General features: G+C 43.1%; 1 protein-coding gene across 1 annotated transcript; it reads left to right on the plus strand.

Moving 5' to 3' along the window:
* Nucleotides 1-93990: 93990 nt before the first annotated feature.
* On the plus strand, nt 93991-239939 carry CTTNBP2 (cortactin binding protein 2). The gene is made up of 23 exons (XM_044280292.1): nt 93991-94075; nt 117890-117997; nt 142270-142494; nt 155936-157568; nt 164524-164724; nt 169611-169710; nt 173558-173705; nt 176099-176338; nt 191209-191326; nt 196520-196792; nt 203349-203444; nt 205718-205797; nt 210908-210994; nt 211077-211176; nt 217675-217830; nt 217912-218099; nt 221678-221856; nt 223342-223547; nt 227337-227516; nt 233508-233565; nt 234095-234227; nt 234422-234520; nt 239602-239939. The coding sequence occupies exons 1-23, from the start codon at nt 94031-94033 to the stop codon at nt 239767-239769; spliced, it is 4821 nt and encodes a 1606-aa protein (XP_044136227.1). The 5' UTR covers nt 93991-94030; the 3' UTR covers nt 239770-239939.
* The last annotated feature ends 3854 nt before the right edge of the window (nt 239940-243793 follow it).

Genomic DNA, 243793 nt, shown 5'->3' on the forward strand with positions numbered 1-243793 from the left:
ATCTCTGGCCACAATGAATGGTCTGACTGGGAAAGTCAAGCGAGACTTCAAAAAATTATATCCCAAAAAACATCCACCCATTCTTTGTAAAATAAAATAAAAAGTGTCATAGAATATGCACATATAGGCTGTTTATACATTATAAAAAATTGATGATAATGTAGTATGCCTTTTAAATATTACTTGAAAGGATCTTAGAGACCAAGAAACCTGTTCAGGCTAGTCTTGATATTCAGAGGTAAGAATGTCTATGGATAAAGGGCTCATGCACATGACCATAAGGGTACAGCCACACAGAGTGGCCATGATACGGTTGTGTTGTGGCCGTGCTGTGTCCAAGAATCGCATGGCCAATTAGCCGCAGCTGCCTTTCATTTAACTAATGAAGACTGCACTGTATAGTCTGTCTTCATTGTTAATGGCCACGCAACACCTTCAATACAGCAAAGCCATTAACAATGAAGACTGACTATATAGTTCGGGCTTCATTAGTTAAAGGGATTGTCTCACTTCAGCAAATTGCATTTATCATGTAGAGAAAGTTAATACAGGCCACTTACTAATGTATTGTGATTGTCCATATTGCCTGCTTTGCTGGCTGGATTAATTTTTCCATAACATTATACACTACGTGCAGAATTATTAGGCAAATGAGTATTTTGACCACATCATCCTCTTTATGCATGTTGTCTTACTCCAAGCTGTATAGGCTCGAAAGCCTACTACCAATTAAGCATATTAGGTGATGTGCATCTCTGTAATGAGAAGGGGTGTGGTCTAATGACATCAACACCCTATATCAGGTGTGCATAATTATTAGGCAACTTCCTTTCCTTTGGCAAAATGGGTCAAAAGAAGGACTTGACAGGCTCAGAAAAGTCAAAAACAGTGAGATATCTTGCAGAGGGATGCAGCACTCTTAAAATTGCAAAGGTTCTGAAGCGTGATCATCGAACAATCAAGCGTTTCATTCAAAATAGTCAACAGGGTCGCAAGAAGCGTGTGGAAAAACCAAGGCGCAAAATAACTGCCCATGAACTGAGAAAAGTCAAGCGTGCAGCTGCCAAGATGCCACTTGCCACCAGTTTGGCCATATTTCAGAGCTGCAACATCACTGGAGTGCCCAAAAGCACAAGGTGTGCAATACTCAGAGACATGGCCAAGGTAAGAAAGGCTGAAAGACGACCACCACTGAACAAGACACACAAGCTGAAACGTCAAGACTGGGCCAAGAAATATCTCAAGACTGATTTTTCTAAGGTTTTATGGACTGATGAAATGAGAGTGAGTCTTGATGGGCCAGATGGCTGGATTGGTAAAGGGCAGAGAGCTCCAGTCCGACTCAGACGCCAGCAAGGTGGAGGTGGAGTACTGGTTTGGGCTGGTATCATCAAATATGAGCTTGTGGGGCCTTTTTGGGTTGAGGATGGAGTCAAGCTCAACTCCCAGTCCTACTGCCAGTTTCTGGAAGACACCTTCTTCAAGCAGTGGTACAGGAAGAAGTCTGCAAGGTAAGAAAAACATGGTTTTCATGCAGGGCAATGCTCCATCACACGCGTCCAAGTACTCCACAACGTGGCTGGCAAGAAAGGGTATAAAAGAAGAAAATCTAATGACATGGCCTCCTTGTTCACCTGATCTGAACCCCATTGAGAACCTGTGGTCCATCATCAAATGTGAGATTTACAAGGAGGGAAAACAGTACACCTCTCTGAACAGTGTCTGGGAGGCTTTGGTTGCTGCTGCACGCAATGTTGATGGTGAACAGATCAAAACACTGACAGAATCCATGGATGGCAGGCTTTTGAGTGTCCTTGCAAAGAAAGGTGGCTATATTGGTCACTGATTTGTTTTTGTTTTGTTTTTGAATGTCAGAAATGTATATTTGTGAATGTTGAGATGTTATATTGGTTTCACTGGTAAAAAATAAATAATTGAAATGGGTATATATTTGTTTTTTGTTAAGTTGCCTAATAATTATGTACAGTAATAGTCACCTGCACACACAGATATCCCCCTAAAATAGCTAAAACTAAAAATAAACTAAAAACTACTTCCAAAAATATTCAGCTTTGATATTAATGAGTTTTTTGGGTTCATTGAGAACATGGTTGTTGTTCAATAATAAAATTAATCCTCAAAAATACAACTTGCCTAATAATTCTGCACTCCCTGTACACTTCTCGTTTCCATGGTTTTGACCAACCTTCAATCCAGCATTGGAAGGAAAAAGTGACGGCCTCTCTGGTGGCCAGGATCATGGGAGCGCACATAGGCTGGTGCTTTTTCCTATAGTGTACAAGCACGACCACCACTGCTAGATTGCAGGCTGGTTATAACCATGGAAACGATCAGTGTATAATGTGATGGAAAAATGAATCCAGCCAGCAAAGGAAGCAATATGGATAATAACAATACATTAGTAAGTGCCTTGTATTAACTTTCTCTACATGATAAATGCCATTTGCTGAAGTGAGGCAATCCCTTTAGGTGAAAGGCAGCTGCAGCTAATTGGCCGTGGGATTCTTGAATCTGTGTGGCAGTACTCTAAGGCCCCTTGCAGACGTGTGTGTCACGCTGCGAGTCCACAGCACAGCTCCCGGCCTGACCTCCCAGCGCTGCTGGGATTACATAGCATTATATTGATTTATGATGCTATGTAACCCTTAGACCTCTTTCACACGGGCGTCGCGTGTGAGGGCCGGATAGGATGCGGGTGCGTCGCCGGAAAATCGTGCGATTTTGTCTGCGAGTGGGGTGAGTACCGTATGCGATTGCGTTGCGTTCTTCAGTTTTTTCCGCGCGAGTGCAATGCATTTTGCATGCGCTTGAGAAAAAGCTGAATGTGGTACCCAGACCCAAACCCGGACTTCACTGAAGTTCGGGTCTGGGTTAGGTATTATGTAGATTTTAATATTTTCCCTTATAACATGGTTATAAGGGAAAATAATAAAGATCGGGTCCCCATCCCGATCGTCACCTGGCAACCATGCATGTAAATCGTACTGCATCCGCACTTGCTTGCGGATGTTTGCGATTTTCATGCAGCCCCATTCACTTCTATGGGGCCTGCGTTGCGTAAAAAACGCACAATATAGAGCTTGCTGTGATTTTCATGCAATGCACAAGTGATGCGTGAAAATCACTGCTCATGTGCACAGCCCCATAGAAATGAATGGGTCTGGATTCAGTGCGGGTGCAATGCGTTCACCTCATGCATTGCACCCACGCGGAAAACTCGCCCGTGTGAAAGGTCACGTATGAGGGCCTAACAAGATGCGGGTGCGTTGCGGGAAAATGCACAATTTTTCAGCGCGAGTGCAAAGCATTTTTATGCATTTTGCACGCGCTTGAGAAAAATAGGGATGTTTGGTACCCAGACCCAAACCCGGACTTCTTCAAAGAAGTTCGGGTTTGAGTTAGGTGTTGTGTAGAAAATAATAGCAATCTAAATACAGAATGCTAAGTAAATTAGGGATGGAGGGGTTAAAGAAAAAGAAAAAATTAAACTCACTGCGCTCATCACATGGTCCGTCACATGGTCCGTCACTATGGTGATGGACCATGTGATGAGCGCAGTGATGTCACCAAAGGTCCTTTTCCTCCCAGGTCCTCAAAGAAGAAGAAAGAAGACAAGCCGGGCTGCGCAAACAAGTGGATGAGGTGAGTTAATTATTTATTTATTTATTTTAACCCCTCCAGCCCTAATTTACTGTGCATTCTGTATTAAGAATGCAATTATTTCCCCTCATAACCATGTTATAAGGGGAAATAATAAAGATCGGGTCCCCATCCCGATCGTCTCCTAGCAACCATGCGTGAAAATTGCACCGCATCCGCACTTACTTGCACCGCATCCGCACTTGCAGCCCAATTCACTTCTATGGGGCCTGCATTGCGTGAAAAACGCACAATATATAGCTTGCTGCGATTTTCACACAACGCACAAGTGATGTGTGAAAATCACCGCTCATGGGCACAGCTCCATTGGAGTGAATGGGTCCGGATTCAGTGCAGGTGCAATGCGTTCACCTTACGCATTGCACCTGCGCGGAATTCTCGCCCATGTGAAAGGGGCCTTACAGTTCTGGAATGTATTAGATGACACTAACATAATGCTGCCAGTGTTATCCAATACATTCCAGAGCTGTAAGGGTTACATAGCATCATAAATCAATATAATGCTATGTGACCCCGTCAGTGCTGGTAGATCAGGCCGGGAGATGCGCTGCGGACTCGCAGCGTGACACAAGCTCATCTGCAAGGGGCCTGAGGGTCTGCAGTAGGTTTTTGCTGCAGGTTTTCTGCACTTTTGCATTTTTGGTCATATATTTTTTTTGCATTATTTCTGGTGGTAAAAATGGTAGATCCAGAAATATGACATTACTAGACACACTAGGCAAGTTTTTTTTTGCTACTGGTGTTTTTTTTGTCAAGTGGCATTTTTTGTCTTTCTGCCTTCTTTTCAAATATGCAGCGTGCTATACACTCACCTAAAGAATTATTAGGAACACCATACTAATACGGTGTTGGACCCCTTTTGCCTTCAGAACTGCCTTAATTCTACGTGTCATTGATTCAACAAGGTGCTGATAGCATTCTTTAGAAATGTTGGTCCATATTGATAGGATAGCATCTTGCAGTTGATGGAGATTTAAGGGATGCACATCCAGGGCACGAAGCTCCCGTTCCACCACATCCCAAAGATGCTCTATTAGGTTGAGATCTGGTGACTGTGGGGGCCATTTTAGTACAGTGAACTCATTGTCATGTCCAAGAAACCAATTTGAAATGATTCGAGCTTTGTGACATGGTGCATTATCCTGCTGGAAGTAGCCATCAGAAGATGGGTACATGGTGGTCATGAAGGGATGGACATGGTCAGAAACAATGCTCAGGTAGCCCGTGGCATTTAAACGATGGCCAATTGGCACTAAGGGGTCTAAAGGGTGCCCAGAAAACATCCCCCACACCATTACACCACCACCACCAGCCTGCACAGTGGTAACAAGGCATGATGGATACATGTTCTCATTCTGTTTACGCCAAATTCGGACTCTACCATTTGAATGTCTCAACAGAAATCGAGACTCATCAGACCAGGCAACATTTTTCCAGTCTTCAACAGTCCAATTTTGGTGAGCTTGTGCAAATTGTAGCCTCTTTTTCCTATTTGTAGTGGAGATGAGTGGTACCCGGTGGGGTCTTCTGTTGTTGTAGCCCACCTTTCTTTCCCATTCTGACATTCAGTTTGGAGTTCAGGAGATTGTCTTGACCAGGGCCACAACCCTACATGCATTGAAGCAACTGCCATGTGATTGGTTGACTAGATAATCGCATTAATGAGAAATGGAACAGGTGTTCCTAATAATTCTTTAGGTGAGTGTAGGTTTGGCTTTTTTCCAGGTCTTTTTCCATCTTTTTCTCTATATGGAAAAGCAGCCTGAAGAATTGCATGGTTCACATGGCCATTTAGAAACAAAGGTAACAAAAAAGCCACAAATACTGCGGCAAAAAATGCCGGTGTCTTTACAAAACACATATTCTGGAATTTTTTAACTGCCCAACAAAAAAACAAGCGTCACATTCCTGTGTAAGGATCCTTAACGACCTGTACTGCAATATGAATGTGGATGGAATCTGCATGCTATGATGTGTAGACAGCCTGACATTTAGGGTTTAGCTAGACAGTGGCACTGGTCGCTCAACAGCTGTCTGGGCCAGTATCACAGGGGCATCGTAGTGTAGCATTGACCCCATAGAAATGAATGGGATTCCAGCGTGAGCCGCATATTTGGTGTGACCCCTCCAGCGAGTCACAAAAAGCCTAGTAGTGTTGCAGCAAACGTGTGTCGCACTGCAATCCCATTTGTTTCCTTGGGAACATTACTTCACTGCAATGCAGTTGCGATTCTACCTCTACAGCTGTCTTGCGACCAGTGTCACCATGTTGCCATAGCCTTAGATTATTATTTGACTGAACGGTCCGGTTTCTGCCTACAGTTTTAGAAGCCAAAACAAGGAGTGAATTCAAAAAAGAGAACTTGTATCTGCCCTTTATACTTTTTACTTCCTTTTATGATCCACTCCTAATTTGGGCTTACAAAACTGCATGTAGAAACCTGACCGTGTGGTTGTACCCTTAGAATAAGAAAACAATAAGTTGTAATGATTCTTGTGTGTTAGCAACACATTTCAACTAATGATATTTAGGGATATTTATACAGAACTGGGTGCTCGGAAAATGTGAAATCTTTTTTATTTAGCTCTCTATTATCACCAATAATCTTCAGGTGCATAACTGACACTTTAATCAGCCACAATTTGCATAATTACAGAAAATTTACATCTTAGGATTCCTAACAAGTAAAACAATTCAGTTACAAACACAAACACTTGAAGTGAAAAGAAAACATAAAAATATAAAATAAAATCAATGCCAGCAATGCTATAGCCCAATATTATCCGAAAATGCTTAAAGGGAACCTGTCATCCCCTTTATGCTGCCCCGCAGTATAAAGTAGAGACAGGTGAGTTGATTTCAGCGGTCTGTCGTTTAAAAGTTAAAAGTAAGTGGTTGCCGAGAACCAAGATCACAACCATTGCAGACTGGGCCTGGAAAAGAGTCACGGCCACCTGAGAAGAGTCATGGTTATTCATGAATTCCTGCTCACCTGCTGCTGATTGACAGTCTTCTACCTAGTTTTCTCCCTTTCTGTCTAGGAGAGAACTGCCAATCATCAGCAGATGGGCGGGAGAGCAGGAGATTATGAATAACCATGACTCTTCTCAGGAAGATTTGACTCTTTTCAAGGCCTGGGCTGCAAAGATTATGATGCTGGTTCTCGGCAACCACTTACTCTTAGCTCTTGAGTGACACACCGCTGAAATCAGCATTTCGGTCACTTTTATGCTGCCCTCAGTGAGGTCAGCATAAAGTTGATGACAGGTTCCCTTTCATGGGAATGTGAGAAAACACACTAGGGAAAATTTACTAACACCTCTATTCAGGATACCGCGAAATACCTTCCCTGCTATCCTCCCTGGTTCCCCTGCTTGAAAAGGACCACAGGTGCATGCCAATATGTAAACCAAGATTACCTTGCTATTCAACCTTCCTCCGTGGTCTCTGCTTTTCCTCGGATGCAGGCTTGACTTCAGGGTTTAGTGGGTTTGGTATCTTTCTACTCGAGCACGCCCAGCCGGTGGCGTTACTCCATGCTAGTGAATTGAAAGTTCGCACTCATGTGGAGCGACCTAGAGACGTCACTATACGAACTACAGATCGTTACGAGTGCCAAACTTCCGAAGCGTTTCAGACAATGCGCTGTCCTTCGTCAGGGATACAAATCTGGCGCTTGTAGATACCACCCTTATATATCTGCTTGATTTTAATGTCTTAACCCTTAACCTCCCTGGCGGTATGATTATGTCAGGAATTTTGTACCAAAAGTGGTACAATTTTTTGCATAAATATTTCATGAGCACAAATGACAGTAAAATGGCAGGCAAAGGGCACTGTACAGTCATCAAATGTCAGATCTGAGGTTATACAGTGTAATCCTCTCAAATTACAATGTATAACCTCTTTTATGTGTGTTTGTCACTTTTTATGTTTATATTTATTTGAATTTCCTGCCTAGTTCCGCTCCCATGCGCAGCTGCTGCTCGCAGGGAACGGAACCAGGAAGTCAAATGCCGGCCGATGTTCTGCCAGATCTCTATACCTTGCAAAAAGTCTATACCGGAAGTGACGCGGCCGCACAGGAATCAGCTGGAGGAGGGTGTGCGCAGCGCTGCGCAAGCGCACATCCACTGGCTTAGGAAAGAATCGTTGTAGCACCACGATAGAAGTACTTTGTGCACCGCGTGTGCGCACTTAGGGGTATAGAGATTTTTCATCGCAAAATGTTGCATCAGATCCCCCTACCCCTGAGTGCGCATGCGCGCACAAATCATCAGATCAAACCAGGATGAATTCAACTGATGATTTGTGCGAAGTACTTCTATCTCGGCGCTGCAACGATTCTTTCCAGTGGATGTGCGCTTGCGCAGCGCCACGCACACCCTCCTCCAGCTTATTCCTGTGCAGCCGCGTGACTTCCGGTGCGACCACGTCACTTCCGGTATAGACTTTTCGCAAAGTATGGGTATCTGGCAGAACACAAGCGGAGGACATCGCCGGATCGCTGGCAGAAGGTGAAGGGACTCTGCAATGTTACCCCGAGCTAGCGGCTCCATAATAAGGGTGAAGGTCAAAGGTGGCAAAAGACAAAGCAGATACCCTCGTTAGACTCAGATATGTGCCCCCTCACATATTGTTATTCTTGGCAGCAGTCCCTTTAACTGCCTGCTGCCAGTCGATGTGCCAGTACAGCACATTTTGTCACTCTGTTGCTGATGGAGAGATGTTATGTGCAGATTGCCAGACATTGGAATTTAGGCTGAACAGTCCAGCTTTCTGTCTCTCAGTCCTCCTGGGCTGTGTATTTCAGCGAGTGCTCTGTGCAGCAGCACTATCCTCCAGCTGATTCCTGTGCGGCCGCGTCACTTCCAGTATAGACTTTTCGCAAGGTATGGATATCTGGCAGAACACAAGCGGAGGACATCGCCGGATTGCCAGCAGAAGGTGAAGGGACTCTGGAATGTTACCCTGAGCGTGACTCGGGGTTACCGCTCCTGGCAGCGAAAATTAACCCCGAGTTACGCTCAGGAATACCGTCAGGGAGGTTAATGTACCGCATCTTCCTTTCATCTCAGCAACCCTATTCTTCACATTCTACTTTCCAATTCCCCCCATTAATCAAAAGCAAACAATTCTATGTCAGCATTTAAACCCATAGGTACCAGTGTGTTCAAGCAAAAAAGCAAGATGCAGTGAAAATGAAGCAGGTATATAAGGGTGGTAGTTACAAGTGCCAGATTGATTCCCTGACGAAGGACAACGCATTGTCCGAAAATGCATTGGAAGTTTGGCACTCGTAACGATTAGTGATGATCGAGCATGCTCGGCACATCGAGGTGTTCGGCCAAATACCGCGTGTGCTCGAGCACCATGCTCGAGTCTCCTCCCCGCATGTTTCACGCAGCCCATAAACGTGCAGTTAGTACTGCCATTCACTGTAATGCCGTAGCCATGTTGATTACTGGCATTACAATAATTGGCTGGCCGGAACGCGTTATCGGGTGCTATAAAGCACCCGATGACACGTGTTTCGGCAAGTCTTAGTCAGGGAGAGCTATGCTGTAAAAGGGACAGATAGTGTAGGGAATTGAATTTTATTTTTTGGTTAGGCAGGGTTGGTGTTAGAGACAATTGTTAGAGACCCAAACGTCCTTTTAAAAACTATTGTTGTATCTGGCAGCAATATATATTTTTAGCGAAACCTGCGCTAAATAACTTGCAATTGTTTGGCCGCTGCAGATAGCGACATTATCTGCACTACATCTTCTGTGTAACGTGTGCGCAGCCTAAAAATATCTGTGACATCCAGTGTACTTTTTCCGTAGACAGTGTCTACTGCGGACAGTTACATTCCCTGCACTACATCTCCTATATAACGTTTGCGCATCATAAAAATATCTGTGACATTAAGTGTACTTTTTCCATAGACCCTGCGGACAGTGACATTACATGCGCTACATCTCCTGTATAACGTGGGGGCATCCTAAAAATATCTGTGACATCCAGTGTACTTTTTCCATTGACGCTGTGGACAGCGACATTATCTGCGCTACATCTCCTGTTTAACGTGTGTGCATCCTAAAAATATCTGTGACATCCAGTGTAATTTTTACGTAGACGGTGTCCGCTGCGGACAGTTACATTACCTGCACTACATCTCCTGTATAACGTTTGCACATCCCAAATAGCTGTGAAATTCCCTGCAATTTTTTATTAGCCGCTGGTGACAGCAGCAACATTACACGCTCTACATCTCCTGTATAACTCTTGCACATCATAAATATCAGTGATATTGAGGTGCATGCGCGAGGCTTGCCGAGAGGACATGTCTTGGTGAGCTCCGCTCCGCTCGCCGGAGGAATCCCACATTAGCGCCGTCTCCACGGCTCCATCAGCTCCTAAAAAGGAATGCAGGGGACACCGAAGATGACCCGCAACAAGGGGAGGAACAAAATCTCCAATACTCCTGCCCCGTCGCAGACATTACCGGAGATGTTCCGGCAGTCTAGAGAAACCATCATGGCGGACCCCTCTTCACCGCCGGCAAGTCCAGCTTCATCCTCAGAGGGAGGACAGCCAACGACCGCAAACCTCACAGACTCAGGTCAGGCTACCCTATATAAAAACATAGCCTCCCTGTTTAAAGCGGAGCTTTCACAAGCTGTGGAAGAATTTTCCCGCCAGATACAGGACTTGGGGAATCGGGTCTCGGAGTTAGAGTCACGGACTGATGACATATCAGACGCCATTAGCGCTGACCGGGAAGACATAAACTCACATGCAGCTCAATTGGTGGCCCTAGAACTTAAAATAGAGGACCTGGAGAACAGATCCAGAAGGGGAAATCTGCGGGTCAGAGGCCTCCCTGAATCGTTCCAGGAGCTTCAGGCCACCATGACCACGTTGTTTGTGACTCTCTTACCCCAAGCGGAGACATCACATTTGCGGATGGACAGAGTTCATAGGGCCCTGGGTAAACCCAGATCAGCAGACCTGCCAAGGGATATTGTCCTTAAGTTCCACTACCCTGAGGTGAGAGATCAGGTGCTAGCAGCTGCACGCAATCGGTTCACCTATATGCAGACCTGGCTCCATCCACTCTCCGCAAACGCAGAGAAATGCAACCGGTGACGGCTGCGCTACAAAATGCTCAGATCCGCTATAGATGGGGTTTCCCTTTTAATCTGACTTTCCAGCTAAACTCCCGTGTACATACGGTCACTACCCCAGAGGAGGGAATGGATGTTCTGCAACGGGCGGGACTCTCAATTGAACGCCCTGAAACCGCAGCCGCTCCGTCGAGGCCACCAAGGCCGGCCAGAGTCTGGACCAAGGTCCCAACCTCTTCACCTCGTGCGACCAGGTCGGCGAACGATTAAGATAGTAAATCTGGGGAGCAACTCCTGCGTCACATAGAGCTGGGCTGAAGATCTGGACACAAGTTCCACCCTCCATTTAAGGATCATCCGGAGACTCTTCGGACTCTGACTTCCTGTACCTCGTTACAGGGATTCGGCGACACGGACTTTCATGTTGCCTACTCCTTTTAGGCTGATTGGAACCGAGCCGATTGCCCCTCTAGGGCTCCGTCTCACTTCCACTTGCCTACCTCTATTTGCTGACCATGTTAGGCTCAGCCACTCTGTTCGTTGTGTTGTGCTCACGAGCACTTTGTTTAGGTTCTTCGAACCAAAGGTTATCCATGGGGGCATTCTTTGTTGCTTTGAAAATCCTCAGCACTGTCAGTGCAAAGGTAATCAACCATATATGAGTATTTTATGTGCAAGTTACTAACCCACAATGTACGGGGATTTAATTCCCCCAGGAAGCGTAAGACAGCCTTCGCCACATATCTTAAACACTTACCTGATGTTATATGTCTGCAGGAATCACATTTCACCCCGACTTCACATCCAAAATTTTTCCACCGTCATTATACCAGATATTTTTCCTCTACCTATCACACCAAGAGCAGGGGGGTGATCACATTGCTTAAAAATTCCTTCCCATTCGTACCGACCCAGACCATCATTGACCCTGATGGGAGATATGTAATATTAGTGGGCGCATACAAGGGGGAAACCCTTTGCATAGTTAATGTGTACGCTCCAACGACAGACCCCATTGCTTTCTTTCAAGACATAGGACACACTATTGAAGCTCTCTCTTATCATAGACTCCTATGGTGCGGAGACTTCAATTTTGTTATTAACCCTACACTAGACCGCTCCTCCCCACCTAATCATCCCCGCTCTCATACCAACTCCACCAAGATTCGGCAAGTTATGGAATCTTTGTCACTAGCTGATTCTTGGAGAGAGCATAATGGTTCTCAAAGAAGCTACACTTACTATTCTCCTGCTCATAGAGTGTATACTCGTATTGACATGATATTGGTGTCTACTAATTACCTCCCTCATATCTCCTACTCCAGGCACATTGTTTCATCTTGGTCTGACCACGACATGGTCCTGGTGGAAGTCCTATCCTCAAATAAACTCAGCATTCCATACTCATGGAGACTGAATGAATCCTTATTGACACGGCCGGCTGTGCATGATCAGCTCCAAGATGAACTGAGACACTTTTTTAATGAAAATGCCACGCCTGACATAGATCCTATGACGCTGTGGCTAACGCACAAAGCCTACATGCGAGGGAGGCTAATAGGGATTGCCTCAAGGCTGAAAAAGGAAAGGAACTCAACTCTACTTGCTTTAGAGGCTAAATTGACGAGGTTGGTCAGAGCTCACCAACAAAACCCCTCACTTTACCTTCTAAAAGCGATTAAAGATGTTAAGGCCCAAATTAATGTGCTACTCTCCAATAACACAGAAAAGGCCCTACGGTGGACAGCCTCTTACTATTACAGATACGCCAGTAAACCAGATAAAATGTTGGCCAGCCAGCTTAAGGCAAGACAGAAAATTAATCAGGTCTTCCAAATCCGTACTAGCTCAGGTCAGACCACCTCAAACCCGGATCTTATCTATGAGACATTCCACTCTTTTTATAAAAAACTCTATTCTACCTCTAGGGAGGCCCAAGACTCTACAGGGGAAGACTTTTTGGCCTCTGTCCCACTCCCAAAACTCACTCCAGAAGCAGCAGCAGGGATAGGGGTAGACGTCTCAAGGGAGGAAGTGGAATATACGATCAAGAATCTGAAAATAGGTAAAGCCCCGGTTCCCTAAGGATTTTCAGCTCTTTATTATAAGAAATTTGCTGCTTCACTAATTCCTCATATCGCCAAGTACTGCAATGGCCTACTACAAGGCACTAGGCCCCCAGCAGAGTTTCTATCAGCCAAAATTACGGTACTGCCCAAACCAAATAAAGACCCTCTGTCACCCTCTAATTACAGGCCCATTTCCCTCTTAAATCTAGACAACAAAATATTTACTTCCATTCTGGCACGAAGACTTAACGGCCTACTTCCCGACCTTATACATAAGGACCAAACAGGGTTTATTCCTGGTCGGGAAGCCCCGGATAACATCAGGGAAGTCCTAAACTTAATTCAGGGGGCCAACAAATCTAATACTCCCTTGGCAGTGTTGGCATTAGATATAGAAAAGGCCTTTGATACTGTGACGTGGCAATATTTGCATAGAGTGCTCTTCGCTATGGGCTTCGGAGGTCCTTTCATAGCAGCTATACGGTCCTTGTATTCTACGCCTGAAGCCAGCTTGAAACTGCCTGCCTCTAGTTACTCATCTATCCCAATCAATAGAGGTACTAGACAAGGATGCCCCTTATCCCCGGCACTATTTGCGCTTGCCATGGAGCCATTAGCCTCCCATATAAGAGCGCATCCTGACATCTCAGGCATCTCGATAGGAGGGAAAGAATATAAATTGAGCCTCTTTGCAGACGATATTTTGTTGTCCATTACAAACCCGGTCATATCCCTCCCCTCACTGATGAAGATGCTGGACTCCTTTTCATTAGTATCGGGACTTAAAATGAATCATGCTAAATCTGAGCTCTTATTATGTAATGTTAAACCCCACATGAAATCCCTTATTCTAGACAATTTCCCGTTTCAACACAGGCCCCACCACATCCCATACTTAGGGATACAACTACCTACCTCAATTGATTTGGTCTATAAGACCAATTTTGTCCCATTGTACCGTAAAATTAAAGCTGACCTTATGTCTTGGAGTACACTACCTGTGTCTTGGGTTGGTAGGATTAATATAATAAGAATGGTGGTCCTTCCCAGACTCCTTTACCTATTCCGGACATTGCCAGTTCCAGTTAGTGGCGGGGACCTGAGAGCTCTCCAGACTGTCATTATGAAATTCATTTGGGCTAACAAACGTTCCCGAATAGCTAGGGCAACGATGTGCCGCCACAAATCCCAAGGAGGCCTTTCGGTGCCAGATCTTATAAAATATTATAAGGCAGCCAGGTTGGCTCAATTGTTCTTAACTCATTTAGACCCTAAAACACATCCGCTTTGGATCCCATTGGAACAATCTTTGATAGCCCCGTACACCTGGAGAGCTCTAGTTTGGTCCAAGCCACTGTTACCGAGTACCATTCGCACTAATTCCTTATTAACGCACTATTCCCTTATTCTATGGAGGTCAGTTAGATTTAAGTTTTCTCTACAGTCCAAAATCTGGCCTCAGATGTATATAGTAGGTAATCCTGCTTTCATCCCGGGCATCCAGACGCCATGCGTGGATTGGTGGGTCTCTAACAAGCTGTGCTCCCTCTATAGGTTTCTGACTAGGGGTAAATTACTTTCTATGTCTGACTTCGAAGGCAAATACTCTCCCCCATGTTCGGGAAAGGTTTTTAACCCGACAGATTTTTTCCTTCCTCCAATCGCTTTGTACAAACAGTCGGTTGATTTTACCCAGTTTGAGCGATTTGTTACCTACTCAATGTGTAAACAGGGCTTACTGTCCCAGATTTACGGAATACTTAACGCACCACAGGAGGGAGTTAAGCTGCCTTACATGAGGGCATGGGAGTAGGATCTGCATGAGAGTTACTCTACATCAGATGGCACCAGCGTTCACAGACGCTGCACTAAAGGGTCTTGGCAAACAACACTAGCTGAAACCTCCATAAAAATTTGCACAGAACCTACCTAGTCCCATTTAGATTACATCACATATATCCTGAGGTCTCTCCCAGATGCTTCAGGGGATGCCAAGATAGTGGTACAATGCTCCATATCTGGTGGACCTGTCCAGTAGTACAGAGATTTTGGAGTCAAGTTAGCAATCTTCTATCCTCCATTCTAGGATGTACTTACCCGACTTCCCCTCAGCTGTGCCTACTAGGTGATAAGCCTACTTGGCTCCGATACCCAAATTTTAAGCTATCACAGTTCATACTATTAGCGGCCAGAGTACATATAGCTTATAAATGGAGATCACCTAGACTAAGTTATCAAGCAGTGCTAGATAGGGTCAACAGGATATTGCTTTATGAAAGATTATCGGCCATTCGGATGGATACGTTTTCTACCTGAGAAATTCTGGGAACCTTGGCTATCCTCCTCTCATTCCTCAGACATACGTTATTGCCTTACTTTATAATTGGTAGTGATGTGTCGGGATGTTCGTCATTGATCCACTTCTTGATTTTGTACTCTGTCTTTACTTTATAAGTCACAGATATTGCATTAGCTGCACTAGATCGTGTGTAACAAAAGGAATGCCAACAAGTATTATTGTTCTATGTAAAGTTTATTCAAGTTTCATACCTGAATTTTCCTATATGTCACTGGCATGTATTTTCATGCTTTCATCAATAAATACCTCATTGAAACATAAATATCAGTGATATTCAGTCAAATTTTTTCTCTGCTGGTGGCAGCGACATTACCTGTGCTACATCTCCTGTATAACGTTTGCGCATCATAAATATCATTGACATTCATGTTAATTTTTTCGCCGCTGGTGACAGCGACATTACCTGCTCTACATCTCCTGTATAACATTCATAATATCAGTGCACATCATAAATATCAGTGATATTCAGTCCAATTTTTTCTCTGTTGGTGGCAGCGACATTACCTGCGCTACTGTCACGGCTGGCGGTGGGGGAATCCCCCAGCCGTGCGGTGCCAGGAGATGATAGGGTTACCCCTTGGCCGGGACCACAGAGTTAGGGAGCAGGTCACCTCCTATTGCGTCCCTAACGCTGACCCTGTCTCCTGTCAGTATGAGCCGACCTTGATGGTAGGAGGGCTCATACGCCGGAACCTAAAGTCCCTACAAGCCCTCAAGTCGGCCCTGACCTAGGTGACAGAGTGAGACGACCTGCTCCTCCTAGGCACGGGGGAGCAGGAGTCTCAACGGCCAAGCAACACAGGGGAATACAACAACAGACTTATGGCAGTGACAGGCAAATGGGACCAACACATCACTCACCGGCCACAGACAACAAACCCTGGATCCCATGTGCAGGTGCTGCAGTTCAGACACCAACGAACACAGCACACACCAGACATCCCACAGGAACCCAGGACCACAAGCTGCACTAACATAAAACCCCACACACACCTAAATAACACAGTGAAACATAGAAATTCCCGACAGAGGTTTTATGACCAGAAGGATGGTCCTCACCAGGCAGATGGAGGAGACAGGAGGCTGCTCCAGCCAGCATGGCTGAGAGCAACCTACTGAAGCCTGCAAGAGACTCAGGCTATATAGGCCAAAAGGCCACACCCACCAGTCAACCACACCCAGTGACAACACACACACTGGGAAGGGAGTTAACCCTTCCTACACCACAGAAGGGAAAACACCAACTTAAAGGGGAATAGCACACACACTCACTCACCTGTCACCGCTGGCAACGGCATGCGTGGCCACCGTGTCCTGCAGAACAACCAGCAGGCAGAGACCCTGCCACCACATGCACAACACCAGACGTTGCCGCGGACAACCGCAGGTGAAGGGAGGTGTCCAAGTGCATACAACCTCGTGCACAACAAACAGACCAGGAAGTGCACACAAACACAGACGAAGGACGTGCACACCAAAACACGTTGCCAAGGGCAACCGCACGCATGCCTGTTATTCGCGGCAACCGCACCTGAGGCAAACCACTAAGTGCCCCCAGCTGCGGTTGCGACAACACCAGACCGCGGATAACTGCATGCGGCTCCCAAGGAGTCACGACCATGACCAGGGGTCGTGACAGCTACATCTCCTGTATAACGTTTGCGCATCCTAAATATCAGTGACATTCAGTTTAATTTATTTGCGCATACACTTACTAAACCTGCGCTAGTGTAAGTGTGGCATACTTGCAAGCATACATACCATTTAATATGCAGAAGGTGAGCAGTAAGGGACAGGGAAGTGGCCATGCTGCTGATGGTGCACGCAGAGGCCATGGCCCTGTGGCGCAGTGAAACTGTGCCTGCTGCCAGAGCACAAGAAATACACTCATCCATGATACCTAGCTTCATGTCCCAGTTTGCAGGGCGGCGCAGGACACCACTCATGAAGTCAGACCAGTGTGACCAGGTGGTCGGTTGGATTGCAGCAGATAATGCTTCCAGTCAGTTAAGCACAACCCTGTCTTCCACAAAGTCCAGTCTCATTAGCCAAGAGTCTGGTCAACAGAATCCTCACCCTGATCCTCCTTCCTACTCATCAGGTCTTGGCAAACAAGTGATCCCACACTCGGATATTCTGAGGAGCTCTTTTTATCGCCATTCCTTAATTTGGGCCTCTCGCCAAGTCCGCTTGAAGAGGGAGATGAGGAGATTGTGTGCATTGATGCCAAAACTCTTAAGCATCCACAGTCACAAGAAGATGATGGTGGGGAAGGTAATTAGTGTTTCACGAGGGGAATGATGATGATGAGACACAGTTGCCAATAAGTCAATGGCAATTAGTGTCTCAAGAGGTTGATGATGAGGATGAGACACAGTTGTCAATAAATGAGGATGTTGTTAGGTCAACAAGTCAGGAGGATGACCAGAGTGAGGAAGTAGAAGAGGAGGTGGTGGACGATGAAATCACTGACCGAACCTGGGAAGGTGGCAAGCCGAGCGAGGACAGCAGTACAGAGGGGGGGGGGGGGGATCCGCAGCACCACAACAGGCTGGAAGAGGCAGTGGGGTGGAAAAAGGGAGAAGGCGGGCCACACCAAACAGGAGCACCCCCTTGCGGCAATCTCCCTTGTTCTGCAGTCTGGTGCTTTTTTGAGGAAAGTGCGAACGATAAAGGAATTGTCATTTGCAACCTGTGCCATACCAAAATGATCAGGGGCGTGAACACTAGCAACCTCACCACCACCAGCATGATCCACCACATGGCATCAAAACACCCTAATAGGTGGACCGAACGCCTGGGCCCACAATCAGTGTCTGCGGGTCACATCACTGCCTCCTCTTCCCCTGTCTTACGTGCTAGCCAATCCCCTGTCCAAGACACTGGACCGGATGCCCCCCGCCCTGCACCTGGACCTTCGAAAGCTCCATCAGCTAGCACATCCACATTTGTGTCCCAGCGCAGCATACAGATGTACATGCCCCAGGCCTTTGAACGAAAGTGCAAATACCCAGCCACCCACCCACAGGCCATAGGACTAAATGCGCACCTTTCCAAATTGCTGGCCCTGGAAATGTTGTCATTTAGGCTCGTGGAAACTGAGGTTTTCTGCAGCCTGATGGCGGTGGGGGTCCCTCGTTACTCAGTCCCCAGCCGCCACTATTTTTCACGGTGTGTCGTCTCTGCCTTACACCAGCATGTGTCCTGTAATATCACCCGTGCCCTGACCAACGCGGTTATTGGGAAGGTCTACTTGGACCTGGCTTGTGGCCAGGGACATTACATTTCCCTGATGGCACACTGGGTAAACGTTGTGGAGGCCGGGAGCGAGTCGTACCTGGGATGGCACAGGTGCTACCGACGCCAAGGATTGCGGGCCCTACTTACATCAGGATTTACGCAACCACCTACATTAGTGGCTGCAACCCCCTTTCTCCTCCTCCACCTCCACCTCTGAATTATCATCTTGCAGCACCAGTCAGCCATCAGTCAGTAGCTGGAAGCAGTTTAGCACTGCAGTGAGGAAGCGGCAACAGGCCACGCTGAAACTAATATGTTTAGGTGACAAACAGCACACCGCCGCAGAGCTGTGGCAGGGTATAAGGGACTAGACTGAGCTGTGGCTTTTGCCACTCAACGTACAACCAGGCATGGTTGTGTCTCATAATAGCCGTAACTTGGTGGCGGCTTTGGAGCGCGACAAGCTTACACACATACCATACAGAAACGGATTGGTGGGTGTGGACCAATGGACAGTCAGCTGCGGTGCCCTTAATAGGACAGGTTCAAAGTCCTTAATACAAAGGGGATTGCAGCCCCTGACGAAGCTAAGTGCGAAACCCGGGTCGGGTATTTTATATGCTTGTGAAAACTTGCCTTTTGTAAGTAGATTAAAGTATTCCTACTTTTAAACCCCGAGGGTATTGCGCAATCTTTTTCTGTCCTTCATTAGGGTATTCCGGACTGTTTTCGGATCAGGCTTTTCGTGTGACTGTTATCACAAGGGGAGATTTCACCGTATATTGCAGGCGGACATCCATTCTTTCGCATGTGAACTGGGAGACGTAAGACAGTCGTCTTCATATATGCGCAGCTGAGTATCAGGTTGCTGAAAATCATCGCATGGTTTATATGGAAGTGTGAGATCCGCCTGTATATTATTGTTTATGGATTTGGAATTTTTCGTTTGTGCATCATACGAATTTGGCACGTTGCTTTCTGGTTCTTGATCCTGTATACTGCTTGACAAATTAGCGCGGTACCCGTTAAACCTTTTTCTACACACATACCATGCCTAGCCCACATGTTTAACTTAGTGGTTCAGCAGTTTCTCAAAACCTACCCCAATTGGCCTGAGCTACTGGTGAAGGTGTGCCGCATGTGTGCCCATTTCCGAAAGTCATCTATAGCTGCCGCCGGGCTGGCAACGCTGCAGCAGCGCTTGCAATTGCCAGCTCACCGACTGTTGTGCGAAGTGAGCATGTGCTGGAACTCCACGTTCCACATGTTGGCCAGGCTTTGTGAGCAGAAGAGGGCAGTAGTGGAATACCAGCTGCAACATGGTTGTCGCCTTTCCAGTCAGCTTCCGCTCTTCACAAGCAACGAGTGGGCATGGATGTCTGACCTCTGTGAGGTTTTACGCAACTTTGAGGAATAAACACAGATGGTGAGCGGCGATGCTGCTATTATCAGCCTAACCATCCCACTTCTGTGTCTACTGAAACTCTAGCTGCTTACAATAAAGGCGGACGCTTTGCATGTGGAAGAGGTGGAAATGGAGGAAGACACTTCACAGGGTGATAGCCAGACCACCCTCCGTTCGTCTTCTCAGCGTGAATTGGATGATGATGATGATGAGGAGCAGGAGACGGTTGCCTCCACTACAGAGGGTAGTACCCACAGCAGGTTTATTCCATCTGTTCAGCATGGATAGGCCGAAGAGGAGGAAGAGGATGAGAAGATTGAGAGTCATGTTCCTGATAAAGACAGCAAAATGTTGTCTGTTGGGACTCTGGCACACATGGTTGACTTTATGTTATGCTGCCTTTCCCGTGACCCTCACGTTATACGTATTTTGGCCAACACCGATTACTGGTTTTTCATCCTTTTCGACCCCCGCTACAAAGAGAACTTCTAATCTCTCATTCCTGTGGTGGAGAGGACTAGCAAAATGGTGCAATACCAGAAGAAAAATTTCCAGCTAACAATCCTGGCAGCAGAGTATGTAGTTCCTTGGGCAACCGAGGAGGGGAGATGAGGGGAGCACACAGCAGTTCGAAGAGAGGCAAGGCAACACTCTCCAAGGCCTGGTACAGTTTCATGACACCCCACCAGCAACCTCACCCTGATGTGCGGCCTAGTGTCACAAGGAGAATGAAGTATTGAGGCACTCAGGTTCTTTTTGCAATTTAAATGAAATTTATTTCATGAATTAATCTCTGCATCATCCATTCGCCCGTGGTATATATAGGAGCATTAAACAACAGAATATTTCTGACCAAACGTTTCGGTCACGGTGGACCTTCGTCAGTGGTCATATTATCTGGAATAATATTGGATACATGTTCAGGGTTATTCGGATGGCAGAGATAACGTTACATCATCATAGTGAAACAAAAATCAATGTCGATATATACAAGTCAAATTGAACACGGTTGTAGCAGCAAGAGAAATGGTGTCCAATAACTCCTATATATACCACGGGCGAATGGATGATGCAGAGATTAATTCATGAAATAAATTTCATTTAAATTGCAAAAAGAACCTGAGTGCCTCAATACTTCATTCTCATGATAAATGGCTTAATAAGCCCTTGATTGGCACCGGTGACACACTTGAATAGAGTGCGGTTCCTCACTGTATTATAAGTAGTGTCACAAGGAGAGAAAAGTTTTGTGAAGGAGTATGTAGCAGAACGTGTCAGCGTCCTCAATAATTCCTCTGTGCCTTACAACTATTGGGTGTTCAAGCTGGACTTGTGGCACAAACTGGCACTCTACGCCTTGAAGGTGCTGCCAGCGTTTTGTCAGAGCGGGTATTTAGTGCTGCTGGGGGCATAATAACTGATAAGCGCATCCAACTGTCAACTAAAAATGCTGACAGGTTGACTCAAAATGAACAAGGCCTGGATTGCCCCTGACTTCTCTACTCCACCAGAGGAAAGCGGCTGAACATAAAGGCACTTTAAATGTGGCTTTTATGGTGTATTGAATACACTGTATTCCCATGCACCCCTTCCACCACAAAAAGGGTATATGGTTCAATCTTTCTTTTCTCATCCTCCTCCTCCTCCTCTTCCATCATATCAACATGCTTATTAGGCTGCCCTCGCTCCTAATGTTTTAGAGGGTCAGCTCAGCAGCAAGCCCTCAACCATAATTTTTTCGATGGTCAGCTCAGCAGCAGGCCCTTAAACATAATTTTTTCGATGGTCAGCTCAGCAGCAGGCCCTCAACCATAATTTTTTCGATGGTCAGCTCAGCAGCAGGCACTCGCCCCTAATGTTTTAGATGGTCAGATTAGCAGCAGGCACTAGCCTCTAATGTTTTAGAGAGTCAGCTCAGCAGCAAATCCTAATGTTTTAGACGGTCAGCTCAGCAGCAGGCCCTCGTCCCTAAAGTTTTAGATGGTTAGCTCAGCAGCAGGCCCTCGCCCATAATGTTTTAGATGGTCAGCTCAGCAGCAGGCCCTCGCCCATAATGTTTTAGATGGTCAGCTCAGCAGCAGGCCCTCAACCATAGTTTTTTCCATGGTCAAATCAGCAGCAGGCAGGGCCGGCCTTAGGCCTTTAGGCGCCCTGTGCGAGAAAGCTTTACAGCGCCCCTCAGTGACCACGCCCCTTCAGTGGTCACACCCATTTCTCTAATATCGGCTCCATTTAAAACCTTCCATTCCGTTAAGTCCCCAAAAAAGTGCAGCACCTTACCAATTCTGCTGACAATGGAGATAGGGTAGTGGTAGAAGGGGACAGGTAAAGGTAGATTTGGTGAGATGTTAGGTAGAGGAGAAGAAAACAGGTCTGTGCAGTGTCAGACAATACGTGAGGGGTAGTTTTACATCATGGCCGTTCTAACTCCTGCTAGAGCCACTGGTCACTACAGTATGTGTCACCATGGGCAGCCTATGATGGAGGGAGTGACCGATCGCTCATCATTATACCATTGTATGGAAGGTCTGAGGCATTGGCCAGGGCAGTATCTATGTCAATGGCTTCTGCGGGTTATAGCAGATACCTGCAGCTCCTGAATCCGCCTCTGGATAGCTTCCAGGCTGCTGCTTCGAAAATCAAGGAAACCAAGAGAGGTGAGGGCCTGAGCAGATGGACGGGCCGAGAGAGAGAGAGAGACAGGAGGAATAGAAAGTGAGAGGGAAAATAACCATAGGGAGCAGTGGTGAGCATTCACGACCTGTGACAGTAAGGACCTCTATGTATCTGCTAGGGCTGCAGCTAGATTATTTGAATAATGGCCTAGGAAGATCTGTTATGGAGAGGGGGATCTGTGGGTGGCGCAGTTATGGAGAGGGGGATCTGTGGATGGCACTGTTATGGAGAGGGGGATCTGTGGGTGGCGCTGTTATGGAGAGGGGGATCTGTGGATGGCGCTGTTATGGAGAGGGGGATCTGTGGGTGGCGCTGTTATGGAGAGGGGGATCTGTGGGTGGCGCTGTTATGGAGAGGGGGATCTGTGGTGGCGCTGTTATGGAGAGGGGGATCTGTGGGTGGCGCTGTTATGGAGAGGGGGATCTGTGGGTGGCGCTGTTATGGAGAGGGGGATCTGTGGGTGGCGCTGTTATGGAGAGGGGGATCTGTGGTGGCGCTGTTATGGAGAGGGGGATTTGTGGGTGGCGCTGCTATGAAGAGGGGGATTTGTGGGTGGTGCTGCTATGGAGAGGGGGATCTGTGGGTGGCGCTGCTATGGAGAGGGGGATCTGTGGGTGGCGCTGCTATGGAGAGGGGGATCTGTCTATGGCACTGTTATGGAGAGGGGGATATGTGCACTGTTATGGAGAGGGGGATCTGTCTATGGCACTGTTATGGAGAGGGGGATATGTGCACTGTTATGGAGAGGGGGATATGTGCACTGTTATGGAGAGGGGGATCTGTGCACTGTTATGGGCATAACAGTGCACAGATTCCTTTCCCCATAACAGTGCACATATTCCTTTCCCCATAACAGTGCACATATCCCCCCTCCCCATAGCAGTGCCACAGACAGATGCTCCCCCCTCCCCATAGCAGTGCCATAGACAGATCCTCCCCCCTCCCCATAGCGGTGCCATAGACAGATTTCCCCCTCCCCATAACAGCCCCGGCCCTGCTGCTCACAGCAGACTAATCACTTGCTGCATCTTTATTTTACCTTACAATCGTGACGCTCCAGTAACAACTACAGGCAGAGAGGAGGGCGGCGTAACGTCACTTACGCACGTGACGCACCTGCTCTGCCCACTTTATGAATGAAGGAGGCGGAGCAGGTGCGTCACGTGAGTAAGTGACGTTACGCCGCCCTCCTCTCTGCCTGTAGTTGTTACTGGAGCGTCACAATTGTAAGGTAAAATAAAGATGCAGCGACTTAAAGTAAACCGCCCGCCTGGCGCCCGCCCGCATAGCAACGAATTGGCGATTATTCGATAACTGGATTCGTCGACAACGAATCCAGTTATCGATTATTATCGATTACATCGATTAATCGTTGCAGCCCTAGTATCTGCAGCACCGCATGCACGGCTCATCCTCTCACCTGAGGGGGTAGGATACCATCTTGCTTCCTCCAGGAGATTGTTGGAGTGGGGCTGCCTAGCGCTCTACAGTACAGCCGGGCAGTGTCCCCTTCTCTGACCTCTGTCCGCTCTGGGCTCACCTGGACGTCTGGCAAATTTCCACCTGCTAGCAAAGGAGTCAGGAGACGTCATTTAAATTCCCAATTCCCATAAAATATTAGGTAATAGCCCCCTCCCTCCCCTTTTCTTAGAGGCCTGGCAATCATAAAAGTTTTAAAACTAATACTATACATACATCTGCTGACCTGTGCTGTCTGTGGACTGTGGGAGTCTCACTCTCTGTTGTGGCTGCTGCTGCTGGCTGGCGCTCTCTCCGCCTCCTTCTTCTCTCTCTGCCTGTGCGGCAGCTGCGGCCTGCGTCACACTCCAGCAGCCAGTCTGGTCTGCTCTGCTCTGTCCAGGCAGCAGAGCGGAGCGCAGAGCAGCCGCGCGCCCCGCCCCCTCCTCACTCAGTCTCTAGTCCGGACCGTGACTGACTGAGCTCATTCATGTTCATGTGCTGTAGATGGCCGGCGGACCGCGGGGCGGCGGCGACAAAATATATTAATAGTAGTACAGTACTAGTAAGTAGTAGTACTGTACTGTAGTAGACAGACTTCACTTAGAGTTCGGCGGGCTGTGTCGGCCGCCCGGCGCCCCTATTGCTATGGCGCCCTGTGCGGCCGCACAGCCCGCACACCCCAAAGGCCGGCCCTGGCAGCAGGCCCTCACTCCCAATGTTTTAGAGAGTCAGCTCACCAGGAGACCCTCAACCATAATTTTTTCGATGGTCAGCTTAGCAGCAGGCCATCACCCCTAATGTTTTAGATGGTCAGCTCAGCAGCAAACCCTCACCCCTAATTTTTTCGATGGTCAGATCAGCAGCAGGCACTCGCCTCTAATGTTTTAGAGGGTCACCAGCAGGCCATCAATCATAATGGTTCAAGGGTGTGTATGATGCCCTCCTTTATGTGTAATAAAGGGTGTATTGGAGTGCCGGTTCCTTGTAATTTTTGGCAGCCTTTCATTTAGTGCATAGGCTTTATGAGTGTAGGAGTCCCACTACCTGAACAATTGTAGCACAATGTGAATGAGGCCCTCCTTTATGTGATATACAGGTTGTATCGGAGTGCCTCTTCCTTGCAATTTTTTGCAGCACTTACACTTTATATACAAGTAAATATACAGGAAAGGCCTGATTTTATCTTCGGTTTTGTGCGTATTATTGTCAATCTGTAAAATTGGCGTACTATTCGGACAACATCGTTCCCAGCAGCTACCTGGGAGTCCAAGAAGCATCCAGAATCCTCCCCATGCTGTTCCTGCACCATTTCAGTGGTGTTTCCATCAATTTCTGACCTTATCCTGTGAAGCAGACACCCTCCCCTCTTCAGAGCAGGTGGTGCCTGGTTTAATGCTGTGGTTCTCCCATTGACTTCCATTGTGCATCCCGAGGTGTTCTACTCAAGCACCCGAGCACTTTGGTGCTCGATCAACACTAGTAATGTAGTTCGTATAGTGACATCACTAGGTCGCTACACGTGAGCAAGAGCTTTCAATTCACTAGTACGGAGCAACGCCACCGGCCGGGGCGTGCTCAAGTAGAAAGATACCCAACCCGCTAAACCCTGAAGTCAAGCCTGCAACAGAGGAAGAGCAGAGACCACGGAGTAAGGTTCAACAGCAAGGTAATCTTGGTTTACATATTGGCATGCACCTGTGGTCCTTTTCAAGCAGGGGAACCAGGGAGGAGAGGGAAGGTAGTGCGCAGTATCCTGCATAGAGTTGTCTTACATTGAGGCATTTTTAGCAGCAGTTTTTGCAGCACTGTTGCGGTACTGCAGCACAAAATATAGGGAGTATCAGCGCCAGTAAACTATTGAAATTATAACTGAATTTACTAACATCGCTGCACCAGATTTATCACAGGGAGTAGGATGAATGATAGATGTGGTACAAGGAGAGACACTTTTCTCTGAGTCTATACTATCGGTTGGTTTACTTTGGGACAGATCTTCATGCTAGAATTGCACTGAAATTTTGCTGCAAAATGGCACATCTTAGGTCCGCCCATTGTATACAAAGCTCCACCCACTTTCCAGAAAGTCCCCTCACCAAGCATGACGGAAAAGTTGCTACACATTTTTAGACAGTTTTTTGGTGCAGGCAAAGTAAATCTCTGCCTGTTTCTTGGGCTTGTTTTACTTTTTAACCCCTTAGTGACCAGCCTGTTTTGGGCTTTCTCCTCCTTTTTTCATTGTCGCTTTCCAAGAGCTATAACTTTTTTATTTTTACGTTTATATAGCTTTATGTAGGCTTGTTTTTTGCGGGACAAGTTGTAGTTTTTAATGGCGCCATTTTGGGATACACATAACTTTCTGATTAACTTGTATGATTACAGTGATACCAAATGCATATAGTTTTTTTTCAAATTTTGCTACTTTTTTGCAATAAAACACCTGTTTTTAAAAAGAAAAAATATATGTTTCCATTGCTGCTTCCCAAGACCCATAACTTTTTTATTTTTCTTTCTAAGGAGTTGTGTGAGGGCTTGATTTTTGCGGGACGACCAATAGATTTTTTTGCGGGACGACCAATTTCTTATTAGTATCATTTGATCGCTTTTTATTACGTTTTTTTCGTGGCAACTAAGAATAATTTTTTTTTTTATGGCATTCACCGTAGGGGATAATTTACATGATATTTCTGTAGTTCTGGTTGTTATGGACGCGGCAATACCAAACATATGGGGGAGATTTTTTTTTGCAATTTTTTTCATAGAAAGCGTATTTTCAATGGAAAAAAAGGATAATTTTTTTATTGGATTTTGTTATTGAATAAATGTGTTTGTTTTTTTTTTTGCTTTTTTTAACCACTTAATAGTCCTACAAGGGTACTATAACAGACAGCTATTTGATTGATTTTAAAAATGCAATGCACTATCCCTATAGTGCGTTGGATTTTAATATCAGTGTTATTCTAACATTAACCAGCAGCCTGCTGGAAATTCATCAAGGCAGGCTTGGGGACTTTATAGACCCCAGCAAGCCTTCACACACATCGGCACCCCATGATCGTATTTGTGGGGTGCCGAAGGGAGACAGAGGTGGTCTACTCCCCCTGTCAGCACTTTACATGCGGTGGACGCCATAAGCCGCGACATGTAAAGTGTTAAACAGTAGTGTTGATTGCGAATATTCTAATTGCAAATTTTTATCACGAATATCGGCACTTCGAGAATTTGCGAAAATCTAGAATATAGTGCTATATATTCGTAATTGGGAATGTTCTATTTTTTTTTTTCCATCAGTAACCTCCCTTCTTGCTTGTGGGCCAATGAGAAGGCTGCAATGTCTTTGTCAGAGCTTAGCAACATCCCTAGCAACCAATAGGAAAGTTGCCTACCCCTTAGGCCTAAGGCCGCTTTAAAAAGGCGTATGGTTGGTCACTGAGGGGTTAAAAAATCTCCCCTGGTATCAAGTTTGTATGTCAATTTTCTGGTGTATAAAAGTTCAGTTTTGCACCAAAATGTGCGACTTTGTGATATTTTATGCCGCTCTCTCCACTGACATAGTTGAGAACATGTGAGCACATTAGGCCAGAAATGTACACCAGCTCCCTTGCTGTAGGAGGCTTGTGCATCTTACTTCTGGCGCATCGTATGCCAGTGAGGCTTCGCATTATGATAGGCGTCTTTCTCATTCCCTCCAAAGTTTTTTGTGTATTTTTGAGGCATTTTTAAAGACGTCTTTTTTAACTTGCAATACTATAAACATGTGGGGAATTCTTTGCTTCAGTTTTTCTAATCCTATACAGAAGCCTATTGGAAAAACTAGAAAATAAATGCCAAAAATGCTTTATTTGTAGTGTGCCTAATCATGCACCATAGACGTTAAAGGGGTTAATCCTATACAGAAGCCTATTGGAAAAGCTAGAGAATAAATGCCAAAAATGCTTTATTTGTAGTGTGCCTAATCATGCACCATAGACGTTAAAGGGGTTAATCCTATACAGAAGCCTATTGGAAAAACTAGAGAATAAATGCCATAAATGCTTTATTTGTAGTGTGCCTAATCATGCACCATAGACGTTAAAGGGGTTAATCCTATACAGAAGCCTATTGGAAAAACTAGAGAATAAATGCCAAAAATGCTTTATTTGTAGTGTGCCTAATCATGCACCATAGATGTTAAAGGGGTTGGCCAGAATTTGAACAACATAGCTGTTTTCTTCCAAAATCAGCACCATCCCTGTCCGTGTCTGGTATTGCTGCTCAGCTCTATTGGAGTCAGTGGGGCAGATCTGCAATACCATACACCTGTGACAGAGATCAAGCCGTTTTTGGAAAAAAGCCATGTTTTTTAATCCAGGACACCCCCTTTAAAGGGAACCTGTCACCGGGATTTTGGCCATAGAGCTGGGGACATGGGCTGCTAGATGGCCGCTAGCACATCTGAAATACCCAGTCCCCATAGCTCTGTGTGCTTTTATTGTGTTAAAAAACAGTTTTGAGGGGGGCGTGGCTTGGCTGCCGAGTCTGATGGACGCTTAGCTCAACAGCTCCTGCACCATAGCGACTCTGCACAAGCATTACTCCCGCAATTTCCACCTGAATTACGCCGAAAAGAGGACGATTCAGATCAGCATACGATGGGGAAGAATAAAAGACTACTCCCAAGGCTGAATAGCGAAAATCTGGAGAAATATTTCGAGAGAGGAAAAATCCAAGATGGCGCCCGGAGCCCTGATGCCGCTTCTGCTCCCGCCTCACCACCGCTGAGTGCTCCGTCTCCATCGCAAGCACCAGACGACTTCTCCTCTGCATCACCTCCTACCCTACTGGACCCCTCTCACCTTACCACTCCTCAGTTCCCCGCTACGCCTGAAGACATTAGAGCGGCAGGGCCGGGATAAGGGAACATTCAAGATGGCGACGCAAGCTCTCCCTCCTCAAGCCCACAGAAGAGAAGACCGAGGGTAGAACTACCGGACGATTTCCAGGTTGGTCCGGTTCCCTCTCCTCAGGAGACTGAACCTTTTATTAACTATCCGGTCTCTGACAAACCAGTATCAGAGGACTCGCTGAAACAAATGCTGCTAGCTTTGAAATCTGCAATGCAGCAAGATCTAGCAGCTCTAATTGCTCCCATGTCTGCTACTTTACATAGCGTTGAACAAAGGGTGTCGCATATTGAGTCAAAGATGTCGGACTTCGCTACATCCCAAAATGAAGTAATAGACGCACATAATGAAATGGCGGATGAAATGGAAAGCATTAAACTGAAAATGGCAGACTTAGAGGATCGCTCGCGACGGAACAACATTAAGTTTCGCGGCATCCCAGAAGAAATATCCAATACGGAGCTGCCTTCCTATATTCAGAAGCTCTTTGTGTCCCTTGTCCCCAAACTCTCCTCTCATGATTTAATTGTAGATCGAGCCCACAGGGTCCCAAAACCGAAACATCTGGGCCCAGATATACCCAGAGACGCTCTAGCACGCATTCATTTTTTCTCAACAAAAGAAGCAGTAATGATTGCAGCCAGGAAAATGGGCACCCTCCCAGCTCCTTTCCAATCTGTTAGATTGTACACAGATCTTTCAGCAGCCACTTTGAAACAGCGCCGTGAGCTTTTACCCATTACACTGTCTCTGCGCAAACATGAAATTACTTATAAGTGGGGATACCCAATGAAACTACTTATTTCAAAAGATGGACGCTCACACTTGGTCTGAACTTTACTAAAAGGGTGGCAAATTACCATCTCTACCCCAACTCACAACAGCTCATATGGTCCTCAAATTCAGGAATGATGAACTCTGTTGTCTCCTCAAAGACATTTTCTCAAGTGACTGTCACTTAATCTACCCGTACGGTGAAAAGAAAACTGTTGATTCATCGTGGGCAAGCCGAGAAGACTCCTAAAGAGAAGTTAAAGACTCCTCACTCTCTTTCGTCAAGAGACTTGTTAAGTGTTTGTTCTACACCAATGATTGTTCTTTGTTCTAATTCTATACCACAGGTGGTATGTTGCGTTTTTCAGCCACATACGTATACATGCTTACCATAGGTGCATCCTAGGTCATGATATACCTCTCCTAGGCTGAATAGATACTTATACTTAGGTTCAACATGGAACTTTTGCCCCTACTTGTAGACACATTGTTAGGTCTACTTCTGTTTTTTCTGTTATTTTTTTTCTAATTTACTCAGAAATTCTGCCTTAGTGCTTCACCTTACATTGTTTTAAATTTTACTTATGTATCCTACAGGTCCTTTTGAGCAGGGTGGCAGTCATCCTAGGCGTCGTGGTTTTAATCCATGGGTCTGACGATTCTTTCCCTCAACTCCAGGGGACTAAACTGTCCACAGAAAAGAGCTTATCTTTGGAAAGAAGCGATGTCTGGTAAAGCCGATATACTGTGTGTTCAGGAATCTCACCTTCTGCAGAAAGACGCATGCAGGATTAGGCACCGCTTGTTTCCAATTATAATTCATTCTCATAATACACAGAAAAATAGAGGTGTATTTATTGCTGTTAAAAATTCAGTGTCCTTTTCTCTACTCTCACAGGTGATAGATCCTCGGGGTAGATACGTTGTCTTGGTATGTACGGTGAACAATATCAAATATACACTGGTGAACATTTATACGCCAAACGAACACCAAATTTCCTTCCTACATAGAGTTATGAAGAAAGTCCACAAAATTAAACAAGGTAAACTAATTATCTGCGGTGATTTTAACTCAATTGTAGATCCCTCTCTTGACTCCACTAATCCTTCTAGACGTTCTCCTACAGGCTTAGCAGCTTTCCTTCACTCCGAAGGCCTTATAGACGTCTGGAGGGCTCAGCATGGCCAAGAAAGGGACTACACCTTTCTGTCCTCCTCACATCTTTCCTATTCCAGGATAGATATGTTTTTAGTAGACCAAACATCCCTTTTCCATACCTTAAACTCATCCATAGGTATTATTAAATGGTCCGACCATGCCCCTATCTTACTCCAACTAGAGGAACAGTTTCAATCATCTCCCCCTCCAGTATGGAGAAATAACTCATTTATTTTTTCTCATCCCAAGCACAAACTTGAAATCACAAAATCTCTTCAGGAATACTTTCGTTTAAATGCGAACTCAGTTCCTGACCCATATATAGTATGGCAATCACACAAAGCTTTCATAAGAGGCATCTTGATACAAATAAACCACATCGAAAGGAAAAAGAAGGAAAAAGAATTAATAGATAGGCTTTGGAATCTAGAAATAAACAACTTCCGATAGCAGAGATATCAGCCGACCTGCGTGGTGAAAGAGATAGATTAATGTGTCTCCTTAATAATGACTTCACTAAGTCCCTCTCGCGCACTAAAGCCAGGTACTATGCCCAGGGAAACAAAGCAGGGAAACTCCTGCCTCAAAACTTAAGCACCAGCAAACAAAGTCTAGAATCCCCTACCTTTTGCACCCCACAACTAAATAAAAAATTATTGACCCTAGAGATATAGCAGAACAGTTCTGCCTTTACTATAAGGACTTATATAACCTTAAGGATACCTTATCCCTTCCTACTGACTATGAATCGCTTGTTCAGGACTTTATAGAGAAAGCCAAATTGCCTAAATTATCCCAAACTCACCTTTCACAACTAAACATCCCAATTACAGACCTTGAATTAAGTAAGCTGGTCTCCTCCCTCCCTCTGGGTAAATCTCCAGGCCCAGACGGGTTATCGAATGAATATTATAAACATTTTTACCCTACTCTAGCCCCTTTCCTTCTCCCATTATTTCAAAAAACGATGTCTGGCTCCTCCTTCCCTTCCGATATGCTAATGGCATTAATTGTTACCTTACCTAAACCTGGCAAATCCCCTGATTCACCCCAAAATTTCAGGCCAATATCCCTCCTGAACTCAGATATAAAAATTTTCGCTAAACTAATTGCCTCCAGGCTTGCCACAATTCTTCCTAAACTTATAGGTGATGATCAATCCGGCTTTGTAAAAGGCATACAGGCATCTGACAACACCAGACGTTTATTCAACATCATTAATGTCGCAGAATCACGTAACACTCCGATGGTTGCGGTCACCCTGGATGCAGAAAAGGCGTTTGACCGCCTCCATTGGCATTATGCTTTTTCTGTTCTTGACTCCATGGGTTTTACTGGCCCCATTATCCATGCAATCCGAGGTTTATACTCGGACCCTATAGCGAAGATTTTTGTCAACGGAGTTCTCTCACAAAGTTTTCATATCACTAATGGTTCCCGTCAGGGTTGTCCTCTTTCTCCCTTATTATTTATTTTAGCCTTAGAACCCCTTGCCCAACACATTCGCCTCTCGCCCGATATACACGGTCTGAAAATAGGTTTAAAATCCCATGTGATATCATTGTACGCGGATGATATTATCTTAACAATGACGAATCCCTCCCAATCACTAACTCACGCATTCTCCATTATCTCTCACTTTGGAGGCCTTTCGTACTATAAAATTAATAACTCTAAATCTCAGGTACTACCTATTAACATTCCTTTACCAGAACTGAGAATCCTGAAAAACATGTTTCCGTTGGATTGGCAAACATCATATCTCCCATATCTTGGAATTAAATTGTCATATCCCTGTTCACTTGCATACCAACACAATTACGCTCCAATACTTTCCACACTGTCTAAGGATTTCGCTTCATTCAACATGCAAGAGATCTCTTGGGTTGGCAGGATTGCGTCTTTCCAGATGATGACTCTACCCAAACTTATTTATATTTTTAGAGCTCTACCCGTTCCAATTCCTGAATCCTTTTTTAAGGATGCCCAAAGGATTGTGAATAGTTATATATGGAAGTCTAGTCGTCCCAGAGTGGCTCAATCTATTATGTTTAGAAGGAGACAGGCGGGCGGACTAGGCCTACCCTCTATTAAGGACTATTTTCTAGCTATTAATCTATCGTTTACTAGAGAGTGGTGGAATCCTCTTTCAACTAAACCATGGGTTGAGATTGAATCATCTCTCATTCCTAATGGATCATTGAGGGATCTACTCTACCTATCTCTACTAAAACCCGGACAGATAGACCACCCCCTGATTATGGTAAAACAAGCTAATACAATATGGTCCAAATTCCATTTATCGCAAGGTTCGCCTAATCTCATCATTTTAGCACAAGTATCGATGAAAACCTTAAGTTTATGCGTAAATAATATTGATCTTTCAACCTGGACCACGGCTGGCATTTTATCTGCTGCTCAGTTGGTAGAGGACTCTGCCATGATCTCCTTTGATAAATTACGCCAATTGTATTGCTTACCTTCCTCCCAATTTCTCTCCTATATGAGAGTAGATCATTGTATTAGCAATTTCCTCCGCTCCCTGCCTAGATCACACACAGAAGTGATGAGGATTTTTAAGGCACCTTCTTTGTTTAGATACCATACCACCCATCACTTATATAATATATTAAACGATAAAACTAATTTTAGTAAGTCTCCTCCCATTTTGAAATGGGAAAGAGAACTGCAGTTATCTTTCTCAGAGGAGAAATGGGCCGCGGCTATCCGTTTTATTGGTTCCACGTTTAAATGTGTTACACATTATGAAGCCGGGATAAAGACCCTCTTACGGTGGTACTATACGCCCCATCGTCTAAGCATCATTTACCCTGGTACTTCGGCTTGTTGCTGGCGTGAATGTGGTAACACTGGTTCTCTCCTACACATCCTTTGGGCATGTCCAAAACTAACTCCCTTTTGGAACGAATAGCTCAGATCACAGGTATACGATTGCCCCCTTCCCCGACGCTAGCTCTTCTATTTCTCAACATTGAAGATCTTCCATTTGATAATAGACGTATTATTGGACATATCATGCTTAGTGCCAAATTGGTCATCACTAGGCACTGGAAAGCAGTAACTCCACCAGCTATCTCTGAAGTAATTCAAACGGTTAACACTACATGCAGACTTGAGAGTCTTCTCCCAGAATCGATGACGAAACAGACTATAAGGATAAAGACCTGGTCCCCCTGGAGGTTGAGCTCCCACTACTCACCTTGATTAACATAGTTAATACTGGATTTTTTATGTTATTTTATTCTAATTTTATTTTAACTCCAATTTAATTTTTTAATTTTTATTTTCTGCTAATGTGGAGCACTTTAAACTGAGTTCCCCTGTCAAACGGTCTACCATCAGTGATAATTTTGCTCCTTGCAATGTTTCCGATTCTTTGTCATTACTAAGAGGCAAATAGAGGGTTTGTGCCTCGCCCTCAACTGTACTGATTCACTCTGTTATTGGTGATACACCAATTGTTCTTTATATAATAATACTTTGCATTATATACAATGTCTGTATACATATGCTATGCGAAACCAATAAAAACTATAAATCATAAAAAACAGTTTTGATCGATATGCAAATGAACCTCGAATGTGTCCTGTATCCGGAGATGAGTCCAGTGGAAAGGAGCCCAGCACCGCCCCGCGTCCTCCGAATCTCCTCCTTGCTGGCTGACGTCACAGAACATGATGCCGACACTGCGCATGCGCTAGCTCGCGCATTGCGAGATTTCAGCGCTCCAGCTCTGTGACGTCAGCCAGCAAGGAGGAGATTCGGAGGACGCGGCCGGTGCTGGGCTCCTTTCCACTGGACTCATCTCTGGATACAGGACACATATGAGGTTCATTCGCATATCGATCAAAACTGTTTTTTAACACAATAAAAGCACACAGAGCTATGGGGACTGGTATTGCAGATGTGCTAGCGGCCATCTAGCAGCCCATGTCCCCAGCTCTATGGCCAAAATCCCGGTGACAGGTTCCCTTTAAGTTAACATTGCATCAATTTTTTCTTACAGACATTGGGAAAAATCCTGTATATTTATGGACTGCCCAGGAAATTACCGATGGTTGGTAACCCTAAAATCAGACATAAAATAATCTGTACACATACTGAATTAAATGTTCCTCAAAATGTTGGAAGGCATAGCTAATTATGTATATAACATCCTTAAGAATAGTGGGGCATATTTACTACTGAATATGCACCAGAATTCTGGCACAATTTGCAGCAAAAACTGGTGTACATGCCTTGCATCACATTTATGTTTTTAAACACTCTTTATGGCTTGACTGACAAGGGGTGTTTCCTAGCAGAATGTGGTGTGTACCATCCTGTGCCAAAAATGCCCCAAAAATTTGGCAAAAATACCTAATCCAACAAATAGTGGTGTAAAGACTAGATCCGCCTGATTTATCAGCCAGCATGTGCTAACACTGCACAGTTTCAGACTGTCTGTCTCAGTTTACACTGTTTAAATCTTAGAGTAAGTGCACTTGACTGACCCTCAGGTTTCTGCCGCCTTTTATGAATGCGGCTGGTCTGCCTGTGGCTTTAACCCGCTAATCTGAGTGCAGTATCCATGCCAAAACCATAGTAAAAAAAAGCAGGAAATATTCAGCAGCTGCATAAACTGTATTAACACCCTTTGACAATAAAGGGGAAGCAGTTTCCACATGCACAGCTTGGAAATTCATGTACAAAATCTGCTGTGTGAACAAAGCCTAAGAGGCCTACTATGCTTCCTGGGGAGGATAAGTGCTGATTGATGATAAATCCATCAATCCATGCTCATTTGCTTTGGCCTATGACACTGGCCTATTTGCGAGGTTCCAGTTTGGAGTGCTATTTTGTATCCAGTTCGGGAGGTTGGTGTTCTGCAGTAGCTGTGCCTATCTCTCGGAAAGGGGCATATCGCCTAAACGGATTTTAACCCCTTGTCTGCTGAAATGGTCCGTTACACATGTGTTGAAAAGATATCACAAAATGGCGGTATGCATAAGATGATGGTTCAACTGTTCAATTTTGTCATTCAACATAAAATGGTGGATATATTTCTCTCTTGAGTATCTGTACTCTCACTTTAAGTTATTTAAGCACTTTATGATCTCTCTGAGAGGTATATCTGAGGTCTAACTAATAGTTTACTTGCAGTATACAGTCAGTAGTGACTATTTGCAGATTGGTTGAGTATGATCTGGTATGGTTGTATGCAATTTGGATTGCAATATCAAATTTGAATGTTTACAATTGTATGCTTGCAATCGTAGCTTGCAATTTGAAACTTGCAATTGAATTTGTATGGTTGCAGTTGGTGGAACCGTAAGTAAACACATATATATCTAGTTCAGTATACAGTTATAAACACAATACTAACAATATGAACATATATAACTTGTTTTAAATACCTATATTGGCCTCTTGTTCCCATAAAACTCAGCTGGTGAATAATGAATGATTCTAGCAGCAGGAGCTAGGGGACTTCCCAGACAGGCTGTCTATGAGGCTGGCTGTGATTGGTGAAAACTCTTGCTGTATGAGGAGCTGGCTGTGATTTGTCTAGACTTCTGCCCAGTAACAACAGATTAACACTATGCTTTCTGCTGTTTCTGCTGTGTCACTGAGTTTACCTTACATTACAAAATTAATCTTAAAGGCATATTATCTTTTTCTGCTTGTGTGAACACAAAATATAACAGTAATATGACATTCAAAACATGGTGTCACATTAAATAAACTCTGCTTTTGTCTTTAACACATAAACATAGGCACTGTGTTAAGGCTATTGGCAGGTTTAGCTGTATACACAAATAAGCTATACTAGCAACCTAGGACAGGTTTTAGCTGGCCAGCTACATCTATCACGTTTGATATGTGAAGGAGGGTACCCTTTCAGTAGGGAGAGGGAGGAGTGGAGACCCCTAACTCACCTAGCACTGGCACCTGGCTGCCCTGACGTCTCTAGATTGGCTTCTCACCCGTACGGCGATCACATGCCTCGTCCCTGGCTTACCCTGAAAGAAGCCCTAGGTGGTGAATCCGGCGATGGGAGCACTAGTCCTCACCACCGACACCTAGGGTAACAACAGGGAAAGGACAAACAACACTAACACCACATACAATCCCCGAAAGGAGACAACAAACAGGAGAGAAACGGAGATCCAACAGCTCCAGTTCCCACTGTTCCAACAGCTCCACAGCAACTCCAACTCCAACAGAGGTCAGAATAGAAAATCTGGAAGGAAGGTCTACATCTGGCAACAATGGAAGTGGAAGGAGAGAATATATAGTACCTGGGAGTGGCTGACAAAGAACAGCTGAAAGGAAAAGCTACAGATTCCTAAATGGGACAAAAAAGGATCGTAAACCAAAGCAGGAAAACCTGGACTGGAATCCATTCCCACAACTAGGTCATGGAGCGATTCCTTGAAACCAACCTGAAACTTCTGACCCCAGGCACAACAGAGTCAGCGATAGGTTGTGACACCTCGTGACAGGTTCCGCCCTATTTCATTTCTATTGATTACTGGCTTTGGGCACCTGATCACACAAGGCGATGTGCTGCAGCTAATAAGCATCTTGCTGTATCTCTGCTAATAGGGCCAGTGGGCATTCCGGTCCTGTCCGACAATGTTGTATCAAGACAGGCAGGCAGAGTGAAAGAAGCCTAACCTCTCCTGACATGTCTTACTCTGTGATGCCTCTCCTGACATGTCTGACTCTATGATGTCTCTCCTGATATGTCTGGGAACACGCATCCAACTGATAACACCCATCTGGACCTTTATTGCAGTCTGCTAGTAATTCATTCATAGAAGGAAGAAATAGTAAACAATTACAACAACATAGAGGATCATTTATCCAACAGAATAGAACATAATATTTCTGGCACAGATTGTGGCGCAAAGGTGGAGCCATTGAACTGAATAGGTTACAGGTCCTCTTTAATACAATTTTAGTAAATCGCAAAACCTTTTGGGCCAAAATTATGAAATTGTTTTTAAAACATTCTACTTGATAGAGGTCTGGTCACTAGGAAATTTACAATAAGAAATCTAATTATATGAATGAGATGCATAAGATGAAGCTCCTAGGCCCCGGTGAAAATTCTGTAATAAGATTCCCTATCTAGCATGTTCCTTTTATCATACTGGTGTCCTCTTATGTATCATTATAGGCCACTTAAAGCACCAAGACCCAGGTGTGAATGCTACCTTTGCCCACTGCAGCTTCGCCCATAATCAGAATGACAATTTCCCACCAAATTATGAAAGAGAACACAGCATCAGGTTTAATCCTTTATATATACAGGCTTTCTCATCACCATAAATTATACATGTGCTTAGTACTGTGAGATAGTGGCATATTCTTGTGTCATCTCCTTCAGAAGCAGCTGCCTAAGGCCCTTGTATCTTTTGGAGAGACTCGTTTGCACAGTTACATTTACCTATATTCATAAATCACAGGATATTTTATTTTCATCTGCTGTAAAGTTCCAGTACCTGATACAGCTTAAATCAATGTATCATACTGTATAAATATAATATGCATGTCAAAAAGCAAAGAAGTAAATTATGAATCAATTAAATAATATAGGATATGTAGAGTCTCTACAAATGTGGAAATAAAAAAAAATAAGATTGATTACTACTACTGCTACTCCTCACAATAATAAAATGGAGATCGTTCTGGGTATCTGTCAGATGGCAAAAACATACTTTGCTCATTGACTTTTATATATAGCTGCAATATACAACAATGATATACACTCTTTATAATGCTGGGGAGAAACAAACTTTTTGTGGTCCAGTGCTAATTATGAATTTTACTTTACGGCAGCCAAAAACCAGGAGTGAATTCAAAACAGAGAAGTCATATCTGTCCTGTATACTTTCTCACCTTTTATGATCCATTCCTGATTTGGGCTTCAAAAACTGCATCAAGAATCCTCACTATAAGGCCGAATGCCCACGGCCGTTTTTCCCTGAAAGAGATGATGTCTGGATGGGAGCATATTTCTGCATTGATGGTGCTTTTCCAGACATGCAAGCTGCCCATGCCACACGCACTCATGCAACCCCATACCATCAGAGATGCAGGCTTCTGAACTGAGCGTTGATAACAACTTGGGTTGTCCTTGTCCTCTTTGGTCCGGATGACACGGCGTCCCAGATTTCCAAAAAGAACTTCAAATCGTGACTCGTCTGACCACAGAACAGTCTTCCATTTTGCCACACTCCATTTTAAATGATCCCTGGCCCAGTGAAAACGCCTGAGCTTGTGGATCTTGCTTAGAAATGGCTTCTTCTTTGCACTGTAGAGTTTCAGCTTGCAACGGCGGATGGCACGGTGGATTGTGTTCACTGACAATGGTTTCTGGAAGCATTCCTGAGCCCATTCTATGATTTCCTTTACAGTAGCATTCCTGTTTGTGGTGCAGTGTCGTTTAAGGGCCCGGAGATCCAGTATGGTTTTACGGCCTTGACCCTTACGCACAGAGATTGTTCCAGATTCTCTGAATCTTCGGATGATGTTATGCACAGTTGATGATGATAGATGCAAAGTCTTTGCAATTTTTCGCTGGGTAACACCTTTCTGATATTGCTCCACTATCTTTCTGTGCAACATTGTGGGAATTGGTGATCCTCTACCCATCTTGGCTTCTGAGAGACACTGCCACTCTGAGAAGCTCTTTTTATACCCAATCATGTTGCCAATTGACCTAATTAGTGTTAATTGGTCTTCCAGCTCTTCGTTATGCTCAAATTTACTTTTTCCAGCCTTTTATTGCTACTTGTCCCAACTTTTTTGGGATTTGTTGACACCGTGAAAATTTGAATCAACGTATTTTTCCTTTAAAATGATACATTTACTTGGATTAAACGTTTGATCTGTCATCTACGTTCTATTACAAATAAAATATTGACATTTGCCATCTCCACATCATTGCATTCAGTTTTTATTCACAATTTGTTTAGTGTCCCAACTTTTTGGGAATCCAGTTTGTATTAGAAGACAGTAAATTATACATTTATCCCTTGAAATGCAAGGTCTATGTATATATACTAAATTGCATTACAAAGTGACATGCAGCCATGTTTTAATAAAATAACTTAACAGCTCATACCATTAGGAAATGATAATTGCATTCATGAATTTAATGATAGTGCTTTAATTAGGTCAGTCACACTGAAAGCTTGGAAGGGAGCTATACGTTTGATGATGATCACCAGAGGCTGCTATAATAGGAAATCAATAGAATTAAATTATTACTGTGAGAATGGATGACTGGCAAAAGTGCAAATGATTAGTAAACATGAAAATGGAGCATCAAGCTGTATAAAAGGTGCAAATAAGTCTTATGCTACCATGGGGATTCGCTTTGCTAGTTAGGATAAGCGGGCGCAGTACAGAGGCAAAATACAAGTTTGTAATTCAAACTTCAGTGTTTATTTACACATGATGCCAAAAACAAAACATTACTTTTGCAGTGTTGGTGTTACACCCAATGGCAAGTTCATAAAACAAAAGTCACCTTGGTGGCAGTTCTGCCTAAGAAAGATCAAATACAGGTTTTAGGCGGCCTGTTCCCCTGACACATGTGTCTCCGCTGTCCAGCCCAGCACAGGCCTCAGATCCCAGCAAACAGACATCCTGAGCTCCACTGTCAGGTGGAGGTAATCCTCTCCACCTGGCAGTGCTTGATGGTTTTTATGCCTGGCAAAACCCGGCCTGGAACATGGGGAGTAGTCACCTACCCAGCTCTTTGACTACTCCCAGTAAGAGCCGTCCCGGATCAGCTATTACAGCCATGCTAAGTACCAAGGTGTTAAACAGCAACTGCTGCTGACACAAAAACCGGCTCTTACTCCATCAAGGCCAGGAACCTCGGTGACACGTACCTATCATACACGATGATTCTTTGTACCTTGAGGGGTGAACACATGCCATACAGTATACTCAGGACAGGGCATCCGCATTTCCCTGCAACCGGCCTGCCCTGTGTTTTACAGAGAACTTCAAGTTTTGTAAGGACAGGAACCAACTGGTGACTCGGGCATTTCTCTCTTTTGCCTGGCTCATCCACTCGAGAGGGGAGTGGTCGGTCACCAGGCAGAATGTTCTCCCCAACAAATAATAGCGAAGAGACTTGAGTGCCCTCTTGATAGCCAGGCACTCTCTCTCCACCAAACTAAACCGGGTCTTGGCTGGGGTGAGCTTACGGCTGAGGAAGACAACGGGATGCTCCTCCCTGTTTACTTCCTGAGATAGTACAGTACCAAGGCCTACTTCGGAGGCATCGGTCTGTACTATAAACTCCCTTTTGAAGTCGGGCGTCACCAAAACCGGTGGCCCGCACAGGGCCGACTTCAAAGCGGAGAAAGCCTCTTCCGCCCGATCATCCCAAGGAACCATCACTGACTTGTGTCCCTTCAAGAGCCCTGTCAATGGCGCAGCCACCGTAGCAAAGTGGGGGACAAACCTCATGTAATAGCCCACCATTCCCAGAAATGACTTTACTTGCCTAGTGGTGACAGGTCGGGGCCAATTTCGTATTGCCTCTATTTTGTTCACTTGGAGTTTGATGACTCTGCGCCCAATGACATACCCCAGGTCCTTGGTCTCTTCTAACCCTATCGCACATTTTTTGGGGGGTTAGCAGTTAGGCCAACTTTCTGAAGGGAGTCCACTACAGCCTGCACCTTGGGTAGGTGATTTTCCCAGTCGGTACTGTGGATGACATTGTCTATTAGTCGCTGAAAAGTGGCGGGTGCACCATGCAGACCAAATGGTAAGACCTTATATTGATACAGCCCCTCAGGCGTGATGAAGGCAGTTTTCTCTTTGGCAGCCTCCGTTAAGGGCACCTGCCAGTACCCTTTCGTGGGGTCCAAAACAGAAAAATACCGGGCTTGTCCTAACCTCTCGATTAGCCCATCCACCCAGGGCATGGGATATGCATCTAATTTTGAAATCTTGTTCAGTTTACAAAAATCTTTACAGAACCGTAATGTCCCGTCTGGCTTGGGAATTAAGACTATAGTACTGGTCGACTCACTTTTAGACTCCTCAATGACATCTAGTTGCAGCATTAACTGCACTTCCTCCGAGATGGCTTCTTGTCGAGCCTCGGGTACCCGGTATGGTTTTAACCGGACTTTGGCCTGAGGTTCTGTGACAATGTCATGCTGGATTGTGGAAGTGTGTCCAGGGAGGTCCGAGAACACATCCATGTTCCGACTAACGAACTTCTGGCCTCCTGAGAGGCTGTCAGCAACTTTTACGGCAGCGACCGTTTCCCTTGCACCAGACGAAGGGGCCGGAACCTCTTCCCATAGAAAACCCGGGAGCGGGCTGTCTTCCATAGAGGTCTCCCTATCCTTCTACAGCTTAAGTAAATTAACATGGTAGATCTGTACCGGCTTTCACCGCCCTGGCTTGTGTACCTTGTAGTTCACCTCTCCAACTTTTTCGAGTACCTCATAGGGCACCTGCCACCTAGCCAGGAACTTACTGTCCACTGTCGGTACCAGAACCATAACCCAATCACCCGGGTTAAAGATACGAACCCGAGCCTGCCGATTATAGACCTGGCTCTGGGCTCGCTGAGCTGCCTCCATATGCTCCCTAACAAGAGGCAACACTGTTTCTATCCATTCTTGCATCTGGGTAACCTACTCAATAACACTTTTATACGGAATGGGCTGTTGTTCCCATGCCTCTTAGGCTACATCCAAGAAACCGCGAGGGTGTCTGCCATATAGCAGTTCGAAGGGCGAGAACCCAGTAGAGGTCTGGGGTACCTCTCCCACAGCGAACATGAAATAGGGTAGAAGAAGGTCCCAGTCCTTCCCATCTTTAGCCACCACATATTTTTTTATGTTTAGTTAAACCTTTCTACCAGACCATCTGTTTGCAGATGGAAAACAGACATCCGTAGCTGTTTTATGTGCAGCAACTTACAGAGTTCCCTAATCACCTTGAACATAAAAGGGGTCCTCTGGTGAGTCAGAACCTCTTTAGGTAGCCCCACTCAGGAGAACATTTACCATTAGCTCCTTAGCTATTAGTTTAGCCGATGTATGTCGCAGTGGCACCGCCTCCCGGAACCGAGTGGCGTAGTCTAGGATGACCAAGATGTGTTGGTGTCATCTAGAGGACTTCGGTATTGGGCCTACGAGGTCTATATCGATACACTCAAACGGTACCTCGATGATCGGGAGAGGTACCAAGGGACTACAGAAAAGGTGCTGGGGCCTAGTTGCCTGGCAGGTCGGGCAAGACTTACAGAATTCGTCCACCTCCCTAAACACACTGGGCCAGTAAAACCGTTGTAGAATCCGGTCCTGTGTTTTCTGCATTCCCAGATGACCCCCGAGAACATGTTGGTGGGCTAACTCTAACACGAGTTTGCAATAAGCCTGGGGCACCACCAACTGTTCAATGGGTTCACCCCGCAGCTGTTTTACCCAATACAACATATCCTGCTGAACAACAAAACGGGGCAACACCGACTCTGCCCCAGCTTGTTGTGGTTAACCATCTACTATTAATACATTTTCCCAGGCTCGGGATAGGGTGGGGTCCCGGTGTTGTGCAGTTCCAAAATTATACCCGGAGACATTGAGGTCTGCCAGCTCTGGCCCCGGCCACTTTGTGAACTTCGATTCGCTCAACACTAACTACGCAGAATATAAAATCAGTGATACAGTCCTAACCTCAGTATCTGAGAAAGGGGATTTAGGGGTCATTATTGATATCTCTATAGCATATCAAAAGTTTTACAAAAGCTCAGTGACCCTTTGAATCTAGTACTTCTGTCTTGAGATGTTTTACTTCACTTTCTACACCACCCCTTTACTGGAGTAACAGTGCAACTATTTTTAATTTTTTAATTTAAAGGCTTAGGGGGACATCTAATAAGACCAGTGATTGACACATCGGTCTTATTATCTGTGTGCACTGCTGGTGGATGCGCCTAAGTTATGTAGTGGTGCAAGCCTCTACATAACTTTAACGCTTGCTACTGCCGGCCGTGCGACATGCTTTAATCTATGCTATCTCTCTTGCTGGCATAGTTTAAGTCCTCGTCATAAACTAGCATGAAAAATGATGAATGAGCTGGCCCACCCTCTTCCCTGCTCAAGCCACTCCCCCTTTCTCCTTACTTCGCAAAAGCGGCATAAGCGGGGTAAAGTCGCAGATTTTGTCCAAAAACACCTTTGCGACAAAATCTGCGACCTAAATACACCAAAAAGTTACATATAACACATAACAAAAGACCACCTTAGTTGATAAATCTGGCTTAAATCAGTTGGACAGGCTAACCAAGCCCACTTTCTAACTCACATTTCAAAACTGAGTGGCCTAAAAATGCAAAAAGTCACAACAATTTGGTGTACATGAGCCCAAAAAGTTGCAAAACCCTATACTGGCACTTTTTAAAGCCAGAATATTCATTAGCCGTATCTTTTCTGACACCAACCCGCTGCAAAAATTCATCCTCTTGAAAAAGCTTCTGCAGCTAATATGAAGGCAATCTGGCATGTAGTTTGATAAGCCCCGGGCAACTGTCACAGTGTCTTTTCTCGACAGATCAGAAAGACAAGCTAGGATTAACAATGTACATGTAATTTACCATGTTTAGTTTGACGAAAATCTCCCATATTCCTACTAATGTCAGCAGCTAAAATTTCAAGAAAGTTTTTCCAAACACAATTTTGTATGACATTTATGTAATAGAATTGTGCAGTGATACTTATTCCTTATTTTTTTTTTACTTTGCTAATTTTAACCATGAGATTTGTAGATATCATGGGCTATCATGGTATAGAGTTAACAAATAACCTTAATAACCTCACCGAGGCCGGAATAACTGGTATGGATATGATTGTCAAAGCAATAAACCTTTGGAAGAATTAACTTTTAAGAAAAACATTCAGTTCTAGGTCCCACGCACCTTAGTCACATATAGTGATATACTGTATACAGTGCTCTGTCTGCAGGGATTAGCTGATAATTGCAGTGATCTAGTGTTATTTCTGTTTCCAGAGTAAGGGATCATGTACACGACCGTTGGCTGTTTTGTGGTCTGCAAATCGTGGATCAGCAAAACACGGATACCAGCCACGTGCGCTCCACATTTTGCAGAACAGAATGTCTGGCCCATAATAGAACAGGCCTATCCTTGTCCATAATGCAGACAAGAATAGGACATGTTCTAGAATTTCTGGGATGCCAAGGAACGGACATACGGGTGTGAACAGCACACAGTGTGCTGTCCGCATCTTTTGCGGCCCCATGGATGTAAATGGGTCCGCATCCGACCAGCAAAAAATGTATATCAAATGCAGAAGAAAAATACATTTGTGTGCAGTAGCCCTAATACTGTATTTAGTATTACCCAGGCTCGTGCTGGCCCACAGGGGTACAGGGGAATCTCCCGGTGGGCCCCTGGGCAAGGTGGGCCCCTAGTCTCCCACCCCTTGCACAAGTGGCACATAGCATAGTAGACATACTGCACTACATACAGTACAGACCAAAAGTTTGGACACACCTTCTCATTCAAAGAGTTTTCTTTATTTTCATGACTATGAAAATTGTAGATTCACACTGAAGGCATCAAAACTATGAATTAACACATGTGGAATTATATACATAACAAAAAAGTGTGAAACAACTGAAAATATGTCATATTCTAGGTTCTTCAAAGTAGCCACCTTTTGCTTTGATTACTGCTTTGCACACTCTTGGCATTCTCTTGTTGAGCTTCAAGAGGTAGTCACCTGAAATGGTTTTCACTTCACAGGTGTGCCCTGTCAGGTTTAATAAGTGGGATTTCTTGCCTTATAAATGGGGTTGGGACCATCAGTTGCCTTGTGGAGAAGTCAGGTGGATACACAGCTGATAGTCCTACTGAATAGACTGTTAGAATTTGTATTATGGCAAGAAAAAAGCAGCTAAGTAAAGAAAAACGAGTGGCCATCATTACTTTAAAGGGATTCTGTCATCAGATTTTACCCCTATAACCTAAAGATATCCTCATGTCCGGACTAAGAAGAAGAATCCTAAGCTGGCCTTATTAAAAGTCACTGAGACTCTATTTGTCCAAAAAACTGTTTTTTATAACCTGCCAATCACTTACTTAAGGTGCCCAAGGGGAGGTCCGTTAATACAGGGTGTCCGTCCGCACCCCTCGCCGTCCGGTGCCCAGCGCCGCCTTCCATCTTCATCGCCGCCTTCTACAGCTCAGCGCCGCCCCTGCAACCCTCACGTCCCTTTGCCAGATCCCGCGCCTGCGCACTAGGCTCGGCCAATCTGCAGGTCATATTAGGGTTGAGCGAAGTGCGCATCACGCCGGCGCATGCGCACTTCGCTCAATGAAGCCGCTGCCAGGAGTCCGCACGGGCGCATCAGGCCGAGCCTAGTGCGCAGGCGCGGGATCTGGCAAAGGGACGGGAGGATTGCAGGGGCGGCGCTGAGCTGTAGAAAGCGGCGATGAAGATGGAAGGCGGCGCTGGGCACCGGACGGCGAGGGGTGCGGACGGACACCCTGTATTAACGGACCTCCCCTTGGGCACCTTAAGTAAGTGATTGGCAGGTTATAAAAAACAGTTTTTTGGACAAATAGAGTCTCAGTGACTTTTAATAAGGCCAGCTTAGGATTCTTCTTCTTAGTCCGGACATGAGGATATCTTTAGGTTATAGGGGTAAAATCTGATGACAGAATCCCTTTAAGAAGGTCAGTCAGTCCGAAAAATTGGGAAAACTTTGAAAGTGTCCCCAAGTGCAGTCACAAAAACGATCAAGCGCTACAAAGAAACTGGCTCACATGCGGACCACCCCAGGAAAGGAAGACCAAGAGTCACCTCTGCTGCGGAGGATAAGTTCATCCGAGTCACCAGCCTCAGAAATCGCAGGTTAACAGCAGCTCAGATTAGAGACCAGGTCAATGCCACACAGAGTTCTAGCAGCAGACACATCTCTAGAACAACTGTTAAGAGGAGACTGTGTGAATCAGGCCTTCATGGTAGAATATCTTCTAGGAAACCACTGCTAAGGACAGGCAACAAGCAGAAGAGACTTGTTTGGGCTAAAGAACACAAGGAATGGACATTAGACCAGTGGAAATCTGTGCTTTGGTCTGATGATGTCACGGACGGTGTACAGGAAACAAGACAAAGCAACATGCATATATGACTCACTGGATCCAAAGCTAAGGAACCAAAAGGGAGACCCCTGCACAAGACCTGAGACTTTCCCTGGCTGCTCAGCCTATGCAAAGATCCGAAAGGTGGAAGGTTGCATATCCACGTACCTCGACTATATAACCCCTGAACACCCTACAATAGTGAGGGGACACGACCACCGGCTCCCTACACCAGACACGGAGGGAGTCAGGGTCACCTAGGATCCAGCAAACAGAAAATAACAGATAAATGTTCAGCACTTAACTTTGTAGCAGACTGGAAAACAAGATCAGCATGCACACACACTCCAGGAAGTAGTATAAGCCGCCCAGTAATGCATTATGGGGCGGAATTTAAAGGGATGCAATCAGTCCAACTCCATGACAGCTGAGAGAGGCTAACGAGATGAGGAACTGAACAGCACAACAAAGAGAACTCAAGGAGGAGGTTCTGAAAGGCCTCTGTCAGAGCTTCTCAGCTGTCTGGTTGTGACAGATGAGTCCAAATTTGAGATCTTTGGTTCCAACCACCGTGTCTTTGTGCGACGCAGAAAAGGTGAACGGATGGACTCTACATGCCTGGCTCCCACCGTGAAGCATGGAGGAGGAGGTGTGATGGTGTGGGGGTGCTTTGCTGGTGACACTGTTGGGGATTTATTCAAAATTGAAGGCATACTGAACCAGCATGGCTACCACAGCATCTTGCAGTGGCATGCTATTCCATCCGGTTTGCGTTTGTTTGGACCATCATTTATTTTTCAACAGGGCAATGACCCCAAACACACCTCCAGGCTGTGTAAGGGCTATTTGACCATGAAGGAGAGTGATGGGGTGCTGCGCCAGATGACCTGGCCTCCACAGACCTGAACCCAATCAAGATGGTTTGGGGTGAGCTGGACCTAAGAGTGAAGGCAAAAGGGCCAACAAGTGCTAAGCATCTCTGGGAACTCCTTCAAGACTGTTGGAAGACCATTTCAGGTGACTACCTCTTGAAGCTCATCAAGAGAATGCCAAGAGTGTGCAAAGCGGTAATCAAAGCAAAAGGTGGCTACTGTGAAGAACCTAGAATATGACATATTTTCAGTTGTTTAACACTTTTTTGTTATGTATATAATTCCACATGTGTTAATTCATAGTTTTGATGCCTTCAGTGTGAATCTACAATTTTCATAGTCATGAAAATAAAGAAAACTCTTTGAATGAGAAGGTGTGTCCAAACTTTTGGTCTGTACTGTACATATATTCAATGTACAGCACCTTAACCAGCCTATGTTCATATAAAAGACTTGTTAAATTATTTATTATATTTGAATGTATCTGTACAGTGGGACCCCAAAATAAATTTTACTGGTGGGCCCTAGGTACCCCAGTCCGACACTGGTATTACCTGTTTTCTATACAGTACAGGTTCCTTAGTGCATATGCTATGTCCCTGATGCTCCATAGTCCTTGCAATATCTAGTCTCTGGTGATTTGGTGGTATGTAATGTAACATGTCCATTTATGCATGCACTATGCAGTTCCAAATACATACATTAACTAGTTTGTGTTTTGTATGACTTTATATGATTCATTTCCTAATACTCTTTAATTAAAAACACTTTACAGACATTATCATCCCTTGCGGTCTGGAGTGGAGCTTACAATCTAAGTTTCCTATCAGTATGTCTTTGGAGTGTGGGAGGAAACCGGAGAACACAGAGGAAACCGGAGAACACAGAGAAAACCCACGCAAACACAGGGAGAACATAAAAACTTAATGTAGATTCTGTCAGATTCAAACTTAGGAGGAGCTTCAACTACCACACCATTGTCTACAAACAACAACAAAAAAACATACAATTATTAACCCGTAGGATACCAGCGCCGTACATGTACGTCGCTGATATCCGGGACAGAAATCCCAGCGCCTACGGCGCTCTGACCGGGTCCTGTCAGCAGCAGGGGTCCGGCAGTCACTGATAGCCGGACCCCTGCTATCACCAATGCTGGCGCATTAACCCCTACACGGCCTTGGTCAGCACTGACCGCGGCACATGGGGTCCCCGCGCTGCTATGACGGGGACCCGATAGCAGTGAAGGCAGCCCAATGCCTTCCTTAGGCATTGTGGCTACCTTCTGGGAGAGCCTGTGAGATCCAGCCTCCTGGATCTCACAGGCAAGCAGGCTGTAAGTGTATTGTGATGCATTGTAAAAGGGATCAGACCCCCAAAAGTTGAAGTCCCAGAGTGGGGCAAAAAATGAAAGCAAAAAAAGAAGTTCCAAAAAGAAAGTTTTAAAAAAAAAGCGTCCTTTTCCCAAAATACAGTAAAATTTTTTTTAAAAATAGGTAAAAAGAAAAGTAGACAATAGGTATCGCTGCATCCATATCGTCCAGCTCTATAAAAATATCACATGACCTAACCCCCCAGGTGAACACTGTCAAAAAAATAAAATAAAAACTGTGCTAAAAAAAGCAATTTTTTGTCACCTTACATCACAAAAAGTGTAATAGCAAGCGATCTAAAAGTTATATGCACCCCAAAATAGTGCCAATCAAACCGTCATCTCATCCAGCAAAAATGATACCTTACCTAAGACAATCGCCCAAAAAATAAAAAAGCTATGGCTCTCAGACTATGAAGACACTAAAACATGATATTTTTTTATTTTATTATATTATTGTGTAGAACTTAAATAAATAAAAAAAGGTATACATATTAGGTATTGCCACGTCCGTAACAACCTGTTCTATAAAAATATCACATGACCTAACCCCTAAGGTGAACCCCGTAAAAAACAAAAAAACAAAAAAAAAAAATATATATATATATCACATGACCTAACCCTAACAGGTGAAAATGAAATAAAAACTGTGGTAAAAAAGCCATTTTTTTGTCACATTACATCACAAAAAGTGTAATAACAAGCGATCAAATAGTCGTATGTACCCAAAATGGTACAAATCAAACCATCATGATATTATTGTGTAAAACTTAAATAAATTAAAAAATTGATACATATTAGGTATTGCCATGTCAGTAACGACCTGCTCTATAGAAATATTACATAATCTAACACCTCAGGTGAATGCTGTAAAAACAATAAAATAAAAACTGTTCCAAAAAAGCCATTTTTTGTCACCTTACATCACAAAAAGTGATCAAAAAGTCTTATGTACCCCAAAATGGTACCAATCAAACCGTCATCTCATTCTGCAAAAAATGAACCCATATCTAAGACAATTGCCCAAAAAATAAAAAAAATAGGGCTCTCAGAAAATGGCAACACAAAACCAAGATTTGAATCTGTTCAAAAATGATTTTACTGATTAAAACTTAACACAAATTAAAATGATAGACATATTAGGTATAGGCGTGTCCGTAACAACCTGCTCTATAAAAATATCACATTATATGCCCCCTCAGGTAAATGCTGTAAAAAAAAAAAAACAACTATCCCAAGACAGCCATTTTTTTCACCTTGCCTCACAATATCAAGCGATTTCACCTTGCCCTTAATATCAAGCGATCAAAAAGTCTTATGTACCCCAAAATGGGATCAATCAAACCGTCACCTCATCCCACAAAAAATTTGCCCTGACTTAAGAGAATCTCTTAAAAAATAAAAACCAATGGCACCCATAAACCTATTCATCAAAATCTGCGCTGGAAAAGCCATATGGCGCTCCATCCTTTCTGCCATGCCCCCACAGCAGTTCACCACCACATATGGGGTGTTGCCATATTCAGGAGAAAATGGGGAACAAATTATAGGGTGCTTTTTCTCCTGTTACCCCTTGTTAAAATGAAAAATTTGGGGCTAAAGCAACATTTTATTGGAAGAAACAAAACTTTTCATTTTTACAGCCAAGTGTTTTCAAATTCCGTAAAACGCTTAGGGGGGTCAAAGTGGTCAGTACCCCCCTTAATATATTCATTAAGGGGTGTAGTTTCCAAAATGTGGTAACTTTTTGAGGGTTTCCACTGTAGGGGTACTTCAGGGTCTCTTCAAATACAAAATGGTGCCTAAAAACCATTTTAGCAAAAACTGCATCCAAAATCAATATGGCGCTCCTTTCCTTCTGACCACTGCCACGTGCCCATACAGCAGTTTACCGCCACATGTGGGGTATTTCTGTAAACTGCAGAATCAGAGCAATATATATTGAGGGTTATTTTGCTGTTTTCCCTTATTAAAATAAAAAATTGACTAAAAAAGTTAAATTATTTCACCTCCATTTTCTTTTAATTCTTGTGGAACACCTCAAGAACAAAGATTGCAGCATCAGTTTTGAATAATTTGAGGGGTGTAGTTTCTAAAATTAGGTCATTTATAGGTGGTTTCCATTACCTGAGCCCCTCAAAATCACTTTATAACTGAATTGGTGCTAAAAAAAATGGTTTGGGAAATTTTGTTGAAAATTTTAAAAATGGCTTCTAAAGTTCTAAGCCTTCTAACGTCCTAAAAAAATAATGCCAACATAAAGTAGACATATGGGGAATGTTAAGTAATACATATTTTATCAGGTATCACTTTCTGTTTTAAGAGCAGAGAAATTGAAATTTTGAAAATTGATAATTTTTCATAATTTTTGGTAAATAAAGGTGAAATACAATGTGTCACGAGAAGACTTTCTCTGAATGGCTTGGATAAGTAAAAGTGTTCCAAAGTTATTACCACATATTGGGATTTAAGGTGAAAAGTGGCTCGGTACTGAAGGTGTTAAATACAAGTGTAATAAACAGGGTGTTAATCATTTAAAAAGGGTTCCCAGGTTTTTAAATCAATGACTTATCATTATGATAGGCCATCAATATTAGGTTGTTTAGGGTACAGTTCTTGGCAGCTTCGCTGATCAGCTGTTTGAAGGGGCCATGGCACATCAGGTATTACACTGGTTCATACTGCATACACTATACTTTTAGTAGCGTCTGTTCTTGGCATTACATATTTTTCTCATTCATTTAAATGCATGGGTAAACTCATACTGGAAAAGTAAGACTGCGAACAAGGATTGTATGGCACTATGCTCAAGTAGGAACCTTGGTTAATGAGGTTAGGAAAGGTAGACCTTGCTAAATTATATGTAGCATACCAACCCACAGGGGAAAACACGTGAGGTTCACGGTGGGCCGATGGGTGCAATAGATCATGTACTCACGGTTAGCAGATGCCTCCCATCCCTGGGTACAGTGGATGGGAAGACAGCACGAAATCCTCCAGGGCACTCTCTGTTGCAGGGAACAATGGTTGAGGTGCCCTTGATGGTGTGGGGATTTGCTCTGATAGGCAGGGTAAGCAGATGCAGTACAGAGGCAAATACAAGGTTGTAAATCAAAGTTCAGTGTTTATTCACACATAGGAAAAAACAAGCCACAAGTAACGGTGTTCAGTTTTGGTGCCTGTTCACACCACACAAAGTCCACAGTGCAAAAAGCCTTCACCTGGTCAGCAGATTTTCCCCCGCAGTCTACAGCAGGCTTTAGAGGCCTGTTTTCCCAGCATGCAGCTCTCACAAATAGATGGCCTCAGTGTCTCAAGACACAGACTCCACAGCTTCTCTGTCATGGAGGATAATCCACACCAGCTGAACATGCTGGCTTGGTTTTTGTATCCCAGCCAAAACCCGGCCTGGAACCGTGGGGAACAGCCACCCACCCTGCTCTTTGGCTGCTCCCAATAAGAACCGGCCCGGAATCGGCTTTACAGCCATACTAACAGCTGAAGTGTCAGACTGCAACTGCAAAACTGACACTTCAGGGAAAAACTCGGTTCTTATCTCACCAAGGCCAGGAACCTCGGTGACATGTAACTTACGGTAATGACGGTCCCTTGTTCCTTCTTACAATGGTAATTAGTGTTTAAGGTGCTCTGGTGGCTGGGCTCCTTGTTCGTGATGCCAGCACCGCAAGGTGAAAATGTTGAGAGTAGCAGTAGTAAGAATGAGATAACCTTTTGCGAATACAAAAGGGGGGACATGGTGTCATGGAACACCCCCCTTTGGTATGTGCAAGGGTATATTTGGATCTGAAAGGGTTAAGATCATTTACTTACCTGAAGAGTGTGCTGGGCTGAACTTGGCCTCATGGGCACGTGGAGGCCTTGATTAACTTGCTGGTAACGGTCAGCATGAGTTACCTGTAACAGAAGAAGATTTTAGTTACTTGCTGCGCATACCGATTTTGTCAGCGAAGAATCCCCCTCCCTTTGTTTTATCGTCACGGTGTTCATACGGGTTAAAAGTTGCTCCTAGAGCGGACTAGTTTGGGTCTTAGACAAGGTCTTGTTTTTATAATTAGTTCTGATGTTTTAAATAATTATGATTGTCTAAGAGAGGTAACGTAAAAACACTGTGGCCATTATACATCCAAAACAATGTTAAAATATTAAAAATAAAGATAACTTCATTTCATTTAATTCGGCTGTGTCTCAGTCTCTTTTGTGTGTACTGTGATTAGTGGTGGAATATGACACCATGAGGAGTCGTTTGTTGTAAACCAGTTGAACAATTACTGCAAATCAATAGTCTCTGGACAGTTGATACAGTTCATCAATGGAAAGCTTTTTGTATAGCATAAGTAATAATAAGTTCACTGGTAATCCTATTATCAGGTAGTGGCCGTTGTCAATGGAGGGATTCTTCTAAAGCTGATACTCTACAGGCAAGGATCCTGGTGGTAATCCCAAGTTCACTCTATAGCACTCTGGTACTAAAGTAAGCTGATATATCTGGTTACTATGAACCCCCTATATCTGGTTACTACAATTAAGGGCGTTCCCCTCGCGGAAGGCAAACACATCTTCATTATTTGCAGGATACTCTTATAAATAGGTTTTCCCACTATGACCCGGAAGGCTTGTGTAGTGGATAAGGACAATTCTGTGCACTAACTGTCCATTTGTGTCCAGGCACTTGGAAAGCTACTCCTGGTCACTTGTGCTAATGATGTCCATAAGCTAAGTTTAGCTGTTACCCTCACTAGGCTCTCTGCATCTTTGTACATAGACTCACTGTCTGGTGCTTGGTTGCTGTGGTTGTCTTCTCCAGACTTGATCAGGGCCCAGAGGAAAGGAAACAGCTACATGGTGACTTTAGCCTGTCTCTCTCCTCCATGAACTTGCTTCTCCTCCTCTCACTCTCCAACTTCAACTAACTGACTTGGGACGCTGCAATATAGTAGAATCTTCTAGATTCCTACACAAGTACAGGATAAGGCCTAGTTCACCCTTCAGTGATTTGGTCAGTGATTTCCATCAGTGGCTGTGAGCCAAAACTAGAAGTGAAGCATAAACAGTGATACGGTATAATGAAACTATTTACATCTGCTCTGTGTTGTAGACCAGCAGCTGGTTTGGCCTCACAACCACTGATGGAAATCACTGACCAAATCACTGAAGTGTGAACCAGGCCTAAGGAGGATATTAAGCATTACAATGTAAATAATGCTCTCGCCATTTTCTCCTCTGTACTTGCTGGGGAGAGAAACCTCTACAGTATATGGACAGTAAGCACCTAACATGTTTCCATTAGACTAGCTTCCCCTCTTTTTTGATTTAGGGTTCTCTTCCCATGATTATCAGCAATAAATCCTTGCGCTCTCCTGAGGCACAGTGCAGAGTTACCTGGCAGCTGGACATTATATTATGAGTCAGCACCAAAACTATATACAAAAACACATCATACTACATGTAATAGTGCCCAGATGCTGCAGCATACAACCAATGTCTAATGTCCACTTGCCAGTCAAATCTAACCAATGCCCTAGCTGTATACCTTCACCTTTCTGTCAGCCATTGTAGCAGCCTTAGGGCTCATTCAGATGGCCATATGAATGAGTCCACATCCGTTCCACAATTTTGCGGAATAGGTGCGGACCCATGCATTTTAATAGGGCCGCAGAAGATGCGGATAGCACACCGTGTGCTGCCCGCATCTGTGGTTCCGTTCTGCAGCTCCGTGGAAAAGATAGAACGTGTCCTATTCTTGTGGACAAGAATAGGCATTTTCTATTATGGTTGCGGACATCTGCAGTCGGCAAATTGCGGAACGCACTACGGCCATCTGAATGGGCCCTTACTCTGATTGCTGCACAGGGACATATGTAGAGATGCCACAGCAGCCTGTAAGAACCATATGTGCTCCAAATACCCTACAGGCTGCTGCTGAATTCGGCTTGGCCCGTCTTTATGCCCTGAGCATTGCAAAGTACTGAACACCATGCCCTGACTGTCGTAGCGACCGCTGCATCATTAATGTTAATTTCTCTGGGGGAGCATCTGTAATAATTTGTGCAAATGTTTTTATGTTCACATGCAAATTATGTAAAAATAAGTTTGAATGGAGTAATGAGTTCATGCTCATGTTTCTATTAAAAACATATTGCAATGATGATCATTTTTCAGTTTAGTATCTATAGACCTTATTGACTACACCATGAAAAATGTCATTTTAAGCATTAGTGCTAAAGTATGTACAAAGTTTACAGCAGCTGGTAGGGCATGTTATGTGTAAATAGTAGACTAAATGAATCACAACACATATAGCCAAGGAATCACTACCACTAGATTTATATGTGTGTACAGAACACACCTTAAACAGGACCTTTAGGACCCATTGTATTCTCCTGCCTGGTATGCTAATTTTATCATCGGAACAATGAGGAGGAGACTGAGTCTTTCTCCGTGGGTGTCTCCTTCTCACTGGCTATAGCGCTGTCCAATCGCAGCACAGAGTGTCACAGCCAGGGAGAAGGTGAGTTTCTTTTTCTCCCTGGCTGTGACGCTCTCTGCTGCGTTTGGACAGCGCTATAGCCAGTGAGGAGACACTCACGGAGATAAACTCAGTCTCCTCCTCATTGTTCCGATGATAAAATTAGCATACCAGGCAGGAGGTATCCTGTCCTGATAGTGGAGGGGAGTTGGGAGGCAGTTCATACAGCACCAAGTCTAGAGTAGGGAAGCAGCTCATACAGCGCCCACTCTGAAGACCACTTCTGAGAGTCAATTCCAGATACCCCTCTCATGCCAGAAATTTAGGAAGTAGCTCGTAGAGCACCAACTGTCAAGAACTGAAGGAAAGATTCAAGTGAAGCCTTGAGATTTCAGACAGCAGAGTGAACTGCTTTCAAGGAAACATAGAGAAGGGAACAGCACTCCAGGTTCTATTCTTAATAATATTTGGTGCCTGCTTCCTCGAGGTTTGGTCCAACTCAACCCATAAAATGTATCCACAGACATTAAAAATGGCGGAAGCAGCACTCCGTTTGTATGATAAAAAAGGTGGTTTATTCCAGGTGCAATATTTCAGCGTAATGCCTTTCTCAAGCATATACAGTGTACTGAGCCTCTTTGTAAAATGTCGCAGTTCATTATTTTTGAGCTGAGTATGTATTCACAAAAGGAATTCTCTTGTTCTGGCCATGAACTTTTGGTGTCAATAGGGAGGACCTTTGTATTGTATCAACAGTTTTCCTGTGTCCATCAAGTAGAATTTTCAGATATCACCAATTAGAGAATTTGTGGTATACTGTATGTCATCCAGGCATTTTACGATGCGTTTGACATGCAATGACTGGGATTTGGGCAGAGAAGAGACCATGTGTCTTGGATGGAAACTCTCGAATCTCAACAGGTTGTTACGATCTGTAGGTTTGACATGTACCTGTAAATCCGTATAGATACTGGTGCCCTCTTTACAAACAATCACATCCAAAAACTGCAGTGCCATCTCAGAAGAAACCATTGTAAATTTTAAGTCTGGGTTCCCTCCTGTCCAAATGGTGAAAACATTGTTGATGTACCGCAACCAAGATAATAAGTGGGTGTGATACCCTGAAGTATAGACAACTTCCTTCTCAGAGAAGTTCATATATATATATATATATATATATATTGTGAGACAGTGACAAGTCTCACACAGGTTAGAGGCAAGGAAGGGGTGGATAGTTCGGTCCACACCCCTATTTCACCACAGGTGAGACCAGCTGGAAGTAATCAGGCTGGCACAAAGCACCTCCCAGGGGGTCAGCAAGGGGGGAGTGTGTTGCCTGTGGACAGAGGCCTGGAGGCTCTGTGTGGTCCAAGCCAGGAGGGCTGACAGACCACTATTCCCCATGTGTGCTGAGACACTGGACTGGAGGCAGTGGGTACTGTGCTCTGTACAGCCAGGAGGCTGGGGGACATTGGCTGAGAAAGCTGCACGTGTTCACAGGGTGTGAACAAGGACTTAGGTGAGTCAGGAAACTCTGTGTTAGTTAGAGCCTAGCCGGGCAAGTGTTTATTATTTTATGTGGATGTCACATGTCTTAGGTGAAGCTGCAACTTCATGATAACCTGTAATGGTTGGAGTGTGCACAATAAATGCACGGTTTGGACCTGAAACCTGGTGTCCTAAAGTCGTATCTGTGAGAATGACCCCCAAATAAAAGGCGATCCCTTACAATATATATATATATATATATATATGTACAGTATATTATATATATATATATATATATATATATATTGTAGAAAGGCGCAAGGGTCTGTCGTTGATGGAAGGTAAGTGTCACCGAGGTTCCTAGCCTCAGTGAAGTAAGAGACGGTATTTTTAGGTATCAGCGGCAGCTAATGCTGATTGACACTTTACTATTTTAGTATGGCTGTATAGCTGATCCGGGACGGCTCTTACTGGGAGTAGGCAAAGTGCTGGGTGGGTGACTACTCCAGACTTTCCAGGCCGGGTCTTGACTGGCCTATAAAAAAAAAAACAGCTGGGAGTGATTACCTCTCTCTGACAGAGGAGCTCTGGCAATCGCTGGTGTGGGAACTGAGCTCTATGCTGGACTGGAAAGCTGAGACCTGTATGTTGGGAGTGCAAGCCTGCATTTGGACTGCTGGAGGCAGAACCGCCGACAAGGTGACTTTTTTTATGCACAAAATTTCTACTCTGTGTGAACAAACACCGACGTTGCAAAAAGTGTTTTTGTTTGACCTTATGTGTGAATAAACACGTACTGCACCCGCTTATTTCCACTACCAGAGCGAATCCCCACAATATATTTATATATATATATATATATATATACAGTACAGACCAAAAGTTTGGACACACCTTCTCAAAGAGTTTTCTTTATTTTCATGACTATGAAAATTGTAGATTCACACTGAAGGCATCAAAACTATGAATTAACACATGTGGAACTACACTACGTGCAGAATTATTAGGCAAATGAGTATTTTGACCACATCATCCTCTTTATGCATGTTGTCTTACTCCAAGCTGTATAGGCTCGAAAGCCTACTACCAATTAAGCATATTAGGTGATGTGCATCTCTGTAATGAGAAGGGGTGTGGTCTAATGACATCAACACTCTATATTGGGTGTGCATAATTATTAGGCAACTTCCTTTCCTTTGGCAAAATGGGTCAAAAGAAGGACTTGACAGGCTCAGAAAAGTCAAAAATAGTGAGATATCTTGCAGAGGGATGCAGCACTCTTAAAATTGCAAAGCTTCTGAAGCGTGATCATCGAACAATCAAGCGTTTCATTCAAAATAGTCAAAAACCAAGGCGCAAAATAACTGCCCATGAACTGAGAAAAGTCAAGCGTGCAGCTGCCAAGATGCCACTTGCCACCAGTTTGGCCATATTTCAGAGCTGCAACATCACTGGAGTGCCCAAAAGCACAAGGTGTGCAATACTCAGAGACATGGCCAAGGTAAGAAAGGCTGAAAGACGACCACCACTGAACAAGACACACAAGCTGAAACGTCAACACTGGGCCAAGAAATATCTCAAGACTGATTTTTCTAAGGTTTTATGGACTGATGAAATGAGAGTGAGTCTTGATGGGCCAGATGGCTGGATTGGTAAAGGGCAGAGAGCTCCAGTCCGACTCAGACGCCAGCAAGGTGGAGGTGGAGTACTGGTTTGGGCTGGTATCATCAAAGATGAGCTTGTGGGGCCTTTTTGGGTTGAGGATGGAGTCAAGCTCAACTCCCAGTCCTACTGCCAGTTTCTGGAAGACACCTTCTTCAAGCAGTGGTACAGGAAGAAGTCTGCAAGGTAAGAAAAACATGATTTTCATGTAGGACAATGCTCCATCACACGCGTCAAAGTACTCCACAACGTGGCTGGCAAGAAAGGGTATAAAAGAAGAAAATCTAATAAATTGGCCTCCTTGTTCACCTGATCTGAACCCCATTGAGAACCTGTGGTCCATCATCAAATGTGAGATTTACAAGGAGGGAAAACAGTACACCTCTCTGAACAGTGTCTGGGAGGCTGTGGTTGCTGCTGCACGCAATGTTGATGGTGAACAGATCAAAACACTGACAGAATCCATGGATGGCAGGCTTTTGAGTGTCCTTGCAAAGAAAGGTGGCTATATTGGTCACTGATTTGTTTTTGTTTTGTTTTTGAATGTCAGACATGTATATTTGTGAATGTTGAGATGTTATATTGGTTTCACTGGTAAAAAATAAATAATTGAAATGGGTATATATTTGTTTTTTGTTAAGTTGCCTAATAATTATGTACAGTAATAGTCACCTGCACACACAGATATCCCCCTAAAATAGCTAAAACTAAAAACAAACTAAAAACTACTTCCAAAAATATTCAGCTTTGATATTAATTTTTGAGTTTTTTAGGTTCATTGAGAACATGGTTGTTGTTCAATAATAAAATTAATCCTCAAAAATACAACTTGCCTAATAATTCTGCACTCCCTGTATATACATAACAAAAAAGTGTGAAACAACAGAAAATATGTCATATTCTAGGTTCTTCAAAGTATCCACCTTTTGCTCTGATTACTGCTTTGCACACTCTTGGCATTCTATTGATGAGATTCAAGAGGTAGTCACCTGAAATGGTCTTCCAACAGTCTTGAAGGAGTTCCCAGAGATTCTTTGCACTTGTTGGCCCTTTTGCCTTCACTCTGCGGTCCAGCTCACCCCAAACCATCTCGATTGGGTTCAGGTCCGGTGACTGTGGAGGCCAGGTCACTTGCCACAGCACCCCATCACTCTCCTTCATGGTCAAATAGCCCTTACACAGCCTGGAGGTGTGTTTGGGGTCATTGTCCTGTTGAAAAAGAAATGATGGTCCAACTAAACGCAAACCGGGTGGAATAGCATGTCGCTGCAAGATGCTGTGGTAGCCATGCTGGTTCAGTATGCCTTCAATTTTGAATAAATCCCCAACAGTGTCACCAGCAAAGCACCCCCACACCATCACACCTCCCCCTCCATGCTTCACGGTGGGAACCAGGCATGTAGAGTCCATCCGTTCACCTTTTCTGCGTTGCACAAAGACACGGTGGTTGGAACCAAAGATCTCAAATTTGGACTCATCAGACCAAAGCACAGATTTCCACTGGTCTAATGTCCATTCCTTGTGTTCTTTAGCCCAAACAAGTCTCTTCTGCTTGTTGTCTGTCCTTAGCAGCGGTTTCCTAGCAGATATTCCACCATGAAGGCCTGATTCACACAGTCTCCTCTTAACAGTTGTTCTAGAGATGTGTCTGCTGCTAGAACTCTGTGTGGCATTGACCTGGTCTCTAATCTAAGCTGCTGTAAACCTGAGATTTCTGAGGCTGGTGACTCGGATGAACTTATCCTCCGCAGCAGAGGTGACTCTTGGTCTTCCTTTCCTGGGGAGGTCCGCATGTGAGCCAGTTTCTTTGTAGAGCTTGAGGTTTTTGTGACTGCACTTGGGGACACTTTCAAAGTTTTCCCAATTTTTCAGACTGACTGACCTTCATTTCTTAAAGTAATGATGGCCACTCGTTTTTCTTTACTTAGCTGCTTTTTTCTTGCCATAATACAAATTCTAACAGTCTATTCAGTAGGACTATCAGCTGTGTATCCAACCTGACTTCTCCACAACACAACGGATGGTCCCAACCCCATTTATAAGGCAAGAAATCCCACTTATTAAACCTGACAGGGCACACATGTGAAGTGAAAACCATTTCAGGTGACTACCTCTTGAAGCAAAGCAGTAATCAAAGCAAAAGGTGGCTACTTTGAAGAACCTAGAATATAACATATTTTCAGTTGTTTCACACTTTTTTTATTAGGTATATAATTCCACATGTGTTAATTCATAGTTTTGATGCCTTCAGTGTGAATCTACAATTTTCATAGTCATGAAAATAAAGAAAACTCTTTGGATAAGAAGGTGTGTCCAAACGTTTGGTCTGTACTGTATATATAATGACTTGCCTGTATTGCGCTGGCTTTCGGAATCCTTCCTAATCTTCCTGTACTTGTACTGGAGGATAGTTGTGACGGCTGTATCTTCAGGTCTCCTCTTACAAGCGCAGGAAGTGTTTTGGTTCGAGAAAGCATCCATCCTTAGTGTGACGTCACATGGAAGCAGCGTCCTCGTGGATCATCAGCCTGGGTTTCCCTCGCGTGCACGAGTCACCGGCCGGGACCGCGCGCGCTTGTAAGAGGAGACCTGAAGATACAGCCGTCACAACTATCCTCCAGTACAAGTACCAGGAAGATTAGGAAGGATTCCGAAAGCCAGCGCAATACAGGCAAGTCATTACATATACATATAATTTCTCTTCATCTATACAAGTTGATCATTTATTGGGACAACCAACTGGCAGTAACTCCGGATACTACTTTAATGAATTAAGGTGGACATAGTAGCGAACATCACCTAATGTGCTACGTATTAAGATATTAATCATTAGCTACAATTTTACACTGGACAGTAAGCGCAGTCTATTCACTATGTTGTTTTTTTACTTGACTGACTTTCTCTAGGGTTTAGGCAATTTATTCCCTACTATAGACCTGCAGCGGCGCACTCCTTGGAGTGTAATTCAGTGTATTCTAGATTACACTCTGTTTCAGTAAGTAAGGCAGTGCGGGTTTCCTTTGATTTCTTTTTGATTTTATATTCTGCTCTTGGGTTTTTACGCCCCAGGTGCATTATCTTGCCCTTATCAACATTAAATTTTATTTGCCAGACTTTTTACCATTCCTCTAGTTTTCCTAAATCCTTTTCCATTTGGAGTATCCCTCCAGGAACATCAACCCTATTACAAATCTTTGTGTCATCTGCAAAAAGACCCACCTTACCATCGAGGCCTTCTGTAATTTCACTGATAAAGATATAAAACAATATGGATCCCTGAGGTACCCCACTGGTAACAAGACCATGGTCTGAATATACTCCATTGACTACAACCCTCTGTTGTCTGTCCCTCAGCCACTGCTTAATCCATTCAACAATATGGTAGTCCAAGCACAAAGACTGCAATTTATTGATAAGCCTTCTATGCTGGACAGTATCAAAAGCATTACTAAAGTCTAGATAAACTATGTCTACTGCACCTCCACCATCTATTATTTTAGTCACCCAATCAAAAAAATCAATAAGATTAGTTTGACATGATCTCCCTGAAGTAAACCCATGCTGTTTTTCATCTTTCAATCCATGAGATTTTAGATGTTCCACAATCCTCTCCTTAGGTATTGTTTCCATTAATTTCCCCACTATTGATGTCAGGCTTACTGGCCTATAGTTGCCCGATTCCTTCTTGTGAATGGGCACAATATTTGTTAATTTCCAATCTTTTGGGACGACTGTTAATGGTTTTGCTAGTTCACCGCTAAGCTCTTATAATAGCTTTGGTTGTTCCCCATCAGGCCCCTGTGACTTATTTGTATTAATTTTAGACATCTGACTTAGAGCAACTTCCTCTGTAAAGATACATGCATCAAAAGATTCATTAGTCTTCCTCCCTAACTGAGGTCCCTTTCCTTCATTTTTATTTGTAAAAACTGAACAGAAGTATTCATTGAGGCAGTCAGCTAGTTCTTTATCTTCTTCCATATACCTTCCTTCTTTTGTTTTTAATTTGGTAATTCCTTGTTTTAGTTTCCGTTTTTCATTTATGTATCTGAAGAATGTCTTATCAATTTTTTACATTGACTGAGCTAATTTCTCTTCTGCCTGTTCTTTAGAAGCTCTTATAACTTGCTTGACCTCTCTCTGACTAATCTTATAAATTTCCCTGTCATCCTCATTTTTTTATAATTACTAAGTGCTATCTTTTTATTTTAATGATTTTGGCCACTTCTGCTGAGTACCACAGTGGTCTCTTCCTTTTTTTGCTTTTACTGACAAGCCTAATGCAATTATCTGTTGCCTTCAATAGTACCACTTTTAAGTAGTCCCATTTCTCCTGGACTCCATTAAAACTGTTCCAATCTGATAGGAACTCGTATACTACTAATCTAATTTTAGAAAAGTCCATTTTTCTAAATCTAAAACTTTTGTTTTTATGTGGTGTGACTCTGTGTCACTGTACTTATAGTAAACCACACTGACTGGTGATCACTAGATCCCAAACTTTCCCCTACAGTAATATCAGATACCAAATTCTCATTTGTGAATACTACATCTAAAATGGCCTCCTTCCTGGTTGGCTCCTCAACTACTTGCTGTAGAGATAATCCCAGTACTCCTGGCAGAACTAGCTATTTTGGTTTTCCAGTTGACATCAGGAAGATTAAAGTCTCCCATAATGATAACTTCCCCTTTTAATGTCATTTTAGCTATTTCCTCAAATAGTAGATCATCTAATTCTTTGACTTATCACACCTACACGAGTTACCTTATGATTATCAAGCTGCAACGTAACCCAAACTGACTCTAAATTGGTCTTGCTAACTTGTATTAAATTAGATTTTTTGCTATCTTTCATATACAGGACCACCCCTCCCCCTTTCTTGGCTTCTCTGTCTTTCCTATATAGAGAGAACCCTGGTATTGTTATATCCCAGTCATTACCCCCATTGAACCATGTCTCAGTAACAGCCACTAAATCTATATTCTCAGATGCCATTATAGACTCAAGTTCATTGATCTTATTCCCTAAACTGCGAGCATTTGTAGACAAGACTCTGAGCTTGTCATTTCTTAACCTATGTGCTACTGGCATCTGGCATTGTTCCGGGGGGCAGTCGGACTGCTGGTTTATCACTCTTTTGCCCCCCTTTCCCAGTTTCAATGCTCCTTAGCAAATACTTTCAACTGTTCACTGAGGACATTTGTTCCATTGAGAGAAAGATGCAAACCATCTTTCTTGTACAGTTTTTCCATTCCAACGAGAGCTAACATGAGATACAAAGCCAAACCCTTGGTTCAGACATCATTCACCAAGCCATACATTGAATTCCTTAATACGCATCTGCCTGTCATGCTGAAGGTTATGCACAAGCAAAACTCCAGAGAATGAAACAGTCGATGCAACCTCCCGTATATCATTACCAAATGTGTGAAAAGCTTCCTTCACCTTTGAAACCTCATTGCAAGCCAGATCATTTGTCCCAAGATTGACAATAACATCCACCTCCCTTTCCTGCTTTGCTTGCCTAACAATGTTAATAATACGTCATCTGTCCCTGCTAGCAATAGCACCAGGGAGACATTTTACAAAACCATTTTCCTCAAACTGCATACCTTTTATGCTAGAATCGCCCACCAACAGCTGCTTACTATCAGTCCTCACCTTATCCCTTTTGTCTTTGGCTGCAGTCTTGCATACTTTAGGCATAGGAGATGATTGCTCCTCACCCACTGTGCCTGAGCAATCCTCCATGTTGCTCTTGCGCTCTGAAAGTTCTGCAAATGAATTATGGAGAGCCACAGACTGTGGGACATGTCTTCTATCAACAACTCTAAGTCTACCAGAACCTGCAGTAACCCATCTTCCATTTCTAGGGGGCCTCTGTGGCAGTGGCATTGCAACGTTCCCAGCCTGAGTTTGTTTAACAGTTAATTTACAAATCTCAAATTTCAAAAAGGAAATTTCCTGCTGCATTATGGAGAGTTGTCTACAGATCAGACAGCAACCAAACCTCCGAAGAGTGGAACCTGAACTAAAAACACAACAATTCCTTCAAAAAAACAGGTCTGCCATTTTAAAGAGGGGATAGATTTTAAACAAACAAATCTTACTTATTTTGGATTGTATTCACCTCCAGATTACCTCCTGAGTATCTCCTGAATATCTCAAATGCACTTAGAAATGCTGCACTTTGAGAATGATGCAAGCTATAATTAGGCAAGTTAATACTATGTTGCTATATATACACACATTCCCACAAAAGCACAGCTGAAGTTCTGCTACAGTGGAAAAGCTCTAAGTTAGTCTCCTGAATATCTCAAATGCACTTAGAAATGCTGCACTTTGAGAATGATGCAAGCTAGATGACAAATATAGAAACATAGGACAAAATATAGAATCATTGCCAGACATGATTGGGCTGCCTGCTGGTTTATAAAATGTTGCTGTTAATCTTTGGTAGACTGTATATAGCAGGTGTCACAGGGCATTTCATTTCCAAAAATTCACATAACTCCTTGTCAATGATTTCATTCTCCAGAGCATTGGACAAAATCCCCTTGATGATTCCTCATGATTCTGAATTTGGGGTCCCCTGTAAGGGATATACCGCTGCGTCACTAAGATGACGGGTTAAGTCCATAATATAGTGAACAGTATCCTGCCTAACCAAGGCTCTCCATTGTCTGCAGCTTTTATTGTAATAGCTGTATTTCTAATGATTTTACAGTCCGTGTTTCCTCTACAGAGATGTTGGGCCTATGATTATACCTTGTAGTCTGACTTTTTGAATTCATCAATCTGTCTGGTCACTAGTTTGATGTACGCCTCAATCACCGGATGTTCATTAGGAGGTGAAAAGAAGCTTGATGTTTTTTAGGCCCAAAGCTTTTAGTTTTATAGCCATGGTGGTATTGGCTGTAGGGACTAAGGGAGTCTCGCCTAAGTTCTTAGCAAAATAAGATTTAAGGCTAAATGCCCTGAAGAACCTTTTTAACTCAATGTCTAATGTAAACCAATCCATTTTGGGTGAAGGACAGAAAGATAAACCTCATTTCAATACCTGTTGTTCTGCTGTGGAAAAATGATGGGAGGAAATATTTACTACTAGGTCCTCATCTGTTTTTTGCCCATGGGCGTCTCCTGCTGAGTGAGATGAAGAAGTCTTTGTTCTGAGGAAAAAAAGTGGTGTTGTCTAAGGAGTCTGAGTCTCCAGTCTCGGTTTGGCGTTGTTGTGATCTTCCGTTTCTTCTTCTTACAGTCGCTTGTTCTTTCCATTGCTAGCAGTATACCTTTCAGTTTTGGTAGTCCTCTGCATCCCGGTGCTATTTCTGTCTTTGTTGTTCCAATATCTGTTCATAACTTTGCAAAAATGGGAGCAGCTTTATGTAGGTCTCTAATTCAACAGTTGAGGTCACTGCTTTTAATTGTGAGAGAAGATCACTATTCTTGGTTATACTTTTCTTTATTTGTTCCTGGAGATATTCAATATTAAGTAAGATTAGATCCTGTGAATACTTATTGGATATCTGCTCAAATCTAGACCAGCACAAAGTGAAAGTGAAAGTAGCATTCACTCAGCTAGAAAAACTGTTAACCCTTTGTGACAGAATGGGTCAATATTTTTAATAAAGACCAATTGAAAAAATGAGGCCAAAATAAGTAAAATGCACTTATAAAAAAAATGTCCCTAAAGGTGTACATAGCCTTTAAAGAGGTTGAGTAGAATAAAACTCCCCCAATTCCACTGTAATAAAATAATTTGAGAACACAATAATTGCCACTTAATTCCCTGCCCTTTACAGCCACTTTGGTCTGCATGTCTGATCTGTGTTTATAGGCTGCAGTGGAGATGTAGCTGTATACTACTGAGGCGAGTGACTGGCTGCAACTGTTACATGCTAAATATGGCTATGTCAATTTAGTAGTTTGCAAACAGAAATTGGAGGTGAAGAATGTAAATAGAGGGGGATAGTAAGTATGTTCTTTTATAATTTAATTACATTTGGGGCACTGTTGTTAAAACTCAGAAACCCCTTTAAATGACCAGACAACACACTATTATTGCATAAATTATGTAACATTCTTTTAGCCCCCATGTACCATTAATTGTCTGTACAACACTGGACTCTATATAAGTCAAAGACAAAGTCCTAAAATATATTACGCAGCTGTGAGCATTGTAAAGCCGGGGGTTCTTGAGTTGTCATCTGCTGCTGATTTGATAAACACTATATTCAGCCATTTCTTAGTTATTTCTGAGTGACAAACAATATGGTCACCATCACTGCTCTCACAGGAGTTGTCACTCATCGTTCCAATTGTTCTGAAAGGAAACCCTGTTAAATTGTATAGTTACATAGTTAATACTGTTGAAAAAAGACATAAGTCCATCAAGTTCATCCAAGGGATAAGTAGGGACGAGACTCAGATTTCTACACATTTTCATAAGCATTAATGTAATTTACTTTTAAGAATCAATCTAAGCCCTTTTTAAAACTTTAAGGTACTGGGACCTTAAAGTGGCCCTGGAAAAAATACTGAAAGATTAATCAAATCCCCCCTTAGATATCGCTTCTCAAGACTAAATGAATTTAATTATTTTAATCTTTCTTCATAACTAAGACTCTCCATGCCCCTTATCAGTTTAGTCACTCTTCTCTGTACTCTCTCCAGCTCCAGGGCATCCTTTCTATGGACTGGTGCCCTGAACTGAACTGCATATTCCAGATGAGGCCGCACCAACGATTGCAAAGTGGTAGTATTACATCCCTGCCCCGCAAGTCCATGCCTCGCTTAATAGATGACAATATCCTGGCAACCTTAGAAGCAGCTGATTGACATTGTATGCTGTTTTATAATCTACCATCTACAAGGACACCCTAATCCTTCTCTATAAGTGACTCTCCCAGTGTTACATCCCCAATATCTACACTTAACCTCATTTGCCAGGTTGATGCCCAATGACTCAGAATGTTCAAGTCAGCTTGTATTTTATGGACATCTTCCATAGATTGCACAGTACTTCACAGCTTAGTGTCATCTGCAAAAATAGAAAATGTGCTATTAATCCTATCCTCGATATCATTAATAAATACATTAAATAATAGAGAACCCAGCACTGAACCTTGGGGTACACCACTTATAACCCCGGACCATTCTGAATAGGAATCATTGACTACAACTCTCTGGATACGGTCCTTCAGCCAGTTTTTAATCCAATTACAAAATCCAACAGCTGCCCCTGTAATGCATAACTTTGCCAAGGAGAAAGAAGCTAACAATTCCTGTGGTAGCTGTCATAAATTCCATATTGTTGTCTTGTAGCTTACAAAATAACAAAACATATAAGTAATATTATAATAATTATATAGTCTTGAAGCTAACAAGTTCAGCAATAAAGGAATGCTATGAAGATTGATAAAACTATTGTAACTATAATCTGTATACACTGAAGTATATTTATAACTAATGCATAGAAAAAGTTTTACCCCATAGCAACTAATGATATTCTATATGACACTTTTCTGTGGTACAATAGGAAATGTAATGTCTTGTATGAGATTAGAAATATATGGCTTCAGGGCATATGCTGCTATAACTAAGTCCCTGAGAGCCAATCTTTTGGACATTGGTAGGCACATTGATGCCCTAGATCAGAAGGTGGAGGTCACTATAAAGAAAGACAACCAAAACTCTACAATGTTGATTGAAGCTTGAAGCTGCTGTTATGAAAATAGAGAACCTGAAAAACCAGTCTAGGAAGGAGAACTTTAGAATTTGGGTGCTCCCTGAATATGTAATGTAAACAGTATCCCAGAGGTGGTAGATCCCAGATAATGATGATATACATATGGAAATCGATAGGGCACACAGGGTCCTTGCTATGCTGCTCAAAGGCGGACCCCCATGTGACATAGTAGTAAATCCTCACTTTTATTCAGTGAAGGAGAAATTTATTCAGGCTACATAGGGGAATAACTCTATTACAGTACAATTGTGGGCCATGAGGTCCAGATTTTTGAGGATATATCTCCAGGGACTATTCAAAGACGCTGTGCTCTTAAACCTTTGTTGCAACACCTGCTGTGGAAAGACATTCGCTATAGATGGGCCTTCCTCTATGATTGTATTTCTCCTACAATAACCAGCCATACATATTTTCTACCTAGTACAATCCCTTCTTCTCTGCCTGGGTATCATCACTAATAACCTTTCTCCTAAGACTCCACCTGATTTGAATGCCAAGCATGTTTCTTCCTTGTGGAAGTCTGCCACTAAGAGGAAGGCTGCTCCCCACTTTGAGAGGGCTTTGGGATCTGGAGATCTATATCAAGCTGTTCTAAACTGAACCCCATCATTTGACTAAAGTGCAACCTCTCTTCACTCCTACAGTGCATTGCGAACTTCATGAAAGAGGATTGCTCTTGCTCTCTATTTCCGAGTATAAGGAAGATTGCTTTCTAGTCCTAATTCGTTGCCCCCCCCCCCCCTATTTGATAATGGCATTGTCAACGTATGGTGTAAACTACACCCCACTACAAGGAATTATACATATTTATCCATTGCTTATCATACGTATTCCTGGATAGACCATGTTTTCACTCGTACTGACCTGTTACCCAAACTCTTGAATTCTAGAATTGCTTTGGCTCCTTTTTTGGATAATTCTCCATCTTTTATTACATTCACTGACCTCCTTTCTTGCACTTCTTCGTATGTATAGCAGCTTTATGAGTCCCTCCTTTCTAACTAAAATGGTTTGTGAGGAGGTTCTCTGTTGTTTAGAAGAGTTCTATCCTCTTTATTGTTCTGAGCATACCTCTCATATCAACAATTGGGAGGCCCATAAAGCAGTGGTGAGAGTTGGCTTCTAAACTCGAGCCATCATATAGAGCAGACCTTTAGAAAAAAAAATCACAAATACCTTTCCCTCTTACAATGTCTTAAGGTGAATCTGACCTTATTTATTCTGAAGGAAATTACAGCAGCCCATATTTAATTAAAACTTTGCCTAACTATGCAAGCTTCTCTTGTCTAGATTACATTTTTTTGCTTTTAGCTCAGCGTTTGACCCCTGGATCACTGCGATCCTTATGCTGTGTTTAGCCGATGGTGGGTTGAGTGAGCTACCACATTGCTCAGGCTATTTTGACATCAGGGGTGGACTGGGAACTTAAAGTGGACCTGGAAAAAAAAACTAAAACTAGCGCCATTTTGTAGTTGGGTCCAAATTGACATACGTCAGGACCAACACAAGTAGCTGGGCCAGCAATACCACCCCAGCAGAGCCCAAAACAATAGTGCATCACAAAATACTGCCCAGCAGCACAAAATACCTTCCCAAAAACTGCCACTGTGTTGTGGCTAGCTCCAGCTGTCAAGTTCTGTCCTACTACTCCAGTTGCCTCAGGATGGCAATACAGCAGAATTCAGGAGTCAGGAGGGGAGGCATCACATCATTACCTACCTAGCTGCTGGCCACGAGAAGGGCTCAGACAGCCCCCTGGCCATCGGCCCACCCGGATGTGGGGTCTATGGCCAGCCTGCTCCTGGACATATTCCAACACGATGATTTTTTTCAAGAATATGGCAAGCTTCCTCATGGGTGGCTCAGCCATTCCACAATTACGCCAGTAGCATGCAGACATTCTGTACAGGGAGTTGATTTTAGTCTGTGTTGACTGAACCCTTGGTTGTTTTTTTTTTATTCTTTGCTGGGGGGGGGGCCGGGTTCTGTCCTACCTCATTTAGGCAACATGGATTTCATACAAGTGATCCCAAAAGACCTTACACAATGTGAGAATTATCGTCCCATTTCTTTCTATCCCTGGACATCAAGCAGTGGATCATATGTGTCAGGATGGGATGGAGTGAAGAATAGGAAGGGTTTTTTATTAAGCTTGAACTTAAGGAAAACTTTTGATTCCAACTCTTGGGACTACTTTTTATATGTTTTTGAGGGTATAGGATTTGGTACCTCTTTCCTTTCTATTCTTCAATCCCTTTATTCTTTTCTGACAGCTTGTGTCCATGTCATAAGATAAAATTTGATTCTAGGCACAATAATACTATTTAACAATGCAGTTACTAGCAGTAAGTAGTTATAAATGCAAGTAGCCATCATATTATTGAAATGCTTGCTCTATCTTGTTCTATTCTTTGTTCTCATAATTATTTACAAACATTATAGTTACAAAAGAGCACTAATTAATACCGTATCATTTGCTTTTTATGTGTTGCCTAGCAACTAGTGCACTGTATCATTGACATTTTGCAAAAGGCCTAAATTCAAATGGTGTGTTTCCAAAGAGAGAGAGAGAGAAATCAGGTTTATCCCCTGGTAATTGGCTCAGGACTCAATGTCAGAATGAGTACCATCTGATGCATTCTTGGTATACCATACAACATGCACTTAATCTGCACTTTGACCCAGTTAGTAATGCAGTACAATAGTAAGTATTTTAAATGATTGTTTTTCTGTTTGAGATCTTCTTACGAATTGTTCATGCTGATAAACAGATTCATGTTCGTGCTGTTCCTACTGGCAGGGAAGCGTGCACATTTGTTTTCCAGTGCTCCATAAGGGTTTGAAGACTGCAGAACAATGTGGAATGAGCAGGAACCAAGCATTTGCAGATACATTTTGGCAAAAACTCAGTGGGTGCATTATTTATTCAAATTGACACTGGAAACAATAAAGATTTAAAGGGAACCTGTCACATTGAACATGGTGTCTGATCTGCCAGCAGAAGGTTATAGAACAGGAGGAGCTGAACAGATTGATATATAGTTTTATTTTTTATTTTTATTTTTATAAGATTCAGTTAAAAGTGCATTTTATTTATTTATAACTCTACTTATTCTTGCCTTAGGACTCCAGTGGGCAGCCCCAGTGAGTAATTGGCATTCATTTCTGTATACATGCTCGTACAAGAAAGGCTGACAGCTAAGACCTGTCCTAGGTTGCTAATATAGCTTCTGTGTTTATACAGCTAGACCTGCCAATAACCTTAATACAGTTCTTATGTTTGTGTGTTAAAGACAAAAGCAGAGTTATTTACTGTGACCTAATGTTTGGATGTCATATAACTGTTATATATTGTATTCACAGATGCAGAAAAGATAATATGCCTTTAAGATTCATTATATAATGTAAGGTAAGCTCAATGAAACAACAGAAACAACACAAAGCATAGAGTTAAACAGTTGTTGCTGGGCAGGAGTCTCGACCAATCACAGCCAGCCTTACACACAGCAAGAGTTTTGACCAATCACAGTCAGCCTCACACACAGCCTGTGTGGGAAATTCACTAGCAGGAGCTGCTAGAATCATTACACCAGAGGAGAGAAGCTGAACAGACATTCACTCCACTAAGAGCTGTGTTTTATGGAAGCAGAGAGGCCCAAATAGGTATTTAAAACAGTTATATAATGTTCCTACTGTTAACATAGTGATTAGAACTGTAAACTAAACCAGTTATATGTGTGTTTACTTACAGTCCCACCAATTGCAAACTACAAAGTTCACAATCCAAATTCAAATTCTATATTGCAATCCAAATTGCATACAACCATACCAGATCATACTCAACCAATCTGCAAATAGTTACTGCTAACTACATACTGCAAATTGTGACCAAATTCAGCAAGTAGAACTATTAGTTAGACCTCAGATACACCTCTCAGAGAGATCAGAGAGATACTGAAGAGAGAAATATATCCACCATTTTATGTTGAATGACAAGATTGAACAGTTGACCCACCATCCTATGCATACCGCCATTTTGTGATTTCACCACGTGTTATGTACATGGACTATCTGCTGTGGAGGTGGCAGTGTAGAAGTTGAAGTTAATAAATAAGTTATTTCAAGCATTTGGTGCGCTTTTTAAACCTACTATTTCCATAGAATGGCGCTAGAGGAATTACAGAGTAATAGACAGTCTGGTTAGACTAAAAGGTCAGCAATATCACAGAATACATTATAATTCTTATGATATATCAATCTGCTCAGACTGCTGTATACATGCTGCCTGCAGATCAGACTGAAATGTCACCTTTATGAATCTTGTTGCTGCAATGGTCATATGTCTGTGTCGAGATTGAGCAAGACATTTAGACTGGCTGAGCACCAGGAGGCATCAGGACAGGAGCAGCAGTGGATCAGTATGTTACAAACTAGTGCTCTTTTTATTTACTGTCAGCTGTTTTTAAGACATTTTATATGGGTGGACAGCCCTTTAACAGCAGGGAAGGGATATAGCAGGAGGCTGAACATCCAACAATCAAGAAAATAAATGGCTAAGTTCTAAGAACATCCCACTAACCCCTTCCTGACATGGGGATTATCCATTTTTTATTCCCTGCCTGTTTCTGTTCAAATAGCCAGCTTGTTTTTTCAGAAAGTTGTACTTTCTAATGCCACCATTTAATATTGCATAAGCTCGGGAAAAAAATCCATACAGGGTAGAATTGGAAATAAAAATACTATTCCACCACAGTGTTATGGGTTAAGTTTTTATGGTATCGACTACATAGTAAAACTGACTTGTTTCCTTCCTTCTCTGGGTCAGTATGATTACAACAATACCACATTTATACAGTTGTTCTTATGTTTTAATACTGAAAAAAGCAAAAAGTTGGGGGGGGGGAAAATTTCATCGCCATATTTTTACCCCCCACAACTTCTTTATAGTTACATCTACAGAGCTGTGTGAGGCCCAGTGGCGTCGCCAGGGGGGGGGCCAGAGGGGGCCACGGCCCCCCCTACATCATGCTCGGCCCCCCCATGTGCCCCCCCAACTAAAATGCGCCCCCCCCCCCAAAGTGAGCCGCCGCCGCCGGGCACAGGGAGATGAGCGCTTCCATTGCGCTCATCTCCTTACTACTGCCTGTGCCAGCGGCGGTGCAAGGGAGGGAGAGGCGTGTCCCTTCCCCTTGCTCTGATAGGCTGCCGGCACTAGGCCGGCAGCCTATCAGAGGCCGGCGCAGGCGGCGCGATGACGTCATCGCGCTGCCTGAGCCATACAGCGTGGGACACAGACCAGAAGAGGCCTGCATCGCATCGCTGCCACTGAGGTAAGTATAAGTGTTCTTTTTTTTTTTTCTTACAATAGTGATACTGAAGGGGTGGGGGACTTAATAATGCCACATGATGGGGGGGGGACTTAATAATGCCACATGATGGGGGGGGACTTAATAATGCCACATGATGGGGGGACTTAATAATGGCACATGATGGGGGGGACTTAATAATGCCACATGATGGGGGGGACTTAATAATGCCACATGATGGGGGGGACTTAATAATGCCACATGATGGGGGGGACTTAATAATGCCACATGATGGGGGGGACTTAATAATGCCACATGATGGGGGGGACTTAATAATGCCACATGATGGGGGGGACTTAATAATGCCACATGATGGGGGGGACTTAATAATGCCACATGATGGGGGGGACTTAATAATGCCACATGATGGGGGGGACTTAATAATGGCACATGATGGGGGGACTTAATAATAGCACATGATGGGGGGACTTAATAATGGCACATGATCGGGGGGGACTTAATAATGGCACATGACGGAGGGGGGACTTAATAATGGCACATGATGGGGGGACTTAATAATGGCACATGATGGGGGGGACTTAATAATGGCACATGATGGGGGGGACTTAATAATGGCACATGATGGGGGGGACTTAATAATGGCACATGATGGGGGGGACTTAATAATGGCACATGATGGGGGGGACTTAATAATGGCACATGATGGGGGGGGGACTTAATAATGGCACATGATGGGGGGGACTTAATAATGGCACATGATGGGGGGGACTTAATAATGGCACATGATGGGGGGGACTTAATAATGGCACATGATTACTGGCACGTAATGGGGGGCTTATTACTGACGTAATGGGGGGCGACTTAATAATGGCACATGATTACTGGCACGTAATGGGGGGCTTATTACTGACATGTAATGGGGGGCGACTTAATAATGGCACATGATTACTGGCACGTAATGGGGGGCTTATTACTGACACGTAATGGGGGGCTTATTACTGGCACATGATGGGGGGCTTATTACTGGCACATGATGGGGGGCTTATTACTGGCACGTAATGGGGGGCTTATTACTGGCACATTATTGGTGGGCACTATAGGGGCATCTACTGAGGCAACACAAAGAAGGGGTGTTTTATATGGGGGGCTCTGTACAGTAGCATTTTATACTGGGACACATTATGGTGGGTACTATGGGGAAGGGGGGAGAGGAGTACTATGGAGTCATCTACGGGGGCACTAAGAAGGGGTAATTTATACTTGCAAAATTATGGGGGACACTGAGGGCATCTACTGGGGCATTTTATACTGGTACATTATGGGGGGCACTAGGAGGAAGGGGGAGAGGAGCACTATGGGGGCATTTACTGGGGGCACTATATAGGGGTATTTTATACTGGCACATTATGGGGGACATTAGCTCAACTGGGGGCATAAGGGGGTATTTTTTGCATTGTCACATTATAAGGAGAATTATCTCTACTGGGGGGCATAATGGTGGGCTTTATTACTCCCCCATGGTATGACCCCCTAGTAGCAGCACCGGCCTCTCCCTGCTCTGCTGTCCCTCTGCCCCTTCTCCAAATCTATATTATGAAATCTTTCTCATTAGGATAAAACACAACATCAGCTCCACCGAGCCCCCGGCCAAAGTGTGGAAGTGGCGTCCGAGATCCCCAAGGGCCAAGCCAAGTAACTGTAAGTGTTCATGTGAAATATGTTTATGTTATACACATATAGCCTACACTGTGCCACACAATATACAGTATACCTCTACACTGTGCCACACAATATACAGTATACCTCTACACTGTGCCACACAATATACAGTATACCTCTACACTGTGCCCCACGATATACAGTATACCGCTACACTGTGCCACACAGTATACAGCTACACTGTGCCCCACAATATACAGTATACCTCTACACTGTGCCACACAATATACAGTATACCTCTACACTGTGCCACACAATATACAGTATACCCCTACACTGTGCCCACACAATATACAGTATACCTCTACACTGTGCCACACAATATACAGTATACCGCTACACTGTGCCACACAATATACAGTATACCTCTACACTGTGCCACACAGTATACCTCTACACTGTGCCACACAGTATACCTCTACACTGTGCCACACAGTATACCTCTACACTGTGCCACACAGTATACCTCTACACTGTGCCACACAGTATACCGTATACCTCTACACTGTGCCCCACGATATACAGTATACCTCTACACTGTGCCCCACGATATACAGTATACCGCTACACTGTGCCACACAGTATACAGCTACACTGTGCCCCACAATATACAGTATACCTCTACACTGTGCCACACAATATACAGTATACCTCTACACTGTGCCCCACGATATACAATATACCGCTACACTGTGCCACACAGTATACAGTATACCGCTACACTGTGGAGTCTGTTCTATAAGCACCCTTGTTCTGTGGCGGCGGACAGAAAATAATCTGGAAGTGCCTCTCCCGAGACCAGGCTCTGGATCCGCCACTGGTCTGGACCGCTCACAGGAGTGTACATTTCTTCTAAACTGTAATCCGTATCCTCTGACCTGCAGAAATGAGCGCTCGCTCGATAACAACTAACAGGCAGTGCCTGTAGGCTGTAGCCTGGCCCTGTTACCGAAGCTAGAGTGGTGTAAGGTTAAGGTACTAGTAGAGATGAGCGGCTGCTGAATCCTGATTTAAAGTTAAAGTTACTGCAGGATATGGATTACGGTTTAGAAATGTCAAATGTACACTCCTGTGAGAGGCGGGGAGGGGGATCTGTGGATGACACTGTTATGGAGGGGGAAATGGGGATGACACTGTTATGGAGGGGGAAATGGGGATGACACTGTCATGGGGTGGATCTGTGGATGACACATATAGCATAAGATGCTATACCCGGTATGTGGCATCCACAGATCCCCCCCATAGCAGTGTCATCCACAGATCCCCCTCTTTATAAAAGTGTCATCCACAGACAGCTGGACTTTTCTTCCCTGTTGCGGTTTTAGGTATCGCAGCATTTCGAAGCGTACTTGTGTAAATGTATCGTTGTTATAGCTGCCCCCCCTACTTTTGTCCTGGCCCCCAGTGTGCCCCCCCAAATTTTGAAAGCTAGAGACGCCACTGGTGAGGCCTCATTTTTTGTGGGACTAGCTTTAGTTTTAATTGATACCATTGTCGGGTGTGTATAACTTTTTTTCTCACTTTTTAAAAAAAAATTGGGGGGAGGTGAAGTGCTAAAAAAAAATAGCGAATCAGCCCTATTGATTTTTTTTCCATTATGACCTTTATCATATGTGATACATTTGTTTATATTTTAATAGTACGGGCATTTTTGGATGTTGTGATGCTTATGATGTTTATTTTTTGTTTGTTTATTTTTATTATAATTTTAGAGAAAGGGGGGTGATTTGAATTTTAATATTCTTTTATTTTTATATATTTTTGAAGAACTTTTTTTTACTTTTTGAAATAGTTTTTTAGGCCCCCAAGTGGACCTCAGCATGTGGTCATTAGATTGCAATTTGTATAAAGTAATGGAATTTTATCCATTACAGTATACAAAGATCGGTATATTCTAATGCAGTGCTGCCACCTAAACCTAGTACAGGCTCTGGTCTATTTCTTCAATGGAGCGCCTTATCCAATCTCAGCCAGGTGAAGGCATTCTTGTCCAGAAAGTGCGCGCTTCCAGGTTTTTTGCCTTTCAGGTGCCATGGCCACATTTCATCATGGCATCTGGAGGGTTAAATGTCTGCGAATGGCATTACCACCAATCTCAGACATTAGCTCTGTGTGTGTGATATGTGAAACAGCATACATCTCTTAGCTATGGCACTCACCCTGTTCTGCAGTGGGTGCCATCTTTAACCCCCTAGTGACCAGAGCTATAACTTTTTTATTTTTAGCCATATGAGGACTTTTTTTTTTTTTTTTGCAGTACAATTTGTAGATTTTAATGGTGTCATTTTGGGGTACGCATATCTAAATGATTAACTTTGATTAACTCTTTCTGGGAGGGAGATGGAAAAAAAACAGCTATATAGCCACTGAGTTTTTACCTTGAAATTTTGAAGCATTTATTTTTTGGCATAAATAACACAATAACTTTACTCTCTAGGTCAGTATTATTGCAGCGATACCAAATATACATAATTTATTTTACGTTTTACTACTTTTGCACAATAAACACTTTTTTTAAAGGAAGAAAAAAAAATTCATTGCTGCATCCCAAGACTCAAAACTTTTTTACTTTTCTTTCTATGAAGCTGTATGAGGATTTAATTTTTGCAGGATGACTTGTAGTTTTCATTGGTATCATTTTGGGGTACACAACACTTTTTTTTATTGCTTTTTATTCCATTTTTTGGTAGCCAATAAGCAAAATGCAGCAATTCTGGCTTTTTTTTATGGCGTTCACCGTTATGGATAAATTACGTGATAATTGCGCAATGCAGGATGTTATGGACATGGAGATACCAAATATATGGAGATTTTATTTTAGTAATTTTTTAACTTGGAATTTTTTTTTATTTGGTATTAATTACCTTTTCTAACTTATTTTAACATTTAATGGTCCCACAAGGGGACTATAATAGGCGATCTTTTGATTGCTTCTAAAATATTTTGCACTATTCCTATAGTGCAATATATTTTATTGTCAGTGCTATACTGACATTCACCAGTAGGCTGAGCCAGAGAGGTGCAGCCTGCTGGGAAATGTTGGAGGCAGGCCTTCACTAGGCCCTGGCCTGCCTTCACTGACTGCCCGCAGCATGCAAGGCGTTAAACAGCCCAGATAGCCACTCCTGCCGGTCCGGGCTGTTAGTGCAGAAGTGCAATTCTTAGGCCTCATGCACACGTTTTTTTTCACGGTCCGCAAAACGGGGTTCCGTTGGTCCGTGATCCGTGACCGTTTTTCCGTCCGTGGGTCTTCCTTGATTTTTGGAGGATCCACGGACATGAAAAAAAAGTCATTTTGGTGTCCGCCTGGCCGTGCGGAGCCAAACGGATCCGTCCTGAATTACAATGCAAGTCAATGGGGACGGATCCGTTTGATGTTGACACAATATGGTGCCATTTCAAACGGATCCGTCCCCATTGACTTTCAATGTAAAGTCTGGAGTTCTGTTATACCATCGGATTGGAGTTTTCTCCAATCCGATGGTATATTTTAACTTGTAGCGTCCCCATCACCATGGGAACGCCTCTATGTTAGAATATACTGTCGGATATGAGCTACATCGTGAAACTCATTTCCGACAGTATATTCTAACACAGAGGCGTTCCCATGGTGATGGAGACGCTTCAGGTTAGAATATACAAAAAAACTGTGTACATGACTGTCCCCTGCTGCCTGGCAGGTGCTGCCAGGCAGCAGGGGGCAGACCCCCCCCCCCTGTTTTTAACTCATTGGTGGCCAGTGGGCCCCCCCTCCCCTGTTGTTAACTCGTTGGTGGCCAGTGTGCGCACCCCCCTCCCTCCCTCCCTCTATTGTAATAATAGCATTGGGGCCAGTGTGCGCGCCCCCCCAACCCCCCTCCCTCCCTCTATTGTAATAATAGCATTGGGGCCAGTGTGCGCGCCCCCCCAACCCCCCCCCCTCCATCCCTCCCTCTATTGTAATAATAGCATTGGGGCCAGTGTGCCCCCCCCCGATCATCGGTGGCAGCGGAGTAGAAGATTCATACTTACCTGGCTGCTGGCTGCTGCGATCTCTGTGTCCGGCCGGGAGCTCCTCCTACTGGTAAGTGACAGGTCTGTGCGGCGCATTGCTGTCACTTACCAGTAGGAGGAGCTCCCGGCCGGACGCAGACATCGCAGCAGCCAGCAGCCAGGTAAGTATGAAAATCTTCTACTCCGCTGCCACCGATGATCGGGGGGGGGGGGGGTGTGCGCACACTGGCCCCAATGCTATTATTACAATAGAGGGAGGGAGGGAGGGGGGGGGGGTTGGGGGGGTGCGCACACTGGCCCCAATGTATTAAAACAATAGAGGGAGGGAGGGAGGGGGGTGCGCACACTGGCCACCAACGAGTTAACAACAGGGGAGGGGGGGGCCGCACAATGATATTCAAACTGGGGAGGGGGGGGTCTGCCCCCTGCTGCCTGGCAGCCCTGATCTCTTACAGGGGGATATGATAGTACAATTAACCCCTTCAGGTGCCGCACCTGATGGGGTTAATTGTACTATCATATCCCCCTGTAAGATATCGGGTGCTGCCAGGCAGCAGGGGGCAGTCTTGTACACAGTTTGTAGTGTATTCTAACTAGAAGCGTCCCATCACCATGGGAACGCCTCTGTGTTAGAATATACTGTCGGATCTGAGTTTTCACGAAGTGAAAACTCAGCTCTGAAAAAGCTTTTATGCAGACGGATCTTCGGATCCGTCTGTATGAAACTAAAACCTACGGCCACGGATCACGGACACGGATGCCAATCTTGTGTGCATCCGTGTTCTTTCACGGACCCATTGACTTGAATGGGCCCGTGAACCGTTGGCCGTGAAAAAAATAGGACAGGTCATATTTTTTTCACGGCCAGGAAACACGGCTCACGGATGCGGCTGCCAAACGGTGCATTTTCCGATTTTTCCACGGACCCATTGAAAGTCAATGGGTCCGTGAAAAAAAACGGAAAACGGCACAACGGCCACGGATGCACACAACGGTCGTGTGCATGAGGCCTTAAGGTTACAGCCACACACCCGCTCTTCGGCCGCCCAACCTAAGGCCTCTTAGTGAACATTGTAAAAAGAAGTATTGGTGGTCATTAAGGGGTGAAAGACTCAACAGCTGCCGTATATGTCCAGGAATGTCAAGAAAGGGTTAATGAGCGTTTGCATTAAAATGAATAGCACTATAAGCCACTTACTCATATGATATTATAACATATAATACATCCTCATGTCGACACTACACATGATCTAATGCAACCTCCGGCACTCTAACTGATGCGAAACTACAGCTCCCAGCATGCACCATTTATACGTTAGTACCCAGAGCAGCCCAGCAAGTGTGCATGCAAAGAATTGGAGTTTCACCACAGCTGGACGGCAAGAGGTCGCTGATCCCTGCTTTAGTTTCTAATGCAGTGCACAGTGAGTCTGGTCACGAGCCCCTCCATTAGTGACCATGATCTGGATGAAGAGTCTGTATTGTAACAAGTAGGGACTTTATATTTGAAGACGAGGGGGTAGATTCCCTTATAACATGGCGGCTTATAATGTAATTTACAGCACTTTTGGGAAAATAAAGATATGGTGGGTGAACTCTATAAACATGAATAAAAGCAAAATTATGTTTTTACAGATATGTTGTCAATGTCATGGGTCTATTCAGTTGGAGCAAACATTTTTGCAAAAATGACAACAGAATATGCCCATATGGCTCTGCAACAAAACAGAAAATGCCCTTTTCTCCGTATGTAAAAGAGCCACATTACCAAACATAATTTACTAATTTAGACATTTCAATTTCAGGCAGAAATGATATGCCTTATCTTATCTAACTGGTAACTAGTGATGAGCGGCATAGGCAATATTTGTTTTCGTGATATTTTGTGAATTTTTTGCCAAATATTCGCAATAATTTCGTTAATTCTAGAATTCGTGCTCTTCAGTCATTATTTTTCTCAATTGCGCAAATCAGCACTACTGATGCGCAAATTTTTACGCAATACATGCAACGTCACATTTCATCAGGTCTGAGTAGATATTGCTGATTGGTGCACTAAGTATTGTTGTGACATCACAGCACTATGTCTGTAGTATGTATGTATGGACAGCAGAGAAACTGTAATTCCTATCACACTACCTAACACCCTACACTGACTATCTCCCACTAACTATCTGTATTATATATACTGTATAAGCTATCTATCTAATGTAATTACACAGCAAAGCGCAGAGCACAGAACGCCATTAAACTACAGAAAATGGCTGCTGGGGAGGTTCTTATATAGTAAGGGGTAGGCAACTTTCCTATTGGTTGCTAGGGATGTTGCTAAGCTCTGACAAAGACATCGCAGCCTTCTCATTGGCCCACAAGCAAGAAGGCGATTACGAATATATAGCACTATATTCTACATGTTTGTGAATTCTCGAAGTGCTGATATTCACGATAAAAATTTGCGATTAGAATATTCGCAATCAACACTACCGGTAACTATTAGTTACTTGAATATTTTCAATCCCCAGTTGTAATCATTTGCTGCTCAGTCAGATATTGAAAGTTTTCCTGAACTGCTGACATCATTTCACCCTGAAATTCCCTACTATGAGGAGCCTGACAGGAGTGAGAACAGCTCGCCACAACAGACACTGTATACCGTCTCCTTGTTACAAGTATGCCTGCAAAGCCTACTAGAGGCAGTGCCATCATTCCTTTGACACGTGGTATAGGGTAAATATAACCCAGCTCACAAATGATCTAATGTTTGAGCAATGGTCACTATTCAATCAGAGAAAAAAAATCTTTAACTGGTAAAACACATTATACCGCAACATGTGCCCAGTCACCATTATACTGTAAGTGTGTAAGACATGGTCCTATCACTGTCATTTTAGTGGAAATTTTTTGAACCACTGGACAAATTCATATGTTTAAACTTTAGTTACCATAGCCTCAATTTCTTATGAGGAGCATCACAGATTATAGCCTCCTGCACATGCTGCCCGTTGCCATATTGCGGACCGCATTTGCAGATCCTCAATACATGGGTGCCATTCTGTGGGCATTCTGCATAACGAATGCGGACCCATTCACTTCAATGGGTCCGCTAATCCGGAGATGCGGAACTGAAGCACGGAACAGAAACCCACGGAAGCACTACGGAGTGCTTCCATTGGGTTTCGTCCCCTACTTCCGTTCCGCAAAAAGATAGAACATGTCCTATCTTTTTGCGGAACGCGGACCCAATAAAGTGAATGGGTCCGTGATCTGCTGCGGCAGTCCCACGGTCGGTGTTCGTGCATTGCGGCCCGCAATTTGTGGGCCACAGGGCGCACACGTTCGTGTGCAGGAGGCCATAGGCTCTGTTCACACCTGTTTTGTGGCTTCCGTTTATAATAGATCTACAAGAGAGGGGGCACACTTCACATAGAGATCTTTCGAAAACCGACTGCCACAATGCTCTGCTGGATCCATTGCATGACGGACACCAGGGTCACCTGACAGCAGCCTCTCAGTCATTATATAGAGCGACTGGAGGTGGCAGGGAGAAGTGTGGGGATATTTTGCTGAATATACTGGACTTGATGAGTCAATTGTATTTTATGAGCTCTCCATTTAGCCAAACAAGATAAATATTGTGAAGAAAGCACCTTTGTCACTGGGATTTGGAGAGGCCTGCTTGCCAGCCTCTTGCCCTGCCACTATGGCCCCTGGGACACTATTTGGGCATATTGGATTTTAAAGGCACTGTTTCTGCCCCTTGGACTTTTAACTGGAACAGATTCAAACATGTGGCAGCGACCATCTTAAATTGTCCAGCAGTGTTTTGTTGTCGAGTGTATGGAACTATTTTGGCCATGGGACCATGTTCATGGTGGGGCAAAAATAAGACTTTGGGATAGTTTGGTGATTTTGGGATAGTTTGTTTACCCAGATTATCTATTGAGCTGTCTTCAGCAGCGGAAGAGAAGAAGGAGAAGTGCACATGTGACGGACCGATTGTCTGTATAATAGAATGTGTTGACGGCGTTGCGCTAGGAGCACAGCACCCAGAAAACAGAGAGTGCACCATGATGGGCTGCTCCGCTGGAGGACCGGTGACCAGGATGTGCTGAATCTCTGTCTGCTGAGAACCTGGTCACTGTTACGGCAGTCATCCATTTATTCTTCCTTCACTGAATGTTTTCAACAGCGAGGAGGGAGCACTCTATGTGAGCGCTTCTCTCTCCTTGTTCTAGTGGAGGACCCCCCCCCCCCTACCACTGAAAACCTTCAATATATGAGATATCAAGACTTTTTTGAAAGTACAGTGGCACTTTAAGCTCACAGATCCACTTTAGCTTGGAGTAGTTTCCTCCTATTGAAGAGGATAGGATGATGATATTGATGCGACCGATATATATATATATATATATATATATATAGTGGTTAATTCTGCATCCCAATAAATACATTATACTGCCCCATAAAGAGCTCAGTGTGACGTCATTGTCCAATTAAAACTGCATATTAGCACTCGCTAGGAATTTCAGATCAGACAATACTTACATTCTAATTTGCTTATATTATCCTCTACTTGTAGACATTTGTAGACCTCTTAGATGGATACAGTCAAACACATTCTATAATGTCCTTCAGGGGGAAATATTTAGTTCCTGCTTTCCTCAGCAAAAAGCAGCACAGAGGAAACCATTAGCTGTTTCTATCTTCTTGATCTTGGCACCCAGGGCATTCCTCCTGGTTAAAGGTCTAGAGGGATCGTGTGACCATTTCCACACCAGAAAAAGGTGCCATGAAGCCAGTTATATGATATGTACAGTATAACGTACACATGGCCTTTTACCCCAGCAGAAGCTTTCACTTTCCACTGACCATTTTTTCGACTCCGAATTTTAAAAGCCACAACTTTAGTATTTTTCCTTCGACATTCCACGGTTCACTGGGAGGTGAATATATACCAAAGTCTTTTTTGGTGTGACGGTGTGAAAACCCAAAGCCTTTATTATTATTAGGGTTTAATTTTTAGTAATGATAACATGTTAACTTCATTCTGTAGGTCAGACTATAGATATACCAAATGTATATGGTTTTTATTATGTTTTACTAATTTAACCCCTTCCCAACATGTGACATACTATTGCATCACGTGTTGGGTCTTTAAAGATGGCGCTCAGTCCGGAGGGGGCAGGTGCTACAACAACCAGGTGCCTGCTGTTTCACACAGCAGACACTGAGGCCTAATATCTGCAACCGGCAAAAGTTTAGATCGTGGACCACGGCATCTGGGAACGCAAAAACCCTTGCGCTTCTGGGTGTGTACCAGCTCCCCCTAGCAGGATCGGGGGAGTCTGATGATGTGCGTGGCAGCCTCTGTAGTCCTGAATGATACGATGCTGTTGCACATTAGTTCCTATGGACAGCCTGCCTCTGAAGTGTAAGGGCTCATGTACACGACCACATTTTTTTCCTGTGTCCGTTCCTTTTTTTTTTTTTGCGGCCCGTATGCGGAACCATTCACTATAATGGGGTTGTAAAAAAAACAAAATGACTGTGCATTCCGTGTCCGTATGTTTGCAAAAAAAAAAAAAAAACATGTCCTATTATTGTCTGCATTACAGAAAAGGATAGGACTGTTCTATTGGGGGCTGGCCGTTCTGCAAAATAAACATCATGGGCATCGCCGCATGCGAAAACGTTTGTAAAATCTAAAAATATTGATACCATATGGAAAACGGCGAAACGGGAAAAAAATTCTAAATAGACGATTTGTTGTTTTTTTGTGTAATGTCGGCAGCTGGCCACTGATGTTCCTCTACTCATCGCCACGGTCCCAGGCTTCCCTCGCCACCTTCGTCATTGTACGTGTCCAGAGGCATTGCTGAGCAGGTAGCAGTGGTAGTTAGCGGCCTGTGTCTACCTATTCAGCGCCGTGGTCCTGGGCTCTGTCCCTGCAGGTGCTGTCCTTCCCAGGCGCCTCCACCACAGTTTCCTTCCAGGACCGGGCCCAGCATGTCTTCCAGCCTGTTCCCCATAGCACATTGTTTAATCCTTAGGATACCGGAGGTTTTTTGCTATTGTGTTTTCATTTTTCGTCCCTATCTTCCTTGAGCGATAACTTTTTTTATTTTTCTGTTCACATAGCTGTATGAGGGCTTATTTTTTGAGGGACAAGTTGTACTTTCTAATACCACCATTTAATATGGCATACAATGTAGTGGGAAGCGGGAAAAAAAAATCCAAATGAGGTGGAATTGGTGAAAAGGCAAATGGAGGAAGTAAGTTTGATAAAAAAAAAATGTTATTGTTGATTTTACACTCAGATGCCGCGATCATGTATGAACGCAGCATCTGAGGGGTACAATGACGGGGCGGAGCTATCGCAGCTCCCTGTCATTACACCCGCTACTTACAAAAAAATGCGGTTCGTGACAAAAGTAATTTGTCACGAAGCAATTTTTTTTTTTATTCAGCGAATCAGCCGAATCAAACTTTTAAGAAATTCGCTCATCTCTAGTTATAGCCCCTCCTAAACAGCTTGTTACCCTGTTACTGCCCCTGTTAATGCTTTGACATGCCCATGGATACAACATCACAGGAAATAAGCAAGCTGTAAGGACATGGTCATGTGAACAGTAGATAGGAGCAATAAGACTAGGGAGTTGTATTTTTGTGCGGCTGTCGCATCGCAGTCGCAGCATATTGCAGTGTGACACCATAGACTATCATTACAATAAATGTCATGCAACATATGTCGCAATGTAGTTGAACTCCTTTTGTTGCACGACAAATGTCTTCAGGTAGCCCTAGCCTAAGGATAAAAGAAATCAATTGAAAAGTGTAAAGAGGAACATCAGTGTCAGGGCATGACACGAAAGTACAGCATTAACTCTGTCCAATGTCTACCTATACACGTTCAATCCTGCCCAATGCTCCCACACAGTATGTATTCCCCCTTACTGCCCTCACACAGTAGTTATGCCCCCATAGTGCCCCCTCACAGTTATACACTCTTAATGCCCTCACACAGTAGTTATGCCCCATTAGTGCCCCCTCATAGAAGTTATTCCCCCTTAATGCCCTCACACAGTAGTTATGCCCCTTAGTGCCCCAACACTTTAGTTATGTCTACTTAATGCCCTCACACAGTAGTTATGCCCCCATAATGCCCCCTCACAGTAATTATACACTCTTAATGCCCTCACACAGTAGTTATGCCCCATTAGTTCCCCCTCACAGTAGTTATACACTCTTAATTCCCTCACACAGTAGTTATGCCCCATTAGTGCCCCCTCACAGTAGTTATGCCCCATTAGTGCCCCCTCACAGTAGTTATATACTCTTAATGCCTTTACGCAGTAGTTATGCCCCATTAGTGCCCCCTCACAATAGTTATACCCCCTTAATGCCCTCACACAGTAGTTATGCCCCATTAGTGCCCCCTCACAGTAGTTATACCCCCCTTAATGCCCCAAACAGCAGTTATGCCCTCTTACAGTAATACAGTTGCCCCCTGTGTGCTCTCTTTACAGTAATGTTAAATGTGAACAGTAAAATAAAAAGTAACATTCAACTAGCCCTGTCCCCCCGATGTGTAAAGAACAGCCTGCACTCCCCTGAGCTGAGAGCAGCTGAATGGTGTAGCAGTGAGCTGATAGCTCCCTCCTTCCCCTTTGCTTTCAACTATATCTGCATCCTCAGGACACAGATAAGGCTGAAAGTCGGACATATCTCAGCCCTTCCGGGTAAATAGGACAGCCACCAAAGTGTGTGACCATCCTACCAGATGCAGGACAGTAGCCAGGTATGCCTTCGTAAATGATTGTTTTAAAGGAGGTTGAGGTTATCAGAAACCCTTGATATTGTCACTGTAGGTAACCAACAATCCTTCCTCTCTTTGCCTGCCCACAATGAATATTGATTGGAATGCTGGAGTCTTTACAGTATATAGAAACCATCAAAAACGTCTAAGAAGAAATATGAAGGACTTTAGAAATAGGTAATAGCTCCACGAATACCTTGTAGCCACTGTGCGGTTTCAGTTCAAGAAATTTATAGGAAAACCACAAATGCTTTACTACAATTAACTATTAATAAGCCACAATGCAAGCTGTTCCTGAAACAATATAATGAACAGGTATTTTGTTATTATATACTGTAGTCTATTAGGATATAATATTGCAGTGAATATTTAGCATATTATGAGTCAAAACTACACAATACAAACATATTCCTACTCTGATATTATCACGGATTTTATGTAACTTGTATCGTTCTCCACACAGTTCAGCACTGTCATTCCACATTAAACGGACTTCATCTCATCTGATTTTATGGATTTTAATGTATAAAACAGGCAGATGTTTTCTGGATATCATTTTTTAATGTATTTTACGTCCTGTCCTGGCTCTTTAACTTCCTCTTTGCTTGGACTTTCAGCATGTTACACAGTCTTAGGCCTCCTGCACATGAACGTGTGCGCTCCGTGGCCGTGCTGCGGCCGCAATGCATGAACACCGACCGTGAGGCAGCCTCAGCGGATCACGGACCCATTCACTTTAATGGGTCCGCAATTCGCCTATTCCGCAAATGCGGTCCGCAATACAACAACGGGCAGCACACGTTCGTGTGCAGGAGGCCTTAAGCTATATGCACACAAACGTAGTTTATTTCCGTGTCCACTCCTTTTTGGGGCGGAGAGGATGCGGACCCATTCATTTCAATGGGTCCACAAAAAATGCGGACAGCACACAGTGTGCTCTCCGCATCAGTATGTCCGTTCCGTAGCCCCACAAAAAAAAAAATTAGAACATGTCCAATGTTACAATGGATCCGCATAAAAAAACAGATGACATATGGATGTAAAATGTGTTTTTTTTGCGGATCCGCAATTTGAGGACCGCAAAACACATACGGTCATGTGCATGTAGCTTTAGGCTACTTTTACACTAGCGTTTCTATTTTCCGGTATTGAGATCCATTATAAGGACTCAATACCAGAAAAAAACGCTTTAGTTTTGTCACCATTCATTGTCAATGGGGATAAAACGTAACTGAACAGAACAGAATGCTCCAAAATGCATTCTGTGCCGTTTGGTTGCGTTCTCATACCGGAGAGCAAACCACAGCATGCTGCGGTTTTCTTTCCGTCATGGGATGCGGAGCAAGACGGATCCATGATGACCCACAATGCAAGTAAATGGGGACTGATAAATTTTCTCTGACACAATAGAAAACTGATCCGTCCCCCATTGGATTTAATGGAGTTCATGACGGATCCGTCTTGGCAATGTTAATGATAATACAACCGGATCCGTTCATAACGGATGCAGACGGTTGTATTATCAGTAACGGAAGCGTTTTTGCTAAACCCTGCCGGATCCAGTAAAAACTCTAGTGTGAAAGTAGCCTTACCCTGGGTTCACACCTGAGCGTTCTGAAAGGAGCGCTCTGTATGCGCGATTGTACTGGCGTTTACAATCACGCATACAGAGACAAGCGAACGCCCATAGTCGCGCGTTCCCGAAAGTCTATGTACGGGGACGCGCGACAAAACGCCCCAAAGAAGCTCAAGAACTTTTTTGAGCTTAGGGCGTTTTTCAGTGCGTTCAAACGCGCTGTAAAACGCTCAAGTGTGAACCAGGGCCATAGGGAAGCATTGGTTTTCATGTGTTGAGCGTTTTACAGCGCGTTTGAACGCTCTGTAAAACGCTCAGGTGTGAACCCAGCCTTAGGGTACTTTCACACTAGCGTTTTTCTTTTCTGGCGCTGAGTTCCGTCCTAGGGGCTCAAATCCGGAAGAACTGATCAGTTTTATCCTAATGCATTCTGAATGGAGAGTAATCCGTTCAGGATGCATCAGGATGTCTTCAGTTCAGTCATTTTGACTGATCAGGTTTTTCATAAAACCGTTGCATGTTGTATTTTTACCTCCAGCCAAAAATCCTGAACACTTTGACTGAACGCCGGATCAGGCCTTTTTCCCATTGACTTGCATTAACGCCGGATCCGGCGCCGTGCGTTCAGTCAAACCGGATCCGGCTTTTGCATGTTAAACCCGAAAAATTTGAAAAAAGTCCATAAATGGCAGATCCGTTTTTTCCAATGCATTTTTTCATTGTGATCAAAATCCTGATCAGGATTCAAATGTAATCCGTTTTCACACGTTTTTCCGGATCCGGCGGGCAGTTCCGGTGTCGGAATTGAACGCCGGATTTAAACAACGCTAGTGTGAAAGTAGCATTAGTTAATTTTTTCAGTCAGGCCATCACTTAGATTAGGCTACTTTCACACTAGCGTTTTTCTTTTCTGGCACTGAGTTCCGTCCTAGGGGCAGTACCGCCTGCGGCCTGCGCCTGCGCGATCATCAACCTCCTAAGGGCAACAGCCTCAAAAGTCTCACTGGGCATGCGCCGAGCCCAGTGATGTAACCTGAGCGCTGTTGCCCTCAGGAGGTTGATGATCGCGCAGGCCGCAGGCGGTACTGCGCCTGCGCGAGTTTTCTGGCCGCAGACAGGAAGAAGGACGGGGCATTTCTATAAGGTACACTATGACGTGGGGAGGGGGCGGAACCGTTTTCCGGGCTGTGGGAGGTTATTTGATGATCAGGATCAGCGTTCTTGGGCACTGCAGGGGGGCGTCACTGGGCACCGGAGAAGGAAAAATCGCCCCTCTGGGCACCTTGGAGCCTCATTAGCATAACATAAAAAGCGCTTTTATATCAAAACTACAAAACGAAATAAAGTAAAAAGAAGACTGCTGGAAATAAGGTACTTTAGTGAACATAGCGATGGTGACAGCTTAAAATGGTAAAAGCAGGTGACAGATTCCCTTTAAAGCACTGTGTGTGTTAGCACTGTGAGTATATGACAGTTTTCCTTCTGAACAATTTATCTTTTACTTTTTACCATTTCTTCAGTAAGTTTGCATTGAACTGAAGGATTCTAAAGGTCCCCATACATATTAGTGTATTGTCAGCTGAGCCCGCTGAGAACGGCAGGGTCGGCCAACAGTCTAAGGCCTTGTTCACATCGTTTTGTTTTTCATTCTTATGACCCGTCAGAAGAACCGATTTTTTAATTTTTTTAAAGGGATCCCTTATTATGAGCATCCGTTGGGCTCATTTTGCGTCTGTGTCAAGATCTATTATTTTTGACAGTGTAAGGCCTCATGCACACGACCGTGGTGTGTTTTGCGGTCTGCAAATAGCGGATCCGCAAAACATGGATGGCGTCCGTGCGCGTTCCGCAATTTGCGGAACCGCATGGAGAGCCTTTAATATAAATGCCTATTCTTGTCCGCAAAGCGTGGACAAGTATAGGACATGTTATTTTTTTTAGCGGGGCCGCGGAACAGAGCAGCGGATGCGGACAGCACACAGAGTGCTGTCCGCATCTTTTGCGGCCCCATTGAAGTGAATGAGTCCGCATCCGAGCCGTCAAAACCGCGGCTCGGATGCGGACCAAAACAACGGCCATGTGCATGAGGCCTAAAAAGTACTTCTTGCAGGACTTTTTCTTCCATCAATGATAACAGATCCCTGACGGAAATTACACAAACAGATGCAACATGAGCACAACACAAAGGAGCCATGTTTTTTCTATTCTTCTAACGGATCAGAAGAACAGATAACAAAACGGTGATGTGAACGCACTCTAATTTTGCGGACCGTATGCAGAACCATTCATTTCAATGGGTACGCAAAAAAACGGTTACTCCTTGTGCATTCCGTTTCCGTATGTCCGTATTTCCGTTCCTCAAAAAAATAAAACATATCCTATTATTGTTCGCATTACGGACAAGGATAGTACTGTATCCTTTTGTGATCCACACCTGATTTTGGCTTCCAAAACTGCATGCAGAAATCTGGGAATGCGGTCGTACCCTATGGGGGGTCAGGAGGGAGTTGGGAGAGATAAATGAATGTGTACGGGCAGTTTAAAAGCTTGACCTGCAGTGATGGATCTGACCACTCAGATTAAGGCCTCTTTCACACTACAGTTTTTTGCGTTCCGTATACGGTTCGTTTTTTGCGTTCCGTATACGGTCCGTATACGGAACCATTCATTTCAATGGTTCCGCAAAAAAACAGAATGTGTTCCGTATGCATTCCGTTTCCGTATTTCCGTTTTTCCGTTCCGTTGAAAAGATAGAACATGTCCTATATTTGGCCGAGAATCACAGTCCGTGGCTCCATTCAAGTCAATGGGGCCGCAAAAAAAACGGAACACATACGGAAATGCATCCGTATGTCTTCCGTATCCGTTCCGTTTTTTGCGGAACCATCAATTGAAAATGTTATGCCCAGCCCAATTTTTAATATGAAATTACTGTATACTGTATTTGCCATACGGAAAAACGGAACGGAACAACGGAACGGAAACGGAACCACAACGGAAGCAAAAAACGGAACAACGGATCCGTGAAAAACGGAACGCAAAACACTGAATGCAACATACTGTAGTGTGAAAGAGGCCTAAAGGAGTATTCTAGCAAGGACCATTTATCACCCATCCACTGGATAAATGCGAAAATGGTGGGGGTCCAACTGCTGACTGTTTCCAGTCAATGTCATAGACTATGAATGGAGCAGCAGGGGGAATAATTGGCCGCACAGTCAGGTTTCTGCATGTAGTTACAAAATCTGGCGTAGATCGTGAAAAGAGAGAAAGTATAAAGGACACCCACTGATGTATTTCTTGTATTCATTCCAGGTTTTGGCTTCCAAAACTGCATCAGGAAACCTGGCTGCGGGGGTCTACCTTAAACCCCTCATGGCTGCAGTCTTGTGGCTGATCACTTCATGATACATGGTTCTGATTGAAATACCCTTTTCCAAAGCCTCTGTCAGACAACATGATTGACCAATCACCTGCTAAATCGTATATTCTAACTTGCCAGGATTTACAGCCTCATATGGATCTATGTTGCTGTGAGTTTTGGTCATTAAAGGGGTTGTCTCACTTCAGTAAGTGGCATTTATCATGTAGAGAAATTTAATACAAGCCACTTACTAATGTACTGTTATTGTCCATATTGCTTCCTTTACTGGCTGGATTCATTTTTCCATCACATTATACACTGCTTGTTTCCATGGTTACAGACCACCCTGCAATCCAGCAGCACTGGTCATGCTTCTCTGGTGGCAGGAACCGCATGGGCTGATGCTTTTTCCTATAGTGTGCAAGCACAACCATCACTGCAGGATTGCTGGGTAACCATGGAAACAAGCAGTGTAAAATGTAATGGAAAAATGAATCCAGTCAGCAAATGAAGCAATATGGACAATCACAATACATTAGTAAGCGATAGATGATGAATGCCATCTGCTGAAGTGTGACAACCCCTTTAAACCTGTGGTCGGGGTGCGAAATGTTTGAATATGGACTCCGGATGTGTGAATCCGGTTTAAGAGGGCTGGATGAAGGTGGATAGGAAAGCGTGAGGTGAATGGTTATACTGTACTAGTATAAATGCCTAGCTAGAGTCTTCTGGGTGGTCCCTGTACTGGGCCGTCCATCCAGGAGACCACTATAGATGGCACTCAGGGCAATGGGAGGGGGTTGGGGAGCGCTCAGTGAAGAGGACCCAGCACACTTCATGGTTAGGGACCACTTGCAATCAGGACACAAGGCGGTCATACAATTTGTACAGGCGGAGAGATTTGGTTAAGAGCAGAGGTCTTAGGCCTCTTTCACACGTCTGAATCATGTGCCGTCCAAGGTCTCTCACGTATCCACTGACTTTGTGATGTCATCAGTGGATTTCCATGGACCGTGGGAAGCACGTCCTGATTTTGTCCGTGACACACTTTATAGTCTATGGGTCTGCGAAAACCACGGACACAACATGGGTGCCAGCTGTGTTTGGTCTGTGCTTTTTACGGATCATTGCTAGGAGATGCTCTGGAAGTTATTTTCAGCCTGGCAGTGTCCGTGAAATATGGTGACACACGGACCAAACACGGATGAGCCGCTGACCATCTTGTCACGAAAGTCATCACGGACACAGACTACAGAGTTATCTTCTAGCATCCTAAAAAAGCTGATATTCCCCTGACAGCGGCGCAGTGGTGCACCACCATGGGGAAGCAGATCTCAGACCTGCTAATACTGGGGTCTTTCCATACAACGCTGTTTGCACTGCCATTGCCTATCATGTGCCCCTGTGGAAGCTTCCAGCAGAATCTGCCATGTTCCCTCCACCCAGTAGTCACAGGGAAGTGTATGCCCGGGGAGCAAGGGGTTAACCGCGCCTCCATGCGGCAGGTCTGCACACAGTTAACAGCCATGGCAGGCAGCAGGTAGGGGGAGGCGCTGTGGGTAATGGTATGCTGCTAGCGGGGGCTGTCCTCCACTGTCCTCCATCCACTCAGTCTGCTACAGCACGAAGATGGCGACAGTCGGAGAGAGCGAGGAGCACGGGGAGACGGACAATGTAAGGAGGAAGGGGGCGCATACGGCTGTGGCACGGCACGGGGCTCTGCCTGGTGGCTGCTGCCATCCCTGTAGTGCCGTGCGGGAGTACCTGCCTGGAATGGCAGTGTAGTCGTGCTGAGTTTGTCCTTGCGATTTCCCATAGCTCTGCACATAGGGCTCGGGGATTACACCAGACTACATTTGGGGGAGGCAGTGCAGGCAGGAATGGCTGACCGGTGCCAGGGTCTGGAGGTCTGGGTCCTGGCACCTCGGCACAGGAGATGGGCTAGCTGTCAGCGCTGCACTACTGACACTGGACACCACTGGGACATGGACGATTCTGCATCATTGGATGGCGAACCTGTGTGCAGATGCCACTTACCTGCACGACTGGTACCTACCCAATTATCTGGGAGCTAACAGCCATAGCTGTGTACAGAGGAGAATGGCAATGAGACCGAAGGGTGCTTATTGCTCCATGTCTGGGCATTTCTATCTGTCGGATCATCTCCTATCTATCTATCCATCTATCTCCTATCTATCTATCTATTTATCTATCTATCTTCTTATCTATCTATCTATCTATCTATCTATCTTCTATCTATCTATTTATCTATCTACCGATCTCCTATCTATCTATCTCACATCTATCTATTTATTTATTTATCTATCTATCTATTTATCTATCTATCTATCTATCAATCACATATATATCTATCTATCTGTCTGATCATCTCCTATCTATCTATCTATCTATCCATCTATCTCCTATCTATCTATCTATTTATCTATCTATCTTCTTATCTATCTATCTATCTATCTATCTATCTATCTATCTATCTATCTATATATCTTCTATCTATCTATTTATCTATCTACCGATCTCCTATCTATCTATCTCACATCTATCTATTTATTTATTTATCTATCTATTTATCTATCTATCTATCAATCACATATATATCTATCTATCTGTCTGATCATCTCCTATCTATCTATCTATCTATTTATTTATCTATCTATCTTCTATCTATCTACCGATCTCCTATCCATCTATTTATTTATTTATCTATTTATTTATCTATCTATCTATCTATCTATCTATCTATCTATCTATCTCTCTATCTATCTATCAATCACATATCTATCTATCTATCTATCTATCTATCTATCTATCTATCTGTCTGTCTGATCATCTCATATCTATCTCCTATCTATCTATCTCCTATCTATCTATCTATCTATCTATCTATCTATCTATCTATCTATCTATCTATCTATCTATCTATCACATATATATCTTCTAATTATCTGATCATCTAATATCTATCTAATTATCTATCTAGCTGATCATCTAATACTTATCTATCTCATATCTATCTTAGGTGGTTGTGATGAACAGTTTTTTATAATTTTTTTTTTTTTTTTAGGGGGGGGGGGGGTGTATTCTATTTACAGATTTGTTAAAGGAAGGTTCAATTTCCAGCCACTTTTTAATTTACATTGTATTATGTTTTTTCCTAATACTATGTGAGGTTGCAATACCGCCACGCCTGTTCAGGCCATTTTACTCCCTGCAAAAAGTATAGGGCTCCTTTCACATGAACAATACGGATTTGGTCCGGATGCGTTCAGGGTGCGTTCAGTGAAACTCGCACCATTTTGCAAGCAAGTTCAGTCAGTTTTATCTGCGATTGCGTTCAATTGTTCAGTTTTTTCAGTGCGGGTACAATGCGTTTTGATGCGTTTTTTCACGTGCGTGATAAAAAACTGAAGGTTTACAAACAACATCTCTTAGCAACCATCAGTGAAAAACGCATCGCATCCGCACATTCACTTCTATAGAGCCAGGGCTGCGTGAAAAGCGCAGAATATAGAACATGCTGCGATTTAAAAAAACAAAAACAAACGCTCATGTACACAGACTCATTGAAATGAATTGGTCAGGATTCAGTGCGGTGCTATGCCTTCACCTCACGCATTGCACCCGTGCGGAAAACTCGCTTGTGTGAAAGGGGCCTTAGGCTAGGTCTACACGACGACATTTGTTGCGCGACAAAAAGTCGCGCGACAGATAGGGCGCAACAGTTGTCGCGCGACATTTTGTTGCACCAATGTCGCGCGACAATTTTTATAATGGCAGTCTATGGTGTCGCACTGCAACATGCGACATGTTGCGACTGCGACGCGACAGTCGCAGAAAAATCCATCTTGAATGGATTTTCTGCGACTGTCGCGTCGCAGTCGCAGCATGTCGCATGTTGCAGTGAGACACCATAGACTGCCATTATAAAAATTGTCGCGCGACATTGGTGCAACAAAATGTTGCGCGACAACTGTCGTCGTGTAGACCTAGCCTTAGGTGTATCAATACGCCTCAGACATTTCCCCTACATTCAGCAGTGTGACCGGCACAGGCAGCTCAGCGATGCTGCCTGCGCCTGCAATAACCAATAGCAAAGCTCCTCACAGCTCGGAGCTTTGCTATTGGTTAGTTTGTGCAGGCGCCGGAGCAATACAGACCTCTGCAGCAGGGGAAGCTGGCGGGAGATGAAAGGAGGAGGGGCCGGCTCCCGAGGATGGCTGTACCAACGAAACCAATGTCCCAGACCTTAAGAAGACTATGACTATGTCCGGACATCAAGATGGAGGCACAGAACAAGGTGACAGCAGCAGCCTGTGATGTATGTAGTGCAGTGTGTGTGATGTATGTAGTGCAGTGTGTGTGATGTATGTAGTGCAGTGTGTGTGATGTATGTAGTGCAGTGTGTGTGATGTATGTAGTGCAGTGTGTGTGATGTATGTAGTGCAGTGTGTGTGATGTATGTATGCAGTGTGTGATCATCACACCCTGCCCTCCATGCATCACACCCTGCCCTCATGCATCACACCCTGCCCTCCATGCATCACACCCTGCCCTCCATGCATCACACCCTGCCCTCCATGCATCACACCCTGCCCTCCATGCATCACACCCTGCCCTCCATGCATCACACCCTGCCCTCCATGCATCACACCCTGCCCCACATACATCACACCCTGCCCCACATACATCACACCCTGCCCTCCATACATCACACCCTGCCCTCCATGCATCACACCCTGCCCTCCATGCATCACACCCTGCCCTCCATGCATCACACCCTGCCCCCATGCATTACACCCTGCCCTCCATGCATCACACCCTGCCCTCCATGCATCACACCCTGCCCTCCATACATCACACCCTGCCCTCCATGCATCACACCCTGCCATCATGCATTACACCCTGCCCTCCATGCATTACACCCTGCCCTCCATACATCACACCTTGCCCTCCATGCATTACACCCTGCCCTCCATACATCACACCCTGCCCTCCATGCATTACACCCTGCCCTCCATACATCACACCCTGCCCTCCATGCATTACACCCTGCCCTCCATACATCACACCCTGCCCTCCATGCATTACACCCTGCCCTCCATACATCACACCCTGCCCTCCATGCATTACACCCTGCCCTCCATACATCACACTCTGCCCTCCATGCATTACACCCTGCCCTCCATACATCACACCCTGCCCTCCATGCATCACACCCTGCCCTCCATGCATCACACCCTGCCCCACATACATCACACCCTGCCCTCCATACATCACACCCTGCCCCACATACATCACACCCTGCCCCACATACATTACACCCTGCCCTCCATACATCACACCCTGCCCCACATACATCACACTCTACCCCACATACATCACACCTTGCCCTCCATGCATCACACCCTGCCCTCCATACATCACACCCTGCCCTCCATGCATCACACCCTGCCCCACATACATCACACCCTGCCCTCCATACATCACACCCTGCCCCACATACATCACACCCTGCCCCACATACATCACACCCTGCCCTCCATACATCACACCCTGCCCTCCATACATCACACCCTGCCCCACATACATCACACCCTGCCCCACATACATCACACCCTGCCCTCCATACATCACACCCTGCCCCACATACATCACACCCTACCCCACATACATCACACCTTGCCCTCCATGCATCACACCCTGCCCTCCATACATTTCACACTGGTGTATGTGGTGCAGTGTGTGTGATGTATGTAGGCAGGCTATTATAGCCAAGTGATAATGTGCAGAAAAGATCCAGTGTATTGGACTGTACTTTATCCCTTAGCTATAATTGCCTGCTGTTATTTAGATTAGTAATGGTTCCCCCACATACAGTCAGGTCCATCAACACAATTCTAACATTTTTGGCTCTATACACCACCACAATGGATTTGAAATGAAACAAACAAAATGTGCTTTAACTACAGACTGTCAGCTTTAATTTGAGGGTATTTACATCCAAATCAGGTGTAGGAATTACAACAGTTTGCATATGTGCCTCCTACTTGTTAAGGGACCAAAAGTAATGGGACAATTGGCTTCTCAGCTGTTCCATGGCCCGGTGTGTGTTATTCCCTCATTATCCCAAGTACAATGAGCAGATAAAAGGTCCAGAGATCAATTCAAGTGTGCTATTTGCATTTGGAATCTGTTGCTGTCAACTCTTAAGATGAGATCCAAAGAGCTGTCACTATCAGTGAAGCAAGCCATCATTAGGCTGAAAAAACAAAACAAACCCATCAGAGAGATAGCAAAAACATTAGGCGTGGCCAAAACAACTGTTTGGAACATTCTTAAAAAGAAGGAACGCACCGGTTAGCTCCGCAACACCAAAAGACCACGGAAAACAACTGTGGTGGATGACCGACAAATTCTTTACCTGGTGAAGAAAACACCCTTCACAACAGTTGGCCAGATCAAGAACACTCTCCAGGATGTAGGTATATGTGTGTCAAAGTCAACAAGAGAGGACTTCACCAGGGTGAATACAGAGGGTTCACCACAAGATGTAAACCGTTGGTGAGCCTCAAAAACAGGAAGACCAGATTAGAGTTTGCCAAACGACATCTAAAATAGAATTCACAGTTCTAGAACAACATCCTATGGACAGATGAGACCAAGATCAACTTGTACCAGAGTGATGGGAAGAGAAGAGTATGGAGAAGGCAAGGAACTTCTCATGATCCTAAGCATACCACCTCATCAGTGAAGCATGGTGGTGGTAGTGTCATGGCATGGGCATGTATGGCTGCCAATGGAACTGGTTCTCTGTGACTGCTGACAAAAGCAGCAGGATGAATTCTGAAGTGTTTCGGGCAATATTATCTGCTCATATTCAGCCAAATGCTTCAGAACTCATTGGATGGTGCTTCACAGCGCAGATGGACAATGACCCAAAGCATACTGCAAAAGCAACCAAAGAGTTTTTTAAGGGGAATAAGTGGAATGTTATGCAATGTCCAAGTCAATCACCTGACCTGAAGCCGATTGGGCATGCATTTTACTTGCCGAAGACAAAACTGAAGGGAAAATGCCCCAAGAACAAGCAGGAACTGAAGACAGTTGCAGTAGAGGCCTGGCAGAGCATCACCAGGGATGAAACCCAGCATCTGGTGATGTCTATGTGTTCCAGACTTCAGGCTGTAATTGACTGCAAAGGATTTGCAACCAAGTACTAAAAAGTGAAAGTTTGATTTATGATTATTATTCTGTCCCATTACTTTTGGTCCTTTAACAAGTGGGAGGCACTTATGCAAACTGTTGTAATTCCTACACCGTTCACCTGATTTGGATGTAAATACCCTCAAATTAAAGCTGACAGTCTGCAGTTAAAGCTCATCTTGTTTGTTTCATTTCAAATCCATTGTGGTGGTGTACAGAGCCGAAAATGTTAGAATTGTGTCGATGTCCCAATATTTATGGACCTGACTGTAAATAGCCACCTCTTAGGCCACGTTCACACCACCACTATATATTTATGTTGTTCTGCTCCGTTAGGTGAACAGAACAACGAATATAATGGAAGTGCTGGATCGGGCATGTAAGGCTGGGTTTTTGTCATAAGTCCAACATACACAAAAACCGTAACAGACGCCTCAGACAGATGCCATACCATGGCATCCGTCACCATAGAGTTCCATTATAAAAATAAAAAAAGTATATGTTTTTTGTATTTCTTTGCAGGACTCTGCAGGATGGGAAAGTGTAGTGTACCATGTTTTTCCATCTTGTAGTCCAGGAAAAAAAGTATAGGCTAACATATACTTTTTCTTCTTTTTTTTACAATGGAATTCTATGGTGACAGATGCCACATATATGTACACATATATAAGTTTTTTATGTACATTAAATGTATGACAAAAACTTGATGTGACAGGGAAGACTGCCCCCCTCCCCTCCGACTATGATGGAGTCTGTTCCGTTTCCGTTTGGGATCTGTCTTTTTACCAGACAAAAAAGTGCTGCATATAAAGCTTTTTTCTCTGGTCTTTTCAACAGAATCTGCAACAGAGGTTCCAAACGCAGCCTCCGATACAGATGTGAACAAGTGTAGGCAGATATATTATGTATTTGAATTACTGCACATTTCATACTCCTCCTCGGGTAAAAATACTCCTAAAAATACTTCCGGAAAAAATGTAGTGCGACCTCTGTTATTACCTGATACTATATGATATTATTACCCGATACTATATGATGTTATTCCTGATACTATATGATGTTCTTCCCGATATTATATGATCTTATTCCTGATACTATATGATGTTATTACCTGATTCTATATGATGTTATTACCTGATTCTATATGATGTTATTCCTGATACTATATGATGTTATTACCTGATATATATGATGTTATTACCTGATACCATATGATGTTATTCCCGATACTATATGATGTTATTACCTGATACTCTATGATGTTATTCCTGATACTATATGATGTTATTACCTGATTCTATATGATGTTATTCCTGATACTATATGATGTTATTCACGATACTATATGATGTTATTGCCTGATATATATGATGTTATTACCTGATATATATGATGTTATTACCTGATACTATATGATGTTATTACCTGATTCTATATGATGTTATTCCTGATACCATATGATGTTATTCCTGATACCATATGATGTTATTCCCGATACTATATGATGTTATTACCTGATACTATATGATGTTATTACCTGATACTATATGATGTTATTCCTGATTCTATATGATGTTATTACCTGATACTATATGATATTATTACCCGATACTATATGATGTTATTACCTGATACTATATGATGTTTCTTCCCGATACTGTATGATGTTATTCCTGATTCTATATGATGTTATTACCTGATACTATATGATGTTATTCCCGATACTATATGATGTTATTACCTGATTCTATATGATGTTATTCCTGATACTATATAATGTTATTACCTGATACTATATGGTGTTATTCCTGATACTATATGATGTTATTACCTGATATGATGTTATTACATGATACTATATGATGTTATTACCTGATACTATATGATGTTATTACATGATACTATATGATGTTATTACCTGATATGATGTTATTACATGATACTATATGATGTTATTACATGATACTATATGATGTTATTACCTAATATGATGTTATTACATGATACTATATGATGTTATTACCTGATACTATATGATGTTATTCCTGATTCTATATGATGTTATTCCTGATACTATATGATGTTATTACCTGATACTATATGATGTTATTCCTGATACTATATGATGTTATTTCCCAATACTATATGATGTTATTACCTGATACTATATGATGTTATTACCTGAAATATATGATGTTATTCACGATACTATATGATGTTATTGCCTGATATATATGATGTTATTACCTGATATATATGATGTTATTACCTGATACTATATGATGTTATTACCTGATTCTATATGATGTTATTCCTGATACCATATGATGTTATTCCTGATACTATATGATGTTATTACCTGATACTATATGATGTTATTCCTGATTCTATATGATGTTATTACCTGATACTATATGATGTTATTACCTGATACTATATGATATTATTACCCGATACTATATGATGTTATTACCTGATACTATATGATGTTATTCCTGATTCTATATGAATTACCTGATATATATGTTATTACCTGATATATATGATGTTATTACCTGACACTATATATTGTTATTACCTGATACTATATGATGTTATTACCTGATACTATATGATGTTATTTTCTGATACTCTATGATGTTATTCCTGATACTATATGATGTTATTACCTGATACTATATGATGTTATTCCTAATACTATATGATGTTATTACCTGATATATATGATGTTATTACCTGATATATATGATGTTATTACCTGATACTATATGATGTTATTTCCTAATGCTATATGATGGTATTACCCGATACTATGTGATGTTATTACCTGATACTATGTGATGCTATTCCTCATACTATATGATGTTATTTCCCGATACTATATGATGTTTCTTCCCGATACTGTATGATGTTATTTCCTGATACTGTATGATGTTATTACCTGATACTATATGATATTTCCTAATACTATGTGATGGTATTACTCGGATAATTAATAATCCAGTAGTTTCCAGGCTTGCAGGGTCTTTATTTGCCGACCGATCAGCAGAATCCACATTCCAGCAGCTTGCGCAGTAGACTGCTGACACATGCGCTTGGTACACTCTGCGACTTGTGTAAAGGAACATGCCGTTTTATTGCTTTTTGCGGTGATGAATAACATAAGAGTCTGCGTTTGTCTCTGAAAGTCTGTCAGTTGAATGACATAAAGACACTCTTGGCGTTGTGTTTGGCCCATAGACACCTATGTATGCCACATTATGCATTTGGATGCTGTGATTGATAAACAAATGTATTCTTCAGATATCACATAGCCAGTAAGAAGCCTCAGTTTGTCCGAAGGGCACACTGAAGAAATGTAAGTGTGAACCTGACTTAAAGGGGTTGTCCGGGTTCCGAGCTGAACCCGGACATCCCTCCATTTTCACCCAGGCAGCCCCCCCCTGACAGGAGCATCGGAGCAGTTCATGCTCCGATGCTCTCCTTTGCCCTGCGCTAAATTGCACAGGGCAAAGGCATTTTTAGGAGTTCCGGTGACGTACCGGGCTCTCCATGGGGCTGCCAGGAAGCCCGGTGACGTCACCGGAACTGATGGGCAGGATTTAGCTCTGCCCTAGCCAGTAAAACGGATAGGGCAGAGCTAAAGCCCGCCCCTCAGACCGGTGATGTCACCGAACACACTGCCGGGCGGAAGTAACCGTCCGGCAGTGTGTTATTGAAAACAAAAGAGCCCGTGCCCTGCGAGATTTAGCGCAGGGCACGGGAGCACATTGGAGCATGAGATGCTAGGCTCAGGGGGGCTGCCGGGGTGAAAATAAGGGTATGTCTGGGTTCAGCTCTGAACGCGAACAACCCATTTAACAACTACTGGATCTGTGTCAGAATACAGACTGTTGCAAACTGGAAGGCTTCTTTCCATACTTCCTGCAGATTGACATGTACCGTACATCAAATGGTTGGCGTGCTTCCACTTCTAAAGGTAATAATTCCTGCAGTAACATACCATCAGGAAATAGATGCAGTATCCTGACATAACCTTTTCTATGGTATGTGACCATGTTGCAGGCTGCCCTTAAAGCCACAGCAATTTAACAAATGTAGTTTCAGGTCACTACAGAGTGGCTAATATCTGCAACATAGGCACATGGCTTTAAAGAGGAGCTGTCACCTCTCCTGACATGTCTGCTTTTGTAACTACATGCATTCCCAGTGTAATAACAATTCTGGAGCGTCTATTTTTATTCTTATGTGATAGGCCTTTTCTGTATTATCCCCACTAGAAGTTAGGAATGAATTGCTAGAAGTTTGCAGTGAAGGTCCAGATGGGTGGTAACCAGTTGGGGTGTGTGTCCCTGTACAGTCTGACACTGGCAGCACTGATTGGATAGTGTTAGAATGTGCAGGGACACATCCCCGACTGGTAACACTCATTTGGACCTTCATTGCAAACTGCTAGTAATTCTCTCACAACTAGAAGGAATAATAAAGGAGCAGCACAACATAGAGCCATAAGAATAGATGCTCCAGAATTGGTATTACATGGGGGGTGCAAGCAGGAGTGGTGACAGGTCCTCGTTATGTTATATTACATCCAGAAAAAGCTGCTAGAGCTATGGCATGCCTTCAAATCTTCACTGATTTTGTTACATGCATGTGCGAGGGATTTTGTTACATTTTTTGGACATAGTCTATCTTTTGCGGAAGATGATCTGAGTGATATGAGCATCTATATGTCAGTTCCACAAAAAGATACATGTCCTGTACTTGTCTGCAAAATGGATACGTTTGTGTGCATGAGGCCTTATCCACATCAGTTGCTGATGTTTAACATCTACCATCTAGGGTACTTTAACACTAGCTTTATTCTTTTCCGGTATTGAAATCCGGTAAAGGGAAAAAAACCGCATCAGTTTTGTCCTAATGCATTCTGAATGGAAAGCAATCCGTACAATATGCATCAGGATGTCTTCCGTTCTGTCCCTTGTACGGTTTTTGACCGGACAAAATACAGCAGCTTGCTACGGTATTTTTTCCGGCCAAAATCCCAGAACAATACCACACTTGGCATTAAAGAGGACCTTTTATGGGTCCAGAGGTTATAAACTAAGTATCAGGATACGTAGGGCATAGTGCAGGGATCTAAATGCACTTACTATTTTTCCTGAGCGCCGCTCCGTTCGCCCGTTGTGGCCCCGTTGTAGTCTCCCATCCGGTATGCTAATTTTTGCATCGGAACAATGAGGAGGAGACTGAGTCTTTCTCCGTGAGTGTCTCCTCCCTGGCTGTAGCGCTATCCAATCGCAGCGGAGCGCGTCACAGCCAGCGAGAAGGTGAGTGTTTTTTCTCCCTGTTCACATTAGGGCTCATGCACACACCCATATTTTTTTATCCGTGTGCTATCTACATTTTTTGTGGGTATTACAGTGTCCCATTCATTTCTATGGAGCCAGGCACATATCCATATTTTTTGCGGATGTGTGTGGGAGTTCTGCAAATTATAGAACATATTGTATTCTTGTCTGTATTGTGGACGAAAATAGCCCCTTCTATTAATGGAAATAAGAAAAATGCTGAATGCACATAAAAGGTGGATCCGTTGTTTGTGGACCGAAGTATGGACACGGCCATGCACATGTTGCCTCTGTTTTAGGCTAGGAATAGACCCCTATTTAATGTGTATGGTGGTACCCCGACTCTCCCCCAATGCCTAGTGTCGGAGCAAATAAGGGTCAGGGCTGTTGGATATCCTTGGTTCTCATGGGCCCTGGCAACTCCATATTCTCCTCTCTGCATTGAGAACACATTTTCTTGGCCAAGCCGAGCATGCTTGTGTATGAGGGTTTCGGAGGAATAGCTGTATGGACGCATACATTTCAGTAGAACCATGGAGAGGCTGGGTATCATGAAACCAGTTACTCCTGTTGTGTGAAATGCCTAACCTAAAATGCTTTTTTTAGACATATAGGGGATCATTTATTAAGTCTGATGTTTTAGACGCTGGTCTTAAAGGGGTTATCCAATACTAAAAACTGCCCCCCATATGCCCGGGTCCCTCACAGGGAATATACTTGCCCCGCTCCCTGCGCGGATAAAAACATCTGGTGTCGGGGAGGGAGCAGACAGTGACAGATCGGGACGACCCTCCCTAGCATTGCGGGTGACACTAGGGAGGCTCGTCCCCGTCCCCTCTTGCCATTAGCTGCTCTACCTGAACACCGGATGTTTTCATCCGCGCACGGGGAGAAGCAGCAGCGGCGGTGCGGGGACCAGGAGCAGTGCAGGGAGCGGGCTAAGTAGAACTGGCCTTTACATAACTACTGCTTATTCACCTCCAATTTTAAAGGCAACCTGTCACCTCCAAAAGTGATATAAAACTGCCAGCATTACCTTATAGCAGCCGCCAGTCTGTTATTGATTATGTGTGTGAGCCAGAAATTCGATAATCCATACTTGAGAAAAACGCTTTTTTAATCTCCATGAGCGCTCTGTTTCCTGTGAGCTTGAAGTCAAAGGTGCCATGGCTTCCTTGCTTCAAATCAAGCAAAGCCCGCCTCTTACCCGTCCCCTCTTGACTGTGATTTACATATTTTCGATTCCTCACGCCGGCGAGGTATATTCACAGCGCGAAAGTGATCACTGGCTTGAGTTCTCCTGCTCCTGCAGCCAGTGATCACGCTCGCCCTGTGAATATACCTCGCCGGCGCGAGCGTGCATGCTGATTCTTGCCGGCGCATGCACAGTGAGAAAATCATGCCCGGCTGACTGCGGGAGCCTGAGTGTACCGCGCAGGCGCCAGACTTGCGTGATCCCAAGGAATCGAAAATATGTAAATCACAGTCAAGAGGGGACGGGTAGGAGGCGGGCTTTGATTGATTTGAAAGGGAAAAGTTGTAGATTGCAGCGCAAATAACCTTTGCACCGCAATCTGTGCCAGAAATACGCCTAATATAGGTTTTTAATATAGCAACTACATCACCATAATAGCTAAATCCACATTCCAAGTTGATAAGTAAATGGAAGATGTGGAACTGACATATGGATGCGGAAATCACTCAGATTATCTTTTGCAAAAGATAAACTATGTCCACAAAATGCGGACCACAAACCCATTGAAACAATGGGTCCACAAATAAACAGCACACAGACTGCACCGGTAATTTGGGGGTCTGCAATTTCTGGGCCTCAAAACGGATATGGTTGCATGCATTAAAGAAGCACTCCCACAACAATGTTTTATTCTCTTGCCCGTTAAAAAGGTACATGATGTAAATGGTGGTAAAGGTAATCTTCTTACTGGTGACTGTATTTGTGAGTTACAACCTCCTTTCTGATCCTCAGCTGTGTCATGTGACCAACACTGATCTCCAACTGATACAGGACACATTCCTATGAGACTGACATTGAGGCTCCTATATGAATACATAGAGAAACTGGCTTCCACATAAGATGCTGTGTTATTTGGAGAGTCAGAGAGTGGGTCACATGACACAGCTGAGGATTGCAAGGGAGGTTATAACTATACAATCACTGGCAAGAAAGTTTCCTTCACTACAGTTTGCATAATGTACCTTTCTAACAGGTCAAATAATAAAATTTTAAGTACAGGGTGATGGAGCATTGATGTCCCCTGATTTTGGGACCATAGCAATAATAACTTTGTCCCTTGTATTATTATTGGGCAGTATGTTGAAGTAGTGTGCTGTATTTTGTAGTTAATCCATATGAGCAGGAGCACTGCAGATCCTCTAGTGATCAATATGCCTACTCTGCAGTAAACATGGAGGACCTCATTTATCAGGACTGTCGCAGAGAAACCAGAGTTCTGCCTCCCATGTATTCTAGTAGCTGAAAGCTGACCTTTTTCCCTTTTCTTTCATGTCACTGTTAATTTTCAAATCTATTCTTTAGAGGTTGGACAACCCCTTCCTGTGTGACAGTCCTCCAGACAAGGAGTAGCGTTGTCTCCCTACGGCGAGTTTTTACTTCTGCTACTATCATGTTGAACTGAAGCCTTACTAGGCATGACCAAGTCTGGTCCTCCTGAGGGTTTGCTAATATACTCTATATGCCCTAGCAGGTTAGAAAGAGGGCAGTTGTGAACTTGGCCTTAATGGGGGGGTTCAAACCACACATTTTAGTATTTCCTAAGGATACTTCAGGATACAGGAGGTACTGTGTAAGGAGGTTCACATCATTGTTTTACTTTCCGTTTTTCTGATCTGAACAGAAACATTAAAAAAAAAAAATATCCTTTACTTTGAGCATCTGTTGTGCTCAATTTGCGTCCATTTTTGCCAGTTCCATCAGAGATTCGTTATTTTAGACGATAGAAAAAGTCCTGCATGCATGCAGGACTTTTTCTCCCATCTAAAATAAGGGATCTCTCACAGAACTGACAAAAATGGATGAAAAAGATGCAAAATTAGCACAATGGATGCTCAAAATAAAATGTATGTTTTTTAAATTGTTTTTGTTTTTTTCTGTTCTTGCGGATTAGGCTACTTTCACACTAGCGTTCGGGGCTCCGCTTGTGAGTTCCGTTTGAAGGCTCTCACAAGCGGCCCCGAACGGATCCGTCCAGCCCCAATGCATTCTGAGTGGATGCGGATCCTCTCAGAATGCATCAGTCTGGCACCGTCTGTCCTCCGCTCCGCTCAGCAGGCGGACACCCGAACGCCTGGCCGTGCGGAGGCAAACGGATCCGTCCAGAGTTACAATGGAAGTCAATGGGGGCGGATCCGTTTGAAGGTGACACAATATGGTGCAATTTTCAAACGGATCCGCCCCCCGTTGACTTTCAATGTAAAGTCTGGATGGATCCGTCTGAATACAAATTACACTTAGACTTTTTTTTTTAATATAATGCAAATGGTTCCGTACCATCGTTTGCATTATAGGAGCGGATCCGTCTGTACAAATACCAGATGGATCCGCTCCGAACACAAGTGTGAAAGTAGCCTTAGAAGAACGGAAAATAAAAGTGATGATTAAAACCAGTCTTAGCTATAAGCCAAGTTATGTCTCAAGGCCTGTTTTAAAGGTTGGGCGTTGACTTCTGGGATATCTACCTTTATTTTCGTTTTGGAAAGAGAACTAATTTGCAATGGATACATCATAAATGTTTGGTGAGGGTCTGATCAATAGGATTCCCAAGAACCCTGAAAACAAGAGTACTTCATTCCCATTTACTAAGGAGAGGAATCAGTGCCCGCGTGGGAGCTCTCCATTATTCCATATGAAAGATATGTATTTGTTCAGTCAATGCGTACTTTAGAGATTGCAATTATTTTCTGTATCAGCTGCTTTTGCCATTTTAGCCAAACTCTGTGAATCTGCTTCTTGAAACGCACAATACTTGTAGTTCATCTAGTAAGAAAGAGAAATGAGTCATGCACATGTAGGACTAAAAAGGTTCTGAGCGGTGGTCATTGTCATAGCTTAAGGCTGAGTTCACACGAGCGTGACAGATTAGGTCTGGATGCGTTCAGGGTGCGTTCAGTTAAACTCGCACCATTTTGCAAGCAAGTTCAGTCAGTTTTGGCTGCAATTGCGTTTAGTTGTTCAGTTTTTTCCGCGCGGGTGCAATGCGTTTTGATGCTTTTTTCACGCGCGTGATAAAAAACTGAAGGTTTACAAACAACATCTCCTAGCAACCATCAGTGAAAAACGCATTGCATCCGCACTTGCTTGCAGATGCAATGCGTTATTAACGCAGCCCCATTCACTTCTATGGAGCCAGGGCTGCGTGAAAAACGCAGAATATAGAGCATGCTGCGATTTTCACGCAACGCAGAACTGATGCGTGAAAAACAATGCTCATGTACACAGCCCCATTGAAATGAATGGGTCAGGATTCAGTACGGGTGCTATGCGTTCATGTCACGCATTGCACCCGCGCGGAAAACTCGCTCGTGTGAAAGGGGCCTAAGGGGTTGTCTGGCTTTCAATACTCATGAGCTATCATCAGGATAGGTCATCCTCGCAGATCAGCTATTTGAGAAGAACGCAGTGCTCTGGCCAGCACTGACTCCTCTTCATTGTTTACCTGCGCACCGTCGACATTGCAGCGGTAAGCCGGTGTAATCACATCTCAGCTGTCTTCATTCACTTGAATAGGGTGGAGTGTAACTACAACTGCTCTGTACCATTCAAGTGAAGGAGGAACTGCAGTGACACTGCTGGTAAACAGTACAGAGAAGGCAGCACTCACACGAGCGCTGTGTTCTACAGCTGATCGGTGGGGGTGCCGGGAGTCATGCCCTCACCAATTCAGTATTGGAAACCGGACAACCCCTTCAATGTTTAGGCTTTTTTCTCTGCCAGAAAACACTACCTGTGAACACAGTCTAATCTCATTATCTATCTATCCATGATGTATCTATTATCTAGAAATCTATCGGGTGTTAGAATTGTCTTTTATATTTTCTAGAATATACATTATACTTAGGACACTTGAACTTGAGCTTTTTCAGTTCCTCTTTACATGGGTCTATGATCTGGAATGAGTAATGCTTATTCCGTATCCTTGCCTTATGTAAAAGTGCCGCCGATCACCAGACAAATGAGTGGCACGTCTCCTTTTTGCCTGTCTGTCAGTGGCATGTATCTTTTTCACCTGTCTGTAAGTGTCACGCCTCCTTTTTGCCTGTCTGTCAGTGGCACGTCTCCTTTCTGCCTGTCTGTCAGTGGCATGTCTCTTTTTCACCTGTCTGTTAGGGGCATGTCTCTTTTTCACCTGTCTGTAAGTGTCACGCCTCCTTTTTGCCTGTCTGTCAGTGGCACGTCTCCTTTCTGCCTGTCTGTCAGTGGCATGTCTCTTTTTCACCTGTCTGTCAGTGGCATGTCTCTTTTTCACCTGTCTGTAAGTGTCACGCCTCCTTTTTGCCTGTCTGTCAGTGGCACGTCTCCTTTCTGCCTGTCTGTCAGTGGCATGTCTCTTTTTCACCTGTCTGTTAGGGGCATGTCTCTTTTTCACCTGTCTGTAAGTGTCACGCCTCCTTTTTGCCTGTCTGTCAGTGGCACGTCTCCTTTCTGACTGTCTGTCAGTGGCATGTCTCTTTTTCACCTGTCTGTCAGTGGCATGTCTCTTTTTCACCTGTCTGTAAGTGTCACGCCTCCTTTTTACCTGTCTGTCAGTGGCACGTCTCCTTTTCGCCTGTCTGTCAGTGGCATTTCTCCTTTTCACCTGTCTGTTAGGGGCATGTCTCCTTTTCGCCTGTCTGTCAGTGGCACGTCTCCTTTTCGCCTGTCTGTCAGTGGCAAGCCTCCGTTTTGCCTGTCTGTCAGTGGCACGTCTCCTTTTCGCCTGTATGTCAGTGGCAAGCCTCCTTTTTGCCTGTCTGTCAGTGGCATGTCTCCTTTTCGCCTGTCTGTCAGTGGCACGTCTCCTTTTCGCCTGTCTGTCAGTGGCACGTCTCCTTTTCGCCTGTCTGTCAGTGGCAAGCCTCCTTTTCGCCTGTCTGTCAGTGGCACGTCTCCTTTTCGCCTGTCTGTCAGTGGCACGTCTCCTTTTCGCCTGTCTGTCAGTGGCACGTCTCCTTTCTGCCTGTCTGTCAGTGGCATGTCTCTTTTTCACCTGTCTGTTAGGGGCATGTCTCTTTTTCACCTGTCTGTAAGTGTCACGCCTCCTTTTTGCCTGTCTGTCAGTGGCACGTCTCCTTTCTGACTGTCTGTCAGTGGCATGTCTCTTTTTCACCTGTCTGTCAGTGGCATGTCTCTTTTTCACCTGTCTGTAAGTGTCACGCCTCCTTTTTACCTGTCTGTCAGTGGCACGTCTCCTTTTCGCCTGTCTGTCAGTGGCATTTCTCCTTTTCACCTGTCTGTTAGGGGCATGTCTCCTTTTCGCCTGTCTGTCAGTGGCACGTCTCCTTTTCGCCTGTCTGTCAGTGGCAAGCCTCCGTTTTGCCTGTCTGTCAGTGGCACGTCTCCTTTTCGCCTGTATGTCAGTGGCAAGCCTCCTTTTTGCCTGTCTGTCAGTGGCATGTCTCCTTTTCGCCTGTCTGTCAGTGGCACGTCTCCTTTTCGCCTGTCTGTCAGTGGCACGTCTCCTTTTCGCCTGTCTGTCAGTGGCAAGCCTCCTTTTCGCCTGTCTGTCAGTGGCACGTCTCCTTTTCGCCTGTCTGTCAGTGGCACGTCTCCTTTTCGCCTGTCTGCCAGTGGCACGTCTCCTTTTCGCCTGTCTGTCAGTGGCAAGCCTCCTTTTTGCCTGTCTGTCAGTGGCACGTCTCCCTTTGTAAACAGGGATATGCTACAGATATAATAAGTAAGCTGTATGAGGGTGACAGATCGTGCCAGTAATAGCCCATCCCAGTACAGTGCAGGTAAATGCTGGTCACGTTCTTATCGTTGATTGCCGTTTGGTACTGGTTAGAATCTGCCTGTGTTAGAGAACCCTTAGTCATGCAGAGTCAAATGGAGCCTGTACACAGACGCACACCTTTATTAAATTGCCATGCTTTTGCCTGTCGAAGCTGGAGAAGAATATTTGGACTTGGGAATGTGATAACCAGTTGTTCCTGTTTTCTTATAGAATTTGTTGATGTGATTGTTGGCCGCTGTATAGAGACTACTCCCACAGACTGGCTTACATAATGAATTTCCCCTATCAGGCTACCGGACTAGTGTAGGAGTTGCAGTGAGATCACATCCATGGTGACCTTTACAGGGTGGCCTTCTCCAGCACAGGACACAGAATGTAATCCATACTTTTGGGTGTACAGTTTCAAGCTTGAAAAGGGGAATTCGTACATGATTAATTGTGCATTATGTCCGTATTGTGTGGAGGGAGGTGGTTTTGTGAGCACTGATATGCTTTGGCAGTGGGCTCTCTGCTTCCTGAATGCTAATGTGTTGCTAGGCAACGTGTTTGTAATAGATTGGCAAGGTGACATACGTGACACTGCTAGGTAACTTCACCATTTCTCATTACTGCAAAAGCTTTCAGATCATTTTTTTTTAGCATTCTTAAAGGATTCTGCCCAGATATGTAATGCAGATATCCTGTAAGTTTAATGATACTGGAAAAAAATCACTGGGCAAAGCAGGCAGGGGCAGATTTATCAAAATTGGCCTAAAAGACAACTGGCTTAGTTGCCCATTGCAACCAATGAGATTCCACCTTTCATTTTACATAGCTCCTTTGTAAAAAGAAAGGTGTAATCTGAATGGTTGCTATGGGCAACTAGGCCAGTTCTACTTTACACCAGTTTGATAAATCTCCCCCACAATGTCTGATACCATCCAATCATAGGTTGGCTTTTGTATATTTAATATTTTCAGTCCTTATTAAGTCCGTCCTGTCAAAGGAACGAGGGTGGCTAAGATATTAGCACCACAGCCTTGGGTTCCAGGTTGGTCCTGGGCTTCCTGTTACTAACCAAAAAGCATACCGTCCTTATAGGTTAACTTGTATTCCAGAAAATGAGCCCCAGAGTCTTGTTGTTTGAGGTCAGCGGCTGATGTGTATAATGGTCTCCATACTGCACCCAGAATAGGTTGGAGCTCTAAAAACAGCAGGAAATAAATAAAATACTAGGAAAGAAGACCAGTCAGGGAGAAATACAGCTATGGCTGTTTTTATATGTGGTGCAGTCAGTTACGTATTGTGCACATATCTATTATTGACATAAGTAGTGAAAAATGACACTGTAGTCTATAAGTCCCCACATAACTATGGATCCTCGGATCAAGGGAGCTCTGCCCAGGGCCTGCTTTATTGATTGTACACATATGTATGTGAAAGTGGAGCTGCAGTACACAGCTAAAGCCACATATTCGGGGCAGGGTCACACAGGCCTATTTCAAGAATAGCAGAGGTGTAGTTCTAGTCTATGATCACAAAACCATGCCTTCTTTTCTAATACAGCCATTTGTTTAGCATAACCTCTTTGGTCTTACATAGTTGTGTCAAAGAATGTTGAAGGGAACCTGTCATACTGAAAATACAGTGCAATCAACTATATATACTGACATATACCGGACTATAAGATGCACCGGACTATAAAACGCACCTAGGATTTGGAGGAGGAAAATAAGGAAAAAATATATTTTTCATCAGACCTCTAAGCTCCATCAACTTCAGATCAGACCCCCCAACCTCCATCATCCTCAGATCGGACCCCATCAACCTCAGATCAGAGCCCCATCATCCTCAGAACAGACCCCATCAGCCTCATATCAGACCTCATGAGCCTCAGCCTCATGTCAACCCCATTAGCCTCAGATCAGACCCCCATCAGCCTTAGAACAAGACCCCATCACCTCAGATCAGACCCCATCAGCAGTAATGGAAGCAGTCATTAGCATTCGGACTGTAAAACGCGCTGCCACTTTTCCCTCACTTTTGGTAAATACGGTAGTTTTGTGGAAAACGATTCAGTGAAACTTGTAATTTTATACATTTAAAGGGAACACTGCACAACAGTCTGCATGTTATAGAGCAGGAGGAGCTGAGCAGATTTATATATCGTTTTGCAGGAAAAGATCTCCTCTTGTGCATAGGGGTCATTTGGCTGGTACTATCAGTGATTGGCAGGTAACTTAGCATGACTAAGCATACAATGATAGCTTTCAGTCAATAATAAGGACCGCCCACATGACTCCAAAAAGAACTGAAATTTAAATGAATACATTTCATCTTTTCCTGAATCTTTTCTCACAAAACTATATATCAATCTTCCCAGTTTCTCCTGCTCTATAACAAGCTGCCCGCAGATAGGAATGCATGTTCATGATGACAGGTTCCCTTTAACCACCTAACTGTTTTGCCCGAGTCCAACTCGGGCTGTGGGAAAAGTAGGTAACTGTTCTGCCGAGCTCGGGCAGATAGTGGAGTGGGTAGGGCTGCTTTAGATGCTGCTATCTCCTGAATGGTAGCAGCTAGAACCATGCAACTGGTCTTGTTTGAAAGCTGACATACAGGAGGGCTAAAGTCACAGCAGCAGAGGAGAAATCACTGTTAGAAATCAAGTCGGAAATAATTGCGGGTTAAACCTGCTTTCACTTTCAGCTGCATTCACGGCATCCCGATCCCGATCAGCTGGTACCAAACCAGAGATATGAGCAGCTTCAGTGTAGAGGAAGAAAGCGAGAGAAAGAGCAGTTACAGAGCTGACAGGCAGCAGGAGGAGAGAAAAATAGCAAAAATATATAGAAATGTGGTATTATCATCATTGTAATAAAATTACCACACAGTGAAAAAAATTCCACAAAATGATGTAAAAATTGCTGTGTTTTTTATCTTTACCCCTGAAAATAAAATAATAAGTTATTTCATACACTATATATGCCCCAAAATGGTTCCTAAAAATATACAACTAGTCCCGCAAAATAAAAAATAAATTGGAAGAAAAAGATTAAAAAGTTAACACAAAGGGGCAACACAAAGGGGCAAAATATTATTGGTAATAGCGCAATAGTGTCCAGTTGTGCGCCAACAAAATTTACTGCAGACACGCATTAAAAATGTACAATAAAATAGTGACATTTTTGGGAGGGTTTTTCCAATTTTAACGTGAATGTTAGGAGGTTAAATCTCAGCTTTTTCTGGGCAGTCTTATCAGTGACTGACAGCTATACATGTATACACATTTATAATGCTATCAATCACTGATGAGATGGCTCCTGTGTACAACCAATCTCAGAAAGAGCAGAGATGTAAATGTATAAAATATAAGTTTTACTGAATCTTTTCCCCAAACTATATATATCAATCTGCTCAGCTCCTCCTGCTTTATAACCTGCTGCCTGCAGCTTATACTGCATTTTTATGGTGCTAGGTTCCCTTTAACATTCTTGGACACAACATAGTGGTCCTTGATGAATTATGGTCTAAAACTCCTCGCTTGCCAGGGACACTAATCCAGGCTAATGGTTATCATGAGTGAAATATACATGAGCAGTCATGATAACCAGGGGCATGGTGATCAAGTTAACATAGTAGTGCACCACTCCAAAATGTTATCTGTTTAGGTTCTGTCCTTATTGTGGTTTGAGCCTAAGTCTAAGGGCCCATTTACACTGCACGATACAGCAGGAGATTGCTTTCTTCCCGGCAATCACATGCTTGTCAGTGGAGGAGACAGCTGTATTTACATGCCGTGATCTCCTCCATGGTATAGGGAGGAGCGATCGGTAATGCCATCGCTCGTCCCCATACAGACTTGTTGTTTGCCAGCAGCAGATGCTGTTTACGCAGCCCAATCTGCTGCCGGCAAACAGCGATTTTTGTATCCGCATGAATTATCTATTACCCGATGAACGAGCGTTTTGCTCATTCACTGGGTAATCGGTGACACCTTTACACCGCCAGAGAATCGCTAATGAGCGTTCTTATGACTGCAAGATAGTGATTATCTGGCGGATTCTCGGCCCTTAAGGAAGACATCTAGGCCAAGAGAAGGCTGCAACATATTGCACTGGATAGGTATATTGTGGGATACATCTCCCTTTGTAAAATAAATCTGGTCTGTGCATGGGGCCCTATGAGCACATGTAGAAAGAAAAGAGATGTGAACAAAGTAGTGCAATCAGACATCATTGTTATTTCATGATTCACAGTCTTTCTTTTCATATAATTATTATTGTGGGGAAATCCAAATGACTTCATCCCCTTTATTTCCTGTACAGTCATTATTCTCGAATCCTGAGCATGAGCAGTTAAAGGAAGCGTTGGAAATGAACAGCCCTTTCCTTGCACCTTGTAGATCGCCGTACCGCACCGTCGTTTATCAAACATTCATAATTGAAATTTTTCCGTAGCCTTGTAGTATCAAGTAGACCGTATTACAGCACTGTAAAAGCTGACAAGCAACTGACACTGCAAGATGCCTCGGAGATATAACAGCTCCGCAGGAACATTGGGAGGATTTATTATTCTGCTTTTCTGTAGTCAAAGGCATACTTTCTCCAACGCCTGTCAAATATTAATCAAGCAGGGTTTGAGTTGTATATCTGTGAGAGGGGATGACTGCAGCTTCATGTCTGCAGAAGTGTTTGGAAGGTTGGTGCTTGCTATTCTTGGGAACACGGCCAATATTTTAATATATACAGAATGTGTAGATGTAGGGCTTGGTTTGTATCAGGGAACGCGTGCTACGCCGCGAGGAATGGTGATGACTGCAGTGAAGTGTCAATATTTGAATCTGGAGTAATGTTGGCCCTTTAAGCGTAGAGGAAAGTCAATAGGCTGTTTCCGTGATGTACTACTGCTGTCCTAACAGATGTAACATTTTCACTCTTTTCAAGATGTTTGCTGTGGATTTAGGCTTCTTGTGACATTTTCCAACACTGTACTCTTTGTTGTTCTGAAATGTGAATTTATTATCCATACTTTGTTTAGTTACAGAAAATATTGCTTTGACAAATACCTAGTGCCTGTCATTGTGCATAAGATTGTGTGTACTGAAGCAATGAATAATGAGTTGCATACCTTCTATGGGATCAGCATATATCTTACTGCATTCTAACAGGTCTAACCATAGAGTACACCTGGATCTAGACATATAATCATCCTTATGAAAGCAGCTCAAGAGCAAAATTCATATGAACTGGAGAGTTTTCATATTTGCCAGGTTCCTCTTCTTTCATTGAAGATGGCCGCAACGGCTTCTCAAACTACCAAGACACTCCATGCTTGTCCAGCCCTGCACTTGGATTTGACTGCACTGTTCACATGAGCAGTTCTGGCCATTCTAAGGGCAGCAGGAAGTGTCTTGGACTACAAGCAGTGTGGGATGAGGAGATGCCAGGGTTTCTCAATGGGCGCCTCCTTCTCCCTGGCTGTGACGCTCTCCGCTGTGATTGGATCGCGGCACAGCCAGGGAGAAGGAGACGCCCATTGAAACCCTGGCATCTCCTCATCCCTGTACCGATGCTCAGGATTAACATGGAAAACTATAGGGGGTACAGCTAGGCGTAGGAGCGATATTTTTTTTAAAAAACAGCCAGGGTGGCAGCATCAGCGGGGGGTACGCCGCAAGTAAAGGTATTTATCCAAAATAAAGCAACACCGTGAAAGGTCCTCACTAAACGTGGATTAGAAACCTCTTCAAACAGTCCACTAGACAGTAAAAATACCTAATGCTTTTTCAATTTCTCAGCACAAAAACTAATACTTAATTACCAATGATATTCCGCTTCTCAAACTTAATACAACTCCTCCACTTTTCCCAGTTTTGATAAATCTCTCCCCTTGTTTGTTCAGAACATTTGGTCAGAAGCAGCTAATCAGCTGTTTTCATAATGACTTCTCTTTTTAATTTATAGACAAAAGATTTTAATATGGAAAATCTGAGCAAGCCGGAACTGCGGTTTCTTTTAAGTATATTAGAAGGAGAGTTGGAAGCAAGGGACCTCGTGATAGAAGCCTTAAGGGTAAGTCTTACTTCTCATGCTGTGTCTTCCTTTTAATAATTCATTACACAATTTGTGAGGGTTTGGAGCATACTATTTGTAAGTTACTTCTTTACTAAATGTCAAAATTCACAAATACAGAGGTGCCCGAAAAATGTATACACAGTTCAGTGTTGGTTATTTATGGTGGCAGTATGTAGTGTTAAGGTGTCTCTAAAGATGTATGTAGGCATACAATCGCTAGAGCCACCATGTGGCTGTCAGGCAGGGACGTACATAGGATCTATCAGATGTTGCCCGTGATGTGCCAGTTCGAGCACTGCAATGATTTTCATTGTTGTGCTCCTATGACAGAGCAGAACAGAGAAAGTCACTAGTGCAGATGTGAAGAAAGCCTAATAAACACTTTAGATACTGTAATATCATAATAGTAACCAGAAAACTACAAGTCTCAACATGACCAGCTTGTTACTATTGGAAATTACAAGCCAATACAGGAAGAGAGTATAAGAGGAGAGAACTATAACTCTCAGCATTTCTATGGGCTATCACAGGATTTTACAACTTATAGCGGAAGAGGAACCAGTAACCTATCCTCAACACACAGCACAGGACCTGTGCCCCCTCCCGGTTCCTTCACCACTTCTCTGCACTGCTGAGCTCTGTCTCCTCCTACACTGAGGAGCCTATCTCGATGATATTCTGCCAAGACGTTGGATAGGAGGAAGAGGTGCTGTGGAATTCCCACCTCGTTCCCCTGACTTAACGCCCCTCGACTTTTACCTATGGGAAACCCTAAAGAATGTGGTATACTGTAGAAAACCAGCTACACTGCCTGCACCACGGCAAGAATCCCTGGGGACTCTTTAACTAAAGTTGTTCTTGCAGTAGTTTACTGAAATAATAAGACATTCGATGTTAATGGTGACCACTTTGAGCACCCAATGTGATTGCAAAAGTCAGACTTACAGCTACCCTACACATTGATGGATTAAGATTATGTATATATGTGTACCATTGGCCACAGAGGCAGTTGCAGACAGCACTTGGCCCTGTTCCAGAATAAAATAATATAAAGACCCCTTGCTTTCCAGTTGCTAATTTGATGACATCAGGGTGCTAGACAGAAAGTGCTTCCCTAAATACACCAGAGAGTTCCCTATTGGTGCACCAGTCCAGCAATAATTGTGTGCCTTTCACGCAATCTAATATAATGATAGGTGATAGAAGTCCCCTTGCCTACAAAAACTATTAGCACTTTTTGTTTATATTACTTTTATGTATTGCTTAAAGAAGCACTTCCACAAAGATTTGTATTCTCTGGCCTGTTAGAAATGTAGATGATATAAACTGTAGTGAAGGTAATCTTACTAGTGACTGTAGTTCTGAGTTATCCACTTTCTTCTGATCTGCAGCTGGGTCATGTAACTGGCAAAGGGACTCTCCAACTGATCCAGTGTCTTATGTTTGGACAGGAAGTTATTTCTCTATTCGTTCCTTTGAGAGTGACATCACAGCTTTCATAGGAATAAATATAGAAACTGACTTCCTGTCCATACATGAGACATTGTGTCAGTTGGAGAGTCAGAGTGTTAGTCACATGACACAGCTGAGAACCAGAAGGGAGGGTATAACTCACAAATACAGCCACAGGTTAGGCTACTTTCACACCTGCGTTCGATCGGATTCGTTCTGAACGGATCCGCTCATATTAATGCAGACGGTGGCTCCGTTCAGAACGGATCCGTCTGCATTAATACTTAGAAAAATTTTCTAAGTGTGAAAGTAGCCTGAGCGGATCCGTTCAGACTTTACATTGAAAGTCAATGGGGGACGGATCCGCTTGAAGATTGAGCCATATGGTGTAATCTTCAAGCGGATCCGTCCCCATTGACTTCCATTATAAGTCGGAACGGATCCGCTCGCCTCCGCACGGCCAGGCGGACACCCGAACGCTGCTTGCAGCGTTCAGGTGTCTGCTCACTGAGCGGAGCGGAGGCTGAGCGCTGGCAGGCGGATGCATTCTCAGTGGATCTGCCTCCACTGAGAATGCATTAGGGCCAGACGGCTGTGTTCAGGGCCGCTTGTGAGCCCCTTCAAACAGAGCTCACGAGCGGACACCTGAACGCAGGTGTGAAAGGAGCCTTAGAAGATTACTTTCAGTACAGTTTACATCATGTACCTTTCTAACGGTCCAGAGAATAAAAATGTTCGTGGCAATGCTTTTTTAAATTACATGACAAAGTCTGTAGAGCTAAACACATTTTTATTATACATTTAATAAACTTTTTTATCCTAACTGTAACCTTTATCGCAGAGGCAGTTTTGGTGATAATACAATGGTGAAATCCCTAGGGACCCTTTCCTATTCTTATAGTTTTACTTCTGTGCAGTTGCCATGGTGAGCTGCTGGCATTTAAAAGACCTAAATCATTATATTATCTCATCCAGTCTTCATTTAACTGGTGGTTGGCAGGTAACATCTCAATGTGTCTGCAGGATAACAATATGCAATGGCACATAGGATCTACCAGTTTAAACGCATGTAGAAATTATTTTGCATAAAGTTACATGAGTGGGTATTGAAGAGAAGAGCAGCTTTACTAGTTGAGTATTTTTTCCAAGTTTTCATCTAAAAATGTTCTAAATATAAATTAAACTTACCGAAATCTGCTTTTACCTTTACAACCATACAAACACCATATTTTTCAAACTGTAATATACATGCATTGTTTAATTCCAAAGCTGGGTCTAAATGTTCTGTATGTAATGTACTTTTGAAGCCATAATGTACTGCTCCAATTTGCAGCAATCCCTAACGTAAGTGGACAGTAGCTGCACATTGTGACCCATCATAACGCTTATAATAAAATGATAAAAACATATATAATAAAATGATACAAAATATGTTGTGCCATCAAAGGAGGTTATATAACATTGTATTTGGTTTAACTGATTCCATTATGTTTTAGGTCTAGTAAATTCTTTTTTCCTAAAGCACTTCTGAAGGACTCTGATAGGCACTTATTTATATATGCACTAGCTGGAAGGTACACATCCTTGTACAGATTGTAAAGTACTGTAAATGACTTTAGCGCCAGAAATGTGTAAAGCTATTTATTATGTGCACCATACATCACAACTATATTTTTCATCTGACGTAAGCCAATTAAGTAATCTTCTGAGAATGTGCAGAACTTGACCTGGCCTTCAGGCCTCATTATGCTCATGGCCTGTGCTTCTTCCTGCCCCTTGTTGGAGGCTAGTGTGAAGCTATTAATAATCCAAGACTTTATTATTTTAAGTATACAAGACACTCACACTGCAGGAACAATCTTTCAGGCACTTTGTACTAACTAGTAAGAGAATATCTGCAAAGCAGCTAGTTCCCGGGGGTTTAGAAGCTGAGCAGTTTGATGTTATTTGATCTTTTTTACAAGGCTGCCCTTGACCATGGAAGAGTGTTCTCCCCCCGCCCCCCCTCACAAATAGTCAACCGAGAATAAATCTGGGATTTTAATCTTTTAGAACCCATATCATCATCGCCTTCTAAATCATTTCAGTTATGTCTGTAAACGTTAAGACTCTTTTCCTGATGCTTTTCATCTCAGCTCAACAGAGCCTTTACCACCCATGCATACTAAAGAGTCATTGCAGATATCAGAACTTATTTGTCACTATTTCTGGATCATCTAAAGCCACAGACAGTTTGTAAAGTATGATGGCAAGATCAAGTGGGCAATTTCCAGAGCTTAACACATGAAAATGCCCATCTCATGGACCAGAGCCAGTCCTACTCAAGTTTTTACAGCAGTCTTGAAAGACAAAATGAACTTGATTTCAAGTGTAACTGTTGTTTCGGTTTAAAGAGTCTTGTTAGCAAAGCTCTAACTAAATGTTGCTAAGGAGAGTCTGTCTTCAGTGTTTTACTGAGTGCTGAAGACGCAAATCAGGTATACAGGGTGCTGGCCAGTGATAGGGCACATGTACATAGTCAGGGGCTAGGGTAGTAACAAGGCAGGCTGGACGCATCTGTATGTTACACACAAGCATCTTTAGCACTCAGTTGAGCTAAAGACTGAAGACATATTCTTCTTAGAAATGCTTATTTAGAGCTTGACTAAGAAGATTTGTTACACCTTGTTTTCCAGTACAAAGAAACATCTTTTCCTAAAAAAGTATATTACAAAACGGTGTAAAGGGGTTACATAGTAACATAGTATATTTCCCGACTCCAATCAGGCAATCAGAATAACTCCCTGGATCAACGACCCCTCTCTAGTAGCTATAACCTATGATATTATTACACCCCAGAAATACATCCAGGCCCTTCTTGAATTCCTTTATTGTACTCACCATCACCACCTCCTCAGGCAGAGAGTTCCATAGTCTCACTGCTCTTACTGTAAAGAATCCTCTTCTATGTTTGTGTACAAACCTTCTTTCCTCCAGACGCAGAAGGTGTCCCCTCATCACAGTCACACTTTATTTATAATGTTTACCTATCCCCAGCACCCTTACTGATCATCTGTTTGAAGAGAAAGCAGCGCTCGCACAAGTGCTGCCTTCTCTTAATTGTTTACCTGCTTGCCCCAGGACATTGCATGAGTGAGCTGGTATAATTACAACTAAAGCTTTCCCATTCACCTGTATAGGACAGCTCCTTCCTATTCAAGTGTATAGGAAGGAGCAGTCCCATTGAAGTGAATGAGACGGCTTACTTGTAATTACACCAGCTCACCACTGGGTTTGTGATGGCAAGCAGGTGAACAATGAAGAGAAGGCAGTGCTCGCAGGAGTGCTGCCTTCTCTTCAAACAGCTGATCGGTGGGTGGTCTACGGGCAATTCCAGATTGAAAGATGTGTAACGTTTTATGTTTTAATCAAGACTACAGAATTGTTAAGGTGCCTATACGACTTCAGTAGCTATAGGCCGAATACTATTTTGTCGGACAGCTGTCTCTTCCCCCCCCCGACACTTAGACACACTCGGCTTGGTCAAGCATGTATGTATTTTCAAATGCGAGAGAGGAGAAAGCTGATGCCATACACCTCTGGTGACTGCTTATCTACCAGAGAACAAAAGTACTTGGCTTTGAAATGTAACATACCAATGCTTCTCAAACCCAACATCATCTGTCAGGGGAAAGTCAGGAGCTCCCCATACACATGACATTGTTATCCAGTCCAGCTGAAGAGCAGTGAGTTCAACTGATAACAGTCTGATGTGTATACAGGCCTTTAGGTTGTAGCACACAGTGTAAGTTGTCATGTAACCACATTTAAGCCTCATTATAAGCTAAAACAAGTTTTATCAGTATAAAAGCAAAAACAAGCCGGCCTTCAGTTTTGCTTTGTAACAGAAGGGTGTTGACCTACATTGTTAACACATATGTTTCTTTAAAACCTGTGCCAAGAGGTGATCAGTGGCTGCACCCATTTTATTCACGTGTAATATGCTAATCTATACGACTGTATGTCATTTAAAGTGCTACTATCTCATTACAAAGGCATTTTAAGGATCAAATCCTCTTCAATAAGTTTTTTCAGAGATTATTATAACTAGTATTACATATGATTTGCTTTTTGCCCTTGAAGAAAACCATTCATTAGTTTAATGCAGGCTAAACCATGGGCAACAAGAAATCCAGATAGAAGTCCCTTATTAAAAGAAACTCTGTTATACTCTGGAATGCTCAGAGAAAACATTGCCGTAGATTTATTAAGAATGGCATTGTGCACGCATGTCTTAATTTTTCCTGTGCTGGCTTGAGATGCTCCACAGTTACTGACTCCTGAAGTGGTGTGTCGATCAGGGTCATCAGCTGATCCTTCTCCATGCGTGACAGGTCCCAGCAGTGTATTACAGGTGGCACCCAGCCGCAATGACCGGGATAGGAGATAACTCCGATCCTAGTCATTTAACTCCTCAAATGCCATGGTCAATAACGACTGCGGGGACTCCCTCTGTCCTCGGATCAGTTGCTTGTAAAGGCTACCAAGCCTGTCATGCCTGAGGCCTGTTAAAATCCCATATTCAATAGTATTCTATTGCAGTCTTTGGGACAAGCGATTGGAAGATCACATATTCAAGTTCCCTCATGGGAATAAAAATTAAAAAAACGTTGAAAAAAAATAAAACACTAAATATAAAAAATTCGAATCATCCGCTTTCTCAGTTCAACATATAAAAATAAATAGACAAATAAGGCTAGTTTCACACTGTTGCTAAAATCGTCTGGCAGGCTGTGTCGGCAGAGGAATAGCCTGCTGGAGTTCATCATATTAAGCATAGCCAGATACTACCATTCCCCACCGGAGCCCATTGACTATAATAGGACTCCAGTTACTTACCCACATACAGACTATTTCCCCCAGTCTAAGCATTCTCATTTTATATACTAACCTTTTATGTGGTACAGTTTCAGATGCTTAGGAGAAGTCAAGATATACGACGTCCATTGATTCGCCGCGGTCAAGTCTAGAACTTACCTCCTCATAGAAACTGATTAAATTAGTTTGATGTGACTGATCCCTCATGAAGCCATGCTGATATGGCGTTCTTTGTTTATTTTCATTGAGGTACACCAAGATAGCATCTCTTAGAAAGCTTTCAAACAGTTTACCCACGACAGATGTTAAACTTACCAGCCTATAGTTTCCAGGCTCTGTTTTTGGACCCTTTTTGAATATTGGCACCACTTTTGCCATGCGCCAATAATGTGGAACACTCCCTGTCAGTAAAGAGTCCTTAAATATCAGAAATAAGGGTCTGGCTTTGACATACCTAATTATATTAAGATACGGGGGTGTATGCCATCTGGTCCTGGCGATTTGTCTATTTTAATCATTTTAAGACGCTGCTGTAGTTCTTCCTTGGTCACACAGGGCACTTTTAATGGGGAATTTACTTTTACATTCTGCATTTCATCTGACAATTTAAAATATTTAATAGCTTTGCTTTCTCCTCATCACTCTCTGCAACTCCCCCCTCATTACTCTGTAAAAGGCCGACACCTTCACATTTATTCTTTTTGCCATTTATATAATTAAAGAACATTTTAGGGTTAGTTTTATTCTCTTTGGTAATTAATCTTTAGGTCTCTAGTTGGGCTACTTTTATTTGTCTTTTGCATATTCTATTTTTTTCTTTATAGTTTATCAGTGCTTCCTCGCTACCCTCCTGGTTTAGTGATTTAAATGCTTTCTTTTTGTCATTTATTGCTTTCTTTACATTTCTATTTATCCACATAGTTTTTTTTCTTGTTCCTTGACCTTTTTTCCCATAATGTACCTCTCACAATTAGATTTTAGGATGCTTTTAAAAATATCCAATTTTGTGTGAATCTCGTAATGAAAAAAAAAATCTGGATTCACCAATTTTTGTCTACTTGCCCCTCCCCCCAAAATTTCATAAAATGTGATAAAAAAGTAATATATACTACAAAATGTTACTAATAAAAATGACCATGCACATCTTCATTACATATATTAAAACATCATTTTTCTTAGCAATGTGGGCACCTATGAACGTAGGACCAACACAAATGCCTTAAGCGCAACTCCTTTACACAAGAGGTATATTGATCAGCTTCCATGCAACAGGTCAGCAAGTTTCATAGGTAGAAATCTGCTGACAGATGCCTCTTAATAACTGTGGCTCATGTTGGGCCACCTGTGTGCCAGAACTGTAATCTACTCCAGCCAGGAGATGGAGTAGATTTCTGGTGCAATGTGTCCCACCCACTCTCCAATCCAATTTTCTAAAAGTGGCAAAGGTGTCAGAAAAAGCTTAAAAGTCAAAACATTTTTTCACAAACTGGGACCTGCGCCAAACATTGCAACTTTTTTATGCTAGTTAACTGGCTAAGGCTACTTTCACACTAGCGCTTGATCAGATCCGTTCTGAACGGATCCGATCATATTAATGCAGACGGAGGCTCCGTTCAGTACGGATCCGTCTGCATTAATAACTTAGAAAAAATTCTAAGTGTGAAAGTAGCCTGAGCGGATCCGTTCAGACTTTCAATGTAAAGTCAATGGGGGACGGATCCGCTTGAAGATTGAGCCATATGGTGACCTCTTCAAGCGGATCCGTTCCCATTGACTTACATTGTAAGTCTGAACGGATCCGCTCGCCTCCGCACGGCCAGGCGGCCTGTCCGTGCGGAGGCGAGCGGAGCGGAGGCTGAACGCCGCCAGACTGATGCAGGACGGAGGCGTTCGGGTCCGCTCGTGAGCTCCTTCAAACGGAGCTCACGAGCGGACCGACGAACGCTAGTGTGAAACTAGCCTTAGAGGTGAAATATCCATAGTCCCACATATACTGTCAGTGCAAATAGACTTTGTTGTAAATAAAAAAAAAAAAATGTGTGAAATTTTGTGCATCTAGTCTTAGAAAAATTCAGATTTTTGTCCCATATTCAGTCATAATTGTGGGATGAAATTACATGTAAGCCAACCAGTAGTTGTAAAGTTAGACAAAAAATATCTATGCATGGGCCACATTTATCATCCAGCCAGTGCCCTGTGATAAATCTGGCACAGGTCTAAGTTTAAGTTTACGCCATATACAGGATTAGTAACTCTGCCCTATAGTTGTGAAAAATCGAGCAGGGCACAGGGAGGAGTCCGCTGTGCAGCATCTCCCCGCACCTTGCTCTGCTGGTCTGACAGGACTCTTCCTATTTGTTTATAGGGAGATACCTGTCAAGCAAGCAAAGCTGCAGAAGTCATACAGCAAACTGTTCTCACTGTGCCCAAATCTTGTCCATGTACTTGGCTTATTTAAAGGGGTTGTCCGCCTTTTTCTTACTGATGATCTATCCTTTGGATTGGATAGGTTATCAGCATCTGATCAATAGGGGTCCGACACCTGGGACCTCTGCCTATCAGCTGTTTGAGAAGCCAGCACCGCTTGCAGTAGCGCTGCAGCCTTCTCGCTGCTTCCAAACGATAGCTCATCAGTAAGAAAAAAGAAGACATAGTTTTTCTGAAATGTCGCAGACTTTCAGAGCAAAGCAGGTCAGGATTGCATGCATAAAAATCTGATCATAGGGTCACTTACCTGTATTTTGCAGTCTAAGGTGTCTAGGACAGGTATTCTTGCTTTCTGAGTAGCGACCAGTTGAGTACAAGTAGTCTCAGGAGCTTCTTTAATGGGTAAAATATAGTACCTCTATGGTACCTTATTTTATTTTCCCTCTGACATCAGTAGTAGGGCATGCAAAATTACTAGTCCAGGATAAAAACATGCAAAAGGGAAATGAGGCAGCAACAAAAGAAAGAGTATGTGTTGGCTCAGTTTCATCAGACGGACACCAAAATGCTGCAAGCAACGTTTTGGTGTCCACCTCCAGAGCGGAATGGAGACGGAACGGAGCCAAACTGATGCATTCTGAGCGGATCCTTTCCCATTTAGAATGCATTAGGGCAAAGCTGATCCGTTTTGGACCACTTGTGAGAGCCCTGAACGGATCTCACAAACTGAAAGCCAAAATGCGAGTGTGAAAGTAGCCTTACCTGTGTACAGAGAATGAGTCTTAAGCTGGGCATGATTTGCTTTATAGGAAGGTGGAGTAGATCTTCAGTCCAGTTGATCGCTCTGTCATGGTTATATCTCCACCATCTTGACCAGGAGTCAATAACAAAATCTGAGGCTCTCGATTGGAATAAAACACAAATTCTACGGTCCTGGATTTCTTTTATTGCTGTTCGACGCAGGTTGTTCTTTTAGATTTAATCAATGTCAAGGCGTACGGGTTTATTGATGAGTTTAGCAATTCTTTGTCCATACATATATCTACTGTTCTTAAACATCTTTAAGAACTGTCATCGTTAATCCTCTGGCATTCAGGATTGTGTTTCCCTCTTAAGTAAGTGCTAAGCAAGTAAGGTTATTAATAAATGCAAGAGCTTCTGCGCACTCCATGAAACGTAATGTAACACAATCATGGCATCAGACCTACAGTAGTTTCATGTTTATCTGGCTTTTTTACCAGTACCATGTACAGTTCCACAGCTGCAAAGAAGCAAGTAAGATAAGAAGATGTAACCAAAGGGCATATTCAATTGGATTGCTTTACTCTGAATTCATTTACCAAAGTCTTCCCATAGCATTGCTGAGATGCTTGTAAATGTCACTGATCTGCTTATAAACAGGCTGCGGGCAGCTGGAAATGTTGGATATATGTTTTTTCATATCTTAATGCACTGCCCCTGAGCGGTATTATTTGTGCCATTACAGATATCTGTATACAAGAATCTGAGGACTCCAATGACTGTATCGTACTTTTAGGATTCAAGCAAGGGTGAATAATTTCAAAGAGGACCTGTCAGCCCTCCGTACATATCTGTTTTATAAATTTACTGTATTTCCCATAAAAAAACATTTTGAAGCATGTATTTTTATAATTATACGCTGTGCCATCCCTCTGAAAGTTATGAATAAACTGACAACTAGAAGTTGCCACTCTTGCCAGCGGGGTACAACGGTCAGCACTGATTGGGCAGTGTCAGACTGTGTGTAGATGCACCACCAACTGGTAACACCCAGCTTGTTTTCATAAATTTCTTGGAGGCATAACAGAGGACAGCACAATGCAGAGTTTTAAATAAAGATGTTCCACAATTCTAGCATGGGGAATGCAAGGATTTGTCAATTGGGGAGGGTGTCACCTAGAATCGGCTTTCAACCTCACTATTATGTCCAGGGACTTCATCCAGATGGAACTGAGTTGAATGAGTTCCAGCTCTATGACTTCTCTCCTTTCCCTCTGTATTGGCTCAGGACACTCTTAAAGGGAATTTGTCACTGGCCACTAAGCCTAATAATAGGCACCACTTCTGTACAGATGACTTTACTGCAGTTACCTGCTTATCTGTCATTCTAATCCTGCCTGTAATTATATCACCTCTGTGTATAGATAAGACACGATCCATAATTTACAATAGGTGATTGTCAAAGTTTATCTATTCTTCCCTTGTACAATGACCTCTGCACAGGGCACAGAGCATGCCTAGAAAACTCTCCTATAGAAGTCAATGAGGTCCCCTCCTGACCATTGTGTCTGTGGTCCATGGAGCTGCCATAAAGTAATTTTTTTAATGCCTTCTAAATGCTGTTAAGCTCAGGCAAGATGGCCGCCCCTATAATCATGTTCAGGAAACAGAATAAAGGCAGAATAAATAAATACTCGGCAGTGCCAGGTCCGGCCACAACCAAGGGTTCCTATTGGCCCACCTAAAATAGCCGAGCGGCACGCTCAGCTATTTTTGGAATCGTCATAGAAATTAATGAGAGTTCACTGCTCTTGCATGGCCACTGCTTCCATTCACTTCTATAGGGTCTATGAAAATAGCTAGCGCTCTTCTTTTTTTGGCAGCTCCATTGCCTGCTGCATTTACGAGATAGGTGCGGGTTCCAGAGGTGGGACCCGCACCTATCAGACATGGGGCATATCCTAGCGATATATGCCCCCATTGTTTCAGATGGGAAAACCCCTTTAATGATTGACAACTTTCCCTGTACAAGTTTGCAGGCCGCAAAATACTTGGTTGTGTGAATGCATCCTTAGTTGAAGCACTTTTGGCAGCACGTACAGCCTCCAGTCTTCTTAGGTATAATTCCACAGCTTTCCCTCAACCCCTACCAGTCTCCTTATCCCAGTTGCCGAAAGACCCCCCAAAAAATGAAACTGCAACCACCATGCTTCACTATAGGGACGATATTGGGCAGGTTATAAGCATTGCCTAGTTTCCTCCAGAGATGATGCTTGGAATTGAGGCCACAAAGTTCAATCTATCTTTCATCAGACCACAGTTTCTCACAGTCTGAGAGTCCTTTAGGTACTTTTTTGAAAACTCCATGCTGTCTTTCACTGAGTAGAGTCTTCTTTCTGGCTGCTCTGCCATAAAGCCTAGATTGGAGAAATGCTGCAGTGATGGTTGAACTTCTGAAAGTTTCTCCCTTCTGCACACAGGATAAGTGAACCTCAGCCAGAGTGACTCTTCTCCAGATGTTTGCCTCCACACAATCCTGCCCCTGAGCACTACAAGCAGTTCTTTCCTCCTCATCACTTGGTTTTTGCTGTAATATGTATTGTGAGCTGTTAGACCTTATATAGACAGGGGTATTTCTTTCCAAATCATTTCCTATCAACTGAATTTACCACAGGTGGACTCCAAGTTGTAGAAACTTGATCAAGAGAAATGGGAGGCCCTAAAGCTAAATTTCAAGTGTCATAGCAGAGGATCTAAATACTTTCTATATATTTGTAAAACAAATTTGATTTTTCCATTAATATACACTCACCTAAAGAATTATTAGGAACACCATACTAATACGGTGTTGGACCCCCTTTTGCCTTCAGAACTCCCTTAATTCTACGTCGCATTGATTCAACAAGGTGCTGATAGCATTCTTTAGAAATGTTGGCCCATATTGATAGGATAGCATCTTGCAGTTGATGGAGATTTGAGGGAAGCACATCCAGGGCACGAAGCTCCCGTTCCACCACATCCCAAAGATGCTCTATTGGGTTGAGATCTGGTGACTGTGGGAGCCATTTTAGTACAGTGAACTCATTGTCATGATCAAGAAACCAATTTGAAATGATTCGAGCTTTGTGACATGGTGCATTATCCTGCTGGAAGTAGCCATCAGAGGATGGGTACATGGTGGTCATGAAGGGATGGATATGGTCAGAAACAATGCTCAGGTAGCCCGTGGCATTTAAACGATGGCCAATTGGCACTAAGGGGCCTAAAGTGTGCCCAGAAAACATCCCCCACACCATTACACCCCCACCAGCCTGCACAGTGGTAACAAGGCATGATGGATACATGTTCTCATTCTGTTTACGCCAAATTCGGACTCTACCATTTGAATGTCTCAACAGAAATCAAGACTCCACAGACCAGGCAACATTTTTCCAGTCTTCAAGAGTCCAATTTTGGTGAGCTCGTGCAAATTGTAGCCTCTTTTTCCTATTTGTAGTGGAGATGAGTGGTACCCGGTGGGGTCTTCTGCTGTTGTAGCCCATCCGCCTCAAGGTTGTGCGTGTTGTGGCTTCACAAATGCTTTGCTGCATACCTCGGTTGTAACTAGTGGTTATTTCAGTCAACGTTGCTCTTCTATCAGCTTGAATCAGTCGGCCCATTCTCCTCTGACCTCTAGCATCAACAAGGCATTTTCGCCCACAGGACTGCCGCATACTGGATGTTTTTCCCTTTTCACATCATTCTTTGTAAACCCTAGAAATGGCTGTGCGTGAAAAATCCCAGTAACTGAGCAGATTGTCAAATACTCAGACCGGCCCGCCTGGAACCAACAACCATGCCACGCTCAAAATTGCTTAAATCACCTTTCTTTCCCATTCTGACATTCAGTTTGGAATTGAATGCATTGAAGCAACTGCCATGTGATTGGTTGACTAGATAATCGCATTAATGAGAAATAGAACAGGTGTTTCTAATAATTCTTTAGGTGAGTGTATAATACATTAGCAAACATTTCTAAAAATTCTGTTTTCACATTCTCATTATGGGGTATTGAATGCAGAATGGGGATAACTTGAATTTGTTTTATTTGAGCACAAGTCCACAACATAAAGTGTGAAGAAGTGAAAGGGTCTGAAGATTCTGCGAATGCACTGTTGTCAATCTGCTCAGCTCCTCCTGCTGTATAACATGCTGTCTGCAGATTGTACTGCATTTTCATGGCAACAGGTTCAGTTTAAGAGGAACATGTCCCTCTCCAGCAGGCAACACAATTCTGAAATTCCTTATAGACAGTTTTAGAAACCTGTTTAGTGCTTTGACATTCAACACCTCTGAAGCATGGAGACACAGTCTCTCTCTTTTCATTTCAGGATTCAAGATAGTAGCTCCACTAATGTTTATTAGGATTATGTAATGTGCTAATCTAGAGAAAAACTTGACATTGTGTTAGCACTCTAGCATGACCATGATCTGCAGCTGATAAATTTAGTAAATTGAAAGGTCACATTCTTGATGGTCTCTTCTCTCTTCACTTGAGCACCCAATTTCTTTCTTTGCTTCCACAATCCACATGTCTCCTCATTTTCAGTCCCAGTAATGCATTGAACAGTATTAACATCCCACCTGTTTCGATCTTTTAAGAATAGAATTGAACCACCACACATCCTTGAAAAAGTATTCATACCCCTTGAACCTTTCCACATTTTTATCATGTTACACCCACATACTTACAGTAAGTGTATTTTAGTGGGATTTTATGTGATAGACCAACACAAAGTAGCAAGTATGTGTATTATACATGGTTTTTAAAATGTTTTATAAATAAAAATCTGGAAAGTATGGCGCGCATTTGTCTTCAGCCAATACTTTGTAGGACCACCTTTCGCTGCAATTACAGCTGCAAGGTCTTTTGGGGTATGTTTCTACCAGCTTTGCACATCTACAGGCTGAAATTTCTGCCCATTTTTCTTAGCAAAATAGCCCAAGCTCAGTCAGATTGGATGGAGAGCATCTGTGAACAGGAGTTTTCAAGTCTTGCCACAGATTCTCAATGGGACTTTGAACCATTCTACCGCATGAAAATGCTTTATCTAGACCATTCCATTGTAGCTCTAGCTGTATGTTTAGGGTCGTTGTCCTGCGGAAAGGTGAACTTCCACCCCAGTCTCAACTCTTTTGCAGCCTCTAACAGGTTTTCCTCCCAGATTTACCAGTATTTAGCTCTATCCATCTTCCTGTGAATCCTGACCAGCTTCCCTGCTAAAGCAAAACATCTTCACAGCATGATGCTGCCACCACCATGTTTCACGATGGGGATAGTGTGTTTAGGGTGATTTGCAGTGCATCTTTGCATTTAGGTCATAATAATCAACCCTGGTCTCATCTGCCCAGAGCACCTTCTTCCACATGTTTTCAGTGCTCTATATGGCTTGTGGAAAACTGCAAACGGGATTTTTTATGGCTTGCTTTCAGAAATTAATTTCTTCTTGCACTCTTCCATAAAGGTCGGATTTGTGGAGTACAATAACTATGTAATAGTTGTCCTGTGGACAGTTTCTCCCACCGGAGCTCCGCCAGAGTGACCATGGGCCTCTTGGCTGCTTCTCAAATTAGTGCTGTCCTTGCCTGGGCTGTCAGTTTAAGTGGACGGCCATGTCTTGGTAGGTTTTCAGTGGTCCCATACTTCTTCCATTTTCAGATGATGGATTGAACAGTGCTCAATTAGTTCAGAGCTTAGAATATATTTGTATAACTTAACCCTGCTGATTTTCCAAAATTTTATCCCTAACCTGTCTGGTGTGTTCCTTGAGTTTCATGATGCTGTTTGATAACTAATATTCTCTGTAAGTGAGGAACACTCGAATGGGTGATTTGACTGTATGTTATCAATATTAATAGGTGAGGAGCCCTTGTAGATTTTTGTATAATTGCCAATATTTTAAAGCACTGTGCTTGACATACTTAATGTGCAATCTGCATTGGAGACTAATGTCTTTTCTTTCTCCTTTTCTTTGCACTGGAACTTTAATGTATAGGATTATATGTAATTGAACATTATGTATACATACTTTTGCTTCTTCCCTGTATATGCAATTGGAAACTAGTCTCATCCCAGCTGTCCCTATTTTTTATGTACTTTTATCCCGCTGTATAGTGTGGACTCCATTTTGTGTTTTTAAAGGATTGTATTTAATAAAGATATTTTCTTGCTTATAATATGGTCGTTTGTAGTTTAATGACCTGGGTATACACATTTTTGTTGTAGGTTTTGAGCTAATATTCTCTAACAAACCTCTGAAGCCTTCACAGAACAACTGTGGTTATACTGAGAATAAATCACACACATATAGAGTCTGTTTACTAGGTAGGTGACTTCTGAAGGCAATTGGTCACACCGGATTTTATTTAGGGGTATCTGATTACAGGGGGCTGAATTCGAATACACAACATTTTTGAGATTTTTATTTATTAAAAATGTTGAAAACCATGTATCACTTTCTTTTCACTTCACACATACTTGCTACTTTATGTTGGTCTATGACATAAAATCCCAATAAAATACATTTTAGTTTAAGGGTGTAACGTGAAAAAAAGTGGAAAAGTGCAAGGTGTATAAATACTTTTTCAAGGCACTATTTAAGGCTCTATAGCAACTGCTACTTGTCCCTTTGCTCCACACGTATCCTAGGGAGGCTAGTTCGTTTATCTTTGGTATTATAAAAGTGGAGGTGGTTCTTTACAGCTGCTGGATGCCATAGTAACTGCTTTGTCTTTTAGCCTGGTAGATACGCCCCTGATTTAGTAACATTCAGCAGCTTATAATTATCCCCCGATTTTCTGATGTTCTGCTAAAGAGAATCTTGTTGGATGTTGGGATATGAGCCTCTGACTTGTGTGTTCACGTTTTGCTCTGCTGCTGTGTCTTGGCCTCAGTGTTTATGCTTAGGAATATAGCAGTTCCACAAAGCCTAATATGGTTGTATGCGAGGGTCTGTAGAGGAGAAGCGTATGGAGTTTTGCCTCCTTTTCCATGTATGTGCTGTACGTAGGTGCTTGGAACCTTCAGATCTTATTCCTAGCGGCAGGGGACATTCATGCAGTGCTGTCTTGACTAGGCTTTCTGTAGCTGACTTCTTCTCTTTTGATTAAATCCAGATGTTAGCTGCTTGTTTGTCATTCTTTTCTGTGTTTTGCTATTTGTGTTACATATGTACGCACTGAAACAAGCTTTGGATATTTCATGAAGTTCTCTGAGAAAATTCCTGCGCATCTGTGCTTTTATATTTTTTTTGAGAAAACATTGTTTCCATACATTAAAGGAGTTTTCCAGGAGTTAAATATTAATGACCTATCCTCAGGGTTGGGTTTAACTTCCCGCACTCCTTCGGATCAGCTATTTGAAGGGGCTATGGCACTTTGACAAGCGCTGTGGCCTCTTCATATTATACCAAGCACAGTACCATACCGTACATTATGTGGCGGCTGTGTTTGATATTGCCTCTCAATGGAATTCATTTGGATAGGACTGAGCTGCAGAAAGGCTATGTGACAGATGGATGTGATGTCTTTGGCCACGGAAGTATCCACTAAAGTGCCGCTGCCCCTTCCAACAGCTGATCGCCGGAAGGGCTAAGAGTCGGACCTCAACTGATCTGATATTGATGGCCTATCCTGAAGATAAGTCACCAATATTTAACTGTCGGATAACCTCTTTAAACATAAAACGTAGATATATCTTCACAAAATCACATACATCTGAAGACTGAATTGCTATATTGGTGGCACAATGCAAAGCTTTCTTCCTGAGTAGTGTTAGCAGTTGTACCTGCATTTTAATAGCCATTGTGCTCCAAATAATAATGTGCCCCACATAGAATCACATGCAAGTTACCTGATAAATGCATGTGTCATCTTACTGTGTTGGAGTGTTATCATGTTATGTGGCTGGGGCTGTCCATAAAGGAATCAATGGGAATGGTTGCTATCTGCCATTTATGTAGGATTCCGCTTGCCGGCTTATAATCTTGTCGCTACTGTTGAGTTTTTGGGTCTGTTTGAAGGTTTGGATATTGGGGGAAGAGATTTCTATCCTGAAGAGCAGTACTTGACATGAATGGTGACAACTCCCTCGCACAGGAGTATACGTTGAATGGACTACTAAATAGGTTGACAATTGTTACCTGGGAGAAGAAATCAAAATATTACTTGTAGTAGGATCCATTCAAACCGTAATAAATGCTGTAATTCTACTAAAGCAAAATGGTGGACTAAACTAGGCCTGACCGTGGCACCAGACTGTGTGCAGGAAGTGTGAAAATCTGTGGATGCCACCAGATCGCAAGAGAAACACACACAGAACAATAGGTATGTCTTTCCCAACACGATAAAAAATCCTGCTTAGTTATAGCGCCGTGTGACCCAGGTTTATCGTGCCCTAACTATCTAAGGATAGATAAACCGATGACAGATCCCCTCGGCCAAATGCTAGGGTACTTACTAATTGACCCACTCATTTTGCTCGTATTGAACAGTAAGCAGCATGCACAGCATATTCAGGAGGTCCCACCTCTCACAACCAGCCTGCCTCTGATTACTATAGGGGGAAAAATCCAGCATTTGTCACATTATTGTTGAAATTACGATATTGCATCATTTTTAGAGATTATGTAATATTAAACAATTATATATTGATATAGCAATTACATATTTCATATGACATTACAATTGGGGTAGTGACAGACTTAGGCTACTTTCACACTAGCGTTTTTTTTCGGATCCATCATGGATCTGCAAAAACGTCATGAACGGATCCGATTATGTTATGTCTTCTTCAGCCATTGAAAGTCAATGGGGGACAGATCCGTTTGGTATTGTGTCAGAGAATACAGATCCGTCCCCATTAACTTACATTGTGTGCCAGGACGGATCCGTTTGGCTCAGTTTCGTCAGGCGGACACCAAAACACTGCAGGCAGCGTTTTAGTGTCCGCCTCCATTGCGGAATGGTGACTGAACGGAGGCAAGCTGATGTATTCTGAGCGGATCCTTTTCCATTCACAATACATTAGGGCAAAACTGATCCGTTTTGTACCTCTTGTGAGAGCCCTGAACGGATCTCACAAAGGGAAACCAAATTGCTAGTGTGAAAGTAGCCTTAATTGACCAGTAATAAAAAAATAAGAACAAAATTTGAGACAAAGGCAGAGAGGTTCCTGCCTTTAAAGGGAACCTGTCACCGGGATTTTGGGTATAGAGCTGAGCCCATGGGTTGCTAGATGGCCGCTAGCACATCCGCAATACCCAGTCCCCATAGCTCTGTGTGCTTTTATTGTGTCAAAAAAAGATTTGATACATATGCAAATTAACCTGAGATGAGTCCTGTACCTGACGTATCTCACATACAGGACTCATCTCAGGTTAATTTGCATATGGATCAAATCAGTTTTTTTTACACAATAAAAGCACACAGAGCTATGGGGCCTGGGTATTGCAGATATGCTAGCGGCCATCTAGCAACCCATGTCCTCAGCTCTATACACAAAATCCTGGTGACAGGTTCCCTTTAAGAGCAAAACCTAAAGATGCAATATTTACATTTGAACCCCTTAAGGACCGAGCAAAAATATTTTCAATTCCCCCCTCGCCTTTAAAGAATCATAACTTTTTTTCCTGTTGACATAGCCATATGAGAGCTTGTTTTTTATGGGTTGAATTATTTTTAGTGGAACCATTTAATGGTTTATGCAATGTATTGAGAGACTGTAAAAAAAAAAAAAAGACTTGTAAGGTAGAAATGAAAAGAAAACATTATTCTACTTTTATTTGCTGGGTCAGTACAATTATAGCAATACAAAATTTATATAGCTTTTATTATATTTTAATACTTTAAAAAAAGAAAAACTTTAAAAAAGAATGTATTTGTGTCGCTATATTCTGACACCCACAACTTAACTATTTTTCTACCTTTTTTGTGTAATCACATTAAATTTTTATTGATACCATTATTTTTAAGTGACTTTTTTTTCTTGTTAAACATTTTTTAGGGAGGCTAGGCAACCAGAAAAACAACACTTCTAGCAATCCAAGGATTTTTTCTTACGGCATTGACCGTGCATAATGATATTTTATTTTATTTATTTTTTATATACATTTCCGGCCACTTCCAGCTGTCTATGGAGTGTGCTTAGCTTGTGAGCCCACTCCATACATTACTTAGCGACCATTGACATACATATACATTCATTGGTTGCGAAGAGGTTAAAATACAGTTTATAGAATTGCATGGATGATTTAATTAAACATAATAATGGCATAAGAGCCGTGTTGACAGATGGTGTGCTCACTTCATTTCTTCTGCATGCATATTTCTTTCTAGATAGAGACGTTAACCTGACCTTCACTGAGAAAGCTCTTACTTAGAATTTTTTAAATGATGGTTTGGATAAAATGAACACATTATGAAAATATTTCCACTAATGGTATTTATAACTTCAGTATTTTTTTTTTATTCCAATGGTTTCTAAAATTCAAAGCAGTGAAGAACATAAAGAACAAATATCCGCGCTCCATAGTGTTTTATACAAGATAACCTGACAATGGGTGTGGGGGGTAACCTGCACTGCTTACCTGATAGATCCTTACCTTACCTCCTGCTCAGGTGTCCAGTCCCGTTCCCTACAATAGTGAATAAAGTATAGTATAGGCTACAAATTGAGGTTGGCACGGGGTGATATTGTGAGCTAGTGTTTATAAAAATATAGTGTAAAAGATATTGGGGGAGATTTATCAAAACTGGTACAAAGGAAAACTAACTTACTTGCCTATAGCAACCAATTAGATTCCACCTTTCATTTTTCAGAGCTCTTTTGGAAAATGAAAGGATTAATCTGATTGGTTGCTATGGGCAACTAAGCTGGTTTTCCTTTGCACCAGTTTTGATAAATCTCCCCCATAGCCTTTTACTGAACAGAGCAGTGACACGTTACATGTGTCATGTGTTTTATTCATTAGAACAAATTGGATTCTGAGACATTAAGCCCTACGAGCTTCACTTGTAATGTGATATAGTATGACATAATCTATGTTCAGCAGTGTATAGAAATTGTATTAAAAATTGTTTGCCTTTTTCCCCATTGGAAAATGAATTTAGTTGTGAATGTTCGGAGGTCTGTCAGACTGGCTGCACATGTCTGACTTCTCTGTTTGTTTTGATTTGGGTTTGAGCTGGATCCACCTTCCCTCAGGTGTACTGGGTTTTAGGTTTGTTGCGGGTATCGAAATTTCGATACCCAATCGATACTTTTGTCCCGGTATTGATACGATACCGGGATTTCCGTTTTTTCGATACTGGGCTGCGCTTCTGCGCAGTCTAGTATCTCTGAACATGAACGCGCTGCTATCGGCCCGCTCATGTTCTCTCAGCAGCACGGGGAGAAGGAAGCTGTCCCCCCCCCCCTGTGCTGCTGCCGCTGCCACCATTGAGAAGAGAGGGGCGGAGGAGGGGCGGGCGCACTGCGCCACCAATGATAGGACTATTCCCACACAGAGCGGCGCCCAGCGATGTCTCAGCACTCACCATTAGTCCCGGGCGCCGCTCCGTTCGCCCGCAGTGCCCCATTACTGTCTCCTCTCCTGCTCCACATGCTGCTGATTACTATCGGAGCGATGGGAGGAGACATCAGCTTCACTAGTGGGTGTTCCTTCTCCCTGGCTGTAGCGCTGATCAATCGCAGCGCAGGGAGAAGGAACGCCCACTAGTGAAGCTGATGTCTCCTCCCATCGCTCCTATAGTAATCAGCAGCATGTGGAGCAGGAGAGGAGACAGTAATGGGGCACTGCGGGCAAATGGTAGCCTAATAGTGAAAGTCAGGAGCCCCAATAAAGTAGTCAGTGTTTAACACAATACAGGAGGCGGATGCCGGCAGCAGAATTGCATTGCCGGCACCCTGCCCCTGACAGGGAGCTGCGATCAGCGTCAGTTAACCCCTCAGGTGCGGCACCTAAGGGGTTAACTGCCGCTGATCTGCCAATACCCGCCTCCTGTATAAAGGGGTAATTATCATTGGTGGTGCAGTGTGTCCCCCCTAAACCCCCCATACCATTAAAATCATTGGTGGCACAGTGCGCCGGCCCCTCTCAACCCCCCAGTATTAAAATCATTGGTGGCAGTGGGCACAGGGTCCTCTCCCCTCCCCCTCATTGGTGGTGCAGTGGCAGCTTCTGATCGGAGCCCCAGCTGTGTAAGCCTGGGGCTCCGATCGTTTACCATGGCAGCCAGGATGCTACAGAAGCCCTGGTTGCCATGGGAACATCCCTAATGCTGTGTGCACAGAGCAGCAGGGACAGTGTGAAGTCCTATTCACACTGTAATATGTTTATTATTTATATATTTTATATGTGAAATTGGGTGATTTATACTTCATATTTTGGTGGGGGTTTTTTTTTACTTTTTTTTTTTTTACACTTTTTATTTAATAACTATTTCCCCCCTTAGGGGCTAGAACCTGGGATCTTTCATCCCTTGTCCTATTCAGCCTGATAGATCTCTATCAGGGTGAATAGGACTTCATCTATTTCCAGCAGAATCAATAAACATTGATATATGGGGGTGTATGTATTACATATTTTCCAGCATTGTATTAATTAAACCCCTAAAAAATATTTTTAATGGTATACGTTAAAAGGATCCCTAAAGGATCCGCTAAATCAGGACTATTAAGTATACAGACAAAAATTGACTGTATTGACACCTCTTTTATGTGACCTAGCCCAGTATCGGCACCTTTTAGTCGCATTCAAAGTCTTGTATAGATTAAATGTATAATTACACCTCCTGATGATCCCACAATTCTTACGTGGGTGAAACGCGTCGAGGTTATATAGGTGTTTGACTATAATGTCAACCCCCCAGGTGTATGACTATAATGTCTACCATGATTAAGTGTATTTTTGTGTTTGTCTGTACCACTGTCTGTGTCTCTTTCTCTTTAAATTCCCATCCAGTTTACTTATATAGTTGGTAATCTATTATCCATATCCTTTACCTGGGATAACTATCCACGTATTCTGCTGCACCCCTTTAGGGAACAGGAAGGGTTAGCAGTATAGGTACGCGGACAGGGGGCCTCCACCACCAGGAGCCCTCCCTGGGCTAAGGTTTTTAGGATAGGGGTAGATTTAGGGACAAAAATTCCCCATACCCCAGGTTAAAAATTCATTCTGGATGTGGTTTTTGTCACTTCATTAATTAATTTTTGTCTGTATACTTAATAGTCCTGATTTAGCGGATCCTTTAGGGATCCTTTTAACGTATACCATTAAAAATATTTTTTAGGGGTTTAATTAATACAATGCTGGAAAATATGTAATACATACACCCCCATATATCAATGTTTATTGATTCTGCTGGAAATAGATGAAGTCCTATTCACCCTGATAGAGATCTATCAGGCTGAATAGGACAAGGGATGAAAGATCCCAGGTTCTAGCCCCTAAGGGGGGAAATAGTTATTAAATAAAAAGTGTAAAAAAAAAAAAAAGTAAAAACCCCCCCCACCAAAATATGAAGTATAAATCACCCAATTTCACATATAAAATATATAAATAATAAACATATTACATATCGCCAAGTCAGAAAAGTCCAAACTATTAAAATATAAAAAAAAAATCTAGGTGGTGAATGCCGGAACAAAAAAAAAAAAAACTGCGCGATTCGCCATTTTTAAAAATGCGGAATGCACTTGGCTTTTTTAGATAATTTTTTTTGCGTGGTATCGAATGGTATCGAGTATCGCAATACTTTTTCATGGTATCGAAACTGAATCAAAAATTTGGTATCGCAACAACTCTACTGGGTTTCATTGTTAGTGAGGCTATTTATCCCTCCTTCCCCCAGTGGCCTGTGCGGGTTATAGTTCTTTCCTGGGAGCTCTTGATGTGTGGTGGATCGTCTGCTCCTACTCTGCTCAAGAGAAGTCCTTTCCTTTATTTCCCTTTGTGTGTATTATCTAGGCCTCTAGGGAGACGCTTGCTTCCTCCTGGTTTAAAGAAGCAGGTTACCTCCTGGTTTTCCCTGCTGCTTAGGGTTTGCCCAGGGTGTTTGTTTAGGCACGAGGGCATGTGCATATCCACCATTAGGGTATGCACATGGGCACAGCAGTTTAGGGAAAGCTTTTAGGGATCGCTAGGAGGTGACCCTTTTCTCCCTAGTCATTTGTTCTGTTGTTTTCCCGTGTTTGGTTATATCCCCACTTACCTACCTATCGTGATAGCAGCACAGTCACCTGATGTTGAAAAGTATCTAAATGCTGATCAGATGAAGGGAAAATTAATAAAAATATGACCAGCCTAACCAAGTCAACGCAGCAGGAGGGGACAGCTAAAATAGAAGTAGCATTTAACACCCTCGTCTGTGAAATTACAAGATGGTGCTTTGTAAGGATTTTAAAGGGGTTGTCCAGGAGTAGAAAAACATAGCTGCGTGTGCTATTGCAGCTCTGACCCATTGACTCCAGTGGAGCTGAGCTGCAATATCAGACACATCCCATGGACAGGAGTGGTGCTGTTTTTAGAAGAAAGCAGTCATATTTTTTTTCTAATCCTGGACCAATGGTTAATTATCTGGTCATCCATCTGAATGAGTTGAGGAGAACCAGACTATGGACCAGGGTTAATGATGATTTTTTGGGAAAACTCTTCTCAGTCTTTTTACATACGGTGAAGAGTGGAAGACTGGTTGTATCTACATTATGTGGTATACAGGGTTAAAGTTAATGTCTTGTATTTTATTTTAAGGCACGAAGAAAGGAAGCTTTTGTGCAAGAAAGATATGGAAGATTTAATCTTGGCGACCCTTTCCTTGCGCTTCAAAGGGACTGTGAAGCAGGTGCTTTTGATAAGGAGAAGAAACCAATTTGTAGTAACCCTCTTACAGTCTTAGAAGCTGTCATGGCACACTGCAGGAAGATGCAGGAGAGGATGACGGCTCAGCTCGCAGCTGCCGAAAGAAGACAAAGAAAGGCAAGTGTTCCCGTTTTCTACAAGACATCTTATTCTTACACTAAACACCTGCACAATGTGTCTTTCAGAGACACCTGTCTATCTTTCTGTCTCATTGAGTGAAGGTTTTCATGCAAGGACCAATATGATGATCCAACTAAGAACCAGCCTGTGTATAGGAAAACATACTGTGACTAAAAATAGTGTTGCATTTTTACTAAATATGCTGTAAATCCAGCCCGCTATATTTTCACACATGTAGCCCTACAATACTTCAGAAATTATCCTGTTTTGGAGATTCTTTTGATCAAAAATGTTTAAAAACTCTTTATATGACCTTTTTTATATATACAAAAACAGCATGCATGTTATCCAAGGGCTGACAAAGACAGCAGTAGCACCAATGCAAGGAGTATATGGGCCCCCTGCTCTCCAAGAAGAGTATTTGGGTCCCCTACTCTCCAATAACTCATAGATTATCCTGCTTCTCTCTAGCAATCTGTAATTTTGAGGTATGAAATTAACTTCTCAGCCTCTTATATGCAGTCTAATAAAAAGTGGGAACGTGCTTTAGGGTCACAGTGTGCCCCATTACTTACTGGGTGCCTGAGCAGTTGTACAGATTCTTCATATGGTACGTTCGCAGATAAAATAATTAAAAAGCTACATTTGTAACGAATAATAACTTTTTTAACTTACACTATTTGCTGAAAAGAGTAAGAGTTAGAATTTGCTTGCTAAATGGTTGGCGTGTTGCCTAACACCTGTTGAATACTAGTTATACTCCTCTTCCTAGCATCTGTTCAAATTTTAACTCCTAAGAGATACATGTTTTTATGAATTACATTTTTTTCTTACAAAACCACTCTTCAGTAACTGGCTCTTACATAAGAGGTTATCATAACTTTATAAATTGGCTTCCTCAAGCTGTACACAAGTCATACAAACTTGTTGATTTTAAAGGGATCAGACAACCATCTATAATGCATAGGGGCCACTCATCTGTCTCCGTGACAGTCTTCAATGGTGCCTGAGTGAATTTTCTGTATTTCTGGATAAATTTGCCCTAAAACTATACTTTCCTAAAAGTCCTAAAAATAAATAAAGATAACCAAATCAAACAAATAAGCCAAATATATTAGACTTGTTCATTTATTTTATTGAGGAAGATGATCCAATATTACATATCAGCGAGTGGCAAAAATATGTGAATCTTTAGGATTAGAAGATAATTTCAAGGTAAAATTACAGTCAGATGTTTTTAAGGCGAATAATAGTCCAGAAGGTCATAAAGACAACAAAGCAACTAAAGGCCATTCTCACATTAGCTAATGTTAACCCCTTCATGCATTATCACGTACATGTACGTAGGGGAAAGTGGTGCCTTACTGGTTTCCCACGTGCATGTACGTGATGGGATCGGGCGGGTGCAGGATCTGCAGTACGGGCCTGGCCTGAGGGCTGGGTCTCCTAAGCAACTGTCAGAGTCTTACTGTGTAAGACGCTGACAGTTCAATTCAGTACAATACATAATGTATTGTACTGAATTGAAACAGGGATCAAACCCTGAAAACGTGAAGTCCCACAGTGGGACAAATATAAAAAGTGGGGAAAAAAGTGTTTTTTTTTAATAATAAAAATATTAAAGTTTCAAGTAAAAAGAAAGCATCCTTTTCCCAAAATAAAGTATAAAAAAAAGAACAAACAAAAACAAGAAAAGTATACATATTAGGTATCGCCACGTCCGTATCGCCCGGCTCTATAAAAATATCACATGACCTAACCCCACAGGTGAACACCGTCCAAAAAATAAAATATAAACTGTGCTAAAAAAAAACATTTTTTGTCACCTTACATCACTAAAAGTGCAACACCAAGCGATCAAAAATGCGCATGCCCCCCAAAATAGTACCAATGTAACCGTCACCTCATCCCGCAAAAAATTAGCCCCTACCTAAGACACTAGCCAAAAAAATAAAAACACTATGGCTCTCAGACTATGGAGACACTAAAACATGAATTTTTGTACTTCAAAAATGCTTTTATTGTGTTAAATGTAAAAAAATAAAAAATATAAATATGAGGTATTGCCACGTCTGTAACGACCTGCTCTATAAAAATATCACATGACCTAACCCCTCAGGCGAACACCGTAAGAAAAAAAAAAAAAAAAAAGTGTAATCCCAAGCGATGAAAAAGTCATATTCACCCTAAAATAGTACCAATCAAACCGTCATCTCATACTGAAAAAAATTTGCCACTACACAGTTGCCCAAAAAAAATAAAAAAAAATATGGCTTTCAGAATATGGAGACACTAAAAAATCATTTTTAAAAAAATGCTTTATCATGTAAAACTGAAGGAAACAACCCAAAAAGTTGTCATATTTGGTATTGTCGTGTCCGTAACAACCTGCGCTACTAAAATACCACATGATCTAACCTGTCTGACGAACATTGTAAATAGCTGTTTTGGCACCGTTTTTATTTTTTGCTATTTTTTGTCACCTTGCCTCACAAAAAGTGTAATATAGAGCAACCAAAAATCATATGTACCCTAAAATAGTACCAACAAAACTGCCACCTTATCCCGTAGTTTCCAAAATGGGGTCATTATTTTGGAGTTTCTACTCTAGGGGTGCATCAGGGGGTCTTCAAATGTGACATGGCAACTTAAAATTATCCCAGGGAAATCTGCCTTCCAAAACCGATATGGCGTTCCTTTTCCTTCTGCGCCCTGCCGTGTGCCCGTACAGCAGTTTACGATCACATATGGGGTGTTTCTGTAAACTACAGAATCAGGACAATAAATATTGAGTTTTATAAAAGTAGATAGGCCATCTGGGGTCACCATAAAAACACACATTTCTTCACATGTGAATCCATAATATCAAAAGACTGACCTAATATATAACGTATATAATACAAATATAAATAATAAAAAAAAATCAAATCCACCTTATGGGATAAAATAATTTATAATGTCTGGTAAAATAATTTGTGCTGTCAATAAACAGCAAATCTCCGCGGTATTTCAATATAAGCCACAGTGATAGCAAGATCACCGCGGTACTACAAACAAACTGCAGTGACAGCTGAGATTGAACGGCAAAAACTATAATGTCACAATGTAGATATTGACATTTTCCTCATATATGTAACAAATCCAGGAAAGATGACACGTGTCCTTCTGTGTGTGATTGATATCCACGGATTATGGTAGGCTCTAGGGTTTTTTCGGGTATCTAATTTTCGATACCCAATCAATATTTTTGCCTGGCATCGACGTCAATACCAGGATTTGCCTTTTTTAGATACTAGGCTTCGCTATTGCGCAGTCTAGTATCAGAACACAATGAGTGCGCTTTTTGTGTTCTCCTCAGCAGCACAGGGGAGAATGAAGCAGTCTCTTCCTCCCCCCTGTGCCGCTGCCACCAATGAGGAGAGAGGGGCGGGCGCACTGCGTCACCAATGAAAGTAAATGGACCTTTCATCTGGCAAAAAATTAATGATATGTACAGCGGCGCCCAGGGATCTCACTGCACTTACTATTATTCCTGGGCGCCGCTTTGTTCTTCCGCTATGTCCCCCGGTATCTTCGGGGACTTGGTTATACTGGGCGGAGACTGCCCTTGTTCTCCTGGGCGTCTCCTTCTCCCAGGCTGTGAGCTCTGCACTGCGATTGGCCAGTGCTACATTCTGGGAGAAGGAGACGCCCAGGAGAACAAGGGCAGTCTCCGCCCAGTATAACCAAGTCCCCGAAGATACCGGAGAACGGAGCGGCGCCCAGGGATAATAGTATGTGCAGTGAGATCCCTGGGCGCCGCTGTACATATCATGATACTTAGTTCAGAATTTGTTGCCAGATGAAAGTTCCTCTTTAATACAAATCCTGGAGGCAGGTGCTGGCAGGGAGCTGCAATAACCGACAGTTAACCCCTCAGATGCTGCAACCGCCTCCTGTATTAAATGTTAATTATATTATCATTGGTGGCGCAGTGCGCCCCCCCCCCCCTACCCAATATTAAAATCATTGGTGGTGCAGTGCTCCCTCCCCCCCTCCCCAGTATTAAAATCATAGTCAGCTCCCTGCTGCTGTGTGCACTATGCACAGGGAAGCAGGGAGAGTGTGAAGTCCTATTCACCCTAATAGATGTCTATCAGGGTGAATAGGACAAGGGATGAAAAGATCCCAGGTTCTGGCCCCTAAGGGAGAAAATAGTTATTAAATAGGAAGTAAAAAAAAAGAAAGTTAAAGAAAACATCAAAATATTAGGTATAAATCACCCCCTTTCCCAATTTTACATATAAAATATATAAACAATAAATAAATAAACATATTACATATCGCCACATCTAAAAAGTCCAAACTTTTAAAAAGTTTGTCCTATGCAGAAAAAAAAACTGCGCGATTCGCTATTTTTTTTTGTCACTTTGTCCCCCCAAAAATAGGATCGGATTCTATTCTGGGCCGGACGTTCCATAAAATGCGGAATGCACGCAGCTTTTTTTGGTGTTTTTATTTTTTTTACGTGGTATCGAGTATCGCAATACTTTTTTATTATAGTCCCCATATTGGAATGCTACTTACTGTTTAGCTGTCCGTCTCTTATTTTCTTCAAAAGACACTTTTATTCAATATGCAAATTAGGTCTAAAGGTGCCCAGGGGCAGCGTTCAAATGGCCGGTGCCCAGGCCCCTCGTCGCTATTCATATGAAACCCCTCCCCTTTCACCCCTCTGGCCCGCCCTAGGTTCTTCAGAAATCAGCCGCCAGTGCCGTTCATAACATTCGCCGCCCCTGTGCACTTCATTTCCCATTATGGGCAGAGGCACAAGAGCGTTTAATGCGCATGTGCCGGAATGGGGAATGAAGTGCGCAGGCGTGGCGAATCTTGTAAACGGCGCTGGTGCTGGATTTCTGAAGGACCTAGGGCGGGCCAGAGGGGTGAAAGGGGAGGGGTTTCATATGAATAGCGATGAGGGGCCTGGGCACCGGCCGCTTGAACTCCTCCCCTGGGCACCTTCAGACCTAATTTGCATATTGAATAAGTGTTTATTGAAGAAAATAAGCGACGGACAGCTAAACAGTAAGTAGCATTCCAATATGGGGACTATAATGATGACAATGGTGTTAGTGTTCTATAATGGTCAGTATAGGTGAAAGACTCCCTTTAAGATAAGTAGTTCATGGAATACCTCCACTTTAGCTATCTCCTCACTGCAGATAAAAGATCACTATGTGATGATGATACTGTCTTTAGACACACTCACATATCGCTAGGTCAGTGCGGAGTTCAGTGTTCCTAGTGGCGTCCCACATGTCATAGAACACTGAATATCTCTTACCTCCGTTCGATTCTCAACATAGTGAGATTAATGATACCGCATTGTCTCTACTCCGGTCTCAGCATCCCACGTGTCTCGTTCTATGCCAAATGCTGGCGTCTCACACGTATTTATCCTGTGTCCTCAGAGACGTAACCTCAATAGCGGTGTTAGGTAGAGTCTGTATGGTAGAGGTTTATCTACTTTCTGCTGGCAGAGTGTTTCCTTCCCAGTATTCCTCTTTTAGAACATCATGTATACGGGTACTTAAGAGCTGCAATGAGTTTTGTTTGGCTGTTAACCCTTGCTTTGTTACTGGAAAAAAATTATTAAAATGGAAAATCTGCCAAAAAAGTGAAACTCTGAAATTTCATCTACATTTTCCTTTAATTCTTGTGGAACACCTAAAGTTTGTAAAATCAGGTTTGAATACCTTGAGGGGTGTATATTCTAAAATGGTGTGATTTATGGGTGGGTTCTAATATGTAAGGCTCACAAAGTGACTTCATAACTGAACTGGTCCTGAAAATATTGGGTTTTGGAAATTTTCTTAAAAATTAGCTTCCAAACGTCTACGCCTTTTAACGTCCCCAAAAAATAAAATGTAATTTTCAAAATGATCCAAACATGAAGTAGACATATGGGGAATGTAAAGTAATAACTATTTTTGGAGGTATTACTTTCTATTATAAAAGTAGAGAAATAAAAATTTGGAAATTTGCAGATCACCCCCCCATTTGTTATGGGGGGGGGGGGGTGATCTGTGGATGGCACTGTTATGGAGGGGGATCTGTGGATGGCACTGTTATGGGGGGTGGATCTGAGGATGGCACTGCTATATATGTGTCACCCACAGATCCCCCACCCCATAACAGTGCCATCCACATATCCCCCACCCCATAATAGTGGCATCCACAGATGCCCTAATATACCATAGCTAAACCGGTGGGAGGGGCCGGTGTCATGCAAATGAGGTGGGGCCGGCGCGATCACTGTACTCCGCCTCCGCCGCTCACTCACTTCCTTAATGCCTAAACATTTTATAATAATAGCTTTAATTGACGTTCCGATCCCCAGCCCCATCTGTACTACTTACTAAATGTCCTGTACCAGGCAGAGCAGGTCGGGCTCTGAATGAAGTAGGCGGCGCAGGCACGTGACGTCAGTGAGTTACGGCCGGCCGCCCGCCCTGCTCTGCCTGCTACAGGACATTTAGTAAGTACGGTAGTACAGATGGGGCTGGGGATTGGAACTTTAATTAAAGCTATTATTATAAAATGTTTAAGCAATAAAGCAGTGAGTGAGCGGCGGGGCCGGAGTACAGTGATCACACCGGCTTATATATTTTGACTCATTTGCTTGGTTTGGTTATCTTTATCTTTTTTTTTTATATTTTACACAGAAATATCAGAAATTATGAACGCAAGCTTTTAATATGCCTGGTATTTTGCTCGTATATAAGATGAGTTAAATTCCCCTTTGGAGACCCTATTTAAATTAGTGTTACACTTCACCTTTCTGTGTGTGAATTAGGGTTTATTCATTGACCCTCACAGCAATCTGCGGCACTGTAGGGGTTAACCCCCTCTTGCTCTGTGTACAGGTGCTAGACTGTGTGGTGCTGATTAGCCCTGCTATATATGTTTGGCTTTGAGTCTAACCTCTTGCCTGTGCAATAGGTCTCAGATCTGCCAGATCATTCTTTCTGCTGGAGCATTTACTTGAGCTATAATCCGTTTATCCTTCTACCTAGTCTGTATGTCTGTCATCTGACCTAACCTGTGCCTTTGACCTTGATCTGTTCGTTGGTTTGTATTGTGACCTACTTCTGTCTGCCCGGGCCCTGGACTGTCCTTGGATTTGCATGTACTCTGCCTGCCTGTAACGGGGTGCCGAAGGCGCACTCGGTCTCCCATCAGCTGCAAACCTGCTGCTTAGCTTTGGGAGCGAGGATCTGTGTTTGACCTCGTTCCCAGGGCGGCTTTGCTAGCTGGGAGGCTCCCTGCTCCTAGGTCTGCCTTGAGCGCCAAGCTGATCACTCGGTGCTCGACTGGTCGGTCTGTCGGTCATGTGACGCTGGCCACATCACATGACCCTCACTCCTCGCTATAAATACAGACAGCCTGCTGGCCACAGGTTGCCTATTAATTTAGGTTCCTGGCAGTTGTTGGATACCTGTGTACTTACCTGATCCTGTTCCCTGACGATCCTTTTCCTGCTCCTCCTGTACTGCGCATCCTTCCTGGTATATTGACCTCGGCTTCCACCTGACTATTCTTTGCGGACTCCTTTGGTACTTCTCGACTCTCCTGGTATTTATGACCCTGGCTTCTCCTGACCTTTCTTTGCTTATCCCTCTGTACTGCGTTGTCCTCTTGGTTTTGACCCGGTCCGTTCACTATCCGTTATTTGTCTTGTCTGTCCTTCCCGCACGTATCCTAAGTTAGGGACTGCCGTCCAGTTGTCCCCTGTCATCAGGACTCGTGAGGCAAGTAGGCAGGGCCAGGGGTGAGGGTGGAGCGCAGTGGTCACTATCCTCCCCCCTGTGTGTGTGTACGTGACCGTTACACTTTCTTGATTTCATCTAGGTTCTGTCTGTGTGCTTTCCTGTTCCTCTGGTGCTTTGCATCGGTGTCTCTGACCTCTGTGTGTAAGCTGCCAAGTACACTGGCATTATTCCAAGAGGTAGCAGTCTGGTGGCTCCCCTACAGCAAGGACCTGATCTCTGTATAGGGGTTAAAGGGTGAATACTTGGGGCCTGTCAGGACAATGGACAAAGTCAAACCGATTAGTTGGCAAAGTGGGTCCATAGCACTTAGGGGGATATTTATGAAGACCAGCGATCCCTTCTGCACTGGCAGTTCATCCTCCTAAGTTATGTAGAGGCGCCGGCTTGCTGGTGTAGATTTAGACCATTTTCTATGCCTAAAACAGGCGTAGAAAATGATAAATGAGATGGACATGCTGGCCTGCTCTTTTCCCCACCCACACCTTGCGCTCTTTTTTTAGACCTTTAGACCTGGCATGTAAGGTGGAAACGGGGGAAAAAGTCGCAGATTGCAGCGCAAATAATTTTGTGCCGCAAACTGTGACAGATATACGCAAAAAAGTGGCGTATATTTGTTCGTAAATGACCCCCTTCGTTTTTAAGTAACTGCTTGGCCTTTCTTATTTTCCTGCTCTGTAGTTTGGTGATCACTACGTAACACTCAACATGAGAAACCATGGTTCTTCTTCAAAGGTGGGGGTGTTGCTAAGCAACAGAAGTGCATAGAAATGACTTAGTACACTATTTATAATATATTGGGTAGCACAGCGAATGCAAATGTTTCTACAAGATATAGGTTATAAAAAGAGTTATATTTATTGCTCCCAAATTTGTCCTGTATTTGAAGAGGTTGTGCCACTAATTACACTATTCCCTAAGTATTTCATCGCTTGAGTTCCAAATAGGGTTGTGCGATTTTATAAAAAAATAAAATCTTGATTTTTTTTTTTTTAACCCAATGGAATATTTTCGATTTGAATCTCGATGTTCTTATTTTTTTTTTATTAAACTGAAAAAAAAAAGAAATACCAAGACCTTCTCTAAACTTTTGAATGCACATGTCCAATGCTTCAGTACTTGTTGTACAACTTGCTATTCTATTACAAGGAGCTTAACAGCAAAATTCACAACAGGTGTTTGATCCATGGAAATACATTTCCTGGTTCAGTTACAGTTGGTATTTAAACAGTCCTTCTCATCATGCTGTTAACATTTTGACATCATGAGACCAAGACGACACCTAACAATTGATCAACTGGGGTTCGGTTCTAAGTGGTGCCTTGGAACCGAACCTGAGTTTTTACAATAATAATTAATTCACAAAGTTATTACATGGAGTCTTGCTAGACTTCGCAAAGTAATAACTTCGGCTCATTGGAAACCAATACATTCTAATACTCTGTACAGTTTATCATAACCCCATCACTACCGGTCTATGTACAGTAACCCCTACACTGCCACTCTCTCTCCATATATATATATATATATAGTAACCCCTGCCGGTCTATGTATATGTATATATATATATAGTGACGTTGCAGGCGAGTGGGCCAAGCAAGTTACACGGCAGGTGGGCGGGCGTGCAGGCCAAGCAAGTGGTGACACGGCGAGTGAGCAGGAAGGCAAGTGACGCAGCGGGGATTTGATGATTCTGTAAAAAAAAACTGAATCGTCAGAGGCCTCAAAGGTGAATTAAATAAATCAATTTGATTAATCTCCCAGCCCTAGTTACAACCGCTGGGATCCTTAGGGATCACAAGAAAGGGGGTCTGTAAGTGCTTCTGAATTGTCCCATGAGAATGGAGTGGTCGTGCGCATGTGCATCCTCTGATCCATTCACTTTTGAGCACAGTGCTCGCAGCAGTCCCATAGAAGTGAATGGAGTGGAGGATGCACAAGCGCAGCACTTGCAGACCCCTGTTGTCGTAATCCCTTGGGGTCCTACAGGTGGGACCCCCAGCAGTCAAACACTTATCCCAGATCCTGTGGATATGGGATAAGTATTGTTAGTGGGATAAGCCCTTTACATATTTCTAAAGGCTCTCAAAAATGTGAAAAAATAAGATAAAGTAGTGATTATGGTCCACACATTTTTCTGCAGTTACTGTCATTAATCCCATTGGAATGCACTATAGTCTCTTTATCTTGAAATGATTGCTGAGTTGGTTGTAGGGTAAATTTAGCTCAAAGGGGCACTACCATATTTGTTTATCACATGTTAACAGCCTATGTGTGAATATTGTATGTAATTTGTTTTACAAAAGGGTGGCTGGTTTTCTGGATATCATTGTTTGAAGTCATTCCATGTATTCTGCTTCCTGTCTTCCTCCCTTGGAGCTTTAGCACAGCACAAAGTCTTGCAGGAGGTCTCAGTCAGACCATTCACTGTGGCCGGAGGGAGAAGGGGGAGAAGTGACGCAATCAGAGCACCACACATTATACTGATAAGTACAATGCTCTTCTGTGGACATCCTTATCTTGGCCTATCTAGAGAACAATAGAGCTATCATACTGCCTTCCAAAAGTCTACATCTGCTATACTGGCAGATAACACATTTCCCATGCAGTATCAGTATCTGTATAGGAGATTTATCTCTGTGTGCTGACTGCTAGAGAAGGAAATATTTAGTGTTTAATATATTCAATGGCATGAGACTGCTATACTGCCAAAAAGGTACACTAAGGGGTTATTCACTAACAGAAATACACCTATTTTAGGCGTATTTCTGGCGCAGATTGTGGTTCTTTGCAGCGCAATCTGCGACTTTTCCCTGCTCACGCTAGGTCTACAAAAGTGGGCGTGGCATGGGCTAGGAAGGGGGCGGGGCGGCATTCATCATTTTCTACGCCTGTTCTATACGAAATGGTCTAAATCTACACCAGCAAGGAAGCTGACGTAGATTTACAGGCAGCAGTGGATCCACCGAAGTTATGTAGCGGATCCACTACATAACTTCCACGGATGTATATACACAAATACAAACACCATGGAGCCACCCTTTGCACCCTGAGTCACGGGATGAATGAGCTCCTAGGTCAGGGATGATTGAGCTCTTTCAAGAAAGTAGAAAATAGTTTAAAATAAACTGTTACTATACAGGTGATATGTTGCACATGTGGCTACAGGGGTGACAGCTCATCATTAGGTGGGTGACGTGCAGGCCATCAGTGGTGAAGCGGGATGATTGAATTTTCAGGGATAATGCCACAGGGTATATATATCCTCTCACAGCTGCATCCATAGTCCATACAGTAATATACATTGCGCTTACTCCTATGACAGACTCTACAAGAGCTGCTCATGACTGGAAGCCTGTGAGGATATCACCTGGCATCGTCTTCATGAGTGTCTTCAGGCTGGTGTTATACCCGAGCTCGGTGGAAGTATAGACAGCGTTACCTGCTGATGCGGTTGCTTCACGTTTTCCGTGGTGGCAGTGGCATCCCAGTGGGATGGGTGGGACACTCTCTCTCCTTCTCCACATGCGGCTGCTAATGAGAAACATGGCATGCGGGTCATTTTGCGTGTGCCATTTTCTGTGAACAGAATCGATACCCGGTGCAACTCTTCTGCCAACTATAAGACACAGGCCCTTTTTCTTGCTAAAAGGTGTGTTTTATAGTCTGAAAAATACTGTATTTTATATTTTGCTGTTAGAAATAAAATGAAAACATAAGTCAGATAAAAATTAAATAAAAATGAAGTCCCATGAATCACAGAACAAAGCCCAAAACTTATTTGCATGACTAAACAGTAAAAAAAAGTTATAGCTTTGAAAGGTGTATGTAGTGAAAGGAAGGAAAATGAGGCTGGCCAGGAAGGGGGGAGAAGGCTTGGTCTTGAAGTGGTTAAAATTAAATGGTATTGTCTGCACATTATTTGCATAGGAAGTCAGTGTAAGCACACAAGAGATAAATTAAGCTATGACAAAGGACAGAAGAATGTATTATCAGCGGCATCTGCTCACAACTTGGAGATTAAGTTTGTAGTCTTCCAAGCAAATAAATTATTAACCAGCAGATTAACCACATGCTTTGTTAATTCAGTAGCACAAACCAAGGGAAGACCTTGCACTAAAAAGGTCATTAGTACAGTACCAGTTTCATAAGTTCATATGATTTAACTATATGTTAATCATTCAGAATATTAACATAATTGTGCATAATCGAATGAAATTAGATCTTTAGGTCCCAAGATACTAAAGGTTGTATTAGACAACCCGATTCTGCAGGCGATCGTCGGGAAGGAAGCGTTCCTTCCCAGCAATCGTCTACTCGCTAGTGGAGGAGACCATCGCTATTACATGCCATCGCTCGTCCCCATGCTGTCTAGTTGTTTTCCGGCAGCAGATCCGGCAAACAATGATTTTTTAGCGTTCTTAAAAATCACAATTGCCTGATGAATGAGTGGCAGTATTAGACTGCCGGATTATGGTTAACGAGCGTTCCTGTGAACGCTCGTTAACGATGAACTGGTAAATAATTAGCCAGTCTGAGGCTAGTTTCACACTAGCGGCAAGGAACTCCGGCAGGCTGTTCCGGCACGCGTGCCCCTGGGCTACCGCTCCGGCCCCATTGACATGTCGTAGTTTTATTCCGGCTGCCTCTCGCCATGTTTGCCATGCTGCCGCCGGAACTCCGGCCCGACCCTATTATAGTCAATGGGGCCAGAGCGGTAGTGCGGATGCATGCGTGCAATAGCGGCAGCGCGGATCCGACAGGCTGTTCACCCTGCCGGAGTTCCTTGCCGCTAGTGTGAAAGTACCCTAATACTCTCTTAACCTACCAGTATACTCAATGCTCCCTACCCAAAAGGTACACGGCAAAATTGTTCTGTTTTATTATAAAGAGAGATTACTATACAAATGATATGCATTTTACTCTTCACACTAAACTACATATTCTTTGCTGTTCTATCTAAATTGTTACATATTCTGTAGGGCTGTACATACATTGTATTGTTCATACCACAATCTAATAGGTATATTTGTGATGCAGATGCACACATACATATAAGGGTCAGGTTTATTACAGGAAGCACATTAACCTATCACAATCTGAAGCTTCTAGGCCCCAATTTGCCCCCTTACTCTTCTTACTTGTATTTTGCATGTACCATATATAGTGCTGATTTTCTTTTGTGATACAAATGGACTGTTGGGCACCTTAGGCCCCCAAGACATGGCTACAAAAGCAGTGTCCGCTCCCTCTATAGTTATGCACCTGCTAAAAAGGCTCAGGATCTCCAAATTTCATGTTGCATGTAAATGGGGCCTGTCAGCGTTTAGATCCTTTGTTTATAACAGAACCCATGACTCTAAAATGAACAGAGCCTGAGTCATCTCATGGACAACATGAATTAAAAGGTCTCTCTGAGAGATGATTTAGAATTTCTGCCTTTACTTTCATCTTATGTCTTTGTCTTCTGTTATATTCAATGGAACAAGCAACTTGTTAATAATAGGAAATTCAAGAACATATAGAATACTAATTAATATATTATTAATACACTCAAGATAACAGCTGAATGTAACATTCTTATTTTCTGGGCATTAGAGTAATATGGTTTGCTTTTTTTCTAAATGCAGCTGGAGTCAGAGAAAAGTCAGCTTCAAGCTATAGAACAAGAGCACAAAAAGCTATTGGCTCGTCTAGAGGAAGAACGTGCCAAAAATAAACATGTTGTACTAATCCTAGTTAAAGAATGTAAACTTTTGTCTAATAAACTAGTGGAAGAAGCTCAAAAGTTTGACGATGTAGTGGCAAAACTGGAAGTGGAAAAGAAGAAGAGTTCTGAACTAGAAGAATCCCTAACTGCTGAAAAACAGACCAGGTCCCAAATGGAAGCACAGATGGAGGCTCAAGTTAAAAAACAACTTTCAGAATTCGATACTGAAAGAGAGCATCTCCGTGCCAAGCTTTCACAAGAAGAAGCACACACCAAAGAACTACAAGACGAAATAGACAAGATGAGGAAAATGATTGAACAACTGAAATTGTCTAGAGAAGAAAATAATAAAGCAAATTTATCTCTTCTTCGCAAGACTAAAGAGAAGCACTCTCTGCCTGCAGGTCCCGGATCACGTACTGTTTCTTGTCAGACAAATACATTGGTTGTAGATGGTGACTCTGAAAGTATAAAGAAATCTCCATTGACAATACCAGCCAAGCCATCCATAATTAATCATGTCATAGCAGGCAGTGCAAAGGGGAATGTTTGCACAAATTCCCCAGTGGCAAAACCTGCTACAGATAGACATTTAGTCCAAAATGATTCATCAACAGGTCTTCCTACAAACCATGGAGTATCTTTACATTTTAGCCGGACGGAAGAGAATGGCTGCTCATCAGAACAGACGAGCAGTTCCTCTACACACCCTAACATTCCATTTTGCACCACACCAGCTTCACCGAGCTACCTGTCTCAGTCTATGCAGAGTTTACATTTACCTAGCTCTAACACAACTGTAAATTCAGGTCTCAGCCCCCGTATCCAGGCTGCCAAGTTTAAGTTTCAGGCAAATGCCAATGAGCACGACCAAAATGGAAACACGACTCAAAATCCTCAGACAAGAGAATCGTCACCCAACAGCCGTGAAACGATGGTTGCAAAACAAATGGCTAGAAATACTGTGACCCAAGTCCTTTCTAGGTTTACTAGTCCTCAGGGGAACACACAACTGAGACCTGGGTTTTCACATGCAATGGAAACCGGTACATATCCACCAGTTGCTGGACGAGCTGGGCATCCATCGCTTGCACTTAAATCAACTTCAGTTTCAAGAGTTGATAGAGGAAATCCTCCACCTATTCCTCCAAAAAAGCCTGGGCTTTCCCAGACTCCATCTTTACCACATCATCCATTAAAGACACCTCCAAATGTTGGGGTGAAAAGTGAGCATAAACCCATTACATCTGCTCCTACCACTTCAGTACATGGATTCAGGGTAAACGAGGAAACTGTATCTAAGTCTTCACCTCAGCTGCCACCTAAACCATCTATAGATATACCTGTGGCATCTGCAGGCTGTGTCATACCAGCAATAGGCACATCACAGGTGGGTGCTTGGCCTTCCCAGTCCCCTGGATGGACCGAACCTGCATGTTCAGAACGTTCCCTTGTCATTCCCACAACCATTGCCTGTAACTCCTCCATACACCCTGTTAGTGCCTCATCCTGTACACCATGTGATTCAGACAGCCTCCTGGTAACAGCATCAGGTAATGGGATATCAGCTTTACACCGTTTACTCTGCCAAATGTATCGGTCTGTGATTATCTGTTCCTTACCTTTCATTCTTCAAAACTGTCTTTGCATAGCACATTGTATTCTCCTTTCATACATGGGGTATGAGAATCTGTTCTATTAGAATATCAATACAGCATACATTCCTTCACTTTCTTCTGTGAATTCATTTTCGAATTTGTATCAGAATTGGGTTTTCACCTTATATTTTAAAAATGACCTCAACAACACGAGCGAGCACATAACCTGAAAGAATAAAATGATAGTGTGAAGAGCAAGTCAGAAGACTTGTGCGCCAGATGGGTTTTAGCGTTGGAGTGCATTTATAACCTATATACAATTAGAGAACCGGACCTAGCCTATATAATGGATCAGTTGTCACGTTCTCATGGGCAGGGCAGGGGTCCTGCACATACATAGTGTATGATTTTGCATTCAAGTGCTTGACTTGTTCAGTAGCCATTCTGAGTGATCCCATTGACATTTGGTGGCAGACTCCGTTAAGTGCGGATGGGCTGCTCAAGAACATTTCAGCTGCGTATACATTGTGTTTGGACTAAAGTTGCCTTTTTTTCTTATTCCTAGATTTGCCATTTTCCATCAAACAGTCTTGGCTTACTGTGCTCTGCACTTGTTCATGCAGTTTTGAAAAAAGCAGAACATTCTGCCAATTAGGAGGCCCAGCTTCACATAAAAAATCCCAAGCGTTTGCCTTGATAGAAGTTAGGTCAGTAACTGTAACTGCTTTCTTAATGTAATATTGCCAAAACTGAGTTTATCAGAGACTCTGTGGAGCCTCTTGTCATAATTCTTAGTATTTCTCCGCTGTTTGCTTAGGAATATGTTTTATCGCACATCTTAAACATGTAACTGTTAACAGCTCTATACTTCAAGGGGTTCTACAGATTTATGAAGTTATTATTGCAATATACCTCTGGTTTTTCAGCCTAAATTATGTTGGAAAGCTGTTTCCACATCCACATTTCATTGTATATAGACACACTCTATATAAAGTGGTCAGTATATATGGTGCATTTATTTAAAGCTTTTTTTTTGGTTTTCTAATTTATATAAATTCTATACCATTGCCCTTCCATAGTCAAAGGCCCAAGCTTATAAACAACAAATACGATATAATCAATTCTTTTAACGTGCATTATGCCCCCACCACTTATCAAGTTCTCACTACACTTTCACCGCTTTTCTGTTAAATTTCAGAAAATCCTTATTAAAGGGGTTGTCCAAGTTATTTTTTTGTTCTCTAACTGGGCAAATGTAACAGCTTTCCAATTCACTCACTTTATCTCCAGTGCCTGGTTTCTCCGATTTCACTGAGGGTCACATGACCTGTGATGTCAGCTTCTCTCCCTGCTCTGATAATGTTCGTTTACAAGCCTGTAAACGAGACGTCACTGTGCTGGCCACGCCCCCCTTCACTGCTCTCTCCTAGGATTCTTAACCCCTTCAGCTGCACAGACTGGGTAGCTGCAGCAGTGACAATTCTGGGCACAGGAGCTGACAGACTAGTGAGAGCATTGCACAAGAAGGTAGGGGGAAGATCCTGTGTGTATTAGCAGTGTGATTATACAAGTGGGACTTGTAGTTCTACACTTACAAGTTGCTGTTGATTCTCCCAGCACTCAGGGCAGCTCTTGTATCCACTCTCTTAGCAGTGTCATTGTACAGCTGGGACTTGTAGTCCTACACATACAACATACTGCTGAGTATCCCAGCAGGCAGACATGTCACTCAGGGCAGCACTTGTATTTACTCCCTTAGCAGTGTCATTATACAGCTGGGACTTGTAGTCCTACACATACAACATGCTGCAGAGTCTCCCAGCAGGCAGACATGTCACTCAGGGCAGCTCTTGTATTCACTCCCTTAGCAGTGCAGGGGGAGGGGCAGAGATTGTTTTTATTGCATGTAAACAAAGGGCCAGAAAAGAACCAGGGAAATTATATATATATATATATATATATATATATATATTCCTGAAACTTGCTTAGCTTAGTTATATATTGCTGCCCATCTGATTTTCAGTGCTATATATTTTTATTTATTTCCATAACTCGGACAACCCCTTTAAAAGGAATGCATCATCAGAAAATGTTTGTTGTTTAAATCAAGTTTTTGTGTTAAAGAATGTTTAGTGATTTTGTTATTGCTCCATGTCCATATATTTTAAAAGAAATCCTCTATATCCTCTAAATCCTAATAATAGGCTGATGCTTCCTGTGCTCTAGACATCACTTCATGACAGGTAACACTTCTGTATAGATAACACAGAATCCACCTTAACAATAAGTGATGGTCACAGTTTATCTACTTATCTCTCCCTACACAAAGATCTCTGCAAAGGTCACAGAGCATGCCCACAACGCTCTCTCTTAGAAGTCAGTGTACATCTCCTGTCTGTGGTTTCCTTTGGTCCATGTTGCTGCCATAGAGCAAATAACTAAATGCTGTTAACAGCAGTTCAGTAAGGATGACTGCCCCCATAACTATGTAGAGACGCCACAGTGGGAATTATCTTCTTAGTTGCCAGTATTGTAGAACTGATTGATCAAACTGTAAAACTGATCAACATCCAGAATAATGGCTTCTGTGGCTCACAAGAAGATATCAGCTCTGAGGCTCCGACATGAGGTTAATAAAACACTGAGCGCACTTTTAGCACCAACTTAATAAATCTGTAGAACCCATTTTAATGGTAGGTAGATTGTTGAAAAGAACCAGCAAACCTAGAATACTATTTGGCTTATCTAAAGAGCTACTAACATACTACTAAAATATTGCCAGCCTTATATCTGTTAATACAAGGCCCAAAAGTACAGTCGACCAAAAATTATTTAGTGGTCATATTCAAAATGTAGTAACCTAATAGTGATCAAGTAATAGATAATGTTAAAGAGACTTTCTGCGATTTTAATACTGATGACCTATCTTGGATAGGTCATCAGTATCTGATCAGTGGGGGTCCAACACTTGGGACCCCCACCGATCAGCTGTTTGAGAAGGCAGCAGTGCTCGCAGCCTTCCCTCAACTTTCCCTAGGCCAGTGACGACACGTTCATCAGTCACATGGCCTAGGCACAGCTCCATCCCTTTGAAGTGAGTGGTGCTGAGCTTGATGCTAAGCATAGCCGCTATACAATGTATGGCATGGCACTATGCTTGGTAAGCTTCGAGAAGTCAGCGCCGCTCACAGAAGTGCCAGTGCCGATCAGCGAGAGCCTGGGTGTCGGACCCCCACCGATCAGATACTGGTGACCTATCCTGAAGATAGGTCATCAGTATTAAAATCTCGGAAAACCCTTTTAAGTAGAAGGGTCAGTTTTTGGGTACTAATGCAGTTATGACCAGGTCTTAGAACCAATTCTTTCTGCAGTAAAAGGTAGCGATAGAGCCTTGATGTTTGATATGGCTATACATGTTTATAGGTTGTCTGAGGGTGTGGTTAGGTTTGACATTTATCCTGGTTCTCAGCCCTTGAAGTTGTTTGTGGTTAGCCGTAAACCCCTTGTTAACTGAAGCCAGCGGTTTATACCTGATTCTCCTGTAAAGATGACTTTCTGCAGACTTTCTGACCTGTTAGTAGCTCTTTAATGCAGTAAGAAAGTATTTTAGGTGTAATGGTCCTTTAGATTCTTAAAAAGGCGTAAAACAGCAGATAAATGGCAAACAATACTTCTTATATATATTTTTTTCTTTCTTTTTGGCAAATTGCAACAGCTATAAAAGACATGCAGTCGTTTTAACTATAGTTTGCTTTCAAATGACTCATTTTTTATTTCCAGCATGATGCATTTGAGTTATTGGTTAATTTAAAGCTCATAGATTTTCATACCCCATGATATTTATTTTTGTATTAAACTACAATTATTTTACTTCAAATTGCAAAATCTCTGTCTTCACCTCCTTACGATGCAATAATTTGTCCACTGAATGGGATTTGGCTTGGAAGAAGGGCAAAAAGATTGAAAGATTGATTTTTGGCTCTCAAATTAACCATTTCCACATTCTGAAGCTGATGCCAGAAGCTGTTCTTCTGTCCCTGCTCCCTTTTCCATTACTGCATGTTTTCCGGCTTAAGCAAATGCTTCACTTGTTGGCTTCTTTTGTATGACACATTTTTCTTTTGCTTCTTAAATGATTTGTACCTTTCTTGAAAAGTAAGTTAGACATGATGAATGGTAAGAAAAATAATTTTGCTAGCATGGGAAAATTTATTTTGTGTTTTTTCTGCATTTACTTTTTGATATTTTCCCTAATAGACCTTATACAGCAAAAACCAAACAAAAATAAAACTGTAATGTATACTATGTCAAATTTATCTTAAACTTTTTTATGTTTGTTTTCCTAGTCTTTTGGCAGTGGCAGAGTTAACAGAATGCTTAGAGGCTTCCTCAGCAAACTTACTGGATTCCACCAAATTCCCTATAAAACCTTTAAAATGGCTTAATGGGCTAGATTTACTTAATGGCTACAAATTTTGTTACATTGTTACATTTTTTAATTGTTTTATATTGATTATTTTCTAGAAAGTTTAATTTTGAAGCTATTTTCAACATTTTGTAAAATTTATTAGGCTTTATTAAATGTATGATATTTTATTACATTTATTAGGCTGCACACAAGTAGATTTTACATGCAGCTGTATATTTGTCATAAAATTTATGAAAGGGGATTTCCAGGACCCAGCGAGGCCCACAAATTCATAATAGTTACTCATAATTAATCGTTGAAAAAAATGTTTGTAGTATGCTTACCGTCTCAGAGTTGCATGGATCAGCTGCTGAGGACCCGGTCATGTGACGGTTCTCTGATGAAAATCCTGCATCCTCCAAAGTCACGTTCTTGCCAGGTCCATATCAGGTTTTGACCTGGGCTATGGTCGGATGGGGCATCACTTTGAGAGCTCAGGATGGAGTAGGTGCTGTGGATCGGGCCAGATACCCCACTGGTGCAAAGTCCTGAATCTGCCTCATCTGCGCATGCACCAAGTAAATGAATACTTCTGGCCCAATTCACAGCATCTACCTTATCCTGGGCTGCACAAGTGACATCCCATCTGTAGCCTAGACTTGCTAAAGGGTGTAACATCAGCAGATGCTGAATTTTCAGAAGAGGAGTCACCTGACTGGGAACCTGAGTGGCCTATCCACACAACTTTGAGACAGTAAGTATATAAAAAAAAATATTCTAAAATAAATGTGAGAAACCCCCTCTAACCTTTTGTTTCTTGTTTTTAAGATAAAGCCATTACATCTTCCAGTATCAGTGCAGAAATTTTTTAGTTTTTCACAAGTTGTCTTCTTTCTCTGGCACTATTGCACTATTAGAGTAGGTTTACATATAGCTTTTTTTGGGGGGGCTTTCTGCACTTTTTTGTAAATGCATTTTTGGTGCATATTTTTGGGAAAAAAGACCAGTTCCAGCTGTTAACTGAAAGTCTGTGGGAAATAGTAAAGGCAGGACACACATGCACATTTTTACTACAGTTTTTTTTTCAAGTTGATCACCCAAAACTGCCAGAAGGAACAGATGCTATGCAAAAAGCTGCAAGTGGTTAACTTTTTATGGCATTTATTTTAAATGTAGAAAAATACCATAGCAAATTTGTATGTGAAGAGGCTTAAGATTTCTTACAAACAAGAAACCCTAATAGGGACTAGAGATATCTGGGAGAAAAAGCTGACCGTTTCTGAAGATCTGCCCAAACTGCTGGCGTGATGGAAGATCTGCTGTTTAATTCTAAATGAGATACAGAAAGATAATGAAGTATAAAGAAAAGCGTAGATGTTAATGGCTGTGGGCTGGTTTGGGGTTATCCAAGATTTTGATATTAATGGTTTATCCTCAGGATAGGCCATTAATACCAGATTGCCAGGAGTTTTCCCGCATCCCTCACCGATCAGCTGTTTTATGTTGCCTACACACATATGTACATGCATGCAAGTTAGGCTACTTTCACACTTGCGGTAGCCTTTTCCAGCAGGCTGTTCCGGCGGGGAAACAGCCTGCCGGATCCTTGCTACCGCAAGTCCACCGTGCCGGCGGAAGTCGGCTCCAGCCCCATACACTATAATGGGGGAGTGCTGGAGGTCCGGCCAAGAGGTGGCCGGAATAAAACTACAATATGCTGCGATTTATGTCCGGTCGCCTCTCGGCATGTTTGCCGTGCTGCGGCCAGACCTCCGGCTGCCCCATTATAGTGAATCGGGCCCGGAGCGGACTTCACGGTGGACTTGCGGTAGCATGGATCCGGCAGGCTGCTTCCCTGCCGAAAAAGGCTACCGCAAGTGTGAAAGTAGCCTTAGTGTGGTGTTTCTAAGATCAGTGATCCTGCTGGTACATAGATACTATAATTTGTTACCCAACAGTCACATGAAAATCTCTTGTATGTTACCATATTGGACAGTGTGTAAAAAAGCTATATTCTGTCATTATGATAATTTGGCGGTATGCACAGCCCCATTGAAATGCATTAACCAAATTCAGGACCTGTGTGATACCGGTGCCATAGAATCACATACATGAGGCCTTCACAAGCATGTGAGTGTTACATGTTATTCCCAGCCACATAACTAGTGGCCATGTAGCTGTGTCAGGTAAATGTAGCCCATGAGCAATGTAGCCTATTTTTTATTTATGTCATTTTTCTCATTTGTATTTCCTTAATTATATTTATACAGTATATTAATCCACATTGATATAATAATATTTATTTCTCTGTAAATCTAATGATACATTGCCATGTGTAATCCAGTTCATGATATAATTTCTAATAAGCAATTTTTGAGAACGCCTCACAAGTTCATTCTCTCTGCTTCAATTAATTCCCAGTCCTGTTGTTTTAATTAACCGCAGTTATTTCCTGATACTTATATGTCTATTCCCCTTATCATCTATTACTTTGACTCACAGGCTGGTCACCCTCCCTAACTTCTTTAACAAGCGGTGGTCCTGTTCCCCTGGCAGACAGGTCCACCCTTCTTCACCAAGCTGCTGCCCAGGGAAATGTCACTTTATTGTCAATGCTGCTTAATGAAGAAGGACTGGATATAAATAACTTATCTAAAGATGGCCATACTGCCTTGTATTCTGCTGCTGCCAATGGACATACAGGTAAGATAATTGCTCTAACCCTCGGCCCATGTTACCCGGAGATAATGACCCATAAAAGGGTCTTCCATGATTTAAATTTTTTGGGGGTAATAACAAGGAATATGGTAAAATCCTTCTGCTTCAGTGGTCTCATCTCTTTTACCCTGTGGCAATGACGTACCGTACACGTCCACGTGACCGCTACACCCAATCACTGGCCTCAGTGTCAATACCTGCCTATATGGCATGAGACAGCTGAGACCAGCGATTGGCTGCAGTGGTCACATGCGCATTTAAAGAGAACCTGTCACCACTCCTGACATGCCTGTTTTAATAGCTTCATGCATTCCCTATGGAGCATCTATTCTTATGTCTCTATGTTGTGCCATTCCTTTATTACTTCTACCAGAAGTTATGGATGAATTGCTAGCGGTCTGCAGTAAGGGTACAGAGGGGTGGTAACTAGTTGGGGGGTGTATCTGCACAGTGGGAAAATGGCAGCACTCACTGATTGGATAGAGTCAGACTGTGCAGGTACACCCCCCCAACTGGTTAATACCCCTCTGTACCCTTACTGCAGACTGCTAGCAATTCATTTATAACTTCTAGTAGAAATAATAGAGGAATGGCACAACATAGAGCCATAAGAATTGATGCTCCCGAATTTTTTGTTTTGTTTATAAATTCTTTATTAAGGTGGGCATATAAAAGGCAAGTACAAATGTCTTATCATCCAAATAAAACAAGTCAATCACATAAATGTGTGGAGAGTAATCTTTGGCATATCAAAAACAGCACAAATATGTTCGGTCTATCCTGGAGTATACATCTCTTGCAGCAGAATAATGAGTATAGTCTTGAACATCTGGATTGACCGCCCTCCATACATCTACCAGCTGGTGGGAGTGTAGGAGGCGCTTGATACGATGGAGATAAAGAGTAGGCCAGGTGCAAGGCCCCCCCTAGAAACATCCATGAAAGGGTCCATAGGAACGTTGAATTCTTCTCCGATCAAGAGAACTCCCTCTGCAAAACCGCCTAGTCTGGATAGGATTCCCGCTAGAGCCTTGTATTGATTGGTGTTGGGAAGATATACATTGGCTAGAGTATAGAGTTGACCTGCCAGACGGCTCTTTACGAATAGATATCTACCATTATCATCGTCTGGGTATCTACCAATTCCCAGAGGGTGGTTCTAGAGATCAGTATGCTTACTCCCCTTGACTTTGATACTGAGTAGTAACTATGGTGGGAGTCTGAGTACCTGAGTCATCTGAAAAGGGCTAATGCTGCCTTGCGGAAATGTGTTTCCTGTATGAATGCGATTTGTACCTTCTTACTCCGTAGGAGCCGGAGAATGGAGGACCTTTTATCTGGTGTGTTCAGCCCATTGGCGTTGATAGCTGCAAAGTTGATGGTAGACATTCTTCTGTAAAAAACAAAAAGGGGGGGGGAAGAGGGGGAGAAGGAAAAAAACTAGAGGATGGGGAAGATGACACAGAAAAGTGAACTTAGTAGAAGAACAGTATAGGGTAGCTTTGTATGCCAAATACCCGATCCAGCTAACCCGAAGCGGGTAAAATAACAGTAACCAAAACTTGTGGAATAAACACCACTTAAACTAAGCAGCCAAAGTCCCTGGTCGCCGGTGCAATCTCCATGTGTGACTCCTGGTCAGAGGACTGTATCCCTGGAGAGAGTCTGCGTGAAGACCTGTCAATCTGTCATATGGGAGAGATAGCCGTCTGAGGTATGAGAATAGGGACATCCAGCCAGTTCGGCAGAGAGTGGTGATTTCCAAGAACCGAGCCAAATCCTCTTTTTCCCTGAAAAAGTGAACCCCTGCATAAGACATCTTTAGGAGCCGGGTTCTCATGGCGTCTGGAACCCAGCACTCTGTGTACTCTGTCCAATTCAATCACTGCATCTAGTGGTCTGGAGAGAAGGGTGTTGAAGATACAGGTTACCGCTTTACGTAGGTTAGAAGCGAGCCCCTCCTCTGGTATCCCACGTAGTTTGATATTGTTGCGTCGTCCTCTGTTTTCTTGATCATTTACTTGTAGAAATATGTGTCTGTTCAACTCCCTCTGTGTCGCCATATTTTCTTCAACTGTAGTAAGGCAAGATTGTAATGCAGAAGAGACCTGCACTTGCGTAGATAATTGAGTAGAAATATTGCTCAGGTCTGTCTTGACGGCTGCAATGGCCTGGTCTTGCTTGGATTCAACCCGTAAAATAATAGCTTCCATGTCTTGTTTAGTAGGCAGGTTACTAAGGAGGGTCCAGATATCCATTAATTTTGGGCGTTTGGAGCGTCTGCTGCCCAAGTAGGAGGACGAGGTCTCAGAGCCATCAGAGCAAGTAGGGGTCTAAAAGATTGCAGGGGTAGACGGGGGGTCTAAAATTGTGTCAGACACAGAATGGGGTCTGCGGCAGATATCAGGAACAAAGTCCCTTGCAGTAGGGGAGAGGGTGCACTGCTGGGCCGACTGTGTGGGCGACCCATCCTTAGGCTGTGGGGTCATGTAATCAGCATTATCCATGGGGGGTCGATGGCATGAAGGTTTTGGGCACAGGAGGTTCTGAGAGGAGCGCGGGTGGCGCGTCACTCACCTTGCCCAGCGAGGAGGCTGTGTCCCCTATCACTGTCTTCTTGGGGCGTGCAGGAGAAAGGCACCAGCGTTGGCATAACTGATTCTGGGAGCCAAGGGATCGTCCACTCTGGAGGTGAGGAGCTGCAGTAGAGAGCGGGGCTTGGCTTCGCTGTTGGTGTGGCGGCACGCTCACCAGTCGGCGCCATCTTGGAGTCCACCGCGTGGCGAGCAGAGGAGCCAGAGTTTGGCTGAAGTACTGCTCTATACGGGGTTCTGGCGCCAGAAAAGAGGAGCCCCGACGACCGGAACATCTGACCATCCTTCCTCAGATTCAGAAATCCGGGTGGAGATGACAAGGGTGAGATTAAAGGGCCCAGGGTCCGGGAGCTCAGCAGTGTGCATCCTCACAGCAGCATGCTCAGGCCATGCCCCTGATGCTCCAGAATAGTTTTTACATGGGGAATGCATGTAGCTATTAAAACAGACATGTCAGGAGTGGAGACAGGTCCTCTTTAAGGCACATTATCACTGCAGGAAAAGCGAACAAAGGGTAGTGGGGGCATTGGAGCAGTGGCACTGGAACAGGTGGGGATTTACCAGGTGGGTAGTTTGTATTATTTTACCACATTCCCTGATTTTGCCTTTTTAAAATTTTGTAAATCCTTTTTACAAGATATGCTGATTCCCTAGATTTTTAAAGTAATATAGTGATTCTGGCCAAATAGCCAAATACTACTATGATTATTAAGCCTCTTTTATCACAGCTGTGTAATAGAAAAATAGGTCTTCTAGACTGTAGCATCCAATCAGTGCTCAGCTTTGTTGGTGTATACTGTATACAGGCGATGGGCCCTCAGAATTATTTTATCTGTTGGGCGCAGTTTTACTCAAGTTAACATTTGTATGATTTCATGAAGGACTTAAAGGGGTTGTCCAATAATTTGATATTGATGATCTATCCTCAAGGTAGGCCATCAAAATGAAATCAGTGAGGGTCCCACAAAATCCCACACTCCCATCAATGAGCTGTTTCCTTGTTTCTCTGGTGCCGGAAGTCAGCGCTGGAACTACACAGCTCCATTCACAGTGTAGTGGATGGAGTGCTGCTCCTAGCTAAAGTGCGTGAGAGCAGTGTTACATTTACCAGCTCAGTCCACTGTATGGACAGAGGTGTGTCGTTTCAGTGCCAGAGCTAGAAGGTAACAGCTTGTCGGCAGAGGTGTGGCGTGCCAGGATTCCCGCTGTTCCGATATTGATGGTCTGTCCTGAGGATAGGCCATCAATATGAAAATTAAAAGAATCTAAATCCTTTAATGCCCTTTGACAAGGGGCAATCCCTATTGCAAGCAATCATAGAGAGTCATACAGAATGATTGTTTGCTGACAGCAGATTCCTGTCAGGGCCATCTGCCACCGGTAAGCCGTAATTTAATGTGCCATGGGGCAGTGATCATGTTCTTATTCATTGGGTGATCAGTGGCACATTTAAATGGGGCAATTATTGAGAATGAGCATTCATATGAACACTCATCCCTGATAATTGCCCCAACCATTGGCCTATGTTGAGGAGCCTTTATTCTCTGTTCACTGTTCTGATCTCTGTTATTGTTTCCATTTATAAAGAAAGTGATATGGTCATAAACTTAGAACTTTTTGTGTTTATTATATATATATATATATATATTCAATTCATTTCAATTATCCGGACCTATTTATCCAACTTCATTGAGAAATTTAAAGGGGTTATCCAATACTATAAAAATGTCCCCCCATATGCCGGGTCCCTCACAATACTTCTCCCTGTCGGGGGAAGCAGCCAATCGCAGGTGGTGATGGGGACGAGCCTCCCTAGCATCACCCGTGATGCTAAGGAGGCTCAACCCTCGTCCCCGCCTGCCATTGGCTGTTCCTCCCGACACTGGATGTTTTTATCCATGTATGGGGAGAAGCAGCAGGAACGGCGCGGGGAGCGGGGTAGTATATTCACTGTGAGGGGCCTGGGCATATGGGGGGATTTTTATAGTATTGGATAACCCCTTTAATGTTGTGGATTCAGGATTATAATAATTATTTTTCATTGTTTTGTTGCATAAATTAACTCTTGTGATGGTTTGAAAATGCAATTGAATTATTGTTTCAATTATTGTTATTTATATATATTCTTTTTGCAAATGTAATTTAGTGCATATACTGAATTTGTCGTTTAATGTAGGTATTGTACAAGTGTCCTCTACACTCTACCCCCTCAACACCTTTCTTGTACTTTCCTTCTATTATTTAGCATTCTCATGCTCTATTTTTGTTCATTTGCAGACTGTGTAAAGTTGCTGCTGACGTCAGGAGCACAAGTAGATGCTACTGTTTCAAATGGCTTTACTGCCTTATGCACAGCAGCTGCTCAGGGACATTTAAAGTAAGGAGCAGATCACTGCAAGTGTAACCTTAATTCCTTTTATAAGACTATGAGAGATGTTATTTAGAGCTACTCATAGAGCTTCAATCACTGGGCTAAAGCTTATATTACACCTGTATATAATCGTGAAGATCAGTCGCCAACAAGGTGATTAGCAATGATCTGGCAGTGTAATACTGCCGCCAATTACCCGATGAATGGAGTAACACTCGTTCATCGAATAATCTGAATTTTTTATCAGGTTTAGAAATGATCATTTTCCGGCAGTAGATCTTGCCGGCAGTAGACCGTGCTGTGTAATCATGATCTGCTGCCGGCAAACTAGTCAGTATGGGGACGAGCGGTGGCATTAGTGATCGCTCCTGCCCATACTGTGGAGGAGATCGCTGCGTGTAATAGCAGCAGTCTCCTCCAGTAACCAGCAGGCGATTGCCGGGAAAGAACGCTTCCCTCCCAACAATCGCCTGCATTATCTGCAGGTGTAGTATAAGCCTAAAACCCCAAGGTAACAGTAAAGTTATTGAGTCATATGAATAAGATTACTGTTGAAATACACCAGCCAACCTAAGGAATATAAGGGTGATTTCACATGTGTTTGTCGCAGCAATGTCTGTGACTGGTAATCTGTTCCATATATCTGAATGGGGATGTTTTGGCTGCAAGCTGCATTCAGATAAATAGGACCATAACATACAGACATGGACAAAATTGTTGGTACCCTTCCATTAAAGAAAGAAAAACCCACAATGGTCACTGAACTTAACTGGAAACTGACAAAAGTATTAATAAATAAAAATTGCTGAAGATCAGCTAATTAAAATCAGACATTGCTTTTGAATTGTGGTTCAACAGAATAATAAAAAAATAAAAAAAAATAGTGAAACTGGCCTGGACAAAAATGATGAAACCTATAATTTAAAGAGGACCTTTCACCGATTATGACAATGTGAACTAAGTATACAGACATGGAGAGCGGCGCCCGGGGATCTCACTGCACTTACTATTATCCCTGGGCGCCGCTCCGTTCTCCCGCTATGCCCTCCGGTTTCTTCAGTCACAAAGTTATGGTAGGCGGAGTCTGCCCATGTTCTGCTGTAGCTCTGGCCAATCGCAGCGCAGAGCTCACAGCCTGGGAGGTTATTTTCTCCCAGGCTGTGAGCTCTGCAATGCGATTGGCCAGCGCTACTGCAGAACAAGGGCAGACTCCGCCTACCATAACTTAGTGACTGAAATCTCTGCCTACTATAACTTAGTGGCCGGAGATACCGGAGGGCATAGCAGGGAGAACGGAGCGGCGTCCAAGGATAATAGTAAGTGCAGTGAGATCCCCGGACACCGCTCTCCATGTCTGTATACTTAGTTCACATTGTCATAATCGGTGAAAGGTCCTCTAATATTTTGTAGCACAACCTTTTGAGACAATCAGTGCAGTCAAGTGATTTTTGTAACTCTCCGTGAGACTTGTGCACCTGTCCACAGGTATTTTGGCCCACTCCACGCAAACTGCTCCAGCTGTCTCAAGTTTGAAGGGTGCCTTCTCCAGACTGCAAGTTTCAGCATCTTCCACTGATGTTCAATAGGATTTAGATCAGGGCTCATAGAAGGCCACTTCAGAATAGTCCAGTGCTTTGTTCTTAGCCATTCTTGGATGTTTTTAGCTATGTGTTTTGGGTCATTATTCTGTTGGAGGACCCATGACCTGCGACTGTGACCAAGCTTTCTGATACTGGGCAGCAATTTTGCTCAAGTATGCATTGATAGTATTGAGATTTGATTGTATCCTCACAGATTAAGGGCACCCTGTGCCAGATGCAGCAAAGCAGCTCCAAACATAACCGTGCCTCCTCCATGTTTCACAGTAGGTACAATGTTCTTTTCTTTGTATGCTTCATTTTTGCATCTGTAAACACAGAGCTGATGTGATTTGCCAACAAAAACTCCAGTTTTGTCTCGTTTGTTCATATAATATCTTCCCAGAAGCTTTGTGGCTTATCAAAATTCATTTGGCAAATTCCAGTCTTAGTTTTTTATGATTTGCTTTCAACAGTGATTTCCTCCTTGGTCGTCTTCCATTAAAGGGGTTGTCCGGGATTGGGGACATTGCTATAAGTGAACACCAAGCACATAAATATTACATACATTCCTGTCCTACCTTTGCCAGACTTTTCTAATGCCCCGTTTTTATGTCATAACTCCTCTGCCGCTTTTCAAAGATTCAGTGACGTACCGGGTCCCTTACTGCAGAGCGAAGCCTCTGCTTCCGCTTCGCAGGGAGCCCGGTGACGTTACCGTCAGCCTCAGTGCGCTCAGTGATTATGCAGAGCGCACTGAGGGGTGGAAACTAGGTGGAAACACATTACGCTAAGCCCCGCCCCTCTGGTCCGGTGACGTCACCAGGCAGTGCGCTTTCTTCTCAATGAAGGAGGCAGAGCACTATGCTACCTAGCATACTAAACTCCTTCTATGTAAAATACAGGCAAATGCTGCAGCAGGCTGGAGAAAGAATGATTCAGGGGGGCAGATGCACAGAGGAGGTGACGATGTGTGGCAGGAAGTTAGCGATAACATAAACATCAATGTCAACAATGAGTGGGGGACTGTCTGAGCCCTGTAGAAGAGGAGAAAATACAAAACAACATATGTGGGGACATTGAATCGGCTATTAAGAGTGAGTAAACGTATAAAAAAAAAATATTGATCCCGGACAACCCCTTTAAGTCCACTTTGGCTAACATGGTGGCAGATAGTGTAATCTGACACTGATGTACGTTAGCCTTGGAGTTCACCTCTAATCTCTTTGGAAGTTGTTCTGGGCTCTTTGGTTTCCATTCATATTATCCATCTCTTCAATTTGTCATCAATTTTCTTCTTACGGCAACATCCAGGGAGGTTAACTACAGTCCCATAGACCTTAAACTTATGAATAATATGTGCAACTGTAGTAACAGGAACATCAGACTGTTTGGAGATGGTCTTATAGCCTATACCTTTAGCATGTTAGTATATAATTTGTTTTCTAATCTCGTGAGACAACTCACTCCTTAGCTTTCTTTGGTCCATGTTCAGTGTGGTACACACCATGATACCAAACAGCACAGTAACTACCATTTGCTTTTTTAAATTATTCTGTCGAACCACAATTCAAATGCAATGTCTGATTATCATTAGCTGATTTTCAGTAACTTTTTCTTTATTATTACTTTTGTCAGTTTTAAGTTATATCAGTGACCATTGTGAGTTTTTCTCTCTTTAACAGAAGGGTACCAACAATTTTGTCCATGTGTGTACATTTCTGCAACAATTTTGGCTCATGGAAGTTCACCCTAATTTAGGAAAGCAAATAGATACATGTAGACAATCAGAAGTGCCCATTACATTATCAGTAGTGTCAATCTGCTCACTTGTGAATAACTGAGGGGCTTAACCAGCTGTCGGTCGCTGATAGTTGTACACAGAGGTAGTCTTAAAGAGAACCTGTCACCACTCTTGACAAACCTGTTTTAGGATATAATTGTATTCCATATGAAATGACGATTCTGGAACATTTCTTCTTTCGACTCTATGTTTTGCCATTCTTCTTCTATTCTTCCTAGAAGTTTATGGATAAAGGTACAGATGGATGTTACCAGTGAGAGGAGTCTTGTATGGACCAATTAGACTGCCAGTGCAGGGACACACCCATCCGTACCTTTTTTCCTAAACTTCTAGCAGGAATAAGAGAAAAACGGCACAACACAGAGTCATAAGGCATTGCATTTTGTGGTGGCAGGTCCTCTTTAAATGTATAATCATGAAGTATAAGTAATTTAATATAAGAAACAATCCTCACTTTGCTGTTTTTTCCTAGATGTGCAGAGGAATTGCTTGCATACAATGCTGATATCAACAATGTTGGTGGAGGACAAACCCCATTATATCTGGCTTGTAAAAATGGAAACTGTGAGACTGTTAAACTTTTACTGGACTCTGGTGGCAATCGAAACATTATGACAAATGTAGGTATACTCTTGTAACTGCTCCCCAAATAAATTGCTGAAGTGTGTTTTTTTCCCTATATAGAATTGCTGAAGTCTACATGTTGAAGCTCTACTTGGAACCTTGTTAGATCCAATAATGTAAAATAAGATTTTTTTTGCCATTTTTCAAGTGGTCTTAAACTTTTGATCAGGACTGTAGTTTGATGAGCTATTTATGTATATGTCATTTTTAGGTCCTATGGAAAGTAAACTAGAGCATATGGACAAGGGTTGTCTGAAATAATCCATTTTATAAGTAATAATAGACTGCTGAGTAGTAAAGTCTTTGCCCTAAAAACGTTCTTCATTTTTCCGTTTTTCCTTAAAGAGAACACCCCTGATATTTCTTGTGCTCCCCGAATTGCAGTGTGTGTGTTTTTTTTAGCCCCACCGCCAATTCCCATGCAATTGGAGCCATTACTTTGGGAGGCCAATGTTAAAGGGGGTGTAAACCTGAGCCATTCTGACACTGTCCAATCAAATAGCATGATCTTGTGAAGCTTACACCATCTTTGTTCAGACAGCATTCTGCACAGGAGGATCGAGGAGCCAAGCAACAGGCAGAGGCTCTACTCCTGCACATGGATGGAAATTTTGTTTAACCCCTGCTCGGCTCCTCAATCTTCTCTGTACAGGCTACCCTTAGTACAGAGCATAATCTCTCGAGATGAGGTAAGCCTCCAAGTTATGGTGAATTAATGCAAGTTTCACAAGATTTGCCAAACTTCCAATATTATATGATGCTTCTTCACACATCTATTAGAAGACAGAAACAGTCATAATATCTTTGGGAGTTATAATTGTAGCTACTAACGTGTTACTCCGGAAATAAGCCCTAGCGCTATTGTGCAGGGTTTTTGGAGTAAGCTTAAAATATAAGCCCTACTCCAAATATAAGCCCTAGATACAGTGAGCGCCTCCAGCGCCTCTCTGACGTCACAGACAAGGAGAATAGAAATATTGTAGCCTTATACTGTGCCCAGGATGGTAGCAGGCACAGCAGAATCCACTCACCAAATTATGAGACGCGTCTACTGCCTTTTCGTGTCCTGCCTCTCGAGATGAGATACTATAAAGAGCCAGAGTGGCTCCAGAGTCCCGTCTCCCAAGTAAAGGAGAGGAGATACGGTAAAGAGGGCACAGTGCCACTGCCAGAATGGCTCCAGAGTCCTGCCTCCCAAGTAAAGGAGAGGAGATACGGTAAAGAGGGCACAGTGCCACTGCCAGAATGGCTCCAGAGTCCCGCCTCCTGCTTCCCAAGAAAAGGAGAGGAGATATGGTAAAGAGGGCACAGTGCCACTGCCAGAATGGCTCCAGAGTCCCGCCTCCTGCCTCCCAAGTAAAGGAGAGGAGATACGGTGAAGAGGGCACAGTGCCACGGCCAGAATGGCTCCAGAGTCCCGCCTCCTGCCTCCCAAGTAAAGGAGAGTAGATACGGTGAAGAGGGCACAGTGCCACTGCCAGAATGGCTCCAGAGTCCTGCCTCCCAAGTAAAGGAGAGGAGATACAGTAAAGAGGACAAAGTGCCACTTCCAGAATGGCTCCCAAGTCCTGCCTCCCAAGTAAAGGAGAGGAGATACAGTAAAGAGGACACAGTGACACTACCAGAATGGCTCCAGAGTCCTGCCTCCCAAGTGCAGAAAGGAGATAGGGCACAGAAAGAATGTGACAAAGACAGAGAGAGAGAGAGTGCCAGTAATACCCACTGACACTACACCACCAAATAAGCCCTAGCCCTTTTTTCGGAGGAAAAAATAATATAAGACCCTGTCTTATTTTCGGAGAAACATGGTAGCAGTTATCAATTATGTTGAATCAGCAAAACTGTTACAACCCATAAATGTCTTGGGCAATGTTCACTTTTCCATCAGAGCTTCCGTCACAGAGTTCGTCCTGCGTGCAGTTCTTTTTTCCTCTAAAAGAATGTCCTCCTGAACAGAAACCCAATGTATCCTATTATATTCAATGAGATCTGTTAGGCTCCGTTTCTTTCAGTTATGTGCTGAATCCGGCTCTTCTGTTATTTTCGATATTCTGATCTTATAATGGAGCAGAAGAACAGAAATAAATAGCGCTGATGTGAAAGAGCCCTAAGAGGGGTATTCTGGTTTCTGCAGATTAATGGTGTTGTATGTATGATGAAGAAAAGTTACAGGATCATTTCTCTATGAATTCCTCATGATCTTCACAATCTCTCATTTTCCCAATCAAAAACCTAATCTCACTTTAGCTGCATTTGTAATTTGATCTGAAATGTATTCTGTTAGCAATTGTTGATGACCATAAAAGATCCTTATTGTCCCCATTAAGCGGTGGTAATGTCTGTATTGATTTTCAATAGTCCTTAGTAATATAGCTTTTGGCTTTTCTAGACTGGCTGGACACCAATTCATGCTGCAGCAGATTCTGGAAATACAGACTGTCTCAAGCTCCTCATGTATTATGGAGGCCGAAGTCACTCTGATTCCCATAAGGAATTTGATGTGAGACTTTATGATTTAAAGAACAAGGACAGTAGTAATCTGGAACCTGTCATTTCTGCAGCACTGATCAATAGTGCAGACAGTGAGGGATGGACAGCTGCGCATCTTGCAGCATCAAAAGGTTTTAAGGTATGTATTTTTTTATTTTTTATTATTTTCTGCCATGTAAAGTTATATTTTGCAGATGTTTTTTTCATAAGTGTGATCATTAACCCTTAGGCCTCTTTCACACGGGCGTCATGTTTTTTGACCGGGTAAGATACGGGTGCGTCGCGGGAAAATGCGCGATTTTTCCGCGTGAGTGCAAAACATTTTAATGTGTTTTGCACGCGTGTGAGAAAAATCAGCATGTTTGGTATCCATACAGAATGCTTAGTACAATAGGGCTGAAGGGGTTAAAAAAATAAAATAAAATTGTTTAACTCACCTTAATCCATTTGTTCGCGCAGCCCGTCTTCTCTTCTTTCTTCTTTCTTCAGGACCTGGGTAAAGGACCTTTGATGACATCTCTGCGCTCATCACATGGTCCATCACATGATCCATCACCATGGTGATGGATCATGTGATGAGCGCAGTGACGTCACCACAGGTCCTTTTCCTACTGCACAGCATAGATGAAGACAGAAGAGAAGCGGGGCTGCGCAAACAAGTGGATTAAGGTGAGTTAATTTATTTATTTATTTTTACCCCTCCAGCCCAGTTATAAGGGAAAATAATAATGATCGGGTCCCCATCCCGATCGTCTCCTAGCAACCGTGTGTGATAATTGCACCGCCTCCGCACTTGTTTGGGGCCTAAAAACGCACAATATAGAGCATTCTGCGATTTTCACGCAACGCACAAGTGATGTGTGAAAATCACCGCTCATGTGCACAGCCCCATAGAAATGAATGGGTCCGGATTCAGTGCAGGTGCAATGCGTTCACCTCACGCATTGCACCCGCGCGGAAATCTCGCCTGTGTGAAAGAGGCCTTAGGGTATGACTACACGGCTGTGCCGAGGTGTAGTATACCGTGGGCCACAGCGTGCTCTAATAGTCGCTCTGCATTGTTAATGACCACATGATATTAACAGTGCAGACAGACTATAATAGTGTGGTCTTCATTCGTTTTATCAGAGCCCGCTGAGGCCCATAAGGCTGCATGGTACTTGACCTCAGCACAACCATAGCACAGCTACGCCAAGTGGCCGTGCCCTCAAGTAACTTGTCCTTCCACCTAAAAGTATTAGTGCACATGCTGAAACAATATCACCAGAAGAATCGAAAGGTTTATAAAGAGAACAACCCTGTGATAAGTAAGAAATGTCATCATACTCATAAGCTCAGATCTGCTATTAAAGGGGTTCTCCGGGCTTTTACTATTAGACAACAGCAGCGGACAGGAAGAGAGAAGGGAGATTGCACTGTGCATGCCATCTCCTCATACAGCTGATCGGCGAGGGTGCCGATGTCGGACCCCCGACAATCTGATATTGATGACCTATCCTGAGGATAGGTTATCATTAGTAAAAGCTCGGAGAATCCCTTTTAGAGACATCATACTTGCTGCTATTTTTAATTTTATGAAGCCACAGTGCCAGTTTTAAAGCTGTGCTGGTTCACGTCTTTCTGCTATGGTGTCGATCACCATCAGATCCAATGGTAAATGCTGGATTCTAGACTAGTAGTGACTGCCCTGTATCCACATGCCAGGGGGCTATAGTTCTTCCTAACTGTTTTTCCAAGCTAAGCCCTCTCAATGAAGCACATTGCCTTCAGGCTCCATATATAGAAATAGTATATTTTTTTCTTAAATGGATAAAATAAAAAGTCTGTAAGTGCAGGATTACTAGATACTGTACTTGTAGTTCTAAAGAACCAGTCTATGTAGATTAAATAATAATGACTCCCTTAGTACTGTCTTTAGCCTTTCCTTTGTTCTGGATGCACAGCTCGTACAGTAGTTTTATCTCAGTGGGAGAGTCATGAGTGACAATAGTGACTAGCACCTCCTAAAGTGCAACCGTCCATTGTTTCAGAGCTCTTCAAGGGTCTTTTATAATGCAAGCAAGCTGATTATTCACAGAAATCAGTGCTGGGCCTCGTCACATTTGACTTTGCATGAAAAAGGCGACAAACAAAACGCTTCCCATCTTATCTGAGAAGATTTTTAGAGGAAGCTAGCTTACAAGAAGGGATATCGTACACTGCTGATACTTTGGGTAAAGGAAATGGTACAGTTTGACATATGGATAGTAGAGGCTTACTACTCAATATTGATAGCAGAGGATTATTGCTTTACAGATCACGTGAAATGTTAGGCGATATAAAAACAAATTGACCCTCCGCCAACCAGTTTTTCTCAGCCCTTCCCAGACACGTCCAGTAAAAAATAGGAATTTGAAAAGATTTAAATCGGACCTCCAAGAATTTACGCATTTTGATATGTAGCAGACTTAAAGGGGTTCTGCAGTTTGTTTTAACTTATGATCTATCCTCTGGATAGCTCATCAGCATCTGAGCTGTTTGAGAAGGCAGCGGCGCTCCAGAAGCGCCGTGGCCTTCTCACTGTTTACCACAGGCCCAGTGACGTCATGACTTGTATCAATTGGCCTGGGCGCGGCTAAGCTCTGGTCACTTGAATGGAGCTTAGCCCTGCCCAGACCAGTTGATACAAGTCATTACGTCACTGGGCCTGCAGTAAACGGTGAGAAAGCCGCAGCGCTGCTGGAGCGCCGCTGCCTTCTCAAACAGCTGATCAGCGGGGGTCCCGGGTGTTGTACTCCCGCCAATCAGATGCTGATGATCTATCCAGAGGATAGCTCATCAGTTAAAACAAACTAGAACCTCTTTAAGTTGGCCATGCACATTAGGTGACTATTGGCTGGACCCAGTTTTAAGGGGATGCTTGACACACAAGATTCAGTGCATTTTTACATTTGCTTTGTTTAAATCAGATTTTGCCAGGCTTAAAAGTGGTTGTTTAGTCTTTTAGTATTGATGGCCTAAACGCAGGATAGACAACCAATGTCTGATTGACAGGGGGCTGACACCCTGCACCTCTGCCAGTCTGCTATTCCATAGGACAGTAGCTCTCCATCGGAAGTCAACGCTTCAACTACACAGATTCATCCATTGTGTAGTAGATGGAGCTGCTCCAAGTGACGTGAAGCACTTCTGTAACCAGCTCTGTACCCTACAGAATGGATAGAGCTGTGTAGAGCGGAGTGTCAACCCCTGCCAATCCCGTATGGGTACCCTTGCTGCGGATAGATAACTCCTTTCCGTTTCATGTGCCTGAATGGGGATCTCTCACTGCCATCTACAAGGCTGTAGCTGAAACCTGAGTCGGTCATGGGAGTGTTGTGTCAGGAAAGACTATAACTGTTGGAGAATTGGGTGGCCCACAGACACATTTGATTTTACATGCACACACATGTAATATGTATAGCCAGTATAAAAAGTGTGCCAGCATTAATAAAATATTGCCAGTTCTTGCCAACTAATCTCTAAATCAGGCATGCTCAACCTGCGGCCCTCCAGCTGTTGTAAAACTACAACTCCCACAATGCCCTGCTGTAGGCTGATACCTGTAGGCTGTTCGGGCATGCTGGGAGTTGTAGTTTTGCAACAGCTGGAGGGCCGCAGGTTGACTATGCCTGCTCTAAATTAATTGGCTGAAAACTTGTGTCTATAACTTGTGTACACAGTGGTTGTGCGAGTGGTATTAAGGTTGATTTAGACTAACCCATAATTGTGCAGATTATCGGGAACGACAATTATGCCATCTAATTGTGCCGCTGATCACCCGATGAACTAGTAAAACGCTCCTGTCATTCGTGCAGGCACACCAATTATCGTTTCTGGGCAACACTAAACCTAAAATGCACAACCAGGGGTGCACCTCAATGAGACCAGGTGAGGCGACTGCCTGAGGTGGCGAAAACTGAAGACAAGTGAGGGCAGTGGCAGGGCCTTGGGAAATGAGCGCTTCCATTTTAGAAGTGCTGATCTCTCTATAGTCAACTGTGTCACAGTATGCCTTTAATAGTAGGGCTGGAGAGGGGCGCCATTTCAATTTTCGCCTCATGCAGCAGAAAAGCTAGGTGCACCCCTGTGCACAACAGATCCCCGGAATTCCATCCTTTTTAACTCCTTCTTGCCTTTGATCCTTTTTTTGTGTCATATTACAAGGAAAAGTGAGACACAGTATACAAATAAATTTTCCCTGTGTGTCCTAAAGGTCCAGCGATGTCCCCCTCCTCTTCTTCACAGCTGGCTAGAGCAGTAGAACTGTAAACGCCTCTCAGCCAGATACACAGGGGAGTAACTCTTATGTTGTGTGCAAGAGTTCTACTAGTCTTTGTCAGGGACATATAGAGCTGCTGGATGGTTTCAGACTGGAAAAGAGTATAGACGTGTTTACCCCCTCTTTACTTTTATCATTCATTTGTAGATTTAGTGTCCGTTTGTATTATCTGTAACATAGCCAAGATGGATCTGTCTTCAACACCATTGAAAGTCAATGGAGGACGGATCCGTTTTCTATTGTGCCAGATTGTGTCATAGAAAACGGATCTGTCCCCGTTGACTTACATTGTATGTCAGAACTGATCTGTTTGGCTCAGTTTCGTCAGACGGACACGTTTTGGTGTCCGCCTCCAAAGCGGAATGGAGACGGAACGGAGCTAAACTGATGCATCCTGAGCGGATCCTTTTCCATTCAGAATGCATTAAGTGCAAAACTGATCTGTTTTGGGCCGCTTGTGAGAGCCCTGAACGGATCTCAGAAACGGACCCAGAAATGCCAGTGTGAAAGTAGCCTAATCGGGATCCGTGTAAAAGTGCAGCAGATGAAATGATCTTTCATGCGGACACCTCAATCATCGTTTCTGGGTAGTAGATTGTGATGTCTAAACAGAGGTCTGCTGCTCCGAAACAATGAATTTGTATAAGAACGAGCGATGGCAATAGCCATTCCTCATCCCCATACAGTGGAGGGGATTGGTGCATGTAAATGAAGCTTTTCACCTCCACTGACAAGTAGGTAATTGTCAAGAGGGAACACTTCATTCCCGATAAATGTCTGGTCATTAGCACAGTGTATATATGCCTTAGAACTCATGCACACAAACGTATTTTCTTTTCGTGTCCGTTCCGGGGTTTTTGTGGACCATATGCGCAACTATTCACTTCAATATGTCCGCAAAAAAAAAGGAAGTTACTCCGTGTGCATTTCGTTTCCGTATGTCCGTATTTCCGTTCCGCAAAAAAAAATAGAACATGTCCTATTATTGTCTGCATTACGGACAAGGATAGTACTGTTCTCTGAAGGGCCAGCTGTTCCGTTCCGCAAAATACGGAATGCACACGGATGTCATCCATATTTTTTGCGGATCTGTTTTTTGCAGACAGCAAAATACATACTGTCGTGTGCATGAGGCCTTAAGGTTACAAAAAAAAATGGATGAACAGTTAAAAAGAAGTATAAAAAATGAAGGCACAGTGGTAAAGCATGGTGCACCTGAATATGAAGTGTAGGGTGCCTAGCCGGGGCTGCATGCTTTACCCTCTAAAAATGGATATGTGTATATTGTGTGTCATTGTTTTCTGGATATAAGTTTTTTAAGTAACTCCATGTATCAGACCATTCACTGCGGCCAGAAAGAGAAGGATAAATTGGGCTAAATGGGCTAAATATTTAAAAATAGTGTTCTATGAATACCAAGTTTAAAATAAGCCAGTCTGAAAGAGGTGTCCCATTAAAGAGATTTCACGTAAGGCTTTCTTTTCACTGTGAGATGGAGTCACAGGGAGAGCACCTCCTGTTTGTTTGAGAATAGCATTTGTACCAAGCCCACAGCTTAGAGCACTGGCTGTGCCCGCCATATGAGACCGTGAAGGTCTTTTGTTATTCACCCACCTAGTTTTATTACGTTTCTAGATGAAGATAATCCTTAAAGGGCTTCTGTCACCCCAATTTTCACTATTAAACAGGCTGACATTATAGATGTGAAAATGTCACCTGAATTTAACTCTGCATTTCTTTTATTTAAGTATGCCCCTGTTTTTGTGTAATTTAAACTTTTATTTTATGCAAATGAGCCTCTAGAAGCAGTGGGGGGGCGCTGCACCTGCTCCTAGAGGCTCCATTCGCCCACCTCATTTCTACGCCCTTCTGTCTTGATTGACAGGGCCAGGCCAGCGTTGGTTCTCCTGCTGGCCCCGTCTGCTGTGTAAATCTGGCGCCTGCGCCGTCCCGTTCAGTATTCGGCGCAGGCGCAGTGAGAAATTCGGCAGCCGGGACCAGCAGGAGAACCAACGCTGGCCTGGCCCTGTCAATCAAGACAGATAGGCGTGGAAATGAGGTGGGCGAACGGAGCAGGTGCAGCCCCCCCCCCCCCCCCCCCGCTTCTAGAGGCTCATTTGCATATAATAAAAGTTAAAATTACACGAAAACGGGGGCATACTTAAATAAAAGAAATGCAGAGTTAGATTCAGGTGACATTTTCACATCTATAATGTCAGCTTGTTTAATAGCGAAAATTGGGGTGACAGAAACCCTTTAAAGGAGTTGTCCACTTTCTGGTTACTGTTGACCAATGTGTATATAAGATGATTATATGACACTTGCTAACATAGCCTTTGTTGAAATTCTGCACCATTTTCTATATTTCATAAGGTACACAAAGTCTTTTGTCCTGTCCACACAGAAATCTTGTCCATAAAATGGCTGCCGATGGAGGGTCATGTGACCAGGCAGATCACCTCCATGTCATGTCTCCTTCATTGAAATACACCACACCTGCACTAAACTCCAAACAGAACAAGTGCAGATGGCAGGTGCAGTGTATCTAAAGGGAGAAGACATCACATGGAGGTGATCTGCCTGGTCACATAACCCTCCATCGGCAGCCATTTTATGGACAAGACCTCTGTGTGGACAGGACAAAAGACTTTGTCTACCTTATGAAATATAGAAAATGGTGCTGAATTTCAACAAAGGCTATGTTAGTAAGTGTCATATAATCATCTTATATACACATTGGTCAACAATAACCAGAAAGTGGACAACACCTTTAAATACCTCAGATCATCTATGTACATTACCATGATACCTTTTAGGAGACTTCTGTCTCTATCTTAGGCAGGATACTGGCTCTCGATAAAGAGACCAGCTGTGTACGGAGACTTAGTGGCAATGCGCCATGGGAAAATAATGTGCAAAGAGGGAAAGAGAACCATCTTGCTAGCGCCACCGCTACCAATTCTGACTTTTTGAAAAGCCTTGGAACATGACAAGGGAAAATAACCAAGTGAAATATCCATCTGCAGACAGCTGTTTCAGGGTGCTTGCCTCTCGTCCATACAGAGCAGGATACCGGCTGGCTGAATGTGATATCTTGGATGAAGCTTAGGCCGGGTGCTGGCTCTCATTAAAGACATCAGCTGTATATGGAGATTTATTGGCAATGCTTCATGGTATGGAGACGTAGGCATCTTTCACACGAGCGCGACGGATTGGCTCCGGATGCGTTAGTGATACTCGCACCATTTTGCAAGCAAGTTCAGTCAGTTTTGTCTGCGATTGCGTTCAGTTGTTCATTTTTTTCCGCGCGGGTGCAATGCGTCTTGATGCGGTTTTCACACACGTGATAAAAAACTGAAGGTTGACAAACAACATCTCTTAGCAACCATCAGTGAAAAACGCACTGTATCCGCACTTGCTTGCGGATGCAATACGTTTTTCACTGAAGCCCCATTCACTTCTATGGGGCCAGGGCTGCGTGAAAAGCGCAGAATATAGAACATGCTGCGATTTTCATGCAACGCAGAACTGATGCGTTGAAAAAAACGCTCCTGTACACAGACCCATTGAAATAAATGGGTCAGGATTCAGTGCGGGTGCTATGCCTTCACCTCACGCATTGCACCCGCGCGGAAATCTCGCTCGTATGAAAAGGGCCTCAGTGGCAATTCTGCAGTGGAAGATAATATGGAAAGAGGTATCTCTCACAGGAAGAGACAATCTCTGTAGTGACACTTTTTAACGAGCCTTGGGAAAATAGCCGCGCCAAATGACCATAAGTAGGCAGCTGTTTCAGGGTGCTCGCCATTTATACTTGTAATGTCAGTTACTCTTAGCTTTGCAATGAGTAGTACAGAAGAACAAGTACACGTGGAGGAGTCCATTGTATAAGACCTGTATGTTGTAAAATCTCATTAAAATCTTAGTTAACCCCTTCGTGACTACACAATTATTATTATTTTTTATCGCATTCCAAGAGCTATAACTTTTATGTTTTTTCATCAATGTACTTGTATGAGGTCTTATTTTTTGCAGTACATGTAATGATTGATTAAAGCCAGCCCTTGTTTACGTCAGTAAAAAGGCGTTTTAGTGGTCACTAAGGGGTTAACTTGTAATTACTTTACAAAACTCATCTACTGCCTGGAAATAAAGGTCCCCATACACATAAGAGTGAAGCTGGTCGAAACCGTTTCGGTGGGCCAACCATGTTATGGGTATGATGAGATAAGGTCAGGAGAAGGAAGGATGGGGCATTTTGAGTTTCAACACCTGATCCTTGTAGTCTGGCGGGAGATGAGCCTCCAACAGACGGGTATGGCAGTGACTTACTCCCCTCTGTCCTGAGCATGTGTCTGTGATAGACATTAACAATTCATGTAATGTTTGATGTAAGAGCAAATGAAATGCATCTGAATGGGCGTGAAGATATCAGAAAGCCTTAGGCCTCTTTCACACGGGCGTCATTTTTTTTGCCCGGATAAGAGCCGGGTGCGTTGCGGGAAAATGCGCGATTTTTTCTGCGCAAGTGCAAAACATTGTCATGCGTTGCACTCGCGTGAGAAAAATCGCGCATGTTTGGTACCCAAACCCGAACTTCTTCATAGAAGTTCGGGCTTGGGATTGATGTTCTGAAGATTGTATTATTTTCCCTTATAACATGGTTATAAGCGAAAATAATAGCATTCTGAATACAGAATGCATAGTAAACCAGCGCTAGAGGGGTTAAAAAAAATAAAAAATAATTTAACTCACCTTAGTCCACTTGCTCGCGAAGCCCGGCATCTCCTTCTGTCTCCGCTGCTGATGAACAGGACCTGGGGTGAGCTGCTCCATTAAATACAAGTTAAGGACCTTCGATGACGTCACTCCGGTCATCACATGGTACGTCACATGATCTTTTACCATGGTGATTCACCATGGTAAAAGATCATGTGATGACCGGAGTGACGTCATCGAAGGTCCTTAAGCTCTATTTAATGGAGTAGCTCACCCCAGGTCCTGTTCATCAGCAGCGGAGACACAAGGAGATGCCGGCTTCGCGAGCAAGTGGACTAAGGTGAGTTAAATTTTTATTTTATTTTTTTTAACCCCTCTAGCGCTGGTTTACTATGCATTCTGTATTCAGAATGCTATTATTTTCCCTTATAACCATGTTATAAGGGAAAATAATAATGATCGGGTCTCCATCCCGATGGTCTCCTAGCAACCATGCGTGCAAATCGCACGGCATCCGTACTTGCTTGCGGATGCCATCCGATTTTCACACACCCCATTCATTTCTATGGGGCCTGCGTCACGTTGAAATCGGACAATATAGAGCATGCTGCGATTTCAACTGAACGCAGAACTGATGCGTTAAAAACATCGCTCATGTGCACAGCCCCATAGAAATGAATGGGTCAGGATTTAGTGCGGGTGCCATACGTTCGCCGCACGGATCGCACCCGCACGGAAAACTCGCCCGTGTGAAAGGGGCCTAAGGCCTCTTTCACACAAGCGAGTTTTCCACACGGGTGCAATGCGTGATGTGAACGCATAGCACCCGCACTGAATCCTGACCCATTCATTTCAATGGGTCTGTGTACATGAGCGTTGTTTTTCACGCATCAGTTCTGCGTTGCGTGAAAATCGCAGCATGTTCTATATTCTGCGTTTTTAACGCAGCCGTTGCCCCATAGAAGTGAATGGGGCTGCGTGAAAAACGCATTGCATCCGCAAGCAAGTGCGGGTGTGATGCGTTTTTCACTGATGGTTGCTAAGAGATGTTGTTTGTAAACCTTCCGTTTTTTATCACGCGCGTGAAAAACGCATCAAAACGCATTGCACCCGCGCGGAAAAAACTGAACAACTGAACGCAATTGCAGACAAAACTGACTGAACTTGCTTGCAAAATGGTGCGAGTTTAACTGAACGCATCCGGACCTAATCCGTCACGCTCGTGTGAAAGAGGCCTTAGGCCTCTTTCACACGGGCGTCATTTTTTTGGCCCGGCTAAGAGCCGGGTGCGTTGCGGGAAAATGCGCGATTTTTTCTGCGCAAGTGCAAAACATTGTCATGCGTTGCACTCGCGTGAGAAAAATCGCGCATGTTTGGTACCCAAACCCGAACTTCTTCATAGAAGTTCGGGCTTGGGATTGATGTTCTGAAGATTGTATTATTTTCCCTTATAACATGGTTATAAGGGAAAATAATAGCATTCTGAATACAGAATGCATAGTAAACCAGCGCTAGAGGGGTTAAAATAAAATAAAAAATAATTTAACTCACCTTAGTCCACTTGTTCGCGAAGCCGGCATCTCCTTGTGTCTCCGCTGCTGATGAACAGGACCTGGGATGAGCTGCTCCATTAAATACCGGTTAAGGACCTTCGATGACGTCACTCCGGTCATCACATGGTACGTCACATGATCTTTTACCATGGTGATTCACCATGGTAAAAGATCATGTGATGACCGGAGTGACGTCATCGAAGGTCCTTAAGCTCTATTTAATGGAGCAGCTCATCCCAGGTCCTGTTCATCAGCAGCGGAGACACAAGGAGATGCCGGCTTCGCGAACAAGTGGACTAAGGTGAGTTAAATTATTTTTTATTTTATTTTAACCCCTCTAGCGCTGGTTTACTATGCATTCTGTATTCAGAATGCTATTATTTTCCCTTATAACCATGTTATAAGGGAAAATAATAATGATCGGGTCTCCATCCCGATGGTCTCCTAGCAACCATGCGTGCAAATCGCATGGCATCCGTACTTGCTTGCGGATGCCATCCGATTTTCACACACCCCATTCACTTCTATGGGGCCTGCGTCACGTCAAAATCGGACATTATAGAGCATGCTGCGATTTGCACTGAACGTACAAGTGATGCGTTAAAAACAACGCTCATGTGCACAGCCCCATAGAAATGAATGGGTCAGGATTCAGTGCGGGTGCCATACGTTCGCCGCACGGATCGCACCCGCACGGAAAAGTCGCCCGTGTGAAAGGGGCCTTACAGTTGTCTTTATTCTGCGTTTTGCTGGCATAAATGACGGCTTGTGGGAGCCTTACGATCCTTTATTTATGATCTGTCTCAGCACTGTTCATGTATGAATAATAGATTTCTTCTGCTGAAGAGATTTTATGTTTTCTGGCCAAAACCAATAAATGAATGCATCCAGTCATTGGCTCCTTCTGTGGTGTATTCTCCAGAGATTTTCTTTATTTCGCATCTGCTTTACTAAACGGCAAGTTAAATGCATGATTGTTAATGTTTTTTTGTCTGTAAATGCTTTTTAATATCAAGTCTAAACTGACTTTGTTATACTTAAGAGCAGCATTCCCCAGCATTAGCTCCATGTTATGTACTACTGTGATACTCTAATGTCAGGTCATTACCATTTAGTGCCATTAGATTAGCGGTTGTGCTAATTGTGGCAGGCACAGTGACACAAAGTGGTTAGCGCTGTTGCGTTGCAGCACTGGAGCCCTGGGTTGAATGCACACGACCGTATGCTGTCCGCAAAAAAATGCGGATCTGTTTTTTTGTGGATTAGATGCTGTCCCATTCAGTTCTATGGGACCCTTTTCTTCCATTGCATGGCTCAGCAAAAAATGAAACATGTCCTATACTTGTCAGTCAAAATCAGGACATGGCCCTATTATAGTCTATGGATCATCAAAAAAACGGAATGCAATCCGTTTTTTTGCAGACATGCTAAACTGTCCGCAAAAAAAGGATCCGCATTTTTGCGGACAGTATACGGCCGTCTGAATGAGCCCTAAGGACAAAATCTGCATAGAGTTTGTGTGTTCTCTCTGTGTAATCCAAGGTTTCCATGTACTGCAGTTTCTTCCCACACTCAAAAAGATACTCATAGCTTAGGACCCGGGGCTAAACGTCTGTACAGATGCCAGTTCTCAATCATTGCCTCGCATAAAGGTGCATCATCCAATGCATGAACAAACCCTTATTCAATGGGTGATCGTATCTTTCACAAGGCACCTAAAATAATGGTTATATTACACTTGCAGATAATCATGTAGATCATAGATTCGTAGGGAACATTAGTTAGCAATGATCTGCTTCAGTAATACTGCCGGCGATTACCGGACAAACAAGCAAACTCATCAGCTCGTTCATCGAGTAATCTGAATCTGTCACCAGGCTTAAAAATCATCATTTGCCAGGGGCAGATCGTGCTGTCTAATCATGATCTGCTGCCGGCAAATAATCATTCAGTATAGGGACAAGCGATGGCACTAGCGATCCCTCCTCCCCATGTAATAGCAGTGGTCTCCTCCGCTAACGAGCAAGCGATTAGGAAGGAACGCTTCCTTTCCGCCAATCGTCTGCTTCATCTGTGCGTGTAATAAAAGTGTTTGTGGGCAGCAGATTGTCCTGTGTAAATAGGGATGCGCTGCTGGCCTACAGTGAATTGGTAGGAGAATGAGCGGCTGCAGCAGAGATCACTTATCCCCCTGTGTATATGATTACTGCAGTTGAACAATCAATCAGGAATAAACAGTTCATTCCCAATCTTTGTCCTGTGCATCGGCCAATTTCAATTGACCCTCAGTTGACTTTCTGTGAAATGGACCATAACGTGTCTGAGATAGGGATTGGATTGTAAGCCCCATTAGGGCCAGAAACTGATCTGAGTAATGATAGAGATTGTGAGCATAGAAATGAACGCAAATGATGTTATCTGTACAGTGCCGCGTAATATGTTAGCACAATGTAAGCAGCAGGAAATATAATATATGACTGTGTTGAATCAACAACTTGTACTTATGAAATACTTGCTACTCTGTGTACAAGAGATCTAGGATGAGCACAGCTTTACGTGCCTCCGAAGTCTATAGTGGAAAGGGAAAAAAGGCATGATACTCAGATATGACACATGACAATGTATGGCATCGCAGGCAGTTCCTTTTCAAGAGCAATTAAAGGGGTTTTCCGGGAGTAAAATATTGATGACCTATCCTCAGAATAGGTCAACAATATCTGATCAATGGGGTCCGACTCCCAGCATCCCGGCCGATCAGATCTTCCTAAGCCAGTGACCTCACATTTATTGTCCTATGTGCAGCTCAGTTGCATTCAAGTGAATGGGCCTGGACTGTATACCAAGCACAGCCCCAGTACAATGTACGATAGCTTTGCTTGGAATGCTGTGAGGGGGCTGCTACATTCCCCAGAGCACCGCAGCCTCTTCAAACAGGTGTTGGAGCCCACCGATCAGCTATTGATTACCTATCATCAATTTTGTACTCCCAGAAAACCTTTTTTTTTTTTTATTAAGATTTTGAAACACACTAGAGTACCATTTACAATGACGATGGTTGGCCGAATGATCGTTACAGAAGGTCATTGCCGATTTCCCCATGTAAACATGTCTGTCGATCACATCCTTTATGCGGATGTAAAAGTCATTGTTTGGCAGCAGCACATCCCCAACTGTAAATAGTGGATTTGCTGCCTACAAAGTTTGCTACTGACATATTGAAGATGATTGCCCCATGTAAATGGATTTAAAGGAGCACTGATCGACTAGCTGTGTCATGGATTAGCGCTCTAACTAGGAAGATTCACCCATACACATATCTGTTGGTGGAACACTCATTTAAAATCAGTTACATCCGACCACTACCCATTTGAGCGAAGGAGAGAGGGGCAAGCTGCTGCCAAATTTGATGGAAAAAATAGCACTGCATGCATTGCTGTTTTTCTTGTGAAAATCACGGACAACTTAACTGAACTTGGCGCTCCAGATTATAAGTCATTGTGATGTGTAGTGCCACATGTTTTGTGATGAACCCTACAATCGATTGTGGTTTCTGTTTATATAAGGCAAATCTCAATGCGGTTGTCTCATCACAGACAATGGGGGCATATCGCTAGGATATGCCCCCATTGTCTTATAGGTGCGGGTTCCACTGCTGGGACCCACACCTATATCAAGAACGGAGCCCAAAAAGTGGAGGAAGGCACACTGCGCATGCGTAGCCACCCTCTATTCATATTTCATGGGGCCGCCGAAAATAGCCGAGCTCTGGCTCGGCTATTTCCGTTGATCCCATAGAAGTAAATGGGAGCGGTGGCCGGTCATGCGCAGTGTGCTCCCATTCACTTCTATGGGGAGCGCGTTTGGTGGTGGCCGGACCGGAGTCCTCCAGCCACCATGTTTTGGGGCTCTGTTCCCGATATAGGACCCGCACTTATAAGACAATGGGGGCATATCCTAGCGATATGCCCCCATTGTCTGAGATAAGACAACCCCTTTAAAGCTATTATGGCAAATATTAGGAGAGCCCTGTGCTATGGTAGTTAGGAACACCGTTCCATGTGTGATAGCGTTTACAGCTATGTTTACAAGAGGATTTTAAGAAGTGGTAGTGCTGGCCTAAACTTGTGGCTTTTCTGAGTAGGAGAGTCCACCGACGTCTATTCTGAAGTTACATTAAATGTCAGTCATCGGGTGACTGATGACAGCTGCCATACAGAGATTTCAATGGAGTCAGGTTGCTCAATATTTTAAACCTTATGGGGTGTGACAACACGATGAAAAGGGCAAAAGAGTGTTTTGGATATTTAACTACTACACCAGGGTTTTTCTCAGCTGCCAACGACAAGTAAAATAAAGAAGTAGTGTTAGGTAGTAATGAGCTGATCTGCCTCTTATATTTTGGCTCTAATCCTCCTCAAATTAATCTGATTTTTCCAGGATTGCTTAGAAATCCTATGCAGTCACTCTGGACTGGAGCCAGAAAAGAAAGATAAGTGCAACCGGACAGTGCATGATGTGGCAACAGATGACTGCAAACAGCTCCTGGAGAATCTTAGTGAGTGATCTTTACTCTTTGTTTGTCATGTTATTCTGGTGGCTCAGCATTTAAGCTGCATAGATTGCACATAGCCAGAAAGCCTTACCAGATAATCCTATTACAGTATGTGAAGAAAGATTATCATGTTACATCTATTTATCGTCACAGGACACAATTTCAGAAGAAATCTAAGCAATATAATAGTTTCTCCTAATACTGTATAGTCAGGGCTTGTAATTTACATAACGGAATCATCTCAATCGATCAGTAGAGATTTTTTAGTGTTGAGCAGTTATGATTACATCTGATGTAGTATAGGTTGCCAGGACCACCACTGACCCTTAGATTGAATAGGGCTGCAGAGCTCGCTAGATCAGGGCTGCAGATCCTTCTTAGCATTTCCCTCCAGCTGTGTTGTAATTCCCTGCATATACTGGTTACCGGAGGGTTTCACATCGATATGTTATGGCATATCCTGCTGATCTGATATGTAATATAATTCAGTGATGAGAAAATACCTTTAAATCTAATCAAAACCTCAAAAAACCAGAAGAGACTACAGTTAACCTTATTGTTTTTCGTCTTTTTCAGAAATAGGAGATTTAAGGATTTATTTGGTAGGGTCTTCATTTTCTTTCCTTAGGGTCAGTTCACACAACAGTTTTTTGCGCCTATTTTGATGCATATTACGCGCACAAACTGCCTCTCATTCACTTCAACGGGAGTCAGCTGTTGCTTCTTTTTTACACATGTAAAAAAGCAACGTGTAAAAAAGAAGCAGCATGTCCTGTCTTGGGGCAGAATCAGTGCTGATTTTCCCATTGTAATTAATAGGAAGAAGAAAAATACACATCAAAAAAATGTACCTAATTTTGAGGCAGAAAAATCAGCTTGGATTAAGTGCGTTTTTAAACGTATTTTTAGAAATCAGCCGTATGAACTGACCCTTCTTAATTCTTAAATGAAAATAGTTTGAGACACCCAGGACTCTTTCTAGAGCTGGCCACCCCACCAAATTAAGTAATTGGAGGAGAAGGGGCTTGGTAAGAGTGGTGACCAAGAAACCAATGGTCACTCTAGCTGAGCTCCAAAGATCCTGTGCAGATGGGAGAAAATTCCAGAAAGTCAATCATCATTGCAAGACCCCACCAATCTGGGCTTTATGACAGAGTGCCTGAAAAGAAGCCTCTCCTTGGTAAAAGACACATAGAAGCCCTCCTGGAGTTTGTCAAAAATAGAGTCATGTCTGGAGGAAACCAGGCACTTATCATCAGCTGTTGCAAAATAAGGTAGGGGGCGGCACCACTCGCGGCGGCTCAGCGCACCAGGATCTAATGCTGTACGTGGCTAAGGAGGACACACACAAGCGGCGGTGCTCAGCTGTGCAGATACGATGCAAGTGAAAAGTAATGTAGAACAGAGGGAAGCAGCGGCACTCACCAGTGTGGTCAAAAAGAATTTGCAGCTTTATTAAATCCACAGTAACATCAGGCAGGGGGTAGACGATTCACAGCACGCATTGATCAGCGGCGGCCGTTTCGCGCTAAGTGCGCTTCATCTGGCTGAACGTCAATGCGTGCTGGTGCACGGCTCCTTTTTAAATGCTGGCGACAAACCAGGTCACGTCCGCATAAAGGAGGTGGCTGAGACAACATACATATTAAAACAATATAGAAACAATGCGGATGCAATATTCAAGGAATACACACATATTGAGCAAGAAAGAAAAAAAGAAAAAGAAGAAGAAACCCTGCATATTTAAGATATTACAAAAACGGACTTAGATCATTTCTATCATTAAGTCCTAACTCCCCTAGGGCTTGTGTACGTAATACCCATTTGGCTTCTCTCTGCAACAAAAGGCGGTGTCTATCTCCCCCTTGTGAGGGCATAGACACAGTTTCCAACCCAGAAAAAGAGATACAACTCGTATCACCATTATGGGCACTTCTGATATGTTCTATCAGTCTAGGGCAGCCTTTGCCAGTTTTGATAGAATTGAAGTGTTCTCTTATACGTTCAAAGAGACATCTGATGGTTTTACCGATGTAAAAACGTCCACATGTGCACAACAACAAATAAACTACGTAAGTACTACGGCAGTTAATAAAGGTACTGACTGTGTGCCGGATGCCGGCAAATTCAATAATCCTTTTCTGCGAATTATTGGTGCAAAGTGAACAATTTCCACATCTGTAATTGCCTTTTGGTAGATTACTTTTAAGCCAGTTTTTCCTGCTATCTTTTTGGAGCCTACTTCTGACGAGTTTGTCTTTGACAGTGTGACTCCTTCTAAAGGAGACGAGGGGTCTGTGTCCTGTTAGCTCATTCAGAGTTGCGTCCCTCCTTAAAACATCCCAGTTTTTAAATATGACCGATCGGATACGATCAGCCATAGGGCTGTATTTAAAGGAGAACGCAAATCTAGTACCTCTAGATGGATCTGCATCTTTATCTTTTTTCTGGTTCTCACCCCTCAAGAGATAATCTTGTGAGAAATTTTCCTCCACTCTTGCCATGTCTCTATTGAGTGTGTCCTCAGGGTAGCCTCTCTTCATTAGACGTTGTTTGAGATCATTGGCCTGTCTCCGGTAACCGCTGTCTTTACTATTTATACGTCTAAGTCTAATGAATTGTCCGTATGGAACAGCTTTTTTAACACTCCCTGGGTGGAAGCTGTCGTGGTGGAGCAAGGAGTTGGTCGCCGTGGGCTTGCGAAAGCCCTCCGTGACCAACTCGTCGCCTTCCACCAGGACAGCCACATCCAGGAATTCCAACTTGTGTTAAAAAAGCTGTTCCATACGGACAATTCATTAGACTTAGACGTATAAATAGTAAAGACAGCGGTTACCGGAGACAGGCCAATGATCTCAAACAACGTCTAATGAAGAGAGGCTACCCTGAGGACACACTCAATAGAGACATGGCAAGAGTGGAGGAAAATTTCTCACAAGATTATCTCTTGAGGGGTGAGAACCAGAAAAAAGATAAAGATGCAGATCCATCTAGAGGTACTAGATTTGCGTTCTCCTTTAAATACAGCCCTATGGCTGATCGTATCCGATCGGTCATATTTAAAAACTGGGATGTTTTAAGGAGGGACGCAACTCTGAATGAGCTAACAGGACACAGACCCCTCGTCTCCTTTAGAAGGAGTCACACTGTCAAAGACAAACTCGTCAGAAGTAGGCTCCAAAAAGATAGCAGGAAAAACTGGCTTAAAAGTAATCTACCAAAAGGCAATTACAGATGTGGAAATTGTTCACTTTGCACCAATAATTCGCAGAAAAGGATTATTGAATTTGCCGGCATCCGGCACACAGTCAGTACCTTTATTAACTGCCGTAGTACTTACGTAGTTTATTTGTTGTTGTGCACATGTGGACGTTTTTACATCGGTAAAACTATCAGATGTCTCTTTGAACGTATAAGAGAACACTTCAATTCTATCAAAACTGGCAAAGGCTGCCCTAGACTGATAGAACATATCAGAAGTGCCCATAATGGTGATACGAGTTGTATCTCTTTTTCTGGGTTGGAAACTGTGTCTATGCCCTCACAAGGGGGAGATAGACACCGCCTTTTGTTGCAGAGAGAAGCCAAATGGGTATTACGTACACAAGCCCTAGGGGAGTTAGGACTTAATGATAGAAATGATCTAAGTCCGTTTTTGTAATATCTTAAATATGCAGGGTTTCTTCTTCTTTTTCTTTTTTTCTTTCTTGCTCAATATGTGTGTATTCCTTGAATATTGCATCCGCATTGTTTCTATATTGTTTTAATATGTATGTTGTCTCAGCCACCTCCTTTATGCGGACGTGACCTGGTTTGTCGCCAGCATTTAAAAAGGAGCCGTGCACCAGCACGCATTGACGTTCAGCCAGATGAAGCGCACTTAGCGCGATACGGCCGCCGCTGATCAATGCGTGCTGTGAATCGTCTACCCCCTGCCTGATGTTACTGTGGATTTAATAAAGCTGCAAATTCTTTTTGACCACACTGGTGAGTGCCGCTGCTTCCCTCTGTTCTACATTACTTTTCACTTATCATCAGCTGCCCAATACCATTGCTACAGTGAATCACAGTATTGGCAGCATCATGCTGTGGGGGTCTTTTTTAGCAGCTTAGACAGGGAGACCAATGAGGGTTGAGGATTAGCTGAATGGAGCAAAATGCAGAGATATTTTTAATAAAAACTTAATCCAGAATACACTGGACCTCAGACTGGGTTGAAGGTTCACCTTCCATAAAGACCACAGCCAAAACAACACAGGAGTGGTGTAGAGACAACTCTGTGAATATCCTTGACTGACCCAGCCAGAGCCCTGACCAGAACCCAATCAAACATCTCTGGAAAGACCTGAAAATGGCTGTCCAACGACACTCCCCATCCAACCTGACAGAGCTTGAGTGGATCTGCAGAGAAGAATTGCAGAAAATCCAGGTGTAAACTTTGTGGCATCATACCCAAGAAGACTGTTGTCACGGATGCGGTGTGGGAGGGGAAACTCCACACTGAGCAAAGGAGGAAAGGGGAAAGGAACTAGGCCTGGAAACTAGGGTAAAGGGAAAGTTCACCTCAACCAAGATCCAACAACCAGCAAGCCCAGAGTCCAGAAGCTATAAACCAACCCACCAACACCTGCAAGAGGTGTGGTCATCATTACCAAAACAACACAGACACAAATGATCCACAAGGAACCAGTCAGATTAAGCCATGTGTTGCCAGTCTCTCTGATCTCCTGGCACCTGTCACGGGAGTGTCCGTGACAACTAGAGGCTGTAATTGCTGCTAATAGTGCTTCAACTAAGTCCTGAGTAAAGGATCTGAATACTTATGTCATTACAAGATTTTAGTTTTTCCTTTTCGATAAATTAACAAAGATTTTGAACATTCTATTTTCACTTTGTCATTATGGGGTATTGAGTGCAGGGTGATGGGGGAGGGAATTGATTTTTATTTTTGTATTTTTTTTACCACAAGGCCGCAACATAACAATTGTGAAAAAATTATCGGAAGACTTTCTGAATGCTTTGTGTGTATTATTCTTTTTTTTAAACATTCTTTATTTTCATTATTATACAACAGATAATACTGCTCAAAAACACAATATGAGACATACAATGTGTGTGTGTATTTAGGTAGAGTACCTCTATAAAAGAAAACTAGTCAGGACAATTAATACACAATAATTGCATTTGTATTTACAGATGGACTCAGGATTCCTGTTAAGATCTTTCTGGATGATAATATTCACATAAGCGACAGTCCAAATGATTTTGAGAGTGATGCCATCTGCTACCTGCGAATTCTCAAGCAAACAACGTGGGATGATTTTTCAGCAGCTGTGCGTCGGGCTGTATTGTACCATTTCAGTGTTATTATGTCAGATGGATGGGAAAGCCAAGAAGCCTTGACATTTAATAACTCTGCAGAATCTAACCTTGGACTTGGAGCAATCGCTGACCTGTCATTCAAGCTAGGTATTGGAATTCTCATGTGCAGGATATATACTAGCATGGATGTAGTGCCATTGTTGCATGTCTGTGTGTCCTTTTTTTAATCAAGGTATTTATGTTATTTGATCTATAATTTTTTGGATGCAATACTTAAATATGAGTCACAGTCAAGGCCATTTCAGTTTTATCCTCTTTAGTAAGGTAAAATGTAAAATCGATACAAATAAGTCTATTTTTTAGTATCAAAACGCTATTTGCAGAACAGAATTTTTTTCATGCAGTGTGTGAATAGGGTTTTGGAAATTTGTTGTACTATTCTTGCAGAAAATCTGCAGTAGATCACTTCATAGATTTTATACTTTACATTTTATTTATTTTACTCACTTATATAGTGCTGACATATTCTGCAGCACTTTATAGACATTATCATTGCTTGCTGTCCCCAGTGGAGCTCACACAAACACAGTACACATACAAACTCCATGCAGATGTTGTCCTTGGTCGGGTTCAGCCCTAGGACCCCAGCACAGTAAGGCACCAGTGCTAACTACTGAGCCACCATGCTTAGTACTGGTGCCTTGTGATGCTTTATGTATAAAGCTTGGAAAGGTAGATTACAACAGCAAATTCATTAATGTAGGAAAACCAATTCCCAACATGTACATTCCTCATAAAATTACAATTCAGCATTTTTTGCCTATAACTCTTGTCTGGTGGTATACAGTAGATATCAAAATGATTTTAGATAGTAGACAACCCCCCTGACATTCTTGTGGCTGGTCGTCAATGTCTTATCCCAAAAACCAGAACACAAGGTCCGTCTAAACCAAACCAGGGAAGCAGAATAACTTCACACAGACAAAAGATTTACCCCTCATAAAACCTATTGTGGCCTGGTGGAGCCGTTCAAAAGATTAGGCTGAGGGTAACTTAAGTTGCAGAAGGGATCATGAATAAAAACCCATACAGATGAAAATTCATCAAAGAAATACTAAACCTAATCCATAACTTGGCAGTGCGCTGCCCATGTTGGACTTAGGCCATTTACCAGAATCATCTGTGTTAATTAACGTCACCTCAATCAGGGCTCTGTAAGATGTAGCAATTTTTTTATGCTTTATTTATAACAATATAAAACAATTACATATTCAATCAGTAGTTTAATTAATACATTTCTCCCGATTACCACCCATTCCCCCCTGTCGCCGAGCACCCACCCTAGCTATGCATCTCATTATAAAAAATAAAAAAAAAGAGTAAATAAATTTAAAAAAATACTTTAAGAGAAAAGGATAGAGAATAAAGGGAAAGAAGGATGGAAGTTGGTATGTAAAACCTCCCAGTCTCCCCATATTCTGGACCATTTTTCTACAGAGCTCCTTTGTTTATATAAAATATTCTCATATCGCTTCACCATATTTACTAAGTGTAACAAATCCTTAATTTTTTTAGTATTTTGAGAAAGTCCAAGTTTGGGTAATAGGGAGTCTGGCCAAGAACATAATCTTAACCAAAATAATTTCTGGTACTTATGGCAGTTTAACTTAGGAGAACTCACTTAATATCCAAAACTCAGGTGTCAAAGGGGTCACCATCTTCAATTTTTGAATAATAAAGTCATGGATTGAACTCCAATATTTTTTTAAATCTGGACACCACCAGAGAATGTAGTCTTCTCTCTGTTACTCATCTAGTACTGCCTCTAACCACTCCATGTTTATATGCACGTGTGTGAAACATTAAGATGGGTTGGATGAAGGTAGTATGAAGTCGCTATGATGTCCACAAGAAAATATAAGGGGACAGATTTTGAGCCAAAACCTTAAAGGGGTTGTCTCACCTCATTATTCCAGTGTATATAAATTCCTTGACCTCCAGTAAAGGTTTCTTTAATATACATCTGTTTTCTAATCTGGAAGTACCGTAACTCATGTAATTATCCTTTTTCTACCCCCAAACTACATGCTCGTTTCTAGGGGTTACTGCCACCGCTGTAATGTTCAGAGCGGTGGCCGTGCAGGCACACAAATCCTCTGTGCTCCGGCTGCAGCCGGGTTTCACGGGAGCGAGCGTGCACTACCTCTTGCACATGCGCATTCACTCCCCGCCCCGGCCACCTCGTATGAGCTGTCAATACAGCAGAAATCATTAGCACAGTTACAGCGCATGCGCTATAGCCCCATAACTGTAATATATGAAGATAATTGTTTTCAATCACACTAGGGCTATGTAAACTGTAGGTAGATGACAGGAGGGGAACTTTTACACATCACACAGAACAGATCATGACAAGAAACTTACCATTGGATGTCATGATCTGCTTTGCTACCCCTGAAACTGATACAGAATTTCCTACTGTGACAGCCTCGGGAGCGAGCACTTCCTCCCTGCCAGGCTTGTCTTGCTTTGCATCTGAGAGTTTGGCTCTGCCCCCAGCAAGCAGAGAAGAGAGGCCCTGAGAGCAGCGAGGGAGCCTGCAAATAGGAAGGCAAGACAACCCCTTTAAGGCATGTGCCCCTTTAGGAAATCGTCATTTCTTTGGGGGACAACTCGTTTGATGAACTGGATGACTTTAATGTTTCAGAGCAACCTGATTTCTACCATATTAACCCTTTCATGACCAAGGGTCATTGATGCCCCAATGTCCAGGTCAAAATTTACAAATCTGACATGCGTCACTTTGTGGTAATAGCTTTGGAACACTTTTACTTATCCACGCCATTCTGAGATTGTTTTCTCGTGACACATTGTACTTCATGATAGTCATATATTTGAGTCAATATATTTCACCTTTATTTATGAAAAAATCCCAAATTTACCAAAAATTAGGAAAAATTCACAATTTTCCAAATTTCCATTTCTCTGCGTCTAAAACAGAAAGTGATACCTAATAAAATATTTATTACTTAACATTCCCCATATGTCTACTTTATGTTGGCATCATTTTGGAAATGTCATTTTAGGACCTTAGAAGGCTTAGAAGTTTAGAAGCAATTCTTACAATTTTTAAGAAAATTTCCAAAACCCACTTTTTAAGGACCAGTTCAGGTCTGAAGTCCCTTTGTGGGGCTTACATAGTGGAAACCCCCATAAATGACCCCATTATAGAAACTACACCCCTCAAGTTACTCAAAACTGATTTTTACAAACTTTGTTAACCCTTTAGGCGTTCCACAAGAATTAAAGGAAAATGGAGATGAAATTTTAAAATTTCACTTTTTTGGCAGATTTTCCATTTTATATATTTTTTTCTTTAACACATTGAGGGTTAACAGCCAAACAAAACTCAATATTTATTACCCTGATTCCGCGGTTTACAGAAACACCCCACATGTGGTCGTAAACTGCTGTACGGGCACACGGCAGGGCGCAGAAGGAAAGGAATGCCATACGGTTTTTGGAAGGCAGATTGTGCTGGATTGGTTTTCTGAACGCCATATGTTTTTTATTTTTTTGCCGATCGTCTTGTGCAGGGGCTCGTTTTTTGCAGAAAGTGTTGAGGTTTTTATTGGTATCATTTTTGGGTACATAGGATTTTTTGATCATTCATTATTACACTTTATGGGGCAAGGTGACCCAAAAATTGGCTGTTTTGGAACAGTTTTCATTTATTTATTTTCACAGCGTTCATCTGAGGAGTTAGGTCATGTGATAGTTTTATAGAGAAGATCGTTACGGACGTGGCAATACCTAATATGTATACTTTTTCTTATTTATTTAAGTTTTACACAATAATAGCATTTCTGAAACCAAAAAAATGATGTTTTAGTGTCTATAGTCTGAGAGCCATAGCTTTTTTATTTTCTGAGCGATTGTCTTAAATAGGGTATCATTTTTTTGCGGGACGAAGTGATGGTTTGATTGATACTATTTTGGGGGTCATAAGCCTTTTTGATCGCTTGCTGTTGCACTTTTTGTGATGTAAGGTGACAAAAATAGCTTTTTTGGCACAGTTTTTTTTAAATTTATTTTTATGGTGTTTATCGGACGGGGTCCATCACGTGATATATTTATAGAGACGGTCGTTACGGACGCGGTGACACCTAATATGTGTATTTTATTTTATTTTTTCATTTTTTTATAGGAAAAGGCAGTCTTTTTTTTTTTTTTTACATTTTTATTTATTTATTGATTTATTTTTACTTTTATTATTTTCACTTTTTTTTCATCAGTTCCCTCTTGGATCTTGAAGATCCAGTGGGGCTGATAGTTGTACTATACTTTGCAATGCTCTTGCATTGCAAAGTATAATACTTCCAGACTGCCTGTAGGTGGCAGCACTGGACGCCTTTGCCATGGCAACCATCGGGCGCTGCAATCACAGCGCTGCAGCCCCGATGGTGGAGAGGGGGAGCCCCCTCCCTCTGTTAACCCGATGGATGCCGCAACCGCAGCATCTATGGGGTTACAGGAGAGTGTCAGCATAGAGCTGACACTCTCTGCTGATGGCGGCGGCTCAGGAATGGAGCCGCCGCCATCGCACACAGAATGGGGAATCGGGGGCAGCGCTGGGGGGGGGGGCGCCGGCGGCCAGAAAATGAATGCAGGGGGCGGGGAGGGGGCGGACCGCATCAGGGCAGGAAGGAGATCAGCGCAGCTGCGCAGGAGGCACAGATCTCCGTGGCACAGGTCAGCAGGGCACAGATGGGGGGGACCACAGAGGGGCACACCAAAGGCTTGGAGGATCGGGGGGCACGAGGACACCTTACCGATTTCAGGCTCTGATCTGCAGAGCGCAGATCAGTGCCTGAAACCGGCATTTTAACGCTGCCGCGATCCGATTGGTTAGTCTGCACAGACTAACCAATCGGATCGATTGCCGGCAAGGGGCCACTCTGATTGGTCCCTTGCCGGCATTACTGCACTGTATGCTGTCCGTGACAGCATACAGGGCAGGGGCAGAAGCTTTAATCCAAGCGCTTTCCAGCGCTTGGATTAAAGAGCTGCCAGAACGTATATATACGTGGTAGCTGCACGGGGTATGTGCAGCTATCACGTATATATACAGATTGCAGACGTGAAAGGGTTAAGTTCCGTTTCGTTTATACTTTTTTTTTCAAACTGTTATTGTTTTGCATTGTATTTTTATGTCATTGTATTTTCAGATTTTGATAACTGTTAATTATTTTTGTATGCCCTTTCCTGTGGTTATTAGAACTTCACTTTAACAAGAGCCTTCTTGTATTCTAAATGATTCTACGACCTTAGAAGAAGCGTTATGTGTATTTGTGCATTAAAGCGGACCTTTCACCGCTCCGGACATGCAGGTTGGAATAACAATTCTGGAGCATCTATTCTTCTGGCTCCATGTTGTGCCATTCCTTTATTATTACTTCTAGAAGTTATGAGTGAATTGCTATTAGCCTTCAGTAAGGGTACATAGGGGTGGTTACAAGTTGGGGGTGTGTCCCTGCACACACTCACTCTATCCAATCAGTGCTGCCATTTTCAGACTGTGTACGTACACGCCCTCAACTTGTTACCTCCCCTCTGTGCCCTTACTGCAGACTGCTGGTAATTAATTCAGTCAGGAGTGGTGACAGGTCCTCTTTAACTCTGTAGATGATAGAGAGCGTAGTGGGTTTGAGTGGATAATTGTGAGTTACCTAGTTTAAGGCGTCTTGTCTGCTTAATATGACAAGGTAGCAACTAATATTCCTTAGATGTGGATGTCAGATAGCTAAAGATAGCGAAAGGGGGGAGATTTAGTGTAACCCTGTGGCTCAACGTAGTAGAGTGGGAAGTTCTAGATGACCCTTTAACCTGAGGCTAAGTAGCGATCCTAACATCTCAGTTGTGCCATTCCCCGTTATTCCTCCTAGAAATATATGAATACATTGTCTGCTGGGTGTTACCATTTTCCTTGCCAAAGGAGTGTGTCCCCACACAGTCTGACAGTAACAGCCCTGATTAGATGGTGTGAGAGTATTCATAAATTTGTAGAAGGAATATTTGAGGATTTGAACAGCAAAGAGTACTTTGAAAGAATGCTGCAGAATTGTTATATTAGGAGAATACAATTGTTTTTCATAGCAGACATGTAAGGAGTGGTGTCAAGTCTTCTTTAATAATTGCTTACATCCCACCGGGCGGAGCTATGACAATGAGCCCCTGAATTAAAGCACAACATAGGTGGACATTTATTAACCTCTGTATGGCTGAAAACTGATACCAAAAAGTGGTAACATTTAGTATGCTATCCTTGAGCAAAATTTTTTATTTTTTTTTGGTGGGGTGGATTAGGACATTGCAGGGCTGGCACAGCTGCCCGTCATGTTTGTTATAATGTATACGAGGAAACTACCATGAATTATAGTGTAAATCTACTTTAGCTCTCTTGCTGGTGTAGCTTTCAGTTTTGGTGCACCGACCTGCACAAATGTGCCACGATTATTATGAGGCAGGTGCCTGGTAATAATTGTGGCGCATCTGACCCCAGCTGGGTACAGACTAAGACCGGTGTGCAACACGTCAGTCTTAGTAAATGCCCCCCTCCGTGCTTAATCTAGGTCCAGCACTATTTTAAATAAATCCCTCCCTAAAAAAAACATTTCCTAACTCTAATCTGTTTTGCTTTCAGGAAACACTACCTGGTCTGTTGGTCAGATCTTCCTCCAGTCACCATGGGAGTTCCTCAGAATGAGCATGGTGGATCAAATAACGGTTTTCATGCCAGGTAAGGAACATTATTAGAAAATCGGCAATGATTCATTAAAGGGGTATTCCCATCTCAGACAATGGGGGCATAACGCTCGGCTATTTTCGGCCACGCATGCACGGTGTGCCCTCCTTCACTTTTCCGGCTCAGTTTACGAGATAGGTGCGGGTCCCAGAGGTGAGACGCGCACCTATCAGACATTAACGATATGGCCCCATTGTCTGAGATAGGACTACCCCTTTAATAATGATTCCAGTTTGTGCTGCTCTATAAGTAGACTGTGGTTTCGTACTGCAAGTGTAGCTCATATTAAAGTCACAAACACAGGTGGCTTTCTGATGTATTCATTTCTCGGTCTACGCTCAGGATTGACTGGCCTGTCAATTGTCATTCAGAGTAATACAGTCCATTAGTAAAACAGAGCTAACACTCCAACTTCGTGTCTGTTATATAAAATCTGTGTCCTGCGGTTCTCACACGGTGATATGACTTCAGTGCCCGCTATGCATAGGAGAAATCTGATGATGGGCAGATATCCTCCTCATCTGTATGTATGAGACATCTGCCCATTTGACACATGGCAGGAGCAGTGTCGGGGAATATTAATATAGCGATGCGTCTCTGCGCAAGCTGTAGAGGTGAAGTAATGCTGCGTAAGAGAGATTGTGCCTGCGAGGAATTCATGTGTCGGTGCTTCTGCTTGTCCTTTCAGAATGAAGCAGATATTTCCGTGAGACACAAGACATGTTGACGTGCATTCATGAATAAGTTAGATTTTTCAGAAATGCAAACTGCATCTGTCACATCACCGGCAACAGTAAATAAATCAATGGCAAATACATAGTGATTAGAAATAGTCTATAGCCCATATTTAGAACCAAGAATTTCCCAGTTTGCCACCTGACATTATGGCATTTTTGTATTTTTTAGCATTACTTCCTACCTTTGTATTTTCTGTCTGGTTTCTGTCTTCTAGGAGTGCGATGGCGTGCACATAACCGAATTATGTGTTAGTATAAATGTATCATAGGCATCAGTACTATAATAATCATTTAGAATACTGATATTGTAATCTATGTAAATGTATACCAAGCCATTCCATGCCGTCACCATTAGGATCTGCTTGAGGTCTCATGCCCACAACCGTATCCAAAATACAGATACAGTCCGTGTGCTGTCCGCATTATTTTTTGAGGACCCTTTTTGAGCACATATTCTTATCTTTTTGCGGAATGAATATAGGGATGCAGAAAGCACACGGATGATCCTTTTGCTTTCCGCATTCCTATGTCTATTCCGGAAAGAGATAGAAACATCTTGGCCGCAAAATGTGGACCACAAACCTATTGAAGTCAATGTGTCCGCCAAAAATACAAATACAACATGAAGAGTATCCCATATTTTACTGATCTGCAATTTGCGGACTGCAAAATACATATGGTCGCGTGCATGAGGTCTTAGGCTAGGTTCACCTTTGTGGAGCCTCCATCACAGAATCTGGCAAAGGATAACGGGAAAATACAGCTGCATCGAAAGTTCACACTGGAAACCAGACAGATCTCATTCTGATCATTTATTTTACTCCTATACAGGAGCAGAAAACTTGGGATTTCACCCACATATGTGAACCTAGCCTTACCGAGGTGCCCCTTGGACTAATATGTGCAAGTTCATGTATTTAGGCTAATTTATTAGACTTCAATTGGTTAAAGTATATTTTAGAAATATATTCCAAGCATATAACAGTCCATTTGACATTAATTTAGTACATTTATCATCCACATCAGTGACAGTGATGACCCGAGGAGAGGATGCTGCTCTTCTCTGTTGCCTGGATACATCCCCTTGGCAGTAGCTTTTCCTGTTAGCAGCAACAATTTTGCAGCACTGTGCTCTCAGTAATATCCTTATTCATGGTCATAAAAAGGTTTCATTGTGATCATTGCATTCTGCGCTGCGGAGTGGCTTAGTGTACCGGGGACCTCCGTCTAGTTCTGACTAGGAGGACATCGGTGTGCAACATGCATGTTCTATGTGCTTGGGCTGTACTTTTCCTCTTTACGTGGCCTAGTATACAGGATACTTTACGAGCAACATCGGGCACATGGACTAGTGAAAGTAAATGCCTTCTACGCAAGTCCTTGTAAAATGTTTGTGCTCTTATATCTTAGGCTTGGACTATCTGCATGCTATGAAAAACAAGATCTGATTGCGCTCTGTCTACTTTGTAATGGTTTTCTGTTTTTATATTTATTTCAGTAGTATTTAATATTTCATGTTTATTATTTCAGGTCCAAAGGTTGGATGTCTTAATAGTGTGGCTTATGCATCAATGATCCCACTCCAGACACTGCAAAATTTCCTCCGTTTGGTAGGTTTTATTGTAAATATTTTATGTACAAGGTCATGCTTAGGATTTTAACAGTGATGGCTTATTGCTAGTACATGTGCCATCACTTCCTTAGGCTACATTCACACCAGCGGTTTTGCTGGATCCGTCATGGATCAGCAAAAAACCCTTCCGTCATAATAATACAACCGTCTGCATCCATTTTGAACGGATCCGGTTGTATTATCTCTAAAATAGCCATGACGGATCCGTCTCTAAAACCATTGTAAGTCAATGGGGGACAGATCCGTTTTCTCTTGTGTCCGGGAAAACAGATCTACCACTATTGACTTACATTGTGTGTCATGACGGATCCGTCTTGCTCCGCACCACATCGCAAACAGAAAAAAGCTGCTTGCAGCGTTATTCTGTTCGCAATGGGGACCAACCAAATAGAATGCATTCGATTTGATTCGTTCAGTTCAGTTTTGTCCCCATTAACAATAAATGGGGACAAAACGGAAGCGTTTTCCCCCACTATTGAGATCCTATGACGGATCTCAATAGCGGAAAGGGAATGCGCAGATGTGAAAGTAGCCTTATCCACGTGGGTTCGATAGCTGGGATCTCCACTGGTCATGGTCAAGGCCTCCGCAATGTTTTGTGATTCAACAAGCCTACCAAAAGAGAAATTTCAATGTGGATGTTCCTGCAATTCCACAGTGGAATCTGCAAGATCACGGCATAAATTGAGATGCTGTGAATTTCAAATCTACACTTCATGTCATTGTACACTGTAGATTTTTTTCACAGCATGTGGATGAGATTTCATAACACCTCATCCACACTGCTACACAAATCTGTGGTGTTTACACCCCTAATAAATGCACCCAGCAAAGCTACTGTGCAGAGAACTGCAATACAAGCCCATACAGTGTGTGTTTATATAGCATTAACAATCTGGCAATTATAACAACCTGCCATTCAATATTACAGAGGTGGTCTGGTTTCAGGATACCTGGACAACCCTCTAGAACAGGTTGCAGTGAAAAACAGGTAAGTACCCACGCCACCGCTGCGGTTCTCCCGGCAAGGTCCAGTGGTGATCTCATGTTGACAACACATGACCTATATAGCCAATCACTGGCCTCTGCTGTGCATCGAAAGAGGTCAGTGATTGGTTGCAGTGGTCACATGTAATTGACGTGATGTCACCGCTGCAGCCAGGTAAATAGAGCCTGGCTAGGAGAACCGCAGCATTGGCTGGGGATCTGGCAAGTACTGTAAGTGCAGCTTGATTTCATCCTGAAAACCTTAAGGCCTAAATGGAGCTAGCTCATGATTCCACTCCCCTCTAAAAGAGTAATGGCTCTATGGGACTATGACTTTTATTATATTTTCCCCTTATAGAGCTACTATTTTTTTAGGGAAATGTATCCACAGGTGACTACATGGTTCTCTCCATATCATATCTAAAGGTGGAAGCACAACTTATAGAGGTTTCATACGTTTAAGTTTTAGATTTGAAAGAAATGTGTCACCAAAAATGTTTTTCTGCCAGTTAAAACCAGATAGTAACACACATCATTTTCTTCTAATTTCTTTTTATTTTCTGATTGCAGATTTTTTTAATTCTATTTTTCTGAACATGATTATAGGGGCGGCCATCTCACCTGAGCTGTTCTTAACAGCATTTACACAGCATTAAAAAAATTGCTTTACAGCAGCCCCATGGGCCATAGACACAATGGTCAGCAGGGGACCTTATTGGCTTCTATGGAGAGTTTTCCAGGCATGCTCTGTGCCCTGTGCAGAGGTCATTGTACAAGGGAAGAATAGATAAGCTTTGACAATCACTTACTGTGAATGGTGGATCCTGTCTTATCTATACACAAAAGCAGGGGCGGACTGGGAATTTAAAGTGGCCCTGGAAAATAAACTAAAAGTGGCCCCATGTTGTGGTGGGTCCAAATTGACATTATTTACTGCTGAGAGCTTACTATGTACACGACCAGCGTCAAAGAAGGGGGCTTGGCGGTCCCCTGGGCATCAGCCCACCAGGATATTTCCCTGTAAGGTCTATGGCCAATCCGCCTCTGCACAGAAGTGACATAATTATAGGCAGGATTAGAATGACAGATAATCAGATAACTGCAGTAAAGTGATCTGTACAGACCAAGAAGCGGCGCCTATTATTAGGCTTAGTGGCCAGTGCAAAAACTGCAGGATTTTATCTTTTTAGTTTAAATATAAATATTGACATGGAAAATTTTAAATAACATCACAAATGCTTTAAAAATATGTTAAACATAAAAACATGATTTAAACAATAGGTCATTTTCTGATGACACATTCCCTATAAGGAGGAAAATCTTGACACATTGTAATTAGCCTTTTTATTTATTTTCCTGCCTTCTCCAGATGTTCTAATTAATGCAATCATGGGAAACGTGGTTATATTACTGCTTGCTCTGGGGTTGTCATGGTTGTTCTGCTCTGCTTTTGTGTTTTTATAAGTGGATCTTACATGATATGATGTCCATGCACAATTAGAGGCCTTTTACACCAGCCAAGGGTCTGGACAGTTATCAGGACGAATGTTCCTATGTGCACTCCTTCCCCCAATGATTGACCCGTTTAAAGATGCCACCAATCACGAGCAAAACACTTATTTCTTGGGTGACAGCATATTTGATGCAGCACCCAAAATCCAGCACATTTTCCTGTGTGAACCTTTTACTTTGTATTGTAGAATCACAGCTAAGACAGTAACCCGTCAGAGGGTCAATATGCTGAAGTGGTATAGATTACTCACAAAATACCACCTAAATCTAAAACGTTGCCTTTATTTTAATTACCTTTCCCTGATTCTCACCCTATGCTATAGGGTTCTCGCCCTGCCTATAGAACGGAATAGCTGCCCCGATAGGGGCGATCCCGTATTCAGGAACCTCCTAATAGCTCTTGGATGGCCCTGAAGATGAATTATAGAGGCAGACCAAGAGAAGGTGCCATAGAACGGGTCTTTTCAATGACCTACTCTAAATACACAAAATAATGAAGGCTGAGTACATCAAAATAATAAATCATTGCTGAGTACATCAAAATGAATACTTGCTGAATACATAGAAATGGATGAATAGATGCCCAATGCAATTTCTGCAATGTCGGATTATATCTTTAGATGCAAAAAAACACCTTCAATTTCCAAAGATAGTTATGTACAAAGTATAGGTCCCTTCAGCCCAACGCGTTTCGCCCAGTACATAAAATGGGCTCATCAGGGGACATCAATGCAGTATTTAAATAGGCATCAGAAAAATTTTCACATAAATGATCCAAACTAATGTTCAGCAATTTTGTCAACACTGGTTGGTCATTTGATAAAACACTCGGCAAAAACCAAACAATAATACGGTTGGGCCAGTGAGCCCAAACAACCCACTCACACTTAGTACCGGTGAAAAAATATATACTGTATGTATCTTCATATAGGATGCAAATTACATTTTAATAAAACAATTATTGTCAAAATAGAAGGGACTTGCGTGCCCCATATGTTTAACCCAAAATGTAAGAGAGGGTAGCCAGCCAGTGTGGTTGCTGCTCGATAGCATAAGCGGGCCGCTATGACATATTGTCTGTGTCACATCGTCAGTCTGTATAGTGGAGTGAAGCTTTTCTTCAAGGCGTTGCGATTTTCCTCAGGTTAATTGTCAGCAACATCCATTTGAATTACCTACAGGCCAGCAAGCTCATCACCTGAACACTTCCAGTTGTAACAATTCTGATAGCATATTGATGTTGGTTCACTTCAAAACACACATTTCATGTTTTAAAAGCAAATTACACCGTGAACCCAAACCTCAGCATATTAAGATAAGCTCTGCTGCTCATCATGTCTATGTTGTCATGGGCCTGGTTATCGGTGGTACACGCTGATAAAGCGTTTCCATTCAGGTGAAAATGGCCTCTCAAAGTCAAATATATGATGAGAGAAACAGGTGTGGAGATTTACTATTAGTATTGTAAATATAGACAGCCAAAAACTAGACCAGGTTGCCAAATGTGTCACAGTGGCTCACAATATTGGAAGAAAAAACATCCAGCTCCACGTCTAAGCAGGAAACACTTTTTATTGATGCGGTTAAAAATCTTCATACAGGATAGTTTCGTCAATGCGTTTCAGACCATATGACCATTTTGATGTGATGAGAAAGGACCAAAATTGTCATATGGTCTCAAACACGTTGACGAAACTATCCTGTATGAAGATTTTTAACCGCATCAATAAAAAGTGTTTCCTGCTTAGACGTGGAGCTGGATGTTTTTTCTTCCAATATTATTTCAACTGTAACCAGGTGCGGTATCCTTGCTCGTCTAGCAGAGGAAGAGGTGAGAGCTGCCTTTACCATTATTGTTCAGTGGCTCACAATGTGTAATAGATTTGGTGCATCTTGCGTGACACATTAGACACTTTTCTCTTCCTTGCCACCTCTTGGTTGGATTACTTTGTGCAAACGTTTTTGGTGAATTTAAGACACTTCCCCTTTTTCCAAGCCACATTCCTTCTCTTTTCAAAACTTTCTAGAGTTGCAAAAAGTGTCTAAAACATTAGTAAGTATACCTCAATGTCTCATTGACAGAAGTTTTCTCCAAAGGGAGTGAGGCCTAAAGGTAGTCATACATATTCAATAGCTGTCTGCCGAACGATCGTTTGGCTGACGGCTCGCTATCTCCCCGATTCTTCAGTACACATACATGATGGGTTCTGCCAAACATGTATGTGTATTCAGTGAGGTGAAAGGAGGAAGCTGCTGTCAGACTCTTCTGGTGGCGGCTTATCTCCTGAGAGAACAAAAGAATCGGGCAAAAAAATTCACTTCAATCTATCTTCTCCCAACGGCATCTGTCCGGGGGAGAGTCAGGACTTTCAAATACACATTAGACCATTCTCCGTAAAACAATACCATCAAGAGCTCTAACCTCCTATATGCATTATATGACTACTACATGGTAATGTAATATACTATTCTCTGTGAATAATGAAAGCATTCAATGTCACGTATACAAATGATTGATTTATTGATTGACATTATTTATATCATTCACATGTATATGGAGGTTACTAATGTTAGCATTGTATTTGCAGGTTGAACAGTATCACAATCTTATCTTCCAAGGTCCAGAAGGAAGCCTTCAGGAATATATAGTGAATCAGCTATCATGCTGCATCAAGGTATCATGCGGTGGCTGCTTGTTGCGTATGGCTGCGTATGTACAGCTCTAGAAGAGTAATAAATGGTATCTTTTCATGACAGCACAAAGAAGAGGCGACTGGATTTAGCTGTGATATTGTAAAGGTTGAGGTGGAGTCTGAGTTATCGAAACAGCAACTCGTAGACATATTCATCAATTCGGGTAAGCAGCTTATGAGATGACGTGATGACGTTGTCCTAGAACAAACCACAAAATGCGCTGACTACCTAATGCCTATTCCATTTGTCATATCAATCCATTGTCAGGGTAGTTATTGATCATTAAGTGATATTAGCAATCATTAATATTGACTGCATGGTAAATATAGGCATGTGCACAGAGTGGTCCTTTGCGTGCCCATGTACACCCTGGTCTATATTTTTTATTGTATGTTTTTGTAGTAACTAGTTTCTAGGTTTGTATATTTTACTGTATCTGTGTAAGACACTACTGTTCCCTACACTTTGATCTGGTACTATATCTGTGGAGTAAAAGAATCCACTTTCTACACCTATCCTGTTCATATTTACATGCTTGGTGTATGTCTCTAACAGGTGAGAGCTCAGAATTGTGTGGTCTTGCTGCGCACAACGTACTCTATCCCTTAGTTCCATGAGGCATGCCTTAAGGGCGCATGCACATGAACATCCTATCTGCATTTTTTGTGGGTCGGATGCGGACCCATTCAGTGAAGCCACAAAAGACGCGGACAGCACAATGTGCTGCATCTGTATGTCCGTTCTTGTTCACATTACAGACAAGGATAGGACTGTTCTATGATGGCCCGAATGTTCCGTTCTGCAAAACGCGCAATGTATGCGGCCAGTATCCGTGTTTTGCAGATCCGCAATTTGCAGACCGCAAATCAGGCAACGGTCATGCGCATGAGCCCTTAGGGTGTCATGGTCTTACCTTCGTTTGACATGTGCTGGCGGCCATCTTGGTTTCTGGGTTTCTTGTAGCCTCCCACCCTGCGGCTTCTCCTTCCCACTGGGAGGAGCTGGATGCCTAGCTCATATATATAGGTCTGTGGCTTCAGTTCCTTGCTTGGTCCTCCTGTGTTCACATGCTTCTAAGACTGCTGCTGCTTCTGGTTCCTGATCCTGGCCTCGTCTGACTACCCCGTTGGTTCCTGATCCTGGCTTCGTCTGACTACCCCGTTGGTTCCTGATCCTGGCTTCGTCTGACTACCCCGTTGGTTCCTGATCCTGGCTTCGTCTGACCACCCTCCTGGTTCCTGACCTCTGTCTACGCAAGACCCTGCTTCGGTTTAGCCATCCGTTTGGACTTTTGCTACGGCTTGATTTCCAATAAAGCCTTCTTATTTCCACTCATCTCTGTTGTACGTCTGGTTCATGGTTCCATGACATTAGGACCAAGCCATGAATTTTGACAGTACAGGGCCATCCTCGCTACCTACGCTGGTTGCCAGACTTGATCAGCAGGATCACCTGTTGGGTCGGTTCGCTGTGGCGTTGCAAACCCTGCTTGAACGCACGGCTCATTTCGCTTCCGTTGCCGATGGGTCGGTTGTCACTCCTGGGCCCGCTCCTACTGCCGCCCCGGTTGTTGCGCCAGAGTCTACCCCGACACCTGTTGCTGCGCCTGCGGTGTCTCGGGGTATGACCGGTTCTGCCCCCCTTCCACAGCGCTTTGGGGGAGAGCCAACTCAGTGCCGAGGTTTCCTTAACCAGGTGGGCATTTATTTCGAGTTGCTGCCACATGCCTTTCCTACTGAGAGATCAAAGGTGGGCTTCTTGATCTCGCTGCTCTCGGACAAGGCCTTGGCCTGGGCCAGCCCTTTATGGGAGAACAACAATCCGGTGGTTGCCGAGTTTTCCGGTTTTGTTGCTTCTCTTCGGAAGGTATTCGATGTGCCGGCTCGTGCTGCCTCTGCTGCGAAGCTCCTTATGTCCATCAGACAGGGTTCATGATCCGTAGCTGAATACGCCATTGAGTTTCGTACCCTGGCAGCAGAGGTGGGCTGGAATAATGAGGCTCTGGTCGCTGCTTTCTCTCATGGTCTCTCGGATGCCTTGAAGGATGAGGTTGCAGCTAAGGACCTACCAGTGGAGCTCGAGTCTCTTATTTCTTTCCTGATTTTGATTGACACCAGACTCAGGGAGAGACCTTCCTTTAAGGAGAGCCTGCGGAGGTCTCCTAACAGATTGGCGCCTACGTTTGCTGTCCCACCCGTGCCTCCCTCTCCTCCCACGCCTCCTGGGGATGACTTGTCTGGGGGTGAACCCATGCAGCGGGGGTTTGCTCGCCTGTCCGAGGGGGAGAGGGCACTCCGGAGACGCGAGGGCCGATGCATGTACTGTGGTCTCGGTGGGCATTTTCGGTTGGCATGTCCGAACCGTCCGGGAGAACGCTCGCACCTGAGGTCCTGTCGGGGGCAGATCTTGGGTGGAGTCTCCTCGTCCCCGGTTTCCCGTGTTGACAAACCACTGATCACGGTTGTCCTCTCCTGGGTCGGGGGCTCGGTGACGACCCAGGCGTTGGTGGACTCTGGTGCTGGTGGTTTGTTCATTGATAGAGTGTTCGTTGCCGCCAATTCCATTCCTCTGCAGCCTCGAGGTTCCCCACTGGCTCTTGAGGCGATAGACGGCAGACCCCTTCTGCCGCCACACGTGACTCATGAGACCCTTCCAGTGGGGATAGCCATTGGTGCCGTTCACAGAGAGTCGGTCTGTCTCCAGGTTATTTCGTCTCCACACTACTCGGTGGTCTTGGGGTACCCCTGGCTCCAGAAGCATAACCCGACTTTCGATTGGAGATCGGTCGAGATCCTCTCGTGGTCACCGCAGTGTGGGGTTAGTTGCATCCATGGGCCTGTCAAGTTGCTGTGTACTTCCTCGGACTCTCTGTTGCCTCCTGAATACGAAGAGTACCGGGACGTATTCGATAAGGTGCGCGCGGTTGCCCTACCTCCGCACCGCCCATACGATTGTGCCATAGAGTTACAATCCGGTGCCGTTCCTCCTCGTGGCAAAGTCTATCCACTGTCGGTAGCGGAGAATGAGGCCATGGAGGAGTACGTGAGGGAGGCGCTTTCACGCGGACACATTCGCAAATCCTCGTCCCCGGCAGGGGCTGGATTTTTCTTTGTGAAAAAGAAGGGCGGTGAGTTGAGGCCTTGCATCGATTACAGGGGTCTCAATCGCATCACGATCAAGAACGCTTACCCGATACCCTTGATTTCCGAGCTGTTCGATCGCCTCAAAGGGGCCACGGTCTTTACCAAACTCGACCTGAGGGCGGCATATAACCTAGTAAGGATCAAGGCGGGCGATGAGTGGAAGACCGCGTTTAACACCAGGACCGGTCATTATGAATCCTTGGTTATGCCCTTTGGGTTGTGCAATGCGCCCGCAGTCTTCCAGGAATTCATCAACGATGTTTTCCGTGACCTGTTGCAGCAGTGTGTGGTGGTCTATTTGGATGACATCTTGGTATATTCTGAATCCATGGAGGCCCACATTATGGATGTCAGACGAGTGTTGCAACGGTTACGAGAGAACAGGCTGTTCGGTAAGCTTGAGAAATGCGAATTTCACCGATCCCAGGTAACCTTCTTAGGTTACATCATTTCCGCTGAGGGGTTCTCCATGGATCCTGAGAAGGTTTCGGCTGTCTTACAGTGGCCCCAGCCCAGTGGTCTCCGTGCCCTGCAGCGCTTTTTGGGCTTCGCCAATTATTATCGGAAGTTCATCAGGGACTTTTCCATGCTAGCCAAGCCTCTCACGGATCTGACCAGGAAGGGCAGTAATTTCCAGGTCTGGCCGCTCGAGGCCATCCGAGCTTTTGAGGCTCTAAAGTCCGCCTTTGTGTCGGCTCCGATTCTGTCGCATCCCAACCCTGGGTTGCCCTTTGTCCTCGAGGTGGACGCGTCTGAGACGGGAGTAGGCGCCCTTCTGTCTCAGCGTAGAACACCAGAGGGTCCTCTGCTTCCCTAAGGGTTTTACTCCCGGAAACTGTCTTCCGCGGAGTGCAACTATCAGATTGGTGACAGGGAGTTATTGGCCATCGTGCAGGCCCTTAAAGAATGGAGGCACTTGCTCGAGGGCTCGGTGGTTCCGGTTCTCATCCTGACGGACCACAAGAATCTGACCTACCTTTCTGAGGCCAAGAGATTGACACCACGTCAGGCCAGATGGGCTCTGTTCTTGTCACGTTTTAATTACGTGGTCTCCTACCTACCTGGTTCCAAGAACATCAGAGCGGATGCCTTATCACGGCAGTACTCCGAGCTGTCCGGGGAGGAGTCGATTCCGACTTCGGTCATACCTCCGAATCAGATCCTGGCCGCCATTCGCACCAGCCTGACCTCTCCCCTGGGTGAGCAGATTTTGGCGGCTCAATCTGGTGCTCCCTCTGGGAGACCCAACGGCAGGTGTTTTGTGCCTGAGGAGTTGCGCACTCGGTTGTTGCGAACCTACCATAACTCCAAGGCCGCGGGGCATCCTGGAAAGAACCAGCTGTCCTGGGCTGTTTCACGTCTGTTCTGGTGGCCTTCTCTACGTTCCGACATCGCCGCATATGTAGCGGCATGCTCCGTTTGTGCCCAGAGTAAGTCCCCTCGGCACCTTCCGTTGGGCCTTTTGCAACCCATAGCCACCGGGGAGCGCCCATGGTCACACCTGGGGATAGATTTCATTGTGGACCTCCCTGCATCCCGAGGCCATACGGTCATTCTCATGATTGTGGACCGGTTTTCCAAAATGTGCCACTGTGTTCCTCTCAAGAAGTTACCCTCTGCACAAGAGTTGGCCACGATTTTCGCCAGGGAGGTCTTCCGGTTGCACGGTTTGCCCAAGGAGATTGTGTCGGATCGGGGGAGTCAGTTTGTGTCCAGGTTCTGGCGCGCCTTTTGCTCCCAGTTGGGGATTCATCTCTCTTTCTCCTCGGCCTACCACCCTCAGTCCAATGGGGCCGCAGAACGATCTAATCAGGCCTTGGAGCAATTCCTTCGTTGCTATGTCTCCGATCACCAAGACAATTGGGTTGACCTCCTGCCTTGGGCTGAGTTTGCCAGGAACACGGCGGTGAACTCTTCCTCTGGGACGTCTCCCTTCATGGCCAATTATGGGTTCCAACCTGCCGTGTTACCGGAGGTATTCTCTCCCCAGGATACTCCGGCTGTGGAGGATCACCTTTCCGTCCTACGTGCTTCTTGGGTACAGATCCAGAGGTCCCTTGAGGTCTCTGCGCAGCGCCAGAGACTCCAGGCTGATCGCAGACGAGCGCCCGCTCCTTCCTACCAGGTCGGAGACCGTGTATGGTTGTCCACCCGCAACCTCAACCTTCGAGTGCCCACTCCCAAGCTGGCGCCTCGCTTTGTTGGTCCCTTCCGAGTGCTTTGCAGGGTAAACCCGGTAGCCTATGCCCTTGCGCTTCCTCCTGGCATGCGGATCTCCAACGTGTTTCATGTCTCCCTGTTGAAGCCGTTGGTGTGTAATCGTTTCACTTCCTCGGTTCCTCGGCCCCGTCCGGTCCAAGTGGGCAATCGTGAGGAATATGAGGTGAGCAATATCCTGGACTCACGCCTGGTCCGCGGTCGGTTGCAGTTTTTGGTCCATTGGCGTGGTTATGGTCCAGAGGAGCGTTCCTGGGTTCCCTCCGCAGATGTCCATGCTCCTGCTTTGCTCCGAGCCTTCCACGCACGCTTCCCTCAGAAACCGTTCCTTACTCCGCGGAGGAGGGGCCCTTGAGGGGGAGGTACTGTCATGGTCTTACCTTCGTTTGACATGTGCTGGCGGCCATCTTGGTTTCTGGGTTTCTTGTAGCCTCCCACCCTGCGGCTTCTCCTTCCCACTGGGAGGAGCTGGATGCCTAGCTCATATATATAGAAGGTCTGTGGCTTCAGTTCCTTGCTTGGTCCTCCTGTGTTCACATGCTTCTAAGACTGCTGCTGCTTCTGGTTCCTGATCCTGGCCTCGTCTGACTACCCCGTTGGTTCCTGATCCTGGCTTCGTCTGACTACCCCGTTGGTTCCTGATCCTGGCTTCGTCTGACTACCCCGTTGGTTCCTGATCCTGGCTTCGTCTGACCACCCTCCTGGTTCCTGACCTCTGTCTACGCAAGACCCTGCTTCGGTTTAGCCATCCGTTTGGACTTTTGCTACGGCTTGATTTCCAATAAAGCCTTCTTATTTCCACTCATCTCTGTTGTACGTCTGGTTCATGGTTCCATGACATAGGGTACGGCCACACAGTCAGTTTTCTGCATGTAGTTTTGGAAGCCTAAACCAGGAGAGAATTCAAAAATGAGGAGAAGTCGTATCTGTCCTTTATCCTTTCTCTTCTTCACAAACTGTATCAGGAAATCTGACCGTATGGTCGTACCCTTAACAAGCCGGCAGTCTCTTCTCTTGTACGGTATAATGTGCTAGCATGCAGTGTATATTTTACAACACCTTTAGACTATGCTTTTATATTAAATTGGTCAGTGATGACCTATCCAAAAATCACTGTGATTTATACTATACATTTAAGTTGGTTGTACAAACATATTTTATTACATCAGGCATGCTGATTATTACTAGCCACATAATTGTAAGAACTGCTATATGTTTGTAGTGATTACTGCGATTCTTTCTTTCTGGTTATCCTGTAGGGTTACCAGTATATTCTTTATCTGTTCTGCTTTTCTGTTCAGGCTGCCTGATTCCAGTTACTGACACCCCTCCATCAAAGAAGAAAACCATTATTGTTCTGGAAAAGTTGGAGAAGGTCTCCATATTGGAGTTGCTTGGAGACTTAATGTCTTCATTAGAAAATCGAGGCTTGGAAAATCCATTCTGTGTTCAGAGAGGTGAGTAACGAATACTTTGTACTGATTAATTCTTGAGTGTTGTACTTATCACGCTCACATCTTATGTGTTTGCTTTTTTAGCAAACGGCGTGTCCGAGGCATATTACTTCAATGAAGATTGCTTTTTGATGGGTACAGTGGGAAGATCGCGTCTACAAGGATCTGAACTACTAGTTCAGCAGCATTTCCGTTGGGTTCAGCTGAGGTGGGATGGAGAGCCAATGCACAATTTACTCCAGAAGGTTTTGAAGAGGAAGGTTTTACTGAAGGTATAACTTTAATTATTGTAGGCTATCAAAAGTATGGTTAATGCTTACATTACGGTACATTATTCAAGTCACATTCTAAGGGGTTTTCTGTACATTTGTATTATGTGGTTAGCATAAAGGGGTTCTCCAGAGACATGAAATGGTGCTTACATACTTTTCTCTTTACCTTCTCGTTCTCCAAATCCTAAGCTTAGTAAACTTAGGGTGACACATCACTAATATACAAAAATGTAAGCAGACCTGGGTTGTAGGCAGCCTGCCCAAGCCTTACACCTAGGTTTTCCCTTTGCCTATGAGTATGCTTTAATATTCAGCATAAGAATATGTTAGAATAGCACGATTTATTAGGGGACAAGCTTCTGTAAAGCAGGACAAGATAGGTCTACTTCAAATACTTCTTGCATTCCCATTACAAGTGTGAAATAATTAAATGCTATTGAATTTTTACATAATCACCATGTCCTTAATAAGAGTTGTTGGAGAAAGGTCACTATTGATTTGTAGCCTCAGCACATCCAGAATGCAGAACTATTGATCATCCTTGCTGTGTTTGTAAGACTAATGAGCAGGATAATCCATGCTGATCTATAAATGTAAGAGAACTCGCATTAGTGACTAGGAGATGGGTTTAGATATTGAGCTACTGTACATCTTTAAAAAACCTGAAACTAATTGGAAGGTATTAGTTATGCATGCCTTTGCAATACCATCCATTTGAATACTTGATAAGGCATTTCCATTTCTATTAGAATTTACAGATTCTAATACTCAAATATATCACTGGCAAAGGGGTTGTCTTATTTAGACGACCCCTGTTCAAATGGCATTAGGAAGCGTATATGGTGGTGCTGTAAGGGAAATAAATCCTAGCTGATGGACTCCTCATCTGATTACGGTTGGTTGCTGGGGGTACCAGCAGTGGGATTCCCTATGATCACTTAATTATTGTGAGTCCTTTCTAATAAAAAAGTGTTTGTCCAATGTGGCCAAATACGAACTGCACACCTTTAAGGCTGTATTACATTAAAAGATTTAGCAGACATTGTCAGAAGGGGAAGCGTTCCTTCCCGGCAATCGCCTGCTGCTATTACATGCAGCAATCTCCTCCACAGTATGAGGAGGAGCGATCACTAATGCCATCGCTTGTCCCCATACTGACTCATTGTTTGCCTGCAGCAGATCGTGATTAGACAGCAGACAACAATGATTTTTAAAGGGATTCTGTCACCAGGATTAACGATATGTAGATATTTATATGTGCCCATTAGTCTTCATGCAGTGTTTACAATGATCCCTCTGTTTATGCTCTGTGTGCCTTATATTCTTATAAAAAGCGATCTTATTCATATGTAAAATCACCTCTGTCAGGAGCCCAAGGGGTTTCCCACGATCTCCTGAAGCCCAGCACCGCCTACTACTTAATTTATTCACTGCACTTTCCTGACGTCATGTAATCTCTGCTTCGTAGTCTCGTGCAGGCGCAGTGGACACTGTAGTCTGCGCCTGTGCGGACTACTGGCACCAGCTTTTACGCATGCGCAGGCTCCCTGCTCGGTCAAAATTGTCAAAGGAGCGCTTGCTGCCAGAAGATTCCTCCGCTTAGGACTGACTTGCGCAGAGAGAGTCTTTTCCGGTCCGATCGGGGTGCGCAGGGAGCTGGTGCATGCGCAGTGGACAAGTGGAAGCCGGTGCCAGTAGTCCGCACGGGCGCAGACTACGGAGCAGAGATTACATGACGTCAGGATAGTGAAGTGAATAAATTAAGTGGTAGGCGGTGCTGGGCTATGGATTGAAGGGCGCGGCTGGGCTCCAGGAGATCGTGGGACAACCCCTTGGGCTCCTGACAGAGGTGATTTACATATGAATAAGATCGCTTTTTATAAGAATATAAGGCACACAGAGCATAAACAGAGGTGTCATTGTAAACACTGCATGAAGACTAATGGGCACATATAAATATCTACATATCGTTAATCCTGGTGACAGAATCCCTTTAAGCATGCTTAAAAATCAAGATTGCCCGATGAATGAACATCTGTCCATTCTTCTGGTAATCGGCGGCACTTTTAGGGATGTATTACACAGCCACTTCATCGCTAATGAGCATGCCTATGAATTCTCGTTAGCGATGATCTGGCCGACCATCGGCAGGTCTGATACAGCTCTTAGTTTCATGCAAAGGTGATTTACGAAGAATCATAGGTTTTTGGATGTTCATTGGAGATCTAAACAAAACCACTACAGAAACATGCCCCCCCCCCCTCCTCCCAAAGTCATGTCCATTTTTGTTTAGGCTGTGTTATAGTATTCCGGTAGTATGCTTTGGCAGAGGAGTAGACTACTGGTATCACAGTGTCTGGTATAGCAGTACACCATTCACTATAAGGGCATCTGTCAGGTTTCCAGCATGAATGCCAGCTTTGTAACAGAAAAATCTGCATGCAGTATTTTTATGACAGAAAGCTGGCATTCCTGCTGGAAATGTGATGGATCCCATTATAGTGGATGGGGTGCCAGTGGGCCTCTGTGGTGCCTGGCCATGCTGGATATAGTAATTTTGGTAGTCCGCTCCTCTGCCTCAACACACTACCAGAATACGGTAACACAGATGTGTACCTAGCCTTAGTGCACTCCATCTGTATGGTTATTGCTACTTTCCATTATTTTTGGGACGCTAAATTATAACAGTTTTTTCCAAACCTACCCTCAAGGAATCTTAGGCAGTATACAGTTTAGTTGATTTAATCACTAAATCAATAACTAGCACATATATTTCCACTATGAGATATGGCCTGTTGGGGTTCCTTGAATTCAGGTTTGCAAAACACTGCGCTATAGTATTCTTGTCATGCAATCTTTTATTTGCATGTGCTTGCACAGGGTATTCTCCATTTTAGGCAACTGTCTATGACGTTAAAGAGGTTGTCCGGGCTGTTCGTATTGATGACCTATCCTCAGGATAGGTCATTAATATCAGATCGGCAGGGGTCCGACACCTGGCACCCCGGTGCTGCCTCCTCATCATTGTTTACCTGCTCGCCGTCGCATCCGCAGCGGTTAGCAAGTGTAATTACACCCAAGCCATCCCATTAATTTCAATGGGACTATACACTTTTATAGGAGCGATCCATCCCATTGAAATGAATGGGACAGCTTGGGTGTAATTACACCTGCTCACCGCTGCGGATGCGACGGCGAGCAGGTAAACAGTGAAGAGGAGGTAGCGCTGGCACAGCACGCACCTTCTCTTCAAACAGCTGATCGGTGGGGTGCCGTGTGTCGGATCCCAGCCAATCTGATATTGATGACCTATCCTGAGGATAGGTCATCAATAAAAATAACTTGGACAAGCCCTTTAAAGGCCACATGGTGAAGTCCAACTTTCAAGCAAGTTTGGGGGTTCCTGTAAAACTTGATGGCCACAGTTAACCACAGTTCTTTTATTGTCGTATTAGTAATTCACCAGGCACAGTAGATTATTTTGTCCTCACATACGTTTAAAAGCTGTATTTAAATAAGTACATTTTATATACTGCTTATCTAAAACTGAAATGCATCTCCTTTGTTCTGTCTTGTAGTTCAAAGGTAAAATGCCTTTACCCAGTGAGCCTTTATGTAGAGGCACAGACTGGATATACACTGTTTGGCACCAGCTGAACTCCTGCTTATCCCGCTTAGGCACACCAGAGGCCCTTATTGGACCACAGCTATTTATGTCTTGTCCAATAGTGCCTGGAAATCTTCATGTAATGGTGAAGTAAGTATTCATTTCTATTTCCTTATATCTGTCTTAACCCCCTGGTGCAAAATGACATATATGTACGTCATCTTCTTCAGAGTGTTGTACATGTATGTCACTGTGAACACATGTAAGCGTGGCATGTAAGACTGAGGAAGGAGCTTCCTTCTGTTATACTATTACACCCATCACGTAATTGCAAGATGCTGATGTGCAGCTCTGGCAGTGGGGGGAGGTGGGGCCCAAAGGTCTAACATTATCGTACACCTCAGTCCAACCACTAATAGGATACCTATCAATGTTATGTTTACTGCCATAATAAAGTTCAATACAGAAGTATACCAGGGCTCAGGCTAATGCATTTTCAGGTCCTCTAGTGGTAATAAAAAACAGTAAAAAAATAAAATGAAAAACTAAACGAACCAGCACCTTTATAATGTATAGAAATGAAAATGCAGGTGCACGCTACCTTGGCTAAAACACAAAAATAAAATATTAGGGAAAATGTAAAAAAGCTAAATAATTTTCCCCATAAAAATGCTTTATTATGCCATGTTATAAAAAGATAATATAACAATAACAAAGACAGGTGCACTCTGCGGTCTTACTAACCCTCGTACTGGTGTAAAATTGAGAGATCAGCCAACATATCCTATTTGGAGGACATGTCTGAGCCCGAGCACCGCGCCAAGGTTTCTCAAGTAGCTCAGGACCTAACTCTAAACCTACCTGGGCCATATGGGCAATACCAGGAGCCAGTGGGCAAATTACAGGAGTGTAAGGTCTGACAGCAATCTCCCAGTAACCTCCAGCCTGTGACCATGCATACAAATTATAAAAAGCAAAAAGTTGTATGGTACATAACACAAAACATTTAAAAAAAAATAGTATTTATGTATTTATTGTGCAAAATTAGTAAGACATAAAAAAAACAATATATATTTGGTAAGGATGTAATCTTACTGACCCACAGAATAAAAGTAACATGCCAATTATGCCACAATGTACAAACGTACAAAATTGAAATTGCAAATGGTAAAATAGTTTTTCTTTATTCTCACCTTAAAGAGTAATAAATGTTAATCAAAAAGTTGTATTTACTAAAAAATAGTAATTACCCAGCAAAAAAACAAGCTCTCATGCAGCTATGTTGATGGTAAAATAAAAATGTTGTGGCTGTTGGAAGGCAGGCCTGCTGGTTAAAGAATAGCAAACACCATTGCTGGCTTGTAATGTTATCCTTCAGAGCTTAAATCCTGCATTTCATGTTTTTGCTCAGCACACAAGAACATTTTGGAGTATATGCTAACCACATTTTGTGTTATTCTTGAATATATATGACATACTTTCCAAAGAGTCAGGATGATGTTTTATTTACTGAGCTTTATATTTTTTTCAGTCCGTGCCTGATATAAGGCCTTGAAGTAGAGTGATGTTAATGAGTTGTAGAAGTGGTTTATGTTACGTTAGTCGCCTACAATGAAACATTATCTGTATTTCTAGGTGGATGTCAAAATTGTGGAATGCAGTGATAGTTCCAAAAGTCCAGGAAGCAATTCTATCCATTGCCACATCAAAAAGGCCCTCTGTTCTCGGACGTGTTACAGCTACGAAAACTCCAAGCCAAGGTCAACAGGCGATTGTTAAGGCTGCACTCAGCATTCTGCTTAATAAAGCTATTCTGCATGGATGCCCAGTTCCAAAAAATGGTAAGAATAGCTGATACAATAGCTATGATTAATATTTAGAAGTAAAAATATTGACTTTTTGTAGAACTTTTATTAATTTTCACTTTGAACTTCAGCTGTAATCCAAAGTAGTAAAATATGTATGCAATCTTGTGCACTGCAGCAGTCACCCATCAAAATCAGTAAAATGGGCCACAAAAAGTCTCTTTACTGCTGGACTACCCCTGTCCCTTCATTGTCATAAAATCTTCTACAAAAAGTCTAGGTAGCCCCAGCCTTAAAGCAGAACTTGAGTAGTTGGTTTCTTGGACTTAAAAGAGGTTCTCCGGGCTTTTAATATTGATAACCTATCCTCAGGATAGGTCATCAATATCAGATCGGCGGCGGTCCGACACCCGGCAAACCCGCCGATCAGCTGTTTGAAGAGGAGGCGCGCGGCGTGCCAGTGCTGCCTCCTCTTCACTGTTTACCTTCTCGCCGTCGCCTCTGCCGCGGTAAGCAGGTGTAATTACACCTAACCGTCCCATTCATTTCAATAGGACGGATCATTCCCATTCACTTGTATAGGAGCGATCCATCCCATTGAAATGAATGGTATGGTTTGGGTGTAATTACACCTGCTCACTGCGGCAGAGGCGACGGCGAGAAGGTAAACAGTGAAGAGGAGGCAGCGCTGGTTTGGCGCGCGCCTCCTCTTCAAACAGCTGATCGGCAGGGGTGCTGGGTGTCGGACCCCCGACGATCTGATATTGATGACCTATCATGAGGATAGGGCAAAGAAGAAGAAAAAGAATACCGAAACAAGAGCCGCACATCTAAAATATAACAAATTTATTGGAAAAAACAGACACTCCTGAGGAAGCCAGCAAGTCTGGCGATACGCGTTGGGCTTTTTTCCTGACCGCCACGCATGCCCCCCATCATTATTTCAACCTTTATTCATTGTTGATGGATTGCATGCACTTTATATTGTCATTTGCTTATTGATGTGGGGGTTTGTCTATGTGGTTGCGGTGAGCCAGGGTGGCATGTGCTTTTACATGGTTCACATGGCCGTGATCTGTTGTATACAACAATTTTACCTCATTCTGTGTTGTGTCTGTTTTTTCCAATAAATTTGTTATATTTTAGATGTGCGGCTCTTGTTTCGGTATTCTTTTTCTTCTTCTTTGCCATATTGTATATTATATACCGTGAGCCGGCACTCTTTCTTTATTGTTGGATGTGCCCCCAGCTTCTGAATTGTACTATCATGAGGATAGGTCATCAGTATTAAAAGCCCGGAGAACCTCTTTAAGAAGCAAAGTGTGACCTCCTCCAAGCAGCTGCTAAGGTGTTCTGAAGGGGATCTGATTCTGATGCTAGACAGTGTCAAAAAAAATGTATACAAGGTTCTGAAGTAGGTCACAACAACTGACCATTCTGTGCAAAGTCTGGCCGGATTTTAGTCTGGCCTGGGGTCCAAATCAGAGTTATTAAATGTCAGATGTGGTGCGTTCACACTTTTGGCGAAATTGCCTAGAAACTGCCCCGCACATATCTTACCTCTATTTGAAACTAGATGGTTTATACTCCTTTTATCATATTTAATTGGAATAAAAATTGGTCTTTTATGCCCCCTAGTGGCCAACTGAGTATAGAGAATTTATGATATATAGCAAAGCAGAACAGTTTGCCTCAGAGTTGTATTCCACACATTTGGCTAGGGAGCAGGGGCGGATTGGCAATAGACCTTACAGGGAAATCTTACGGTGGGCCAATGCCCAGGGGGCCATCTGAGCCCTCCTCTCGGCTGCTGTCCAGGTACATAACCATCTGATACTCTCAGCATTTGTTAATTCTAGGATCATCAGGCACTTATGCACTGAGCCAGCAGCCACAGGTGCCCTCCTGAATCCAACTGTATCACCATCCTCAGGACAGTGATAGGGCAGTATATTATGCTGCATTGTGGTATTTGCTTTTTCTGGGGCGGTATTTTGTGCTGCACTATGGTATTGCTGACCCCCCTGCTTCGTTGTCCCTGCCTATTTGTAGCTTGCGTTGGCCCTGCCTACTTGTTTTGCCCTGTGTTTTGTCAACTTGGACTCACCTACAACATGGGGCCACTTATAGTTTTTTTCCAGGGCCACTTTAAGTTCCCAGGCCACCCCTGTCAGGGAGTTATGGAAACAGTGGAGCAATGGCCGCTGATTACTGAAGCACATGGAAACCTAACATCTGTTATGTAGCATATAGACTCAGGACGTTTTTGTTGAATGTCGATTTACTGACAGAACACTGCTGTTTAGCTCATTTATATTAGATAAAATAAATGCATCCTGTTTTAATTCTTATTGTTCCCACAACGAGTTGTTTTTTCTTTTCATAAATGCAATTTTTTTGATAATCTTTATTCCATAAATGCGACTTTTTACACAATACACTACCACATAAGCTGGATTAATGGGTCCGGAACAATTTGAGCCTTTTCTGCCAATAAGAGGATGATAAATGAGGCGAACTATGCGCCAATTTGATAGCCCCGCCCACTTTGACATTTATAATTCAAATTCTGGAGAAAACTTGATATATTTGGAGCAAATCTAAACGCCATTTTTTTGCCGCATTTTGCACCATAATTCTGGTGCAACATGCTTAGTAAATGTCCCCCACAGTGTATCTCAATCAACATTTTGACCAGGATCTTCCTCAGATGATGCCTACTTGGAGATAGTAACAGTTATATAAATGATAATGGTGAATTATGGCAGTTGTTAAATCAGCAATAGTAGCCAAGCAAATGTACTGAATTACAACGAGCAGGCATGAAAGGAATCCAAACCAAGATAAAATAGCACATGGAAGTTTACATAATATCCCTTTTTTATTGCTCCTGTTACAGCCGATGTCACAATTGCAAGACGTGAAAAATATAATAAAAGAAAGCAGTGTATAGGTGGCAACCATATTTTCTCTTCTTTCATCACTGTCTACCACCCTACCTGTGCCCTGCATATACTTGCTGGATGCCTGGCTCATGCCGCTTTATGTGTCCCGTTCTTCCCTATTAATTGAATTGCTGTTTAGACTGTTATTTTGTAATGTCTGATTTGTTGCTGTAGAATATGTTGGTGTTTTATAGATATAGATTTTTATGTTATTGGCAGGAATTTCTTTCCCAGCAGTAAGTAGTGGTACCAGTAGTAGTACACACATTGGGGCGCCCCTATTGGTGTCACAGTGCAGGACATTTTTGTGGTAGGAGGTATCATACTGATTGCTAATACAGCTCCTCCCCCTTCCCCGTCACTTCCTGTGTCAGCAGTGATATCACAGATACATTGGTGCACATTGCTGATACCCGCCAGTCTCCAGCCAAAGATGGAGGAGATCGTGAGGAAGGGGCTGTCTTTGCTAGATTTCTGCAAAGTGCTTGTTTCTGCAGTTACTGAATTTCTAGCAGGCTATCTAAAGGGGACATATTTATAGATGTAATTTACTGTTTATGTTTTTGAAGGTTTAGTGTCCCTCTAAGACAGGCATGCTTAACCTGCGGCCCTCCAGCTGTTGCAAAACTATAACTCCCAGCATACCCGAACCCGAACAGCCGGCAGCTATCAGCCTACAGCAGGGCATTGTGGGAGTTGTAGTTTTACAACAGCTGGAGGGCCGCAGGTTGATAATGCCTGCTCTAAGAGATATTGGTATCATTTTTGGGTTATTTGTGTGGTGGGCATGAAAACAGATGTGAATGTTTAGCATTGTGTGTAGAACGGTATAATATATAGACAGTGACATTTCATTTTTTATAACCATCTATTATTTCAGATATAGAACAATATATGGCAGATTTTAAAGGAGGAAGTTTTACTTTATCAATGAGCTCCACTTATAAGTGTGGAGGAAAGAAGAAAGGAGAAAATGGAGCCTGGAGAAAAGTCAGTACAAGCCCTCGTAAAAAGTCTAACCTGAATGCCTCATGGAGCTCTACAGAAGAGAGAAGAAAAGGTGAGATATATATACAGTATTTGTATATATTATATATAATAGGACTGGTATAAGCATCTAATCCTCAGGGGTCTAACTGCTGGAGCTCCCAGCTATTACAAAAACAGAGGTCCTGAAGTGCCCCATGAGAACGGAGCAGTAATGCACATCATGACCATGGCTCCATTCACTTTTATGGGATTTCTGGAGATATTTCAATCTCTGTACTTGGCAGTCCCATAGAGGTTGATAGAGGATAAGTATTGCTAATGGGAAAACCATTTTAAAGGAGTTTCTATGTAATAATTAGGGATGAGCGAATCGACTTTGCATAAAACTTTGTTCTAATACTGTACGGAGCAGGAGCTCCGTACAGTATTAGAATGTATTGGCTCCGATGAGCCAAAGTTATTGCTTCGCAAAGTTTTGCGAGACTTCGCGTAATAACTTCATAAATTAATTTGTACTGTAAAAAAAACATTTCCCGAACTCTGGTTCGGTTCCAAGTGGTGCCTCCTACTCTGTACTGTATTACAACAAAGTTTTATGTGAATCGACTTCAGATGTTTCATCTGAAGTCGATTCGCTCATCCCTAGTAATAATATGAACTTCAGCACACCATGGTAAAATTTAGTAGACATTTAGTGACATCCCCTTAGCAAACTGCTGGATCACTTTCTTTAATGGACCCAGCCATTTTGCCAACATCTTGTATTGAACAGCTGCAGCACATGCCGATGAGTCCTCACATCCATGAGCTCATGTCTCTGCCCGCCCACCGGTTGTTGATTCATATGGAAAAAACTTGTCAATCAGAGGCAGGAGGGCGGGGAGAGCCATGAGCTCATGAATATGGGGACTCATTAGCATGCACTGGAGCTGTTAGGATTTAAAAGTGAAAGCAGCAGAAAATTGGTGACAGATTCCCTTTAATTCAAGGCAACAACTGAAGCAGTGAGTAGTCTCTTTTCCCATGGTGACCACTAACCGCTTCACTGCACCAGAGCATACTTCTGTATACCACCAACGGCAATAGTGTTTGATAAAGGCCACTCAGACCGAAACATCACACGTTTTGTTGCCTTTAATTAACAATAACATTAATTGGATCTACTAAATTTCAACATGCTGCGCTGAAGTTCATATTACTACATAATGTTATGGGTTGGGACCCTAACCAAAGTGCCACGAAACCTATTACACAGATGAGTCCATCATTATGACCACTTCCTACGTTCTACATCAGCAGTCCGTAGCTCATGAAGGGAGTCACGTGTTGCGAGCTAGCTTAGTGAGTATATAAGGTGTGCGATAGGCTGTCTACACACACATCCCTCTTTGCTGTCATGGGTAAAAGTATCAGAATTGCAAAAAGAGATGATTATTGGCTTTCTGGCGAAGGGTGGCAATATTTCTGAAACTGTGAAGTTTGTGACCTGTTTGCGTGCTGCTGTGATGAAAGTGTAATATAACAGCTCAGTGAACCCTACTGCATATGGGGCTCTAAAACAGGTGGATGGCCACTGCACCTCTGATAATGAAGGGTTAAATTTTCGCGGCAGTATTGGAATTAGAGCTCCGCTGATTGGCAGATGGTTGCATTCTCCGATGAGTCACGTTTTCTGCTTAATCACATGGAACAAACACCCTTCAAGCATTGCTGGAAGAACACAAGCTGGTGGTGGCAGCGTTATGGTCTGGGGAATTTTTTCTGTGACAAACTCTGTGTCCACTCATCTATGTGGAAAGTATTCTCAACCTATTTGGGCATGAATCCATCCTAGCAGATCACGTACACCCATACATGCTGTGTCTTTCCTGGAGCAGATGGGATCTTCCAGCAAGACCATGCAACATGCTAGAAATGTTTGACATTGGTTGGAAGAGCATGACCAAGACTTCCAGGTACTACCCTGGGCCCCTAATTCCCCAAATTTGAACCCAGTTTAGCATTCGCTCTATAGATCCTCCCCCCCCACACCCATCAGCAGCTGTTGTGATGCACTTTAGTCAGCGTGGCTCCAGATACCTGTGCCAACCTACCAGGACCTTATTGAGTCACTCAGAGACTGTCTAGCTGCTGTCCGTGCTGCACATGGTGGTTAATCTGGATATTAACTGGTCATCATAATAATGTGACTCGACTGTGTATTAAAGGGAATCTGTAACTAGCAATTTACCAATTTTTTTTTTTATGAATCCATGTTTCACAGAGTACCCTTTTTCCACCTGTCTTGTTCTTTTGATTGTGAATCTTGTCATTTCTTCAAAAAATTGAATCTTATGATATGTAAATGACGCTGTAAGGAGCCCAGAGGGGCGTTATTCTTTCTCCACGGTGCCCAGGAACGCCCCTCTGAAGTGCCGTGCCCGGCTAAATTTGAAAAGTAATAACTCCTCCAAGTTCATCTAAATCGCCTCCCAGAGGCGCGGCTAAGTGGTCAACACCACCCCCCCCAGCGCCGCGCCCAGCGGGGGGGGATGTTGTTGAGCACTTAGCCGCGCCTCTGGGAGGCGATTTAGATGAACTTGGAGGCGTTATTTATTACTTTTCAAATTTAGCCGGGCACGGCACTTCAGAGGGGCGTTCCTGGGCACCGTGGAGAAAGAATAGCGCCCCTCTGGGCTCCTTACAGTGTCATTTACATATCATAAGATTCGATTTTTTGAAGAAATGACAAGACTCACAATCAAAAGAACAAGACAGGTGGAAAAAAGGTACTTTGTGAAACATGGATTCATGAAAAAAAAAATTGGTAAATTGCTAGTGACAGATTCCCTTTAAGTTTATAGTATTGAGTTTCTAGTAATGACAAACTCACTTTTAAATGTATCCACTGTGGCAAATAAAAATAAACCATACGATAACAAGTGTGTGGGAAAGTTACTTTATATACAAACCCCGTCCCAAAAAAAAGTCTCCACCAAAAATATTTTGTTGGACCGCCTTTAGCTTTGATTACGACACACATTCGCTGTGGCATTGTTTCGATAAGCTTCTGCAATGTCACAAGATTTATTTCCATCCAGTGCTGCATTCATTTTTCACCAGGATTTTGCATTGACGAAGGTAGAGTCTGACCGCTGTGCAAAGCCTTCTCCAGCACATCCCAAAGATTCTCAATTGGGTTAAGGTCTGGACTCTGTGGTGGCCAATCCATGTGTGAAAATGATGTCTCATGCTCCCTGAACCACTCTTTCACAATTTGAGCCCGATGAATCCTGGCATTGTCATCTTGGAATATGCCCGTGCCATCATGGAAGAAAAAATTAATTGATGGAATAACCTGGTCATTCAGTATGTTCAGGTAGTCAGCTGCCCTCATTCTTGGAGCACATACTCTTGCTGAACCTAGACCTGACCAACTGCAGCAACCCCAGATCATAGCACTTCCCCCACAGGCTTGTACAGTAGGCACTAGGCATGATGGGTGCATCACTTCATCTGCCTCTCTTCTTACCCTAATGCGCCCATCACTCTGGAACAGGGTAACTCTTCACTTATCAGACCACATGACCTTCTTCCATTGCTCCAGAGTCCAATCTTTTGCTCCCTGGCAAATTGAAGCCTTTTTTTCTGGTTTGTCTCACTGATTAGTGGTTTTCTTACGGCTACACAGCTGTTCAGTCCCAATCCCTTGAGTTCCCTTCGCATTGTGCGTGTGGAAATGCTCTTACTTTCACTATTTAACATAGCCCTGAGTTCTACTGTTGTTTTTCTTCTATTTGATTTCACCAAACGTTAAAATAACTTGTTGCCAGCTGAAAGATAATCGCCCATGCAGTAATTATCCAATAGGAGGCTCATAACTATTTGCTTAGTTAAATCCAGGTGGCGACTTTTTTTTGGGACAAGCAGTGTATGTAAAGTTGGTGTTTTTTGTACTTCATAACACATATATAGATTCTAATAATATAAACTGTGCTTTTCAAGGGCTTTCTCAAAGAACTATATAAAATGCATTTGGAATGTGTTCAGACCCTTTCACTTTTTGTTATGTTGTCCCCTTGTGCTGAAATAAAAAAAAATCTGATTTTTGCTGTCATTCTGCACCCAATACCCCATAATGAGAAAGTGCGAACAGAATGTTCAAAATCTTTGCTACTTTATTGAAATGGAAAAACTAAAATCTTGCATTGACATAAGTATTCAGACCTTTCACTCAGTACTTAATTGAAGCACCTTCTGCAGCAATTATAGCCTCCAGTCTTCTTGCGTATAATGCCACAAGGTTTGAACACCTGGATTTGGTAATTTTCTGACATTCTTCTCTGCAGATGCCCTCAAGCTCTTTCAGGTTGGATTGGAGCCATCAGTGGACAGCTATTTTCAGGTCTCCCTAGAGATGGTTGATTGGGTTTAAGTTAGGGCTCTGACTTGGCCACTCAAGGACATTCACAGAGTTGTCCTAATCCTTTGTTGGATTGGCTGTGTGCTTGGGGTCATTGTCTTGTTGGAAGGTGAATCTTTGGCCCAGTCTGAGGTCAAGAGCAATCTGGATCAGGTTTTAATTAAGAATATTTCCATATTTTGCTTCATTCAGCTTTTCGTCAACCCTAACCTGTCCCCCTGGCCTAGCCACTAACAACACCCCCATAGCATGATGTTGCCACCACCATGCTTCACTGTAGTGTTGGTATCAGGCAGGTGATGAGCAGTGCCTGGTTTCCTTCAGACATGACACTTAGAATTGAAGCCAAATGGTTCTATCTTGGTTTCATCAGACCAGAGAATCTTGTTTCTCACAGCCTGAAATTCATCTAGGTGCTTTTTTGCAATCTCCACGAGAGCTTTCACGTGTCTTTTACTGTGAGGCTTGTTTCTTTTCACTCTGCCATAAAGCCTAGATTGATAGAGTGCTGAAGTGATGGTTGAACTTCTGGAAGTTACGTTTCTCTCATTTGCACACACAATCCTTACAGATCAACTAGAGAGACCATTGGATTCTTAGTCACCTGTCTTACCAAGGGCCTTTTTCCCTGATTACTAAGGCTACTTTCACACTAGCGTTAATATTTTCCGGTATTGAGATCTGTCATAGGGTATCAATACTGGAAAAAACACTTCCGTTTTGTCCCCATTCATTGTCGATGGGGACAAAACTTAACTCAACAGAACGGCATGCTCCAAAATGCATTCCATTCCATTCTCATATCGGAGAACAAACCGCAGTATGCTGCCGTTTGCTTTCCGTCCTGGGATGCAGAGCAAGACGGATCAGTCCCCATTGACTTGCATTGTGGGTCATGACACAATAGAAAACGAATCCGTCCCCCATTGGCTTTCAATGGAGTTCATGACAGATCCATCTTGGATATGTTAAAGACAATACAACCGGATCCGTTCTGAACGGATGCAGATGTTTGTATTATCAGTAACGGAAGCGTTTTTTGCTGAATCCTTCCCGGATCCAGCAAAAACGCTTGTGTGAAAGTAGCCTAAGTTTGGAGGGTTGGCCAGCTCTAGTAAGAGTTCTGGTTGTTAGAAACTTCTTTCATTTAATAATTATGGAGGCCACTGTGCTCTAGGGAACTTTCAGTGCAGCAGAAATGTTTTTGTACTCTTCTCCAGATCTGTGCCTCCACACAATCATGTCTCCGAGCTCTACAGACAGTTCTTTCCTCCTCAGGGCTTGGTTTTTGCTCTGATATGCTTTGTGGTATTGAGTGCAGATAGATGGAGACAAAATCGATTTATTTATTTTAGCACAAGGCTGCAACATAACAAAAAAGTGAAAGGGTCTGAAGACATTCTGAATGCATTGTGTATAATAGATCATATCTTCAGTAGGAAATAAGTCTGATTCTAAACTGTGGCACCATTTTAACATAGAAATACATGCTGTTCAGACAAGAGTAGATCATGGAGAGATGGTTATAACTTTGAGTGGAGATTCCCACTATAATTACATCCAATTATGCCTTCATTTTAATTTTGTTTTACATCGTGTATTAAAGTATGTTGCCCTTTACTGTAAGTTCTCATTGTAAGACTTATTGTCTCAATGCAGGGGACTCATCAAGGAACGAAACAGAGAATAGGAGCAATTCTTTACGGAACCAAAAAAAGTATGACAAGTTTAGTTATTGTATTTGTATCTGAACTATTGGGATTATGAGGAATAGTGGTGTACTAATGTTCCTTTGTTCTCACACAATGCATTGCTGTAAAATAGCTATATTAAATGAAATGTAAAGTTTCTAATGTTAAAAGTCCTAATAAATTTGGTACATTTTTAACTTTCATACGGGTAAAAAAATGCACCTGCTATGAGCAGACATAGATTTGTGCCATACATTTGCACATTTTCTCCCTACTCTAGTGTGCATCTCCTGGAAGAGCAGGAGATATATATAATGGATTGTACATCCCTATCACTTTTCACATCTGACAAGTGAAGCAAAAGGTCACAAAAATAGTACAAATTTTGCAGAATTCCAATACTGGCGGGAAAATATTGATGATTATGGGCCACAAATTGCTACATTTCAGCTTTCATATGTTTTAGTATTCAATCTTTAAATTAAAAAATACAAAATGGACTTGTAAAATATGCTATATATGTTGAAAAATGATACTTTTTTCTTATCTCCATAGATCTCTGGGTGGTGATCATCCTAGATCTCTCCACATGGAGCAGAGGCTGTCAACCAGTTCTGATGATGAGACTGATCTTGTGAAAGAATTGCGCTCAATGTGTTCCAGCAAGTCAGAACCAGACATTACCAAGGTAATGAAAAGAATGGAAAAAAATGGCAAGGAGTCAATTAATGTAATGCCAGAGGCTGCTCATGGACAAGTAGGACACTGTTTCTGTAAAAACTGTCTATTATTCCTAATTTCAGACAACTTCATTAATTAAAGTTGTTTTTTGTTGTGGTCCACAACTGTGCATAATAATACCTTCCACTTTTATCCCGACAGATTGCAGACCTGGATAACTGTCTAGTGATTTTTAAAAATCCTTCAAATGACCAGAGTTCAACAACAGTTAACAAACAGTGCTATCAAAAGCCACATAAAGTAAGTAACACACATTGGGAAGATCCACTAATTAAAATACACCAGAATTCTGGCTCCGTTTTCTATAAAAACTGGTGTACCTGCTTGGTACCACGTTAATGGGATTCATCATTTCCTTACGCCATGGATTTAACATTCAAAAGTTGCGTCTTTATAAATGCCATTGCGACTAGATTTAGTCGCAACTGGCATTTTTACACCACCCTTACCAGTTTCCAAATAGGGGCAGGGCCATCTGCCCAGGTATATTACACCATAAACTGGAGTAAATGTTGAATGAAATCTACACCAGCTATGAGCTGCAGTAGATTTCGTCATAACTTAAAAGCCTGCTCCGGCAGCACAGGGCCTATTGTGACCAGTGTGATAAATCACATACTTTCAGTCACTTTTTGAGACTTGCACGTCAAGAGTGGATGTCTTAGCTAAAAGGGGTACATGACTTTGCAGGAAAGGGGACGTTGCACCATGTGCCAGAGTTATCATCAATCATCAGCCACTGAGATAAATCTGGAACAGTGAAGACTGTCTAAGTATACAGTGTAAGGGCTCATGCACACGAGCATGTGAGTGTCCCGTGCTGTGGACTCCAAATTGCTGTCCGCAATGCACGGGTACCGTCCGCGTGCACGCTGTTTGCAGATGCAGACCCATTCACTTGAATGGGTTCACAATCCGCAAGAGATGGTCCTCACCAAAAAAATATGACACATTAAACATTTTTTATAAATTTTTTGCGGTGCGTAGGCACAGACCGAAATTCCACGGAAGGGCTTCGTAGTGCTTTGGGGGCATCCCATCCGTCCCTCCCCTCCACACCACTTTGTATCTTGAGTCAGTGGGTCTGCATCCATGAAACGGAGTGCACAGGGCCGGTTCCCGTATTTGGCGGACCTGCTGTATGCGGGACGCAATATGGGCACAGGGCACACATGGTCCTGTGCATGAGCCCTTAGACAGTATTAGTAAATGTGGTCATTGCTTGTAAGGTTGTGTTCACACATTGTAGTTATGATGCCGTTTTTTGCTTTGAACGAGGAATGCAGCCTAAAGGGAGAAGAGTATAAGTAATAGCATTATGTGTCTTTTTTTTTTTTTTTATCTATTCCCAAATTTTACTAAAAATGTATACTGAATATATCATACAGGTATATATTTAGGGCACCAACCCACATACATTTTTATGGTCTGTGTTTTTTCAGTAGCTTTTTTTATTCACATGCTTTTTTCCAGACAATTTTTTGCCTGTAGGAAAAAAGTTTGCAAAAACACCATAAAACAAAAGCTATGTGTGAGTTTATCCTTACCTTAGTACCTTACAAGTACCTTACCTTACAACAAAAATCCAATACATTTTAGTCAAAAGTTTCATTGCATTTTTATAGATAACCCCCGGGTTTCTGTAATGTGGACCCTTTATTTGCGGCCAGTATTAGATACATGAAAAACAGAGGGGGAAAGTTATGACACCCACACTTAAAACGGGTGAGAAATCTGGTGGAGTTTAGCCCATCATGGGAAATTTGGAACAAATTATTGCAACGTAGACGTTTCCCCACATAATAAATCTTCCTCTTAGTGATGACAAATACAGTACAGACCAAAAGTTTGGACACACCTTCTCATTCAAAGAGTTTTCTTTATTTTCATGACTATGAAAATTGTAGATTCACACTGAAGGCACCAAAACTATGAATTAACACATGTGGAATTATATACATAACAAAAAAGTGTGAAACAACTGAAAAGGTCATATTCTAGGTTCTTCAAAGTAGCCACCTTTTGCTTTGATTACTGCTTTGCACACTCTTGGCATTCTCTTGATGAGCTTCAAGAGGTAGTCACCTGAATGGTCTTCCAACAGTCTTGAAGGAGTTTGCAGAGATGCTTAGCACTTGTTGGCCTTTTTGCCTTCACTCTGCGGTCCAGCTCACCCCAAACCATCTCGATTGGGTTCAGGTCCGGTGACTGTGGAGGCCAGGTCATCTGGCGCAGCACCCCATCACTCTCCTTCATGGTCAAATAGCCCTTACACAGCCTAGAGGTGTGTTTGGGGTCATTGTCCTGTTGAAAAATAAATGATGGTCCAACTAAACGCAAACCGGATGGAATAGCATGCCGCTGCAAGATGCTGTGGTAGCCATGCTGGTTCAGTATGCCTTCAATTTTGAATAAATCCCCAACAGTGTCACCAGCAAAGCACCCCCACACCATCACACCTCCTCCTCCATGCTTCACGGTGGGAACCAGGCATGTAGAGTCCATCCGTTCACCTTTTCTGCGTCACACAAAGACACGGTGGTTGGAACCAAAGATCTCAAATTTGGACACATCAGACCAAAGCACAGATTTACACTGGTCTAATGTCCATTCCTTGTGTTCTTTAGCCCAAACAAGTCTCTTCTGTTTGTTGCCTGTCTTTAGCAGTGGTTTCCTAGCAGATATTCTACCATGAAGGCCTGATTCACACAGTCTCCTTTTAACAGTTGTTCTAGAGATGTGTCTGCTGACCTGGTCTCTAATCTGAGTTTTCCCAATTTTTCAGAATGACTGACTTAAAGTAATGATGGCCACTCGTTTTTCTTTACTTAGCTCCTTTTTTCTTGCCATAATACAAATTCTAACAGTCTATTCAGTAGGACTATCAGCTGTGTATCCACCTGACTTCTCCACAACGCAACTGATGGTCCCAACCCCATTTATAAGGCAAGAAATCCCACTTATTAAACCTGACAGGGCACACCTGTGAAGTGAAAACCATTTCAGGTGACTACCTCTTGAAGCTCATCAAGAGAATGCCAACAGTGTGCAAAGCAGTAATCAAAGCAAAAGGTGGCTACTTTGAAGAACCTAGAATATGACATATTTTCAGTTGTTTCACACTTTTTTGTTATGTATATAATTCCACATGTGTTAATTCATAGTTTTGATGCCTTCAGTGTGAATCTACAATTTTCATAGTCATGAAAATAAAGCAAACTCTTTGAATGAGAAGGTGTGTCCAAACTTTTGGTCTGTACTGTAGTTGTGTGATCCATTTATTATCATTTTATGAAGTTACGTTATGGAGTATAGACAGGCCCGCTTCTGCCATGAGGCAGAGGCTGACCTGACTCTGAGGGAGCATGCAGTTTAGGGCGAGGGCCCAGTTGTCTGTGGTTCCTGTCCCCACTGTTCTGCCTTATAGGGCTCAGACTGCTAAGCTATGAGGAAGTAGAACTATGCAGGGGGTTGCAATTACATCACCACGACCTCCTACACTAGGTCACGGGCAGGGTGATGGCGTGGTCACGAACTCCTGCATCAGGGACCAGGCATTTATGACTACATCATCATTGAGAATCTGGCACAGCAGAAGGGGGGGGGGGGGGGGCTAAGGCGCCATTAGAATATTTGCCTCAGGCAGCTGAAAGGCTAGAATTGGTCCTGAGTGCTGAGTCTGCTCCATATGTGGAGGGGGCAGGCTGTATAATACAGCTGGCACCTGGCCTCAATGACATTGGCTATGTGGACAGAAAATTATGGCTCTTAGAAGATGGGGAAGGAAAAACGAAAATGAAAAATTAAGCAAATGCCATGTCCCAAAAAATTTTATGTATTAAAACAATGCAGTGTACACATACTTTATGGATAAATAACAGCTACTACACAAAATTTTTTAGTTTTTCAATTCATCATTTGTACCTCAAGATGATGCCTTAGGTACCGGGCCCATTTTTGGTTTTGCATTTCTGTTTTTTTCTCCCCACGTTCCAATAGCCATAACTTTTTTAAACTTCCCATTCATATAGCAATATGATAGCTTATTTTTTGCAGGATAAGTTGTATTTTTGGGGGCACCTTTTTAATTTGCCATGTCTTTTATCGGAAAATAGGAAAAACATTCTTTGTGGGGTTAAATAAAAAAAATGCAATTCCACCAAGGTTTTTTGTGGTTTTGATATCATGGCATTCACTTTGTGCTAAAAATGACATGATGTCCTTATTCTGAGGCTCAATACGAATACAGAGATACCAAACTGGTATTGTTTTTTTTGTTTGTTTTACTACTGCAGCAGCCTGCTCCATACATTCCCTCAACCACTGTGACATACGGGTACGTCCTGGTGGTTAAAGGGCAAAAAAATATAACTCAAATATAACAAGCTCTTATACTGCCACAATAACACAAAATTCAATTACTGTGGATTTTCCAACCGCAACTGCTAGAAGTCTGTTTCAAGCATCTACTACTAATATTTTCAGATGTTGCTTCTAATCTTCCCCCTAATTTCATATTGCGCCCCCTTGTTCTTGTGTTCACTTCCCTCCTGAACCTCTGTCCTCTATCCCAATTGAAAACATATACACACTGAGCCAAGTGTGTACGAATATGTACAGTCAGAAGAGCTTTTGGCCAGCACCTTAAAGGGACTGTCATCAGAAAATGATCTATTGTTCAAATCCTGTTTTTATGTTTAGCATTTATATTTTTTATTTTTTTGATATTTTTTTAATTTTTCTATGGCATTATCTATATATTTTTTTAAACATGTATAATCTCGCAATTTTTACACTAGCCACCGGGCCTAATATATGACACAATGGTCAGAAGGGAACCTCATTGGCTTCTTTGGGAGATTATTCTAGGCATACCCTGTGCAGAGGTCAGGAGGGAGTAGATAAGCTGTGATATCACTTACTGTGACTGGTGGATCCTGTGTTATCTATACAAGAGTGATATCTGTCATTGTAATTCTGCCTGTGATTATAATGAGACTAATGAAAAGTTACCTGCACAGAATAGGAAATCAGGAGCTATTATTTGGCTTAGTGGCCATTGTGAAAATTGCAGGATGATATACATTTTTGAAATATAGATAGCGACATGCAAAAATGTAAAAAAACTCACTAAAAATTCTAAAAATATGTTTAACATAAAAACATGATTTAAACCATGTAATTTGCTGATGGCACATTCTGTTTAAGATAACATTCCTCATGTGAGTAGACCCTCAACAGCCACAATTATCATTGTGTATAATTAGCTTTCTTGTATTATAACTGAACTGTTAAATTGCCAGATAACTTTCTTTCCACAGAATGGAACTTGTCCTCTCAGCAACAGTCAGATGTCAGACTACAGTGACCCGAAGCCAAAACTAGAACCTGGCAGTACAAAAGTCAAATCTTTGCTTCCTATACCAAGAAGTAACAGAAGAAGCAGCAGTAATACAAGGCAAATTGCCCATTCTAAAGACTCAAAATAGGAATTCTGAAACCGGCGTGTATTTAACTTATAATGTGCAGTAGCAACCTGAAATATATTGCATGGTTGTAATTAGGGATGAGCGAATCGACTTCGGATGAAACATCCAAAGTCGATTCGCATAAAACTTTGTTAGAATACTTTACAGGGCGAGCGCTCCGTACAGTATTAGAATGCATTGATTCAGATGAGCCAAAGTTTTTACTTCGCGAAGTCTCGTGAGACTTCGGGTAATAACTTCAGAATTCAATTTCTACTGTTAATAACCTTTTACCAAACTCTGTTTTGGTTCTGGAACTGATCCCGAGTTTGGTAAAAGGTTTTTAACAGTAGAAATTAATTTCTAAATTTATTACCCAAAGTCTCACGAGACTTCGCGAAGTAAAAACTTCGGCTCATCTGAATAAATACATTCTAATACTGTACGGAGCGCTCGCTCCGTACATTATTGTAACAATGTTTTATGCAAATATTCGCTCTTCCCTAGTTGTAATATATTGAAGTCTTGCCTAGCTATAACCAGATCACTATTTCTTGTATAAACTAATAGGATTGATGTACATAATAAACTTTTCCCACCCCTGTATTATAGATTGTAAATGGGACCCAGATATATGTATATAAGTTTATAATGTGTTGATGTGAGTTGTTTCAGTGGCATATTCAAGTGTTGGGAAGCTTGACTATTTCATAAACCCATGATTATTGTTAATATTATTTTTTAAGAAATGAACAAAAGGATTGTTTTGCCAAATGTATAAAGTGTTTATGACCAAGGTATTACAATAGACCACATGCAGAGGAACCTGGTTCCTGTGTTGTATTATGCACCGTTCTGCTTCACATGAAAACTTCATTTCCATCTATATCTATTTTTAATATTGACTTTCAGAACTCACAAACAAACCTAAGGCAGCGCGGCAATAACTACACCCACTGATTTTATCAATGCACCTTTTGACACAAGCCATAGACAAAATGTGGACTGTTTATTTTATTCAGCCTGAAGATGACACTTTGCATCGTGTGGAGAACATATATTACTGTTTATTTTGTTTTTGCTTGCTCCTTTTACATTGTTGCTTCATTACTTCTGTAGAAAAAAAAAATCTTATTGCAATAAACTCAGTTTCCTGTCTTGTAGTGTTTGGAGTCCAAAAATGTAATAAGTAGATCGGCTATGCCTTGTACTGAATCATAAGGTGCAAATAAATTGTTCCATTCATGCTATGACGTGGTTCTTCAAGGTCACTATTTATACTAATATGTGGCCACTTGAGCAAGTTAAATCACTAGCCCATTGTTCCTTCACTTCTTCATATGCTAATGAGTTATGGGATCATAACCGATCCAAAGGGATACACAGTGTGAACATAAATTCATGCTTTTATCAAAGTGGATGGAAGGTTATACAAACTGCTTAAAATAACTAGAATTTCCCTGTATACCTTGGAATAGAAGCTTGCCGTGGCTTCTTGAGCCACATAAATGGTGGAGGCTCCCAGTCTGTGTTATTCAACAAACAGGTTATGCAATCTATCCATGGGTTAGAGACAAAAAATCCATGTGATGGTGCTTAGTAGGAAAGGGATGCTAATGAGCTCTTAACAAGGTGCTGGCTTATTTAATATCCAAGTCATATCTCAAGGCTTAGTTAAAGAGATGAACATTGACTTACAGGACAGCTGCCTTACATCTGGTGGCATTAGAGGCAGAGCTTGTTATTGGCATCCCTTTCCTCCCAGAATTCCAGATGAGCATGTATGGCCTATAAGTCTCCTCACGCTGATTAAGGGGCTCTCTCCCGAAGGAGAGACAGTACCCCCCTAATGGTGCTTAGTGCAAACCTTACACAAAACTTGTACATAGCATCATGGCCAAGACAAGACCTGGGTGGAATATCCAGTCACGTAGCAAACAACTTTTTCTTAACCTGAAGTGTGATCTGATCATTGGATGTTGAGTTTAACTTCGATTACAGTAAAATTAGGTCACTCTCTGCCAGACGACTTATTTTAACCATATATGTTGTTACATCAGAGATTACAGTGGAAATAAGACTTGTGTCCATCATATTATTGCCCATTCCATTCTAGAGTCTTGTAAATGAATGTCCAAAGCAGATCCCTGCATTCTACAATGCATTTCCAGACATTGGGCATATCATGCACTATATTATATGTGTTGCATTTTGCCAAATTTATATTGGTGTTAAAAGAGGTTTCCTCAACACTGAAACTTATTGCCCTATATTTATGGGGACTTGTTTGACCCCAGAGAAGTACTTTATCTAAAACATTTCTTCTATTTTATTGCACAGCTTCTATGCTATATTAATTTGTTTGGCCAGTGCATTCCCTTAATGAAAACCATTTTTTCTCATTTATTGGGGTGACAGCTATTACAAGCTCCAGGCACTCTTGGTTTCTTATTATTCTATGCTCAGATTTAGTTTAAAGGGAACCTGTCATCGTTTTTTAACCATAAGAATCATCGGCATCCTGAGAGCCCCCACCCTAATCATCCTAGGGTTTGTTTGTTTTTAAACACCTCCAAGTACTTCTTTTAATTTGACTTGATTCAACTTTATTGTCATTACACATGTGTAAATACAGGGTACGAAATGCAGTTTGCATCTAATCTGAAATGCAAAGAGCAGCAAGTGCAATAGAAACATGTTATATACAGATAAGGGTAGTGTAGAAGGTAGGAATAGTTATGTACAGATTATGTACAAATAAGTTAAATATGGTGTTTATATTGCTATACAGAGAGCCAGGGTACATGCACATGTTCAGGATTCATGTGCGGAGAATGAATGTACATACAATGTACATGACCTACGGTGCGGATTTTCCGCACGCAAATCCGCGCGGAAAATCCGCACGCAATCCTGATCGTGTGCATGTACCCCAAATGTACCGATGTACTATGGACAAATTTACAGATGTGCTGATACGTACATATATACAGATATGCCGATGTGCTGTTGTATACATATATACAGATAGACTGTTCTATATTCCTATACAAATGGGCAAATATGCAGATGTTCTATGAACAAGTATCCCAACTATAGCAAGTGTCCCAAACTATAGCAGTAACCAATGTGAACTTACAGTGAATGTTGAGAATGAATGGCAGTCATGATCATGGTCATTGGCAGGAGGAGTGTAGAGGGTTAAGTGAGTGTGGATGAGTTCAGTAGGATGGCAGCTGTGGGGAAAAAGCTGTTCCTAAACCTGCAGTTTTTAGTCTGAAGGGTCCTGTAGCGCCTTCTGGAGGGGAGGAGCTGGAAGAGTTTATTGGCAGGATGAGAGGATTCCCTAAGAATGATGCGTGCCCGGCATAGACATCTCTTCTTGTGAACATCCGCGAAGGCAGGAAGTGGAGTCCCTGTGATGCGTTGGGCGGTTTTCACCACCCGCTGCAGAGCAACAGAGCAATTCCCATACCAGACTGTGACACAGTTGGTCAGGATGCTCTTTATCGCACAGCGGTAGAAGTTACCCAGTATGTCAGCAGACAGGTGGTTTTTCTTCAGTGTCCTCAAGAAAAGCGGGCTCTGATGTGCCTTCTTGACCAGGCTGGAGATGTTGGTTGACCAGGACAGATTCTCAGAGATGTGGGTCCCCAGGAACTTGAAGCTGGAAACCTGTTCAACAGCCGTGCCATTTATGTGGATGTGGTCATGGGTGTTCCTCTTCTCCTTCCTGAAATTTACAATGAGCTATTTTGTCTTACTGGTATTCAGGAGCAGGTTATTGTCAGCGCACCACACAGCTAGGTGCTTTACCTCCTCCCTGTAGTCAGACTCATCGTTGTCACTGATGATACTGATCACTGTGGTCTCATCTGCAAACTTGATGATGGAGTTGGATCCATACCAAAGCCTGCAGTCATAGGTGAAAAGGGAGTAGAAGAACGGGCTCAGCACACTGCGCTGTGGAGTGCCAGTGTTGAGTGTGATGGTGGTGGAGCAGTTATTTCCTGATCTAATATGCTGTGGTCTGTTGGTTAGAAAG

The sequence above is a fragment of the Bufo gargarizans genome, chromosome 2 (assembly GCF_014858855.1).
Source record: "Bufo gargarizans isolate SCDJY-AF-19 chromosome 2, ASM1485885v1, whole genome shotgun sequence".
In the NCBI taxonomy this organism is placed as follows: Eukaryota; Metazoa; Chordata; class Amphibia; order Anura; family Bufonidae; genus Bufo; species Bufo gargarizans.

Excerpts from the sequence above, each read along its gene's own strand:
- CTTNBP2 (XM_044280292.1), top strand. The coding sequence starts at position 94,031 with ATGGCGACAGTCGGAGAGAGCGAGGAGCACGGGGAGACGGACAAT. Across the intron at positions 217,831-217,911 it reads TCCATTCTGTGTTCAGAGAG|CAAACGGCGTGTCCGAGGCA; the intron begins GTGAGTAACGAA and ends TTGCTTTTTTAG. Across the intron at positions 223,548-227,336 it reads ATGCCCAGTTCCAAAAAATG|ATATAGAACAATATATGGCA; the intron begins GTAAGAATAGCT and ends CTATTATTTCAG.